Source organism: Podarcis raffonei, chromosome 15 (assembly GCF_027172205.1).
Source record: "Podarcis raffonei isolate rPodRaf1 chromosome 15, rPodRaf1.pri, whole genome shotgun sequence".
NCBI classification, from domain to species: Eukaryota; Metazoa; Chordata; class Lepidosauria; order Squamata; family Lacertidae; genus Podarcis; species Podarcis raffonei.
Window position 1 is genome coordinate 25,264,425 of NC_070616.1, and position 284,058 is coordinate 25,548,482.

At 44.0% G+C, this 284,058-nt stretch overlaps 13 protein-coding genes and 1 long non-coding RNA gene across 30 annotated transcripts in view; 9 read left to right on the top strand and 5 right to left on the bottom strand.

Moving 5' to 3' along the window:
- The window catches only part of FDXACB1 (ferredoxin-fold anticodon binding domain containing 1), a 5,866-nt gene extending 4,505 nt beyond the window's left edge, over window positions 1–1,361 (bottom strand). For all 3 annotated transcript variants that reach the window (XM_053367407.1, XM_053367406.1, XM_053367405.1), the window contains exons 1-2: window positions 1,273–1,361; window positions 418–612 (exon numbers count right to left, since the gene is read on the bottom strand). In XM_053367407.1, the coding sequence (XP_053223382.1) occupies window positions 418–601 (184 nt within the window). In that variant the 5' untranslated portion in view covers window positions 602–612; window positions 1,273–1,361. The remainder of the gene's footprint in view (window positions 1–417; window positions 613–1,272) is intronic.
- A 736-nt stretch (window positions 1,362–2,097) lies between these two features.
- CFAP68 (cilia and flagella associated protein 68) lies at window positions 2,098–11,192 on the top strand. 4 transcript variants are annotated; one of them, XM_053367412.1, is made up of 5 exons: window positions 4,193–4,437; window positions 4,873–4,924; window positions 7,348–7,575; window positions 9,533–9,599; window positions 10,446–11,192. In XM_053367412.1, the coding sequence occupies exons 1-5, from the start codon at window positions 4,382–4,384 to the stop codon at window positions 10,622–10,624; spliced, it is 582 nt and encodes a 193-aa protein (XP_053223387.1). In that variant the 5' UTR covers window positions 4,193–4,381; the 3' UTR covers window positions 10,625–11,192. The 4 variants fall into 4 exon arrangements, with proteins under 4 accessions (XP_053223389.1, XP_053223390.1, XP_053223387.1 ...); XM_053367414.1 differs by lacking the exons at window positions 4,193–4,437; window positions 4,873–4,924 and adding an exon at window positions 2,098–2,191; XM_053367415.1 differs by lacking the exons at window positions 4,193–4,437; window positions 4,873–4,924 and adding an exon at window positions 2,769–2,910.
- On the bottom strand, window positions 11,120–15,051 carry CRYAB (crystallin alpha B). Of its 2 annotated transcripts, none has more exons than XM_053367422.1 (3): window positions 14,632–15,051; window positions 11,930–12,055; window positions 11,120–11,470 (listed from the first exon to the last, which is right to left on the bottom strand). In XM_053367422.1, the coding sequence occupies exons 1-3, from the start codon at window positions 14,827–14,829 to the stop codon at window positions 11,267–11,269; spliced, it is 528 nt and encodes a 175-aa protein (XP_053223397.1). In that variant the 5' UTR covers window positions 14,830–15,051; the 3' UTR covers window positions 11,120–11,266. The 2 variants fall into 2 exon arrangements, with proteins under 2 accessions (XP_053223397.1, XP_053223398.1); XM_053367423.1 differs by having other exon boundaries at window positions 11,930–12,052; window positions 14,632–15,045.
- A 4,767-nt stretch (window positions 15,052–19,818) lies between these two features.
- Window positions 19,819–23,684, top strand: HSPB2 (heat shock protein family B (small) member 2). Its single transcript, XM_053367333.1, has 2 exons — window positions 19,819–20,363; window positions 22,797–23,684. Exons 1-2 carry the CDS (start codon window positions 20,270–20,272, stop codon window positions 23,192–23,194), a joined length of 492 nt encoding a protein of 163 aa, XP_053223308.1. The 5' UTR covers window positions 19,819–20,269; the 3' UTR covers window positions 23,195–23,684.
- A 7,079-nt stretch (window positions 23,685–30,763) lies between these two features.
- Window positions 30,764–49,497, top strand: C15H11orf52 (chromosome 15 C11orf52 homolog). The gene is made up of 4 exons (XM_053367268.1): window positions 30,764–31,040; window positions 44,350–44,390; window positions 46,786–46,835; window positions 48,408–49,497. Exons 1-4 carry the CDS (start codon window positions 31,012–31,014, stop codon window positions 48,657–48,659), a joined length of 372 nt encoding a protein of 123 aa, XP_053223243.1. The 5' UTR covers window positions 30,764–31,011; the 3' UTR covers window positions 48,660–49,497.
- Window positions 49,498–57,985: 8,488 nt separating this feature from the next.
- DIXDC1 (DIX domain containing 1) lies at window positions 57,986–134,107 on the top strand. Of its 8 annotated transcripts, none has more exons than XM_053367242.1 (21): window positions 57,986–58,100; window positions 59,536–59,714; window positions 95,122–95,251; window positions 97,508–97,633; window positions 101,186–101,444; window positions 102,651–102,758; window positions 115,168–115,280; window positions 117,728–117,879; window positions 120,352–120,441; window positions 120,535–120,588; window positions 122,184–122,234; window positions 124,798–124,902; window positions 125,830–125,883; window positions 126,206–126,298; window positions 126,400–126,471; window positions 127,145–127,231; window positions 127,376–127,537; window positions 129,582–129,648; window positions 131,677–131,785; window positions 131,955–132,063; window positions 133,973–134,107. In XM_053367242.1, exons 2-21 carry the CDS (start codon window positions 59,658–59,660, stop codon window positions 134,051–134,053), a joined length of 2,079 nt encoding a protein of 692 aa, XP_053223217.1. In that variant the 5' UTR covers window positions 57,986–58,100; window positions 59,536–59,657; the 3' UTR covers window positions 134,054–134,107. The 8 variants fall into 8 exon arrangements, with proteins under 8 accessions (XP_053223217.1, XP_053223218.1, XP_053223219.1 ...); XM_053367243.1 differs by having other exon boundaries at window positions 57,997–58,096; XM_053367244.1 differs by having other exon boundaries at window positions 58,000–58,100; window positions 59,595–59,714.
- Window positions 134,108–139,018: 4,911 nt separating this feature from the next.
- DLAT (dihydrolipoamide S-acetyltransferase) lies at window positions 139,019–152,108 on the top strand. Its single transcript, XM_053367248.1, has 14 exons — window positions 139,019–139,429; window positions 141,660–141,761; window positions 142,034–142,158; window positions 142,861–143,032; window positions 143,881–144,007; window positions 144,514–144,701; window positions 145,310–145,460; window positions 145,560–145,627; window positions 146,594–146,698; window positions 147,283–147,390; window positions 148,342–148,457; window positions 148,732–148,894; window positions 149,097–149,233; window positions 150,252–152,108. The coding sequence occupies exons 1-14, from the start codon at window positions 139,163–139,165 to the stop codon at window positions 150,379–150,381; spliced, it is 1,959 nt and encodes a 652-aa protein (XP_053223223.1). The 5' UTR covers window positions 139,019–139,162; the 3' UTR covers window positions 150,382–152,108.
- An 865-nt stretch (window positions 152,109–152,973) lies between these two features.
- Window positions 152,974–157,080, bottom strand: PIH1D2 (PIH1 domain containing 2). 3 transcript variants are annotated; one of them, XM_053367252.1, is made up of 6 exons: window positions 156,993–157,080; window positions 155,411–155,617; window positions 154,912–155,035; window positions 154,336–154,581; window positions 153,597–153,856; window positions 152,974–153,466 (listed from the first exon to the last, which is right to left on the bottom strand). In XM_053367252.1, the coding sequence occupies exons 2-6, from the start codon at window positions 155,591–155,593 to the stop codon at window positions 153,323–153,325; spliced, it is 957 nt and encodes a 318-aa protein (XP_053223227.1). In that variant the 5' UTR covers window positions 155,594–155,617; window positions 156,993–157,080; the 3' UTR covers window positions 152,974–153,322. The 3 variants fall into 3 exon arrangements, with proteins under 3 accessions (XP_053223227.1, XP_053223228.1, XP_053223226.1); XM_053367253.1 differs by lacking the exon at window positions 156,993–157,080 and adding an exon at window positions 156,847–156,983; XM_053367251.1 differs by lacking the exon at window positions 156,993–157,080 and adding an exon at window positions 156,462–156,820.
- An 18-nt stretch (window positions 157,081–157,098) lies between these two features.
- NKAPD1 (NKAP domain containing 1) lies at window positions 157,099–164,331 on the top strand. The gene is made up of 6 exons (XM_053367254.1): window positions 157,099–157,323; window positions 159,165–159,241; window positions 159,800–159,900; window positions 161,859–162,017; window positions 162,454–162,507; window positions 163,382–164,331. Exons 2-6 carry the CDS (start codon window positions 159,173–159,175, stop codon window positions 163,896–163,898), a joined length of 900 nt encoding a protein of 299 aa, XP_053223229.1. The 5' UTR covers window positions 157,099–157,323; window positions 159,165–159,172; the 3' UTR covers window positions 163,899–164,331.
- Window positions 164,332–165,816: 1,485 nt separating this feature from the next.
- TIMM8B (translocase of inner mitochondrial membrane 8 homolog B) lies at window positions 165,817–169,382 on the bottom strand. Its single transcript, XM_053367255.1, has 2 exons — window positions 169,252–169,382; window positions 165,817–167,055 (listed from the first exon to the last, which is right to left on the bottom strand). The coding sequence occupies exons 1-2, from the start codon at window positions 169,336–169,338 to the stop codon at window positions 166,888–166,890; spliced, it is 255 nt and encodes an 84-aa protein (XP_053223230.1). The 5' UTR covers window positions 169,339–169,382; the 3' UTR covers window positions 165,817–166,887.
- Window positions 169,383–169,465: 83 nt separating this feature from the next.
- On the top strand, window positions 169,466–242,765 carry LOC128402847 (carotenoid-cleaving dioxygenase, mitochondrial-like). Of its 2 annotated transcripts, XM_053367249.1 has the most exons (13): window positions 169,466–169,650; window positions 171,565–171,666; window positions 227,382–227,586; window positions 228,863–229,074; window positions 231,926–232,041; window positions 233,347–233,449; window positions 236,716–236,847; window positions 238,092–238,252; window positions 239,584–239,751; window positions 240,595–240,732; window positions 241,093–241,275; window positions 241,375–241,485; window positions 242,173–242,765. In XM_053367249.1, exons 1-13 carry the CDS (start codon window positions 169,590–169,592, stop codon window positions 242,287–242,289), a joined length of 1,809 nt encoding a protein of 602 aa, XP_053223224.1. In that variant the 5' UTR covers window positions 169,466–169,589; the 3' UTR covers window positions 242,290–242,765. The 2 variants fall into 2 exon arrangements, with proteins under 2 accessions (XP_053223224.1, XP_053223225.1); XM_053367250.1 differs by lacking the exons at window positions 169,466–169,650; window positions 171,565–171,666 and adding an exon at window positions 218,311–218,513.
- On the top strand, window positions 177,870–178,659 carry LOC128402853 (uncharacterized). Its single transcript, XR_008327787.1, has 2 exons — window positions 177,870–178,339; window positions 178,560–178,659. It is a non-coding gene; the product is annotated as an uncharacterized LOC128402853 (long non-coding RNA).
- LOC128402852 (interleukin-18-like) lies at window positions 182,397–190,691 on the bottom strand. Its single transcript, XM_053367256.1, has 5 exons — window positions 190,621–190,691; window positions 187,979–187,987; window positions 186,718–186,870; window positions 184,714–184,856; window positions 182,397–183,049 (listed from the first exon to the last, which is right to left on the bottom strand). The coding sequence occupies exons 1-5, from the start codon at window positions 190,682–190,684 to the stop codon at window positions 182,810–182,812; spliced, it is 609 nt and encodes a 202-aa protein (XP_053223231.1). The 5' UTR covers window positions 190,685–190,691; the 3' UTR covers window positions 182,397–182,809.
- A 36,154-nt stretch (window positions 242,766–278,919) lies between the features above and the next one.
- BCO2 (beta-carotene oxygenase 2) overlaps window positions 278,920–284,058 on the top strand; it is a 24,445-nt gene continuing 19,306 nt past the window's right edge. Inside the window, exon 1 of the mRNA XM_053366978.1 lies at window positions 278,920–279,126. Coding sequence (XP_053222953.1) covers window positions 279,042–279,126 — 85 coding nt within the window. The 5' untranslated portion in view covers window positions 278,920–279,041. The remainder of the gene's footprint in view (window positions 279,127–284,058) is intronic.

Here is a 284,058-nt window from a genome sequence, read left to right on the forward strand (position 1 = left end):
GGAACAAATTCCACAAGCACAATCCAATTTTTCCTCTCCCTCCTACAGTTACTAATAATGTTTTTATTTTCAATTTTCTTCACCTTGCTCTAATCAAATATTGTGAAAATGCAACCGTGGCTTCTGCACACCATTCATTTCCCTGGTCCCTTAATTCTGCTTCTTCCATCTCACCTACTGCAGGGCAAGTCCAACTTGCTATAAAGAGGAGGACAGGTGGACCTCCAGTTACTTATTTAGAAGGTTTACATGTCTAGGAAGGATCCTAGCAACCCCATTTATCCAGTGGCATCCCAGCAAACCCTATTATCAGAGTCCCAAGAAGCCAATTTGCTCTGGTGAAAATAGTTCAACAACAGCCATCAGAAATTATGCAACAAACAAGTTTTCTTTTTCGATTGTTCTTCTTCCTTTTACCTCTGTCCCTCAGATATTGTATGTTGGACTTGGCAACAGCTTGTCTAGTTGCAGTAGCTTCACTCTCATAGCAGGTAGCAACAATGTGAGCATCACAGCTCCTTGCTTCACACAAACTGGCAGAGAAGGAAAAGTTTCCTTCTCCAACTAGGAGGAGACAGGGCTGATGATGCAGAAGCCTCATGGTGGCAAAACCTTAAGTGGAGTGAAATGTAATAAAAATAATAATTATTATTTATATCCCGTCCATCTGGCTGTGTTGCCCCAGCCACTCTGGGTGGCTTCCAACACATAGAAAAACATAATAAAATGTCAGGCATTAGAAACAAAAAATATAGGAATCAGGCTGGTTTCAAAAACATCTAGAGTTGTCTCCAGTCAGAAAAAGCAGCATTTGCTAATAATATCCACCAGGCCAGCCTAGCTGCCATGACAGCAATGTAGAAAATCCTTTGTGCAGGTCAAAAATTCAAGTTGATAAGCAAGTATTCTAATCTTACTTTAACATACACAAATACATGCTGAAAAAAGGTGTATGGTGACAGGAAGCTGGAGACAAAGCCAAGATGTGAATCAAACTAGCAGCAAGCAGTTTATATTGTTTCATTAATCATGTTAATTCAATGCCGTCGTTTACCACACCTTCATTCCTTATACTCCCAACACTGCAAATATTCTATACAATTATTTTTTAATACCAAATAATGAAGAGTACAGTAAAGATTGAGCATTTAAAAATTAGTAAATTTAGAAAAGCGAGTCCTCCTGGCTCTCTAAAGGTTGGATATACAGGTGAGTAGATCCCCCCTCCTTGAAGCAATGGTGAGTCGGTATGAGACTGTAGTCACTCAGTACCTCACACTGAGATTAGGGGAGAGAGAGATCCAGGGTCAGTACCCTGAAGCCATGAGGTGACCTTTCTTCAGCTAGTCCACTCCACTCTGCTGCCCTTCAGACGCTGCTGGGACTACAAAGCCCCTTCATTCCTGACCTGTCCTTGAAAGCTTGTTGTGAGAGAACAAGCCGGAGGAGGTTGAGCTGGGAGAGAATTGCATATACACCGCCTTGGAGCTCCTTCACGGACGGGCAGGATATACTGTATGCAGTGCTTTTTTTCCTAAAAAAAATGTTTAGGGTTATCACCACTTTATAGTTCAAATCGGGGGAAATAAAAACAGTAAACGGACAAAAGTACAAAGATTCACAAAATATTTAGGTGTATGCGTGCCCCTGCGAACCCCCAGGAAAAAAGCACTGACTGTACATAGCTGTCAAAATTCCCTTTTTTTGCGGGAAATCCCCTTATTCCAGCTCCGTTTCCCGCTGCTTCCCCGGATTGTTAGATATCCAGTAGACTGTCCCTTGGACAGGTGAGGCTGCTGATCCCTTATTTTCGAGGCTGCTGATCCCTTATTTTCGAGGCTGCTGATCCCTTATTTTGAAATCTGAAAGTTGACAGCTATGTGACTGTATGTAAACAAAGAAATAGGGGATTCCTAGGGGGCGTGGCATAGGACCCTCCCTCCCGCAGAGGGCATAAAAGAGGCAAATGACTGTTGCCCCCCCCCCACGCCTTTTCCTTTCTTCATCGGGTCTTTTAACCCACTTAGGTCTCCCCGCAAACACACCTTTTCACCCTCCCGAAGCCTGCGTCGCGGTATGTTTACGTCACTTCCGCCAGCGTGCGCCCTTCGCTTCCGGCGCGCGCCGTTTGGGCGGTTGCCTTGGAAACGGCTTCCTGCTTTTCCTTCCCCTTACTCCGCCTTCTTATCAGGTGGGCATAGGGAAAGGGTCGGGTTCTTCTGAGACCGAGGGGAGGATGGAGCGGGGAGGGGGGGCGGAAGGCGAGGGGCCACATGGCGAAGGGAGCTGAGGAGAGAAGGAGTCTGTAGGAGATGGCTGCTGAAATGGAGCCACCATATTCAGATGCAGCCTACCATCCTTTCCTGTTCTTAACCTTCCTTCCTCCGGTTTTTTTTTTTTTTTTTTGACAATTTACAAAATAATTTTTATTAATTTTCAGTTACATTCCAATAACAGCCACATTATAACAATACCAATTTATAATGTAATTACTAATACAAGTCGTTCAGATACCGAATTATATAATTTAGGTGGCCCCCCACATGCTAGAATGGATGCTTTGATGATTTTCTTTATTTCTGCGTTCCAAAATCTTATTAATTTCAATTACATTCCGATCATGATAATCCTTTATACAACAATTGCAATATTAAAAATAACATTCAATGATTTATGCCATCATCATCATTTTTTGGACAATATTATTGAGGCCATCACAGCTGACACGAAAGCCTCGGAAGCTGCAAAATTAAATAACAAAATGAGGGAACTTTTTAATATATCCAAAACACATGTCCATATCACACATGGGGACATAGGTCTCCACAGCAACTATGTTAGGAAGATTAGTCTGAGAGTGACTGGCCAAAGTTCTTCCACTAGACAGACCCTTCCATCTGATCCAGCAAGGTGATTCTTTGGTTGAGTTCAATGATGCTCGTAGGGGTGTGCAGCACTGTTCAATGCACATTTATTAGAAGTGTGTCCTAATATCCTCCATGGTGCTTACAAGTGTGCATAGGCTTGTACAAAAAAAGTTAAATGATCCCTGGACGGTTAAGTCTAGTCAAAGGCGACTATGGGGTTGTGGTGTTCATCTTGCTTCAGGCCAAGGGAGCCGGCGTTTGTGCATAGACAGCTTTCTGGGTCATGTGGCCAGCATAACTAAACTGCTTCTGGCACAACGGAACACCATGACGGAAACCAGAGCTCATGGAAACGCCGTTTACCTTCCCATCTCAGCGGTACCTATTTATCTACTTGTACTGACGTGCTTTTGAACTGCTAGGTTGGCAGGAGCTGGGACAGAGCAACGGGAGCTCACCCCATTGTGGGGTTTCGAACCGTTGACCTTCTGATCGGCAAGCCCAAGAGGCTCAGTGGTTTAGACCACAGCGCTACCCGCTGTAGGCTGTTTTCAAATCAGGTAACTTGCTCATCCCTAAAAGCTTCTTCAAAAGAGCAATAAGGGAGTTAAACCTGCCTTTAAGCATGCACAGATTGCCTTCCATTTTGTTTCTGAGCCATCAGAACCAGCGTTATCAGAAGGGAGGGGAGAGCTTTCAGGTACACACCCTGAGTGTATGGCAGGATTGTGTTCCAGTATGCCATATGCACACCTTTGTGCTAATAATGTTTCTGGGAAATTAAATATATCAGGCAATATTTAATTTTAAGATATTAAGATACAAGGCTTGTAGCATTGGGGTGGTATTCAACTAAGTTTTATTCAGAGCAGTTCCATTGAAATTAGGGGATGTAACTTAGACATGTATGTTAATTTCAGTGGGGCCACTGAATACTACCCTTAATTAAAAAGATGGTTCTAGGGAACTCGAGCGGTGAGTTGTACAAATCATTTTTTAAATAATTCTAGGTCTCAAATCTCATCAATATGCAATTGACGTGGCTGCTTCAAACATTTGGTAGTATTTCTGCCTGCATATTATTATGCAGTGCAACCTTTTGAATGTGTTTACGCAGATCTAAATGCTGCTTATTTCAATGGGCCTTACTCACTAGTGAGGCTGTATAGGAATACAGCTGTATCTTAGTGCTTGACCTCCTTGATGACAAGGTCCGGTCATACTGATTTTTGGATAAAAGTCTCTCACCTCATGGATGCTCAGAAACCAGTGACATCAGGACTAGCTGATGATCAGGAAGTTGCATCACAAACAAAAGCAATCAGTTTTTCTGGTTGCCTGCTCCAGTTCCTCCTGCCACCTTCCTTTGTAAGGGCTGCCAAAAAAAACTTCAGCACTTTTTAACATCAGCTACAGCCTTGAACTTCACTCTACTGAGGCTGCCCATTTTGGCTGAGATCCTGAGGCAAAATTACAATTAAAACCAAGACAAATAAGCAAGAAAATGTGGGGAAATGTGGATCAGCTCAGTTCTTCAGTTTTATCAGCTACAACCTCTTCTGATTCAGAGGTATTCCCCTACTGAACTCCAGTTCCAAATTTCAGCACAATCCATCCTTCTAACCTATCCAAATGATAAAACCATCCCCATATGTTTTGGTTAAAATAAGATCTTTCAGCAGTTAATATCACTGTCCAGTGTCAGGGAATCAGACTGATTTTGGTGTGGGAAAAGAACTGGAGAAGCATAGGGCTGAAAAACAAATTTTAAAAGAATGTAAAGTTATGTTCTAAAATGTAGAAATAGTTAAATCCCAAGTGTGATGCGGAAGTAAGTCCCACTAAAGGTGGGTTTTCAGGAGTACACAAGTTTATAATTAGATTGCAAGAGGTGTAGTAAAGGAGCATGTACCATATTAGTGACATAAAATAAATATTAAAAAGTAGTATTAAAGGAGAAACATAATTTTAGGAACAGTGATTAATACTGTCTTGTTTTTCTGAGACATACCTACACAACAGACAAGGAGTATGTGCCTGTGCAGGTTTATTCAAAAGTAAGTTGTACTGATTTCAACTGAACTTTGTCTAGTAAGTCAGTGTGTATGGGTTTGCAGTGTTAAAAGGTCATCTTGAACATGTTTGCTCTGATGTAAACCACTATATTGGGGCATACAGTTTGTGTGATTAGGATTATAGCCTTAACCTTCTTTAATAGTTAATTCCTGGACTTCCGGGTTGGCGCCATTGTTTAATGGCGGATTCCCTCCGAGCTCCGGAGGGAATCAGCTCCGTAGCGTCTGGGTCTGTCCGCTGCGGCGAAGCGGAGACCCTTAAAATCACAGGCGCGGATGCCTGTGAACACAGAGACTCGGCGGGCACCATTTGCGCCCCCCCAATCCGCGACGGAGCCTTTTTAAAGGCTTCGGAACGGAGGCAGGGTGAGGCGTGGTGCTGAGAGTACTCCCTCGCCTACGGAGTGAAGCCGCAAGCCATTGACAGAGAGCGCCAACTTCTTCCAAGACCGATTGGACTCCAAAACATAAACCCGTGAGTAATACGGAGATTGGAACTTTAAAAATTTCTAATTCTGGATTTGGAACGAGCGGGAAGGGGCTAAAAAGGAAGTCCACCCCCCCCTCTTTGTAAACAATTTAAAGCAAAGGACTGGGCAGCTAAGGTCGAGAGAATCTGTTTCTTGTTTTTCAATGAAAGATCCTGACTTCACGGTTTTGACACTATAAGAAGATTTACTGGAGGATAAAAAGAATTTTGGGAGCTGAAATTTCACCCCCCCCCCCCGAGACCCGGGAACGTCCTATGAGAAAGCCTGTTGCATTGAAGATTTTGACAGCTGTCAAGTGAGCTGTTAGTCAGCTAGTTGTCAGCTGGAAAAAGAGAACATTGTTTCTACCGTTTTTGCTGGTTTACTTGGTATAACTTGTTGAAAATAAGGAGGGCTGATACAAAATAACTGGACTTTTGGTTTTGAGTTGAAAGGAACATTAAGGATCTAAAATCCCCCTAGAGGGGTAATAGGGACATTACATCACAAAAATGGTTGGAGTATGTAAATTCCAAGCAGAATTGGACAGAGCACTCGTTCTCTTGGGAAACTTGCAAGATGAATACAATGCTTTGTCTACAAAGGTATCACTACTATACTGGACAGTAAACAACAGTTTAGAGCCTGATAAGGACTTGAAACAGGAAGCTTGTTCAACTGAACAAATAAATGAAACTGAAAGTGTAGATATGATGGAGCAATATGCTGTTTTTGAAGAAAATGAAGGAGGAGCAGGAGATTTGCAGGAGTTAAAGGAGAGTTACAATATGAGGCCTGACATGGTGATAAAAAAGGACAATAAAAACTGGATGTGGAAAGCCTGGTCTGAATGGGAGTTTGGAAAATGGAGAGATCCCCTTTGGAGGAGATCTGAAGACCTGAGGATTACAAATTTGTTGAAGGTGAAAGCTGGAGCTTTGGGGACATTTGGATTTGAAAGAAATTTGAAACAAGAGTTGGAGCACCCCATAGGCTTTGCTTTTAAGTATGGAGGACTGGCTGGAAGCAACATGGACTCTGTTGGGCCGGAGCCCCTCCGAGACTTGGGGCTTAACATCAAGGACTATCAAAGAGACCGGCAGAAAGGAACTGAGAGAGATACAAGGGCCTCGGACGTGAGATCTCCAGGCTAAATTAATAACATAAAGACTGATGGATATTGGTTGGGGACTGGAACCGGGAAAAGGGTGGGTGGAGGTTGGGAATCCAAAGGGTACATAAGGATAATTTGCTTTTTATATTTTGTTAATGGTAAGGAAATTGGGTAAATCGTGGAAGGGAAATTTTGGTCGACTTTAGGAAAAAGGTTTAAGAATAATTAATGGGGTATAAGTATTGATGTGTGATATTAATAGGGTAAAATTGGTTTTTTTTTTCTCTTTTTAAATTAATTGAAAATAAGGCTGTTAAAAATAAATTGAGGAAATGGAAAAAAGAAGTAAAGCAAAACAATAGTATGTTAGAACAAATGTTTAAGTTAAGGTAAAGAAATAAGTTAAGGACTTGCTGAACTGACAATTTAAATTGGAATACAAGAAGGGGAGGTGTGAGGAGGTCTGAGAAATAAGGTTAAGAATAATAAGTATCAGAAACTTTATGTGTTTTTTCTATTTTTTGTTTAGTTTTGAATACTATGTACTTTTGTGTTTTTGTTTTTTTTTGGTTCGTTTATTTCTTGTTTTTGTCTGTTGTGTGTTTCTTGAAAATGCTAATAAATATTCTAAAAAAAAAAAAATAGTTACTTCCTTAGGGGGTATTAGGAGTTTTCTGAGAAGGCAGCTCAGGACATCTTCAAATACGGTTCCCAGAATTTGCTGAGAGAAGACATGGCACTTGATAGGTTTGTAGTGTAGTTGTGCCTTCCCTAATACAAGTTGTTTCCTGTCCTCATTTGACTTTTCTGTCTCTTCCTAGGCCATGTCCCTGTCTTGCTTCTTTAACCCCCATCATGGCTGTTTATTACGTGCCAATGGTCATGGAGAAGTGTGGACAGATTGGAACAGCTCTGCCAAGTTCTTCCAGTATGGCTGGAGGTGCACCACCAACGAAGACTCCTACACCAACAAAACCCTCTTGGGGAACTGGAACGAAGAGCGCTATGACATTCGGAAAATACTGCAGCCCAAGCCTCTCCCTTCCCAGGTCAGAGTACCATATTCACATTGCCCTGTTTGTTAGCTTGTTAACGTAAAGTGAAATATTCAACCCTCTGGCACAGGGGCGACTAACCTGCGGCCCTCTGGATGTTCTTGGACTTCCATTCCCATCAACACCAGCATCCAGTTAGGGATTAGGGGAGATGTCCATGGGGTCATGAAGAGTCGGACACGACTAAATGACTAAACAACAACAACAACAACAATTCAGCAGCATCTGGCGGCCAAAGGTCTTCCACCCATGCTCTAGTACAGGGGAAAGCAAGGTTTATCTTGCCTGGGCCGGATTGCACGCCCGCGTGAGCACACGCCTCCGTGATTTTTGGCGTCTGCGTCTGCACAGACGCGATTTTCGGCACCACGGAAGCGAGTCGCTGTGCTGTGCCAGTTTAGTGCAGCACGCGAGCAGGCAACTCAGTTCAGGGGCGGCTCGTGGGCCAGTCAAATGACCTCCACGGGCCACTTCCGGCCCATGCGCCTTAGGTTGCTGACCCCTGCTCTAGTACTCTGTGTTTAATTTATCTTATAACCTGTTGAATGATTCCAGCCCAGCCATAGAAGAGCAAGTGTGAAGATAAGATACTTGAACTGCTTTACTTCCCTGTTTGGCCACGGAGGTTACTGGCCTCTGGAGTCCATCATTCTCTTTCAGGCTAATCTATGTCACAGTGTTGTGATGAGGATTTAAAAGGCGGGGGCACCATGTAGGCCCCTTGGGGGAAAGGTGGGATATAAATGTTCTGTTGTATTTTATATTTGAAGGGGAGCTTGGCTGACCTAAATCAGGCATCACCTAGGAGTTCATGTCTGTTGCTCCAAGGAAGAAGCAGAAATGTAATAGTAGGCGGCATTCCTGTTTATGATGTTGTCCTTCCTTGCTTTCCGTCTGTGCAGTTCCAGTTTATTTTCTTTGGCTGCAATCCTATGTACACTTCCCTGGGAAAGAGTCCCACTGAACACTTTTTATGAGTAAACTTGCATAGGATTGCAGTATTAGCCATTTCATCCCACCAAACCCTCCACCACCACGCAATACCTAATTATACCCAGCCCTTCTGCCTCGCTAAGCCAAGCCAAGCCAAGCTGGTGTTGCTTTGGTGATAAGACTCATCCTCTTAAAAGTTCTACATAATTTTTTGTCTAGAAAAAAAAAGGCAAGTAAAGGGGGGGCATGATAGAGATGTACAAAATTATGCAGAATACAAGTATATGAAGTTGCATGTGGTGTGAATTAAAGGGTAAAGAGGCATTTATTTCCCATGATACTGGAACCCAGTTTGGTCATCCAATTAATCTGAATGTTACAAAACTCGTGGGAGACAGAAGGAAATTCTTCTTCACAGTTAAGCTATGGAATTCACTCCCACAATATGTTGGGATTGCCACCAACTTAGGCCTTATCTACACTTAGCTTTTGCCTGGTCTTTCCAGGCATAGATCCATGTTCAAGAGATTTTTATGTTTTTTAACTTGCGAAAACCCGCTCTTAAAAGCTGAAGCACAATAAATGGCAAATCGGGTTTCCTGCAGATTGCTGCGAAGCAAAAAATAATAATAATAGGTGCTTGAACACGGAGGTTTAAAGCGTGGACCATGCCTGAAAAGTGTGGAGAAGAGGTAACTGTGGATAAGCCCTCAGAGGAATTTAAAAGAGGATTAGACAAATTCGTGGAGGTTAAGGCTGCTAGTCATACTAGATATATTCTACCTCCAGGATCAGAGGCAATATGCCTCTGCCTGAGTACCAGAACGTGAGCAAGAGAGTGCTGTTACCTTCATGCCCTGTTTGTGGACTTCCCAGAAATATCTGGTTAGCCACTATGGGAATTGGGATTCTGGACTTGATGGGCATTTGGTCTGATTCAGCAGCCAGTCTCTTCTTAATGTTCTTATGGTTTCTCAGTTACCGTAAACATGCACTCAATCTGGGTTTTCCTTTTCAGTTTGCTCACTATTTTGAGTCCACCTACACATCGGACTACTCCAAGGATATGCCCCACAGTACAAGAAGTAGGTACATAAAACTGAAATGCAGGCACTTAATTTAAAAGCTGCAAGAGAACTTTGGGAAGATTGAGTTCTTCCCCCAGTTCTGAATCCTCTATTCTCAAATATTCCCAACAGAGCAGTCCAAATAAGAGGAATACTGAAGTGATAATGTATAATGTGTCTTGAGGGACCAAGTGCAGCTTAGAACAACAATAAGTAAATGAATGTCATGAGTCAAGTGTCAGTGGACTCTGGAGGTGACAGCAAGGGACCTGTAGGAACACAAAGAAATCCATTGCAATATGTCCTGAAGTACTAGCAGTCTGGATGCACAATTGAATGGTGCCACCCCCATCTCCCCTGAAGTTGTCAGCTATCCGTGGGAACTGTTTCTACTTAGAAAGTGGCAGGCACCATCATCATTATTATTCATATGATTTCTTACCCATTCTTTCACCATAATGTCCCCAGGGCAAGTAACAGCAACATAAAAAGGTAGAGTTAGTTCATGATTTAGAAAGCAACAAAGACTTGCACCCTGATAGTGCAAGAATGCAAATTTGGGATATATACATGATTGCATATGCTGAAATTTGCTGGTATGCAAATTGGAAACTGCACCCATAGAAATGGGTGGATTCAGGTGCAGAATCTTCCGTACTGCACTTGTGATAAAGCAGCATGTCCCGTATGACTTTCCTAATGTGCCATCTCAGGTATTCAGCTCCCTTTTAGATTGGCAGAAGCTAAGACTGCCTTTGGCTGCTGTCGAGTTTGTTCAGTGCAATGTGTTCATTCTGCTTTACTGGCTTGCAACTGCCCTGCCTTCTTTTGAGCTCCTCAGCCTTGTCCTCTCTCTGCTCTTAGGAGTTATGCGAGATGTTCACTGGTTCCCTGGACACCAGCCAGAGCTGGAGCCTCCTCCAATCAAGCCAACTGCCCGGTCATGCTACATGATAGATTATGAGCCTCCACAGAAGAAGGGAGCCTGCTGCTTGGTTGACACAAAGCCCAAAGAACAGCAAGGGACTCCGCTAAAGCAGTAGGACTAGAGTAGGGCTCTCTTCCGCTTCAGGACAGCCTGGGTTGCTTGAGAGGCCCTGCCTGTGTGACCCAGTTGCTCCCTCTCTTCCCCACCCACTTAAAAGCTAGGCTGCCATGCAGCAACTCACAAACCATGTCTGTGAATAAAAGAGTCTGCGTCAGAGTGAGAAGGAGATTCTTCTTACTTCTCGTGGCTTGGTGTGTATGTGTGTGTACAGTTTTTACTGTACTTTCCCTCTGACGTTTTGTGAAACACCGCCGAATTTTTGTTTGTGGCTGTTACATTTGTTTTTCTGTGTAGCCAAAGCTAGAAGAGCCAGTAAAATTATTTCCCCCCAACACTGTTTGTGGTTGCTCAGCCGGAGCAGAAGGGAACTCTGCATGTGCTCAGAACTATTCTCCCTCTCTTTTTTTTTTACCACAAGTTCGCATGCTATAGGGCTGAGCCCTGTCTGAAATTGACCCTGCCCCGAAGATTGAGAAAAGAAGCCGCCAGATGCTTACTCATCGGTTTATTTGTTAGTAAACAAGCTCATTTGCTTAGCACAAATAAATAAGAACAGCCAGCCAGTGACACCACCTGCTGTTTGCATCCAATGGAAAGGCTTTCTTGGGTATAAAAGAGTAGGTCTCAAAGGGCATGTTTACTTCCTTTGCGCTGCTGGTACGGCAGATTTCTCCTCCCTGGCAATGGGGATGGTGCGCTCTGGGACTTCCATGGCTTTTCTTGGTCCATTCACTGTCAGAACACCATCCGAAGAGAGGGAGGAGGTGATGGAGAGGGGATCCACATCAGCTGGGATCCTGTACTTCCTGTTGAACTCCCTGGCAATGAAGCCGTGTTCATCCTTTTCAAAAGAGAAGGGGGCGAGGGGAAGAAGAACATAACCATATATGCCTGGTTGCAAATGGTTTACTATAAGGGGAGCTCATAGTTTATTGTTAAGACGCACTCTTCCCATTCAGAAAATTCAGTCCCCTGGGGTACCCCAGTTTAGGGGCATCAGGGCCTGGAAAGACCACTGCCAGAGACCTGGGAAAGCTGCTGCCAATCAGAGTGGCCAGTACTAAATGAGCTGGGCCAATGGTCCTTTGCTGTGGTCCAGCTTTGGCTTTCTCAGATTTAAAATCAAACGAATAAATGAATGAAGGACCATTTCTATTTCCTCTGCCCAAGGCAGTAACATGGCACTGTCAACGTCTCCTTCCTTGGTGGGCAACCTTGTTTAGAATGGGTCAGTTTCTCCTTCCTTCCACCCTGCCTCCCATCGCCCTGCCAGCTGCGCTCATGCCAAGACCAGACCAACCTGGCGCTCCTCATGTTTTCCGTGAACTTCAATCACGTCTCCCAAAACCTTGACTTTTAGCTCCTCAGGTGAGAAATGCTTCACATCGAGGTTTACAGAGAACTTGTCCTTATCCAGTCGCATCTGCTAACAAAAATGTCTAGTTAGGGCAGTTACAATATTTAATGTTTACTAATGGTTAGGTCCTGTATGTGAAGCAGATAATTAGACACAAGGCCTTGCCTGTAGCCTTATGATCAGTGTGGTAGATCATTTGCTATTCCACATCCCCAAAGTGCAAGACTGTTCTGTATGCTACTTTTGTGGTAGCATGTGGGTTAAGGTCAGGCAACATTTCTTCATGTTGAGGACTGCAGTCCTCCAGAGGAAATCTCTTGGAACCAGTACTGGCAGTGAGCCACACCCCCTTTCTTCCCTCTTTCTGTCTCAAACACACCCACCACATAGAAACAGGAAGAGAGTTGGCTGTTGAGTGAAATCTATAAGCCTTCCTCACATGGCAATTGTGCTTAGGAAAAGAAAGTTCCCATTGATGTAAATGAGGTTTTTTTTGTTCAAAGTCTAATTTCAGGGGGTAGGTGGGGCTGCTGCCCATCTCCACAGCTGACTGGGAGTGGGGTGGTGAGATAGAGATCATGCATGTTGATAATGATGATGATGATGATACTACTACTACTAATTTATTTATACCCTGCCCATCTGCTTGGGTTTCCTCAGCCACTCTGGGTGGCTCCCAATAGAATATTAAAAACACGATAAATACATACATAAATATGAGGGTTTGTTCCCCCTTGTAACATTGACTGGCAGTAGACTCAGGACAGACAAAAGAAAGGACTTCCCCACACATTGCATAATTAACTTATGAAATTCACCCCCATGGGATGGGATGATGGCCAGTATATTTGCTTGCTTTACAAAGGGATTAGACAAGACTGTGGGGGAGAAAAGTTCATGTCAACCAGTGTTCAAATCCTCACTGGACCGATCACTGCATCTCAGCCTAACCTACTGCGCAGGGTCGTTTTGAGGACCGGAGGGAGGCAGCTTTGAGCTTTTCGGAGCAAAGGTGGGATATAAATATAATAAAAATACTAGTCATGGGGGCTATATAGAACCTCTTCAGTGTATCACTGAATGCCAGTTGCTTAGGTAGCATCAGTGAGGGATGCTTATTGCCTTCAGGCCCTGCTTGTGGGCCTTGCAGAGGCATCTGATTGGCTGCTGTGAGAAACAGGTTGCCGGGTTTAGATGGTCCTATCCAACCAGGTTCTTGTGTTCTTAATACAGAGAAAACTATGGCTTTGATGTGATGGATTCTCAAAGCCATAATGCTAGAAATGAGCTGTGCTGGCATGGAAACTCTACCATACAAAGGCAGAAGAGATCCACCAGTGTAGCTACCAGAACTGTTCCCCACGGTGTCTCCTTTTCCCTTGCAACTCGCTACCACTGGAAAGTCGTCCCCCCCCCACCTGGCAGCCAATTCTCTTCCTGTTTTCAGATCCAGGTTCTTTGAAAACAGATCTGTTCGACTTACCACAATTTACCCTTCTTAGCTTTTATTCTCCCTCACCTACTTCCCCATTGTGTCTTGTCCTTTAGGTTGTAAGAGCCTGTGTTGCTGGTTTTTAATTTTTGTACAGCATCTAGCAATTTTAGGGTGTAATAGTAATGTGAAAATGCATATTGCATGGTACAGTTGCGTCCTAATGAAAAAAATATAATGAAAGAAATTCCATGCGTGGAATGATTAACAACTGCAGTAAGGCAATATCAATGCTAACTGTCAGCCATAAAATACAGGGTGGCTAATCCAATAGGGCCTAAACCTCAAAGTCACACAGAGTTGGGAAGGACCTTGGAGGTCATCTGGTGCAGGATCAAGCTGTAGCTACAGGATGTCTTGACAGGTAGACATCCAGCTTCTGCTTAAGTGGAGGATGCCCACCACCTCCCGAGGCTGTTTGTTCCATTTTTGATCACTTCTTACCCCTTAGGAAGCTTCTTCTAACATTCCCCATTACAATTCCTAGTCCTTCACAGACATCTTGCCCTTGTTGACTACCATATTCACAGTGTGAGTGCATTCTACGCAGCAGCCTCCCAGGCTACAGAACTTTGCTCCCTTTTTTGACTCTGTATTGCACAAATCCATCAGGAACTGCTCCTGTGTGCGTCCCATGGAAATGGATACTCTTACACAGCTTTGATTATGACCTACGCAGAAGAACTCCCTTTTGTCTTTCCGCCTCCCCCCTGCAAGCAATCCTTAAGCCTGAGGTTTCTGTTTCCAGAGTTTATCATTCAAATGAAGTCTACTTTTAGATCTAAATCTGGCTGTTTTCTGTGGGCTTTCCTGTGTGAATAATCTTCACAGATGACTCATTCCAGTTTCAAAGGTATTCTTAGCATCACAGGAGGAAACAACAGGTTTTCGTGGCGTGGTACGTTAAGGGGCAGATATCGATTTTCTTCGCCTTCATTCTTGGCGAGTCTTTATGTTCCCTTTGTCAAGGATTTTCACGTCACCAGTTTTAATGCTAATGTCTCTTGATTTGTATTTTAAGCTCATAGTAAGTATGCAGTTAAATAAATTAACTGATGAAGGGCACGAACTGCAAAGGGGACAGGTGTCCCTCTACCTGGTTCAAGGACTGCATGGGAGCTGGGGGAAGTTTAGCAAGAGAAAATATTTTTACCTCTGAGAGTCGGCTCTCAAGCCAGCTGGGGTTCCTTAGGATGGAGGGTCTCAAAAAGAAAGAGCTGAAAGCTGAGGAACTGGGGAGCAGTTCAGATTCCACAAGGTGCTCCCCAAAAGTCTGGTTGAAGATGCGGCTGGGCAACAGGCTTGATAGCAGGGGTCTGCGGAAGAAGGGGTGGTGAACGGTGATATCCATCTGAGTTGGTCCCGGAGGAGACAGTGGGCAGCAGTGCACTCCAGCAAGCCAAGAGCCAGGGCTTTATATGCTCCCTGGTGCCAGGCTGTGCCCAGGCTGAATTCTCTGGAACGGTGATGTCAGGCATTTCATTATCCCTGTTCTCCCATCTGCACCATTCAGCGCTGGCTGGCAGATTAGCTGGAGATTTGTACACCCCACTCAGCACCCACATTGCCAAGGAAAAAGAACACAGCTAAATTCTAGCAGGTCAGCATGAAATCTCCTCTCGCCCCCTCCCTTCTTATTATATATTTTTTATAGTAAAAAAAAGCCCAGCCAGGCTGATCTGGTATTCTCCCCTACTTCAGATGCCAGCGCCACTCACACAGTTACTATCTTTGTCTCACACACAGAGAAACAAGGCACTGTTGTATCTCTGTCGCTTGGAATCTTCCGATTTCCATTGCAGCCTGGCTGCGTCCTTCCTCTCCACTCTGGCTGTGTTGAAACAGAAAGGTTACTCAATGAGACATCTTGGTCCCCGTGATGTAAAACTGATGCTCAAAGAGTTGCCCAAGAAAGTTGATTTGTGGCAGAATCTGCACAGGCAAAAAGGAAGTCCCATTCCACTCTGTGCGACCAGTGCTTAGAAAACTCACTGCCACAAGATGTGGTGGTGTCAGCAACTCCTTTGGGTGGCTTCTGTTGTTTTTAAGGGTGAGATAGATCCGTGGAAGAGATGCCCACTGCTAATAGCCAGGATATCTGAACACAAAGCATCCACGTGCCTCTGGTTACAAGATGGTGGAGGCAAACAGGATATACCTACTGCCTTAATGCCCTGCTTGTCATCTTCCAGAGGTCTTCAGGCGGCTGCTGTTAGAAACATCATACTAGTGCAGAGGGACCTGGCAAGGTTTTTTCCTCTTTCATAGAACCATAGTGCTGGAAGGTGCTTTAGAGGTCATCTAGAATGTAAGAATAGCCTGCTGGATCAGGCCAAAGGTTCACCTAGTCCAGCATCCTGTTCTCACAGTGGCCAACCAATCTAGCTTAACCCAGTGCTCAGTGTAGCATCAGCAATGGCAAGATCCATGACAGATGAATTAAATCTTTCACTGAGAGAGATCCCAGAGTTGAACCATTGGGGAGTTTCTTTAATACTCAACCGAAATCTGCTCTACATTTACTTTCCAGTGATCTGTTTTAGTCCTGTCCTTTGGAGTAACACAGAAAAAGTCTTTCTTTCTTTCTTATCATTTGACCTTATTGATCTGGAAGCCTTTGCTTGCTTGAATTCCATTTCTGTTCACGTGCTCAAGAGGTTATATTGAAAGAAAGTACCTTGTTATCTGTTTGGCCTCCTTGTCATGTTTGGATCTGAACTTCTGAGCGTTTGTTTACTTCCTCATATCTTTCCCTTCAAGCCAAACACTTCCCACCCCCTTTCCCTCCGATTCAGCTGCTAAGAATAAGAGCTGACTAATCTAGCCTTACTGGGTTAAATTTAAAACTGGGAGTGTTAAGTCTGATTGCTCAGGCTCCTGAAAGGAGATGCAAGGCTGCAGCCAGCCATTACACCACCTCCAGCTGAGCATGACATGAATGCTGCCTGACCTGTTTCCACTCTCTCTGTTCCTCTTTCTTCGCCCCCATCCCTCCAAGGGTGTAACCCATGCTGTGCGTTGGTGGTACCCATAGCTGGGAGTTGCCTTTTGTCAGATCTGTAGTTGTGATTGCACCTGAGCTGGGGCCTCTTGGGGAACTTGCAGGCAACAAGAAGCACCCCTCCAATAGAGCTGGCCAAGCTGAGCTATGATTGCTAAATTTACGGAAGGATTGGACATGTGTTGCCATATGCTGGCAATCTTTCCCATGCCCTCCTTGAGAGCTTCTCAGAGGCATCTGGCTGGCAGCTATTGGGAACTGTCTTTGCCACAATGGCTTATGTTTCGTTAGCCCCAAAATGGAAAACGAACAAGGTCCCAGCCAAACAAGATGGCAACTTAAACTGATGGAAGATGCGCAGCTTGTGGATTTAACTTATAGAATAAGAGAAGAACATTCGTTTAAGGAAGATTGGAAAATGTTTATTGAATATGGGGAGGGGGAAATTGTGTACACTTGAAAACACTGGCAGCATAAAGATAAATTTAACAGTGTAAATAAGTTTTGATGGAAGTAATAATGGAATGTTGAATGGTTTAGTTTATATAAAATATGCAGGGATTTTTGCTCTGTAAAATGAAGCATGGAAAGAGAAGAAGGGAAGTCATTGATATTTTAAGGTTGTTTAAATAAATATTCTAAATTGTGAAACAGAAAATGTAATAAAAATTATATATATATACACTAGGGATGGATGAATCAGTCAATTTCTGCATCTCTGTATTTCCCAAACTTCAGTCCAGTTCACTAAATTTCCACATTAGTTTGCAGGGTTTTTTGAAGTCCTTGCAAAAATTCACCAGCATTTTAGTCTGCATTTCCCTTAAACCATTTTGGCAAGCAATTTCACCTAATACAATGCACTTGTGTGTCATATTTGCACTAATATTTGCATTTCTAGGAGTAATTTTCCATTGGAGAGCCGCACAAAATTTGCAGGATAGCGAATTTCAAAGGAGAGAAAAATTGATGAGAGAGGCTGGTATGCTTTTATACTTTCCATTTAAAAGGGCACGGGTTCTCCCTTGAGCCATCCTGTGACAGCCAGGACCAGATGCTACTGAAGTAGGATGGAGCTGTAAGGTGGGGGGTTGCCGGGTGGGGGCAACATTTTGCCTGGCTGTAGCCAGCTATGGTCTCTGAGATGGCTTCCTTCTCCAGTTTCGCCTCATGTAAATAACAAGGGAGACAAGAAGTCTGTGCACCTGTTGCCCCAAAGGGTCTTCAATAAGTCTCTGGTTTCACATCACATCACAAATGAATAAGGGATGATGATTGCGATGGTGATGCTTCTTGCACTCTGTGAATCATTTCTACTGAGGAAAGATTGCAGTCCTCTGCCTGCTTTCCTGAGGGTAAGAACTGAAGGGCTGGGCCTAATGGAGGGCATTCGGTTGTGGGAAAAGTCCTTAACACCTTTGTGTCTTGTCTTTCCTCTTTGGCAGGACATTTTACAAGGGACGGCACAGTTTGTTATTCACAGTACCCCAGGGAGGTAGATTAGCATTTGAGAGACTGGCCCAACGTCACACAGTATGTTTGACAAAGCTAAGAGGGGGGGGGGGATCTGCACGCATTGGGAATCTTTGTGGATGCTGGACCCATTCAGACAGGTTGAGGCAGATTGAAGCAGCTGCCTCAGGGGGCAAATTCTGGTGTGGGGGCAGAAAAGGGCAGCTTCTCCAGATGTTCCTCTCGAGGCCTCTGGCTGTACGCTTCTGTTGAGGGACACATCTTGTCCTGCCCCTTCTAAGCCTCACAACTAGCCTGCTTCCTTCATGTACAGACAGTTAGTTCAGAACTCTATCCCATCACCAGTAACGAAGTAAGATTCATCTTTCAGTCCAGTTGGTTTATCTACAGTGCAGTGCAGGGTTTAGGGTTAGTGGTTAGGGTGCTGGACTGGGGTTCAAATCCCCACTCAGCCATAAAGCTCACTGGATGGGCGACCTTGGGCTAGTCATCATCTCTCGGCCTGAACTACCCCACAGGGTTGTTGCGAGGATAAAATGGGAAGGTGGGGGGAACCTTGGACGGCCCCTTGTGCTCCTTGCAGTGCCAGATTTATGTATAAGCTAAACATGCTATAGCTTAGGGCCCCACTCTCTTGGGGGCCCCAAAAAAATTAAAGGAAGAAAACACTGGGTGTACATTTCCAAAATATAAGATGAAAAACAAATAAAATAAAACCTACATACAGCAACAGTGTTTTGTGTTGTGTAGGCTCCTATGATGTAAGTAATGGGCCCCGCCTGCTAGCCTGCTCCCTGAAATATCACTGGCTTGTTCATTTCTATATATAGAGGGCCTACATTCTGCATGGCAACATGGGCAAATGGCTTTAGATACCTATTAGGTCCATAAATTACCATATAGCATATATTCAACACAAAAAACAGTGATAATTTGTTGTTGACAAAGGACAGCTGGACATGTAAAGGGCCCCATTACCTTCAGTAGCTTAGGGCCTCATCAAACCTGAATCTGGCCCTGGTTCCTTGGAGGAAAGGTGAAGTGTGAATGCATTGACTATATAAATAAATAGGTGGCAAGGTGGGGAGAGCACCTGTTTTGTTTTGTGTTGTGTTGTTTTTGCATCAGGTAGCAACTGGTCCTGGTAGAGAGAGGAACCTTTCTTTCACTACCAGGCAAGCACAGTCAGAAGTCCACAGGGAAGGAAATAGGGGGTAACTTTAGATGTCTTTTTTCCCTACCACTTTATCCAGTGCACAGTGTCTCCCTCTCTGCCTCTTTCTGGATGCAGATGACCATTTGCCAAACCATGTGGGTTTTGTTTTTTTACTACTGTGGCAGAACAGCCCCTTTGCACATTTGCGTAGCATACGAATCACTTCTTTTGAGCCAAACGAAATGATACAGTGTGAGCTCAGAACAAAACAACATACCTATAGTGGTTCCAGGCTCCAACTGATTCCTCGTTGCCAACCTTTTCCCTATTCAGCTCCAGGCCAGCCTTCCTCAAGCTGGTGCCCTCGAGATGTTTGGGAGCATAGGACCCAACCGTTAGCCATGCTTTTCTTTTCTGCCTTGTTCCCTGTAACTTGGCTTCTCGCAATGAGGGAACCGCCAGAAGGCCCTTGGCACTAGACCTCAGTATCCGGGCAGAACGATGGGGGTGGAGACACTCCTTCAGGTATACTGGGCCAAGGCCGTTTAGGGCTTTAAAGGTCAACACTAACACTTTGAATTGTGCTTGGAAACGTACTGGTCTGTAAAAGATACTCAGGTACTCCCTCCATAGTACGTAGTTGTGGAGCAGCCACGCAGAATGCCTCTGGTCTAGTCATCCTGGGAGTTGACTAGGGCTGATGAGACTTTAGTCCAAAACTGCTGGAGGGCACTAGGTTGGGGAAGGCTGGTGGATGGACTCCATAAGGGAGTCATGGAGAACACAGTGGGACTGGAGGAGAGGACACTGCCTGTGGCTACAGCCAGCTCTTCATTTCATACATGTGGCTTCCCATCCAGTTGTCCCACAACACAGCCGGCTTGGGAGAATCACAAATTTCTGACATTTCTAACAGCTGCAACTGCGTTGTCAGAGGGCTGCACAGCGAAAAGATGCCTCTCGGGTGGAATGCAGCAAGGAGCTCTTTGGTCATCATTGGGGGCTTGGCGTTCCAGGGCCTATCTATTTTGGTCCATATTTTATCACTTGCTCCCCCACCCCATGGAATTTGCCCCAGGAAAACGTCGCAATCGGACTGCAGCCTTCACAAGGAGACACAGAAACAGGTAGTCAAAGAGGTCCATTCCCCCAGCAAAGACCATGGCAGAGCGCACTGTCCCTCACGCCTATCCCATGAGTGCGGAGTACGAGTTTGCCAACCCCAGCAAGATTTACGACCAGAACTTTGGAGAAGGTAAGAAAAATGACTGGCCGGTAGTGTTTCCCTTTGATTTTCACACAGTAGATTGCAGACAATTCAAGGCTGGTGATTCTAAGTCAGCGTTTGAGGGAATCCTATGGAATAGTGATTATGAAACAAAGAATAACACACACACATTTTGCAATTGTAGAAATGTTCTCGTGAGCTTGCATGGAAAGAGTGTTTGAAGCCTCTTTTTTAACCACACTTTTGCTTCCCTGAACACATGAAGAAAGGCACAGTGGGGCACCAGTGTGTGGCAGTGACTACCTTCTTCATGGGTCTGATGAGACTGAAGGTGCATCCAATTGTGTGTGTATTGTAGGATTGCTGTTCTTCATGCATGTGAGATTTCTTGCAGCATCCACACAGCATCGTTGCATGAAAATGCCACCCCATATTTCCTGCTGTTTAATCCAAATTTCCTCTTTCTTAGGAAAAACCTGTTTGTGATATCCCAGTGACCCATTTATAATATTAAAAACCCCATCTGGAAACAACCTCTCTATTGGAAACCTTTTAGTTTTTGGGGTTTTTTTAGATTATTCCTACAATCAGAACTGTGTCTCAGTGTGTTACCCCAAGTGCTGATAATCTGATTCTGTGCTTGTTTACCCAGAAATAAGCTTTTCTGGGTTCAGTGGGGCAGTGGATTGCTGTCTGAGATTATAGAAATGCAAATCAATTCTCTAAAAAGTGAGTTCATTCAATTCTTAATGTATAATGCAGTCAGATTGCAACTAAAGGCATTGCTATGCATTCACTGTGCTAAATAGAATTATAGAGGCATCGCTATAGACACACACTCTCTCTGTATCGCCTGGGATGATGAAAATATATATCGATATCCCCTGGGATGGGGAAACATATCTTGAAGCACATCTCCGAATCCTTAATATTTTTTAATCCATTAATATTGTGGTCATTAAAATCAGTATGTGTGCCCAACAGTCAGCAACAGAATCGACCAACATAAAGGGATGCATGGGTTTGTTATACAGTGGTACCTCGGGTTAAGTACTTAATTCGTTCCGGAGGTCCGTACTTAACCTGAAACTGTTCTTAACCTGAAGCACCACTTTAGCTAATGGGGCCTCCTGCTGCTGCCGCGCTGCCGGAGCACGATTTCGGTTCTCATCCTGAAGCAAAGTTCTTAACCTGAAGCACTATTTCTGGGTTAGCGGAGTCTGTAACCTGAAGCGTATGTAACCCGAGGTACCACTGTACTGTAAGGCAAGGTTTTTGGGGCGTTTTTAAAAGAAAAAACAAGCCAATACAGTATGTTACAACCAAGCTATCTGTAACCACACACAATGCAAAAGAGAGAGACAGCATCCCAGGTGTAAGGGAGGTACAACCCATGAAGATGAGACCATATGGGTCAATTGGCTTTACTTCTGTTTTGCAAGAAGTTAAAAAGACTTCCAGCTGGCGAGGGAGCCCTCTCAAAGCTGCTGGCAGCCGGGAATGAGATCCTTCTCTTTCTCCACACGGATCCAGGACACTTTATGGAATGTGTCTGGCACAGAGCAGCATGGAGGGGAACGATGCCAGCCAGAGATTATTTTTATTTTTTTGCAAACTCCGTTAAAACTGGTGAAAAGCTGAGCTGGTGGGTTGTGCACAAAGCCCGGCTGGAGTTGCAGTGGCTGTTAGAGGAGAAAGAATGCAGAAGGCAGCAGTAAACCATTCAGCGCTGAACAGAGTGAAAAGCTGCAAGCCCCCAGAGAGAAGCCGGTGGGATGACTGTGTTGCATAAAAGGGCTTTTGTTGTCTGTTCCAGTCTGCAGTCGGCTGCCATGTGCTTCTCTTGCTTCTGGGCCTGGCAAAATGGCTGGGCAGGACCAGGCCTAGGGCAATGGTAGGTGATACCTTTGGGTGGGGAAGAGAAGGCAAAGCAGGAGAGGAAGGCTCCAGTGTAAGGAGAGTGAGAATGCATAGAATCTGGGAAATAAATGAACCCTCCAAAAGCAATACATCAGGAACTCCAAAATGCTGAGTTTGCCAAGTTTCCTTAGCATGGCAGCTTATTGAACATATGGCTGGTTTATATGAGGCAAGCCTGCTCTTTTGCCACTCTTTGACCTGGATACTATGGACCTTTCTCAAAAAAGACCTTATTCTCCATCTCATGATGGCGGCACAGCTCACCATTGCAAGCTATCAGGGGACTCTGGAGAGCAACCTTTATCATAAAGTTTGGTTGACGAAACTTTAGGGCCTGATTCTGATGGATAGGTTGGCACTACAGCTATGTGTATGCAGGGGCAGTCAATGGACTGACCCTTTTACTTCTACATAAGTAAACAATGCACTAAGAACAGATACCTTGCTTTGGCACTAAACCTAAATCCCCTTTAATTATTCTTATTATTTTAATTGTACTCAAGTGTGGCATAATCTATAATTGTCCATTCTCCCTTTTAGGTGTTTCCCCAGGGGAAATCCTGTCCCCCACATTGTACCATGGCTACTACATTAGACCTCGGATTAATAAGCAGCTGGACCGAGGGATCTCAGAGGTCAACCTCAACGACCACAAATTCCAAGTGTTCCTCGACGTTTGTCAGTTCACGCCAGATGAGATTGCTGTCCGCACAGTGGACAATCTCCTGGAGGTGACAGCTCAGCACCCACAGAAGGCAGATCGGCATGGTTTCATATCCCGGGAGTTCACCAGGACCTATATCCTCCCTCTTGATGTTGACCCTCTGTTGGTCAAAGCCACCGTGACCCATGATGGCATCCTGAGTATAGAAGCTCCGCGGACAGGAAAGGAGGTGAAGGCCAAAATCAATGAGGTGAAAATAACACACCAAGAATAGCCAGCAGCGGAAGGAAAGGGCTGTGAGGAGAAGCCACAGCCCTAAAACATCCCTCACCAATGTCCTCTCCCACATTGAACACGCCCCCTTCAACATGCACACATTTCACTGGATGTCAGGATTGGACAGCTGATTTGGGGAAGGGGGCTTTGTTGGGTCCTGTCTCTTTTTCTCATCCTTTAGATGTGGCAGCCATTTTGTGTTATGCCACGCACCCGTGGCAGCCATTTTTTTATGCCACGCACCCACGGCAGCCATTTTTTTATGCCATGCCCCCAAGGCAGCCATTTTGTGGCTGGTGTCCATGGCACTTGCTCAAAATATTCCAAACATGCCCACTGGCAGAAAAAAATTGGCAAAAGCCCCTGTCCTATTGTATGCCTACTGACTTGGATCAACATTTTTACTCTCTGTGTGTGTTTGAACTGTTAAGCCTCATGCTCTGAATGTATAAATTGGTTTTTAAAAAAATAAATAATCCTGAGAATTATATGCTTGTGGACCTCTGTACCTCACTAATACTCTTTCAAGACTCTGAGAGGCAAGGAGATAGGATGTTCATTTGACCAATCAGAAGGGAGCAGAGCGCCTGGCGGGCATTCTGGTCAATCTGATTGGGCTGAGCTGCTCCCATTGGTTCTGCCAGCAGCAGCAGCCATCAATTGCTCAAGTTGTCATGGCAACAAGGGTACTGCCACTCATCGCAATGGGTTAGTTTTGCCTATTTGGTCCATGGAGCTCAAGTTAGTGGGATTCTGAAAAAAGAAGCTGGCGACAGTGCAGCAGTGCCAATGTTGATACAGCCCCCTTCATGTGTGTGAGCTCCCACTATGCCCCAAATTATGAGGCTTATGTCGGCAGACTGGGCATGCACAGAAGCCACCTCAGCCTCTTCCTGCTATGGTGAGATGTATCGTGTTCCTGTTTCAATGGAAGCACCGTAATTATTCCTGAGTTTTAGGAATAGAAGCAAGGGCCCGTCCATACCTCGACTTGATGTGGATTGTGAACCCCTTGCGCATCCTTTAATTCTCATGCAGCATTCTCTTCTAACTCCTGCTGTCCCAGACTTTCTCCTCCCTAAATCCAGAGATTCCCTATGCAATCAATATAGCTATTTTGGATTTTCAAATCACAGGGATTTAGGGAAGAGAAAGTGTGGGACAGCAGTAGTTGGAGGAAAACACTGCACAAACGAGGGGGAATTAAAAGAAGCACAAGGGGTTCACAGTCCACATTAAGACAAGGTATGGACTACCTCTAAGTTACCATATGCAAATTGGCACCCTCTTTTTTTGGAGATTCGTATCCCCTTTTCTGATGGTGCATTAACTGGCTGCTCCAGCTGGGTGTGTTGGCTACTGAACTCATATGTTTGCTTTTTTTGTGCCGTGAGAATAAGGCATTAATAAAACCACAACTGAAAGGAGGCACATGTGTGCTTTATCCAGTGAAGCATGCCATTCTGAAAGCTCATAAAAATAAACAAAGGGGGGGGGGAGAACCGAAGTTTGTAATGCTTACTATTCCTCATGACTAAAACATTTCTCCTGCGCAAACAAGCTTACCAGCTCTATTGACTTTTACTTCCACAACACACCTTGGAGGCAGCTGATTGTTAACTGAGGGCCGTAAGCAGGTGTTTTGCAATGCAGGTGACCTCAGGGTACACATTGGGAGTAGGCCCATCGTGTTGATGTGAAACAGCAGGAACATGAATATAAGAAGCTTGATAAGTTAACAGGGTTTAGACTGCAGTCCTGTACCCGCTTATCAGGGAGTATGTCTCACTGAACTGAGCGATACTTCCGAGTAATTATGTAGAATGTTATAATGACTGCTTACAGAGCACCAGCATTTTATGGCATGACGTCAGCAGTGTAGTGGCAAATTCAGAAGTGCAGAGTCCCTTCTTAGTAGTCACAGCCATGGCCACTCTCAGTCACACCCTCCTAAAATTATGCAGCATTCTAAGATTATGCAATCTTATAATGACGCAATAATGATAAATCGGGTCCTCCCTTAAAGAGGGCATGTATTGCGGTGAGACCTGGAAACTGACACCCTGTGTTGTGGGTGGGTACAAATGGTCAGCCACAACACCCGATTGGTAGGTCCCTCGTAGCTGGGTGCAATCTGGCCAATGGGACGCAGTCCAAATGGTTTGAGGGACCGATTTATACCCATGCACGTGACCCAGAGCTTCCTCTTTCGGCGTGTGCATTCGGAGCACCCGCCCACCTCTCCCTACTTTTAGAGCTTTGCGCTTGACCTTGCTATGCCGTCATGTGTCGTCTGTCATTGGGACAGGGGCACGGCAGGGATTTTCCCCACTTGGCTGATGGGCTGTTGCCATTTGGGTTTCACCTGCCGCGTAGCAAATCGTCACAACTTGTAAGGTTGCAGAAAGGCTCTGGTTCAGGTGGTAGGGATGGGAGAACGCTCTCACCATCCCTATGTGAAGGGTATTCCGTTAAAGGAATCCAGGGACTCAATGGTTTGGTCAGCCCCTGAGAGGGGGACACTTGGGTGGCGGAGAAAGCCTGTTCCCGGCTTTCCAGGTGTTCACCCTTGGCTGACCTATGTTGGTGCCCTGGGTCAATGCTACCTGCAACGGTGCAGGGAGCTAGTCAAACCAGAGCCTATGCAACCAGTCACTTTCTGTAATCAATAAAGTTGTGGCCTAAATTCTGCCAAAAACCAAAACTAAAATTTGAGACAAGTGTGAATTTATTTAGGGGGGAGGTTTCTGGGTCTGAACACACAAACAGGGATGCATTGCAATGGCCAGTGGCAATCTTCTTTCGGAGTATCTTAATTTGTGTTTTCCTTGAAGTTCTTTTGCATGTAACAGAACTTGCACACCAGTCTCTTCAAATGGAGGTACCTTGTGTGTTCAGTGTGTCTAAATGCTTAGGTTTGGAGCATTCTAAACAACTCCCCTTGGTGTTTTCCTCATGCGCCTTTTTCAGAGTGACCCTAGCAGCCAGTCCTCAGTGGCTGACTCTTCTCCTTTCACTCTGACTGACTCCAATCAGCACTAAAGGTGAGAAGGCTTCTTAGTGGTTAAAAAACCCTTTCTTTTCATGCTGAGTGTGGGGCTCTAGGATGCTGGAGACAGAGACCTACTGCATATACAAAAAGGTGTGGTTTTTTGGCGCCTTGTGATCCCAAATCATCACATGTTTTGTGTGATGTAAAAAAAAACCACACAGATCCCTGCCCAAGAAAACTTAGTTTTCTATATTTCAGCAGAAGGGACGACTGCAAAAGATGGAGAGAGGAGAAGGTATCAGGGAAGCAAATGAATCTTCATGCAAATTTGGCTACAATATCTCAAGATAGTGAACATACATACTTCCTAAAATATATAGTTGAGGGGTTATCATTTAAATTGTAATGACCCTGAAAAAATGCCAAGTGCTTGTCTGCCATCCCCAGGGTTCCTTGGCAAGAAGAGGAAAAACTATTCAGGATAAAGTTTCCTTCTTCTTGAGCATCCCATTAGGCAGAGGGAGGCAGCTGGCTTGAGCAGCTGATTGTGGGTGCTGCCAAAGGACAACAAATCGTTACTTATTTTATTCTTGTAGGGGTTTTTTAATGCCCAGTGAAAGAGAGAGGGCTTTGAGGATCCCAAATTAACTTGGGTGCTATGCACCTTCCCAGAGGTGTGGAAGATAAACCTTTTTTTTTTTTTTTGGTACCTTCTCAGCAAAGACGGGAGAGAAATTCAATCCAATTCACATTTAACAACCCTACCAAATGCGCACTTTCCGAAATAATATGTGAACCGAAACACAGGCATCTAAGATCTAGAGGTCTTAGTAGAGCAAAATATTAATATGAGTCAACAGTGTGATGCAGCGGCAAAAAAAGCAAATGTTATTCCATGCTGCATTAACAGAAATTTGGTGTCTAAATCCAGGGAAGCCATAGCACCACTCTATTCTGCCTTGGTCAGACCACACCTGGGGTACTGTCTCCAGTTCTGGGCACCACAATTTAAGAAGGTTGTTGACAAGCTGGAACGTGTGCAGAGGAGACCAAGCAATATGATCAAGGGTCTGGAAAGCCTTATGGTGCACCGTAAATTATTCAATTTGTATACTGCTTTTCATCTAAACATCACAGGATGGTTCACAACATAAAAAGTTATGTTCAGCTTGGAAAAGAGGAGACTGAGAGGAGATATAATAGCCATCTTCACATATCTCAAGGGCTGTCACCTGAAAGATGGAGCAAGATTGTTTTCTGCTGCTCTGGAGGGTAGGACCCGAACCAATGGATTCATGTTACAAGAAAGGAGATTCTGACTAAACATCAGGGAGAACTTTCTGACGGTAAGAGCCATTCAACAGTGGAACGGACTCCCTCAGAAGGTGGTGGACTCTCCTTCATTGGAAGTTTTTACACAGAGGTTGGATGGCCATCTGTCATGGATACTTAGTTGAGATTCTTGTAGTGGGTTGGACTAGATGACCCTTGGGGTCCTTCCAAGTCTACAATTCTGCGATTCTATGATGTTTAGAAAGTCATGCTTCTCCAGATTTTGCAATGCAGTTCCCTGGCCAAGTAAGGTGTACAAAAATGCATATACTAGGGTAATTTTTGCATTAAAATGCATATATTAAACAACATGCAAGAATGCATGATATTAGGCAAATTTGCTTTGGAAGAATATCTATGGTAAATTAGGCTAAGAAACAGGAACTGGCCTCTGATCATCCAGTGAGTTTGGCAGCAGCCAAGCTCTTGTACTGGAGTCCTACTTGTGGCTTTCTCATACGCATCCAGTTAATCATGGAGAGAAACGGATGCCAAATGTGCCCTTGGTCTGATCCAGCAGGCCTCTTCTTACATTTGCAAAACTCAATAATTCTAACTTTTCATCCTCTTTTTCTCTGCCCCGTGCTGGTCTGGTGGACTTCAGGATGCCACTCTGCAGAGCTGGGCAGTATTCCCTTCTTCCAGCCAGTGCTCAGTTCCTTTGTTTCAGAAACAGATTATTGATCATGTCAGTAGCGGTGGAGGAGAAATTTGACTTTGTTTACATTTCAATGAGAAACTTCCTAATTCCACACCTCTTGAGCCAATGTGGGAACCAAAACACAACCATCCTTCAATATCTGCAGTTCTCTGTATTTTGCAACACAGCTATCCAACCAAACAGTGCATAAAAATGCATATAATGGGGGAGGGGGAGGGATGCACCTTAAAAATGTATACATTAGTCACAAAATAGCATGCAAAATGAGTATATTGCTAAACAAGACACTACAAAAATATGTTTAGTGGGAGAAAATTGCACTAAAATGCTGATGAATTTTCATGAGGATTTTTAAAAACAAATTGCAGCAGAAATGTGGAGAGCAGAGTTTAAGATTGGAATAATAACATTCTGGTTTGTCCGCCCCTACATTTCAGGCCCCAGTGAAGTGGGTCTTGGTTTTGGCCCATCTACTGCAGGGAATTACAGGCCCAGATTTTTGCCAGCAAAGCATAATCCACCCCCACCCCACTGCCCCGCATTGCATTGTTAAGCCTGGGCGCTGAGACCCAGACTCCCTTTTGTGCCCGCAGACACGTTATGAAAAGGGAATGTGGACTGGCAGCCAAAGATTGGCTGGCAGGGGTGGTGTTTTTGATGCTTCTCTGTTTCCCCAGAGGAGCTAAAAAAAAACCCTGAGCAAACTGAGCACATGTCCAGAGAGGGGCTTAAAGGAGCAGGCGTGCAAACCCAGAGTTTGTGTTATTTTTGGGTCTCAGCACAGGGCTAAGAAAACTCAATAGACAGTCTGGAAATCAAAACAGATTCAGGGACTGTGCTCGTATTAGCAAAAGCCTAGTGCTTCTGGGGAGGGGTTTGTTCAGGGCTACTGTACTTGTTTGCACTATGAATATAGTCGTGGAAGCCACTAAAACGATCAGACCCTCTGGATGCTTCTAGATGAGCTGCTTACTGAAGATTCATTCTGATTGGCTCACAGAGAGATTAGACAATGTTGTTTATTTAATGAGCATTCATTCTAATTTGTTTGTGAGGGGTTAGATGATGATGCGCCAAAGCAAGTGTTACTGCCTCTCCTGGTATGCCCCGCAGAGGACCTTAAGGTCCACAAATGACAACATTTTGGAGGTCCCAGGTCGCAAGGTGGTTAGATTGGTCTCCACTAGGGCCAGGGCCTTTTCAGTACTGGCCCCGACTTGGTGGAATGCTCTGTCACAAGAGACTAGGGCCCTGCGGGACTTGACATCTTTCCGCAGGGCCTGCAAGACAGAGCTGTTCTGCCTCACCTTTGGTTTGGACTTAGTCTGACCCTTATGTTTCCCTCCCCTTATGGTCTTGATTTATCGGCTACTTTTAAAACAAGGCTGCATTTCAAATTGCATTTTAACCTGTATTTTAAATTGCCCCCCCCCATTATGTTTTTACTGTGATTTTACTGGTGTTAGCTGCCCTGGGCAGGGTATAAATAAAAATTATTATGATTATTATTATTCACACTTTCCACAATCAGCATCTGGTTGGTGACTGTGAAAACAGGATATTGAAGGAGGCAGGCCTTTGGACTGATCCTGTAGGGCTCTTATGATTCCCATCACCTGTCACCTGATCTTTTCAAATGGAGGTTGACCTTTGGCCCTTCTACATGCCAAGCATGAGCTCTCTCACTCCGCTATGGTCCACTTCTTGGCCACAGGCTTTCCACCTAACCCCAATTCTGCTGGGGATCTCAATGAGCAGAATATCTCCTCTTCCTTTATCCCTTGCAGTCTCCTACAGATGCAAGGTGACTGGTGATAGAGAAGAGCAGAGAGAGCTACATATACCCTGTTTTTGTTTCAAAACTTCCTGAGTCTAGTTTTTGGAATTCCCTTGCCAAAAAGCTGCAGATAGCATGTTCAGGGATGGCAAAGGCCACCTATAGAACTACTGTCTCTTTTGCAGTTGCGGAGGGCTCAGGAGGCCTCTCAGGAACATAAAAGTAAAGAATACACACTAGCCCCCCTCCTATAAATTAACCATACACTCACCATCATATCATGGTTTGGTGGGAAAGAAGGGAGGATGTTGGCAGGGGTGGATTTAGGGGAGCATGACTGGTTCACCCACACTGGGCACCGTACAACAGAATGCGAGAAATGGGGGCTCTGAATTTTGGTGTTGCACCAATTTTGCTGCTGAAATTTTAAAGCCTAAAGTCTGCCACTGATGGCGGGCCAGTAAGTCGGGCTCATGATCTTCGGGTGGGTATTTTTTGGAGCAAAATGTTGCATGAGAATAAGACAAGCCTGCAACCATGGGCAAGCTGGCTCCTCACCCCACTGGAAGTTTGGAAATATTTTTCAAAATTAAAATCTGCGCATCCGCCCATATGGATGTGATTCCTTCTGCGTGCGCCTGCCAGATTCCTCACCCATTTCAGCTCTTGTGGCGGAGAGCTGAATGTCCTGGGCACGATGCTCCGAGCGGATGTGAGGAGCCCAAAAGCCATTGTGCATCTAACTCCTATAACTCAAGCTGCCACACACTCCAAAGCCAGCAAGGCAGAGAGTCAAGGGGGAGAAGCAGACCAGCTGGGAGAGGAGCAGCGACAGCAGCAGACGCTGCCTTCGGGAGATCTTCTGTCCAGTAGATGGCACACACAGCTTTGCCTTCCTTGATGGAGGGAGAAACCTGACACGTCCATGATCCAGACACTCCCTTGGATTGGATCTGCCAGGGGCTGAACAGGGAACCAGGAAATGCGGGCGCCCTGTGCTCCAGTGAGGTTCTCCTCTCCCCAAAGGCACGATTTCTCCCTCCAGAGAGCGAAATGGGCAACCGGTGCTGCTGCTGCGTCTGGTGAGTTAGCTGGGGCCGACTTGCGGCTTGGGAGCTGGGCAAAGAGGGAGGGAGCGCTTCTTGGGGGCAGCCCAGGGCTACGAAGAAGACCAGCTTTGCCAGCTGTGTCGTGTTAAAGAGAGGGAGAGGTGGTGTTTCCCTGCCGGGTCTGGAGAGCTTGGCTGGTTCTTCTAGCTGGTGCCACCACCAGCCTCTTCAGCCCCGTGGCTGGGAGCAGAGCCACCCGGGCAGCACCTGGTATCGACTAGGGGAAGGATGGAAGCGTTCCAGGTTTCACATTCACAGGAGGAGCCTGCCCGTCTCATGATCTGCCTTAAATGCTTTTGCAGGCAAGATACAGAGAGATCCTCCTGGAGCGGCTTCCACTTCTCCAAAGGAGGCAGAGCTTAACTGGAGACAGGTGTCAATGGGGCTCAGCCCTACGCAGAAGCTAATTCATTGTCAAAACCCTGAGACTTATTTGCTGAGCATGTACAGGGTGTGCTGCCTGTCCCAATGAGAGCTGCCACTAGCCCATACATACCAGGTTGGCTGGGGGGTGGGCGGGCACCTGTGCTTCTCCAGATGTTGGTGGACTACAACTCCCATCATCCCCAGCCATTGGCCCTGCTAGCTGATGCGGCTGATGGGCGGCTGCAGGTTCCCCATCCCTGTACTAGATAATAGGAGGTCAATGTGTATAAGTTTGATGGGCAGGCTGGAGTGCTAGCACCGCCCCTTTTAGAGATTAACCACTCAGAGGAGGGCTAGCAGGCTGCCAACTTTTCCCTCCTGTTGCCGCTCCTGTTCCCTTAGCAGCAGTTTTGTCTTGCCTTTAACAGGCAGTTGTGTTTATTATCTCCATGCTGAGAAGAAACTTTACTCTCTGGTTTCTATATATCAGGCAACAGTTAAAAACGTATGAGCTGACCAAGGGTGGGGGTCAGTTGGCAATCCTTGTTGGATCGACGGCCACTTGAGAATCCAGTGCGTTAATCTGCACTGGGGACTCCTTGGAGAAAGTATGGAACAACAACCAGAAAACCGCCAACAGTTAATTATTGAAAAGAAATCCATTCTTTTCCATATATTGCAGATGAGGTGCTGAGGCTAGGAAAGAGTGCTGTGTCTATTGCCACTGACTTTGGGCGACTTTCGAACTAGGAACATCCCGGTTGTCACTCAGCCATTCTCTTTTAGGGGGTTCCAACCACTATTTATGGGGTGGCGCTGTGGGTTAAACCACAGAGCCTAGGACTTGCCGATCAGAAGGTCGGCAGTTCGAATCCTCACCACGGGGTGAGCTCCCGTTGCTCCGTCCCTGCTCCTGCCCACCTAGCAGTTCGAAAGCATGTCAAAGTGCAAGTAGATAAATAGGTACCACTCTGGCGGGAAGGTAAACAGTGTTTCCGTGCGCTGCTCTGGTTCACCAGAAGCAGCTTAGTCATGCTGGCCACATGACCTGGAAGCTGTACGCCAGCTCCCTCAGCCAATAAAGCAAGATGAGCGCCACAACCCCAGAGTCGGTCACGACTGGACCTAATGGTCAGGGGTCCCTTTACCTTTACCTTTTAACCACTATTTGGGCATTTGAGAACCTAAGCTCAGGGTGGCAAAAATTCCTTCAACCTACATTTGGAGTCCCAAATGAGAGTAGTTTGGTGTGATCTAGCAACATATGAAGCTGCCTATTGGTCCATCTAATTCAGTATTGTCTACACTGACTGGCAGCAGCTCTCCAGTGCTTCAAGCAGGGGGTCTCTCCCAGCCCTACTTGGACATGCCGCTGGGGATTGAAACTAGGACCTTTGACATGCAAAGCAGATGCTGTTCTACTGAGCTATAGTCCTTCCATTCTGGGGAGGAATCTCCCTAGGATTCCCCATTTATTTTGCCTCCTATATACCGTGCTTACTTGAGTCTAATGCACCATCAAATCTAATGCGCACCTCAATTTTCAGAACCTTGAAACAAAAAAAGTATTTGCTGGCAAATGTAAATGTGCCATTGAATCTAATGCGCATCTCAATTTTCGCAACTTAATTTGGGCAAAAAAAAAAGGTGAGCATTTGATACGGGTAAATGCAGTAATAGAAGCAGCAGCAGAAAGAAGCAGATTCCTTTTATGGCAGGTGGAAGGATCTCCTACGTTGGGAGTGTGGGTGGGGAGAGCCCAGTCTGCGGTGTGGCCGCTGTCTGAAAGACTGCTTTGAGCAAGAGGAGAGAAGGCTCACTGTGAAACAGAAGTCCTGATTTTTGGTTTTGCTGTGATGCTAATAGTTTGTGGTCGAACAGAGAAATAGCATCATCTAGTGGAGAGAGAACTACAGGGTTATTTCCTGGTGAAAAGTTGTCTAGATTTGTTGGTGGATTTTCAACTTGGTCCTTAATTTCTAAAAAATCACACACACAAACACTCAATGTTCTCACCTCGGATATCTGGTCTGACACATGCAACTCCCAGTGTTATTTTCACGACAAGCACACATACAAGCAAACAGGGAGCCTTTCAGAATTTTATTACCACCAAACCACTGGTCTGCGGGCACCTATCAAATGTGAAGAAGAAGAAGAAGAAGAAGAAGAAGAAGAAGAAGAAGAAGAAGAAGAAGAAGAGGAGTTTGGATTTGATATCCCGCTTTATCACTACCCGAAGGAGTCTCAAAGTGACTAACATTCTCCTTTCCCTTCCTCCCCCACAACAAACACTCTGTGAGGTGAGTGGGGCTGAGAGACTTCAAAGAAGTGTGACTGGCCCAAGGTCACCCAGCAGCTACATGTCGAGGAGCAGAGACGCGAACCTGGTTCCCCAGATTACGAGTCTATGGCTCTTAACCACTACACCACACTGGCTCCCTGAGCCTCTGCTGTGAGGAGTCCAACTTCTCACAGACGCTTGTAGAGCCATCCCCGCCACAAATTTAAAGGAGGTGGCTTCTCCCCAAGAATCCTGGGAACCATGATTTGTTCAGCATGCTGGGGAATCATTGCTTCGTGGGTGTAGGTGTTAAGCTACAGTTCCCAGGACTATTTGGCAGAAGCCATATGTGCTTTAAATGTATGGCGTAGCTGTGACCTCTGTGCAGGGCTTTTCAAAGCCAGTTTGGGGCAACAGGGGAAAATTAAAGGGGGAAAAACCCAGATCAGATTCAGCCCTCCCATCCGTGAATGTGAATATGAAATCAACACCACAAAGAGAAAGGGCTTCTCTTGACTGCAAGTGGGAAATGAAATGGTGATGGGTGGGTCAGCAAAAGCACATGGTGGATAACTGCAGAGCAGATAATAATAATAATAATAATAATAATAATAATAATAATAATAATTGTACTCCACCCATCTGGCTGGTTTGCCCCAGCCACTCTGGGCAGCTTCCAACATATATAAAAATGTAATGAAACATTACACCTTAGAAAGCTTCCCTATACAGGGCTGCTAGCAATCTGGGAATCCCCCTTGGGCAAGGCTGGGGAACCTCTGTGTGTTAAGTTGTGGAAACATATCAGATGACACAGCGATTCTTCGAACAGCTCTTGTTTATTCACAGGCCAGAACAGAACTGAACTGAAGGGTTCAGCCAGCCTGTTTATATAGAGCTCCACTAGAACGCAACAGTAACCATTTTCTGTAACTATCCAATCACTGAACGTCACTTTTGATCCCTTATTTGCATATGTGGACCTGAGTGAAAACTATCTACAGTATCCCCCTGCTGGCCCAGGGTGAGAACTTCAGTACATAACACTGTGAATGGTGCTTTGTTTCCCATCAGCCCCAGCCAATATAGCCAATGGTCAGGGATGTTGAGACTTGGGAGTCCAACAGCATTTGGCAAGCCACAGGTTCCCCAGCCCTGTTCCTAAGGTTAAGGACAACGTTTTCTGTTCAGGTGGTTCTGAATAGAACCTAAGATGAGCTTAGCCTGCTGGGTCAGACCAAAGGCTCATCATAGCTCAGCATCTTGTTCTCACAGTGGCCAAGCAGATGCTCAAAATGGAAGCCTACAAGCTGGACCTAAATCCTCGCTTGTGATTCCCAGCAGCTGGGATTCAGATATTTTCGCCTGATCTGCTAGGCTTGAGAAGACATTTCAGACTCCTGCTGAGCATCTCCATCAAAAATTTGATTGTGTACTTTATGAATGGCAACACAGCTGGATAAATGGGCTTTTGTCATGAGTATCTGGTTTGTTTAAGCTTTGTTTTAAACATATCTACTGGGTACTTAAAGAGTTAGGTAAAGGTAAAGGGACCCCTGACCATTAGGTCCAGTCGTGGCCGACTCTGGGGTTGTGGCACTCATCTCGCTTTATTAGCTGAGGGAGCTGGCGTACAGCTTCCGGGTCATGTGACCAGCATGAATAAGCCGTTTCTGGCGAACCAGAGCAGCGCACGGAAACGCCGTTTACCTTCCCGCCGGAGCGGTACCTATTTATCTACTTGCACTTTGATGTGCTTTCAAACTGCTAGGTGGGCAGGAGCAGGGACCGAGCAACAGGTGCTCACCCCGTCGCGGGGATTCAAACCGCCGACCTTCTGATCGGCAAGTCCTAGGCTCTGTGGTTTAACCCACAGCACCACCCGCATCCCTACCCAAATAGTGGTTGGAACCCCCTAAAAGAGAATGGCTGAGTGACAACCGGGATGTTCCTAGTTCGAAAGTCGCCCAAAGTCAGTGGCAATAGGCACAGCACTCTTTCCTAGCCTCACCACCTCATCTGCAATATACGGAAAAGAATGTATTTCTTTTCAATAATTAAATTATTTTCTGGTTGTTGTTCCATACTTTCTCCAAGGAGTCCCCAGTGCAGATTAACGCACCGGATTCTCAAGTGGCCATCGATCCAACAAGGATTGCCAACTGACCGCCACCCTTGGTCAGCTCTTACATTTTTAACTGTTGCCTGATATATAGAAACCAGAGAGTAAAGTTTCTTCTCAGCATGGAGATAATAAACACAACTGCCTATTAAAGGCAAGACAAAACTGCTGCTAAGGGAACAGGAGCGGCAACAGGTGGGAAAAGTTGGCAGCCTGCTAGCCTTCCTCTGAGTGGTTAATTTCTAAAAGGGGAGGTGCCAGCACTCCAGCCTGCCCATCAAACTTATACACATTGACCTCCTATTATCTAGTACAGGGATGGGGAACCTGCAGCCGTCCATCAGCCGAACAACTGGAGCTCACCCTGTCACGGGGATTTGAACCGCCAGCCTTCTGATCAGCAAGTCCTAGGCTCCGTGGTTTAACCCACAACACTACCCGCATCCCTTAAAGAGTTAACTTAAAGAGTTAGGAGAACCTTAATAAACTACAGTTCCCAGAATTCTATGGAGGAAGCTGTGACACTTAAAGTGGTATAAGAGTGCTTTCAACATATGGTGCGGATGCCATTCTAAAAACAAGTAATGTGCTTGTCGGTTGCTAGAAAGCAGGAACAAATGTCTCTCTTAGAGAGCAGTTTAAGCAGAATAATGCCTCCAAGTTTTCCCCTCTATCGTTATAAGTAATGAGGTCTAGAAACTTTCTTTTTAAAAATTGCTCCTAGATTGCAAGGTACCCCCCCCCAATGATTTTAAAGACTCCAGCCCACATTGGCTCCTGTGGCTCTTTCTGCCTGAAATCTTTCAACAGAAAGGTGCTTTGGTGGGAATCTTGGAACTCGGTGTTCCCTGGAGCTCTTGCCACACTTTCATTTCTCCCTTGAAAGTGATTTCAGGTCTGAGAAGGGATTTTTTTTGGGGGGGGTGTCTTTTGGCCCCACCACTTTCCCCAGGAAAATCTGATATTCAACTGCTGAATCAGAGCAAATGTCAGTTGGGTTTTCTGTGGATTTACGTTTGTTCTGATTCAGCAAAAAACAGTCAACTTTACCGGGGAAAGCAGCAGAAGCACACAAACACACAACTTCTTGGACCCATGTTTTGAAAGTGTGGGTGGGCCCTTAGTCTCACCCCCCAGTGCCAGATTTATGTATAGGCTAAGTAGGCTGAAGCCTAGGGCCTCTAAATCTAGGGGGCCTCGCCAGCCCTCACGCTCCCCAGCGGGCAGTCTCCCCTCTCCCAAAATTGCAAACCCAAGACTTCATGCGAGGGCAGGGCAACTAAGGCCCAGCAACTATTAGACTCAGGGCTAGCCAGTGGGGCCCAGTTTGAAGCAGTGGAGCGCAACTTGATTTTTTTTTCCTTGTAGGGCCCCAGTTCACAGCCAAAGTCTGCAAAATCTTATAGATATAAATGAAATCCATCTAGATTACCCTGGTGCAGGGATCCCCTTAGGAGCAGCCCGCGGGGCCCAATTTGGCCCAATTGCTCCAATTGCCTTAAAGTCAGCCCTGATGAGACTGTGCAGGGGTTGGATTGACAAGCCCTGCACCTTCTAGGTCCCTGGTGTCACCATTCAGAGTACAGACTCAAGGACTTGTTAAGGAAATAAAGGGGGGACACTTATTGGAAATCAGTTTTGTTACCCCCCCAAACCCTGAGACAATGAGCCCAGCCACCTTTTATTCACAGTCGCATAAGCACTACACTACAGCATGGCCATAAACATGTACATTCAACTGCTGAACTATACACCCAATATATAGCAATGGAGATTTATGTTACTGCTTTATGAATGAACACTGTGTTTTATGAATGGACTCTGTATTTTGTGAATTGCCTAAGAGCCACCAATAGGGAGCTCTAGAATCTGACAGCTAACCAATTGGGTACTACCAAACAGCGACCCTATTGCTGAAAGCAGGTAACCAGCAGGGAATGCTTCAGCTCAGCCTTTGCACTGTTGACTGAACACCCCCTGCTGTGCAGATAATGGAGAAAGCTCATAAATTGTATCCCTTCTGGCATCATGGCCAACTCTATTACGCTGGTGTAAACCCTGCTGCACCAGAAGCCCAGAATAGCAGCAAATAAATTCCGCTCATACGTCAGCAACTGATAAGACTTGTCAACCAGTTCTTCTAAAGTCTTCCTAAATTATAAAGCTCCAAAATACAGGCCAAAAGAGAGCAGGTCTGGGAAGAGTGAGGCATACAATGGGCACCACCAGTGAAAAGGCCCTGCTCAGCATAACTCCTGCCCTGTCATTTGATTACCTTCCTTCTTGACATGGAATGTTCTCTATTGGAGTCTCCAGGTCCAGTACAAAGACCATAAGAGGGGACAGCAAGGACCTTGAAGTTTCCAACAGCTGCTAATCAAGCAAGCAAGCAAGCACACAGGTCACCTTTGTCACTGTCAGGATGCCCATGTCCTGGCCAGGCCTGCATCCAGTCTTGTTTTTGTACAATCTTGTTTCTCCTCAGTAACCAAAATTATATTATCAACATATACAAGCAGAAAAGTTGTTTTCCTTCATTTGCAAGGAATCGTACAAAACAAAGTGGCACTAATAAAGAAAAGTTTCAGGGTGGCAACAGAAAACAAACTAAAAATGTTTTTGAAGTTCATCAAAACTATCCAGCAATATCAAGTTATAGGAAAACTGGTGCTATTAACAGTAATCCTTCTAGTTGATTAATTGGTTCAGCAACTTCCATGCACATGACATGTGATGCTAATTATTTTCCCCAAGAGTTAAATGATAACTAATCAGAGGCAGCTACAGGAGAGCTATGAGATTCAGGTGAGAGTCAGGTGCCTTGTCAATCCCAGCAGGTATATAAGAGGACAGGCCAGTCTGCCCAGGCCTGTGGCCTGCCCAGCATTCTCCTAAAGAGGAGAAGCCTAGCATGGAAGACTGGTGTATAGTGTGCATATCTGAAAGGGTGACAAAGGGTAAACCACCCAAAAGGTATGCTGAAGAGTTTGCTAAAACAGCCATAGCAGATACAGATGTTGTTAGTAACTCAGAGAAGGTTTGGGAACCTTCAAGCTTCCAAGAGGTCCAAAGTTTAACCTCAGAGGATGCTGAGCCATGAAGGCTGAACTTGATTCCTTGGAGAGGAACAAGACATGGGAACTAGTTCCAGGCCTGTCCAGGCCACAAAAGGTTTACAAAGTTCAGTTATTGCAAAAGTTTTTCAGTGTTAATGTTATGCATTTTTTAAAATCACCATGGTATTTAACAATAATATCTTACGTCCTTTAGAGGAGAAATTGTAAAATTTTAAATACCTGTCATCATCCTTGTCTTCACTCAAATTTGTTTATAACACTCTTCCATTTTCTTCTAGTTGTGAGGGTGGGGGGTGGGGAGGGGCCTCATAAGTGGAGTAGCCTAGGGCTCTCCTCATCTAAATCCGGCCCTGCTTCAAAAGCCCCATTTGACTGAGTTGCTGCCGCTTTGAAGTGCTTCTGGTGGAGTCAAGTGGGACTCCAAGGCTTTGTGTCTTGCCTGCACAAAGGGGTCTTCTTCACTGCTCTCTTTTGTCCCACCTGAGCAGGGTGTTTTACTCAGTGGGTGGAAATATTTTGCAAACAGCTTGCTAGCTGTGCTCACTCCCCACCTCCCCACCCCTGATCAAAGCCCCCATTTTGCTGGTTTTCTGAATTGCACAAAGAGTGGCAGAGCTACCCTGAAGGAGAAAAGGATCCTTGTGTGTGTGTTTATAAGTAAGTGTAAATTAATCAGAGCTACTAACATGAGTTTTGACCAAACTGTGGGAGGCAGTGGAAGACAGGAGTGCCTGGCGTGCTCTCGTCCATGGGGTCACAAACTAAACAACAAACAACAACAAATTAATCAGAATGTGAGTTTCCCACATCTTTAACTGAGCCGTACAAGGCAAGATGGCTGAAACATAATTTCTGCTTAACAGTGCCACTCTCTTCCACAGATAATGCAGTAGGAGTAATAATTATACTTACCATTTATGTAGCATTTTAGAGTGCTCAGAGTACTTCAGCATCTATTGCCATTAGGGCTGCAGTTTGCATTTGATCAGTTAGATTAATTGATTCAAAAACTTCTAATGGACTGAAGTGGTATCATAATTAATTGAGCTGGTGATTTGAAATAACAGTGAGCTAAATCCAAGCTAGAAGTTGGTTGCACTTAGTTTGTATTGAAACAACGGGACTTTATGCCATTATTAACCTGTCTCATTGATTTCCATAGGACTTAAATTTATCTATTTGTCAAAATCCCATGAAGAAGGAAAATTGCATTCCAGGACATGTAAAGTTATGAGATACAAGCAACCAGTGGAGATTACAGTCCCACTTAATAAGCAGTTAGATGGAGGAAAGAGGGGCTGAATCTAACCCCCCACCCCCAGCTGAGTTGCAGAATATTAATATTTTTTGACAAGGCCCTGGAGTAGCAAGAGTGCAGCATGGAAATGTAGCGCAAGAGATGGATAAATGCTGTTGATTGTACAAAAGGAACTTTGCACCATGTTTGCATAGTGGAATCAGCTGGAGGTTGTAATCGCTTATCTGTCTATTTTGTTTATGAATTGCATTTCCCATGAGGCTCATGGTGATTTGCAAACATACAATAAAAATACCTTAAGCATTTTTTTTTTAAGTAGAGAAAGCACAATGTAATACAGGTTTAGAAACAACACAGAATAAACACCTGAGGCCACAGACCAATTCACCCAACTGGAAAAACGTATTGAAATAAACACGTCTTCCGTTTATTTCTGAAAAGGACTGTCAGCAGGCGCCTGTCGTATCTTAAGAGATGCTGTTCCACAAAACAGGGGCAGTCCCAACCTGAGTTGCTGTGAAGTGGGCCCAGGGCGGGTTTTTTTCCCAACCAGAACTGGCTGGAACTCCGTTCTGGCACCTGTTAGGTGGACACCATTGCCATTATAAGAGAAAAAGGAAGGTGTTCATGATGAGTTTCAGCCCCTCTTTTTCTAGAAAAATAGTACTGAGTGGTCCTCTGATATTTTTGGGGGGATAATCTCTTCTGCAGAATGCAATGACCTATCACTACTGGGTAGGTACGGGTTAAGACAGCTTCTCAAATAACCTGACCCCAAACTGTACACGGCCTTACATGTTAGGACAGTCATACTTCGGGTTACAGACGCTTCAGGTTGTGCGTTTTCAGATTGTGCACAGCGCCGAACCCAGAAGTACCGGAATGGGTTACTTCTGGGTTTTGGTGCTCGCGCATGCGCAGAAACACCAAATCGCGTCCCGCTCGTGTGCAGGCACAGTGCTGCGGGTTGCGAACGTGCCTCCCACATGGATCACATTCACAACCCAAGCGTCCACTGTACCTAAACCTTGAGCTTAGCCCCCATAGCAGGTTGGTAGTCAATAGACAAGGTGGTATTTGCTGGTGGAAGTTTGTTCCAACAAGCAGCCTAGCTGCTTGGTTTTAAAGCAGCGGCATCCCCTGGACCAGCCTCAAGGGTAGTCCCACATAGAGCACATTGTGGTTAATCGGACCTGCAGGTTACCAATACATGGACAACTGTGATCAAGTAGTTCTGGGTAGCTGTGGGGAAAAGTGGTTTGTGAGGGTTAGGGCTTAAGCCTCAAAGGGCAAGATTTTTCAGGAACATTTTGTATTTGGTTAAGAGAGAGAGGGAGAAGCCTCATTGCTGTAGACTTCTCTCCCATCCTTGTCCATTCTAATTCTGTCTGATCCAGCAGAAGCTTGGAGATGCCTTTGGACGGATGAGCCGGGGATTAGCCCGCAGACAGACTCAGAATAGCCATCGCCTGCGGGGCAGCTTGTTAAAACACCCCTCCGCTCTGCCAACCGATACAAGAGAAAAGCAGCTCTGAAAAATGATACAGGGGCCTTGTATTTCTTAGGAAACAGGCTTAGGATGCCAATGATTATATTTAAAGCAGAGCTATTTTAATTGCACTGCCCAGGCCTTGGCAGAACAGAGAAATGAGCAAGTTGGTGCTGAAGTGGAAAGATGGCCAGTAGAGTTGTGGGTCTTTCATGATGGTCCACCTGCTCTTTGTATTACAAGAAGATAGCATAAGTCATGGGTAGGCAAACTAAGGCCCGGGGGCCGGATCCGGCCCAATAACCCTCTAAATCCAGCCCGCGGACGGTCCGGGAATCAGCGTCTTTGTAGAATGTGCCCTTTTATTTAAAATGCATCTCTGGGTTATTTGTGGGGCATAGGAATTTGTTCCTTTTTTTCTTTTCCAAAATATAGTCTTGTCCCCCCACAAGGTCTGAGGGACAGTGGACTGGCCCCTTGCTGAAAAAGTTTGCTGACCCCTGGCATAAGTCTCTGGACTTGCAGCAGGGAAGAAAAACACTTTGGAAAATGAGGCAGAATGGATTTTATCTGCAGTGCAGTCCTTTCGGGTGAATGAATGGGGTACTGCCCCACCAACCTCAGTCCATCCTCAGCCAGCCCTTGCCTGCCTATTTGTCTAGCAGGGAGTCACTGCCAGTCAGTTTCTTCCCCCTGAGTTCCAGTGCTGTCCTTGTAGATGTCAGCAGGGAAGAGGATGGGGGCAAAAGTAGAATTAGTTGGCTCTGTCTGTCATTGGTTCTGGCTCTGCCTATATTGGCCTCTCTGCCTTTCGCCCTACCATTCCCAATGGATACTACCAGTCCCTGTGGTGTACTGAAGTTCTCACCCTGGGCCAGCAGGGGGATACTGTAGATAGTTATGCAAATGAAGGATCGAAAGTGACGTTCAGTGATTGGCTAGTTACAGAAAATGGTTACTGTTGCATTCTAGTGGAGCTCTATATAAGCAGGCTGACTGAGCTCCTCAGTTCAGTTCTGTTCCAGCTACAAATAAAGAGCTGCTTTGGAAGAATCGCTGTGTCGTCTGATATGTTCACCCACAACTTAACAGTCCCAATGGATACTACCAGTCCCAATGGATACCACCACCCAATGGATACCACTCTCAGAGTGGAATCCTATGCATATTTATTCAGAAGCAAATCCCATTGAGTTTGGTGCAGCTTACTCTCAGGTTAGGGTTGCCATATTATATATGTTGCTGCTTAAGATCCAAGAAATTTCCCCTGGACGTCAATTCCTCCTTTGAAATCCTGGTAATGTGCAGGAAAATCTGGACATATGGCAGCCCTACTCATGTAAATGAGCTGGTATGCTTCAGACATGACGCTACGCCCTGATTTGTTTGGCTAAAGTATGGCTTGCTTGGACATTTGAACTCAGCCACGCAGAGTAACCATGGTTTGTTTGGGGTTTTTTGGCAACAAACCATTATGTGAAACAAACTTTTACAAGGAACCATGCCTTATGGGATCACGACTTATTTTAACTGTGCTTGTGGACTACAACTCCCATCAGACAGCAAAATCATCCTGGCTAAGGCTTATGGGAGATGCATTCCAAAACATGTGGCTGATGTAAGCACTAACTCCGCCCTGGGGGAAAAACCTCTGCCAGAAAACAAGAAACAAAATGCTCCAGTTCAACATTAGTTTTAGGCTCCATAAAAGCACAGAAAGGGCAAACAAGTACTGGATCACATGGAAGCAAAAATACAGCTGCGAAACAACTTTCTTATTCATGGGAAAGAGAGCAGGCGTCCTCACTGGTAGCAAAGGACAATGTCCAGCTTTGGGAAGAGGACGGGTGGGGTGGCCTGTACTGAACAGGGTCCATTCTCTTCTCTTTCCATAAGCCAGCCAGTGTGTGCCTGCTGACTGTACAATGCCTTCGGTCTGCGTGCTGCCCCATGGCTTCTGGCTGGAGGAGGGGAGGCATGTTACGAGAGCCGGGTGTTTGTTTCTGAAGAAGGTCACAGAGCTGCCAGCTGTGGCTCCCTGCCCAGGAGCTCTCGGCATTTCCAACCCTTTCCATGGAAAAATGAGTTTTTAGCCGGGTATCTTAGCAACAGGCTCCCCACAGCCGCACCTCCTTTCTCTCTGTCCCCCAACCCACCCTGGTATTTTTCCATTCTTTAGCTATTCATATAACAAGGTGGTATCTCTCCCCTCTGCTGGTGGCAATGCTGAAATTTAGAGCACCAGTCATGTTACAGCCAATGAGAGGCAGGATGGTATAATGGTTGGAGCATCAGACTGAAACCTGGGAGATGAGGGCTCAAATACCCAGTCAGGTCTCATCCAGACTTCCTTTCATGCCGATTTTCTAGGCACAGGTCTGGGTTTAAAAGCTCTTGTTTCTGAGCAGTTTTCTTTTCGTCCCAGCACTTTTCACAAACCTGACGAAGACTGAGCATGCTCAGTGGGCATGGAATGCTGACTGACAGATGAGGGTGAGAACCAGAAAATTGAAGGTGGGGCAGAGAAATGAATGGGACTGGCTGGAAACCTGAACAGGAATATTCCACTCTGCAGCATTTTGTGGCAGGCTGTGGATCAATACACCTTTATCAAGTACTGATCAGGGCGCCATTAGAGGATTAAAGACCCTCTGAATTTCATGCAACTCTGTCTCTTTTATTTCAGGAACTGCCCTTCGCCGTTTAAGCGGAAAAAAGAAAAGCCAGGTAAATGATCCTCTGCAAATATTTTTTATAAGACCTGGAATGACCTGGAACGTGGCTTCTTTACCAAATTTTTGAAGCTCCATCCCGGGTGTTTCACCCTCTCGTCTCCTGCCTACAACCCTGCAATACTCAGCTAAACAGGTTTACTTGGAAGCAAGTCCTATTGGTTTCAAGGGATTCTGTTAGCGATCAATGGGATAACTGCTTGGAAACATCGAAAAATATATGCAGGGCCACATGTTCCCGGGCTACACTGCTCTACACTGTTATGTGCTGCATTAATGTACCATAGGCTGTCTCCATTTGATCCAAGAACCACGTAGAGCATGGAGAATGCCTTTGTGTGTGTGTGTGTGTGTGTGTGTGTGTGTGTTAAGGATATGCTACTAAAACAGAATGACCCGAAAATAGATTAATGGCAGTCCAGAGTACAGTGCAGCAGCTGCAATGTTAAGAAGCTAAAACGTTTAGTGATCATTTTAATTGTTTTGTCTTTTTTGTAAACCCCTTCGAGGTTTTTTCCCCTCACAATCGAGCGGTCTGTAGGTGTTATGAAATATAGTTTCTGCTGAAGACACACTGACCATAAATATATACAGTCATACCTCGGGATAAATATGCTTCAGGATAAGTATTTTCGGGATGCGCTCTGCAGTGACCCGGAAGTAACGGAGCGCTTTACTTCCGGGTTTTGCTGCTTGCGCATGCGCAGATGGTCAAAATGATGTCACACACATGCACAGAAGCGGTGAAACGCGGCATGCGCAGACGCGCTGTCGTGTCTTACGTTCTATTCAGGATGCGAACAGGGCTCCGGAACGGATCCCGTTCGCATCCCAAGGTACCACTGTATACCCTATTCCTGTGACTAATTTGTTCTAAACTGTTTTTAATACCATACCCTCCAACATTTCTTTGATGAAAATAGGGACGTCCTATTCCATAGTAATAATAATTTTATTACTTACACCTTGCCCATCTGACTGGGTTCCCCAGTCACTCTGGGCAGCTTCCAACATATATGAAAACATAATAAAACATTAAACTTTTTTTTTATTAAAAAAACCTTCCCTATACTGGTGTCCTCTAAAGGTTGTATAGTTATTTATCAGCTTGGCTTGGCGGGTTGCATAGCTCTATACCCTCCAACATTTCTCCGATGAAAATAGAGACGTCCTAAGGAAAAGTGGGAAGTTCTGGGATCAAATCAGAAACCTGGATGGCTTCTGTAAATCCTGGACTGTCCCTGGAAAATAGTGACACTTGGAGGGTGTGTAATATTGAATTTAAAATTGCAGTAAACCATTTTGAGACCTTATGGTGAAGGGTGGGTAAGAAACATCATCAACAACAGAAAACAGGAACAGGATTGGGTAATACTGTAAGGGCAGTTGGAGACAGGGTGTTTTCAGAACTAGAATGTTATGTGTGCACCAGGCGTATATCAACACAGAGACAAAGAAACATCCAAATTCAGACTTTGGGCTTAGAGCTGAAAACATCCTTCCTAAAAGCGAGCAGGAGCCAAGAACAATAAACAGAATTGCTACCTGGCTGCCCAGTGCGGCCCTGGCCTAGCAAAACACATGGCTTGACAAACAGCAAAGTTAGCAGAGAGGAATAAACAAAATGTTCCTAGGTTTCTTGGAGGACTTGAAAGGAAAACTCCACTGTTACATTCCTTCTGCTAGATGTTGCTATGGCCACTAACCACTGTGGTCGGCTGTACCCCAGTGCTTCGTGGGAAGCTTTCTGCCAAAGGAATGGATCTGGGCTTTCTCATGGGAGAAGGTCATGTGTTCACTCTGGGTTAAAAATTAGCAAAGGTCGCAGTGAAGGAGGCTCACACTCAGCGCAGGATCTCTTTGGTGTTCAAATAACTGAATGATAGCTGAAGTCCAATTGACTTTCACACACAAGAGACTCGGGTGCTCTGACTTGAGCGCCCACAGTCTGAGACTGACAATACAAACAACACGATTTTGCACCCCTGCTCTTAATTTTCATGTGTTTTACCGGCAGAATCTTACTGTTCTGCTGAGCTTGTTTTGGTTGCAGTAATTATAGTGGGGCTGGGGTCCCATTCCTCCCTCAAAAACAATTAAGGATTTGTATTTGTGAGATGATGCTGTTTCAGAACGCATGTTGAGGAAGAATGTCCTAGTGCCTGGGTAGATGGAATAATTCTATTTCCAGAAGCCTACTGGAAACCTCACAGTGCCTACATATTTTTGGAGGTGTTTGTAAACTCATGAGGTCTAGCAACTTGCTGTTTTAAAAAATGAACTTTTACATTAATAGGATTCTGCTGGAGTCATCGTGTTCTAATTTAGCCTCTCCTATCATTTAGTACGAGCTATGCTGCTTCTCTAAATATCAGCTGTTTCTTCCGCAGGTACAAGAATCATTAAGTCAAGCACCCAGCAGCACCCAGAGAGCAAGAAGGTAAAACTGCCTCTGAAAAGACTTTTTTTGCTACCAATTGCAAAAGACTTTGCTACCAATTGCAAAAGCTCCTAAAGTATGTTACTGATTCAGTGCCGTGTTACTTTGAGTTGAAGTAGTGCCTATTGGATCAGCCTTATAACTCCGTTCTTGGCCCTAATTCATACACACAAGAGGCCACACAGGTGTATGAGTTGCAGTGCTGTGAGTGCAGCTTCATGAGCCTAGTCAATTTGTGAGTGTGCTCAATTCAGGCCATTTTTAACCATACACACACAATGCATCTACTTTGGTGCATTCATCCTTCCTTGGAGGTTTTACACAGGGGGTGGATGGCCACATCTCATGGATGCTTTATCTGAGATTCCTGCATTGCAGGAGTTTGGACAAGAAGACCCTTGGGGTCCCTTCCAACTTCTATGATCCTGTTGTATGTTTAACTGCAGTTCTGAAGTCATCAATAATTGTGAATGCATTACCATGGGTTGATGTATATTCTGGAGTAATTAATCTGGAATAATAAAAGTGTTTGCTCTGGTGTTAGTAAGACTCTGCATGGTGCTAGTAAGACAGACTTTTCTGATCAATGGAGCACAAGCAGCTTTCTTCTAGCCCAATGACAGAACAGATGTTTTGCATGCAGAAGGTCCCAGGTTCGATACCCAGTGTCTCTAAGGAAAGCTGAGACTATCCCTGTCTGACATCCAGGGAAGCTGCTGTCAGTCAGTGTTGACTGTACTGAGCTAGATGGACCAATGTTCTGACTCAGTATAAGGTAGCCCCTATGTTCAGTGGGGCTCGAGCAGAAGAATTTTCCAATGGATTGTGCCCCATGTAATTATTTATTATATTATATATTGTTTAAAGCCCAAAATGGTTTCTGAGCTGTTCTCTCTTGTATAAAAGCCCATTGCACATAACATTAAAATATGAGCATGCATAATTAAACTACACAATAAAACCCCTTTAAAACATTAAAACAGGAATAGGAAGCTACCATAAACTGAGTCAGGCCATTGGTCTGCCTAGCCCAGTACAGTCGTACCTTGGATCTCAAATGCCTTGGCTCCCAAACTAATTGGCTCCCAAACAATCGAAACCCGGAACTGAGTGTTCTGTTTTCAAACTATTTTTGGAAACCGAACGTCCAACTGGGCTTCCGTGGATTCCAAATGGCTGCAGGAGCTTCCTGCAGCCAATCAGAAGCCGCGCTTGGTTTCCGAATGTTTTGGAAGTCAAATGGACTTCTGGAAGGGATTTCATTCAACTTCCAAGGTACGACTGTATTGCATTTACTGACTGGGAGTGTTCACTAGGGTTCCAGACTGTGAGCCTCTTCCAGTCCTACCTGTAGATGCTGTAGGTTGACCCTAAGACCTTCTGATGTAAAGCAGGTGCCACATCACTGACCTGTGGTCCTTCCCTTATAAACTAACATAAAAAATATGGAGTGAATATAATGCAACAGGGGTGCCATATGGGTTTCCTCCCTGATGCACCAACATTGATTGGGCTGAGCTTGCTTCAGAGAGATTTGCCTTCCTCAATCTCTTCCCCTTTCTCTCTCTGAAGGGAATGGATGTTGGGCCCGTTTATGACGATGTGTCTGAGTTCCCAGTCTATGCCACCGTGAGCAAGCCGAAGAGCATGAAGCGCGACGACAGCAGCGTGCATTACGCAGACATACAGGTCTTCAGCAAAATACGGGAGCGCTCAGCTGAAGAGGTGAAGACCTTCCAATCCCAGAACACTACAGAATATGCCACCCTCAACTTCCCCCGGGCTACACTGAAGTATGACAGTAAGAATGGCACTCTGGTGTAAGAGCTGAACCTTTCTTGCTATCCAACAACAGAAGCATCTCTCAGACCAAGATGTTGTGGATTTTGTGTCTCCACTTCCTTGGCTGGTGAACACCTATCAGATGTCACCTTTCGGCTGCATCTGATAAGGGGTCACTGTTGTAACGGGAGCAAAAACATTTCCCCAAGCGTGCCAAGAAAATTACTATTTGGGGCAAGATGACCAGAGACGTTTCTGAAGCTAGTGGAATCTCTCCTCTTTTGTTTCTTTTATAATATAAAGATATCACTGGGAGACCAAGCTACACGGTGAGAATGACACAGCTGGAATATTGGTTTGCTTCCAAATGACCCGTTTGCTGAGCGTTCATCCCGATTTGTTTGCAGGGAGTTTAGGTGACTTTTGTGATTTATTGCATATTCATCCTGATTTGTTTGTGTGGAGGTTAGATGATGTTGCGCCAAGCAATTGTTATCCCACACTTTCAGTACATTTCTCCATCACTTTCCTTATTGCAAAAAGTCCAGTTTTTTGGGGGGGAGGGAGTAGGTTTGTGAAAGAACTGCAAATCAACTTTAATGTGATTGAATCCCCACTTAAAATAGCAACAGTCTGGAAGTGCCTTTGGAGCTAAAGAATATAGATATTTGTGATGTCCCCCCCCCCCGCCACTTCAGATCAATAGTAACTGGATTCCATTACCATATTATGAACGTTCACTGTGAAATTACAACCGGGGAGTATCGTTTAGGATGCACAGTGAGAGTGATTTTTCAAAGAAAGCAGGTACTAACATAATCAACAATATCTAGAGGAGTAGCCTTGTTAATATATTGCAGCGAAAAGGAAAAGAAAAGAAAGAGAGTCTTATGGCACCTTAAAGGAAAAAAAAACATTTTTTCGTGGCATAAGCATCTTTGGACTTCAGTTCATCGGACACAGATAATCAGAAATGTTACTGCGCGATACTACAGGACAAATGTACCAAGAACATCTTCCATTTGAGTCGTCTTCAACTCAGCCACATAATCACATTCATTTCAATAAGATTAATCCTACAACAAGTAATTTGCGTGTAGGAAATTCAGGACATACCTCTTCCTAAATGGAATACAAGCTCGTTTTGTTCGTGTGGGCAACGCCATCAGAAAGCTCAGCCCCCATTTCCACCTATGGCAAAACAGTTCTACATTTTCTCGGATGTAAGCACCTATTCATAGAGTACACAGATTGTGACAGTGAAGTTCAGTGACAGCATGTGGGGCTGATTTACCTGACCGTTTTTGAGGCAGAAAAGTTGTCACAATGTGACTTTTGCACCCAGTTTCTATGCAACACAGTTGTCTTGTGAAAGGATCATTATGTGATGAATGATAACTTCACACATCCTAATATTAGCTTATGAGTTTTCTCATCCAGACTAGGCAGTGTAAAATCTCCCAAGGCTTCTGGGGTTTTTTTTGTGCAGGCACTTGTAAAGTGGGCTTGACCTTTCAAGGGAAGAGGTGGAACTGGGAGCCTTGGCAGAAAGCACAGGTGTGACCTTTGGGTGTTTGCCTTTCTCCTAGCATATTTGATAACATGTACAAATTCAAAAGGTCTAAAACAAATTCGTGATGATCGTAGAATAGCTGCTTTTTGGCACAGGGAAAAGCAGTGGCACAAAGCTCATCTCTTGCATCTGCTGGTCCAACTCCTCCTCTTCCTTTCTGTTGTTTTCGCACACTGCCCAACCCCATTTTACCACACAAACAGTGATATGAAGATGGAATATCACACTCCGGTTGCCCCTGGGATGTTTTCTGCTTCGGGCCCAGAGGGAGTGGGGAAATGAATAGGCAAGTGGTGATGACAGGGATTGAAGAGGAGTTGGACCCAGTCAGCGAAGGGGGCTCAGTGTCAGGGACTGGAAAGCAGATTCCTCTACAGGAGAGCAAGTCAAGGACTCTGAACCAAAAGGGGGAAGGGTACGTCCCAGAGGTGCCGCTACCTGATGAGCCTGAGGGGTTCAGAGTTCCTTTGGCCAAAGGAGGTGGCATTGCTGTCTTCTGATTCAGAAGACCCCACTGAGGCCCCAGTGAGAGACCAGAGGCTCCCCTGCTACATACCACAGTAGGAGACTCTTAAATGTAAGGCACTCCTATGCCACCTTAACATCCATGGCTTCTGCCAATGAAAGCTTATGGGTACTGAGACTTGTTAGGAGACCTGCCCCAGACCTGCATACATGGGTGTCAGAAGTGGTATAAGACTGTATTGAATGCATGGTGCAGGTTTGCCATCACTTTTTCACTTCCTAGAGTGCAGTTGACATTCTCCTCAATTTGTCCTGCCTCCGGTTGGCTAGTATCTGGCCTCCACCTAGCCCTGCACCCAAGGCTGACCTCTGCCTTGCCTTGCCTTGCCACGGAGCAGGATTGCCCAAGGGCCCCATAACCCCTGGAGCTTTGTCTGGCACAGGGCCATGGCTTGGTCATCAACAAGCTGGTCTTTCAAATGGGGAGTCCTCTGCACAACAGCCCGCCCTCATATGGCTAGCCTTGCATCCCTAGAGAGGCAATTGCCTTTATGATGGGTGAAACATGGCTGTCCCATAGAAAACAACTTTGGGGTGTCAGTTAGCAAGCAGCGTAAAGGAGGTTATTTACACTCTGGCCTGGTTGGTGCATGTGACTGCAAACCTGTTGCTAAGGAGGAGATTGGAGCCACTTGGCTATTTATGTCAATGCAGGATGACAAGCACCTAAACTAATGCTCAGCTTAGCACATCAACCGAACCTGGAATTTTGGTTAAGGTCTTTCCTCCTTATCCAAAATCTGAGGCCAAGGTTTTCCCTACAGTTTGTTGCATGGTTTGTATTAGTGTTATGTGTGAATGAGGCTGGTCTCATTCTGCTCTTGGCTGCAGACTACTTTATGTTATCACAAACAAACTGGTTCTTCTGTCTATCTAGTTGACGGAACAAAAATGGAACATGTGAAAGTTGTCTTCCAACCATGTCATTTGATGCAATTGGATAAGCAAGGCCTCAGGCTTTTTTTAATATATATTCTGCATGTGAAGTAAGAGCAATAAACACTGTCCTCAAATGTGCTTCACTGTACAAAGCCAGTATTTTATCTCTGGTTGCCCAGGGGAACTCTAAGAAGCCTGCAGATGGGTCTAGTATTACACACCTGGTTTTAGAGGTGCAATGTATTTAACCAATAATCAAATGCTCTGCAGGGAAAGGGAAATAATAACAGCAATTTTGCCTGTTTAGCAGGCGCTAAATAGATGAAATGTGAACATTTAAAGTGTTTCAAGATGATTTACCTGGAAAATTTATTTTTATTATTTGCACTGGATTTATAGATCATGCAGACACACCTTCTTGGCTTCTGGTTCCTGTTTATTTCCAACAATTGGAATGAGATCAGACCAGAAATGGGTGTACGTAGTTACTCAAGTGGTTTTCCCTGACGTATTGAACAAGAATCCTGACAATCTCGTTTCACTTTTAATAGACAGGTTCTCAAGGTAGCAGGAATATTTAAAACACCTGGAATTCAAGAGGTGAAAACAGCACTTCCTGAAATCTTGTTTGATCATTTGACAAGGTTTACTCAGGATTTTGAATTTTGAATATCAGGATGCACAATAACAAGTCTCCAGTCACCTTTAGTTAAGGATTCAGCTGGCGCTAAGATACAGCATTGTTTGCTTAGTGAAAGTTTAATGCCACAGAAGACAGAGCTGGAGAAACTGAAGTTTGAAAACAGTTTCCCAGGCTTCCAATAAACAACCAAAACTGATACCCATTTAATTGATTTTCACAAGTGTTGTAACTTCTTGGTAATGAACCACACCTTCAGCTGGGGCTAACCTATGATGCCATCAAATATTAAAAAAACAGAGTATTCTTGTTGCTAGACTCTTTGGACATGCACTTAAATTTGCTTTGAATATTTCAGTTTCTTATCTTCAAACCATTTTCTATAGTGCTTTCCTTATGTTTAAACAAATGACATCCGGAGGAAGTGCAAGGTATCGCTCACTTGTGGCTTAGTGCCATCTAAATTATGTTAATTACATGTCAATGTAGACATGCAGATCAGCTGTTGCTTGTAGCTCAGGAAATGTGACCTCAGTGCTACACAGGGTTATGCATCCATGCATCAAACTGTCCTCCAGTGGGTTAATTTCAGCTTGACAGCTGTATAAATGCTTAAGTTTCATGCTGCACTTCAGACAATTTTGCTCTGGATCCTGGTAGGATACAGTTAATTAATAAAATCATATATTTATTACAGTGGGAACAGCTGGAGAAGGCAGAAGTCAATATGTTTTGCTATTAAAAAAATATTTGGTCTTGCTCATGATGTTTACCTTCATGCATGCATTGAGTAATGAATAAACGTTGAGCTTTATCCAAGTCGTTAAATGGTCATAAGTTGAATTAGGTCAGTTCTGAACTAGCTTATACTGGCAAAAGGCAGCATTGAGCAGCTTGTCACTCTGTTAAATATTATATGAAGGAAACCTATTCCTGTTTATTTTCAGCACAAGCAAAGCTGAAAAGCAGAAAAAGAATCTGTATATATCCTGAATTATTCTCATTTTATTGTAATGATTTGTATAATGAACAGTATAACTAAATGTGTTTTACTAAAAGGAAGCTTTCTGCAAACACCTCTGTGGATACTGTCTTTGAATGGGATTTTTCCTCCACCAGCATTTGATTATTGTTCATAAAAATATTGGAAATAGTTAATGGAGAACTTCCTGGCTCCTGGGTTTAGGGGCTGCACATTTTATTATTGCAAATAAATATTTTTTATAGTTAACACTGGAGATTGTTCTGGTTTCTGATTGCTCTTTACCACCTTAACAATGTATATGAGTTTATTTGATCAAGGCATATTGATCAGAACTGTTATTTTCCATCCTGGGCTTATCTTGAGTCACGTCTCATTAGAGTTGAGTCCCAGAATCTGTTTTGAATGCAGATGTTCATTTGCAAAAGATGTCAAGCAATAATAAGAATAAGAGGTCCTCTGAGTGTATATGAAGCGTATTAATCTTACAACAAAGTCATCTGAATTTATTCCTAAGCATCTGGGCACTGACTTGTCAGAATACTGTACAGCTGTGTATGCATTGCCAGTTTAAAACGCAGCTAGTTCATTCTTTTTCTCAATTCGGGTTGACAAAGTCTTTCACATGAAATGACAGTATAGATGCTGGATAGATATGGACTGTGGCTAATGCTGTGTGTACACTGTATCCCAAAACAGTGGTTGGAGTACACTGAATGCATAATACACAAGGGTGCTATAAAGCCTATTGTTCAATATACAGGGTGAGTCCTTTAAAAGACTTGCCCTGTAGTTTAAGACTAGTCTTCATGTGTGTCACCAAAAAATAGAGATCAGACTTGCATAATTTACTCTATTTCAAAAAACCAGGACAAGCCCGGGTGGGTTTTTTTGTCTTTTTTAAAAAATTTTTTATTGGTTTTACATGAATTGATACATTATAGTTGTTGAACTTTTTTTCAGGAAGACATCAATTCCGCCTTTAAATACATGGCAATATCCAGGAAAATCCTATTTATTACATAGGTAAAGGTACCCCTGCCCGTCAGGGCCAGTCGTGACCGACTCTAGGGTTGCGCGCTCATCTTGCTCAATAGGCTGGGAGCCGGCGCTGTCCAAAGACACTTCCAGGTCACGTGGCCAGCGTGACGAAGCTGCATCTGGCGAGCCAGCACCAGCGCCGCACACAGAAACGCTGTTTACCTTCCCGCTATAAAGCGGTCCCTATTTATCTACTTGCACTTAGGGGTGCTTTCAAACTGCTAGGTTGGCAGGAGATGGGACCGAACGACGGGAGCTCACCCTGTCGCGGGGATTCGAACCGCCAACCTTACGATCAGCAAGTCCTAGGCACGGAGGTTTTACCCACAGCGCCACCGGCGTCCTTATTTATTACATACACACATTTTAATTAAATTATAATTTAAATACAAATACAGTCCATCTCACCATAGTAGGGAAGACTGTGGCCAGGTGACCTGTGTGCCTGCTTAGTCTGCTGTCCAGAAGCTAACCACTGATGAACAACTTCATGTTGGTCTCCTAAAACCAGACTTGGACCAGAAAGACCCCTTCTAATACTGTCCTCTGTAAAAGATGCACCTCTTCACCCTGGCCTCTGTCACCTGGAATGGACACACACAGCCCTATCATTTATCGTGGAGAGTAAAAAAAGGCATCAGAGTTCAAAGACACATTGCACCCAGGAAAAAAAAAAAACAACCCCAGGGATAGTTCCCCTGCCCCCAATTTCCTCCTCTCCCTATTTTTCTTCACATTTACTTTCCTCCTCCTCCTCCAATTACTTCTTTGTTTAGTGTCTGGAGATAAGAACTGTGGTTGGCTATGTAAGACACTAATGAAAAAACATAATTTTAATTGGGAGGAAGATTTGCAGAGGATTTGAAATGGCAAGGGGCTGCGTAAAAGTGAGGCGGTGGAAAGTTAGAGAATTATATGGGGGATGGAAAATTATGCACCTACAGTATATGTTTGAAGTGCATTAATCTGCTTAAACCTCTCCATTTCTCATATCTGAGATGATTTTCTTGTGGCTATTTCTCTGTGGAACTCTTTACCTTGAAATATTCTAGGGGCTTCCTCTTGATACTTCTCTGAAGCTTTATTCCCTCTTGAATTTCCCTCTTGTGCTATTTGCTTTTGTTTGTTTCCTATTGCTGGGTTAATAATTATATCATTTTTCCTTCTTTCAGTCTTTCTCAGCATGCTCAAAGTTTCTCTTCTGCACTTTATGTGTTAAGAGCGTGAGTTTACACACAGAGCAATTCCTTTGCATGTCTACTCAGGTTAAAAAAAGGTAAAGGGGACCCCTGACCATTAGGTCGTCATGACCGACTCTGGGGTTGCGGCGCTCATCTCGCTTTATTGGCCGAGGGAGCCGGCGTACAGCTTCCGGGTCATGTGGCCAGCATGACTAAGCCGCTTCTGGCAAACCAGAGCAGCGCACGGAAACGCCGTTTACCTTCCCGCCGGAGTGGTACCTATTTATCTACTTGCACTTGATGTGTTTTCGAACTGCTAGATTGGCAGGAGCAGAGACTGAGCAACGGGAGCTCAGCCCATCACGGGGATTCGAACGGCCGACCTTCTGATTGTCAAGTCCTAGGCTCTGTGGTTTAACCCACAGCGCCACCCACGTCCCACTCAGAAGGTTAAGCAGGGCTAATTTTCAGGTAACTCAGAATATGGATTGCAGCCATTTTTCTTTTATTTCTGGAAGCTGCAATCTATGTACATACACTTATCTGAAAGCAACCTTACGCATGCTTTACTAAGACGTAAACAACTCTAAGGTCAGTGGGGCCAGGCAGCTAACTGTATATAGTATACGTTATAGCTTCAATCCTATAATATGTATGTACTTACTTATCAGTAATCACCACTGGTTTAAACAGGGCTTACTCCTAGATAATATTGTACATGGATTGTACCCAGATTCTTTTTGATTTCTTCAAAGCTGCAATCCTCTATACACTGAAATAAGATTGTGAGTAGACAAGCATAAGATCACACTTAGAACATAATACAGTAAATTGTCTTAGTCAGACCACTGCTCTACCTTGTCCAGTACTGTCAACACTGACTGGCAGCACCTCTTCAGGAGTTCAGGCAAAAGTTTTTCCTAGCCCATCCTGGGAATGTTGGGAATGGAATCTGAGACCTTCTGCATGCAAATAATAGAGAAAAATAGGGGTGGTTGGCTTTTGCTGCCCAACTCCCCAAGGGATTGAGTCCCCTAAGTCCATGGTCAGTCAGAGATGGAGGCAGGATGCAGTGAAAGCGAGGCAGGTCTTTATTTTTCTGTTGCAACAGAGCTCACCCCGCCCCAGCAAAGGAGGCAAGAGAGACCGAGAATGAGAAGAATCATCTCTTTTAAGGGTTTGCATTTTGGTGTTGTAGGAAGAGCCAAATAGAATTTATTCTGAATCACCAAATTGGAGAAGGAAAACCCCTCTACAAATAGTCAGAAATTAGATCAAACGAAAGGTGGGGTTACTGTGGCTCAGGCAGGACAAGGGGTGATATTCCCGAGGATTTAGCAAGTTTCACATAGTTCCAGACACAGTTTACACAAAACATTAATGCATTTTATAAGACCCATTAGGATGCCCATCAGACATCCCTCAGTGCAAAGCATCTGGGCAAACAATGACAATTCATACAAAGGAGGTTAATAGATATAGGAGAGGAATTCCTTCAGGAGCTTGCCCAGATTGCAATCTGCCTACCTGTTCTCAGGCAAGGGGGATGAAAGAGGCAGAAGAAATAATTAAGAATCTTTAGAAGAGCCAAGATGGCTTTTGGATTGCTCTCCTATACTATTTTAGACACCTGGCTTATATTTGTATGTGTGTTTACCTTGTGCAATTATCAACATTGATTCTATATTTAAGACCTATACCACAAAGCATGTGCTCTACCTGCCAAGCTACAACGCTTAGAATTTGTACTATTTGCAGCCAAGGTTACAGTGATGTGTCCAAGGGTCCAACTCAGAGCAGATGCATTGGAATGAATGGGTGTCATTTAAATGAGCAGGGCTGGATTTAGGTTTGATGAGGCCCTAAGCTACTGATGGTAATGGGGCCATTTATATGACCAGCTATCCTTTGTCAACAACAAATTGTCGCTGTTTTTTGTGTTTAATATACCGGTATGCTATATGGTAATTTATGGACCTTTCTAAAGCCTATCTAAAGCACATAACAAAATATGCATTGTATCAAAGTAATTGCTGAAATGAAATACAATTAAGAAGAAGTATATTAATAGTGAAATACAAACCAGTGTTATTTTAGGGAGCAGGCTAGCAGGCAGGGCCCATTACTTACATTATAGGAGCCTACACAACACAAAAGACTGTTGCTGTATGTAGGTTTTATTTTTTTAATCTTATATTTTGGAAATGTACACCCAGTTATTTTTCCTTTAATTTTTTTTGGGGCCCCCAAGAGAGCGGGGCCCTAAGCTATAGCATGTTTAGCTTATGGGTAAAGCCGGCACTGTAAATGAGCATTGGATAAAACCCAAAATGAATATCAATGGAAGAAACAACTTTTTCCCCTGGAGAGAAAGAAAGCTTTTGGAAATAGGTCAGAGCCTGATCAGACGCACAAATTTATTTCCCTCCCAGAGTGAAGGGGGAGAGGAGGAGGGGCGGGAAACGGGGGACTAGGCCGCGGCTGTCTCCCGTCTCCATGGCGACGAGAACGCGCCGGCGCTGCTACCTGGGAGCGAAGGGCGGCCTGCAGCGCGCGCCCAGCACCTTTCCCGGGAAGAAACATGGGCGGGAAGGAGGTCGCATGGGGCGCAATGGAGAGGAGATGGATCCCAAGGGCGGCCGCTGCTGGTTCCTTAAAGTGGGTAAGGTAGCCGTGACGGGTCTAAGCCCCCCTCTCAGGCATCGCCCCAAGTATATAGGCGCCTCCTTGCAAAGCAACTTTCTTTCTCGACTCTGGTGGGAAAGGAGAAAGGGGGGAAATATATATATCCAGAAACTCCAGAAGCGCGTGGCTTCTGCTAACATTAACCCGTGTTGGTTTTGGTAACCAAAACCGAGTTGGGGGTGGTGTAGGGGATTGTTTCCCTCGCACAATATCACTTGTTTTAGGTATGCCTATTCAGAAATAAGTTTTCATTTAGTGAGACTTGCTCCCAGTCCCAAGAACTGCAGCCTGAATTTTGTGTGTGTGTGTGTGTATATATATATATATATATATATTAAAATCTATATGCATTTCTGTGCCACCTTTTAAGGTAGAAACAGCTCAAAAGGAACTAGTAATTTTTAAAAATAGAACGGAAAAAATTGCGTGGGTATTGTTGGGAATTTGAAAGCAACAAATCTGTATGTGTTTGTGCATGCCGGCGTGTACCATTTGGGTTGCCTTTTTTTGTGTGTGGATAGAACCGCTGCCTTTTAACAACTGAAATTGTAACACATTCCATAGGGCACTCTCAGACCATAGTGGTTTTGGAGTGGGATTCAGTTACATGCCAGAAATTAAAGTTGATTTGGAGCACTTGTGTAATAAATCAGCTTTTTCAAAAACAACTTTATTTGTTAAGGAAATGAGAAAATGTACTGGAAAGTTTTTGACTTGATGTCATCTAACCTTCCCACAAACAAATAAGAATTAATGTTCAAAAAACCAAGTGACATCATCTAACTTCCCCACAAACTGCGCAAACAAGGCAGAATGAATGCTCAATAACAGGCTGTACAGCTATTACTCCTGAGTAAACACTCTTAGGATTAGGCTCTTCTTCTGATTAACTATTGGAGGTTGTGCAATGTGCATGGGAGTTAGAGAAATGAGCCTGAAATAACTAACGCCTCTGGTTTAGTCCTCTCAGTCAGTGATGTGTACTGAGAATTCTTATTTCACATACGTGCAGTGGGGGGGGGGGAGAAATGACAGAAAAGCCATATCTCTATTATTTCTAAATGATTCAGCATGCTAAAAGGAGAAAAAGCACAATGTCAGTAAAACTGTGCTATGAAATAACAAATTTTCAAGAGTATGAGCCCGATTAAAGTGGCGGAGGAATCCTGTTGTGGAGGTAGACAGTGATCACTTTGCATTCCCATCTACTCTTCATTATTAATTGTTCTCATTAATCATTGGTGCCAGATGTACCAAATCTGGGACTTGAAGTGGGCTTGAAATGTAGGGTGGAGGTATGCTGCGGAAGAATGGAGCACTTCATATTTATAGGCACGCTCTGTTATTTTAACGGCATATCCAATTTCATTTCATTAGTTGTTATCCCCTTTTCTTCCTGTTACTTGCTGCAGGTTGTAAGAGAAGACCTCTCCTTTAAAGACTGAAAATGAACTGTCGTTTGCTGTTGCAGTACCATCGCTCCTTTCCAAAAGCTGTGTTTCTGCCTTCCTGACTCAGTTTCCTAAGGACGAACATGGGAACCCTTTTGGAAGTAGGGTCTCGTAATCCATCGCAGCCAACGGAAACTTCAGTAAGTGTTCTGGCAATTATTTCTGAGGAGAACTGAGGAGAAAATGAAATGTTTGAAGAGTACAAATGAGAACTCCTTCCCCCAAATGACAGAGATTATTCTTGCCTTGTTTGGTCATTCACCGCTGACATATTTGTAATGAGATAGTGTAGTAGAGGTAAGTAGAACATGGCCTTAACATTGAACTAATTTCCACAGAAGTCACTTATAGTTTACATAGGATAACCTGTAATTTTCATTTTCAGAATATATAGTAATGAAAGCAAAGATGTGGCTCAGTTGTACAGCTCGTGTGTTCTGCAAAGTGTCCTGGGTTCAATCTCCAGTATCTCTTCATAGGACCCTGTCTGAATCCCAGAAGAGATACTGCCAGTCATTTATTTCCCCAGCTCCAGATGTTTTGGAACTACAGTTCCCATCATCCCTGACCACTGGCCATGCTGCCTGGGGCTGATGAGAATTGTAATCCACTTCATCTGGAGGGTACCAGTTCGCAGTTGACAAGTAGTCTGATTGGTGTTAGGCAGTTTCTGTGTTCCTATTCATGCAAAACATTGTGCAGTATTTTAAAAAATGCAATTATATTTGAAAGTATTTATTGGACTATACATTTGTCATGGGATCATCCTTTCAGATATACATGAAGTTTTATGCTGCACATTAAATAAGAAAATTTATTTTGATGTTCCTAATGTTCAAGTAGGCCTAATAGAATAGGTTATTAAACTGTGTTAAAAATGTATATCCTGTGTTAAGTTTCTTAAGGCAGTTTACAACAATAATCCTTTATAAAACCCACCAAAAACTAGCGTTCCAAAAACCTAATAAGTGACAAATCAGTAAAAGCAGAGCAGCAGAGGCTTAGCAGCAGCACAATGGCATAAGCTTACGGATAGGTGTAGCACAGAACTGCTCTTAACTGCCTCTAATCTCTTTCAAGGATTTCTAAATCCATATTTTTCCAAGAACACCTGCTTTCCTTGCATCTTTTTGTGGTATTTGACTATGGCATTAGAAACTTAAATGGGGCAAACTGCTGATTGCAGCCTTTCCTGACTCTCTGACTGGCTGCATTCACACGTCATGCTAAATGTGCTAAATGCTTTAATTTGACATGCATGAGCAGAAACAAGCTGCAGTCAGCCTTGGGCTTGTGTAACCCTGCATCCTCTCTTGTCCTTCCACATGGCCAAGGGGTAATAGCTTGTAAGTGCTTGCTTAGTTAACTGCAGTTTGCCATGTGGCCCAGACCTGAAATTGAGGTTAAAGTTATGGTTAGTTTCAACAAGCCCGCTTTAGAACCACAGGTTGACGTTGGCTTGTTTTGAAATTAACCATAGAAGTGTTAGTTACAAGCAAAATAAAAAACTCCTCCTCCTGACCATGTGATGCTTATTCCGGCTTGTCTACATCATGACTTAGCATGACATGCAAATGCAGCCTCTGTAATAAACTGGCCACAAAATACAGTTATCTCTGAAACTGAATGCTAACGCAGGACCGGTTTAGATGTAATGGAATACCAGAGTCTCCTGCTACGTGCACAAGCCTTGGGCTCATGCATGCCTCCCTCCCTGCTTGTATGGCCATAAGGAGGAGATTGGAAGCTTTTTAATTTTGGTTTTAAACAAGCCATAGTTTCTTTTTACTTCTGAACTTGGTTAGTTTAAAGTATGATTTGTTCAAATGAGTCAGGATAAAATTGTGGCTTTGAATTCTAGCCTGTTTGGATATCACAGTTTAAAGAAACCACATCAAAACCTCCTCCCATTTTTTAAAAATGCACTTTGTAACTTTGAAACAGAAGCAAAACCTTCCAATTTTCTTGTAGCCTCACAAGATGGAATGGAGTGGGGAGCATTTGAGCTTGCTTGAGGCTCATGAAGGCTTGTGTACATAGAGGAAACCTTCGTGTCCCATGGTGTCCAAACCTGGCACACAGTGAATGCTATCATAGAAAGACCATTGGTCCTTCTAGCTCAGTGTTGTATGCATTGACAGGTAGCAGTTCTTGAGAGTTTCAGTAAGAAGTCTCTCCCAGCCTTACCTGGGATTGAACCCAGGTCCTTCTGCATGTAAGGCAGATGTTCTGCCACTGAGCTATGAGCCCTTCGCCAGGAGAGTTACGCCCGCTGTTGCCATCAGAAGATGTTGATAATGGCAGATGAATTTTAGACCCTCCCTTTATACTACTGCTTGGTACATAGGATTCTCATGGAGGATTGGTCTGCTAACAGCTGTGAAAATTAAACAAGATTTCCCAAGTTAGTACTTTTCAGTTCCAGATGCTGGGGGCAAATGAAACAGCAATGCCTTGCTGAAGAGCACCCAGAAATATCTAGTTGGCCAATGTTGGAAATAAATGCCAGATTAGATGGGTCTGGTCTGATCCAGGAGCACAATTCTGAAGCTCTTACGATGGCATGTTATATTACGGACACTAGATAGGCCATAGAGGATTAAGCGGTTCATATACTTTGTCCTGTTTCAGTTTGCTGAACACACAGTAGTAGCCTTCATCCATTGTTGGATAAAGAATGTTAGCAGCAGACTCTGCCACAGCCTGAAATGTTAGCGTTTCAGCCTAGTATACTGGATAGGTAGAAATTTGTATTATCAGCTCCAGGCAACTTGCATCTTAGCTCTGTTACTATCAGTGTGAGTTTCCCCACCGACTTCTATAAGAGGTAGATTGCTGCCTTAGACCAGTGGCTCCCAAACTTTTCCAGACCTGGCCCTTTGGTTCCATAAACCCATCCCCAGCGCCCTCTACCATTCTCTATAAAAAGCATTACAGTGGTACCTCAGATTAAGTACTTAATTCATTCCAGAGGTCCATTCTTAACCTGAAGCACCACTTTAGCTAATGGGGCCTCTTGCTGCTGCTGTGCTGCTGGAGCCCGATTTCTGTTCTTATCCTGAAGCAAAGTTCTTAACCTGAAGCACTATTTCTGGGTTAGCAGAGTGTATAACCTGAAGTGTATGTAACCTGAAGCGTATGTAACCCGAGGTACCACTGTATTCAGAATAGTGGTTTGCACAACCCACCAAAGAAGATAACAACTGCAATAACATTCAAAGCAGTAACAATTAGTTTATTCAAGATCCAGTCAAAACTGTTTAGTTTAATTAATTCAACAAAAGATGAACTTGATCTGGTGATGTCAGGGTTTCAAAGGCTGATAAGTCATTTACACCTCCAGCACTCCCCTGCTTCCGTGCCTCTTAATATTCCCCCCCAACCCACTGCCCCCCAGGGGATGGTTCCACCCACTTTGGGAACCACTGCCTTGGACCCAGAAACACAGTTCTGTACAATACTTGAGAATTAACTTACAATAGAGTTTCCTTATGGGAGAGCAAACATAATTTTTTTGTGAGATTACTTCCAGGTTAACTTATATTTCTAATAAACTAACAAAGATGTGGGCGCTATGTAAGGTTTTTTTTTACTTACAACTTACTTAATACCCCTCCCACCCCCAGATTGGTTTACATTGTTGAAAGGAAACACAAGTTCCATGTCAGATTGGAAGTCCAGGGTATGGTTGCCAATATCCAAGGGTAGATGTACTTTTTTAAGGAGGGGTGAACATGGAGTAATAATAACAACTGTATCAAATAAAGCTTTTGCCTAAGCAGGGAGATGCACATGTTTTGTTGAAATTGCCCACCAGGGGTCACTGTTCTCAACCAATTGTAAATTTTGTTTTGAAGGTCACGGGTGGCCAGTCTGTACAAAACAGCTCCCACTGAACACTTGGTTGTCTGTCTTCATTTGTATTCACCTGTGGCTGTTTTAAGATAATGACAATTTTTGCAGGAATACTTTTAGCTGAACATTTGGAGTCTTGTGTAATAGTGTCTCATAGCTTATAGCTAATGCCAGGGAATGGGGCTTAGAGTCTCGATGTGGGTGGGTGTTGTACAAGATGCCTAAAGATGTAGATGTGGACCTTATGTTGGAATTTAAAAGCCTGCAGTCTGCAATCCAATCAGGGATGGGGAGAACAGCTGCGACTTGCTTTACTTTTTAAATAATGAGCAGCTTTGTATTGCAGTTCCCTGACTTACAGCTAATATTATATCTGGGTGCATTTGGGAAATATTTAGACTGCCCTTTATTTTTTCATCGCTCTCTTGAACTGTATGATTCCTCCAGCATTAAGAAGGTGGCTCAGGAGATTTCCCGTTTGGGGTTTTTGTATGTGTGCAGGAAATTGATAAAAGGGTTTACTTATCTCTTGTACAAAGTCTGGGAGAGATTATTTTCACTCTTAAAATATGTGGCGGTGTTTATTATTTCTAAGGTGCCTATATTTGATCTTTTAATTTGGATTTGCAGTCCTTTGTTAACAGGGTGCTTGATTAACAGTACTGCATTATAAACTATTCCAAACACAGGGATGGAACATGGAATCGCAGAATTGTAGAGTTGCAAGGGAACCTGAGGGTCATCTCATTCAACTCCCTGCAATGCAGGGATCTCAACTAACAGACAGCCATCCAACCTGTGCTTAAAAACCTCTGAAGTCAGAGAGTCCCCCACCTTCCAATTTTTCTGCTGTGGAAGCTGGGTATACACCACACCAAAATCCACTGGATGATTAAATATTTCTGCCCCTGCTACAAAAGTGCAAGAAGTAGTCAGAGAACCTTTTCTTCCTATCGCATGGCACCGTTCTTGAGTACCAGTTAAGGCAATGGAGGACTGGCACTCAGGCCACTGTAGCCTTCCAACAATTAAATCAGTTTCTCCCATTCTTGGAACACCTAATACAGTACCAGCTCACATTAGCTCCAACCATCATGACCAGTGGTCAGGAATGATGGCAGTTGTTGTCCCGCAACTTATGGAGGATGCAGGTTAGCCACTCCTGACCTAATGTTACAGCAGCACAGGGCCCATTGGTCTATAGCAGGGGTCAGCAAACCTTTTCAGTAGGGGGCCAGTCCACTGTCCCTCAGACCTTGTGGGGGGCTGGACTATATTTTTTTGGGGGGAAATGAACGAATTCCTATGCACCACACAAATAACCCAGAGATGCATTTTAAATAAAAGCACACATTCTACTCATGTAAAAATACGCTGATTCCCAGACCGTCCGCAGGCCAGATTTAGAAGGTGATCCGGCCCCCAGGCCTTAGTTTGCCTACCCATGGTCTATGCAGTAGTTCTCACCCTGTGGGTCCCCAGATGTTGTTGGACTACAACTCCCATCATCCCTGAGCTCTGGCCCTGCTAGCTAGGGATGATGGGTGTTGTAGTTCAACAACATCTGGGGACCCACAGGTTGAGAAAAGCTGGTCTATAGCATCCTTATGCTTCACAGCCTCCTTGAGTTTTTTTGCCTGGCTATGATGTGTCCTTGCACTCATTTAATGTGTCTTTCTTATCTAGACTGATGATAAAGGTAAAGGGACCCCTGACCATTAGGTCCAGTCACGATCGGCTCTGGGGTTGCGGCGCTCATCTCGCTTTACTGGCTGAGGGAGCCGGCGTACAGCTTCTGGGTCATGTGGCCAGCATGACTAAGCCGCTTCTGGCAAACCAGAGCAGCGCACAGAAATGCCGTTTACCTTCCCGCCAGAGCGGTACCTATTTATCTACTTGCACTTTGACATGCTTTCGAACTGCTAGGTTGGCAGGAGCTGGGACAGAGCAACGGGAGCTCACCCCGTTGCGGGGATTCGAACCGCTGACCTTCTGATCAGCAAGCCCTAGGCTCAGTGGTTTAACCCACAGCGCCACCCGTGTCCCTGATGATACTGATGATAGAGGTGTGCATATGTGTGTGTGTGTGTAAAAACAACATTCAATGCTCCACCCACTTTTTCCTTTGGCCCTGCCAATCACTGTCATGCGGTCCCCCGAAGGTTGTTCAGAAGGGAATGTGGCGCTCCGGTGAGAAAGGTTGTCCACACCTGTGTTAGAAGATGAATGCTTTGAAGGCTATTGCCTTAGGTTTCTGTTTTGTCCCCCATCCTCCTCCTGCCTCCTTTGTGAAGTGCCATGCGCTTAGTATTGTGCTGCAGTTGACTCCAATTCCTGTTTTATAATTTTTTTCCAGGCAACAGTGCCATATGGGGCCCCGTGTTTGAACTGGGGATTAGTACTTCAGATGATGTTATTACCCCTCCCCACCCCACTTCTGTCAACAGCAAATCTGTGACCCAGACAGGCCAGAGTAGTCTCTCTCCTGTGAGCTCATTTATTATGACTTCTGGAGCCCGAATGAAAGGCTACATTGTCTGCTGTAACTTAGCAGGCAGAATAAGCTATCCAGAGCAGCTGGCAGCATCCGCTGCTTTGGTCAGGCGAAATATTTTCTTGCCTTTTGGTCTGTAGGATGGGGCACATCCACATCCCAAAATTTTAGGGATTTGGTGTGTTGTTTCAAATGCATTTGCTCCCTGCGGTACATCGAGGGAGGGCGTGTTGGTCCATGTGGCTAATTTGGACCTCTACTGGTTCACGAAGGGCTGTACGTGTATGAATGGTGTTTTGTTTGCAGGCAAGGATAGGTCAGTGATATTATGCACATGATTTGCACATGGAAAGTCCCAGGCTTTATCTCTGGCCTCTCCTGTTTTAATAGGACTTTTGGTTGAAGGGCTTGGAAAGACCATTGCTTGATACCTTGGAGATCCACTGTCAAGTCAGAGTAGAGAACAAGGTGTTGGAATGAGCCAGGCTTGCTATAATTTGAGGTGGCTTTGGATGTTTAGTCTGTACAGTTGCTCCAAGTAGAGGGTGGAAGGGGCAAGCCTGCTGCTTTTTCCGGGGACATTTCTGAGTGCCTGATTGTGTCAAATCAGTAGGCACAGGAAGCTCCCACCGGGTCATAGCTGTAAACTTACAGATTTGAAAATAAGGGACCAACAGCCTCGAAAATAAGGGATCGGCAGCCAAAATAAGGGATTTTGCTATTGTAAAGAGTTACATACATTGGTCGGATTGACAGATGCTGTCAATCCGGTATGAGGTGGTTGCAGCGCGGCGGAGGCCGCTGAAGCACCGCCCTTCTGCATCCCTCCCCATCCCATCCTCTTCCTCCTCCCTCAGGCCACCTCCTCAGCTGCCACCACTGCTGCTGCCTCCGGGCTCGCGGGTGGCGTGGGCGAGAGTCTCTCTCCCTCCCCCCTCCTCTTGGGCGGGAAAGGGCCAATGGAACTCCTCGCGCCAGGACGACGGCGCCAGTGCGCTCTCTCTCGCGTGGCGGAGGACCCCGAGCCGCTGCTTCCCTCCCGAGCTGGGCAAGCATGAAACCCTGGAAATTTAAGGGACATCATCAATAAGGGACAGCAGCGGGGCAAGGCGCTGGGATAAGGGAGTTTGCCACCAAATAAGGGACGGTTGACAGCTATGCACTGGGTCATGACCTTTGCATTATGTCACATGATTGAGTTTGGTCCACATGGATAGGCTTGGAGCAGGAAGCCCTTTGTAGCCATGCTCTCACCATGAGAGAGGGTCTTTGGACCAACCACTGTTCTCAGCCACATGTCCCCATTTTATTAATAATTAAACATCTGGCTTCTGCCTCTGAGGTTTCCACATTTATCAATAAAACCAAGCTCCCCGTGAGCCAAACCTCATTAATGCTCGGTGGAAGCTAGGTTTGGTATAACAGCTGATGCAGATCCTGTGGGAATATCTGAACAGCTGCCATGATCAACAGCTCCGAAGCGCAAGTCTTTTAGGAGGAGATCTTTGGAACTTGCAGGTGCCTTTCAGAATGTCGTTTTCCCCCATCAGATGCCCTGAAATCAAGCCCAGTCCTTTGTGAATTGTTGTGGTGGAAGGGCACAGTAGAAGGAAGTTCTTCTGCACCAGGACCACTGAAATAATAGGGGCTTCCCATTCATTTCAATGGTGCTTGTGTATGAGAACATCCAGGTGAATGGCAAGGAAACTTGCCTTCTGTGCAGCAGAGGCTGGTCTACTAGGGCAGCTTTTGTCTGTCCTTAGCCAGACCCTACTTGCCTGCTTTCTTACATAGAAACCAGCCCAGGAGATGGCAGTGCCTGTCAGTTTCCTCCCCTTAGTCCCGGTGTTGCCCTTGTAGAACTTGGCAGGAGGAGGATGGGGGACAAAACTAGAATTAGTTGGCTCTGTCGCCACCTGCTGTTGGGGTTCTCCACTTCCCACCCTGCCAGTCTCAATGGTGGCAAAGGTAAAGGTAAAGACCATTAGGTCCAGTCGTGGCCGACTCTGGAGTTGCGGCGCTCATCTCGCTTTATTGGCCGAGGGAGCCGGCGTACAGCTTCCGGGGTCATGTGGCCAGCATGACTAAGCCACTTCTGGCGAACCAGAGCAGCGCACGGAAACGCCATTTGCCTTCCCGCCAGAGCGCCTATTTATCTACTTGCACTTTGATGTGCTTTCGAACTGCTAGGTTGGCAGGAGCTGGAACCGAACAATGTTGCGGGGATTCGAACCGCGGTGGTACCAGCCACCAAAGCTTCTGTGTGTGATCACATTTATGAAAAAGGAGCAATCACTTGATAATTAGTTTTCGCCATCAAGTGGCAAGTTGCGCAGGGCTTGCTCCATGTCTAAAACAGCAGTTTGGCTCACCTTTTCTGAACCTGGAAAAAGAGCTGTGAGTGAAGCCCAAAAAGCTCATCCACCCCCAGATGCTATTGCCTGATAAGAGCTATTGCCTGATCTGCTGCTTCTCCTGTTTCATGATTTAAACAGGGCATTGAAGGGATTAAGTCCTGTGTGCACCTCCCCCTCCACGTTGCTATCAATATTATTCAGAAGGATTATCTCTCTCTTTGTAGTGTAGAGGGTTGGTTTACTTCTCCCCACTCTCTCCTTCCCCCATGCTTCTGATGTAGGACACAGGCAGCCTTCCCAGCATCCTCTCAACCCTGATAATGTCAGTTTGTGGATTGTATCACTTATGGGAAAATAGAACATGTTAAAATGGGAAACCAGATTTGTTAAGAACATGAGACCTCTTAGAAGACACCCGTCACCCCTTAACATAGATTATTCATTACTTATGCATTTGTTTTATTTAAAAACGTGTATAAACTACTTAACGTTTCAAAAATCTGTAAGTCGTGTACAATCTAAAAACAAACAATATCAGTAAAACAATGCTAATAAAACCCCAATGTAAAAACATATGAAAACAAGTAAAACACGAATTCAGGGGAGCCAGCAACAGGGTCTGATCTCATGCGTCAAGGAAAGCCTGGATAGAAAGATAAATCTTTGCATAATGTCTGAACGTTTCACATGTGGTCGAGGGAATGGCATTCTATAATACAGGGACAACAACAGACCATGTATGTTTTCAGTATACCCTGTGATATTCTGTAGGCTGCGGCGCCACGTGTAGAATTTATCCATATGGTCTAAGTGATCTTACAGTTCTCTACAGGCACAGGTGGTCTTTCAGGAACCTGATCCCAAGTTGTTCAGGGCTTTATATGTCAACATCAAGGTGTTGAGCGTGGCCTTCTGCACTCATTAGTGCAGCCTTCCATATACAGGGGTTTTGAACTACAGGTCCCATCAGTCTAGCCCATGGGTAGGCAAACTAAGGCCTGGGGGCCGGATCTGGCCCAATCGCCTTCTAAATCCGGCCCACGGACAGTCTGGGAATCAGCATGTTTTTATATGAGTAGAATGTGTCCTTTTACTTAAAATGCATCTCTGAATTATTTGTGGGGCATAGGAATTCGTCGTCCCCCCCAAAAAAAAAATAGTCCGGCCCCCCCACAAGGTCTGAGGGACAGTGGACCGGCCCCCTGCTGAAAAAGTTTGCTGACCCGTGGGACTCTAGCCCATCACTAGGAAAGCACTAGATTGGGGAGGGCAGCATTCATATACCACCCCACATCATGTTAAGTTATTGGATGCTACAGCAGAGGAACTTTGACATGCTATCATGTTCACAATATTGCGTTTGGGGGCCATTTAAAGATATGCAACAGTAAACAAGCATTATGCAGTCTGTTTTTTGGAGAGGATTGGCATAGCAGCATCCATGTTGCGAACATTCTTTTCTGTATCCTGTAGGGTATTGAACTCATACACTGAACTCATGCTTAGTACATGATGAAAAGTTGTCTGTAAATCTTTATCCAGTGTGCAACAATTATTTTACATATTTCTGAGGCAACGGTTGTTCTTATATTGAGGCTTAAATGTTTACCTTAAATGCTTTAAGAATAACAGTCTTAAAATTGTATCGCTTCTTATCAAAGCTACATATTGTTCCTTATTTCAAGGTCTCATAGAATATCATGCTACTCTTCGTGGGCTATAATGCAGAATCTTGACCTGTTTGAGTTATTGTAATCTGTCTTGGTGACAGATCTGCATATTGTTCCTTTCCTTTGTATACACTGCATAGTTTAGAATCCAGAAGTGGAGAGCTCTGGTTTTCATTCTTTATTATTAAATAAAAAGTTTCCAATCCTTACGGTGGCAAAATAATTGCTTTAACTTGCCAGCTGCTTCTGCTAAAAGATGCAGAAGTGGTGTAAGGCTGAAACATGGAGTTTCCCTACTGCAGCTTGCTTTTGCTCCTTTCTTTTTTATTATTTTATTTTGACAAAGTAATAATCATAAATAAATAAGAATAAAAATGTGCACCCCTCCACTGAGACCATTCCATTGTAACTATCCAACCTCCCAAAATTTCAACACCTCTTGCGATGGTTTGACCCCTTTCCATTTTAACAGTACAAATTCTACAAACACCTTCCATATCTCCTCAAAATCATTTCTCCTGCATATACCCCGTCTTACCTTAATGGCATATGTTAATTTATCATTCATAGCTATATCCCACACCTCTTTATACCATTCTTCCATTTTATGTTCTGATTGCCCCTTCCACTTCCTAGCTCTCATAATTCGTGCAGCTATCAATAAATTTGTGGGCAAGTCCTTCATAGCCTGCGAACCTTCTCTCTCTCCTTTCTCATATCCTCATGTCCTCGTGTTGTTGTCTGTCCCTTTTATTTTTATGTGCTCTTCCCTTACCCAATTCTCATGTCTTATTTTTCTTCCAAAAAGTGCTAACCCAAATTTATAAGAAAAACTTGATTGTGGTCTTGAACTCGAAGTGGTGATCATGAGGACTTGAACTTGAAGAACAAGGGAAGCAGGATGCTACACCAGGTCTCCACACTGCCAGTGATTCTGAATAGTCATTGGATCCAGATGTCCCTGCTCCGCTACTTGAGGTCCCCACACCAGTTGCCTGGATTCCTGGCCAGCTTTCGGGTGTACCCACCCCATCTCCCAGGGTTACAGGAACAGAGGAGACAGCAATCCAGGCAGGAACTTCCCAGGCAGGAACTTCAGAGTCTCCAACAAAGTGCCCACCTAGCTACCTATGAGGCTACTCAGGAGGAGAGGAAATGTATGGAAACTCCCACCTAAAGAGGGGCTGGCTGAAAGCCAGGAAGAGCCTCCAGCTCCTATATAAGATCCCAGTCCGAGCTGCTTCATTCCTGAAACAACAGCTTTCATTCCCAGCTCCAACCTTCCTCACCTGGAGAAATGAACAGAGAAATGGTGCAAGTTAAGCCAGTGTGTTGAAAGTGGCTTATAATTTGGGCTCTTCTGTGTGTGCCTATCATAGGACATTTTCATGTTTTAGGAAGTAATAATATGTTATTTGTACACCAACTTTAATTACATTTACCTGTAACTTCTAACATGGGCTGTAATCCTGTGTACAGTTATTTAGGAGTGAGTCCTATTGAAGTCAGTGAAACTTAACTTACAAGTAATACTGCATAGGATCGGACTGAAAGGCAGCAATATGCTCCGTTTTAAGTGTGTCATTTCAGGAATTAACAAATAATTTAAATAGTACTGGGATGGGATTGTCTCAGGGCTGTTCTTGCATAACTCTGCATATGGTTTTGTTAAGCAGTGCTGAGAATTCCCATTGTTTTGTTCACTTAAAAGGAAGGGGGTGAAGTATTTTGCTGAGCAGTGTGGTTTGTTCCAGAAAAGTATTTAACTTCACTGATAGCTTAAAGGTACCAGTGTTCCCACTTTAGCTGGATGAATATCTCATAATAGCTCTAATCCTGGCCATCACTTTGCCTTGCCTCTTTCATTCCTAGAGCCTCAGTTAACTGGAAAACAAACAAATGCCAAAACAAAAACTTGATTTTGCACAAATCTTGCTTATTTCTTTTTTTAAAAAAGAGTAAGGAGATGAGAAGGGTGGGAGAACAGGGCTGTTACTGACTCGAGGCACTTAGCATACTCACAGACATATAGCCAACCCTCACTCCTTTTGAAGTCCAAATTACATTTTTTCAGTGTGTAACAAATATAGAGTTCTATTTTTAAAAATCCAAGAGAAGGAAGTGTGCACCATGGGACAAAGATGAAGCAATCCTGTACACGTTTACTTGGAATTAAGTCCATATTCTGTTAGTTTTACTCTCAGGTACATGTGCCTAGGAATGCAGCCTAAATTATTCCAGCAACTTGAAAGGAAATGCTGCCAGGATGTGGACACACTTAATTTGTTTATTGCTCCCCCTGGGCTGTAAGGATCGATTTGCATAGCCAAGCCATAGAGCATGTTTTCAAACCACATTTTAGCAATGAGCTGCCTTGTGCGGTTATATACACAATGTACCCTAACACTGAAGAGATGACAAATAAATTGGGCATAGCCTGTTACAGCCGCACTGGCGCTGACTTTCAGCTTTCCTGCGCAAAGTTTTAAAGTTGGAAGTTCCATTTTAGATTTTCTTCTCTTTCGACTAAGTTCCCTTCTTAATCGAGCCAGATTTGCTCCCCCCAGTCCTTCGGAGCAGAGCTCTGTATCAGATGGAGGGGCCAGCCTCTGGAAATAGGTTTCAGATGTTTTCCCTGACCAGTTCCTCAGCCTGCATCTGTTAAGCTGAGGCGTTTCTATAGGAACAGAGTGGTGTGACATCTCTCCTGCTGCTCCCCCAGTGGCTCCCTCCGAGCATGCCCAGTGCAAGTCTTGACTTTGGCTCAAGTATCCTGTTTGCACTAACGGGCTGCACATATGGGACTATGAACGAGGTCCCCCATGAGCTGCAAGTCTTTGTCTTTAGGAGGAGGAGGGGGAGAAGGAGGAGGGGGTCGTGCCCCAGGCTGGAGGATTTGTTCTGCATGCTCCGAGAACTCGGCCCTTTGGGTGGGCTTCTGAAGAATGCTTGCCTGCTTGGCGCGCGGAAATTTATTGGATATCCTGCACGAGGGCTTCACGGAGGTAAATAAAACTTATCTGTCTTCCGTATCTTGTCTTCTGCAAAGCTAAAGTGCCCCAAATGCAACTGAAACGGGAAAGAGCTTCACCTCCAAATGTGAGGACTTGAAGCACCCAGCAAGCCTCGCTGGCGCTTTGCGGAGCATCGTTAAGTTTGGGAGAGTTTGTGTAAGCGATTCCTAGCTAGCTGTTTATGCACCAAGTTGCAGCTGCAACCTTTGCTGACTGACTCAGCAGCAAAGTGCGGAAACATTAGGATGAAAGACCTGCCTTGTAGAATTGGCAGGTTTTTGCTGGCTGTGTGTGTGCTTGAAATGCTGTAAAGTCTGTTTTTATGGGCATGCAGATTCCTGGGGTAGGGACTTAACATGCTCCCCCCGCCCCCTTTCCCCGTCCATCTTGATTCTAAACAGTTGGGGACATAGAAATCGGCACATACGGGGGGCGGGGTGTAATTTGAGCAATTCTTCTGAAGTTGAAGGAAAGCATGTTAAATAAACTTACGTTGTGGGATGAAATACCTGGCTGATACCATTGAGGGGGGAGGGCAGCATCTCCTAGTCCTGCTTGCAAGCAGTTGGTGCAAAGCCAGTTCTGTTTGATCTGTTTGCCTTTATCAAGGAATGCCATCAGTGGCGGTGCAGCTAAGTCAAGGGTTTCCTGGCTCAGTAAGCTGAGAAGACAGGAGACCAACGTGAGACTTATGCTCAGTGATCAGGATTATGGTGGTTTTCCTCCTCACCTGACGGAACTTACATTGTGTTCCAGACTTAACCTCGTGTCTTGATTCGGCTGCTTGTAACGCTTCTTTTGGCGGTTGCAGGCCTCAGCTCCTCTGAGATGTTTCATTCCCTCTTTCCTATTTACAAACTCCTATCTCACAGTGCATCCAGATAAATGAGACTGCTCAGGGGGAACTTCAGACTTTTAAATATAGAAAATGAGCACTTCTCTCTCTCTCTCTCTCTCTAGTTTTCTTTCACTGCTGTCCCCCCCTTTCGTTTGAATATCCTGCTGTCATTTATGAGTTTTAGGTTTATTCAACGTATACATCGCTTCCTACTAAAAAAAAGGTCCCCAAGTGCTCTGTAACGAAAGTAAAAAAATGCAGTTAACGTTCTGTTTTCTATTGGCAGGCTACAAATGGTGTTGAACTACAGCTCCCATCATCCCATTGGCCATGCTTGCTGGGGCTGATGGGTGTTATAGTTTAGCAACATCAGGAAGGCCACAGGTTCCCCACACCTGGCTTAGTCTGTCCTCCTCTCTATTCTCTGATGGGAGTGGGGTGGCAGGTAGAAGCAGAGGAATCCGGAAGGATATTTCTGTGGCCAGGATCTGTTATTTTTTCTCATTTTTAAAGCAAGCAGTGGGATCCACTCTGAGGTAAACACGCATAGGATTAGGCCATGGGAGAACAGCTGTTTACACCCTGGTCTGAGCATTTCCCCAGGAATAAAATATCATAGTTTGAGGGTCAGGAAAGCAGAGATTCCCCCACAGACTCGTGGATTTTTTGCTGGTGTATTGTGCAATGTGTTACTGACACAATAATAGTGCATTAGTTGCTGGACCGCCCACACATCATTCTGCTTCATTAATTTCTCTGCAATGCTTCCCTAGTGTTACCACGTTACTTCCATCTGGAAGGGCATTCTTGCACAATAGGACAACTAAAGTAGGCACCCAAAAATCTCTGGAACCTTTTTTTGGGCCAAGGCTTGTGTGTTAAATTTCATTTTATAATCCCTTCTTGGAACATTTGTAATATGTAAAGTTAGAGGATTTTAGCAGTAAACTACAAGATGTGCACCACTAAAAAACAAAGCAGTATAAAACTTTAGAGGGTATTAACAGTGTTGAAAGCAGGATTGCTTATCCCCACCTCAATACCACCATGAGCACAAATCATTCCAAAAGCACATTGAAAAAGACTCTTGGATCCTCTGCAACAAATCTGTCTTGAACTTCCCAGCAAGGTCAGTTTGGGATTTAACCTCCTGGTGTGCCGGCTGGGTGCCATTTTGGCTTTCAGATCCCTTGACTCCCAACTGACTTTGGGAAACTGCCAAATAGGGTAACAAGATCATACTATTCTCAGTTCTTACACCTGAAATGAACCATGCAGGAATCTCAATTAGGCTGGGTTTCAGAGCTTTGAGAAGCAGATCTTTCCTCCCTTTTTCATTGTGATAAGTTCAAATGAGGGGTGAGATGGGGAATAGGCGTCAGAGGGCATGCAATGTCATAGCATCTGTGCTGTCTCCCTATAGATTTCTGCGCATATTTCATTGTACTGATCTCGACCTACACAGTCCTAAATGTCATGAGCTTCACAAGACTACTTCCATTCCTATATGCCATCCCGGTGTCTTAAATCAACCAAGAGTATACCATTGAACAATAAGAACACATACAAGGTATTATTGTTGGCTGTTCACCTGCTGTGGCATTTCTTGCTTTTGTTAGCTATAGCTAGATCATTGCATCATATACGTAGTAGGGAATGCAGGGCCTGGGGCAAATTGTTAAAAATGTTTTAAGAAAGTAGAAATGTGAACAGTGCTAATAAACGCAATGTAGCCTTATGAGGCTTTGCCCTCGGGTGGGAAAAAATATTGTGCCTGGGAAAGGGAGATGGTAGTCAACAGACACTCAAGGAATAGTTTAGGAGAAAAAGCTTCATTTCTACCATCCATGAACTGGTAGAAGGAGCTAGTGTGATAGTTCACAAAAACATGCACGGGTTCACAGTCATTTGCACAGAGCATATATTCCCCTTCCAGTTCCCTCCCCTTTCTCCTCCCTCAGGAGTCCTCCCTTGAGTTCCCCTGAGCATGAACAGAAAGCTCCTGTCTTGGGACTCTTCCCAGGAAAGGGGAATGAGAACAGTTCAGCATGTCCAAGATGTTGCAACTGAATGAGATAAGATTCGTTTCTCAGGCCTGCTCTGACAGAGTCTATTCATTAGCTTTTTGAAGCCTTCTGGTACTGATAAAAGTAATGGTTTGCTATGCATCTTGTGAGAAAACACAAGCTGTGGATTTTTAGAAGACAAAAGGACTTTTGCACAGTTTTGAGGCCTGGTTGGGGGGGTGTGACTTTGGGCCTAGGTGGGGTTACCTGTCCTCACCTCCTTATTGGACTAAGTAGAAATGAGATAAGCTTGGACTTGTGGACAAGATTATGGAGTTGCTTGCACATATAAGTTTTTCCTAATGAGGCAAACAGCCATTTTCATCTAGGAAAACTGATGAGAAAGGCTTAACCACTCCCTCCAGTGCCACAATTCCTCCTGTGGCTGCTGTTTGCTAAAATTTATAGTGACTGCAAATCCGATCATGGATTTCCATTATCTTGTCTAGCTTGGCTTTTAGGCTTGAGAATTTCTCAGCTGCCCCTCATAAATATCCACAGCACTTTAGCCAAAGATCAGGAAATTGCAACTGTGGTTCAGCCTCCTTTTCTTGCAAAAGGCAGGGCCACCTTTATTTGGGCAGCTTCAAGCTAAAAGGGACTTACTATGATAGGTTCCTACCATCATCCTTCAATTGCATCTTCAGCTTCTGAGGCATAAGAAGTAAGACTGTTTTGCTCTAGGTCTCACGCTTGCAGCTAGAAAGGGAAGCAAGGATGTTTGATTTGTAATCTTGTGCTTTGATCCACTAACCACAGCCCTTCCGCTCTACTGTCTTAAGGAGGTTTATTCATGAACTCACCAGACTTCGGAGCAGTTGCAGTCTCAGCTATGTGTGACCGCCACCCCACCCCCAGCTGGCCAGGTGATGTTGTCTGACGCTTGTTGGACTAGAGGACTTTTCAGGACATGATTACGGCAGGAGTGAGAAAGTGGTTCAGCACTAGTAGCTGCTTAAAAAAATGCTGCAGCTAATGGCATATTTTACTTGCATGCAGCTAATACATTTTGAATGCAGTTTTTGCAAATGTGACAAGTGTCTCACAGAAATTAATGGACCTGTTGCATGAAGCCTGGAACAGCATGGTAATTGTGCCCTCACCGGCCCTGATATGAAGCATGGGAGTCACAAACCTTGCATAACTTTGCTGGTTGGGCCTAGATACAGTGCAGAAAAATAGAATGGGTTCGGCTTAAAAAACAAAAGAGAAATATGTCCATTCCTTTATATATTCACTCAACCCCAAAAACTAACTGCTTAGAAAAAGAATAACAAATTGCAAAGAAAACACATTCTGGTCTCTGCCAGTGGGCCAGGGGACCAAGGTATCGCATTTTTCGCTCTATAAGATGCACCAGACCATAAGACGCACCTAGTTTTTGGAGGAGGAAAACAAGAAAAAAAATATTCTGAATCTCAGAAGCCAGAACAACAAGAGGGATCGCTGCACAACGATCCCTCTTGCTGTTCTGGCTTCTGGGATAGCTGTGCAGCCTGCATTCGCTCCATAAGACGCACACACATTTCCCCTTACTTTTTAGGAGGGAAAAAGTGAGTCTTATAGAGCAAAAAATATGGTACATAGGAAGGAGGGTGCTCCTCTACCCCCTAGGAAGATGATTGTGGCGGGGACTTACCTTCTAACATCTGTACAGAGCTTAGAACATTTTAGACACTTTGTAAGTGTTAATATTCATGAAGATGAATTTAAAAGTTCTTAAATGCAAATATAGAGGGGGGGGTGCGCGCGCACACACACGAACATTTGGCTCTCAAAGAATCTCCCTACTGCTTTTACAGTAATACACTCCTTGTTTCAAGATCACAGCACTGTTTCTGTGGTTGGCATTTTGGGATCTGGATTTGTCAGGTGGTTTTGTTTCTGCTGGTCTCTCCTGCCTCCTTTTTGCTGGCCGTGAGCACTCACCCAGCCCCATTAACTCAGGGAATGAGTGTGACCCAGAAAGAGGGCCTTTACTGCCTTCATGGGTACATGGCCAGTTCTGCACCAATCAAACCCTGTTTTAGCAGGGGTTCCATTGCGCATTAACATTGCCACTTTTAATTTGAGGGGAAAGCATATAATCAGCAGAGCAGTTGGTAGTACAGAAAAGCAATGAAACAATAAATAGCAATCTTTCTCTCCATCAACTCTGTATAAGAAGATGGAGAAGAGAGAAGAAAGGCCCCTCTAGCTGGGAAGCCCCATGAAATCTTCTCCAGGGATGCCTCCTCCTCTGATCTCTACCACTGCTGCTGAGCAGGGTGTGGAAACGTGCTGTTCCTACTTCCTTTCTCATGCCCATGTTTTGTGGGCATAGTGGTTGGCAGGATTGGGCCCATTGTTGCTTATGACGAATCTGGAAGCTGCTCGCTCTTCCTCTTTCTCTCTCTCTGGACAAAATTTCCGCTCTGTAATTCCTTTCAGAAGATGTAAAGAAGCTGAGGGAACATTCTTTCACCTTTGGTGGACATGCCCAAGGGTTAAGGCTTACTGGGAAACGAAATATAATGAACTGAAGAAGGTATTTAAATTTACCTTTCCCAAGAAACCAGAGGCCTTCCTTTTGGGCATAGTTGGCCAACGGGTGCCAAAGAAAGATAGAACATTTTTTATGTATGCAACAACAGCAGCAAGAATACTTCTTGCCAAGTATTGGAAGACACAAGATTTACCCACCGTGGAGGAATGGCAGATGCAAGTGATTGACTACATGGAGATGGCTGAAATGACTGGCAGAATCCGTGACCAGGGAGAAGAACTGATGGAACAGGACTGGAAAAAGTTTAAGGACTATTTACAAAAACACTGCAAAATGTTTGAGTGTTAATATGATGTGGGAAGTGAAGGTAATAGGGTTTGTGGGATTTGGTTAAAGCTGAATGAAAAGAAGAATGTTAATAAGGAGAAGGGGTTATGAACAGAATAATATTATGTCACAGTATATAAGATGAGGAATGGGTTAAAAAAATGAAAAATTGGGACATTATAATTAGAAGAATATAAATTTAAGCATGGTTTAAATAAGGGTTTGAATTTGCTGAATTTGATTGGAATAAAGAAGAACACAAAAAAGGGGGATGTGAGGAGGTCAAGACAGAGGGGTATGGAATTTTGTAAATGTAAGAAAGTGGATTTTTCTTTTTTCTCTTTTTCTGTTTTTTCTTTTTTTGTTACATATTTTTGTTTTTCTGTTGTTTCTGTTTTTTATGTGAGCTTTATTCATGGTAATGTTCTTTCTGAAATGATGAATTTTTTTGATTTGTAAAACCTCAATAAACATTTTAAAAAAAAAACACAGAAGATGAATGAGGAGGCAGAGGTGGCTGTTTGAGATTGCTGTCTCAGTAGCATCATGGACCCAGTCGACTGCCGTGGGGGTGAGCAAGAGAGCAGAGATAAGAACAGCCACTGCTTTCTCTTCTTTGCATGCTTCCCCCTGGAAGAGGCAGAGGCCAAAAGGGAGTGTGCTGCTGGGGTCAATAGCTCCAGGAGGATTCCTAGCACTGTGTCTGTCTGTCTGTCTGTCTGTCTGTGTGTGTGGTCTTCCCTTCTGTACATGGCAGGGCAAGGGAGAAGAAATTGCTGCTGACTTCTCTTCACTAGGAACAGCTGCTGATCAGATGCTTTTCCTTTAAAATAAGTGTGCCAGTGTTAAACATACCCTTTTCAAAATGGGATGCTTCATATGCCGTTTGACCCCTGGTCGCTAACATAATCCTTGAATCAGGGTTCAGGGGAGCATCCTTAGGCTAAATGAACCTTCAGTTCCTGGATAAGATACGGTGTGTCTCATTTAAATCAGAGTGGCTGCAGTTTAAAAGCTGGAAGGCCCCTTGAGGCGATTGCACAGCCCCTAGCCCTTCATTCATTAGCGGATTATGTTCTGCAGTTAGCCTGATTTCCCGCTATTTCTAAAGGATGCTCTCCACACTTTTCGGCACTTTAATAATTCAGCCTTCCAGCAGGATGGAGGCAAGATAATGCAGGGCTGGTATAAGTGACAGGTTGCACGGTGAAGAAACTTAGCAGGAACTTGAGTGTGGTTCAGCATTTGTGGTTGTATTCAGAAATTACAACCCCAGAAACAAATCAAAGGCACTTTGAAGACACTTAATTGGGTGAACTGTGTTTCTTAGTATAATCTTCCCCAACTTGGTGTGCTCCAGATGTTTTGTACTGCAATTCCTTTCAGCCTCAGTTGACACAGGCTAGGGCTGATGGGAGTTGTAGTCCAAAACACCAGGAGGGCACCAGGTTAGGGAAGGCTGCTATGAGACTTGATTTTGATATCTGGGCTCAACAGAGGCTTTCCATAATGTCAGTTGTCTCCAGATTCAATATTTTGCAGGAGGGATTCAAGCACATTCTGGAAATTTAGCTTTGTGCAATTAAAGTGGATTAAGGCAGTCTGCTGTCCTAGCACACCAGATCCACTTGGGGAAAAGAAAGACTTTTTTGCAGCTTTGGAAAGTGATGGGAAAATGCATTGAAAAGAAGAATGAATGCATTGTAGGATAAATGAATGATTAACAGGAAGAAAATAGTGACCATCTGTAAATACCCACTGATGATGCTACAGTTCCCTCACTCTGAAAGTGAGTTGTCAAGAGTGGGAAGACGACTGCATTATTAAGCTGCTGGTTCCATTTATCATGAGCATGACTTGGCCCTAAACGAAAAAAGAGGGGGGAATAATTTTCTTTTCTGAAACACCGGATGATGTTGCACAGAGATATGTTTGAATGATGGCCCTTGATTTGTTGATATGGCAGAACCAGCTGAGATTTCTGATAAAGAAGCACTTGCTCCAAGGAGGCAGGCATTGGAAATATTCTTTCTCCTTGAAAAGGTGAAGATAATCATCATCATAATGATCTCCTACCTTTGAATAAAAGTGCTGGGGAAAATCACTGAGGCTTGTTGGGTTGAGAGGGGATGGTAGGATGTCATTTTGGAGGACAGGAAGGCAACGGTGGTTGTTGCAGATTGATGGGGTTAGAAACTGTTTGTAGACCTGCCAGTGCGGAGAGACAGACAATATTTCCAGTGATCATTTGGGGCTCATGATCTGTATTCAGGAAAACATGACTCTAAGAACCAGTTGATGCATCCTTTGTTCCTTGGAATTTGCCTGGCCTTCTGAAGTGAATGAGGTGGACAACTTGCTGGGCTTCATACAAAACCACAGCTCATATTGTTTTTTACGGATTCAAAGTGGTTAAACCCTGATTTTGTCAGTCATACCTCCTTAGATTTGTCCCTGATTGCCTCTCCTTGGAAACAGCCTTAAAATCAGGAGGAAAATGTTGCCGCTATTTTTAAACTTACAGAACCTGTTGCTAGGCACTGCTGAGCTCAAGGTGGTCAGGCGCAAGCACTGCAGGAAAAATGGGGAGAAAGTCTGAGATGGATTAGCTTCTCGGACCTCTGGGTCTCAATGCAGCCTTTCTGACTGTCTTGGTCTTGTCAGAAATATAGGCAGGAACTGAAATTCAGACTTAGCACCTTGTCCAAGTCTCCAGGCTGCCCATTGTAGTGGTGACCAGCTTTGGGGAACAGATTCCTTTAATAAGTAGTCTGTGCTTTGTATTCTACCCATTTTAACTATATCCAACTGACCACATCTACTGGTGTCCAAGGGAGTTGACCTTTAGGGAATGAACCCTTCATTTACTAGCACATCAGAAGAAAAAAATAGACCCCCCCCACTGGTGATGCTTAGGTTATTCTAGATGGGTGCTTGGAATTAATCACATAGACCAGTCTCTCTTCTCCATACTCCAATCATGCTTTTGTAGAAATCTTCCCTACCCCACTTCATTGCTTTGAAAAACAACAAGAATGTAAACTGACCAAGCTCTGGCCAGGAGATTACTGAGATCATCTAATTAAGATAATGTCTAGGAGCTTAGAAATTATGCAAGGCCTTAGCCACATTATGTCCTGATGCAATTAATGCCTTGAGCTTCGTTCCTTGCCTCACTGTTTTGCCTGCAGATCCCTGAGTGCTATGTGAACACTGAAACAATAACAACATGCACCCTCCATAGGAAGGAACTATGGAGGAACAGAGGCAGTGGCTCATAGATCCTTATTCTGCTAGAAAGAGAAAAGAAAAATTATGACCATAATGTAAAATGTGCGCATTTAGTTAATTCATTCTTCAGTCATCATGCTTAAATAGAATTGAACTTTCTAGTTATAGAATTCACAGGGGTTGTTGACATAAAATTTGTCTTTCCTTGTTGGCATTTTCCTTTTGATCTGTGCTATATCTGGCGAGGAATAAATGTTGATGGATGTTGGGAAATGTGGCTTTCTCCTTAAGTTTCACCTGCGTTTGTTGTGTAATATGTCCTGATGCTTAAGACCAGAAAAAAGCAATTCTTGCTTTAGAAGTGAAGTGTCCTCAAGGAATGTGTTCAGGTGCCAGTATAGCCCAGAAATCCAGTTTATTCAAGAGGAATTGATAAATGAAAAAGAGCAATGCAAAATCAAAATGAAAATAAAACACTAAACCAGAATATTGGTCTAACTAGTCCTACACAGCTGCAGAGCGAGCCGATTGGGTGCCTGGGGTGGCGCGTGTGCCTTGCGCCCAGGGGGCGGGGTGAGCCAGGGCAGGACGCTCCGCAGGGCCTCCGAGGAGTCTGCCTGCCTCCTCCCACTTAGCCGCCCGACAGCTGAGGGGCAGGCGGCGGGCAGACAGTTTGGGGCAACGCGGAGGCTGCGGGCACCCAAGCCACCGCGTCCCTCCCAGGAGAGATGTGCGACTCAGGCGCGCTGCAGGCCCTGCGGTGAGTGCTGCCAGCCATTTTGTCACCCCCCTTAGTGGTGACACCCGGGGTGGATTGCCTCCACCGCACCCACTTCCTCCACCCCTGGTCCTACATTTGGTGAAACTAACATTGGTCAAGTACTCTCATTGGCCAACTCTGGTCTTGATAATTTCTTTTGTTGGTGTCAGGATGCGGGATCAAGAGGGGACAAAGGAATACAGGGGGCATAATGATATTTATGGTCTCTTGTGTTCAGATAGCTTTTAGTGACGAGTTCCTTGGCACAATGAATTGCAGAACAGCCATGTACTTAACATCTTTGGAAAGCTGGAAAATGAGGCAGTGAGAATGTCAAATATTGTCTAATTTGTCCTAATTTTCCTACCATACAAGAGCTTGTCCTCAGCTTGTGGATTGGAGGGGAGAGGTGACCTCTCTGTTGGAGGTGATGGATAACTTGTGTATCTTAAAGGGACAGGCAAGGACAAGATGGAATCATGCCTTATCATGCCCTTACCAGTTCTGCACACAGTTGCCCTCCCAGCCATAAAGCAAATGTGCTACTTTTGACTGAGCAACGTGACCAAGGACAAACAAACCCTAATTCACAACTGCCCTGGATGATCCAGCCTTTTGTTTTTCTGCTTCTTTCATCAATATGGTGGTCTAGACCATCCATAAATGCCAGATTTGCATCTCATCATCATTCTTGCCACAGGAATCACAATACCTGCAATATTTGGCTTTACATAAGTTTCTGGAAAGTGTTTTCTTAAATTAATTCATAAGAGAAAACGTGCATGCAAAAGCGGTAAGGGGGTCGGTCCAAAAATTCCTTAGAATCAAGTTGACTAGGAGAAGCCATGATTTTTATGTATTCTCATAAAAAAATTTTTTTTTTTTTGAATTCTGCAGAGCTGCTAGGGGAAGCACTTGCCATTAGAAATATGAAATAAAACAGGCTTTATCCTTGCTGGCGAGACTTCTCTTTCCCCACCTATCTTAAGTTTGTGTCGTTATCAGTCCACTAGTGCTGCATCAGGATGAGTGCTGTGTATCAGTGCACTGGAGAATTGCTTCGGATAAATGATATTCGTACTTCTCCTCTTTAACTGTCAGGGCCTATTTAAAGTCATTCCTCCATCCCCCTACACTGGTGAATTCTCACTATTGTCTCTGTACACCTATTAAGCAGGAAAAAATAAAACGGCAGCAAATCACAGCATGTGGTTCAGAACCTGCCTCTCTCTCTGTGTTAGATCATGTGAAAAACTAGTCCAGGCACACTCTAAGTCTGACCTGCTGTTTCAACTTGAGGGTTTAAAATAGCAACAGTACAAGTGTAGTTGCATTGTATAGGTGCCATAAATGGTTGCAGACCTTTTGCTGGCTGCAAGAATGGCCCACTGTGATTCAGCAGCTGAAGGTGCAGCAGGAGATCACCAGTTCCTTTCTTTTAGAAACTTCTATGTTGACCTTAAAAGTATGTGAAGGACACGTACATCCAACAGGTTTAATATGAGGAAGGAATACTGCCTGAGAGATTGTACCTGAACAGAGCAGCTACTTTCCCATCTGTGGAGCTAAGGTAAAGCAGGCCCTCTTTTGGAACGCAAAGCCGTGTTAATATAAATAGGATTATGCCTAACCCCATGGCAATCCCACCAATCGGTGCCTTGTATAGTAACTCCTGCACTGAGAATGATACAGGGAGAAATTTGGACTTTGCTTTTGGGGTTAGCGCTTCTTTGCTTCAGTTTGGCCATTGGCCAAACCTCAGAGTGATCCTAGGGCTATTAACAGTAGCAGATAATGAAGTAAATCTTTGAGGACTCAGAAGATGCCAGGTGAGGGAAAGTGGGGATTTTTTTAAAAAAAGCACCTTTTGCCCTCACCTCTCCTGAATATAACTGTGAGCATTATACGATCAGAAAGTGACAAAAGGGGGGAACCTTCAGGGAACTGTTAAATACTGTGCTGTTTGGAAATGTCTGGGCTGGAGCAGGGCTGCTTAACCATGTCACAAAAAGCAATGTAATGAGACCACAGGGAGTTTTGTGCTCCATCGGAAGGACACAGGTGGATGTGGTGAGCAGCTGGTGGGGAAAGTATTTAAACAAGCCACAGGAAGATGCTGTCTGTGCTATGATCATGCAATGATATTTTTCTCAGTGACAGTCCAGTGCCACCCTTCTGCTTTTTCCATTGCTATTGTTATTGTTTAATATTTGTCTCATGCCAGGTTGTGTGATGTGCAGGACAGAGCAGTGATGTCGTCCCCGACCATAGGAGTTTATAATGTGCAGTACATCAGTTAGATAGGATGATGGAGAGGTATGGGTCTGACAAGTAAATAGTGGAGGCAAGACTGATGAAAGTGGAGGTTTGTTCTGGGGTCTGGATACTTGTTTCTTAGAGAATAACCTTTGCAGTGGTCGATAAGGTCTTGTAGTCTGACGACAGGTGAAGGTGAAAGCAGAGTCTGCAAAAAAGGCAGAAGTGTTTGAACCCAGGATATCAGATTGTAGGATACAAAGTTTAATGTGTGACATAGTAAGGAAAGAGGCTTGAGGTTGAGCAGTTTGGGGCAAAGACAAGTGTGTGTGTGTGTGTGTGTGTGTGTGTGTGTGTGTGTTGCTAAATTATTTCTGTCTTTCTATACAGCCCTTCATCAAAAATGAGTACACAGCAATTTACAACGAAATGAGGCCATGTAACACATAATGCATGATAAGCAGAAAACACAAAAAATACTCATAAAATACATAAATAACAGATTGGCAGAACCATGATCTAAAAATAACTTAACCCATTGGCCTTTAAAAGTCTTGACAGAAAAAGGTGAGCTTTTACCTGGCACCTAAATGGATTCCAAGTTTGAGCAAGACACATTTTTGTGGAGAGGGCATTTGGCAGACATGGAGCCACCACTGAAAAGGCTTTCCCACAGATTCCTGCATGCACTATGTGCCTCATTTAATGCAGAGACCACCAGGAGAGCTTCACCTGTTCCCTCTGTGTAATTTTCATGATGATCGTTCCACACCACACTGCAATTACATAGATTTATGGGTTGGCGCTGCAGATTCTGTGTATTTTGGGGAACTTTTAGGTTGTAATGTGTATGTGTTTTGGATGCCTCAACTTGGCATTGGCCTGCAGGAAATAGCTGGTGCAGCTAAGCACTGTAAATAAGAAAAAGAACCCTAGAAGCTCTTCAGCAGGTAAAAGCATAATATAGGAAGCAATTCCTTGGTTCACTGAAGTAGTTGGCAGTCTACAGCCTTAGAATATTGGCCTAAGGTGATTGCTGGGTCTTGATAACCAGCTGTGGAAGTAAGGGGAATTCATATTCCCTAAATAAAAAGAATGGCGGGTAAAGTTTTAGTCTTTAAAGATGGAAGCTAGTAATTAGTCCCGTGAAGTAATTTTCCCTAGAGAAAGAACAGGAGCTGAGCTGAGTTTGGCTTCATTGCCTGCAGTTATATCTAGACATCATTATAATGTTTCTGATTGTGGTTAATAACTGCAAATGGGTTTTATAGGTGTTCTCTCCCCCACCCTATTCTCAGTTTGCTCTGCATCCGTCCTTACAACTGGCCTGCTTTGTTTGCCGTCTAGCCTGATGAAGAATTCTGACGAAACCAAAACCGTGCATAATTTTCATGATATTTTGTTTGGACATTTATTTATAATTTTTATTTATGCTATTTGTTTTGCTGCTCCATAACAAAAAGTTTTCATATGTTGCCTTTCACCTGAGACCTGGGGCACAAAGTCTGCCTCTTGAATGGCTTACTGTACAGGCAATTGATGGATTCTACGGGGTGGGGTGGGGGCTGGAACCCAAACTAAAATCAGTGGAAAACTTAAGGATCCAAGTTATGGATTGGTTGCAATATCACCAGATATACGACATATTTAAATTACACAGAAAGAATGGATTTCTGGACCAAAGCTCAAAATTTGAAAAAGAACTCTTATGAAATAAGGATTTTTAAAAAAATAATATTTATTAAAGTTTCAAAAAATTACAAAAAGAAGGAAAAAGAAAAAACAAAAAATACAAAATACAGAAAAAGTAAAAACAGTTTAAAAAAATCCATCTTTCCATAGCTTATCTTTCATTTACTTATTTCCTTGACCTCCTCACACCTCCCTTTTTTGTATTCTAGTTTCAGCAAGTCCTTTCCATTCTTGTATTTATCTTATTAATTTATCTTAATATATTGTAACTTTACATTCTGACCTGTTAACAATCCATTCTTCCTTAACCCTATATAACGTTACTGCAAAAACCACATTACTTCATTCCAACATCCTTTTAACATTCCTTGATTTTACAATGTTTCTGTAGATAGTCTTTAAATTTCTTCCAATCTTCTGCTACCGACTCTTCTCCCTGGTCTCGGATTCTGCCAATCATTTCCGCCAGTTCCATATAGTCCATCACTTTCATCTGCCATTCTTCCCGGGTGAGTAGCTCTTGTGTCTTCCAATACTTCGCTATAAGTATTCTTGCTGCTGTTGTTGCATACATAAAAAAAGTTCTATCCTTCTTTGGCACCAATTGGCCAACCATGCCCAGGAAGAAGGCCTCTGGTTTCTTCAGGAAGGTATATTTAAATACCTTTTTCATTTCATTATAAATCATCTCCCAGAAAGCCTTAATCTTTGGGCACGTCCACCAAAGGTGAAAGAATGTGCCTTCAGTCTCTTTACATTTCCAACATTTATTATCGGGCAAATGATAGATTTTTGCAAGCTTGACTGGTGTCATGTACCACCTGTATATCATTTTCATAATATTCTCTCTTAAGGCATTACATGCCGTGAACTTCATACCTGTGGTCCATAACTGTTCCCTGTCAGCCAACATAATGTTATGTCCAACATCTTGAGCCCATTTAATCATAGCAGATTTCACCGTTTCATCCTGAGTATTCCATTTCAACAGCAAGTTATACATTCTTGACAGAATCTTAGTTTTGGGGTCTAACAGTTCTGTTTCCAATTTTGATTTTTCCACCTGGAAACCAATTTTCTTGTCCAAATTGTATGCCTCCATTATTTGATAATAATGAAGCCAATCTCGCACTTTGTTTTTTAGTTTATCAAAGCTCTGCAATTTTAATTTATCTCCCTCTTGTTCCAAAATTTCCCAATATTTCGGCCATTTAGCCTCCATATTGAGTTTTTTCTGAGCCTTCGCTTCCATCGGTGACAACCACCTTGGGGTTTTATTTTCCAGTAGGTCCTTATATCTTATCCAAACATTAAACAGTGCTTTCCTGACAATATGGTTTTTAAACGCTTTATGTGCTTTGACCTTATCAAACCACAAATATGCATGCCACCCAAATACGTTATTAAAACCTTCTAGATCCAAAATGTCTGTGTTTTCAAGAAGCAGCCATTCTTTCAGCCAGCAAAATGCAGCTGATTCATAATAAATTTTGAGGTCTGGCAGGGCAAATCCACCTCTTTCTTTTGCATCAGTTAGTATTTTAAATTTTATTCTGGGCTTCTTGCCCTGCTAGACAAATCTGGAAATATCTTTCTGCCACTTCTTGAAACAGTCCATTTTATCCAAAATTTGCAATGATTGAAACAAAAACAACATTCTTGGCAATACACTCATCTTTATAGCAGCAATACGGCCTAGCAAAGAAAGCTTCAGGTTTGACCATATTTCTAAATCTTTTTTCACTTCTGTCCAGCATTTTTCATAATTATCTTTAAATAAATTCACATTCTTAGCAGTCATATTAACCCCCAGGTATTTTACTTTCTTCACCAATGTTAAACCTGTCTCCTTCTGAAACCTCTCTTTCTCAATCGCTGTTAGATTTTTCTCTAAAACCTTAGTTCCAGTTACAGAAAGGTAGCCGTGTTGGTCTGCCATAGTCAAAACAAAAAATGCTACTGGAAAAAAAAGGTGCTACTGGAAGGAAATTTTTGTTTTGTTTTGTCTAAAACCTTAGTTTTTAACTTATTCAACTTAAATCCTGCAACCTGACCAAATTCTTGAATCAATTCCAGTACTCTTTTAGTACTAGATTCAGGCTCCTGTAATGTCAATACTAAGTCATCTGCAAATGCTTTCAATTTGTACTGTTTGGCTCCGACTTGTATACCTTTAACCAATTGGTCCCTTCTAATCATATTTAGGAGAACCTCCAGAACCGAAATAAAAAGCAATGAGGAAATTGGGCAACCTTGTCGTGTCCCTTTCTCTATCATAAACTCCTCCGTCACCACATTATTGACAATTAATTTGGCCTTTTGTTCTGAATATATTGCACCTATACCATTTCCGAAACCTTGACCAACCCCCATCCCCTGCAGGTTCTTCTTCATAAAACTCCAATAAATGTTGTCAAAGGCTTTCTCCGCGTCTACAAATATCAAAACTGCTTTAGTGTTAATATTAACTTGTAGTTTTTCTAAGATATTAATTATATTTCTCGTATTGTCAGACAGATGTCTGCCCGGGAGAAAGCCTGCTTGGTCTTTATGTATCTCTTCCACTAGTACTTTCCTTAATCTTTTAGCCAAAATATCTGCAAAAATTTTGTAATCCACGTTAAGCAGAGATATGGGGCGGTAATTCTTAAGTTGTGTCTTCTCAGACTCAGTTTTCGGTATAAGTGTAATGTAAGCTTCCTTCCACGACTCTGGTGCTTTTTTCCCTTCCAAAATTCCACTACAAACTTCCTTTAATGGTTGTATTATCCAATCTTTCAAGGATCTATAATATCTTGAAGTTAAGCCGTCCGGTCCTGGAGATTTACCCAGTTGCATATTCTGGATGGCACCTTCTACCTCCTGTTCTGTTTTTTTGTAATTCAGCATTAACTTATTTTCTTGAGAGATTTTTTGTAGTCCATTTATTTTCAAAAATTGATCTATATCAATTTCTTTCTGTGGCCCTTGCGTATATAATTGTTTAAAATACCTCTGGAAACATTTTCTAATCTCCACTGGATTCTGTATATTCTTTCCTTCCACTTCCAAATTTGTAATAGTGTTAAGTTTTTGTCTTTTTTTCATTTGCCAAGCTAGCAATTTCCCACATTTATTAGCCGATTCAAATGTCTTTTGTCTCATCTGTTTGATTTTCCACTCTATTTCCTGATTCATCATTTTCATATATTGTACTTGATGTAACTTTATTTCTTCTGTCTAAAATGTATATATTTTTTATTAAAATGGGAAACAAAAGGCAAGCTTGTTCAAGCTCTGCGCAATAGATATAGGACACATTATAGATCTTAAACTATTGGAGAAACTTTGGAAATTGGGAAATAAATGTCCCATCTTCAGATGCTTTTTAAAAAAATTTAAATTAGGGAGTCCCTGAGTAAACATATACAAAATACCAGCTTTCTATCTGTGGTAGATGTACCTTAACAACAAAGTTTGCCTCTTGAGCAGCTTGATGAAATCAAGCCAAGCCACACACACAATAGAATGGATTGGTTCTGGAATTCCCTCTTGTGCTTGGACCAAGCTTGGATTGGGAGCAATATGATTCCCTGAGATATGCAGAAGGACTTCTAGACTTCTAAATGCAAGGTGCTTCTAAATGGACTTCTAAATGCAAGGTGCATTTATTAACATGGTTGTTGTTGTTTTTTAACAAAGGTTCAACTATTCTTATTTTTTTTACCCTCGATTCGGACTCTGTATATAACACTTTCTGCTGTATTAACATAACGGTTCATTGAAGATGTGCAGGGCAGTTATGATGTAAGGAAGTGATCAAACCAAATGCTTTTCATTTTGACAGTTCAGAATTTTCATGGTTGTCCAGTGCCTCATGGTTTTCTCATTTCTGTGCATTTAATGCCACTCTGCCACTATTTAGCCATTAAATTTTAATGCCTTTTCATTTCTGTTGCCTGTTCATCTCAGCTGCCAGGAATGACAGGCTGCTGGGGATTTTTCATTTTGTAGGAAAATGAAATCTCTGTGGAATCTTGCAGGAAAGTCATAAGTGCGGAGAGAGTTCTAGACACATAATACGCCTGAAACTGCTGCAGGAAAGTCTGATGCTCTGAAGGGGAAAGATTATCGAAATTGTTAATTAAATGAGAGTCTGCAGCAACTGCAACACCATTTGCTTCTCTTTTGGAGAGCAGCATCACTGTTTGATAGTAGCAGGAACTCATCTCCCTTTGAAAGGGACTCTCAAGGCAGACAGTCGCAAAGGTTTTGAAGTGATTGGCTAAAAAATGAAATGTTAAAATTTCTGGGCCTAATCAAAGATAATGCAAGTCAGAGCTATTATGGGAGGGAGCTCCTCCTCCAGGCAACCTATTTATTTGAGCATCTATCCTGATTTGCTTGCCCAAAGCTTATGTGGTCGTTAGACATTGTCCAGTCTTTATTGAGCATTCACTCTGATCTGTTTGCAGGGAGGATATATGTCAATGAGCATTCATCATGTTTCGCTTGAAGTGTGTTCACACATCTTCCTGTTGATCATTTGTTCATCCCACACTTTTTAATGCATCCCCTCTTTATTTTTCTAACTGCAAAAAAATCATTTTTTAGCAGATTTGTTGTACTAGGGGGGCAGAGCCCTTCAATTGTGCAAACCTAGCAATGACAAACCTAGACAGCATCTTAAAAAGTAGAGACATCACATTGCCAACAAAGGTCCGTATAGTAAAAGCTATGGTTTTCCCAGTAGTGATGTATGGAAGTGAAAGCTGGACCATAAAGAAGGCTGATCGCCGAAGAATTGATGCTTTTGAATTATGGTGATGGAGGAGACTCTTGACAGTCCCATGGACTGCAAGAAGATCAAACCTATCCATTCTTAAGGAAATCAGCCCTGAGTGCTCACTGGAAAAACAGATCCTGAAGCTGAGGCTCCAATACTTTGGCCACCTCATGAGAAGAGAAGACTCCCTGGAAAAGACCCTGATGTTGGGAAAGCTTGAGGGCACAAGGAGAAGGGGACGGGATGAGATGGTTGGACAGTGTTCTCAAAGCTACAAACATGAGTTTGACCAAACTGTGGGAGGCAGTGGAAGACAGGAGTGCCTGGCGTGCTCTGGTCCATGGGGTCACGAAGAGTCGGACACGACTAAACGACTAAACAACAACAACAACAAGACTTATGATAGCTGCCTGAATGATAGTCTGGAGGCACCCTATGATGCTGAGATCTTAGTGTTAATATGTCTGATAGGTCTACTATTGGTGCAGTGCTTTTAAGTGGAGCTAATCTGTAACTTATACCCACTTTGCAAACAGATGCAGAAGAAGCTGGGTGAAGTGGAGAGCAAGAGATGGGAGGTTGGGAAGTTTGCAGTTTAAAATGTTTGTGTAGACACTTTTGGAAATAAATTGTTAATATTAAAAACTGAATTTCTTTCCCCACGCAAAGGGTACAACACAGATTAACACCCAAAAGTCCTGTTGAAATCCATGGGCCAAAAACATTAAGTGTTTTTCTTAAATGTATAACTGATTTCAGTAGATTGTGTAGCATGGTCCTACACAAATGTTTCCCCCCCCCCAGAAGTAGGTCATATTGAATTTCAGTGGAACTTTCTCTCTAGTAAAGTATGCTTGCAATTGCAATAGAATTAAATTCTCTTGGATTTCATTTTTAAAAAAAATACATTTATTTTAAAGGTTTAACCACCTATTCAGCTGTTAGAGTTTCATCGCAACATGCACCATAACACACTGTTCATTTTAAAAAACTCAATTTCCATGCATAATGATAATGCAACAGCTGGCTAAAACGTATTTCTAAAACAAAATTCTAGAAAGCAACCCCCGCACTTGTAATTAATCAAACTTTGGAGTGATAGGTAACTCATTGACAAAAGTCCGGTAGGAAAGGAATGGTTTAACCAATTTCTTGAAGGCTTCTACAGACTGAAGCTGATGCACTTTCCTGCAGAACAGAGGGTGTTCTGCAGGGGAGGTGCCACCACAGACAAGGCCTTGTTCCAAACACAGATGAGTTAAACCTCCACTAGGAGTTCAAAGCTGAGTTTCCCCGTATGGTGGCTCATAAAGGGGGGAAAATCCCATAGAATGCCTTGGGGCCAGGCTGCTTAGAGAGCTTTAACTGTTAAACCAACCCCCTTGAACAGAGCCAAGAAGCTGACTGGCAACTCTGAAGCTCCTTCAATATGTCTCCTCTGACCGACGCCACAGACTGATGCATGTAATCAAAGGTACCCTCATCCCATCGCAGCACAGTTTTTCACTGTCCTGTCCTTCACGGTTTTACTCTGCTCGCTTCTGGATTTTCTGCACTGTGTTGCATTGTGGCGGCCCACTCCACCCTCCCAGTGTCCCTCTGTTTTTCTGCTGAGCAGGGGCATCCAGCAGACATCAGTGGCTGAACACCTTTCTGAGCAAGGCAGACCAAAACCATGTCGTGTTACGGCTGGAGTTGGATTTTTCTTGTCAGGATGATTACAAGTGGTGCTGTGATCAGACTTTGTGGCGGATGGGCTGCGTAGAAGCATGTACTGTGACTGACGTTGCTGAGATGGCTTGAAACCTGCCACATCGGCAGAATAACAGGGAGCTTAACAGAAAGGAAGGCAATATACCGTAAAAGGAATAAACTGGATTATGTCGCCTCAATGGCACAGGCTCTTGTCTGCCCCTAGGGAGTTCCCAACACAATAGGATTGCTGCTTGCCGCTGTACTGTAGGATGGAAACTATGTATTTTCATGTTAATTAAACTGGTAAACACAGGTGTGTGTGTGTGTGTGTGTCCCGATATTTGTTACCTGTCAGTTAAGTAGAAAACCTCCAAATTGGTTAACAAAAAATCCTAAAGAATACACAAAAGCAAGTCAGACTTTTAAAATGCCCTACATTTAGGTAGCAACCAAAGTGATTAGATGAGAAGAAGCCTGGGGGTGCAGGGAGGAGAAGGGCAATTGGGGCAATCCAAAAGTGCTCTGGGAGAGATCCACCTTGGTCTGGCATCCAAGAGCAAGCAAGGAAGGAGCGAGTCCAGAATCCTTAGGGAGAGAGTTCCACAGAAGACCCTATCTCATGTTCTCACTTGCTGCACAGCATGCTGCAGGGCATGTAAAGCAAAGTTTCTGAGGAAATCTCAACACACAGGTGGATTCAAAGGAGAGTAGGAAGTCCTTAAATACACATTTCAGAACAAGACGCATTCTAGGACCAGTTGTACCTTGGTTCTCGAACGTCTTGTGACTTGCATGTTTTGGATCCAGAATGCCGGTTTGCGAACGTTTTTTGAAAGCTGCACATCCGACGCAGCTTCTGATTGGCTGTAGGAAGCTGCAGGAAGCTCCTGCAGCCAATCGGAAGCCGTGCCTTGGTTTCCAAACGTTTTTGGAAGTCGAATGGACTTCCGGAACAGATTCTGTTCGAGAACCAAGGTACGACTGTACAGGCTTCCCAACCTTTCTTTCGTTGATATCCTATTTCACATTCTTTAGTTTGCTACATCTCCATTGAATATCTATTCTTTTCTCCTTCCATTCATGATCCTTTATTTTGTCTGCTGCTGATCACAGATTTATCCCTGCTTGTAGATTTATCTTAATACCACTCCGTTTTAAATACACTTCAGATTGTTCCCACTTGCTTGTTACTATCTTTCCATCTATATTTCTTACTTTGGCTGTCGTACTTCCTAGTTCGACATAATCTATTAGTTTAAGCAGCCATTGGTCCTTTGTTGGGATGGCCTTCCCTTTCCACATTTTTGCGTACGCTATTCTTGCGGCTGCTGTTGCGTATAGAAATAAGTTTTTAACTTTGTTTGGTATTTCCTGACCTATTGCTAACAGAAACGCTTCTGGGTTTTTGGGGAAAGTGCACTTAAGCATCTTTTTTAATTCATCATATATCATTTCCCAGATTTTATTTTGTTAATTTGCATTGCCACCACATGTGAATTAAAGATCTCTCTGTATCTGAACATTTCCAACATAAATTTGATCCTCTTTTATACTCTCCAAAATGTATAAAAGAGGTGGCATCAATATTGATTCCATTATGGTGTCTGTTTATAGGGTTGTTGTTTTTTTGTAGAGCGTGACCTGAGGCAACAATGGAACTGTGTGTACACCATGAGAAACAGTGTTCTGTGGTTTTACCTGCAATTCAGATAAAAGTCTCCGTCCGTGGTATTTGAAAGTGAAGTCTTAGCTCCATCTGGCATCCAGTGTGCACAAGAGTTACAGTGTGTGTGTGTTGAACCTCCTCTGTGCATAAGTTTTTTCAGGTGACTTCAGCAGAAGGGGTAGCTCCTTGGTCTCCTCTTCATTTCTTGTGAACTGCTGAACACCTGAGTGTAAAGTCAGTGGGTGAGCCCTTGCATGTGCAGTTCATTGTGTATGTCAGGATGGACATGGTGTTTTGGATAGGATGCAGTTGTGCAAAGGTTCTCAAGCAACTGTTAAGATGGTAATGGTGTGGTGTTCTGATTCCTCTTTTCCAGCAACAGCTGCAAGCATATGTGGCCTGGGTGAATTCACAGCTGAAGAAGAAGCCTGCAGTTAAGCCAGTGCAGGACCTGAGACATGATCTCCGAGATGGCGTTGTCCTGGCTTCTCTCATTGAGATCGTAGGTCAGTAACATGGCGGGCAGAAGACACTCATTGTAACCATGTCAGGGTTCTTTTCAACTGCAGCCTCCTCCATAACTTGAATGAAGCTACTCTAGAGTGATGCACAATGGCTGAAATGTGCTGTGAAGGAAGACTGTGTTCATGCCTTCTGTCTCCAAAATAAAATAACATAAAATAATAAATCAATGATAGCACTTCACCAGAACTTTGTCTAATATTGCTCCAGTTTGTCTGCTTGCACTTCCATTGCACTGTCCCTTGAGAGGAGCTCCCCAGTACCTGTTATGCCTGGACTACTAAGGATAAATCTTTAAACTGCTGGTGGGAATGGCGGAACAGGAGGGGTGGGTAGGTAGGGCTTCTTTAGTTTCACGTAGGCTCAAGATGTTTGCAACCAGGTCTCCACGATCCCCTTTCAGAAGAGAACAACCTGTGAATCCCAGAAGCAAACGTTCCTTACTTCCATATGTGTCCCAATAGATGCCAGAATGCTTTTCATGACTGACAACCTGAGCCAAGAACCGTTTTAGGGAAGCGATGAAAGGATTTCCTTTACTCCTAGAACTATTATTCTTATTATTTAGAAATAGTAGTGCCTGCATTTAGGAAGAGCCATTCATACTGCTAGGACTGTAGAAACTTAAATAAAATTTGGTCCCTTTTCTTGTCATTTACAAAGCAGAGTAGGAGTTGCATCTATTGATGAGACAGAATGGGATTTCATTGGTAGGGGGTGGTAAATGGGTCCACACAAAATGGCGCAGCAATGAGCTATATGCATCTGCTTATGGTGGAGTAGAAAAACAGCAGGAATTTTTTTAAAGGCTGCCTTTCTAACCTGCTGTAAACATTGTTTGGAACTTTTTTGGCTGTCCCAAATCATGGTACAAACAAAGCTTTCAATACAAATCCTTAGTCAGCGTCCAGGCGGCTGAGAGAAGTCAATGATGGAAAGGGAGAGGTTTTGCACAAGTCAGCCACAAAGCAGACTCGCCCCAGTCCCTGCTGGAAATAAGTTTCCCAAACAGCTCTATGGCTTTGATAAATTTAGGTAAAGCACCAGCCACAAGCAATGGTTGTATACACCAGCAGAAGCATTTTAAGATGTTTTTAGGAGAATAAAGGCAGCATTAGTAGCAACAAAAAGGTTTAAGTTTGCTGCAGTCTTATTACTTACCCTGGCACTCAGTGCGGCTTGCTTCTAAGTAAACATGGGTAGGAGTTACTGATTGATTCCATTTGTATATCACCTTTCTGCCAAGATGGCTTGAAATGTAGTATACTTTTTTAAAAGATGAGAAATGGGGCTCTCAGGATGGCAGGAATTCCCTGCCTTGCATTTCTTTTAATCTGCCTCTCATCGGGGTGTTCATGTCTTAAGTAGCTCCTCAGAAGGTAGGGGAAGCTCTTAGGCTATTGATGGTCCCATCAGCTCCCAGTTCTAGGTCTCTCTTCTATCTATCTTTGGGTCACACAGGATTGTGTGTTCTAAGCAGTACAGTGGTACCTCTGGTTACGAACTTAATTCGTTCTGGAGGTCCGTTCTTAACCTGAAACCATTCTTAACCTGAGGTACCACTTTAGCTAATGGGGACTCCTGCTGCCGCTGCCCCGCCAGCGCACAATTTCTGTTCTCATCCTGAGGTAAAGTTCTTAACCTGAGGTACTACTACTTCGTTAGTGGAGTCTGTAACCCGAAGTGTTTGTAACCCAAGGTACCACTGTACTGGAGCGGAACGAAAATCATATCTCTTTTTGCCCTGAAGGCCATGTTTGACCAATGCCTTATTCATGATCAGTATCCTTGCCAGACAATGAGAGTATGTCTAAACTGTGATTTTATTTTTTCACAGGGCCTCCTTGGGTACTAATTTCTTTGCTGAGATACCACTATTTATTTATAAGGCAGAAATAGTAGGGTTTGCCATAACGATTGTTGGGATAATGCCACTCTTTTCAAAGGCCACATGGTGGAGCCTGCCAGCAGGAGGACATGGCTGAATCCAGCTGATACAGCAGATAATGAAAGATCCCTCTTTGCCAGCTGCATTTAAGGGCACGAGCTCTGTCTATTTATTCTAGTGTTCCAGTGCCCTAAGAGGATGGTGAAATCACAGCTTGTACTCCCCTCTGCCTCCGAGGAGAAGCAGCTGCTGAGGCTAACAACTATTCCCCTCCACCTGTAACAGCTCCAGTAGGCAGTTACTGTCACACAAGCTCATTCTTCTTGATAATTAGGTTGTGTCTCTTCCACAGCTGGAGAGAAACTGAATGGAGTGCAGGTCAACCCCGCCAGCCCTCAAGAAATGAGGGAGAATGTGGAGAAAGTCTTGCAATTCGTGGCATCCAAAAAGATTCGTATGCACCAGACATCAGCTAAAGGTGAGGGCTCTTTAGTTTGATGTATACAAATCAATGAAATAGCATTGCACTGTTGGCTGTTTGCAGTATGCATTAAAAAGAAAGGACTCAAAAATAACTTAAACAAGGTTTAATAAGAAAAACAAAAACTCCTTTTACTCTAAGTACATTAACAACCAAACCAGACCCAACCACCAACCCATCCCCCAGGGTAATGGGAGAGCTAGGTGCTGCTCCTTATATACTACACCCAAATGCTGACACACCTTAATCAAATACAACTCAGCAGCACCTGCTATGCTTCACAGCTGTAAAGCTGGGTCTCGTTATCTTACTCTGGCCCTTGCTCTGGCCCCTTAAAGACATACACATCGGGTGCAACAATGATGAACCTTTACATTTAAATAAACCATTCAACATGCACGTCAGTAGAAACAAGCATTCACCTTCCTCTTTGCTTTTTGCAAGCCGTGTTTGCCAGCATTTCCATTGCTGAGTACAACAAAACATTCAGTGGAAAAGAAATATAAAAGGCAAAGCCAGATGCTGTTCCATCTTCCTCTGGCATCAACATGAGTCACAAACATCACATGAATCGAGAGAAATGTTCTCCCAGTCTTGTGAGCTTTAGAGTTCTCTCGTTGGAAATACTGCTTATCTTGAGGCACTGGGTGTGGGTGACAAGGGGCACAGTGGCGTCTTGTTTCCAGGGAGGAGAAGAGCGCAGCCCTGCAGGCTGCAGATGTCAGCTGGGAACCCTCTGTACATAAGGGGGAAAACAGTGGACTCTCTGTGACAATGGCAGCATTCTTGAGAAGCCGTGAGATGTTACCCAAGAGTTTGTACCAGCTTTTATGTAAGCTGCATCAGGCCTCAGATTTTTATGGCACCCTGGGAAATCATCTGTTTGTTTTTAACCAAGATTGGGTTTCCTACAATTTTAGGTGGAATCCTGGGAAACGATAAATAGGATTTTCATGGTAAAAACTCCATATGCTTAACCTAGCTCAGCTACTTTTTCAGGAAATTGGGCCATCATACTGCAATGAAGACCAGACAGTAGCAGGATAGAGGTAGGGTTGGGGCTTGGGATATTTCCACCCCTGAATTAGTATAGAATAAGTTATTCAGCAGCCTGGATAGAAGTGATACTGTTGTATTCTGACAATTTTGCCATGAGCACAATCACAACCACTGGCAGGAACGGGTTTGTGAAGAGTGCTGGCTGCACTTAGGAGGAAGACTGCACAGCTGGAGGTATGGCATCTGAAGTGCAGACTGATTTGTTAATATTTAAACCATTCCCAGGAGGTTCACCTGTTAACATTAATGCTGGTTCTTGAAAAGCAGCAGCTTTGCTAATCCGCACAGACAGTGTCAGTTAGACTTTTTCAGGGATTCTGCAGTTTGTTTCCCTTGGGTTTATCTAAACATTCAATGAACACTTACCCCCAGCCACATTCTTCTAGAGGATTGTAGTGTGTGTGTGTGTGTGTGTGTGTGTGGATGATGACAGTGGTTTATAAATCAATAAAACTAAATAAATCCCCAAATGGTGTGAGCATGGGACCAGAAGTTTTCTCACAAGAGTTTCAGTTACGTGGTGCCTGTGACACTTATATAATAATAATAATAATAAATAATAAATTTTTATTTATACCCCGCCCTTCCCGGTTCAGAAAACCGGGCTCAGGGCGGCTAACAACAAATTTAAAACAATTGTAGAAGCAGCATAAAAGACAGTATAAAAACATGCCTTAGCAATGTGCATTTCCCCCACATTCAGATATTTGTGCTTTAAAAGTACGATGCTTTGTAACTTAGAAAATAATTTCCTAGATTTGTATGTGGTATGTACTGTTTTCTGAAGACAATAAAGCGTTAATAAGAAAGAAAAGAAAAGAAAAACCAGTGCAACAAAAGCAAGCCCTAGCTTGAAGGAAGAAATCTAGATTGCCTGCAACAAGTTAGTTGCAACTGCCCATGGCAGTGTGCATAACACGTGGGTTAGATTTTGCTGCTGCTTTTTGAGTTAGAAGTAGACTCCCCTCCCTTCCCAGTTTTATATGTGAACAGGGCAGACACCTGCTTAAAATAAAATGTGATAGCTCTGAATGTATAGTTTGGCCTTAATTGGGCTTGCTTACTGGAAAGTGTCCCCATAATTATGATGAGATAGTTTCCCATCCAGCAAACCTGGAAGTGTGCCATGCAGTTAAAGGCCTGATCTGTAGGTGGCAGTAATTGATTTTCTTTTGAGTCACTTATTCAGCTACATTATCAAAAGTTCTAATGGGTGTAGCTACCAAAAGTGGCAGCTGCAAGCTGGATTCCCTTAAACCTTCTGTGCTTCAGCTGGGTCTTCCAGACATTATTATGCATTTTTATTAATTCATTATTTTATCAAATTTAAATACCGCCCTTCATCTGAGGTTCATAGGGCAGTTTACAGTATAAAAACACATACTTAGCATAATAACAAATGAACACCCCCCCCCCAGTTTAAAAGGCCATAGATTGTTTAATTAGCCAGAGGCCTGGGAGAAGAGGAATGTTTTTGCCTGGCGCCTAATGATATGCAATGAAGGTGTCAGGCAAGCCTTACTGGGGAGAGTATTCCAAAAATGGGGAGCCATTGCAGAAAAAGCTTGTTCTCATGTTGCTGCACTCTGGACTACTTGTGTTCAAAACTCCCATTATTCTAGGTGCATTTTGCAACAGGGAATTAGTTTCTGAGCTCTGGGCGCAGTACTGCGCCTAAGATTTCAGATTAAAACTGCAGAGTGGAAGAAAAGGAGGACCTTTTTCTCTCTCCCCATTTCCAGCTACTCTCTGAAGACTGCAGAAGAGACCCTCTTAAGAATATTAGGGGGGTGGGCACGGGAAGGACTAGACAATGTGAAAAATGAACATAATGTTTCAGCTGCGGTTCATTCATTGTCAGCTTTGTGTTCTTGTTATTTAAAAAAGCATACCTGGACATAATAATAGTAATTAATAATAATTTATTATTTATACCTCGCCCATCTGCCTGAGTTTGCCCAGACACTCTGGGCGGCTCCCAATCGAGTGTTAAAAACAATACAGCATTAAATATCAAAAACTTCCCTAAATAATAATAATTCCGTGCACCCACAACCGAGGTTTAAGGTGTCATTTAGCTCCTAGCTTTCACAACTCAGTTTCTAACACTGCACAGAGCCTGGGTTGGTTCATAGGGGGAGAGGTGGTCCTTGAGGCATTGCTATATGCCTCCATTCCACATTATTGCTCTTGGGAGCAAGAAATGCATATCATAACAGCATCAGGGCCCTGTATAAGTTGAACTACACCTGCCAGTGGATAAGGAAGGAAGGCCATGGACTTGAAGACTCATGGTGCAGCCACCTTTCTGAAGCTAAGCAGGCTAGATATGATTGGAGCCTGGGAATCCCATATACACTGCCTTGACTTTCATGGTGCAAGAAAGTTGGGATATAAATATACTAACATGGTTGCAACAATTGAGCAGACTGAGTCATGCTGGGTTTCAGGCAAATAACCTCATTGTTTGGGTTTGGTTGTATTTTATAGACATTGTTGATGGGAACCTGAAATGCATCATGAGGTTAATCCTTGCCTTAGCTGCTCATTTTAAACCTGGCTCAAGTAAAGCTGCCAATCAGACTCCATCGAGCATGATGGGAAAGAACTCGGCAGGAACAGGACTGTCATCAGCCAATCACAGGCCTCAATCAGCTGCTGCTGTTGCCCAGGGTGCAGTGGCTGCCCTGGCAGATGTTCGCCAGGATGTTTTGCGTTTGGGGCGTGATGTTCTCCGGCACAGACAGAGGTAACTCATTTCACTTGTTCAGTTTCATTTTGATAATGTGAGCTATTAGATATGCCTCATTGACATATCTAAAGGTAAAGGTAAAGGTACCCCTGCCCGTACGGGCCAGTCTTGCCAGACTCTAGGTTTGTGCGCTCATCTCACTCTATAGGCCGGGAGCCAGCGCTGTCCGAAGACACTTCCGGGTCACGTGGCCAGCGTGACAAGCTGCATCTGGCGAGCCAGCGCAGCACACGGAAACGCCATTTACCTTCCCGCTATAAAGTGGTACCTATTTATCTACTTGCACTTAGGGGTGCTTTCGAACTGCTAGGTGGGCAGGAGCTGGGACCGAGCAACGGGAGCGCACCCCGCCGCGGGGATTCAAACTGCCGACCTTTCGATCGGCAAGTCCTAGGCGCTGAGGCTTTAACCCACAGCACCACCCGTGTCCTATTGACATATCTAGAATTGATCAAAAAGGGGTTTTCCCTAGAGTGGATTGACTCATCATCTTGTTTTTGTTTGGGTGGGAAAGGCTTTTTTTTTTTTTTTGCCTTTTTCTGTAGCATGTGACTTGGCTCTCTTTCTTGAGATACCTGGGGGTATATGCTTTGCTGACACCATTCTGCAACTGCCATTTTCTAGTAGCATGCTGGTATGGATTGTGCAGGTACACTTGTGGCGACAAAATGTTACATCAGGAGCCAATGAAAGGAGCGATTGGGATTGTAGGCTGATGAGAAGAGATTAACAAAAGAAAGACTTGTATTTCCACAGGCCGGTGGGATTGCAGACCTGGCCCCTTCCATTCATACCATTAACCAATCTACTTCTCTCTTTGGATCCACAGTTGCCACTTTGCCATTTTTCTGCAATATTTGTTTAGTTTGCTTTGTCTTGTGTAGCTGATGGTACAACAGTTTTTTTTTTTAAATGCACATCTTTAAACCAATTATATGCAAGGAGTGATGATGTGCCTTTTAAAAATCTGGATGATAATAATAATAATAATAATAATTTATTGATATCCCCCCTCCCCAGCCAAAGCCGGGCTCAGAGCGGCTAACAACAGTAAAATGATACAACATTATAAAATCATTTCATTAAGGAGGCAGTGCCAACCGAATCCTATGAATATGCCTCATTAGCCTAAATTGAAGCCAAGGGGGTTGTTGTTGTTTTACACTGTTTGTCCTCGCTCATGGTGCGGTCTTTAATCTTCAGAGACAGCAGCCTGGATGAAGAGATTGAGCATCCGTACTGGAGTGTCCGAGCACTGGTACAGCAATATGAGGGGCAGCAAAGTGTGCCTTCCGAGTCCCACTCCTCCAGGTACTAAATTTGCTCCTTGCAGCTCCTACCTCCATGCTTTTCCAAATCTACCCTTTGTAGAAGCTGGTCCTGTATTGGTTTTTAAAAAACAAGTAAGGCTATTTTCCATGTACATGATGAGCTGCATGGAATCTTTAGTCTGATGCAGAATTTAGCTTCTTTAGAATCTCAAGTTTTGTTTCATCTAGACTTCACGAATATGTATATATTGGAGAGCAGACACTGCTTGTTGAAGGCCCTAAAGCAAAAGCATTCCCAACACAAACCGTTTGAGTAGTTATGTTGTGATGCTTTCATGCACAGTCTAGCTCTTTGCCTTCTCCCATAGCTTTTAGACCTGTGCCGCACAGATTCCCCAAGTATATTGCTCCTTGCCCTTTACCTCCTCAATTTGTGCTAGAAATATTTCATACTACACACACACACACACACACACACACACACACACAGCAGCAGCAGCACACTGTTTAAATTGCACTAACTTTTATACTGTTTCTCTGGATTTAGAATCGGGAGATTCTGTTCTTATGTTCATTAGAATTTAGCAATTCTCCCAGAATTTTAGCATAAGACTACCAAATGCCGTCCCCACCTCCCAAATGTGTTTCCTTAATTGCCCCCAAAATTTCTCCCAAGTGCTTTGTCTGTGATGGCCGTTGCTCTTCAGTCACTGTTGATACCCTCACAATTGTACAATCAGAAAGCGAACCCTCTGAACTCAGAGCGTTGTGTGTTAATCAGTTTGCCTGCATCTGCCAATTTGCGTCCTATTTTCTGCTCGCTGGGCTTTTTTCTGCTTGCCTCCGGATTTCTATTACATGCATTTTCTCTTTGGGTGCAAAATTTTGCAGGGCACAGTAAAATGTCGGTGCTTACAAGCGGCTTTCTTCTCTCTGTGGGAGACACAAGAAAAGGAAGGAACCTTTGATGGCATGGTGGAGAAAGCCTGATACCCTGTATCAGGGACCTTTTGTGGGCCAGCTGGGCAGAGTGAAGCTGATTTAAGTCGTGGAGTCAGTTGCAAAGAGACAGACAGAGAGAGAGAGAGACAGCAAGAAATCTCACTTTCTTTGACTGAAAGGAACTGTGGTTTACAGCTGTTTTTTTCTACCATGATGCCTCATCTATTGTTTGGCATCACCCCAGGCTTTTCATTCTCTTGTTTCTCCATCCTCAAACCCCATGGACCCCTCTGGATTTTCACATTTGGTGCAGTTCAGCACGTAGTTAGTTTGTGGAAAACCTCTTCCTCCCACAACTCCCCTGTGGTGGAAAAGTAAGAGCTCTCCACAGTCCACATAGCGGGTGCTCTCCCTTGGAACTGAAACTCAGGGCAAAGTACTTGCACCGCACTATAAAAATCCATGCTATCATGGCTGTTGGAGAACCTCACAAGCTAATTGAGGTCTGAGCCTTGGCAGTAGTTGAGACGGAGGCCCCTGGGAAAAGGACCTTGCAGGAAGTGGAGCTTGACTGTAATTATGGCTTATTTTTACTCAGACCCAACCAAGAAGTCTAAAACGAGTGCCATGTGTGCCTCTGCAGCTTAGGCAGCAGAATCCATTCCTTGTTTCTCTGCCAGGCCTATAGGGCTACAGCTGTGAACACAATAATGCAAATCGGGGGGTCATCTGCACATCAGGGCAGCATGATGTGACCCACACAGTGTATTTTGTTGCTTCTGCTATTACACATAGATGTGGTTGCACCTTTGCATTCCTCACCCGAAAAGCAGTATCCTCAAAAGGGTGTCCCATGCCATGGTATTTCTACTGCAAAGGTAGAATTTGTATCCAATCTGTTCTTCTTTTGCTGGAGCTTCTATTGCAGACAGACTCTGTGTAGACCCCGCACCAGATTAAATAATTAATTGATGAATTATTTATCATAGTCTTGGAACATTAAAACTGGATACACAAATAAATCATACAGCTAGTTACAGCATTACAATTGCTAAAAACAGGTATGCATTTTTCAACAAGAAACCAACAAAATTTTCTCCTGATCTGCTTTTTTTTTTTTTTTGCAACCCTCTCATTAATATGGGAAGAAACGTGCAAGACATCTGTGCACCACAGAAACTTATAGGTCATAATGGCCACCAGAGAATAGAAAGAGAAGACATACACTAGCCTGTTAATGATTTCACAGAAAGGTAACAAGCACACTTTTTTTTTTTACTACCTAAGGAGCTAGGTCACATGCACACCATACATTTAAAACACATGGCTTCCTCCAGATGATCCTGAGAACTGTAGCTTACCCCTCGCAGAGCTACGGTTCTCAGGGTTCTTTGCGGGGGCAGGGAGCCATGTATTTTAAATGTGTTTCCGTGCTAGCCGTGGAGGAGAAGACACCCTCTTTTCTACAGCAAGTAACGGAAATGCAGCATCTTACTCTGGTAAGGGGCTTGTAAAAAAAAAAAATTAAAAATGCCTTCTACCATGCGGGCTGGCAGAGGAGGGATGCAGCTTCCCTTTCTCTGCAGCTAGTACAGAGACCAAGTGGACAGGTGGAAGAGAGGTGGAGAGATCTGTTCCTCCTCCGCCACTTACTCCCTCTTGCATGGAATTCTTCATTACCTCCCGCAGCTGCCAAGCAAGTTGTTAAATACAAGAGTGAAAGCACATAGTTCTCCTGGGCTTTCTGCCACTCACGTTCTGTTTGGGAAAGGGAGACAAGGGAGATGGAATAACAGGCATTCATCATTTTTGCATGTCAGTTCATTTACATTCATTCAGATTTAAAACGCCCACTGATTTGGATTGCGGTGGTGTGCTTAAAATAATAATAATAATCTAAGGAGGTGTGCTGTTACGCGCAGTGAAAATAGTATGGCTCGTTTCAACCCCATCTCTGTGTACCTCCCATGCATACAGATATTTCAAAAAGTCTGGTGGAGTCAGGGATTCTCAACTTTTGTTAGAACTCTTGTTAATTCAAGAAATGCATGACTTGCGCCTCCCCTATTTTAATTTTTTTTTAAAAAGGAGCCTATGTTGATTGGTAGACAGAGGTCCTTCTTGTGACAATCCCTGGACCCAAGCATATTAGAGGGAAAGAATAAGACGTCTTATATAGGATGCTCCAAGGCAGCTGACTGTAACTCAAAACAGAGAAGGAGCTAACATATCACCTAACCAGGCCCACAGGTGTACAGCTGCTCTTCCTATAGAACAGCTCTTTCTATTCCCCTAACCTAAGGCAGTATCATTCTACCACCAGCCCATGCACATCAGCTTGTGAGAAGGTAAGGAATGGAGGCAGAATGCCTCTTAGCCCAGGAAGATATAGGCAGGAAAAACTGCTTGCCTTTCCCTAGCAACTGTGCCAGTCCCTGGGTTTCTGATATATGGGGCAAAGAGAGACAGTGCCACCAAAAATACCCTTTGAAAGAGAAGTAAATGGAATCCCTGGTCATGTGATCTCATTAAAAACTGCATGGCACATTTCACAAGAGTTAGAGTGATTGGCCCACAGAGCCTGGCCCGATTCCAGGGTGGGTAATTACAATTTGCCTCCTGCAGTTCCCTCTGCTGTTCTAATTGGCAACATTTCCCCCCTCTCTTTCCCTGACCTAAAGTCTGCCATAACTCTGGTAATCAGGAGCTGAGGATTCTGGAAGCAAGCTATATGCTGACTCCATTATTTGGGAATGTTACTTGGAATTCCACTCCCACTCCCCAGCTCCCAAGCTCTTTTGGCATATGTTCATGCTTCACACAGACTATGGCGGTTTCTTGTGGGGCCTGACCCATGGCAGAAATTGCCTCGCCCCTTATATCCTGTTGTATTCTAGAGCATGGGTAGGCAAACTAAGGCCCGGGGGCCGGATCCGGCCCAATCGCCTTCTCAATCCGGCCTGCAGACTGTCTGGGAATCAGTGTGTTTTTACATGAGTAGAATGTGCCCTTTTATTTAAAATGCATCTCTGCATAGGAATTCATTCATTCCCCCCTGCCCAAATATAGTCCGGCCCCCCACAAGGTCTGAGGGACAGTGGACCGGCCCTCTGCTGAAAAAGTTTGCTGACCCCTGTTCTAGATCATCTCCTTTATTGTGTCATCTGTGCATTGATTGAATAATGAGGACAGGAGGAGAGGTGTTCCACAAGAACTGTCTTGTTTGTGCTACTAGCGTCCTCTAGTCCAATCTTTTTCAGCCAGCCAGATTCCCCTGAATGGCTCACATGCAAGGCTTGAAGCTGATGGCCTTCCCTGCTTGCTAGTTTGTTCCCAGCTTCAGGTATTCAGAGGTATACTGTTGCTGTACATCACGTTGTTGGACTTCAGATCCTATCATGCCCCACCATTCACAGTGCTAGTTGAGGCTGATGGGAGTCCAACAACATCAGGAGGACCACAGGTTAGTCACCTGCTGCTGTACATGGAGGTTTCGTTTAATAATCATAGTTAATAGTGGCAGTCTAAGCACTACATTATTGTGGCTGCCCCAGAGTTCAGGAACTTCCTTCCTATTGACTTTCACCAAAGTCCATGTCTGAGTGTTGGTTGGGAGCCTAGTAGTAGTAGTAGATTCACCAGAAGATTCCAGGGCAGGTTACGACAATTTAAATTTCACTATTAAAAACAGTTTTAAAAAATTGCAGTCACATGAATAGGGCAGGTCCTGAAAACACACATCTTGGGTATCAAAGGCCAGGTAATAGGGGCACATTGTGGCTGTAGATGAATAGAAACTGGGTGCTTTTTACCCTGTCCATTTCTCACCTTAAATTGGATCTATAGGCAAACTCAGTATGTAACTGGGAACCCAAATTCAGACAGGGTTTTCTGTTGAGACATGGTGTTAAAGTTGTGTGAACTTCCCAAAGACTGTTTTTAAGCCTTGTTGACTCCCCCCTGCAGGTGCTGTATCCCCAGCATAGCTGCAAGAGAAAAGAAGACCCCCAAAGATTTGACAGGTTTGATCCAGTGTGCAAATTTCCCAGAGTTCTCCTAATCCTGTAGGGCTGAGAAGCAGGCAGAAGGACAGACAACCTGCTAGGAAATTGATCGGAGATTATGTCAAGCTAGAACTAAAATGCTTTTTAATTAAACCCAGGACTGTGCTGTGATGTGTAATTAGATTTCAATCATAATGTCTTGAGAATGGGGGATATTCTCCATCCGTTAAATGTGGATTTGTGTGTCGGCTTTGTAACTGTGTACAGACAAAGGGCAGAAGCTGCATTGTGAAACTCAGCAGCGGGACCCAAGAGGGAGGTTGAAAAGGAGGGAGATGTTTCAGAGTTGTGTCCATTATTGCAGGGGAAAACAGTAGTTTCTGTGTGCTGTAGGGTTTTGTGGGGGGAGAAGCGGATAGGGAAATGCTGTTTATATCCCCACACCAGTGTCCCAGATTGAGACATCAAATCCAGGCTACCCAGCAGAGTGGTTCTCCATCTCTCCCACACCTTGTGTGCGTCTCCATCCCAGCTGTGCCAGATGCACAACTTGTTCCATGTGAAAGGAGGTGGGCTGTTGAGCCTGTCATGGATAAAGGCATCTGGTGCTGGTTTACCAAATCCAGAGCTGTCACAGACATGGAAAATGCCTGTTTAAACTGCAGCGTAACTGCCAAGCTGGTAAGGGGAGATAATGGCTGCAGGCTGGGCACAGCCACTCAGAGGGAGAATTCAAGTTAAGTCAGCATCAAGGCAATTTATGATGCTTCCAAAGATGATGTAGGTGATTGGTGCTGGCTTTAAATCTAGGTCATAGACTCAGTAGCTGCAGATTAGTTACACCTTAACATGTTTCTTTAACCACTCTGTTGTATTCACTGTGAAGGTGGCAAAAGGGTGGATATTTCTCTCCTGGCCTTTCAGATGTGTCATAGGTGAAGTTGGGCTTCTAATCTATGTTAGTGGGTCGTAGTTTTTCAGGATTATCATGGGACATAAAGGACACACCGCCTCTGACGGGAGGGACCTTGCATAAAGTCCTCAGCATCTCTAGTTAAAAAGGAGCTCTGGGTAGCTGATCTGGGAAAGGTCTGTTCCTGAAACTTTGGAGAGCTAATAGGAGGGCACAGAAGAGCCCTGCTGGGTTAGAGCAAGGGCCCACCTGGTCCAGCATCCTGTTTCCCATAGTGGCCAATCAGATGCCTCTGGGAAGCCCTCAAACTGGATACGAGAATGCCAGCTCTCTTGTTCTCAAGAGCCCCAGCAACTAGTATTCAGAAGCATGATACTGTGGGTAGAATATAGGCATAGTGAATCTTGGTTTATACAATTATAATGAAATAAAGAGCATGAGAACATAAGGAGAGCCTGCTGAATCTGGCCAGTTTCCCATTTAGTTCAGCATCCTATGGTCAACCAGATGTCTATGGAAGCCTGCAGACAGGACCTGAGCACAACAGTGCTCTCTCTTCCTGTGGCTTCCAGCAACTGGTATTCAGAAGCATTCTGCCTTCTGCTGTGGAGGTAGAACATGTCCGTCATGATTAGCAGCCATCGAGAGCCTTATTCTCCATCAACCCTCTTTTAAAGCCATCCAAGCTGGCAGCCATCACTGCCTCTTCTAGTAGTGAATATTCCAACATTCAGCTTTCATAGGATGACCCCAGCTTACAGTATTATGAGCACGGGAGAAAAACTTCTCTCTGCATGCTTTTTCCACACCATGCAGAACTTTATAGAACTCGATCATGTCCCCTCCCTGCCGTTTTTTCTAATCTAAAAACCCCCAAACATTTTGACCCTTCCTCATAATGGAGTTGTTTTTGCCCCAGGATCATATGGGTTGCATTTTTTTCTGAACCCTTTCTGGCTCTGCTGTATGCTTTTTGGGAGTAGTGACCACAGCTGTCCACAATATTCAGAGTGTGCTTGCGCCATAGATTTGTATAACGCTGCTATGATATTTGCAGTTTTATTTCCAGTCCTTTTCCTAATGTTCCTTAGCATTGAATTGCCTTTTTCACAGCTGCCACACACTGGGTCAGCATCTTCTTAGAGCTATCCACTATGACCCCAAGATTTTTTCCTCGTCAGTCACCACGCACCACCGATTCAAGTCCCTTTACTTTATATGGAAGTTAGTATTTTTTGTCACTTTACACTGGCTTGCATTTGCCATTTAGATGCCCATTTGCTCAATTTAGAGATACCTTTTTGGAGCCCCTGGCATTCATTTTCCCCCCTTCAGAACCAGTGTAGGTGGACCAGTGGTCTGACTTGGTGTACAGTTTTTGCCTTGAGTGGGGGTGTAACATTTTCATGATTGCCAAGCAGCTCACTGTGTCTGTTTGGAGAATGGCAAATTCTTCTGCTTTAAAGTTTGCCCTCAGAGCAGAAGAATGCACTCTTTCACCTGCCTTCTTCCTGTGCAGCCCTCTGTTGAAGTAAATGCAGCCCTCCTGCAAAAATGCACATGTAAAATAATTCGTGCTTATGCACAAGCACTAGGAGAGGGTTTTGATGTACCGCTAACTCCCGCATCTGCTCTGAGGTGTGATCCTTGTGCACAGGGCACTGGATTTTTCTCCAGCATCCCTGCTTTGAGGGCTCAGGATGGTTGACAATTTTACTGAGGCAGACTTCATTGGGGTTTCTGCATGACCATTAGATTGATAGGTATATCAATTAGAGCATTGTGGCTGTAACCATCTGTATACCATCCTCACCAAAAGTTTGAATACAAGTGGCTCTTACTACGGTATTTTGGGTGCATAGGGTTACCTTGATGTAGCTGGCCTCTTTTGGATAGGGTATGAAGTGCATTTTCATTGCCATCCTTCTGTTCTGTGAGATCTTTGTATATAGCAATGGTAGCTGTTGCCAATAGTAACTGAGGAACAGAGTGTGACTGCCAGACCCAAGTTGTTTTCTTTCTCCCTGGCTCTGTGTTTTGCTTTTCCCAGCTGTGGAACATGAACAGGGCATCTTGGTTTCGTCACTGGCCCCTCTGATGGTCGTGAAATACTTAGTGGTGACTCCGTGGCAGGGTGTGTGTGTCTGTCTACAATTCCTTTGCTGTTTTGATATCACCCTGCTGTATTTATACTTGGTGCATGTTGCAGTTTTTAATAAAAAGAGAGGCTCGTCAATAAAACTGCCTTGTGCATCCTGGTTGCCAAAAGGAAATTTCAAGGCTCTTCCCCCGCCCCCCCCCAAAGAAATAGCTCAACATCAGGGAGGCAGTTTGTCAGATCTGCCCGGAAAAGACATGCCACCATTTTATTAGTGTCTGAAATCTATTGGTTTGTGTTTTTTTTAATGTGTAGATGGACAATTTTTGCTTCCTATGCCCATCCTCCTGACTGTGACATAGCCAGAGATAATTTCCTTTGGATCCTCATCAACACACACACACACACACACACACAGGCAGACAGACACACTCTTAGTGCCACAGTTTCTGGGGAGGGAAAGCAGAGTACTCTTATGGGAAGGCAGCAGACATGCTTCAGACAGGAATTGCCCAAATCATGCTGTTTTTTTCCCAGGCCATGAAGCACGTCTTCCTTCCCTCCCTCTTCCACTCCCAGCCCCTCCCCTCCCCTCGACCATCCCTCTTCTCCACCCTGTGCTTAGACATCTTAGAGAATAGGTTTCTGCCTCGCACAGCCCTGGTGACAGCAGGAGAGAGACGGAGCTGCAGAGAGCGAAGGAAGAAGCAACGCACTCATAGACACTCGCCTGCGCACACAGACATAACAGGCACAGAGGACTGGGGGACAGCTACCTACTGTGCTACAGGAGATAGCTTCCGAGGCTGGAGAAGTGGTTTCTGTGGCTTGGCTTGGGGTCTCTCTGGCGGCTGTTGGAGAGCTGGACTGATTAGAATGGGATGAAAAGCAGGACTTGCCATTCAGACCGAGATCCTTGCTGTTGAAAAGATTTTGGGCATACGTCAGACCAAAATGCAACAGTGCAAAACAAACAGCAACCCAACAGGCGACCGAGCCAAGCCGAAAACCGCGGCTGCCGAGCGTCCAGCCTCCTCCTCCCTGAGCCATGCTCGTAGGCTGCAGATTTATCACCGACCTGTTCCTGCCAAAGAACCGGAGCTGCTCTTTTAATTTCCCCCCTTCTTCCTGCTGTGAATTTCTTGGCTCGTGCGAGGGAGTCCGCCTGGCAAACATTTCTCTGCTAGTTTGACAGGAGCCGACATCCTTGGCGCAGAAATTCTGAGCACGTGAAGGAACGAGGCATGCCCGTGGCTGGGACTTGTGGAAGACCGAGGCTCCCTAGGAGATTGGCTCTGTGAGGCCAGAGGTCAAGGGGGGATCATGGGAGGGAAGCAGGTCAAATGGTGAGCCAGTGGCAGTGGCTGTTGTCATTTAAAAGAGGGGGCAGGTTGGTTGTGGAAACGGTCAGGGGATGTGGGCTTGGTTGCTAAGACTGTTCAGTGGTCCCTTGTTAGACGCTTATGTCTAACCTTTTTTTAGGTAAGGGACCAGGCAGTGCTGGAAGGAATGATGCATATAAATAATTTTCCTGCACCATAAATCCTGCAGAAATAGATTCAATGCCCCAGACCTAATTTCTATGTGTTGCTAATGTTGAATGTTGAATTGGGATTTTTAAAAGAAAATCTGAAAACTGACAGCTTAAAATGCACAATTCTCCAGGGAATTGATAGCAAGACTGAGTTTCCTTAACCCCCACCCCACCCCAACACTTAACTTGTAGGATGCATGATGGAGATGATCTGTGACTCATGTTTTGGGTTTCAGGGGCACTCTTTGACTTGGTAACTTTATTTATTTTGGAGGTGGCCTGATGGCAGTCACTGGTAGATCATGGGCCAAAGAACTGTAAAATGGAGCTGTTATCTTGCATGTGAAACTGCCATTAAACTGAGCTACATCTGTAAGGTGGTTATTAAAATCCTTCTGTAGTTGCATTTTAAAGCATGGTTGAGCATTTTCTTGTGTGTGCTACCCCCAAAGGTGCTTTAGGGGAGGGTGTGATGGATGATATCCTTCCGAATGGAGTGGGCATTTCTGTGGATCAGAATGCCCAGCTCCCCTCATCCCAGTGAGCAGTGTCTGCTTAGTACCACCATCTCCCATATGCATTTCCCCTTCATCTTGCTTTGCCTCCACTGGCCTGTCCTGCTGGGTTGCAACCTTCTTAACTGGCCCTGCTTCCATGCCTTTGTGTTATACAGACATTTAACTGGTGAAGCTAATACAGTACTGGCATGGTGATAAAGTGATGAGGAAAATGGCTTCATTTCTGCAGGTCTTAACGAAGGCAAAATAGCGATGTCTGCAAAAAGAAGAGGAGAAGTTGGCAGTCCTACTGCCTGTGTGACTTCTGTCACTAGAGTGTCATTGCCATGTTGATCCCACAGAATGAGAGCTATAGAGAACTTTCAGATATCTTAAAGAATCGGAAAACAGTCCATCTCCCTCCAGCATTCTGTTTCCAACAGTAGTCCTCAAATGCTGAGGGTCCCTGTCTAGTTTCTTTTCTTCTGTGGTATACTGCTCCTATGCATGGAGGTCCCTAAAGGTGCTTCCATGGTCAGGGAGAATCCATGCGTGTGTCAGTTGTGCTCTTCCAGCTGATCCCTAAGGACTGGATTGACAGCTGTGCTGAGTGAAGCCCCTTAGTCCACATTGGTACAGTGTAGCCCAAGTCACTGATTCCTTGGGGGTTGATATACAAAATACACAACTTTTACGTTTTGTGTTCCCGCCTGCCTGCAGCTCTGGGGTTGGGTTAGTAGTATGGCAACCTGTGTCTTAAGATCTTGAATGCAGCCAAGCTGCAGTAGATTTAGTGGAGGGACTTTGATTTTTGAACTACATTACTCAGGAGCTTGGAGAAGCCTTGCCCTTGCCCCGTGAGTTAAAAACGAACATGCTAAGAACACGTCAGGGTTTATGAGATGCTTTGATATTATTATTCTGCAGTGTGTGCCTCCTAGGTGTGCCTTTCTAGGTGTGGGATCCAACTCAAAAGTACTGAGAATATCTGGAAAGCAGGCTGGCTGGGGAGGCGTCTTCTATTTTTGTTTTTAATCCATTCTGTTTTCTTCACTCTTTCCCCCACTTTTTCTTTTGTATGCTCTACCTTTTGTTTCCTGTCTCTGGGAAAATGATACATTAACTCTGGCTCACACTTGCAAGGAGAAATTCTTTAGGGACATGTTAAATGGGTCAGTGAGTTTCAGATGCCTTTCTCTGTTGTCTGGGCGATGGATGTGAGAAGAATTTGGGGTGGGGGCACAGGGAAGAAAGTTTGAGTGGTTGGAGCAGAATAAGCAGCTGGGAGGACTGGGGTTAAAAAAGAAAGAAAAAAGCTGAGTTCAGGCATTTAAAGCCAGATCATAAGTTGGTATCTTTATCCACATGGGAGTTCACAATTTGCTAAAAATAATCTATTTGACTTTAGGCTTTCGTTGCACAAGGCCCTTAGAAGCAAGGACCAAATGAGAGACTGGATCCTCTGGGTAGCCTTTGTTTGCAGGTTCCAACTCCTAAGGGCAGAAGTTGCCCCAAGAAGTGTTTGTAAGCCAGGGATGGGGAGCCCGTTGTCCTCTGGGTGTTATTGGACTCGCAACTCCCAGCAGCCAGCAGGGCCAGTGGTCAGGGCTGATGGGAATTGTACTTCATTAACATATGGAGGACCGCAATGGCCCCCACCCTTGTAAGCAGAATTCCTGATGTGTAAGTGTAGAATAAACTCATTGACTTCTGGGGGTATGTGGTAGCCCTTCTGAACTCTTCTCATGTATGCTAGAAAAAGAAACTCTCTCAGTATCACTTTGTTTAGCCGTCAGCATCCAGATCAGGGTGAGGAATGGGCTTGGCAGCAGAAGCGTGGCCTCCTAATCGAGCAAGAGTGAGATAACAATGTCAGATAGCAGATTCAGGTGCCATTTAGGGGGGCAAAACGGGAGAGAGATACGAGATCAAACTCATGGAGTGTATTCCCTTGGGGAGTTCTTCTGTACTCTTGCACACATCCAGTTCATTTCCGTGCGGCTTGCGCAGGATAACTTACCAATGGATTATGCCCCATTTTTAATTACTGAAAGTCTGTCCAATGAGTTGTTGTTTTTTTACCAGCCCCAGTTTACAGGTACAATGTCCCCCTCTGATTAACTTGTCAACCAGGAGTGGCTTGTGAGGTGGGTGGAGGTAGTGACATCCTCCAGGCAGCAGTCCTGCACTTATTAGGACATAGATGGGGTGGGGCAACGAATACATGGGTGGGTTGGGCTGCTGCTTCTTCAGAGCTCTATCAACCTTACTTCTCGCCCTATTTCTGTCTGATGTATTTGCTGTAATCCACTCCCTCTCTTACACTCCATCGCTGCTCTCAAGATGTGGGCAGTATTTGCTGTAATCAAACTTTGCATGCTAACTTTATTTCACATAGAAAGTTGATGGAATAATAAGAATTTGTAATGAAAAGAATGCTTGCCTTCCCCTCCCCTTGCAGCCTCGCATCGCCCAGCCCTGTGAACAGTGCAAGGAGCGAGTCCAGTATAACACACTCAGAGGAGAAGGCTGGATTTGACATTGTTCGTGAAGAGGAAGCAGATACCAGAACAGGTAGGGGAACAAACAACTGACCAGGTAAATTGAGAGGTACATGTCCACCACTTGGGCTGCCACAGCCTTCCTCTGAGATTTTACTTTGGTTCTGCATCATGGTTAGGGCTGCAGTGGTTAATTTATTATTTGGCTAGATTAAGCGATTTTAACACTTTTAATGTACTGGAAAGGTAACTCTGATTAATTAAAACTGCAGATAGCAAGCTCAATAGGGGCAGAAGGAGAGCTCACTGTCTCAGGCCAAGGACTCGTCTAGTCCAGCACTCTGTTCTCACAGTGGCCAACATAACATAATGTCTGTTATGCGGAACCCACAAGCAGAACCTAAGCGCAACAGCACTCTCCCAACCTGTGGATCCCAGCTATTGGTATTCAGAGGCATACTGCCTCCGAGAGTGACACACTTAGAGGTAAACTGGCCTTAGCCAGGTGAGCCACTGGTTCTTATACAGCAGTCCAGCATTTCTGAGGGCAGCTTTCCACATGGCGTTTTGTTAAGTGTAAACCCAGGATGTTTTAAAGCCAGGGGCCCATGACTCGCTGTGGAACACCCTGGGGTTTGCCTCTGAAATATGAAGATGGTCCTTGCTCTTTTTCGGCAAAAATTGGTTTGGGCTGTTTCCACACCCTCGTGGTCTTTCATGCTGGTTTTAATCAGTTGGCTGATTTTTAACCTGCTCTTCCTCCAACGAGCTGAGGGCAGCACAAAAGATTCTGTTCTCCTTTCTCTGTCTGCACAACTACCCTGCGAAGTAGGTCTAGGCTGAGAGAGACTGACTAGCACACATTCACTTGGTGAAATTCACAGCCAATGGGGATGTTGGGCTAGGTCTTCCTGGTTCTAGTTGGTCACTCTAACCACCACATGATAACGGCAGTTTGTAATTAGGTTTGTAATTTGAGTGATCCATGTTGTTTAGATCATGCATTTTGATTTCTAAAATGTATGTCACCTGCTTTCTGTACAAAAACAACGTTCCAAAGGAATGCATTCCGGGTTTCAAAGCATCCTTGACATCCCCTTAGAAACAGCCTAAGTCTCAGCTGGCACAGATAAAAACAGTGCAGTTTCCCTCCCTGATTATGGGATCCCCAGAACAAGGATGGGAATGAAAAACTGCAGCAAAGGGCTCCATAGTCCATGCAGATGATAGGATTTGAGGCAAAGTCCTGTTTGAGCTTAATTTTCAAACCTGTGATGTGACTGGGACACATTTGTAGTGGTCTTGGGGGGACTCGCTTAAAGCTATGAAAGTATGTGGGGGGGGGAGTCCCAGAGAAGTCCTTTTTATCATTCACAGTACAGGGAAGGATGCTTTGTCCTTAACTCAAGGAAAGCAGTGGGTGGGTGGGATCCTCAAAACAAAAGCCTGAAATCCCCCATCTGACTAAGTCTGAATTCATAATCGCAGAAGCTGGAACAGAGCCTGGGAAAATGGGGGTTGGTACTTCCCCTCAGTCATTTGGAGTGACTCTTTAAAAAGTATTGGGTAGTACTTGCTTTTTAAATAAGAATAACAATGAATACAACATGTAGCATTTTTATAATGTTTTTGTGAGTGTTCAAAGCATTTCACAACTTTATCTCTGCCACCCTTTACAATAGCTCTGTAAGTGAGCATTTTTCAGTTGGGGGTGGATGGGTTGAGGCTAAGAAATAGTATTTTGCCATCTAAGGAGTTCATAGCTGTATTGAGATTTGAACCAGGCAACTTCTGAGATGCAGTCCTGTGCATGCTCATTTGGAAGTAAAGTTCCCTGAGTTCAGTAGCCCTAATTTCCAAGTCACTATGCATAGGATCCTAGCAGGGCAAAGCAATAGAAAAGTCCACTGTGCTGAAGGAAGGTTGGATAAAACTAAGGTGTCTCTCTCTGCCCAACCCTGTCCAGATCTGTCGGCCTCTGCTTGTGGGGGAGCTGCCTATCTCTAAATAATGTGGAAGGAAGGGATTAGGTCCCTTGCCCAAGGTGTTTATAGTCTGCATTAGATGGGCAGAAAAAAAGACAGACTGGGGAAAAGATGGCAGGTAGGATGCTGTACAAATGCGGGAACCAACGTGGCATTACATATTTTGAGACAGGAGTGACTTGAAAGCTGTCCTCCTGAAAAACAGTAGCATTGCTGTTGGGCCTTGTGCAAATTGGCGCACTGCCTGGCAGTGGGGGCAGAGAGACTGTTAGTGTGAATGTGGCCTGTGTGCCTGCCTTACAGCAACTAGAGCAAGACATTAGTTCAGATTAGCACAGTGTGTCCTCTTGCGAGGATTCTGCCAAGATGAATTTTCACCTAAGGACATAGCCTCCTGTTGTTAATGGCAGGAAGTCGTGGAAGTGTACAAATTACCCGGAGGCATGTGCTATACTGTTGTCCGCCTTCTGAAGTGCAGAGGAAACTGACTTTGGCTACCCAGAGGTGTTCAACCAGCACATTGTTTTGCTTGCAGAAGAGACGTGCTCTCCTTTTCCCGTAGAGTTGCAGCAGGCCAGGTGTCCTGCGACAAGCTTGGAGACTGCATGGGAGGAGCAGCTCCTGGAGCAGCAAGATCACTTGGAAAAGGAGATGGAAGAAGCAAAGAAGATGATTTCAGGACTGCAGGTATCTGCTTTGCTTCCTCTGTCTGCATTTAGCCCATTTGCTTCTAGCGGCCACTTGTAAGTTGATGTTGTATGTAATTTGAGGCACGGCTGTGGGAGTCAGATGCTGTTGGTTCAGCTCCTTGCCCCATATTTGCCCACTCAACCACTTGGATCTGCGGAAGTGGCACTGTTACATGTGCCATGTAATACTTGTCCCCTCCTCTTGTAATAAGGCAATGGTGTAGCACCCACACTTTGGAGCTCCCTACCTATTGACATAAGGCAGACACTTTTTTTGGCAACTGCTTAAAACATTTTTGTTTAGGTAAGCCTATCCTGACATATAGAAACCGAGATGTTTTTAGCTTTCAGATGAGTTAAATTGTTCTTTAAATATTTGCTTTTAACTGGTATTTTTTTAATGATAATTTAATGTCTTATTTCTTTTGTAAACCGCTTTGAGGTTTTCTTACAATCAAGTGGTATACAAATGTTAAATAAATAGTTTCCAAAAAGGGAGCTGCAGCCATTCCTGAGGTTGGTAGTTCTAGAAATTCTGAGATAGCCCAGGGAAGACAAGAGAGACATGCTGCTCTTTAAACTTTCAATGCTAACTAATGAAATGTGTTGGAACGAATGCTTCAGTGCTGAGGAAGCGCACTCAGGAAGCACATCATCACCAAGGGCATGGCAAAGTAAAAAATTCACAAAGTGGCACTGGCATAGGGCTGGGGAGGGATTTATATCATTCTCTGTACCACTTGATGACCATAATAGTTGCACAACTACATTCTGCACAGCAATAGCAAATCATGATTGGATGTGTTATCTGGGGGACAAACTGTGATCTACCAGATGCAAAGTGCTGGGAAAATACGTCCCCACACCAGAAGTGTGGTCTAAGATGAACAGGTCTGGGCTATGTGTAACAAATGCATACCAAGTACGCTATTCTGCTTTTTTTTTTTTTTAAAGGGAAGAATACACAGTAAAAACCATAGAGAAAAGGGGACAATACCTTCATCAGATCAACAGCTGATAAAAATGCTAGAATACAGGTTTCCATCTAAGGCTTCTAAAGGACTGAGTTTATTTGCCTTGTGAGAAGCCTTAGCTTCAATGATGAGAGATAGTGTTTCTTCCTGACCGGTTTGTTCCTCCACCTCTGACCCCTCCCTGGTTACGTGACCCACCCTCCTCCTCCTCGCTGCTCTGCTTGGAGGTCAAGTGCAAAAGGCTCTGTACTTTCTCAAGCACCAGCATTTTCTGCTCTGGGAACTGTGCTGGTTTTGAATTGTAAATGTTTATGTATGAGTGCACAAAGGCAGCATTGTGTTGGCAGCATCAAACAGGGCAGGCAGGAGGGTGCATTTGCAGCCGGCAGTGAACGGGAGACACAAAAGGCTCAAAAAGCAAGCAGGGCTGCTTGGTGCCCTGCTGAAAATCGATTGCCCACTGTACCCTCTGAGATCACGCACTCCCTTCTCTGGTTTTTCATGCTCCGGGAGCCAACGGGAGGCAGCTGGTACTCGGGGCGGCAGCTGCCTGGCATCGTGTCTCCCAGGAGAAGTGAGGAGGCAGCTGATCCCACTGTCCAGGAAATTGGATCTGAATAGTCAATTTTCCCCTTTAAAGCCTCTAGTTCACGAGGGTTTTGATTGAAGGCCCAGGGCTTAGCATGTTTCTTTGGCAAGCAGGACAGTAGCAGCTCCCTGGTTGGTCCTGACTGGATATCTTGCTGGGCAAACTTTGGGAGCTCTTGGCATAGGGAATGCAAATGTGTATGAGGTTGGCATTCTGCCAGGGTTTCCTCTCCCTTGGTTATCTATCACACACATTCTGCCAACTTCAGAGTTTAGCCTTGCCGAATCTCAGTTGGACTGTCCCTGCCATTGGACAGCAGTGTTGCTTTCCAGTGCTCTCTCTGGGATCTAAGTAAAACAAAAATTCAGCCTGCAAAGTAAAGACTACTTGCCTTGCCTCTTCCATATCTTAACTCCTGTCAGCTTCTGTCTCCTATAGTTGTTTTCATGCTCAGGTCTGCAGAATGGGAATAATTACAGTCTTAATTCACAGGGCTAGAATTGCATCTGTCTCTCTTTCTCCCTCCGTCTATTTCCAAAGTTCAGAGATGAGTGTTGAGCCTTAGGTAGCCAAAACAGCACTTATTCATACTCAAGTTCAAGTTAAAATAGATATCTCTTGGGAAACTAAGCTTGCTGTTTATACTGTTACGACTTTGAGGATTTGACTCCAAAAGGGCCTTAGCGGTCTGCCAAAAGCAGCACTCTTATTTCTTTCCCTTGTGTCCAAATACCGCTTTTAATGTCATCTGAGGACAGAATCCAGTTTTTGTGCTGTTGGGCACCAGTTGCTGAAACAGACAAGGTTGCACATCCCAGAAGGGGCCTTTCCAGACGGGATTGAATTTCTCTCTGGCGCGTTTCCATGGAGGTCTCTGATTGGGCCTTTCCCTTTGCTGCATTGCCAGGCCTTGCTGCTCAATGGGTCGTTACCTGAGGATGAGCAAGAAAGACTGTTTGTCCTTTGCGAACAAGATGCCTGCCCTGAAGAGCAGCTGGTGAGTCAGAAAGGCTTTTTCTCCGGAGACTCTTCTTTGTATGTAGTATCTCTGTGCAGGCACTGGTAAATAATTGCAATACTTTGCCTTCAGATCATAGTCCGAAGCCGTCTCGATCAGAGCATGGAGGAGAATCAAGAGCTGAAGGTAAGAAGAGGCAGACAGGATGTAAGGGAGAGGTTCCTGGGGCACCAGCTACTGAGTCTTGTAGCTAACTTATAAAGCCCTAAACAATTTGACACCAGGTTGCCTGACAGACCGCCTGCTCCTCTATAAACCTGTAAGATTACTTAGATGGTTTGGGGAATTTTTACTTGTAGTAACAGACCCAACAGAACATCACAGGGTGGTTAACCTGGAAACGGGCATTTTGCCCTAGTTCTCCTGGCCTTTGGAGTGCCCTTGCCTCTGCCATATAGGAAGCATCACCCACCAATTGCTTTAGACAAGGGGAGGCCCAAGAGGTTTGAATTTACTTATTTACTTTTGCATTTTGCAAGCCGCTTAGTGGACCTGATGGTCAAGTACAGGATATATACCTAACTGTTGAGGATGTCTGTAAGATGGGAAGCTTTCGTCTGATTGCGTTTTAAAACTTCTCACTTGGTCAATTGTGTTTACACTGGAGGAGTTGAATGCTACATGCAGGGAAACGGTGGCTTTTGGGGGGGGTGTCTAACATGCAAACCCAAACCATTACAAATTTTCAGTGCGGGGCTATCCCAAGTGTGGGATCAAGGGCTATAAAGTATAACAAGGAACAAGGGACATGTCCTGGGGAAACACAGATATCAGGATGTCCTTGCATTCACTGAGGGAAGTAAACCATGCAAACTGCACAGACCATGCTCATCCTGAACCACTTCGGTTCTGGTCATTGGCAACCGCATCCCTTGGCAACAACCAGGCCTGGACTGTGGGAACCAGCTGCAGTGAAAGAGCATGGCTAGCACTAGAAATTATATCCCATGAGGGCTCTTTACAAATTTCTTAACATAAAGCTTAAGTTTCCCATGTGTTTGCAGGTTTTCCCATGGAGACCTGTGAGGGCTATACTTCTGCACTGGGCTTTACTGCAGTCATGGCTTTCTGTAGTTAATTCTCCCCTTTTATCGTGTGATTCTGGTTGCCCAAATTTCTGCACCCTCTCCTCTTCTCCCCTGTTACAACATTCTTTCTTCAGCAACTAAGAGAAGCCTAACTCTGCAAGGTGTTCTTGAAGCCTACTTAACGCTGAAAAGTTACGCTATATTTGGAGAACTAATGGGGGCATTAGTTAAGATTTCTAGCCATGTCTAAGTGTATTCACACTTTCATTGGCAAGATGAAAGCAGCTCAGGAAAAGGCACTTCTGTCATGTCTGTCTCATCTGGGGCCCATGCAGAAGTTGGCAGCGAGCCCAGGACTCGCACTGGAAGCTATATTCTCAGCACTGGGCCGAAAGAGAGATTTTGAGGGATTGTCGGTTTTTCCCATTTCCCGTTTAATGTCGAGTCCTTAAGGGAGCAGGCGGTACCCAGGGGGGCGTTCATGCAGGCATTGATTTCTTCTTGGTTCCTTCAGGCTCATTAAAACAGGTCCTGTACAAAATTCCATTTGATTTTCAAGCATGAAAGAGGGCTTCTTTAAAACATTTTCAGGTGGGGGGAGGATGAGCAGTGAAGGGAGGTGGGAGAGGCGGCGTTGATTTTGAGACAGTGACATCAGGATGTCATTGCAACCTCACTTTGTTCAACCTGCAGAAAGAGTTGCAGAGGCACAAGCAAGAAGCAAGAAGCCTGCAAGGGGTAAAGGTGAGACAATAAAGTTTAAAATATTGGCTATGGCCTATTGTTGCAGTTTGGCGTGATTGGGGAAGAAGCGCAGAAATGGCTCACCCAACCTTAATGTTGGGTCATGCTTGCTTTTCAAAGAATCTTCTTTTGCACATCTGAGAATCTAAACCATGGGTAGGCAAACTAAGGCCCGGGGGCCGAATCCAGCCCAATTGCCTTCTAAATCCAGCCCATGGATGGTCTGGGAATCAGCGTGTGTTTACATGAGTAGAATGTGTGCTTTTATTTAAAATGCATCTCTGGGTTATTTGTGGGGCATAGGAATTTGTTCATTTTTTTTCTTCAAAATATAGTCTGGCCCCCCACAAGGTCTGAGGGACAGTGGACCGGCCCCTTGCTAAAAAAATTTGCTGACCCCTGATCTAAACTGCTAGCAGTGTCTGGAACGGACTCGCAACTTTCATTCTCTCCGTGAGCAGTGCAGAGTTTTAAAAGCAACCAACTGGAGGTGTTGAACCTTGAATTCTGCTTGTGAGTTTTTCACCCCAACAAGATGATTTCTGAACATTTTGTAATACACATTTAATCCCCACCTGCCTATCCAAATGTACACAGATGTTTGTAGCTGAAGATCTCTCACGCTGGGATATATGGCAGGGTAAGGCGGGGAGATACTCCAACCAGGAAGATAAGTGTTACCTGCCTAAATGCCTCTCTCCATCAGGACTCCCCCAAAGAATGTGTCTTTTTGGTAGCACTCTATACCCCCTGCCCCCACTGCCTAGCACGCTTGCCATTTCCCAGTTGGTGGATTGTCCAGAGGGAAATTAAAATGTGAAGAATAGCTGGAGAAAATGTGAAGGCGATTTGAGGAGCATTTGCATTTGTGCTGAATGTGCAAAAACTGATTTATGTGTCTGATTGCAAGTACTCTTGACATTAATGTGGGTTTCTGCAAGCGGTTTGTAGGGTTAGAGGCAGCTTCTTCTCTGTTATTCTGTTTCCAAAGGACAAACTGAATAGGCAAGGCTGGGGAAATCCCAGGGGCCTGGTCACAGCGACCTCTAAAAATTTTTAATTGTGATTCCCTACCCCCCCCCCCAAATGCTGGCAAAAACAGGATGTAGAACAATATGTGACAGTATGTGAAACTGATACCTAAAAATTAGATTATTGACTGTAAGAAGCTAAAATATTTAACCAGATCTGAAGACAGGTCATTCTGGGTGAATTGAAAGAACCATCAGTGATTCCCTAATAAATGCTGCCTTTGCCATTTGAAAAGTGCTGAGGATCAGGTGGAAATAGGCAGTTTGAAAGGGTCTACCAAGCAATGGCCTCTGCAGTCAACACTCATTGGTCAAAAACAGTCACATCCCCACTGCATGGCAGTTTAAAAAGTCAGTGCTTGCTCTGAGGAAACGGTTGCGCGAATCTTTCTCCTGAAGGTGAAGGTTGTTGCTTCATGGATCAGTGTACTCATTCCTAGGTGTGCAACACACATATGAAGGATCTGCAACAAATCTATGTGCCGTGCTTGGCTGCCTTCAGCTTGTTTATATCCCGGCCATGTGATAATCAGCTCCAGAGCAAGAGGTGTCTGCCTCCTCACCTGATGTTGCTGGAGGAAGAAAGCTGTGAGAAACATGAAGGGAGAGTTGTGGAAATGTACCCTGGCTTGGGCAGATACAGCAGGATTGCAGGGCAATGTGGTTCTCAAAGCTTACCTAGTTCAAATTCCATGGTATTCCCTGGGCCATTAGGCTTTAAATTGCATGCATGCTTCACATTCATTTTACTGCAGATGAATTACCTGTGTCTTGCTATGGTTTAAGTATTTTGAGATCTTTATTAGCAGCCCTCAAAACAAGTGTCTCAAACAATATCTATGCCTGAATTAAAGGCAATTTTGGTAAAGCAGTTCAGATCCTACCAGGCTACAGTACATGTTGCGTCGATAATATCGGGACGGTCACAGCTTCTCTATCTCTGCTACAGAGATTAGGATTGAGAAACTTCATATAGTGATGCTCTGAACGTTACGTTCTCAACTTTTCAGCCCTGGTAGATGTTTACATCTTTGAGTGGGCACTAGGGTACTCTTAGGTGAGTGTTGTATAGTTCTGCTCACTTGAAGACACAATGGTAGCTTCTCCTTCATGGATTGTGTAGGTGGTCGCTGAGTGGTGGCTGTAGGAATTGACTCTGGGCCACACAAAAGAATCTCCAAAGGCACATCTTTTTGCCCATATTTTTTTCACTTTAGCCACCTGAGCAGCCCTGGGGACAGATGTACCTTTTGAGATCGTGACTACTGGCTGGAGTGTAGCTCAGTGGTGAGATCCTGGAGTTTGGTCTAAACAGTTCACCTGGGTTGGCCTGCGTAGTTCTCTTCCTGTAGCCACTGTGCTCTTGTCTTCTGCGCCTCCCTTCCTTTTCCCTTCATATTTTAGTCTGTAGGTTCTTCACAGTGCAGTTTCAAGCACATTTCCTCAGAAGTAAGTCTTGAGTGCAATTATATTTGCTTCCTAGCAAATGTTCCAGGATGGCAGCCTGAAGTGAGTGCGTTTTATTTTCCCAGGATGCCTTGCAGCAGCGGTTGGCCCAACAGGATGCTCTGATTCTTCAGATTAAGCAAGAGCTGCTTAGAGCAAACATGGACAAGGAGGAACTGCATAGCCAAAATGTGAGTGGCCGTTTTGTGTTGCAGCGTCGTGTGTGAGGTTTCCTCTCTGGAGACTGAAGCTCATGGGACTTGTGGGAGGGGTTGTAGCGGGAGAGCATGCACTTTGCCTGAAGATGGTTCCAGATTGAATCCTTATCCTCTCCAGGAGTGTGTGTGTGTGTGTGTGTGTGTGTGTGTGTGTGTGTAAACCATGTGATGTGAATGGCCTTCCTCTGCCTCAAAACCTAGAGAGCCACAACAAGTCAAGAGTAAACAATACTGGGATAAGTGCACAGGTAATTGTGTGCAGGCATAAGACAACTTCCTGTGTTCCTGTAGGGGAGTTCCATACCATACATTTAAAGCATGTTGCCTCCCCCTAAGAATCCTGGGAACTGGAGTTTCTCAGGGTGCTAGGAATTGAAGCTCTGTGAGGAATGAACTACAATTCCCAGGATTCTTAGGGGGAAGCCGTGACTGTTAAAAATGCTGTAAATTAATATGGTGAGAAGGCAGGCCCATGGGGAGTTGGGGAACCAGCCGTAACAAGACTGCTTAGGGGGAAATTCCGTTGCTACAGCTCAGTGGCCTAATTAATGCCTTCTGTAGCCCATTTTCTTCCTGAGGGATCGATGTATGTAGTTATTTGCATTTTCCAAAATCACTTCGTCTAGTGAGAAGGGAGAATGGCTTCCCTAGTGTACTTGGCAGTAAAGGATGGTGCAGACCTGTAAATCCTTTACTTCACAACCAGGGCTGCTTTAGCTTCAGAGCTGAGCTAGAGCCATCTTGTAAATTCAAAATGGAGGAAGCGTCAGTGCCCAAGGAAGGGCCAGGGAGCAACAGGGGCCTGTGTGTGTGTCATGGCACATTTTGTGGAGTGTTGCACTGGGTCTCCAGAGCCAGGGGGTACAGACTGAGCTCACTACTCAGTTGTTTCTTATGCAGGCTGATCTACAAAGGAAAGTGGAAGAGCGGAATCGACTTCTCGCTGAATACAAAGTAAGGAAATCTTCCTTCCCATCTGGGATTGGGAGGGGACATATTGCCCAGTCACCCTTGCAGTGTAACTGGGAAATCCACCTCACGTGCCCTTATAATTCTGCCTCTCTCCCATTCCCTTACCTGTAGCTGGGTTGTGCTACTGAGTCTCTCCATTATCCAGGCAGCCCAGTGTGCTGGGTACCCAGCTGATCCTTCCTCTCCGAAGAAAGCCGTGTAGCAACAGCTGCGTGGCCTGTGCTGACCTTTGCCCCCAACTTTGCTCCCATCCAGTGCAAGCCTCCTTCCCCTGCTGATGACCCCAATTCCCACTGTGTTGCAGAAGGAGCTGAGCCAGAAGGATCGGCACTTGCACCAGCACCAGGCCAAGATGGAGGAGATGCTGCGGCAGCTCTCCGAGGCCAGCTATCACCAGGTACCAGCACCACCCCCCTGCCCTGCTGCCGCCACCAGTCCCCGTTCATGTCCCAGGCCTCTTGGTTGTGTTGCTTGCTGATCCATTTCTTCTGTATGCAGGCGGAGCTGGAGCGAGAGCTGGAGCACAAAGAAGCTCTGTTGGCTCAGTGTATGAAGAAGGATGCAGAAGAGGTGTGTGAAACAGCAGCAGAACTTCATTGTTTGCCTTTTGCAAGTGTGGCTTTTTGCTGCTCCGGCATAATAATAATAATAATAATAATAATAATAATAATAATAATAATAATAATAATAACAACAACAACAACCTCTGATTACACTGCAGTTAGACTGGAAGCAGCTGCAGCAGCATCATTGGATGGAAACAGATGTAATAGAAAAGAGAAAAAGAGTTGAGGATTGAGCTTAGCTACCACCTAGCTCTGAAACTGAAATGACTGATGTGCATATCAGCAAATTGAACACTAGCTCTGTTGTGAGACCACCCCTAAAAATGAAAGTGGATTCTCTGGCTTAAAAAAAAATTCACATGTACTCATTTGAAGCATTATTAATTATTTTTTAAAAAATCATCTAAAGTGCAAAACTGCTCTGGGAATTTGGGAGGTGGTGACAGCATGGACACCAGCCAATCAACACAATGTACAGCTGGTTCCTGCTACAAACTTGCAGAAGCGCTTCATGAAAGTGCTTCCAAAAATGGACTTCGCTCCTCTATAAATCTTCTGCCTTCACTTTGGAAGACCCCCAGAATATGGTGGCAAATGAGGCTGGGTCTGTAATCCATTCTTAGCTCTGTCTCCTTGCCTGTGGCCACAAAAGTTTTTCTTTCTTTCACGCCCACCAGGTGATAGTCTACAGCAATCACAGCTCTCAGAGCAACGGCTTCCTGCAGACGTCAGGAAAAGGAGCTGCTTCTACAGCACACAGAGGGGTAAGTTACTTCTTTCTCCTTCTCTCGGGGCTCGATGGAGGCTTTGCAAGCCGCCTGCTGGGAGGGCTCAGGGGTTTTGCAGGGCAGAGCCTCTCAGAGGAGCCAGGCTTGCTTCCTCCTGATCTCCCCTGATCTCCTGGACAGACCAACGACCTGCAGCTGGTGCGCAAGGCCCTGCGCAGCTTGCGGAACAGCTTCAGCGGCCACGACCCCCAGCACCATACCATCGACAGCCTGGAGCAGGGCATCTCCAGCCTGATGGAGAGGCTGCACCGCATGGAGATGCAGAAGAGGCAAGAGAGGAGGGTAAGAGGCGCTCCTGGGTCATGCTGGGGCGATGTTGCCTCTTTCTGCACCATTTGTGGCTTGTGGGTTTACCTGCACATGGGGCCTGGAGGAGTCACTGCTCTGTAAGCGCCTTTGCCCTGCATGGGCACACCATGTGCCCCTGACACTTTACAGTGAAAAGGGGGTAATAAAGTACATTATCATCATCATCATCATCATCTCTGCTATGACCCCCTCCTTCTGCCACACATGCTTCAGCAGGTGTAGGCTAAGTTCAGGGCATGTGCACTTGCTGGGGTCCTAGAAAAAGCACTGTGTGAGAGTTCCTATAGGGGAGTTCCATGCCATACATTTAAAGCATGTGGCCTCCCCCTAAGAATCCTGGGAACTGGAGTTTCTCAGGGTGCTAGGAATTGAAGCTCTGTGAGGAATGAACTACAGTTCCCAGGATTCTTAGGGGGAAACCGTGACTGTTAAAAATGCTGTAAATTAATATGGTGAGAGGGCAGGCTTGTGGGGAGTTGGGGAACCAGCCGTAACAAGACTGCTTAGGGGGAAATTCTGTTGCTACAGCTCAGTGGCCTAATTAATGCCTTCTGTAGCCCATTCTCTTCCTGAGGGATATATGTATGTAGATATTTGCATTTTCCAAAATCACTTCATCTAGTGAGAAGGGAGAATGGCTTCCCTAGTGTATTTTGCAGTAAAGGATGGCACAGACCTGTAAATCCTTTACTTCACAGCCAGGGCTGCTTTAGCTTCAGAGCTGAGCTAGAGCCATCCTGTAAATTCAAAATGGAGGAAGCGTCAGTGCCCAAGGAAGGGCAACAGGGAGAGTTATGGGTTGAGACTTGCATTGTGACAAAGGGAGAGTTTGCAGCCACCTGATTCACCCTGGAGGGATTCTTGAAGTAGGGGACGTAGTGATGCATGTTGTCCTAAAGCACTAGCTCCACCAAAAACGAATGCTTTTCCAGGCACTGCCTGGGATGTGTCTGGGATTTAGGAGTCCTGGCTTTGATCTAGGTTTTGTGGTGTGTTAATTTCAGGCTTCATGGCTTAGTTGCAGCTGGGCTATATTACGCCAGGCAAATATGTCCAAGGAGATGGGAGTGTTGGTTCCTGCTCCTGACTCTCACACGCTTGCTGCGCCCTCCTTCCTTTAACAGGCCTCTTGCCGCTTTCCCCTTCGAGGTTCCTCCTCTAGGAAGCCTTGAGGGTGACTTCGTCACAAGCTGTGAAACGGCTAAAGGGCAGCCAGATGCTGCCATTGCTGTAGGGCTTTTCAGTCGCTCACATCACTGGATGCTGTCCTTGGTGGGGGTCATTTTTGAGCAGGCTCTTGTTGACATTACAGCGGCACATGCTCCCTTTGTCCCAATTGGTGCGCACACTTGCGCATGGTCCTTTAATCAGTTTAACCCATCTGTTGTTTTCCTCTCTGCTGACCTTTAAGATGGAGCCCCTCGCGTTTGTAGCTGCTACTCGGCAGGCAAACCTGGCTTGCCTCTCAAGCCCTCAAGCCTCCTGAGCCTCTGTGATGTTTGCTCAGCTCAGCGATGCAAGGACCGGTAAATGGTTGCCCTGCATTGGAATAGTAAAAGTAGGCCCTTCTGTCAGAGCTTTAAAGTAGATTCTTCAAGACTCTCCAGGAGCAACAATGTGGTGTAGTGGTTAAGAGCAGTAGACTCGTAATCTGGTGAACCGGGTTCGCGTCTCCACTCCTCCACATGCAGCTGCTGGGTGACCTTGGGCTAGTCACACTTCTCTGAAGTCTCTCAGCTTCACTCACCTCACAGAGTGTTTGTTGTGGGGGAGGAAGGGAAAGGAGATTGTTAGCCGCTTTGAGACTCCTTAAAGGGAGTGAAAGGCGGGATATCAAATCCAAACTCCTCTTCTTCTTCTTCAACAAGAGGGGACAATTTGCAAGTCATTTCTGTCCTTGGATTCCCAACTCCAGAACCTATTTGTGATGCCAGGGCTCAGTCCTGAAATCTTAACAGTAATAATAATAATGTGCCTATGAGCATGTACAGAGTGTCTTTCTGGTTTCCCCCTCTAGATCCAAGGAAAATCACCTGCCGGCCACGCCACGAACGAGTACCGAGAGTCCTGGCCCTCCAACTCCAGTGAGTGCAGTTCCAAGACCGCTCTCTCATTCCAGACGGAAATGTCCTGCTTCAGGTCTAGACTGTCAGTATTTTGTGGGAGGGATTCAGTTACATTCTGGAAAAGCAGATTTGCACCGTTCAAGTGCATTCAAGCGCTCTTGTCACCCTAGCACTCCACTTCCAAAAAAGAATGGACCTTTTGTGGTTAGGAAAGTGACGGGGAAATATCTCTGGAAAGTGTAGGATGGACAAATGGTTAACCGGAAGGCGTGTAAACACCTTGCAAGCAAATTCTGATAAGTGTTCATTAACATAACAGCATAAGCTGCTTGTTGGCGGCTCCCAGACTGTGGAACTCCCTCCCTAAAAAAGCTAGACTGGCTCCCTCCTTGTTGTTCTTCCACTGGCAGGTGAAGAGCCTCTTGTTCCAACAGGCTTTTGGGAACTGGCTGCTTTATTGAAAGGGCTGGTGCTGTGCTGTTTTTATTGTAATTATTTGTATGCTTTGAACAGGTTTTATATGTGTATATAGTTATAATTTTATTCATGTTTAATTGTTTTTTTAATTATTGCTCTTTCTATGTTTTTAGCAATTCTTGTTTTTATCTGTAAGCTGTGTTGAGTCCCATTAGGGTAAAAAGGCAGGGTATAAATAAGCAAATAATAATAATAATAATAATAATAATAATAATAATAATAATAATAATAAATTAATAATACTGCCCCGTAGACAAATCAGAACAAATGCTCATTTGTCTAACCTCAATGTGAATTTTGTGCAAGCAAATTGGGACAAATGCAGAATAAATCTGGAGGGGCTGCCAGATACTCTGGAACAGAGGGCTTTTGGAAATCTGGGCAGGTCTTGCTCCTCCTCACTCTCACCCCTGACCTGCTCACCCTCCTACTTGCCCCTTTGCCTTGGACTGTTCCTTTCACCAGCTTCACTTGGAACTAAGAGCTTGCCAAGGTGCAGTTGTTGGCACAAAGCAGACTGCTTCGGTCTCTGGACACTACTGCAGCATAAATAATGAACAACTCCAATTAATATTTACTCTTAACATCAAGCAGAAAAGACCACCTTATTCTCTGAGGCCTTGCAGTGTCTTACCGCAAACAGGTTCTGCCATCTAGTGGTCACAGTTGGCAGTGGTGCCTTGCTCCCCAGTCATTGCAGCTGGATTTTTTAAAAATGGGCATCTCATATCCATCTCTTATCTCATTCTGGGTGGACCATTTTCTTCCCCGCCATCATTGCATCACATCTATAAAACAGAAGAGTTTTTGCATTATGAGAATTCTCAGGCTGTTAACAAGCCAAGCCTTTAGACCGGAGCATTTTCCAGGAAGTTCAGGCATAGCTGGCATCTGTACCTGCCTGATCCATGCTCACCCCTACCTACACTGGAGATCGTGTGCTGTGTGCAGTGGCAGACAAGAATAAAGCTGCCTCATGTTCCTGGACAAATTGGCTTGTTGAATCCCAAACCCTCCTCTCACACCCAGTTTGTTGGAAACAGCATAGATGTAGCATGAGGGATGTATACCTGCATGACTTTTCCAAAAGTTAGGGAGAGACGTATGTGCTGTGTAACCCTTGATAGGCCGGCGTGCCCTCAGCTTCTCCCCGTGCCAATTCTCTGCTTATCCACATAGTGGTGTTGGTTTCGGGGCCAGTGGAGGCATAGCAGGAATTGTGCTTTGAGACTGCAAAACAACAACAGGATTCTTGATTTTATCATTGGCTGGATTATTGCCAGTGACTCCAGAGGCTGCAAGCAGGATGGTGCTGTTTTGGGAGAGGTGTTGTGTGGCCTGGGGTCTAATCCACTGGTGTTGTCCCTAAATGCTATTAGTGACAAACTCTGTAGAGGTGTGAAGTGTGTGTGTGTGTGTGTGTGTGTGTGTGTGTACACAAACAGAGAGATTTCTGTCAGGGTAGGGTCTCTAGCCCTTGATGTTAGGTGAGCTCTCACATTTTCCTTCTCTAGCTTCTCTTTTAGAGTTGGAGGGCTATAATTTAACAGAGTCCGTCTGTCTTTGCAGAACTGCCTCATTCTCACAGCACCCCTGCAATGAGCAGCAGTGCCTGCACCAAAGTGCTCTACTTCACGGATCGCTCCCTCACACCTTTCATGGTGAACATACCAAAGAGGTGAGGCTGTCATGGGGGGACTTAAGTCAGAATTTGTGCCTTTGTGGGGATGTTCTTTCTCCCAGCATGCACTGCAACAGCCGCTGCACGCATGGGGCCCTGTGTCATTCATGCCACAAGCTGGCAGTGAGACTGGCTCTACCTCTCTCCTACTCTTGTGTCTGTGCAGGTTAGGTGAGGTGACTCTAAGGGACTTCAAAGCAGCTATTGATCGGGAAGGAACACATCGCTACCACTTCAAAGCCCTAGATCCAGAATTTGGCACAGTAAAAGAGGAGGTATGTAACAGTCTCTCATTAGGACTTACGCCCACAGTTATTGTGTGACATGCCCACTTGTAGAGAGTGGCAAAATGGCAGTTGGTTGTGTGTGGGGATGGGAATGGGGGAGAAGTTCGATTTTGTTTGCATCCCAATGAGAGACTTTTTAATTAACACTTCTTGAACTAATACACAAACTGAAACACAGCTATCCTTTGAAATCTGCACTTCTTTGAATTTTGCGATGGAGGCTTTCCAACCAAACAGTGTGTGCAAAAAATGCATGCATTAGGGGAAAGCCAGTACAAATTAGTGAAAATTACAAAAATGCATTACGTTAGTTGTAATTGCTTGCAAAATATATTGGGGGAAAGTCCATACAAAAATGTGTTTTATTAGGAGAAACCTGCCCTAAACCATTGACCAATTTGCATGAGGATTAAAAAATAATTTCAAATTGCTGCAGAAATGAGAACTGAATTTAAGGTTAGAAAAATGGGAAATTGAGAGAAACTGAATTTGACATATTCCTCCATCCCTAATCGTGTGGTCACTCTTTTTCATCTGTGTGTGCTCATGCTTGGCCTGTGTCCTGTGGCGTGGAAGCCCCGGGGTAGAAAGGCCAGGGTTGGCCCAGGTGTGGGGTGTCATGTGGGTAAATCATTCAACCTTAAAGTACAACCGAAGAATGTTGCATAAAAGCAACCTGACTATTCAGCAACCGCCCTCTAAGAGCTACAGGCAGAAAGTGAAGTCTCCATACAAATCAGCTGATGAATGTCACCCAACCAATAAGAGTGCCAAAGATCTGGGAACTTGTCCTGTTTGATTTGGCTGGTAAGGACAGGTCTCTGCAGCGCTTGGCTTGGGTGATGTAACTGTAATAGCTAAAGGAGGTTAGGTCGTCATGTAGGGCAAGGACCTGCAATTTCTCTGAGCTTACAAGGCCCTGATCATCCTGCAGCTTGCAGAATAAGCCTTCTGGTGCAAAACTTGTGAGATGCCCCAGAATGTGCAAAATAATCCACTTGCACCTTAAAAAGGAGTGACTTTCCAGCTCTCAGATTTTACAGGTGAATCTGAGTGCGGTGAACAGAGAATTGGGCTTGTGCCTGGAGGAGCTGGGCTCAGGCCCACCTACCCCCTTGGGCTTCATTGTGTGAGGGCCATGGGCATGTCATCGTGTCTCAGGATCAGCCTGTGAAAAGGAAAAATGTTAATAGTGTTGGGGCTCACTGGGATAACCATTTGACTGTCAACATGAGGGTGGCCTTTTGATCCCTCATAGTAATCCAGATACAGAGTTGAAAAGAGCAGCTTGCCCTACAGCAGTGATAGGGTACCCTTTCCATCCTGAGGGCCACATTCCTTCCTGGAAAGCCTTCCGAGGGCCACATGCCAGTGTTGGGCATGGGCAGAGCAACAAATGCAAATCTTATCTTTGTACAGCAGGCTAGTTTGCACATGCACATACGTTCTTTCTCTCTCCTCTACCATGCAAGCAAGAGGCATTATAAGAGTTCAGGCATGTGCTGCACTAGCCCCCAGACACTCAAGGATGGTGCAAAGCAGAGATACTGAGGGGTGGGGACTGAGGAGAGTTCTGAGGGTCAGATACAGATGCTTGAGGGGCTGCATTTGGTTCCTGAGTCTGAGGTTCCCCATCCTTACCCTAAAGTCACCTGGTAGGTTTATGGCTGAGATAACATTTGCACTGAGGACTCCTGACGTGCAGCTGGCTCTCTTAGCCACTGCGCCATGCCAGCAGCTGGCTGCTCAAAACACATCCTGAGACGTGCTTAGCGAGAAGAAACTTCAAGCCACTCAAACTTGCAAGAACCGCTAGCCTTGGTGACTCTTGGCACAGGAACATCTGCATGTACCCTCATTTTGTTAACGAGTTTCTCTCGCTTTGCTTTTCTCACAGGTTTTCCATGACGATGACATCATCCCTGGGTGGGAGGGAAAGATTGTGGCATGGGTGGAAGAGGACCATGGGGAGAACTAATCAGAGACCACTCGAACTCTCTTTCCCGGGCGACCCCACCACTGGTCTGCTGCACTTCCCAGATACCGACCAAAAAGTGTGTGAACTGAGATGCATCTGTCTCGAAACTGCCAAAAGGAAGGAACGGACTTCTCTGCAAAAAGACGGGTATAACGTTTTGCCACAAGCGAAGAGGATGTATGGCACTTGAGTTCCATGGCCAAATGTTGCGTTGTTTGAAAGTCCCATGGTGTGGGGAGTGGCCCTCCTCTCTTTTTCAGTCATTGTCAGCCTTAATGGTGTGTTTGTCCCCGCTTCCCCTTCCCCCTGCTGTCAGAGAATCCACAGCATTTTCATTGGGAGACGTACAGTATTACAAGGAACCTTGCACTTAATGGCGGAAACTTAGAAACTGTCCTCTGGAGGCAGGCAGTGCTGTCGCAGCTACATTCCAATATATTGAAAGCTCTCGCCAGCCAATCATTCCAAATGACTCTGTGCCAGACAGACAGCATCGGGAGCCAACAAGACTTTCTTGAGAGAAAGAAGTGGGTTGGATTGTGGATCATGAGTTGGCAGCATGGGAGTGGGGTTGGGGTGTCTGCTTCTGCTCTTCTTGTTTCGCTCTCCTATCCTGGAACTCTTGAGGGACATGAAACAATAGTTGGATTGCTTTGGGGGCGGGTATGCGTGAGGAGGGTTCTTTGCCCTTTCCTTCAACTGCCTTGTCACCCTCTTGCTTTCGTTTTGGCAGAGGAGGCCACAGAAAGGTCCACGTCTTTCTTTCTCCAGGGATCAAGTGGCAGAAGAGAGTCCAGTCCATGCATTTGTTCTCTTAAACTCCAGTCCAAACAGTGGGAGAATGTAATGTGGGTCCCTCGGAAAGGGGGCTTCTGTCCTCTTCCACAAGTCAAGAATTTGTGACTCTGCTTTTCTCCCATCACCATCTGAGTTCTTTTCCAATCAGCCTGTGCTGAGACTCATGTGGAATTGGGATCCCGCTTTGCTATTTCAATGCTATTTATTTTAAGTGGTTGGACAGTGGAATGCACGTTGAACTGTTTCATGTGAGTCTCATTGCAAGTTTTCTAGTGAGAGTGTGTGACTGTGTGAAACCACCTTCGGGAAAGCCGAAAGGGAGCAAGGCATCAGGCACATAACCTCTCTGGTCCCCTGGTTTAAAACTGTTGCATACAATCGCCCCTCCTTGCGGTGGCTGTCTTTTTCCTCTACTGCCCACGGTGGTTCCTTTCCCTTTGATTAAGGGGGGGTCAACTGGCTTGTTTGCCTCAAGCAGAATCTGCAGTTTTGCCCAGTGCCGCTCAGACCACTCTTCAAGTGTGGCGTGCAAAACGGGTGGTTTGTGCTTGCGGAGAACGAGTTAACCAGTTCTTTGAGCCACAGCAGGCACCATGAGCAGGGCAGCTGCATGAACTGGCTCTCAAGCATAACACACACACTTTTCATAGCATAATAAAGCTTGGACAGAAATTGTAGCCGTTAAGGTCAGTGGAGTTTAAATAAGTAGGTTTAAGTAAGAGTCTTTGGAGCACACCTACACATCATTTTGGGACGCATCCACTTGCTGCTTACACCTGTTCTCCACATGCCAAATTTGGTCTCCTGGTAGTCCAGCCGGCAATCAGTACTGCTTCATGTAACATGATACTTTTTAGCTTTTCTTGGGTATGGACTTTCTATGTTTCCAGCAATGCTCTAAAACGCAGAACTGGGGAGGGCAGGGGGTGCACCCATGGTATCACTGAACTGAAAAGCAGATGGTGAGTGGCAAAATCAGGAATATCACTCCAGCTACCAGAGATTGCTGCCTCTACCAGCCCAACTCCGTGTATCTGCGCCTCGTCTTCCATCCAGCACAGTCCTGTGCGTTGAAGGTGGTTGCAGGCCTGCATGTCTCTGGTGTGTGCACCAGCACTCTGAATGAACGTTTCTGTATGTCAGCCTGTTTCGTGTCCTTTTTCATGTGAGGCTGGACATTTGAAGGAAAAATTGGCTTTTATCATTTTATAGATTTTAAACATGTCCTTTTTGTAAACTTGTTCCTGTTTTTTGGAATTATTTTGTATCCATTTGCATTGCTGTTGTTCAAGGATGGTGTATATTTTTATACCGGTGCAAGTATTATTCCCCTCTGTATATTTCTGCACACATGCTGAGCTGTATTTTACCCATTTTTCTAGAGGACGCTAGCAGGTTTTGTACAGCATCCTGTTAATGCCACCACCCCAAGTGGCTCCCATTACTAGGTTTACTTTACTATGAAGGTATTACAGATTCCTAATGGTTTTATATTTTGCCAGCTCTTTTCTTGTACTGATTGTGTTTTCTGTGTTGTTGGTCTTCCCAATGCCCTCAGTGTACAGAAAGTGCAGTAGTGCCTTTCTAAACTCTGCCCTCATTAGAATCCGTGTCTGCTGTTAGCAATTCAGAGTGCAATCCTTGTTGTCCTTCAGAACAGCAACTACCAAGCTGGCTTTTGGAGGTGAGAGCTAATTACTAAATGGGAAGAAACAGGGTTCCTCTCCCCTGATAAAGAAAAACTTCCTTCTCATGGAATTACTGTTTTTTCTGTTGCATGAATTTTAGTAGATTGCGAAAAGGCAGCATGGAATTATATTTACTAAACAAAGAGACAGAGAAGAATTGTCCAGTGGTTTGTTTTTTCGCAGGAAGAGTTATGCTTTTAAGCTCAAGCTTGTACTCACTTCTCATTAACTTAACTTCAGTTTAATTGAACCAGTTCTTCCTTTTCAGACAGGCTTCTTGGCAGAAATGTGGCTGTGGTGGTGAGAGGGAGCAAAGAATACCCTGGTTCAGGGGGTCACCTCAGGAAAGACTTAAGGACTCTGGCTGGCTGCAATCCTACATACTACCATGAACCCCAGTGGGATTTAGTTATCCAAAGTAGGTGCAGGGTTTCAGCCTCAGTCTTGTAGCATTAAGGTTGAAGTTGTCGCTTGCATTTTCCTAAGTCTATCGCCACTCTTTCATATCAGTATTCTCTTTCTACAAAACACCTAGTTTCACTTTGCTTCTGCAGTTACACCAAAGGTGTATCTACATGGCTGAGGCTGATGTAAAACTGCCTTAGGTGCCGTTACACTCTAACCACCAGCGAACCACAGGAAAGTATATAGGCATCTCTTCACTATCTGAACTACAGTTCCCTTGAGTCTTTGGGGTTAAGCAGCAACATATTGCTTAAATCGTATGAAAGTTTGTCATGTAGATATGCTCCACATTTACCATCCCCTCATAAGGATGAGGAACATTGGGGAGGTACAAAATAGGCCTGAAATAAAATTAATCATTCATGGAATAATGGGGGCAATTGTATTTCCCAACTGGGTGCCTCTCAGTATTTTGGACTACAGCTTCTGTGGCTAATGGGAGTTGTAGTCAAAAACATCAAGTTAGGGAAGGCTGTATTTGAGACTGAAAAGTAGGGAGAAGTCCTTGGTTTTTCTCCTCAACATAATCTATGCCTGATTTTTACACAAACTTGAGAGATGTTCTGCTTCCTTTTGAAATCCCTCTTTTGAGTTCATACCCTTGCAGCATGTCCCATGCAAGCTATGTATAAAATGCTCTATATATTTTGTATAGAAATTCTGAAGTCTGCAGTCATTACTATTACAAGGCGGGTTGCTCTCACAACCTCCTCCCTGCACATTGCTGGCCAAGAGAGACCTGAAGCTTGTTTGTGTGCTGCAACAGTTAAACATACTTTGGATTTGGCTTTAAAGAAAAAAATAACCTCCAATAAAGAGAGTTCGCAAACCCAGGTCTGATTTACATTTTTTGTGTGCAGCGGGGGGGGGAGGGGATGGTGAGAAGCTTGCTAGGTGCACTGAGCATCACATAAGACATGCTTCCTGTATGTCAACAGGTGTGTACTGTACTTGTGGAAGTTCTGAGGCTGCCATAGGAGGTGCTGCTGCCTGGGTCTGGTGTGAGAAGGAAGTCAGCCAACTAAGTAAACAGAGGCCATTTCTTCCATCCTGATTTGTTTGGCAAAGGGAGGAACTGCAATTTAAATCCCAAGCATCTGTGCCAGGCTAAGCAACCTGCTTCATTCTACAGCAATAAATAGTGAAAGGAAAACCTGCCTGCTACATAGTGCTTAGTAGTGGGTGTGAGTTACAGCTGCTTTCTCAGATGTGTCAGCGAATCCAAGGAACTGGCAGCATTGTATTAGTAGTATTTGATGTGTGTTGAAGCAGCTGTCTTTGGAAGAAGAAAATGCCCCAAGGCTTGTACCTCTCATCACACACACATATATGCAGCCAGCATCAGGTATGATCTTAAACCACCTGCTAAAGCCTCCACCCTCCAGTCACCAGCTTCTTTAATCCTTTTGGCAGCTAAAACCCAGCACACCCACTAATCAGTAACTTTTTAAATCAGGTATTTTTTTAAACCTGCAATTATTCTATAGTAAAACAAAATAAAAAAATTCCTTCTAGTAGCACCTTAGAGACCAACTAAGTTAGTTATTGGTATGAGCTTTCGTGTGCATGCACGCTTCATTCTATAGTAAATTCAGCCAGATCTATTGAGAGATTAAGCACCTTTCCGTTTCAAAAGGGGAAACAGTTGTAGTCTGCCAGCACACTTTGTTCAGAGGCTGTCATTTGCCAGGACTGTCTCTTGCCAAGTAAAGGAGCACAGTTCACAGAAAGACAGAAGAGCTTTCAGCGCCATCGTGCTTGTGTGTAGGTAAAAGGTTACGGGGATTCCTCGGGGCAGCAAACCACGGTGAGAATTTCATCCACTCGTTCGTTCGTTCATTCATTCGCCAGTGGCTCAGGCTGGCTGCGCGCGCAGCCTCTCGCGACGCCGAAAGGTAACCTCAGGCCACGGCTGGGAGGCAGCCCCGCCCATACTTGACGCGCTTGACGGTTCCTTTCCTCACCCGCTCGCCTCCCGGTTCCTTTTGCGACAGTGTCGTGCGCCCTCCTCCCGTGCCTTACGGCGCTGCCCGCTCCAGGGAGTCTGAGGGAGGTCACTCGCTCCTCTCTCGGCCGCCGCTGCCTGACGGACTCAGGCGAGGCCGGGGCCTCCTCCTTTTTTTCCTCTTGAGGGAGGAAGAAGGGGAGGCGAGGCGGGATGTGGCGCGTGCTGGCGAGGCGCGTGGCCCAGCAATGCGCGGCCCCGCGGAGGGTTCGGCTCCTGTCGGCGCCGGGGGCGAGCTTGGAGGGGGCCCCTTGGCGGGGCCGCGCCTCCTGGGGGGCCGTCGCCGGTGGTAGCGGCGGCGGCCTCGCCTCATGGGGGCCCCGCCGGGGGGGAGAGGCGCCGCTGTTCCTCCAGGAAGGGAAGGCCCGGCTCCAGCCCGGCCCCGCCCGGCACTGGTGCAGCTACCCGGCCCACCAGAAGGTGAGTGTGGCCCGCATTTGTGCAAGGGGTCTCCCCTTCGGTGGCCCCGGACCGGGAGGATCGGGCGGGAGGGGGGCGGATCCTCCACTCATAGGGACTGGGAGATCCTCTCACGGTTGGTATGGGGTCGGTGGGTTCCTTCTCCCGGTTGGGAAGGCTGCGGGCTCGGCGGCGGCAGAAGACCTGCTTCGCAGGCAGAAACGAAGGTCATGCGAAGGTAAGAAGCGCCTGGCTGCTGGATGAGGCCGGACAGCCCCCCCTTTCTCAGCCCAGCATCTGGGTCTCAGTCCGGTGCCCTAACGGGAAGCCTGTGCAAGCGGGGCTTGAGCTCAGCAGCCCTCGGTTCTTCTTCCGTAGTCCGGGATGGTGGGAGTCGCACAGAAGCATTTGGGGGGCCCCAGCGTTGAAGAAACCTGGTGTACACAAGTCTAGAGCTAGGTGGACCCCAATGGTCTGGGTACGGCGGTAGGGCAGTTTCTTTTGCTGCTATTTGAATCATGCCTTCATTTAGAGCCACGGGGGACTGGAATTTTTAGGGGAAGGAGCAGAGTTCAGCTGGTAGGACGCGGATGGGCTTTGCATGCAAAAGGTCCCAGTTGCCAAATCTTCTAGCATCTTTTGGTAGGGTGAGAAATACACCTGCCCTGACAGGTTGAAGAGTCATTGCCCGTCACAGTACTGAGCACGATAGATTCATATCTTCCAGTGCTTTTATTATCCATAATGATGAAGGCTGGAATCTGCGTTTAATTTTTTTTATTTATGAAAGGTCATCTCTCAGTGACAAAGCACATGCTTTTCTATGCAAAAGGTCCTTGTCTGCATCACCAGGAAGGACCTTTTATTTGAAACCCTTTGGAGCTGTTGCCAGTTGTTGCAGCCGATCCTGAGGTGGATGGACTGAGGCTGTTGCTTGGGATAAGGCAGCTTTCTATGTTTTCAGATTCTTTCTTCCCCTTCCCCGGGACTTCCTAATGCTATACTGGAAGGAAGGAAGGGTTGAGTCTAGTTCAGTGTTCCCAGTTTGGATATGGATGGCTTCTCCTCATTATAGGTGTTTAGGGTTCCCCCACCCCCAGTCTTCTCTGTATTTATTGGTGGTATTTGGATCAGTTATTCTATCCTGCTCATGGGTCTTCCTCCCATTCACACACACACACACACACACACACACACACACACAGTGCTTTTCTGCTGTTAGCAACCCCATAAGTGTTGTGTGTGTGTGTAGTGGTTCTTCAGATATGTGGTCGTCTGGCCTCTGCTTCTCACCTTAGATATAAAAAGTAAGACTTGATTAGAGTAACCCCTTTCTTAAAGATGGACTCAGTTTATTGAAGTGGCCTTTCCCAATGATGGGCATACTGAGGACCCATAATTGATGGCTGATGTTCATTCATTGAGCCTGAACATCTGCTACAGGGCAGCCTATGTACATAGATCTCTTACTTATTCTGGGACCCTGTATGATGGGAGTTCCAAAGTGCATGGAAATCTCTGTATGTAAGTTTCCCCAGTGCAGATAGATACCTATCTATGTGTGCTCTTGTGCTCATGTTCTGCTTTGGGGCTTTCCATAGGCACCTGGTTCGACACTCAAAAAACTTAGTGTTGGAGTAGATAGGCTTTTGATCGCATTCAGCAAGGCTCTTGCATTCTGCTTTTCAGCCTCTTTGTCTAGCATGAAAATGCAGGCTAGGGTTTTGTTTTTGTTTTTTGGCAGGCTAATCACTTGTGTGGGTTTATTTATAAGGTCAATATAGGGGCTTACAATCCAGAACTTGGGGATCTTTCTTTACTATGAGGTACCCTGGGACTTCTGTCCGTTTCCTGTATGAATTACATCTCCACCCAAGACCTATTAATAATGGCATTCTGTAGTCCTATGAGAAATGAAGACAACTGGCCTGCATGGAAATTTAGACAGATGAAGTGGGTTTTTTAATATTGATTTGTGCTGTTTTTAACGTTTCATTGACTGTTTTTGTATTTTGATTGATTGTTCTCTACCCACGGGTGTCTTTTTTGTATATAAATGTATTTTATTGATTGGCCCTAGGGTCTTATAATGATGAATAGGATATTGCTCCTATGCCTGGAGCCCTATTTTCTTCTGCACAAATTAAGGCTCCTTGTGAAGGGGACATGCTGGTGGGTGCTTGTCAATACCTGTTGACGCTGAAATTCCAGGGTGGAAAATTGATCCCCTTAACAACCTGTTTCTTTGTAGGTGCCTTTGCCAGCTCTCTCTCCTACGATGCAGATGGGGACTATTGCACGATGGGAGAAGAAAGAAGGGGACAAGATCAATGAGGGGGATCTGATAGCAGAGGTACCTTGAAATGTCATTTTTATTAAGTAGTGTCTGAGCAAGCTGTTGGAATTGAGTTCCTAGGAACATCTTGGAGGGATGTCAGTCTCCTTCATCGCCTAATACTTTCTCCTGACTACCTGTGCTTAAGAGGGAGGAGGATGTCGATTTCACTGGCATCTTTTTCTTTTCTTTTCTTCTGATGGTCTACGTTGCTAATATGAGGTTGATGAGGTGTAGGTCAAGAAAATAGGATGTTTCTTTACTGTAACAACTTTGCTATGTTTGTGAAGGTAGAGACAGACAAAGCTACTGTGGGATTTGAGAGCCTGGAAGAATGTTACTTGGCCAAGATCCTGGTGCCAGAAGGAACGCGGGATGTTCCCATTGGAGCCATAATCTGCATCACTGTGGACAAGTGAGTAGAGCTAGGACCATCTTTGTATAATTCCCGTTTTGCTAATGTCTGTTTTAGTGTCCTTCACTTCTCCCCCACCCCACAATCTCTGCCCTACCTTTGCCAAACTACTCCTTCTAGGACAGCTTCCCAAAGTATCTCTTTGTCACACCATCCTCCTCTCCATTCAGATTAAAACTCTCTTCAAACCCTCTTCGGCAGCAAAATCTTTTCTAGGCCCCCCTTGTGTTGTATTGGCTAGCTCTCTTCTTGGCTTTGGCCTCCTTAGTGATAAAATCTCTTAATATGAGAGGGGTTCAAATCTAATTGGAAGGCCCTTGTCCAAATTCCTAAGATGTATGGAGCCTGCTTGCCATTCAGTGGTCTGAAAGACACTCCAAATGTGAGCAGAGGCACCCTTATGTTCTATGTTCTGTTATATTGGGGCAGGTTCTGGGGCTGAGTCCTGGCTTAAATTAAGCTCTCCTTCTCCCTTTCAAGCCCAGACCTCTGCTCTTTCTCCTGTCCACTTTGCTTGGTCTAGAAACCTTCTGGGCAGGGCCACATCTCTTCTGTATTCTGTACTGCTGCATGCTTCAGTGTGTTGTTGGGACATGCAGGTGTTATCCAGCAGAGCTGTGAGGCCTTCTGGGTGGCTGAGTTATATTTTTAGGTATATCGTATCTTTGCACTCGCTCAAGGCTCCTTCCTGCCTTCTCCTAGGCCTGAGCTTATTGATGCCTTTAAGAGTTACACTTTGGATTCTTCAGCAACTGCTCCACCAGCCTCAGTGCCTCCTCCTCCTCCTCCAGCAGCAGCAGCAGCAGCTCCCCCCACGCCAGCAGCTCAGCCCTCTGCTCAAGCTTCAGGCAGCTCCTATCCTCCTCACATGCAGGTACAGTACAGGCCCTATTTACTATTTCTCTTACTGTATCTCTCTCTCTGTGTGTGTCCTTTATCATTTATTCTTCTTTTGTCTTCAAACGTTATCCCTGTTCCCATGCTGCAAAAACAATGCAAGCAGGAGAAGCAGAACTGCCTTTAAAGGACTGTGGAAATGGAGGATGAAAAGTTTCTGTCCTTGGCAGATTGGCACATGTGTGTGTGGGGGGCAACTATTTACTTATTTATTTTTATTTATCACAATTATATCCTACCTTTCCTCTGTGGAGCTCAAACTGGCATACTCCTTCCACAGCCCCACTCATTTCATCCTCGCACCAACCCTGGGGGGTAGGTTAGGCTGAGACACTGTGACTTGCCCAAGGTCACCCAAAGAGTTTCATGGCTGAGTAGGGATTTGAACCCTGGTCTCCTAGGTCCTAGTGCAACACTAACTACTACACCACATTGACTCAATTAGTGGTATTAGCTGGTTGACTTTGCTCCCTGCCAAGAGAAATCACACACACACACACACACACACACACACACACACACACACACACACACGTTGTGCTAACTAACATGCCCACTGCTAGAGAGTGAGGAAGTTTCTTTGGGTGCCAGAGAATGCCCCTCTACCTTATCCTCTACAATGCTGCAGGAGGAGGAGGAATGACCACTCAGTTCACTGTCCATGGAGCAGTTATGTCCTGTTTCCCTCCTTTCAATCAAGCATTGTGTCACGAAGACTGAGGACTGTAACCACACTGTTTGGCCTTGCCTTTTGGATTGAGGATGGTTGCTGTTTGGTTTTAAGAGATCTGTTCATACAAGCTTTTGTACTCTCTACTTCCCTAGATTCTTCTCCCTGCCCTCTCACCCACAATGACAATGGGCACAGTTCAGAGATGGGAAAAGAAGGTTGGTGAAAAGCTAAGTGAAGGAGACTTGTTGGCAGAAATTGAGACAGACAAAGCTACGATAGGTGAGAAGCTTTTAAATCCTAAACAAATAAAGCTTTGGAGCAAGGTTGGGGAAGTTGTGGCTCTTCCAAAGTGGCTGGATCCCAGCTCCCATCAGTCTCAGGCAGCCAGCGTGGCGAGGGGTAGTGGGTGTTCTGGTTCATTAACATTTGGAGGGCTGCAGGTTCCCCTCCCCTAGTTTGGAAGATTCTTTACTATTTGCATTTCATAAAGAATATGTAACGCAGAGAAACATTGGCTGATACTGAGCAATCTAAAACATTACCCTATCTCACTACAGCATCAGGTGCTCCAGGCTTGTTATCTTATTACATGCAGATCTCTCCTCAATTAGAAGAACTCTGTGGATTACATCTTCCAGATTTCCTAATTCAAATATTTTATTTTGTAAATAATACACAATTAACTTATTTGCTGGAATCTATCTCTCCATAGTGGGATTGTGAAGTTTCCTTCAGTATTGGTCTCCGTAGTGATTGTTTCCCTAAACAATTTCTCTCCGCTTAAGGCTTTGAAGTACAGGAAGAAGGTTACTTGGCAAAAATCTTGGTGTCCGAAGGCACGAGAGATGTGCCCTTAGGAACTCCCCTCTGCATCATTGTGGAGAAAGAGTCTGACATTCCAGCATTTGCAGACTACAAGGATGCTGGAGTAGCAGATATCAAGCCTCCGGTGCTGCCGCCACCCCCAAGTCCTGTAAGTACAACCTGCATCTGTGATACCTCTCATGGGGAAATGTATCTGTTGGGTAGCCCCATGTAGTCAGCTGGATCCAAGAATTTTGGACTTTTGCTTCTCCTGTGCAGGAAGATCTTGTCGCTCTAGAAATTATCTCCACATAGGAGAGATGCAGGATTGCTTCTACAACCTGATCAACTGTGTGCTGCCTGTTTTCATATATTTGCAAGGAAAGGGGCTACAAGACAGCTTAGAAAGATACCTTTCCTATCTGCCTGCTAAATTTTGTTCTTCAGAGGCTTGGGGAGCTTTTCCTGAGTCACTGAGGCTGTTTTGCCCACTTCCCAATGTATGTGATTTTCCCCTATTCAGTACACTTCTCTCTCTCTCTCAGGCCTCTTCTAAGTAAGATGTCCAGCTCCCATTAGGACCCTGCGTTCTTGGGTCATGCATGTATTAGCGCAATTCCACTGTGGTACTGTGTACTGGACTTGAGCGGCTGGCACTCTGCCCCATGGCAAACACCCTTCCATCTAGTCAAGCACAGGTTGGAACATTGGGAAATTCACATGAGCCTCCATGTGTTGGCATCTAACTAAACATTTGGCCTTCTCTTTTCTGTTAAGGCAGCGGCAGCCACACCTACTCCTTCTTTTCCATCCCAGCCAGCGGCCCCTCCTTCAGCTAAGGTTCCTGGACAAAAAGGGAGGGTAATAGTCAGCCCTCTGGCAAAGAAACTGGCAGCAGAGAAAGGAATTGATCTTTCACAGGTGAAAGGTGAGTGGCCATCCCCAGGATACTTTTGTCACTCCACATCCCCAGTTCATTTGGTTAGCTCTTCCATGAAACACTTTCCCTTTTGTGTGTCCACTCCAGGCACGGGACCAGATGGACGGATAACAAAGAAAGACATTGAGTCGTTTGTGCCATCAAAGGTTGCCCCGGTGAGTAGCGCACAGAAATGCAGCTTCTTGATGTTTCTGCCTTGGTTGCATCAAATTTATACATGTGAAACTCAGAAAATTAGAGTATCGTGGAAAAGTTCATTTATTTCTTGATTTGCTCTATTTGCAATTCTTGTTTTGCTGATTTCATTTAATATTCTAATTTTCTGAGATTGTTAATTTGGGGTTTTCATCAGCTGTACGCCATAATCATCACAATTATAACAAATAAAGGCTTCACATATCTCGCTTTGCATGTCATGAGTCTATCTCATATATTAGTTTCACCTTTTAAGTTGAATTACTGAAATAAATGAACTTTTCCACGATATTCTAATTTTCTGAGTTTCAGAGGTCTGTCCCTCAGTATGCCAACTGGTCAAATGGTTCTATGCCCAGGTGCTTTTTGTTTTCAAAGTCCAGAACTGCTTGCACCTCCTGTGCCAATTTGGCATTCTCTTAGAGATGCTTCTTGAGAAATATGATGTAGTATTTCATCTGACTTTCTAAATGTAGCTACATGGAATTATGTACGGATAAATTCTTCAAATATTTCTGATCGCTATTGTAGGTTGTGCATTGTTGGTACAGTATGCATGGATACACCTGCGTACAACTTCCTCACCACTGCCCCAGCGCCTTTAAGACTCTATTTTTTTACTTTTCCCACCAACCACACCGAGCCCCTTCTGATGGAAATTTTGCTTTCATAAACAGAAATGGACTGTAAATTAGGTTGATGGCACAAGCATAGGAATTAGAAGCTGTGTTCTGTAGGCTGGAGAAAATAAGGTAGTGGGAAGGAAGCATGGGTCTCGAAGCTGTTCTCTTTTATATGTGTGATGTCAACACTTTAAAGCTCCTCTAAGTTGGAATAGCTTAAAGAGCAGTGAGCCGTCTCTGCCCTCAGCCCAACAATATTCTTCACAAAAAACATTGTAGCTAAAAAGGTTTCTCTGCACACAGCCCCGGGCAGCAGAAGCACCTCCTCTGGCAGCACCTGCACCAGCAGCTGCGGCAGCTCTTCCCACAGGCGTCTTCACGGATATTCCAATCAGCAATATTCGCAAGGTAAGGCATCACCATTGTCGCCTTAGGGTGTGTGTTAACAGTCAATGCCTCTTGTTGAGCATCATTAAAGTGTGAAGGCTTGGCTTGTTGACCTCTTAAGTGCTTCCTGTGAACAGGTGCTCGCAGATGTTTTAGCACAGAGTTTTAGCACACGTAGCCTCCAAATGCTAGTCTTGGAGTTCCCATCATGTCAAGGGTGGTATCGTACAGATGTGTGCCATGCTTTAGAGTAGCAAAAGGGTAGAAAAAATGTGATTCCTACCTTGAGAAGTTCACATTTTAGATGCGGGGGGGGGGGCAAGGTAATAAGGAGCTAATGGGAGCAGAAGCATGTGTGTGCTTTTTTCTGGCTGTGGGCGATGACAAAGGAATTAGGCTAAAGGCTGCACGTGAAAGGTGTGTTTTGAGGGGGGGTTTTGAGGAACAGAGAGGCCACTCTTGACTGACATTTGGGGAGGGTAAGCTTCTGTGTGGCGCATTTAAACAGTTCCACCCAACTGAACGCCACCAAGCTTAGATATGACACCAACTCTTGGCAGAATAGGTTGTGTCTTAATTTCTTGTCCTGCTGTCTGTACTTGCAGGTGATTGCCCAGCGTTTGATGCAGTCTAAGCAAACGATACCTCACTACTATCTCTCAGTCGATGTAGACATGGGAGAAATACTGGTGCTAAGAAAAGAGCTCAACCAGGTAACTTGCTGTGGTGGGGGAAGATTTGTGATGGCATTGTAGGTAGTCCCTAAAACAATATTGTGGCTTCCTATGTTGTAGGGGACTGCAGCTCTGTAATGATGTAATGTTTCCTTGAGTTTTCCGTATGTAGAAGTTTTAACATAATACAAAACAGCCTACCATCCATGGATATTCCAGCAGTGTACGCATTTACATGCATTTCTGGTTTCCCACATTGCATTTCCAGTCAAGATCACAGAATATGTAACAAAAGATTGTAATCTATAAGGGAAAGACGACTGTATCAGAGCTAGTTCAGTGTGTTGTTTTATTCTCTACATTATTAGAAGTGAAATGAGAGAAAGTTGCACAATGCTCGGGGAAATAAGCCTTCTTATTCAATTGGAATAAAGATCTTTCATTCTTAGGAGAAGTATGATGTGTGTTGTTGGTAAACTGGAGGAAGAGGGGAAACCACTCAAGTTGTATGCTCTGGGTTTCTCAGCCTGGTTGACCTGTCAGCATTAGACAGACAGCCTGCTCTTGCTTGCATTGCCTTCTGTATACAGTGGTACCTTGGGTTACATACGCTTCAGGTTACAGACCCGCTAACCCTGAAATAGTGCTTCAGGTTAAGAACTTTGCTTCAGTATGAGAACAGAAATTTTGTTCCGGCGGCGCGAGAGCAGCGGGAGGACCCATTAGCTAAAGTGGAGCTTCAGGTTAAGAACAGTTTCAGGTTAAGAACGGACCTCCGGAACGAATTAAGTTCTTAACCCGAGGTACCACTGTACTTAGGTTCACTGACTCCTTGTGTAACAGCTGGCCTTGAATAGCTGCTTTCCACAGTCATTGTAATTATGTGGAATACCTGGTTGCATGAATTCATCCTTTTTCAGCCTTCTAAGGTGACCCTGGCAGATGAACAGTTTTGCAAATATGTCCATTCTGTCTCTCTTGTCTTTGCAGGAGATGCCGCAGAACACTAAGCTTTCTGTCAATGACTTCATAATTAAGGCTTCAGCTCTGGCTTGCATGAAAGTGCCTGAAGCAAATTCCTCTTGGTTGGACACAGTCATTAGACAGTAAGTGTACAGTCTTTAAGTTAGCAAGTAAATTTCATAACTGTTGGCCCCATCGTAACTGCATGCTGGAACTGAGATGCAGCAGTAGAGAGGCAGCAGCTTGATGTCTTTTTGTGCAATTAAATTGAAGGGGGTCAGGGTGGGGGAGGTTGGCTTATGGTATAAGGCGGCCAATAATGGATTGTGAAAGTGCCTTCCAATTTCTCTTCAAATCTGAATTTCTTTTGAGTTGCTAGGTTCATACAGATGGACCCCCACCCCTTTTGTCTTCCAGGAATCATGTAGTCGATGTAAGCGTTGCAGTCAGTACTCCAGCAGGGCTTATAACCCCAATAGTATTTAACGCACACATAAAGGGATTGGCTTCCATTAACAAAGATGTTGTAACGTTAGCAACCAAAGCTCGCGAAGGGAAGTTACAGCCGCATGAATTCCAGGTAAGCTACATGGAGCAGGCGTGATTTCCAAAGGTGTGACTGTGCTCTGGATTTGCTTTCTGAGAGATGAGAAAAATGTTTTGTAGTGGTGATGGTTGTTTAGCAAACAGTTTCTCAGAGCTACCCTTTTACGTTCCACAGCTGACAGCATACCAAACACAGTAGTTTGTCAAAGAATGCTAATGTATTTATTTCCTTTCAGGGAGGAACTTTTACAGTCTCAAATTTAGGAATGTATGGGATTAAGAATTTCTCTGCGATTATCAATCCACCACAGGCTTGTATTTTAGCAGTTGGTGCCTCTGAGAAAAGGCTGGTCCCAGCAGATAATGAAAAGGGGTAAGTGTTTTTTTTTTAAGTACCTCTTTAAATAGGGTAGCACCCAAGGGAATTTGTGTGGCCTGGTTTACATGCATTGTTAAATCATTGTTTCAAATGAACTATGGTTTAACATGCACTTTGCTTCTCCCGTGCTCCTGGTCGTTCATGGAGTAGAGGAAACCAACTTCTTGTGACATACGAATCCAGGCTCATGTTTTATTTCTCTCCTATCAAATCACAAGTGGCAGCCAAGTTTTCTTCTTAGCTTCACTGCTTGTGGTTTGGAGGAGATAAAGCACAAGCCTGGATCCACATCTCTTTTTTCCCCCCATATAATTTTTATTAAGTTTTCATATTTAATTACATCTCATTACACAAATCTATAACAAAGTGTTGCTCAAACAGAGCATCGACTTCCTCCCCTCCCCCTTTCTGACTTCCAAACACTTTTTATTAAATTCTCGCATTTCTATAACCACTTTTTTACCTTAGAACTTCTTCTTTTCTATGATAATTACCTCCTTATATGTATGGATTCATATCTCACAACAAGCTAGACCAGGCATAGGCAAACTCGGCCCTCCAGATGTTTTGGGACTACAACTCCCATGATCCCTAGCTAATAGGACCAGTGGTCAGGGATGATGGGAATTGTAGTCCCAAAACATCTGGAGGGCCAAGTTTACCTATGCCTGAGCTAGACCTAGCTTGTTTCTCCTAGGGCATGGTACACTCAGGTGCAAAGTGCATGTTAAACCATAGTTTATTTCAAATCATGGTTTAACTTTGTGTGCAAACCAAAAGTCCAAAATTTGTATAGAAGAAAAAACTAAAAATGGCTGGTCATGCTGGTTATGCACAAGATGTGTGCCCCCAAAGGCAGCCCCATTGTTACTGCTTTGTTCCTTGCTGACTTAATCCTCAATTACTGCATTTTGCTTTTATTCCTTTTTTAAAAAAACTTTTTTCCCCATTCCTATTGATTGGTTCATGGAGGAGGCTGAGCATTTGAAATGTGCTTTTTCCCCCACCCCAGATTTGACGTAACCAGCGTGATGTCTGTCACGCTTAGCTGTGACCACCGCGTTGTGGATGGAGCAGTTGGAGCCCAGTGGCTGGCCGAGTTCAAGAAGTTCCTTGAGAAGCCGGCCACCATGCTGCTATAATATTCCTTGAGGCCATCAGGACTTTCTTAGGTCACATCACTTCATTCTAAAGAAGCTATTTATATATCTAGTGTTTAGACTTTTAAACAAATGTTCCCTTCTTTATTTTTTAAAAAAATCTTATCTAAATATATATATATGGTTGCTGGTAATTTTTATTACCAGTTGTACATATTAAAATGGTTTGCATAGGCTTTCTGGAGCCTGGTTCGGTTATACTGTATTTTATACAGGGAAATGAATTTGCAAACTTTCCCCCCTCCTAAATAGCCCAAAGTGATTGAAATCATGTGGAGGAGCTCATGCTTCTGATCAAGGGAACACAGGCCCACCCAGCAACCTGATGACTCATTCTGTGTTCCCAAAAACAGAGGAACCAAGACTGTAAAAGCAAAGAAAAACAAAAACATAAGTTGAACTATCTGGTGGCTGAAATCCCCTTACCAGCAAAGACAGGAAGCTTGTGCATTCTCTCCTCCTGTCCTTTTAGATTAGCAGGCTGTCCTGAAGGATGGAAGAGAACAGGGTTCCCTAATGGTCCACATGCCAGCTTTTTTTTCTAGAGTTCAGCAGTTACTCAGATTTTATAGCCACATGAATTCTTTGAGAGCACTTTAACTCAAGAACTCCAATCAGACTCCCCACATTGTATGGCAACATTTCTTTTTTGAAATAATGCTGACCATATATGTTCTTTCTAGTGCATTTTATGAACTTTCCATCTTTTTTGGCATTAAATCTTTCATTTTAAGAGACTGCTTCCCCCCCTCTAGTTTAGTGAATGCTGCTTCACTTGAAGCAGGAGTCATTGTTCAGGGAAATGATGAAATTCATTAGGGGCTGATAAACATCAGCCAATGCGGTCTGAACATCTGGATGCTGACTTTAGGGTTCCCTCCCCCCTTCCACATTGTTGACCCTAGGAGGCTCTGAGAGGTGTTGGGACTAGGTGCAATCCAAATGGGACTTGTCCTGTCATTGAAATGAATGTGAGGTCACTGTCTTCCTTCATATAAAAAAAGATTGTGCAGAAAAGATAACCTGAGTGGCTTGTGACCACTGGCCATAATTCAGAGTAAATGAGTTTTGCTTAAGTTCCATTGAAATCAATGGTACAGGTTAGTCGTGACTATTGAAGTCCTATTCATTTCAAAATAGGTGCGACTATATTTCTCTGAATAGGGGTCAGTTCTGTAACAACTTTGTCTTTTGCCAATCCCAGCCTTGGGGAAGTGGCAGTATTTCTTTGGTCATGTAAATAGTGTAAAAATTTAAATGGCTTGGAATGGTTTTCTTTTGAAATTGTGCCCATTTGCATTTAAGATTGTGTCCACAAAGGGAAGGATTCTCTAGTGGAAAACACTCCCACGTTTGCTTTCCAAAGAAAATGTTAATTTACAAAGGAGGATCATGTAATAGCCAAGTGAGTGACCTGGAGAGCCAAGTATACCATTAATAAATATACGCAAAATTATTCTGTACGATATGCATTGCATTAAGTATTGTAAAGTTGTGCTACCAAATCCACTAAAAGAATATTCAAGGTGGTTATACTGTGGAGATTAAATATTTTTCTGAGACCCATCTAATATTTTGTTAATTTAGTTGCTGTTTTGCATAAAATCTTTTACTGTTTTGGTAAGAAGCAAGTTGCACTTAAAACGTCCTAACTCAGTTCCCGTCTGGCCAGTTAGGCCAGTTGTGTTCCATTAAATGTTTAAAATTTATTAGATGGCTTTTCCTTGTCCCTGGTGCTTCATTGTTTGCTGAGGGTATTATGGTATGTGTGGAACTGACCCTACTGGTAAGGAGGATTGCTGAGCTTGCCTCACTATTTGAATCAGTGAAACATGAATCTTAACTTGTGCCACTCAGGGGCTGGGAGTCACAAGAGATTTGTCACTTGAAGTATGGATAGCTTGTGCCTACTAACTCCGTAGCTGCTCTAAATGTTCTTCAGTTATTTTTAGAATCTAACTTAACTAAAGCCTTGAAACTTTTGTGGTTGTTTCATTGGAATAATCCAAAACTTGACGTTTTTATTTTACTGTTTTTATTTTATTTTACTATTTTATAAGTAGGGAATGGCTAGCTTCTATTTCTCTTCTTCTTTGATGCTATGGGATGAGGTTGACAAGCTCAGTCTGTAGAGCATAAGACTTTTAATTCCAGGGTTGTGGGTTTGAGTCCCATGTTGGGTGAAAGATTCCGGCATTGCAGGGAATTGGAATAAATGACCCTTGTGGCCCCTTCCAATTCTACAATTCCACAATTCTAGTATATTTGCTGCTGCTGTAGCTGAGAAACAGTATGGACAGCCTTTGAGCCAGGAATTTCTGCTTCAGTTACAAAGAGTAATCTAACCTTTTAGATTCAAGAAAGCCACAACTGGTAAGCTAAGTCCTGTTTGTCCTGTGTTCAAAATGTATCTCCCATCAACCACATGGTCTTTAAATAGTGCCATGGGAAAACTTGTAGTGTATTTAAGTTTACACCCTTGAGCTGAGTTCTTGTGAATAGGTGTTGGGACACAGTTCAAACCCAGAATGTGTTATCTTTTATTGTTTGTTAATTGAGGGATCAATGAAAATGTAAACTTTACAAGTGCTTTTATAAGATTTTCATGTAGTTGTTGAGCTGTAACAGTTTGCACAATACAGTAGAAACTCCATGACTGATAAGAGAAACATTTAAAGTAAGCATTGGAACATTCTCCATTAGAGTTGAATTTCAGTTCTGTACTTAGAAACATATCTTATCTCCAGTTAGCATTACTCAGCTCTGCATCTGTCCAAAGGGCAGCTGGGATGCCTGCTCTAATGATCCAATGTGTGAAATGCAGGCAAGCAGCCAGTAGACTTTAATATTAACCTATGCAAAGTGTTTGGAAGTGCTGAGTGGGCAGTACCCAAGCCCACATGCTGTGTCAAATCTGCTAACATCACTTCTTTTCAGACACCGGCATTGTGATAAGTAAGACTTTCTTCTGGCTGTGAAATGCTGCTGTTGTTGCTTCTTCATTCACAGACTGTGGAAGATCCAAGTGTAATTTATACTTTGCAGGGCATTCAATCAATACATCATCCTAAAATCGAAAAAGAAGTTTCTTTGTAAATGAAGTACATACATGTGATTGCTACAGGTGAGCCATGCCAGATGGACATAGGGCTGTCCGAAGGGCAGCCAGAGTTGAGTGTCATTCATGACAAACTTACCTCAGAAACGCTTAGGTCACACTCAGAGACACAGTGTACCTCTGGCAATTCAACTTTCAGTTCAACCTTCAGAGGCTTCTCATTCATATCCTTTATGATGGTGACTTCATAGGCTGGGGTGCACAATTCCTCTGGCTGCTCTGTAGTGGAAATCTCTTCAATGAGGCATGTTTTAGAGGGCACCGTGTTCTCCATTAGCAAAGTAAGGTCACTGCTATCTTCCTTTGTTATGATGTTTCTCAGTTGGTCAAGTGTCACTTCTTTCCAAGGTGATTTTTAGACATGGGAATTAAAAAAATACTTTAATGGATCACATAGCTATAGAAGTATCAGTTATATGTTCTACAGTGAGGGGGGGAAAGTATTTGATCCCCTGCTAAATTTGCCCGTTTGCCCTCTGACGAAGAAATGACCAGTACATAATTTTAATGGTAGGTTTATTGTAGCTGTGAGAGACAGAATAACAACAGGAAAACTCCCAGAAACCCAGAAGACAAATGTGCTTTATACTGAGTGAAATAAGTATTTGATCTCTCCTTTTTACAATTGATAAAATATTTCAGGTCCTACTGTTCATCTTAAATTCATAAAACAATATACTGAGGCATGCTGAAACCAAGCACGCTTCTGCAAGTGCCTCTTAATGTGGGTTATAACTTGCCTCCTAAAGAGTGGTGTGAGAAGTTTCATCATACCCCATCATGTTTCACTCCTGGTAATGACTTGGGAGGGTACTTACCTTTCTGCAAGGTCTTCTGGGACAAAGCCACTGGTGCTTGCTCTCTCCTTAAGCTCTGTCTCATCCTTGCCAGGCTTCCCTTCAGTTTAAATTTTGTTATAGTATAGGAGTTTGACAGAATGATGTTATATTGCTCCTCAATATACTTAAGTGATAGACGTATCAATTGGTCCTTCATTTTTGGGTCATCCTTTCCCTTCTCGATAACAGATTGGTTGTATGCAATATCAAGGACAGTATAAAACTCTAGAAGAAAAAAAGTCTAATTATTGTTTTATCATATACATTATATTGTAGAAGACAATGGGGGCATATACATGGTTATAAAATTGTGGGTTTTTTTTAAAAAAAAACAGTTGTCAAATTGTGAGATTACACTTAATTTTGCTCTTTTGACTGTTACTTTCCTACTCTTTCAACTAAGGCTTATTGGTTTATAATGTACATTCCTGTCATCTTCACCCCACCCATTTGGAGAGAGAAAATGGGCTGGGATATAAGGGGCTAAAATAGACCTATAGAAATGAGCACTGTTCTACACAGCAAGCTAAACCTTCTGCAAGGAGCAAAGCTGACCTGATTTCTCAGATATCTCCTCCATTTTGCCAGCCCTCAATGGCACTGGGTCAGATGGCGATTGGGGTGCTGGAACCTGATTCCACCTGCAGAGGTTAACGAACAATGATTTTTCAGTAGGCTCCTGGAAAAAGAATCCAAAACCAGTTGATTAATAAAGGAGGATGGTTTATTACTACATCATGCAGGCATGAACTAGAATAGGAACATGGTCAAACTCTGGTTTGCATTCTCTGGTATTTCTGGTCCTGGATACGGTCCAGCATTTTTGGATTAACTGAAAAGATAATTGCACCTGTTACCTTCCATCCATCTTGTTTTCTATTATAAATAAATAAGAAATAAATAGGGAGAAGCAATAGAACAAATATAGAATGCAAATCAAGTGCACACATGCCTATTGTATCTGCCTGGCTAGTTGAGTAAAGGTTTGGTGAAAATGGAGGCACATTTTGATGTCTGAGCTTCCTTCTTGCTGTGCAGGTGTCTTGCAACATACCAAGATGCAGGTCTTCAGGCACATATATGGTTCTGCAGGAGCATAATGTTGCTTTGCGTCTTTGAGTTGCTGCTGCATGAACTGGTGGTAACTTTCAGGATTGCTCTCAGCCATGTCATCAAGCATCATCCAGAGTTGGTTCGCTTTTGCCAGCATATCCTCAGAGTTACAAAGAGCCTCCATGATTGTCTCTTCAACAGTGGGCAGCTGCAGCAAAACAAGAAGAGAGTCAGAGAAGACTGTGGGAAGAGAACTGTGAAGTTCAGCAAGTGCTTCCAGGGCCTTACTGTGCTCTTTTGTCTTGCGGTAAAATCTATACGGGGAGAAATTCATTGTGGCTGTCCTTGGAGAGTTCCTAAAACTCCCTCTTTCAACACTAGCCTCCATTCCTTCTCTAAAAAACTGGGAAAATCAATGAGCTAGTCCTACAGGACTTGCCTTGCTGGCTTGTGTGGTGGCAGGATCTCTTACTCCAACACAGGGCTCTCCAGAGATTTGGGGCTACAGGAAGGCTGGGGCAGATGGGATTTGTAATCCAAGGCATCGGGAAAACACTAACTTGGGGAAAGCTACTTTAAAACAGTTGCTTGGCAGGCATGAATGCAACAGGTGCAGCTTTTCCAAACCAATGTGATTAACAAAGCTGTACCGGTTTAAAGACGATGTGACAAAGTAGCTAAAAAGGGAAGTTCCAAGTTTAGATATTCTATGCTACGCGCTTCCTAAGACTGCAATCCTATCCAAACATGCCTTGGAATCAAACCCCATCAAACACAGTAGAACAACATCTGAGTAAACATTTATGGGATTGTTCTGTAAATGGCTTTAAGCAAACCTGTTCTCTCTCTGCACCCCCTGTCATAAGGGGTAATTATACTGGCCTACTTCGTAGGGCTGTTTGTTTTATTTTGCAGGGCAAGTTCCAAAATGTAAAGCAATAAAAACTCAGTAGTAAAATCTGCAAAGCTAAAAACTGCACCCAAAACCATTTCATTAAATATAAGAGTGACTGAGATAGCGCCCATGAGGCCTCGATCCAGTATACACCTACCACATTCAATCTGACTTGCTTCTGAATAGACATGCCCAGGATTGAAACTTCGAAAAGCAGTATAAAAAGGCTAAGACTTCCACTTATCCTGAGGAATAAATATTACAGAACACAACGGAACGTTTTCCTGAGCAGACATGCAAATAATTGCTCTCATAAGGCTGCAATCCTATATCCAACGACCTGAGAATTCAATTTAAATCGGGCACTGACTTCACAGTAGAACCTACACATGATTGGGCTATAAATATTGTTGGGTGCCTGTTTCAGGTGCCAAACACGCACTTGTTTCCCCGCTACCCAGGAGAAAAACGAGCGAGCGGCCCTGATTCGTGGCTGTGACTACTCAAGAGTAAATCCCGCTGACTTAATAAACGGGGCTTACTTGCAAGCCGAAGAATCTTACACGTGTAAAAAAAGGGATGCCAGAGAAATATCAACAACTACAAGAGAGCTAATAATGTACAAATCATTTTTGGTGCTGCGTTTTTTTGCGCGGAGACTCCCTTGCGGAGGCCACGAGCAACCTACCCAGCCGGTGCGCGCGCGCCCGCGAAGACCCAAGCCGTCTCCCTAGCAACCGCCGGAAGGAGAAAGTGGCCTCCGCCGGAAGCGGAAGCGAGGCGTTCTCCCTTTTCCCCCCGGCTCTTCTCGCCCCACGCCTTCCGGGTTCCGAGGCCTGACGAATCATCAGCTCGGGAGTCTGCCGCTTGCGTGGTCGAGGTCCCCGGAAGGAAGCGGGGGGAAAAAAGGAATAAATAAGCGGTTTCCTTAGGAGGGAAAACTCGGGACACTGGTGGTGAAGGAACGTGTGAATGGGTGCTCGGCTGTGACTCGTGGACTGGCAAGGCTTGCTAACTAGGTGAGGGGATGCTCGCTCTATTCTATTCCTTGTCCAGGTCTCTCGGGGCGGGGGGGGGGAACATTCGTGGCTCCCTCCATCCCTCCGCTCATCCTATTTTGCCCTCACAACAACCCCGTGAGGTAGGCCAGGTTCGGACACGATGCCTGGCCCAGTATGAGCTTCGTGCTGCTTGAGCGGGAATTTGAACCCAGGCCTGTTGAATGACGCCTGGGCTGGGCGGCGCGCGTGCCCGCCTTGCAAGCGCCCATTAGCTAAGCTGGGAAAGCAGCGTCGACTTGGAAGAAAATCGCAGCACCTGCGCCCTGCACCCTGCACGACCTCAGGCTCAGATCCTTCTTTGGGCTAGTTAGTTGATCTGTAAGAATCACTAATCTGAAATAATGATGACCCATTTCTTTTGTAGTTGCAAATCATGGGTGAAAAATCTCTGCAGCTGTTAAGAAACTTGGGTGCTGTTTTTGGCATGGGTTGGGGAACTGGCGGGGCCTCCAAAACTTTTTAATATTCATAAGACCGTAAGGGGATCCTGTTCTCATAGTGACCAACCCAATGGGCCTTAGGAAGCCCGAAAGCAGTATATAGCCATAAAAGCGCTTGTCTCACTTGTGAATCCTAGCAGCTGCTATTCATATACACTATATATTCATCATGACTGGTAGGCATTATTTGTATTTTGATGCTTCATAAATTTGTCCGATTCCTCTTTATCCAAGTTGATGGCCATTGTGTCTCTTGAGGCAGTAAATTTCCTGCTTTAATTATGTGCTGTGTATAAAATTATTTATTCTGTCCTGAATTATCTACTATTCAGCTGGGGCAGCGGTCAAGGATAATGGGAGGTGTTATGCATTTCTGATTTATGGGTCTGACTCTAGAATTGGGTAAATGATTTGCATCAAGTTGTCTGGAATACCCAGGAGCATTTCAGAGGACAGAAGTGCTCCCAAAGCATGTGAGGAGAGTGCTCAACCCCAGTGGTCCTTTGCTAAAAAAAAATGCCATGCAATGGATTCAAAGAACCAGCTTCATAAGCCTTGCTCTTATTTGCATTTTGTTATCAAATGCACAATTTATTCTAAATATATAGCCACCTTTCTCTCCACCACCTACCTCCAAATTGCTAGCTGTTGCATTTGACACAAGTAGGTTCCTGGAAGCTTGAGAAATTACATTGGTATAAGCAGTTCCTAGGGAAGAGAAATATGTCTTTATTTGGAATCTGCTGGATTGATTGCTACTGTCGACAGTTGTCTTTTGTACAGGTACTGTAACGAGTTGGGATTACAGGCAAGACCTCTCCCTTACAGCAGGTGCTTCTAATCTCAGACATCTGGCTGGTTGATAGGGGGTCAAATACTTATTTCACTCATTATAATGCACATCAATCTCTGACTTTTGTCTTCTTGGGGTTTTCCTCCTGTTATTCTGTCTCTCACAGCTACAATAAACCTACTATTAAAATTACGGACTGGGCATTTCTTCGTCAGAGGACAAACGGGCAAATTTAGCAGGGGATCAAATACTTCCCCCCCCCACTGTAAATGCATGGATTTTATGTGGGTGAAATGCAGCCTCTTGTACAAAATTGACAGTCATATTCATTACTTTGCTCATCTTTGCCTCTGACCTGGTTCATGACTGGGATGAGGCCCCCAGAAGGTTCTGCATAAGGGTGGAAAACCTCCCTGCAATCACTCTTAACTGCATCAGCAGTTGCCATGTCTGTGATGAGGTTCTGTTATAAACAGCCATTGAGGAGGTTTTCAGAGTTCTGAGAAGGTATATTATATACTTGTCATTCATTGCTTATACTGTGTTTTGTTTATTGTCTGCTTTAGGTTAAAGGATGTCCCGTGTCCCCTTGGGGAAAGTCCTCCTGCGAAATGTCATCCGTCATACTGATGCACATAACAAGGTATTGAGAAGTGTGTTTTGTAGCCCAAAACATCTCCTGGGATGTAGGATATAGCCTAGCTCCATCTTTGAGGGTGGAGGGAGTGCTGGTGTCAGATTCCCCCTCCATTTCACTGCAGCAGCTTCTGTGGCCCTGGTCCAACTGATGTCAGAGCTCCAACTCTCAGTAGGATCCATGGCCTTCAGAAAGGATATGTAGGCTTCACAGTCCCTAAAGTGCCACTAAAAACAGCAATTAAACTATGCTAGCCCTAGAAACTGCGCTAGTCCTGTGAACCACCGTGAGACCTGTGGGTAGAGGGCAGTATACAAATTTAAATAACAACAGACACAGCTCAGTCTCATTTTTACCTCTGGGTGTTTCTGGGGGGAGAGGGGGCAGAAAAAGCTGTCAATGGGGGTCAAGACTTCTCCTCTGACCTGACAATAAGAGCCTAGTGAGGTGTTGGGGGAGTGCATTGCTGGTAGTTCCTCCTCCTACCAATGGGGTCATTCCTGTAGAAATGCAGCAATTTGGTGAGTACTTCCTTAAATTGATATATTTCTTTATGTGCCTCAGATTCAAGAAGAGTCGGAAATGTGGAAAATTCGGGAAATGGAAAAGCAGAACAAAGACATTCAGTGGGGCAAGGAAAAGAGACTGCTTCCTGATTGTTCCAGGTGGGACTTAAATGTGTCAACAAGTGACGTTTCTGCTTTGCAGTGTTGCCAGTGCTGCATCTGTTGCAGCAATCCTCCAGCACCACCAACTACTTTGTGGCTCCTTACCCTGATCAGAAGTCTGTGCTTGTTTCAGTCAAGGTTTGGGAGTCAGAAGAAGCTTATCTGCACCCTCCCCTTCCTGTCCCCCACCAACTGATGATATGGCAGGAAGGGAAAGGTCTGGCAGCCTGACCCCAGCAGATGCATAGAGAAGGGAGGGACGGGGCTTCTCTTAAAACCAGAGCTTATAAAGCAGGAATGGGGTATTTCTGGCCCTTTTCAGATTGCTGTTGGATTACCATTTCTGTTATCCCTGTCCATTGGCCTGGCTGCCTGGGACTGGTGGGAGATGGACTCTAACAACACCTGGAGACCCACAGGTTCCCCATCTGTGATTGAAGGAGTTAGTGCCAAGGAAGGACAGCAGAGAAGTTCTATCTTAGCATAAATTGGCCACTTTTAGAATCATAGTATTGTAGAGTTGGAAGGGACTCTGAGGATCATCTAATTCAACCCCCTGGAATGAAGAGCAGCTGTCTCATACGGGGATTGAACCTGCAACCTTGGCGTTATCAGCACCACACTCTAACCAACTGAGCTATCTTGCCAAGGAATATCCTTTATGAACTTCATATCAGGGAGAAAGTGTACAATCTTTCTGTCAAGAATTCTACTCATATCGATCCAGAGCAGATTCTAACGTATAGTTAGCAGAGTAAAAACTTAAAATATGTTGCAGGATTCCCCCCCAAAATAGACCAGAAGCAATTACCGTATTTTTCGCTCTATAAGACACACTTTTCCCCTCCTAAAAAGTAAGGGGAAATGTGTGTGCGTCTTATGGAGTGAATGCAGGCTGCGTTGCTTTCGCTGAAGCCAGGAGAGCAAGAGGGATCAGTGCGCACCAATCCCTCTTGCTTTCCTGGCTTCGCTTCGCTGGAGAGGCGCTGCACAGCTTTCCCTCTGCGCAGCGCCCCTTCAGCGAAGCAGGAGGAGAAATGGGAGAGTTGCTGAGCAGAGAGGGAGAGAATATTTTTTTTCTTGTTCTCCTCCTCTGAAACTAGGTGCGTCTTATGGTCGGGTGCGTCTTATAGAGCGAAAAATACGGTGATATTTCATCCAGCAGAGCTTTACTGCTACTGAAAGCAAATGATCATAATGTTCAAAAATCCAATACATTCAGGATTGGCACTGTCCATAAGAAATTGAGTTGCAACAGACTTAACTTAAACTTACAATAACATAATAAGACGAAAACCTTAACACTAAGCATACAATATACAGAACACCACACCAGAAGGAAAGAGAGATAGAAAGTGAAGCCCAGGCTCCTTATTATTATAGTCAGCATGACCTTTACATAAAGAGATAATAGAACCAGTTTAAGCCAGCTTCTCAGCTCTGAAGGAATAATTCAAACATTATGAACCTTCTGTTTGTTTCTAGGCGGAATAGAAATTTATTTGCCAGCTAGAACTTCTATTAGAATAGGAAAGATCTCTACACGTCAGGTCAATACTTTCTGTACCAAGAAATGCAAACTGACACTTTTTTTACTACTTAGCACTAGTGGGACATTTCTCTCAATGCACCCTGACAAACACAAACCCAGCTAAGTGTTTATAGGGCAACCAGGCTAAGAAACTGAGGGGCGTACCGTAGAATACATGACTTGCATGCAGGTTGTCTCTGGTTCAATCCCTGACATCACCAGGTAGTGCTGGAAAAAAGTCCCCTGCCTGAAACCCTGGAGAACTGCTCCCAGTCAAAGTAGACAATACTGAATTAGATGGACCAATGGGGTGAACTTGGTATCAGGCAGCTTCCCATATTGTTTGGGGAGCTCGTTCTGAACTTCTGAAGGACCTTCTTTTTAGCCTCTTTTCATGGCTTGCCTTTTTACCTTTCGTCTGCAGCAGCCGGATGCGTAGCGATGGGTTTGATGAAGAGACCCAGCAGGCCAATTGGAAGGCGAGGAACTTGGCTCCTGTGTCAGCAGAGATGGAAGACGACCTCCGGCATGCCCGCTACTGGAACAAGAAGCTCTACAAATGTGAAGCAAACATGCCAGACAGGTCTGAATGTTTACCGATGTCGTTGATAAGAAGTCCATTCGTGCATGTGGTGCTTTCCCAAGAAAAAAATGAGTTCAGTTGACAGACCTCTGCCCCCAAGGTATTTTGCTTTCTAGATTTTGTTTGGCAGGGGTGAGGCAAGGTTAAGAGAGAGGACATATTTTAGACCTCCCGCCAATTGGGGGAATCCTAAAGGTGGAGGAATATCTTACAGTGACAATTTCTCTTCTCTTTTGAATCTGCAAAGCACATTGTAGATTGAGGCACTGCAGCACTAAAGGGTACAATTCCCTCCATCCCATGGCCTGCAGCCGGAAGTGGTGCAGTCCAACAAAGGTTGCATCATGTGATTTTTGCTGCCTGTGTCGCTTTGCTCTGTGGTTGCATAGCTTGTATGTTTGTGAACCTCTTAAGACAGCGTGGTGTTCTTTTGCAGGTGGGGCCACAGTGGCTACAAAGAGCTGTATCCAGAAGAATTCGATACAGACAGGTAAAGCCAATAAGGTTGCTTGTAGAAAGGGTGGTGGTGGGGAAGTACGTTTGACCTTTTTAGACCTTCACACTAATCTCTGGCTCAAAGTTGCCTGTACAAACCTCAAATGCACATTCTCCTCCTCCCCTCCCTCTGGCACAGGTGTGAGGATTTCAGAAACCTCTGCTTCTAAACTAAGCTGAACTCCCATTACATCCTAACTTCAGAAAACTCTGGTTAAACTCTGGTTTGTTCACACAAGCCAGGATGAAACTGTAGTATGTGTTTGGGGCTGGTTCTCCCAAGTTTGGATATAACAAGGAACTCTGGTTAGTTTAAACCGTTGATGGTGGGGAACCTATGTTGTTTGACTCCAATTTCCATAATCCCTGACAAATCAGCTCTGCAGGCTAGGGCTGATTGGAGCTGGAGTCTTCTTCTCACGTTAAAAGCAGATGCTGATTGACTTACGGCTATTCTAGAGAAGGAGACATGGTGTGCGCATGAGCCTTGTGGACATGTTTTAATTTTTCTATAACTTTTCATTTTAAATAAAATGCAAAAACTAAACTGTGTCCAAACTGAGATGGTTCCTTATTTCCATTACAAAACAAGTAAGGTGTGTATTTTCAGTGTTATACCTCTTATTCCAGGTGAAATTTAGTTCCTGCAGAAATCTGTCTTAAATGCATGGACTTCTGTATCCCAGACTGTGTTCTATGCATGGGTAATCATACCCCCCAGTTAGCACACAGCCCTTTTGGAGGGTTGACCAAGGATGAAAACGCATCCTTAGAGCGGGGGGGGGGGAAAAGCCACCTCCACTTTAGAACATTGTTGATTATTCTTCAATATCATGCCTTAAACTTTTGTACTCTTGGCTGTGTTGCAGTGACCGAGAGCGAGATGAACAAAACTCTGTGAACGGAAAAAGGAAGTCTCAGCCCGGCACACAGTCTTCCCTTGAGTTGCCCAAAAGGAAAAAAGCCAAAAAGTCGCACAAGAAGAAGCGGAAAAAGAAATCTCATAAGAAGCGGAAGAAGAAGAAACAGGAGCAGCCAAGTGCCACGGCAGATTCTTCCCAGGAGTCTGACTCGTCGGAGAGAGGTGCTGGCAAGAGAAAGCAGAAGCGTCACAAAAAGGCCAAGAAGAGCTCTGCAAAGGCAGCCCCCTCTTCTTCCTCAGGGCAAGACAGTGACTCCAGCAAGGCGAGCAGCTGCCCCTCCAGCAGTTCTGAGGACAGTGAGCCAGATAAAAAGCAGGAGAAGCAGCCAAAGAAAAAGAGACGGAAACGCCACGTGTCTCTCTCAGAACGGTGTGCTGAAAGGGTGCAGGAGAAGCGCAGTAAGAGGAAGAACTGGAAAGTGGCTGCTGATGAGAATTCAGAGGACAGTTCTGATGAGGACTAGGGGAAAGGGACCAACACAGTCAGTGCTTTTCGTGGGGCAGGGCAGGGGCACTGACATTCTGGGAGATTGGTCTCCTAAGTGCTGCCCCATTGGAACAAAAGTAGTCTGGGCAACAGCTCTATGATCCAGATGCCGCAAACCTCAGTTACCTGCAGGGGGATTCTTTCAGTTTCATGTAGGTCAGAAACTGGTCAGGAAATGAGAAGCTCCCAGCCCAAGGCTCGTTTGTCCAGCCCACATTCAAACTTGAGTTTGTGACAATACGGAAACTTAACTCACAAAAGAGCTACTATTGGAGTCTGCATAGAACGGAACTGACCTTGGGTCCCCTTTGCCTTTTTTGAAAAACTAAAATCTATTTTTGATGGCCAATACCTAACATTTAATTGCAATAAACAATGAAGGAGATCAGACGCTCCTCAGATTGCCAGCCTGTGTTTCGCATGTACCCATCTTATTTGCAAGGTTGATCGGGTGGTGGCATACAAGATGTGTCATCAGGTCCAAAGGGCCAAGTGGAGAACAGCACAGGGCATGTGGCCGCCCTAGGTTCAAATAGGATCTACTGGGGTTCAGAGACAACTATCCAAACACAAGCCACAGTGAGATTTAAAGTAAGCCGCCTCTGCTAGCTGTTTTTTGGTCAAATGGAGGTTATAAGCACCCCACCCCCTGCAAGAGTATGCTTAATGCCATATCCTATTCCTTCTGGTAAGCTGGTTGTCAGCTTTGCTGGTGTGTGTCCAAGCTGCCTGCCCTTTGGTTTTGCCAGCTCTTGCTGGAAAAAAATATATCTCGCTACCACTCAGGGAATGACAGGGCAGATGGGGCGAGAGTTCCTGTTCTTACTTAACAAGAGAAGTGGTTTCTCAGCATAATGGAAAGAGGCTGCTGGGATCTTGGTTCACCCAGCTTCTCTCCTGGTGTTATTGCTAGAGCACTTTAAGTTGCAGCTCCAAAAGGAACTGTTGGGCAACTTGGGGGGGGGGGCATGCCCCACCCCCAGATGTTTTAACTCAGAGTGACTGCTGGCTGGGGTTGATGGGAGACCAGCAGCATCTGAAGGGTCAGAGATGTCCCATCCATGGTGTAACTGGTTTGTGGTTTGACTTTCATGTAACTCCCTCCTCCAGATCCACATGTCTTCTATGATTGATAGGAGGCAGCAGAAGGGTTTCAGTAGTTTGCTGGAAGGCTGGCTTAGCTCATTCTGCAGCTTGGGGGCTGCAAAGATGCACACTGAAGAAAGAACTTGGCAGTAGTTATCTCTGCCCTGCATCTTATGGTGTCAAGAGGTAGAGTCTACACCATAAACCAAACATTGATTCCCTCTTACCCAGACCCTGTAAGAAGGACGGGGGTTATACATTAGTGGCTTCTTTGCATCCTCACCAATTTCCCACTGAAATTCCCACCATGACTATTAAAGTACCTATAAAACTACTAAGTTTGTAGATAATTCATCATTCCCTCCTTTTTCTTAAAGTGGGCCATTGTAAACTCAAGGCACACAGGATTAACAGGCTGGTTAGAGTAAAGGGTTTTGGGCCTTTCCCCTCTTTCCTTATCCTTAATGGTCACATGTTATCTTACTTCTCACAGTAACATCCTGCTTGAGCTGTTTTATCAGCCTCTTGACCTTCTCCCCTCCACCTGGCCTCCCTGCACAAATACAATTACCTGCCATCACCCCGTATCTGGGTAATATTGAACAGAATGCCACATTGTTCTGTCCTACAATGTGGTACCAGTGCACAAAGCATATTTTTGAAAGTAGTTCTAATGTGTTGCTATAAAAAGCAAAGCAACTCAAGTTATTTTGACAAAAACAATTACTTTTTAATATGTGCAAGGTATCAGCATGAATAAATTCAGATGGTCCGCAATAACAAACAATGTTGGTTTCACCCAATGACAGTCAAAATTAAGAGTCTTTATAATAGCATTTAAGATTTTATACACCATTGTAAACATGCACTGATTATTTTGGAGGTGGGGGAGATGAGACACTCTTAGATTGGAAAGGCATTGTGAAAGGGGTGGGCTTCAAAAATAAATCTGAAGAACAGCAACAGCACACTCACTATAAATGGAATTCCAGCTTTTGGAGGGAGGATGGCAGAGTGAAGGATCTATACCTGTTCCTGGCCTTTAAGTGCAAGCCAGGAAATCCTACGTTACATTTGTAGAACTTGCAATCAGCACTCTGGCACAGATCTAGAAAGCTCTGTTTGAAAACAGCTCTTTCCTCAAATGGCAGAAAATGTGTTTTGCAAGGATAAAATATGCTGACCAGGTTCACAGGTGTTCATTAGAAGATAGCAATTCATTAAGAAATATGCTTCGATACAAATTGGCATGTTCGTAGAATAGAACCGAAGCAGTATAAACTCCAAAATAAAGAATGGGATGGCTGAATTGATTTTGACTGCAATCATTATCAGCAGCAGTAACTACTGTACAAATTAGTTTTGAATCGGAAAGCAACTTTTCTGTTCTCATCAAATGGAGGAGGAAAGAGTACACAAGAGAGCCTATGTGAGCTATAAGATCGCTCAAAGAGGCTAATAAATGGGGACAAAAGAAGACAGCTCCTCCGGCAATGAGTTTACAATTTCTCTCCCCTCCCCATTTTTCCCTAAGATTTCCTGAAAACACTTCTACCTTTGAGAGAGAATTTTAAGAGCATGCTATTTAGCGTGAGGGTACATGTTATCCCTATTATCCTGCATTAGGAAGAAAGCAGAGAAGTTAACTTTTTGCTACAGAGTCAATTTGTTTAGACAAGTCTTGATTTATTAGCTTGAAAGGAGCAAAGATTTTGTTCTACGTGACCCAGTCTAATGCCACTTAGGCATGAACAGTCATGCACAAATGGCTCTTCAAGCATTGCTGCACTGAGGTAGAACAACTGACAGAGTAGGGGTCCAGTGAAAGACCTGGATCTTGTTAAGTCCGTTGACCAAAGGGGACCTCCTCCATGCGGCAGTCAATGGCCTCCTTTCTGTATTATCTGTGCAAAGCGATTGGTGATGGACAGTGTTGTGTCTATGAAGCGGTTGACGCAGTTAGCGAGGCAAGTTTCTGTTCTGGAGTCCAGCTTGGAACCTGGCTTGTCAACACATTTTTCCCAGCAGACCTCCATGAAGTTGTGAACCTGGAGTAGGGAGTGGCAGAGAGAGATGAGAATGGATACAAGTATTAACAGCACGTCCCATTAGGACAAGCCTCTTTCAATTCTACTCACAACCTTCAACATGGCAAGTTTCCATTGCCCTCTGCGAAGGGTAACAAGAGGCCCCATTTCCCTCTCCAGCTTGGTGTACATGTAGCAGATATCCCTGCAGTCATGCTGCGCTTTTGATGGCACAACATAGCTACAGGGGAGACTCACACCCTCAAGAAAGTGAATCTGGCTGATGTGTGGCATAGGCCCTTGTCTTGCCCATCTAAAAAACCCCCCAAAACCCACCCCTCCAAAAGTATGGGTTTCGTGGGTAAAGTAAGTGAGGCTTTAACACATATTCAAAAAAACCAGCACATCTGAAACACTCCCAAATTTGAGAAATACATTCCAGGATCTGTGTACAAAAACCACATTTCCCACAGACATCCATACAGCATGTACACATGTAGCTAGTAACATTGAGGACAACAACACTCATACCCCAAAGCTACAGAAATCACAACAACCAAGGATCAATGAGTCCCATTCCTCCCCCCCCCCCAATAATAATAATAATAATTATAATAACACAGTGGTACTTGAACGGCTTGGCTCCCAAACGCCACAAACCCGGAAGTTGAGTGTTCCAGTTTGGAAACATTTTTCGGAAGCTGAACTTCTGACGCAGCTTCTGCGGTTTCTGACTGAGTGCAGGACGCTCCTGCAGCCGATTGGGAGCTGCACTTTGGTTTTCGAACCATTTCGGGAGTCTAATGGATTAAGCTTGATAACCAAGGTACCACTGTAATAATAATGGACGTGCACACTCTTCAAAGCTCTGTTTATCATTTCTCGAGTATGTGTCAGTGGTACACCTTATGCTGTATGGAAAATGTCCCGTGTTCAATCCTTGGCTATTTTCCAGTGGAAAATAAGAGGTAAGGCCCTGGAGAGCTGCTGCCAATCTGAGTGGACAATACAGGGCTAGATAAACAAATAGTTTAACTTGGTATAATATAGCTTCCTACATTCTTGTGGGGAACTTTTGGTGTGATAAACTGAGATCTCTGGTAGAGAAGCCTGGAACTGGCCATTTAGAAGCATCTGGGCATTTAAAGAAATCACTCCTCCATTTCTCACGGCAGAGCTGGAGCGAAGCTATAGGAGATCAATCCCCACCGCAAACACAAATCTGGGAGGAATTGTCTTTGACCTTGCCACAGTGGTGCAGCATGAGGCTATGTGCCGACAGCCCAATCCTATGCCTATCTACTCGGAAGCTAATCCCATTAAATTTAATGTTGCTTCCCAATCTTGCATGCCTCAAAAGGATTTGTGAGAAGGGGTTGCAAATCTAGCAGACCCGCCCATGAGAAAGTGCCATGTCCAGCTTCTTGGGGTGACTGTCAGGGCAAAATAGACAAAGGTCCTAAATGAATTATGGGAAGGAGGTTTAAGGTACAAGAAGGGGCAGAAGGTCTGGGTGGAGAAAGGGTATGAGGCAGGTGCAGCCATTTCAGAAAGCCCAGCCACCTGAAAAGCCGCCTAGGCAGAACAATACTGTAAAGTAAACTATAGCTCAGGTTTCTTAACAGGAGGGTGGATCCAGTTTGGATTCTCTTAATGGAAGCAGGTATAGTAAATAAATGACGTTTGGAGAAGACTTATATCTTTCACTTGCCTGGATAGAAAGGGGTGTGTGCAGAAACCTCTGGCTTTTGTACCGCTGCAAGGCAAATGTTACCGTGCAAAGTTATGAGTCACACCTATGGTGTCACACTGGCCTGAAGATCCCGGAAGCTTTCCCAAGGGGAACATGCCCCTGGGGCTCAAAAAGGTCGCTAGTCCCTGGTTTCCCCTCAAAAAAGGAAGGGGAGAATAGCTCAGAAAGGGCCTTACAAAGGAGCGGGGTGGGGTAAAGGGGCGTGCTACTAGGGATCTGTCAGACCCGCAGGAATGAGGGGAGAGGGAATTACAATTAGGTCTGAGTCGTGGACACGCATGTGGGTTCAGACGAGACAAAAAAAGTTCGTAATACAGTTGCTCTGGGAGGGGTGTTCCATGGAGAAGAGGCCAGGTTCAAGCCCCCGCCCCACTCAGCCAGCCACTCCTATTTGAACCTAGCCGATCTCGCACGGTTTTTGTACCTCCATGCACACACACGCACACGCATCTCGCGACATGTACCTGAGCGGCGAGGCGGGCGCGCTGCTCCTCGACTGCCACCAGGCGCTGCAGCTCCGACACGTCGGCCTCCCTCTCCGGGTCCTCCATGGCGGAGCCGCGGCCTCCCCGAACCGAGGTGATACGAAAGGCCCCCTCGTAAGAAGGACGAAGGCAAAGGCGAGGACCACTCTCCCCACACCCGCGCGCTCAAGGGGTCGACCGGAAGCGGCGCCTCGTCGACCGGAAGCGCAACGTCATGCTTCCGGTTCCGGGGCAGCGAGTGCCCTTGGGCCATATCCCTCCCTCCCTCAGAGCGGGAGGGCACGAATAGGCAGAAGGGGGACGGCGAGCGGTGCAAGATGGCGGCGGGGCTGCTTCTGCTGCGGGCGGGGCTGGGCAGACCCCACGGCGGGGGAGTCGGTGAGTGAGCGGAGGGGGACGGGGGGGGGCGGACCTGACTTGCCTTCTGCCTCGCAGGGACTCGCCCTTGCTCTCCTCCCTGTCTAAACTGACATTTGAGAACGGAGGAAGCTGCCTTGTACGGAGTCCAGACCTTTGGTCGACGTAACTCGGTACTGTCTGCACTGACTGGCAGCGGTGGCTTTCCAGGGTATCAGACCAGGGAGTCTTTTCCCTGCCTTGCCAGGGGGCACCATGGAAGGGGTGAACTTGGGACCTTCTGCTCGCAAGGCGGGTGCTTTGCCCTGCCCCATAAGGCAAAGGGACATAGGATACTGCCTCGTCCTGAGTCAGACCTGTAGCCTAGCGCACTGTTGTCTGCACTGACTGGCAGCAAGGGCTCTCCAGGGTTTCAGGCAAAGGAGTCTTTTCTCAGTCCTGCTCCGAGAAGCTGTAGAGGATTTCACCTGGGAGCTTTTGCATTGCAGGGCACCAGTGGTTCTGCTACTGAGCACCCCATCCCCCCCCAAAGCTATTTTGGGGAGCAAAATAATGTATATTGGTGTTGGTGGTTCCTTGTTTGTTTCTCCTCTACTGCTGTCCCTGTGGCTGGGAAGTTTTTCCTTTCAGGTCTTCTTTCCTAGCTTCAACTTTTGTCCGCTTCTTGCTGTGTTGCATGGAGCTGTAGCGTTATCCTTCTGAAGGATCCTTCTTGCTCTTTTGAAGCAAGAGGCAAGCTTTGGGGCTCCCTAGATGAGATATCTGGTTTACTTTCTCCCTTCTTAGGAAAGGCTTCTTTATCATTGTGGTCCTTAGGTATTTGCTAATGTCAAACTAATTTGCTTTGGTAGCTGCACTTTCCTTTGCTTTCTCTTCACTCTATACCTGCTAACCTTCCAGCTGTTGCTCACAAGCAACTTACTCTGCACACCTTTCTGCTTCAAGAATTTCGTTGGGGTGGTGAAAGGAGCATGTCTTAATAATTAGAATAGAGACTGAGATATTTCTCCTATGTTAGTAAAACACGTTTTTACTAAAATGTGTTTTATGTGAAAGACAGACACAATTTTGTGCAGATCAGAACAATGCAGCTTTTCTTTCAGATGTGGAAGAGCAACATTTAATTACCAATTGTAAATCTACACACACACACACACACCTAATAACACATGCAAGTCATCAACTTGCAATACATGAGTGCCCCAAGGCATAGAAAATATTAACCAGGCTAGGTATCACCGCTGCCATCACAAACCCTTGGTCACATACACTTTGGGATGCTGTGCAGCAGCCTCTCAGATTATTCACTGCCCTGTAACATGTGACCTAAAAGCTAGCATGTGAGTGGAGAAGAGGGTAGTTTACCTTTCTTTGCAAAGAAATAAGAGCATTGAAAGGGGACATGCATTGACCTAACTGTTCTCTCTTTTGCTCACACTGCTACCTACCCAGACCTCTTTGTTTGTGCAATATATGGAAATGTAGGTTTGCACAATATGATTTTGGAATGCATCCAAAATTCCAGTGAAGCATATCTGGAGGACATCTTGTCCATCTGTTATCCAGCATCCCATCTATACTAACTTATGGGCTGCTTCACACATGCATGTTCATAACTTGATCCTGGGAGGCCGGGGACCCCATTTTGTTGCCATGTGAGGCGGTATCTGGAGGATACTTATATACTGATACCACACTGGCTTCTTTTATCACCTGTCTGTAGATTCTCATAGTGGGTTTTCTTGTCATTCAGTGGCTGGGAGAGCTGTATCTCTTTTCAGTTTCCTTTGTTCCTAAAAGCTTCCCTTCCAAAGTCTTTTTTTTTAATATCAGCATGTCATTAGTACTTATTATTGCATGCATAAGCACTTTACTCAAGCCTGAGGATTAAAGTCCTCTTCCACCTTGGGTGAGATTTGCCTGTTCTACCCACAGTTCTCCTGAACAAGATTGTCTTCACCAGACCAGCTGTTTGTGTTGCAACTGACAAGCGCCATCCTCTGACATGTAAAATCCACACATCCCCCAGGAGTTTAGGTAGGTCTTTCTTGGATTCCTTTACCGTGCTTTTGTTTCATGTGGCCATGCAAAATAGTTCGTGTGTTTTCTCTCTCTGTAGTTATGGCAGTCATCCTCAACTTGGCAAGCTAAAGCTGGAGACATGTTAGGAAGAATTTGCTTTCTGTAGTTCAGCAAGTGGTAAATGAAATCATTTTAATGACAAATTACTGTCATTGCTTTCACTAACAAATTATTGTTTTTTAATTTATTTCACTCTTCCCGGAAGGCTTGGGGAAGATCCTAGGATTATAAAAATAAGTTTTAGATTAATAATTATGAAAAACCCAATTCCTTTAAGTTACGGAGCTAAAACTTCTAGACTTGATGGTTGCAGAGGAGTACCTGGGAGTGTGCTGGGAGTGTCTGAAAAGCCAGAAAGCTGGAAAGAGAGGGTCAACTTGGTGGAATTTCAGTTCTCAGCATTCCCCTGTCTCCTGCCTGAACCATGCAGGTTCCATCCTACAGCTTCAAACATGCACCCCAGACAATGCCTGTTGTTTTCCTGTCTCCTACTTTCCCAATTTATTTTTTCTCAAATGTGTATGTTGCAAAGCTGTGTGTTTACATCCCAGCACAAAAGATGTGCACTCATTTTATGCAGTTTGCTTTATTTGCATCCTTTTATTCTGAACTTGAATGATGTGGTGAACAATCTTGGGACATTGAATTGCATCCCTGAATGTAGTGGAGTCTCAGGCTTTTCATATAATGGACAGCCGTGATCATCTGCAAAAGGGGAATCTGTTCTCTTGGGTTGAGAAAGAAACACTGTTTTGCTCTCCTGCTTGCCATGCAATCTCCTTCTGTTCCATAACGGTCCATAGATAATTATGTACTTTGCTGCCTCTGGCCTGTTTTAAATAGGACAACTAATTGGATGTTTGGTTTCCAAGTCTGATGGAATTCATGGGAACTACACAACAGCCTTGCAGTAGATGACCCTACAATTAAGAATGCATTTGGGTGCAGTTTTTTTATTTTATTTTTATTTTTATTTTTTTAATATTTTATTTAGGATTTTCTTGTTTTACAGAAGTGTAATGCCTCGTATTTCCCCCCCCCCATGTAACATTTTTACAAATCCGTTTCATTTGTTGAGGCGTTAGGGGGAGAAGAAAAAAAAGGAAAAAGAAAGGGGGTGGAGGGAGGGAAGATGGATGGGGGTGGGGTCAGGTGGTGGTGTTTCTATTATGCTTAATGTATGTAGAGTTTGGTGTCAGCGTTGTTTGTGTTGTTCACTTGTGTTCCTTTGGTGGTGAGAGAGTTTGGGGTTGGCCTAGGGTGTGATTGTTTGTTTGTGATTGGCTGTGGTGATCTTTGTTTTCGTGTGTGAGTGGGGTGGGTGGGTGTTTTGGATCAGGTTAGCCATATTGATTTGTATGCTGTTGGTGGATTATTGTCATTGTCTTGTTGGGCTGTGTATGTGATAAAGGGGAGCCATACCGGGGTGAAGGTGTCTTCTGTTTGTCCCCGTGTCAGTTTCAGTTTATTAGTTAATTTTTCCAGTAGGGCTGTTTCCCATACTATTTGGTACCATTGGTCCATGCTTACTCCTGACAGGTCTCTCCAGTGTCTGGTTATGGTGTTTCTGGCTGCTGAAAGTAGGTGGGTTATGAGTTCTTTGTGGTGTAAATGGGCGTTGTTGTCTTGGAAGATGTTTAGTAGGGCCAATTCTGGGGTGATATCTAATACTTGTTTAGTTATTTTACATATTTATTGTATGGCTGTTGCCCAGAATAGTTGGATTTTGGGACACTCCCACCACATGTGGAGGTATGTGCCTGTGGAGGGGGTGCAGTTTTTTTAGAGGCTGGCTGAGGCCCATGTGGTGTAGAGCGTGTGGTAAATAGACCTAAGCTGTTTCACTCAAAGGTGTTCTCTTCTAGAGGTTTTTTAGCACTGACTAGCGCTCCTGTCCCAAATGCATTGCATGTAAGTGAGTGTGGCGTTTGCCTCCTAGGTGGGTCTTCAGGAAAGGGTTAAATGAGTGTGAAGGGATTGGCCAGTGGGAACCCAAGGGGAGGAGTTAGAGTTAGAGCTGGAGTAGTTTGGAAGTCAGTTGGGAGTTGGAGAAGGAAGAGGGAGGGTAAGTCTGTGGGTTGGTCGAGTTGTGTTGTGAGAGAGTGAGAGGAACTGTTAGGTGGAGTCATATAGATAGTTGGGATAATCAGTTTGAAGTTGTTAGGAATGTATAGGTCAGTAAAGACACTAAGATTAAGAAACTGCCAAGAAAAATTAACTGAAACCATAAACTTGTTCATGCCTATAAAATAAACTTGATTATTTGTTAACTGTCTGGACTCTGTGTGTACCCAAGAGAAACGGGTTGGTGGCAGCGGGAAAGCAATCACAGTGGTGGCACAGGGATCAATAGACCATCAAACGTCCGGGGACCCTTTGTGATCATCACAGTAAGCCATTTTGGAGTGTGTTGTTGTGTAACTACCTTCCTGTAATATATCTTGAAATAGGTGCCTTAAAAGTAATCCAGCAAGGATGGATGAAAGCAGAACAGTTCACTTACAACTCTCGTTGCAAACTTAGCACCTTAGTGCAACCTGCAGATGTTTGTTAATACTCTCAGAGTCAAAGCTTGTGCTTTAAAGATGTAGGTGGTGATGGAAAAATACACTTGTGCCGTATCTTCGACCATCTGCCTTTGTAATTAAACACTCTTGCTTTTGACATGTGCCAATTCAACTTTTCACAGTGGATGATCCTTTCCACAGCTAGTCTTGAATGAAGCTGGTGTTTTCCCTGGTGTGTAATAGTTCTTTTCTAGTCCATATATAGTAGTTGTGGCACTAGTTGTGTTGTCTGTTGCATCTGCTAAGTTCCTGCAGTTTGTATGCAGAATTTTAAATAGAATCTGGTGTTCTTGTTCACAACTTGGATTTTTGGAAATTTCGTCTCTTACCGTACCAGGTTTTTTAAAAGCAAGTTTCTAGTCCTCGTGGCTGTGGAGATATGCTTGGGTGCACCCAGGTTGTGCGTGCAAAAGCTTCAATATTCAGGGGGTCAGGCTTATGCACTCCCCTCTCCCAAGGCTACCTGCCCCTCCTTTCTCAGCTCCAGTCATATTCTTCTTCCAAGACACACTCAACCATCCCTCTGTCACCTGTAGATTTACTTCTGCCACCAACTTGCTACATCTCCACAAAAAAGAAGGTATGCAAATATCCACTGTTCAGTTCAGAATAATGCATGCAAACGATTGATAAGCAAATCTGCATAAATGATGTTTGGGCTCCTGATTTGGTTGTGGGAGGCTGGGAGAAGGGTTTTTTTGTGCCATCAAATTGTTGTTTATATTCTTCTACCTTGTGAGCCACTTGGGGCACAATTGTGTGTAAAAGTGGCATACAAATAATCAGATGAATATATTTAAATGTACTGTTTTATGTATCTTGAAGGGCCAGAAGATAAGACAAAAAAGTCTTTACCCTTCCACCCAAATCAGTGTAACATTGGTAGCAAACTGCCTCCATGTGTGATTGATGCTGGGAATCAATGAAAAAAAATCCATATTTTTTGTAAGAGTCCTGTTGGAGGCAAGGTTATTTGTGCTTTTTTCTGGGGTTATGTGGCCTGGTTACCTCCTTTTCCTTGCCACCTGTTTTACCTCAGATCTGGGACAACAGTTCTGCCAACATTAATCAGTTACCATTTCCTCTTTGGAGGCTCAACCGATATGATCGTTGGCATGAAGAAGTCAACTGTTGCCAAATTTCAGGGGGAGACCTATAAACCCAACTAGTTTGCATTGATTTGTTGACAAATGTTGAATCATTAAAGGTGCCCTTTATTCATTCCCAGCTCTCGAGCAGCCGTTCCTGGAGATTATTAAAAGTGCTTCTTCTCTCCCTGTAGCTGGTTCCAAGGCTGCCTCTCTGCACTGGACAGGTGAGCGAGCAGTCAGTGTCCTCCTGCTGGGGCTCCTGCCTGCAGCTTACCTGTATCCTGGACCAGCCATGGACTACTCGCTGGCTGCCACTCTCACACTCCACGGTCACTGGTGAGTAAGGAGGGAAGCAACCCAACCGGGATTAATTCCTGCTGCCTCTCTTGCTCAGTTCAGAACCCTGGATTGCAGTGGGGTCCAGAGGCTGGTTTCTCTGTGCTGCTTTGACTCTGTAGCCCTGGAACTTGCTTCATCCCATCATTCCTTCTGAGATCTGGATTTCTTTCAAGCATGGTAGCAAGTTCATGAGAGGCTCAGGTGGTCTCATTGGCATGGAGTGCCACCTTCAACCAGCTTCAGCTGGTGGCCCAGTCACACCCCTATCGGGTCAGGGATAACCTAACTTCTGTCGTTTATGTTCTAGGTTACCTCTAGGTTAGATTACTGCAAGACGTTCTACACAGGGCTGTCTCTGAAGGCAGTTCAGAAATTCTGCTGGTGCAGAATTCAGCAACCAGGCAGCTCACTGGGCAAGATGGTTGGAGCGTATAACACCAAACCTGGCCTGACTGCACTGGCTGCCAGTTAGTTTCCCAGCCCAATTCACAGTTCTAGTTTTGACCTATAAAGCCTTAAACAGCTCAGGACTGCAATACCTCAAGTACTGCCTCTCCTCATATGAACTGATCAGGACTCTGAGATTATCCTCTGAGGCCCTTCTTCATGTGCCTCCTTCATGAGAGGTTCTGAGGGTGGCAACATGAGAAGGGGCCTTTTCTGTAGTGACTCCCCATTTGTGGAATGCTCTCACCCGGGAGCCTTCGTCCCATCTCTTTTGACTCCAGGCAAAAAGTTTCTTGATAGGCCTTTGGCTAATAATATTCTATGGCCCTTTTAAATAGGTTTGTAGGAGAGGGATTACAATATTGCTTTGTTGTGTATTTTGCACCCTCTTTTTGTAGTATTATCTTGCGAACCGCCCTGTGATCTTCAGATGAAGGGTGGTCTACAAATTTAATAAATAAACAATAAATAAATAGAGTGTGAAAGGGTTGGGGGAGATTCTTGGCTTGCCACATTGCTCATCTAAAGATGAGTTTGTAAACAACAGCAGGGGTTGCTGTAACCAAGGGAGTTGCCACTTCCATAGAGATGCACAGGGACCTCTGTGATTTATTTCTGGCATGGGGAGTTTGCCTCTCTGCAGAACTTGTTGGGCTCCCATCAGTCCCAGTCAGCATGGCCATTGGTCAGGGATAATGGGAGTTGTAGTCCCAAGAGCATCCGGAGGCACCAGGTCCCCCAGCCTTGCAACATTTGAACCTACTTTTCGGTAAAATTGTTATAAATTTGTTGCATTGGGATTGGTCCTGCCTCTGAATGCCAGATGCTGGACAAGCAAGCAAGAAGTGTTCAAGCCCACGTTGGACGAAAGATTCCTGCATTTGCAGGGGGTTGGACTAGATGACCCTTGTGGTCCCTTCCAGTTCTATGATCTTTCTCCATGCTCTGCTTGTAGGCTTCCCAGGAGCACCTGGCTGACCACTGCTGGAGGCAGAAGCTTTTAGTCAATTCTTACAGCTTCTCACTTTTGCTCTCTGCCTTTTCCACATGCTGTCCTAGAAATTTACTCTCCCTTCCTGGGCTTTTACAAGCCTTTAGAAGCATTTTACAATTACAGTTTACAAGCATTCCCAGGAATATGCCATATAGAGGTTTATCCATGTCTGTTGTTTGACTTAACGCTAGAGGGCAGTGTGGAGCTTCAGAGATCCAGTTTGGTCCTGAAAATATGTAACTTGCCAGTGAAACAATGTAAGAATAACAGTTCGTAGAAATGGCCATCCCCAGCCAGCAGTACAGCAGAAGCAGCTATTCTCTCCCAAAGGTCCCCCCGCCCACAACCCCCCCAAAAAATTATTTGCCATCAGAGGGAGAGAAGAGCAGAGACTACATACACTTTCCTGGGGAGGGCATTTCACAGGTGGGGAGCCAGCAGTGGAAAAGCCTTGCTTTAGTAGTAAACCACCTTAATTTCAGAAGGCCAAAGAACCTGGAAGTGGTCCTTTGATTTCTGCATCCAGGCAGATTCCTATTGAGACAGGAGGTCTTTCAGGTACCACATTATGTCTTTGTAGGTCAATACTGCACCCAGAATCCAACTAGTTAATCGGCAAACTGACTGTGGTTTTTTTTAAATGTTTATTAGAAATTTGCAACAACAAAAAAAGCTCTTAAGAGTTTACAAGATTATAAACCCTATAAATTTGATTAAATTGATTATAGAACATTTATGCAATATAAAGAGGAGAAACAGGAAAGGGAGGGACCCATAAAAGACTAAACAAAAAGCCATTCATACAGTAGCTCAGCAAATTTAAGGAATGTTCATTACAGAGCAAAAATTTTACTCAGAGAAGAAAACATACCATAGACACTTGTTTTGGAAGTAGGATACATCAGAGGAAGACCTTGAGAGTGAGGGTAGCTGTTCCTCTCCTGGAAGATAAGGCACCTGAATTCTGGAACGGGTTGCTGGTAATGGAGCCTGTTACTGTGGGGGAGGAGCTTCTTTTGCTTTCTTGTTAAAAAGTCTGTTGGTGTTTTTCTCAATCTCAGCACTCTCTGCACTTTGACTGTGCTCCCCTTTGTTTTCAGATTGTACATGCGTAGATGAGTCGAAAAACACAGTTTTTCATGGCGCTCTAGTGGCTGTGCTGGCTCATTTACCAGAAGTAATGTACAGTGGTACCTCGGGTTAAGTACTTAATTCGTTCTGGAGGTCCATTCTTAACCTGAAACTGTTCTTAACCTGAAGCACCACTTTAGCTAATGGGGCCTCCTGCTGCCGCCGGAGCACGATTTCTGTTCTCATCCTGAAGCAAAGTTCTTAACCCGAGGTACTATTTCTGGGTTAGCGGAGTCTGTAACCTGAAGCCTATGTAACCCGAGGTACCACTGTATTTAGCATTAACTCTGGAAGTGTAAACTCGATTTTGACCAAACTAAGCCTCCCAGAGCAAAATATACATTAGGAGGCTTTGTATTGTGTCCTAGGCATCTTATTTTTTTTTTAAACTCATCTGTGCATGTAGTATCTGAAAACAAAGGGATGCGTTGGTTGCCAGATGTGAAGTATATTGGCATTATTTTCAGCTCCTCTACCCCACTACCTAGTCCAGCATTCTGTTTCCATAGCGGCTAACCAGATGCCGCTGAAAAGCCTATAAGCGCAACAGCACACTCATAACCCCCAACAGCTGGCATTCATAGACATATTTATTATACCGGAGGCATCCAAGATCAGTGATACCAACCTTAACCTTCTGTTGAATTGGTAATTCCTGAAATAATAGTGCAGTCTTGGAATGCCTGGCTTATGAATTCTTGGCAGCTGATTAAAGGTTCCAGGGCTGTGTTCTGCTGTGCTTTTCGCTGACAGTGCTGTTTGTTGTGCCCATAGGCAACATGTCTGCAAGAGCTGCTGTAATACTCCTTGGCACTCCTCCATAGGCTTGTTGCGTAGTGGTTGGTTTAATGCGATGTTCATAAAATACCTTTCTGCTTCGGTAATACAATCAGTCATTCAGCACAACCTATGCTCCTTCTGACTTGCTTTAATAATGCTATCTGGATAATTTGTGAAAGCAGTTGTGGTCCTCAGTTCCATCAAGGTTAGATTTTGAGCTTTTCTCTTTCCCACTGATACATCTCACACCTGATCTCAGCAATGATAGCTGTCCAATTAAGAAGGCAAATAATTTTATTTTTGCAGAAATGGAAAGGGGTTGATCTTTGATGAAGGCAGCCAGCACCCCTCTAAGGGGTGTGTCAAGTGACCAAAAGGGATGTTGCTTTGGGGATCAGCCAATTCCTATGGAGAATACCCTAGAAAACATTTGAAACTATGTTGGGTTGAATTGTCTTCATTTTTAGCTTTTTCTTCTTCTTCCTTGTAGGGGCCTTGGGCAAATAGTAACTGACTACGTCCATGGAGAGACATCTATTAAACTGGCCAACACCGGCCTCTACATGCTCTCAGCGCTCACCTTTGCTGGCCTCTGCTACTTCAATTACCACGATGTGGGCATCTGCAGGGCCGTGGCCATGCTGTGGAGCCTCTGAGGCACAATACGTCACCTACCGGCAACATTCAACGATTGTTCACCTCTGCCTCTGCTTCATTGTATTATTGCCGAGTCATTGAATGAGGGAGAAATAGCAACAGGGGGTCCCACGCTGCATATAGCAGAATGACTTGGGGAAAGAGGCATCCAAATAGCCATTCATCAAATTGTGGGGATCTCTCGCTGAGAAAAGAGCTAGGCTTGAGACAGGCTAGAGAGCTCACAAAGTTTTGGTGTTAATGCAAAGGGCAAACTAGTAGTGATTGTAGTGGCAGCCTTTTTTTGTATGGCCGACCCTTTCCCCTGTCAAATGGCAGCTTGGTTTCAACAGGTGCAGCAGAACTGGTCTTGAATTCCAGTCACTTGGGTTTTTTTTGGTCCTGATATTGCAATTAGTGGATTGTGTACACGGCATCTTGCATAGTGCTCAGGCTGGGCCCTAAGCAGTTGCTGTGCAAAAGGGAATTTTTCTTTCTTTTTTTTGTTTAATTGATGTACAATAAAGAATTTACAGAACCCTCAGCTGTTTGATTCTGAAGTCTCTTTCTTTGAAAATCCTTTCAGTTGTCTCTGATGTTGCTCAGCTTTTTAAAAAAACCCACAATCCCTTTAAAAGATAACAGCACACTGTGTCCTCTCCTACTACTACCGAGGCAGTTAACACTTTAAATAAAACAGTTAAAATTTTATTTGGATGATAAATCAACGAATGCTTTAGTTGATTGATTGGGGTTGCGTGCTAAGAAAGCCTTTTGTTTTTTGTTCTTCTGAGTTGATAGAATGAGAATTTAAAAAGAAGATACCAAAGGTGGTAGCTTACGTTGTAAATTGCCTCTCACTCCCTTTTATCCCCAAAATTCACCTATATTGAGGTTTGGAATTGGGCATTCATTGCAATCAACAGTTAAGATTAAAACAATAATAAAAATATAGTAGAATTTCAAGAGAACTTGTTCTCAAACTGTTAAGGTCAAAAGCAACACTTTTTATTGAGCCCAACAACAAGTAGGGATCCAGTCAAACGGGCACAGTGCTGTTTGCAGTGATATATTAAGAAACATGTTTTAATGAGTCAGACAATTGCGCCACCAAGCACAGTATTGGCTGCTTTTGACCGGCTGCGACTTCTGCAGCTCTGAAGCAGAGAGCGATGTCTGTCTTCCCCTTGTTGCCGAAGAAATGTTAAGGAGATAGCCCTGTAACTTTTGCTGAGCATGTGCTGCAGCACTGAGCTATGACCTCCCACTTGGGAAAATTGCCCAAATACAGGTAAAGGACAGTTAAGTCCAGTCAAAGGTGACGGGTTGCGGCACTCATCTCACTTTCAGGCCGAGGGAGCCGGCTTTTGTCCACAGGCAGCTTTCCAGGTCATGGCCAGCATGACTAAACTGCTTCTGATGCAATGGGACACTGTGACAAGTGCCAGAGTGCACGGAAATGCCGCCGCAGTGGTACCTGGCGTGCTTTCAAACTGCTAGGTTGGCAGGAGCTGGGACAGAGCAACGGGAGCTCACTCTGTTGCAGGGATTCAAACCGCTGACCTTTTGATTGGCAAGCCCAAGAGCAGGCATAGGCAAACTCAGCCCTCCAGATATTTTGGGACTACAACTCCCATCATCCCTAGCTAACAGGACCAGTGGTGAGGGATGATGAGAGTTGTAGTCTCAAAACATCTGGAGGGCTGAGTTTGCCTAAGCTTGCCCAAGAGGCTCAGTGGTTTTGACCACAGCACCACTCACATCCCTAATTGCCCAAATATTCCTTAATTAGCTGACTAAGCTCTTCTTTAGCAACATTTGAAGTATATGGAAAACAAGACCTTGGCTCAAGTTGCCTGCTTGCTTCATGTTTTCAGACACCTTCAAATGTTACAGAAAAGGCACCGTCAACACCGGAGACTCCATCCTTCGCTGCGTCACTTGTTGCGGTCTTTAGTTTAAACCTAATTATTCAGTTCTTGGAGAAGCATGGCGTTTTTGTCTCAAGACCAATGATGAGTGCAAAAGGCCTTGGTGGGAGGACAACTCACAGAACTGCCTCCCACCGATGATTCACTTGAGTCCAGCAGCTCTGATGCTCATAGCTGAGGGCTGTCTGAAGCAGGGATTTTCCCAGAACAGTGAATGACCTTAAACTCCCATGTGTGAACCAAGGAGTTTGAGACTGAGGTTCCTGCTTGTTCCTACCTTCCCCATTTCTGCCCCCACAATGCATTTCCATGGTCACAAGGTCTAGAAACTTGCTTTAAAAACAAACCTCAGATTTACATGTGTCTGTACCAGAAAACACTACAAAACTGCAGAAACCAACAGCTATTAACGGTTTAGCGGATTAGCGGCAATTAGCAGATAAGCGGCTTAGCGGCTTTCAGAAAAAGCAAAAAAATCGCAAGAACCCGAAAAAAAAATCGTCTTGCGAGGCAACCCCATAGAAAAATTCGTCTTGCGAAGCGGCAAAAAAATCGGAAAACCCTTTCGTCTTGCGTGTTTTTCGTCTAGCGGGGTACCAGTCTCCAGTAAAAGGATTTTAGGTTCCTAGCTGGCAAAGGCCCATATTTGATACCTCAGCTGGTTCTGGACTAGGTGGATCTCATCTGCTAAAAGATGGCTTATTGTACATCTATACTGGTTACTCATGGGCAGGAACACAAATGCATGAGAAAAAGGCAAGACGCAAAATGGTATGAAGATGCAGGAAACTTTACTAAGAGTTATAAAATGCCCAATGTATTTTATTACGCAACTTTCTCAGGAGCACTGAATAGTAGGCCTTAGTCCAAAATACTCTGTACAAAAATATTCATCAACTCAAATTACATATAGCATTCACAGTCATGAAACAGCCACTTAGAAAAGTGACACAGAGAGCTTTATAACAAAATATTTCTTTATACTGCAAATCCTGCGATCCTATAAACCTTGTGTGTTTTCCTTCGGGGCTCTGCAGTGTGTTATATAGATATTCCAAGATTTATTTATTAGGGATGTGATGTTTTTCATTACAATATTCTATATTACTTGTTTTACTTGTTTGTATTGTTGGTTTGTATTCCATTTCTAGTATTTTTTTGCTTATGTTTTTCTTGCGATGGTTATATTTTTCTTCTGGGAAGTGGGGAAGTATGTAGCTTTATGGACTCGTCTATTCCATCGATTCTCTTTATCACCAGTTGTGTGACTCTGTCCCTCTCATTTCTCTCAAAGGCAAGGAAGTAGCCTTGCTCCAGTGAGGACTCAAATTTGTAGAATTGTCTGTCAGCTTTCAAAAATGGGGTTTTGAAGAATAGCATATCACTTTTTTCTCCTGGAATGAATTCTGGGACGTCTCTTGGCTGGAAAGAAGAAAGATTAGAAATGTATTAGCTTAAAGAAAGTTCAGAATCTTGCAAACAGTGTCTGAAACAAGGCCTTGATCACATCACCAAACACAGAGGCAAAAGCAGCCCAGAGAGATCCCATGCTAAACAGCCAGTTTAGGAAGGCTTCTCAGTGTTTGAATTAAATATGCCTCTCTGTAATTTAAGACCCTTGTTGGAGAGTAGACTCAAGCAATCGGATCCTGCTACTGCAAGTAGTTCTGGGAACTGGTTAATACTTTGATATGTAACTCACATGGAAAATGCAACACTGTAGATGCTCATCAGACAGTTTCACATGACCATGACTTGGCCCTGGTCGCTCCATGCTCTAGCTGTGATTGTGCACAGTGAGATGTAATGCAACAAACCATGGTTTGTTGTGATATCTGAATTTGTGCTATCAGACAAACCATGGTTTGTGAATGTCCATGAAACCAGGATCTGACACCTGGGTTGAGAAGCTGGTGTGCATACGACTGTTGGGAAAAACTGGTTTGGTGTTACACGTGAACCTGCTTTTTCTGTGTAACTTGAGCATATGCACAGAGACAAATGGGACTACTTGATATTTTTTAATCTACTTAAAATGTTTTACTGGGCTTTTCCAAAGTTGGTCCCATTTCACTTACACTGGTGCTCAAACATTGGTCCATTCTGCCCCATTTTGTACTTCTTATTTTTTAAAATAATAACTAATTTTGAACCTTCTTTTTTAAAAAAAACTTTGTTGATAAAATCATGGCTAATAAAGAAAAAAAAGTTAAATTTGGACATGATTTGCCTCCAGGAAACACACATTGCGAAGAAACGCAGAAGGATTTTCATTAATAAAAGATTGGGGAAGGATTTTGTACCGCATACCAAAAAAAGAAGAGAGAGTTGAAAAAGCAAGAAACCTGAGAAGAAATAAAAAGAAAAGAAAAAGAATAATAAATTCCCCTCGAAAAGAGTTTGTGAAACAGAATATTAAGATATTGCAAACACAGTTCTCATTGATAATAAATCAAGAAATAGAGTGGGAAATTAAATATTTAAAACAGAAACAATTCAAACAGGCTAACAAACCAGTGAAACTATTAGCATGGCAAATAAAGAAAAGACAAGGAAAATCCTGTATAAATAAAATTAATATAGGAGGCAGAGTTGTGGAAAAACCCTAAAGAAATAAGAGATTAATTTATGAGTTTTTATACAGAACTATATCGAGCTAATAAATTTAAGGAACCGCAGACAGAAGAGGAAGGCAGTCGAGTTTTGAAATGTTAAAATGATTGTAAAACTATTGAAATATATATAACTGAAAATCATAAATTAAATAATAATAATAAATTACATTATTTCATGTGTTTTCTCAAAATACATAAATTTCAATTCTTTTCATGCACTTTCCTGTGAAATATACGTCTTATACACATTCTAATCATAGCATACATATTTTTGGAACGTATATGTTCCAGTGCACAAGGAAGTTTGGCACTGTCAAACTGGGTCAGTCTGCTGCGGAAAGATCACTCAGCCAATTCCTCATCCATCCCTTCTTGACCTGCGCAAGTCCCTCCTAGAGAGTCAACAAGGCTGCAACGTTAAAGGTACAGAACTTTAAAAGTGAGTCTTTATGGCAATTGGCAGTGGCTTACCCTAAACACCACCCTCATGTTGCTACCGTCTTTCACGATTTGCATGATGTAAGTTTCACCGTTCCACTTTATGCTGAAGGCCACTGGAAGTCCTCTCAGGTTGGTGTCTTGGTAAATGTGAATATTCAACGAGATTCCAGGTTCTGCGCACAAAGGACAATCAGGCACCTTTTGAAAAAGTCTCTAGGAGTGGCTAACAAAGCTCAGAGCTGAGTGCCTACAATTGCACCACTTTCCTTGAGGTTTATCGCCTACTGTCAACATTATTCATCACCTCTTCCCTTTGATTAAGTGGGCACAACTTCAGTAAGATGTGATGTATTCAGCATGCTGGATTTCTGCACAAAAAACCTAAAAAGTGTGTAACCTTGTGTTGGTGACTCAAAAGTATTTGACCAGCAGTAGAGGAGACTTTTGAGAGTCCCATGGACTGCAAGAAGATCAAACCTATCCATTCTGAAGGAAATCAGCCCTGAGTGCTCACTGGAAGGACAGATCCTGAAGCTGAGGTTCCAATACTTTGGCCACCTCATGAGAAGAAAAGACTCCCTGGAAAAGACCCTGATGTTGGGAAAGATGGAGGGCACAAGGAGAAGGGGACGTCAGAGGACGAGATGGTTGGACAGTGTTCTCGAAGCTACCAGCATGAGTTTGACCAAACTGCGGGAGGCAGTGGAAGACAGGAGTGCCTGGCGTGCTCTGGTCCATGGGGTCCGACTAAACGACTACGACTAAACGACTAAACAACAACAAGAACATGTGGCCATTTGTGTGATTAACTGATGGTCTCTGCCTTGTTTTTAGTGAAGGCTGGAGCAAATATTCAACACTTCTACAAGAGCAAGCAGCGGTCGCTTGCTTAAGACAAGCTGAATCAGGTGGCAATGGGGGCTGACCAGATATCTGCATAAAACTGATGGCTTTTAAAGAACATGATATATGATCTTTTCCCCCCAGTTTGAACTTAAGTGTACTGCTGGGTCAGACTCCATCTACTCCAGCATGTTTTTCTCATGTTGGCTAACCAGATGTTCTAATGGGAAGCTCAGAAGCAGGTCATGAGCACAATACGGTGGTACCTTGGTTCTCAAACTTAACCCGTTCTGGAAGTCCGTTCCAAAACCAAAGCATTCCAAAAACCAAGGCGCGCTTTCCATAAAAAGTAATGCAAAATGATTAATTTGTTCCAGACTTTCAAAAACAACCCCTAAAACAGCAATTTAACATGAATTTTACTGTTTAACGAGGCCATTGATCCATTAAATGAAAGCAATAACCCATGTACTGCAGTCACACACACAATCAATCAATCAATCAATCAGTAGCTGAACTGGGTTCCACACAGACACAGACACAAAACAAAAAAGAGCTGCAAAAACAAAAATGCAAAATAAGTAGCAAAACCAGACAGACCTCAGCGTAACACTCAAAACAGAAGTGTGGCACTCAGATCGTCAGCGTAACAATCAAAACAGAGGCATAACACTCAAACCAGAGCACGTTTGGCTTCTGAAAAAAGTTCGCAAACTGGAGCACTCCCAGGTTTGCTGTGTTTGGGTTCCAAGTTGTTTGAGTACCAAGGCGTTTGAGAACCAAGGTATCACTGTAGTACCCTTTTACTTGTGATTCCCCCCCAAAAGTTGTTTTTCTGTATTTCATCAAAGAGGGATGTGGTGGCAGAGCTATGAACATTTACAGGTATAGCTCAGTGCACCTTGTAAATCAACTAGTGGTTTTTAATTATCAGTGTGCTCCAAATGCATTTCCTGTTTAATATAGGTTGTCTTGAAAAACTGCAATGGATTCACAACTCCCCTTGCACAACTTGTTCCATTATTAAACTTCTCTTATCTTTACAAAGCTATTTCCTAATGAGCAATCTAACTGTACACACCTGCAGTTGTTGTTTTTAAATGTTTTATTTTGTTCCTGAATACATGAAGCAAGAGGAAAAAATAAGGTGGGATAGGTGAAACCGGTTCAGAGTTGGAAATATTGCTGTACCGTTTATCATTTCTTCGTCTGTCATGGATTCAAATGCTGCCATAGCATCAGCATCATCCTCTGGTCTCACGATGAGCACGTGATTTTCTTGGTTTCGGAAGATCTGTGCTGCCTTGCATTTTTCAGATTTTTTAAAGCTGTCTGCTTCTAAACCTTTCAAGAGACATGATAAATGTGGATTCAGAAGGAGGGCTGTAGATTTTTCTCTTCCAGAAAGTAATTGCTTGGGGAAGTTTGTAATGTTTGAGGTTTTATTGTGTTTTTAATATTCTGTTGGGAGCCGCCCAGAGTGGCTGGGGTATAAATACATTAATAATAATAATAATAATAATAATAATAATAATAATAATAATAATTGCACCCCACATGAGTGCTTTGAAGTGGGGCCATTTTCTAACCCTTGAATGTTGAATTAACTTTTCTTCAGGCAGGTTCACCCTTGAATCAGTATTTTTAGCAGGCCTAGATCTCGTCCCCTCCCCAACCATATTTTATTACACCATGTGTAAGCACTGTTCTTCCTCTCTTCTTCTCTTCTGAGATAATTTCTGAGTATTAAGCCGCGGTTTCCCATTACACCTGAACTGGGAAACTCGGAGCACTGCTCCTAGCCAGAAAGGATATGAAACCACTCACTAACCCTGGTTTCATATCTTGTTTTATAAATGGAAATTAAACCACAGTTTCCGTATTCGGAAGTAAGGGGAAACACTGCCAATAAGACTTGATTGATGTGCTGAAGCTGAGTGAGGATTGACAATGAAAGATGTGGTCACAACACTTGTTCTCAGTTTAATAAACCATAATTCTGGACTAGGATTATAATTTTTGAACTACATCAGTTCCACCTCTTGATTATTATTATTTTTTTGTTCTTTTGTCTTGGGTAACACAGCACTGTATACAACTGCTGTTATATTGGTGCATAAATCTGATTGGCTGTGCTGTTACATGTGATTTAATTTACTGAAAGTTTGGTGGCTTTGCATCATGTCTTGCACGAAACCACGGCCATTCTTGCTATGTGATGTTCAGCTGGGTGTGTGGAACCACTTGATCTTATTAATTCATTGCTGAAGTTAGAAAACAAAGTTGACAGTGGGGAAATGGCCCAATACTGATTTTCCACAGCATTTGATTAAATGGGGGGAGAAACCACCTATCCCATAAAGTCGAATTCTCCATACAAAAGTGTAACACCACAACACATTGGCACAACTCTTGTTTGTAGAGTAATTTATAACAGAGAATTTACAACTACCTTCGTCTTCTGTTCCAGCCAAACCACGAGCAGAGTAGGGAGAGAATGGGAAAACGTTGTTAGAGTGCATCCAGACAGTTTATTATTTGCTAGCTGGGTGTATTCTATACCCCCATCCCGCTGAATACAAAGGAATTAATATTTATCCCCCCCCCAAAAAAACCCTCCCTCCTATTACCAATTGGATTAGAACAGGGGTTGTCAACCCTTTGGGGCCTATAGGTAGAGCTGGCCCAGGACATTTTGACTCCTGAGGTAAACCACAAAATGACACACACACACCCAGCCAAAAAGGGAAGAAGGAGTGAATGGAGATCTACATCAGGAACGGAGGGGATAAAGATCTACATTGTGGCCCCAGAAGTGCCTTCTATTTGCCAAGAGGTTACTGTGGAGGAGCTGCCAAGAAGGCAACGGATCTGGCCTCCAAGGAGCATGCCACAGCTGTTGCTGCTACCGTGGCACTGGCAGCAGGCGATGCATTTCTTGGAAGCCAGATCTGCTGCCCCAAGGATCCTGCCATCTGAGGCGGGCGCCTCACCTTGCCTCGTGAGGGCTGCCCCTGCCTGTGGGCATACAGTGGTACCTCGGGTTAAGAACTTAATTCGTTCTGGAGGTCCATTCTTAACCTGAAACTGTTCTTTTTAAATATTTTATTATTAAAATAATTCAACATTAATACATACATATTATGAATATACAAACAAACATACATTTCATACAATCCTTAAAAATATTCATACATACCCACACTCAATCCCACAGATACTTCCTTTTCCCACCCCTCACCCCACCCTTGTGTTAGACTTCCAATCTACTCAATTGCAATTTCTTTCCACTTCTCTTACTTTCTTTCACACACTTTTAAACCAACTTTTCTACTTCTTTTTCTGTTACACATTGTTATCCATCTTATTTAGTATTTCAGTATTTATAACGGAACTTGTTTATTCTAATAGGAGTTCTGATTTTTCAATATGATTTTGCAAGTATCCTTTAAACACCTTCCAGGCCTTGTCTATATTCAACCTGAAACTGTTCTTAACCTGAGGTACCACTTCAGCTAATGGGGCCTCCCGCTGCCGCCGCGCCTCCGGAGCACGGTTTCTGTTCTCATCCTGAAGCAAAGTTCTTAACCTGAGGTACTGTTTCTGGGTTAGCGGAGTCTGTAACCTGAAGCATCTGTAACCCGAGGTACCACTGTATTTGCAAACTGGAGAAACAGCAGGCACTGCACACAACATCTAAACACATACCACAGCCTGTAGCATTGGCTACAAGAGAACACTTCTTTCAAGCCCAATTTCAACAGAGGGAGGGGGAGCTTGGAAACAAGGAAACAGAATTTCCTAATTCCATAGCAGAAGGTTTCTCTCCACCCACTCTTTGCTGCATCAAACCACTTGGTCCATCTAGCCCACTGATGTGTAGGTTGACAGACAGTTTGATCTCCTAGTTTGCAGCCAGGCTACAAGGAATCTTTTTAATTAGAGGTGCCAAGTGTTGAATTTAGGACTTAACCATGGCAAAGGGGAACTCTGCCACTGAACCGCAGACTGTTTCCTAAGTGCTGATAAGTGTTGCTACCAACAGAAATATATTGAGTACCCACAGGCAGTGGAGAACAGCCCCTGAATCGCTCACCTACAAGGGCAGCCAATTGTCTACTTTGCCCTCTGCTTATATTATTATGTAAACATTGCCCTAGTTTTTTTAAAGAGTCACAACCCACATCATACATTTTCCTTCAGATATTACCTTATTGCCTTACGTGCTTTCTCTGGAGATACTGGGCCTGATCCAAATGAGAATTAATCGTGTTTAGGCCTAGTGGTGCAATTTGCTAATCTTGCACTCTGGCCATAATGGTCTGTTACCAACACTCCTCTTCAGATGGCAACATGTATGACTTCATTTCACTTTAAAATGTGGGGTGCCATCCTTGCTCCATATGGGAAAGGCCCATAGCTCAGTGGCAGAACTAACATCCCTGGTTCAATCCTGACATCTCCAGGTGGGGTTGGGAAACCCTTATCGGAAACCCTGGAAAACCGCTACCAGTCAATGTTGAAAATAAAATTGGGCTTGCTGCCCTGATGCTAAACACAGTTAAGCACCATTTTGTTGTAGAAAACGATGGTTTTAAAAAAATAAAATGAGCATTGAAATTATGCATGTGCTCAGCCACACTAACTATGAAGTGTGTGTGTGTGTGTGTGTGTGTGTGTGTGATCCTGTGACCACCAGCATACCATGCTGACTCCAGAGTTGACACCAGGTCTGTTTGCCACTGCCTCCATCTGCCACTCTGAATACAGTGGTACCTCGGGTTAAATACTTAATTCGTTCCAGAGGTCCGTTCTTAACCTGAAACTGTTCTTAACCTGAAGCACCACTTTAGCTACTGGGGCCTCCTGCTGCTGCTGTGCTGCCAGAACACAATTTCTGTTCTCATCCTGAAGCAAAGTTCTTAACCTGAAGCACTATTTCTGGGTTAGCAGAGTCTGTAACCCGAAGCGTATTTAACATGAAGCATATGTAACCCGAGGTACCACTGTAGTCATTTGGGGGTAGGACCCTGATTATGGCCATAGCAACACCTCTGGAAAAAATAAAACCAAAATAATCCAGGCGAGAGTTACCTTCAAAAAAGAGGGTCCCATCATCTTCAATACGCAGTGGACACATCTGAATTATATCAGCCATCTTTGCTCTTTAGGAGTGGGGTAGGAGGAAGAAAAGGGTTAATAATATGTATTAGTTCTCTATAGAGTGTTCCAAGGTACATGATGCCTTTCTGCTCCCATGCTCAGGTGCTCCACAATGTAGTGTGGCAGAACTGTTAGGGAGACACACACAGAATTCAGGCAGCTGGAATTAGTACCATGGCTGCTGACCAATGAAAGGGTTTTTTGGCAGCTGTAGTCCATAACACATGGAGGTCACAGAGTTGGTGAAGACCTGCACAAAGGGAGTTGTGAGGGATGTAGTGGCTGCCTATTTCTCGTGAAAACTATGAATGAAGGTTTCCTACTTCTCTGCCGCAGAACACTGACCTTTCTTGTTTGCAATGACACCACTAGATTATTAATAATAATTTACATAGTCCAGAAATGTAATGCATACACAAATAATGTAAAAAAAGGTAAAGGTAAAGGACCTCTGGACGGTTAAGTCCAGTCAAAGGCAACTATGGGGTTGCGGTGCTCATCTCGCTTCAGGCCGAAGGAGCTGGTGTTTGTCCACAGACAGCTTTCCAGGTCATGGCCAGCATGACTAAACCGCTTCTGACGCAACAGGACACTGTGACAAGTGGCAGAGTGCACGGAAACGCCGCTGTTGCAGTACCTATTTATCTACTTGCACTTTGACATGCTTTCGAACTGCTAGGTTGGGAGGAGCTGGGACAGAGCAACGGGAGCTCACCTCGTCACAGGGATTCAAACAGTTGACCTTCCTATCAGCAAGCCCAAGAGGCTTAGTGGTTTAGACCACAGCGCCACCTGCGTCCCTACAAATAATGTATCTTGATGCCGTAGATGTCCTCTTTGTAACCTATTCAAGCTGAATTGTCTGATGTTCAAAAAATATGGTAAACTTTCTCCATCCCTTTATCTCCTTGCTAGGAAAATCTTCCCAAAGTAAGCTAGTGCAGAAGTTTACGATACGATACAATACAATACAATATCTTTATTGTCATTGTCCCATACAGAACAATGAAATTGAAAAATCTACATAAGACATTCAAAACCCAACAAGCCTGCTATCCCAGCTATCCCAACCTGGTTAGCCCCCTAAAAACTCTGATATCCCATTTTTAAATACAATATACTCCCATACAGACTCCTTACAATGCGTTTAAAACCAAAATCGTATTTGGGTAGAAACTGTTTCTCAGGTGGCTAGTCCTAGTCTTTATAATCCTGTACCTTCTTCCAGAAGGCAGAAGCTGAAAGAAATAATTTCCGGGGTGCGCACTATCCTGCGCTATCTCTGCAGCTTTCTTATGGCACCAGGAAGCATAGATTTGATAAAAGGTGGGAAGAGGGCACCCACCTTGGTTCCTTGTGGCAATACTCTATGGTTCCTTGAGGCAATACTCCAGTTGTTACCCCATCCTCAATACTTGACAACTGTGCCCACTACAGCTGCAAGGCTGGTTTACTTCAGGTAGGGATATCTTTAGGGATGTCAAGGAAGCAGATCCCAATCCAAGAGGCTGTGCCTTAGCAGCATCCTCTGTGAGGGATTATGGGGTGCCTCTCTTGTGTTTGGGGGAGACAGAGGTTGGTGGCCCTGCCTAGCTGCACCCAGCTCAGCACCCACTTCTTGCAGAGTAGATGGATTGACTTAGCAGTCCCATGTCTCCCTTTCTTAGCAGCTCCTGACAGATTTCCAAGCTGCAGCCTCGGAACTGGCTTCCTTTGCAACACAGACCTTCATTGGCCCTAAAGTACCAGCCCCAGGCAGGAGGCCAAGCTAGGAAGGGCGCCCTGTTGCCCCTCTTGCACGCAGCCAGGCAGCCACCCGCGCCATTGCAGCGCCAGGCTGCCCATCCTCACCTACCTGCCTCCTGCGCAGCCCAAGATCTGATGGCAACCGAGTCGGCTGAACCTTCACAAGCGACTGGGGAAGTAGTGGCTGAGGTCTGAGTATATGTGGATGATGCAGGAGAAAAGCCAAGCTGGGCGGTGCGTGGAGAGGAAGGGAGGAACAGACAGGAAAGCAGTGCACCAGACAAGGCAGTTTTACCACCAACCATATGACGTTTTTTATTGGGTTGCACAGTGCTGTAATTGAGGAAGGGCTACTGTGGCTCAGTAGCTGCCATGCACGTAAGAAGGTCCCAGGTTCTTGGCATTTCCAGGTGGAGCTGGGAAAGGAAAATGAGCAGCAAGATTGCATCCCCCCCCCAAACAGAACCATTACTGTTGAAAATAAGAAAACTGGAGGGTGGTTGGAGGGGAGTTAAGCAGAAACTGGGTATGTGTGGAAGGACTGCCAAGTCAGTTCATCTATGCTACTCTCAAACCACATTCCTGACCTCGACTTAGAATTATTTGACTCAACATTTATGGCATTTGTGTATGGTTGGTGTGTCTCCTAAAACAAAGGTGAACCTGATAGCCTTATAGCCTGCAAACCACATTCCTGGCCTCGACTTAGAATTATTTGATTCAAAGTTTATGGCTTTTGTGTATGGTTGGTGTGTATGGTTGTGTATGGTTGGTGTGTCTCCAAAAACAAAGGTGAACCTGATAGCCTTATAGCCTGCAGTAGAGAGTCCTGATCTAGATGCACCAGTGGTCTGACTACCTGTTTAAGGTAGCTTTTTTAGGTTCCTTCCTATCTTTTTGGACTTCCTTGAAAAAAGAGAAAAAAATGCTTCAAATAACTTAATAAATATAACTACAAAGACATGATTTGGAGTTGAACAAGTATGTCCCCTTCAATCTTTTCTCTTTATCCCAAAACTCAAGAATCAAGAACGCTCATATCTCATTTCTCTTTGTAATATATAGAATCATGAGTAGCTTATTTCTCAGCAGTGGCGATGGAGCAGGTGCCTCTCACACCAGGAAAGCCTGTGCACTCTGTCCATGCTCAGTGACGCTTTTTATTTGCTCCTGAGTTGTGCTCTGGCATTGAATGTAGGTTCTGGCTGTGTCCGCCTGGGATTGAGCCTTCGCTCCAAGTCCTTCACTTCAGGAGTCGGCATTTTGGGCTGTATGGATCTTTGAAACCTTTTCTAATTCTTTAATAATGCATCACTTATTTATTCATTCACAGGTCTCTGCAAACTGTTTGCATCTTTTTAGCTCATTTTCCAGAAATGGAGCCTCAATCACCTCAAGGATGTCCCACAACAGCTGAGGTGTCAGTAAACAGCAGAGCAATAGTCCTTTAGTTCCCATTTTAATTCTTCAAACACTAACAACATTCCCTTAACTGTACATGAAGAGTTCCTAGTCACAATAAACTTTTCAGGATGATTAAAAACCTCCATAGTTCTTTAGCTTAACAACCTTGAGTATTAACAGGCAATCTAATTTAATTTTAATCAGTTTAAATAACTCACTTCACAAATGCTCAGCCGGAATAAGATGCCGAACTAGAAGGGCTGTTTTATTTAACAACAAAAATATTATCAAATTTATGCATAGATTATTATTATTTAAATGGAGACATTTACTGATAGTTGGTTCTCTGAGCATCAATAAGGAGTTTGATGTGAACAATTATACATTCCAATAATAATAATAAATAATAATAATAAAATATTTATATCCCGTCCTCCCCAGCCGAAGCAGGGCTAACAACAATAAAAGTAACACAGCATTCTAAAATCAATTCATTTTAAAATCAATTCAAAATCAAATTAAATTAATGGCAACCATTGGGCTAGAGTTCTGTGAGGATTACCAAAGGAGGGAGTCAGACTGTTCCTTGGCCAAAGGCCTGGTGGAACAGCTCTGTCTTGCAGACCCTGCGGAAAGATGTCAAGTCCCACAGCGCCCTAGTCTCTTGTGACAGAGCGTTCCACCAGATCGGGGCCATGGCCGAAAAAGCCCTGGCTCTGGTTGAGACCAGCCTAACCTCCCTGTGGCCCAGGATCCAAAATATGTTTTTGTTTGAAGACCGTAAGGTCCTCCGTGGGGCATACCAGGAGAGACGGTCCCATAGGTATGAGGGTCCTAGGCTGTATAGGGCTTTAAAGGTTAAAACCAGCACCTTAAACCTGATCCTGTACTCCACCAGGAGCCAGTGCAGCTGGTATAGCACCGGGTGAATGTGATCCCACGGTGAGGACCCCATTCTGCACCCGCTGTAGTTTCTGGGTCAGTCTCAAGGGCAGCCCCACGTAGAGTGAGTTACAATAATCAAGTCTAGAGGTGACCATTGTGTGGATCACAGTGGCTAGGTCAGGGCGAGAGAGGTAAGGAGCCAACTGCTTAGCTTGGCGGAGATGAAAAAATCCCGCCTTTGTTATAGCTGCAATCTGCGTCTCCATGGCAAACAAACTATGCAATTTCATGAGAAAAAATAAGTAAGACTGGGAATGTACTGCTCCCACAAGGCCACAGGTGAATAACATGCCCATTTGTTTGCCTTTGGGAAAAACTGGAGTTTGTATTTATGTCTCTTAACATAAATGCCCAGACTTTTCTACTTCTATATCTGTCTTTGGAATTCAAATCATGCTTCATAAAAGAACAAGGAACTGTAACTATTTCCCTTAAAAATATATATATTTAAATTTTTGAGTATTTTCTTGGAGTTCCATTGAGTCAGGCTATTCATGTAAATAAATGATTAAAGTAAGAGGTGTCAATTTGCTCAGCTGCTTGTTTTGATAGCTTAATCTATTTTAGCATACCCCATTCACTTTTCATAAGTGATGAAAATAATAGTTAATAGCACGGTCCTAACCATGTCGACTCAAAAGTAAGTCCCATTAAATGCACTGTGGTTTATTCCCAGGTAACATGGGTAGCATTGCAGCCTAGGTGCTAAGGAGTTAGGTATTTGATCAAAGGATATGCCAAATTTGTGTTCATGATGGCAATTGGATATGCTAAATAGGTTAGAGTAGAATGTTAGTTGGGACGCAGGTGGCGCTGTGGATTAAACCAACTGCAACCAATGAACCAATTCTGGAAGCCGTACCGGTGTATAAGCTAAAACCATATCCGCCTCACTTAGAAGTGCCAGCTGCTGCTTGAGGAGGGGCCGCTTTTGCAGCTTGTGACCCCCCCTTTCCCCCACGAAAGGGCCGGTGGCCGCCAAAGCAAGTGGAGCCCGGGTGGTTGCCACCACATTTTTCGCAGACATGAGGAAACCTACATGGTTGTCGCTGGCAAGAGCCTTTACTGTAATCCCAGCAATACAAGCGCTTTTTAAAACCTCCTGTTTTTGGCTTTTGAGGTTCAGGGGTATTCTTTTCAAACTGAGGGGCCACATAAGTGGTCCATACAGCCAAATCCCTCCGATCCCATCAGGCCGAGGGAATTTTTGCTGCCCTTCTTCTGAAATTCTCATCATAATCAAAGGCAGCATTCTGATCAGCCATTTCGAACGCCTTACGTACGATAGACTGGTAGACAATTAAATGAACCGCTCTCTTGGGATAACATGCTGAAACGATCCCGGCAAAAACCTGGAAACAATCCAACCAGCGCTCAAAGGTTCTATCCACTTTAGAATCAGTAGCCCGTTTCTTAGAGGATAGAACTGACTTCTCTTGGGCCTGTGAACTGTCTACTGGAGGGCTCAGTTTGAACATGTCGACACAGCGACCGTTCAATATCCTAGTTCTCAACTTCTTTGAAAGGTGACACCCTGGGATCACATCCCTAGCCGAATTAGTCAACTTCTTAATATCAGGTAACAACACCCCATTTAAGTATTCCTGAGTGGCCCCATATTTTGCTCAATGGGAGTTGGCCCTCCGCTCCCAAATCCATTTGGGGAAACCAGAGGCCGATTCTCCCAGACCCCAATAAAATTCTGAGGAGGCCTCTGACTCAGACTCTGAAGTCTGCGAAGATGTACCTGACGATGAAGAGGAGGTGTCCCTCCGCCCTCTCTTCGCACGCTTTCTGGAAGACTTCTTGCGGCGGCGTGTGCCGCCCGAAGAGGACTTGGCTGGCACAGGTAGGCTGTCCTCCTCAGAAGACTCTGATGCTGGACCCTGAAGTGCAGCGCCTGGGACAGACTGAGAAGAGGTGGCAGGTGACTGATCAGAACCCACAGAGGTACGAGGTAAGGGTTGCAAAGCTGACCCTGGCCTAGAAGACCCCCTACGCCTAGACGGGGCCTTTCCCTGTCGCCCCCTCCCGGTTGTGCGCCGAGAAGGGGTTCTGCCCTCCCGCATGTGAGAATCAGAAAACAAAACACCAGACATGGGCAGATCATTTTCATCACTAGATGCGGAATCAGAAGGTGAAGAAATTGCAGCCGCAGTGGACACCGCTGGTTGCTGGCTAGGCCCGGCGCTACAGCGTTGGATCAGGCCATCTACTTCAGAAGCAAAGCGAGCCAAAGCAGCTGGATCGCCCGCCAGGCTCGAAACCAAAGATTGGAGACGCCCTGAGGCTTGACCAGTCGAGGGGGATCGAAGCGACTGAGAAGGTCCCCGAATGGTCCTTTTAGGCGGAACGGTCAAGGCAGGCTGCGCTGGGACTCTCTTAGAAGACATGATGGCTACCAAGAAAGAGAAATATCAACACGAGAAAAGAAGTTAATGCACCCCAGATACCTGGCGATCACAAAATGAACCAAAATAAAACAGTAAGCTACTTAATTAAGGAGCATCCAATTAACCAGAAGGTGCCTTTTCCTCTATTGGCCACTAGCTGGCAGCAAATTTGCTTCCCTGTACTAAATAAAACAACAGGCTGCAATGCACAGAATGTCCACAAAGCGGCAGGAATTAACAGTCTAAAGTATTTCAGGGAGGCAGCAATGCTCAGAACGGCCACCAGATGGCAGCAATTATGAGCCTAAATAAAGCAATAATAAAACAGGCTGCAGTGGCTCAGAACGGCCACTAGATGGCCTGCGTGAGCAATTGAAGCCCGGAAAATGGCGTTCCCGCCAAAACGGAGCAGGGAAAGGCGGCTGAACACAACGGGCCTGCACCCAGGCCCAAGTTAGGCCGCGCCTGCCTCCCTGCAACCCCGCTTTGCGGGGAGGGCCGCCGAGGGCAAAAGAAGGCCGAATCCGGCCTCGGAAATCGGTGGGGTGGGGCGGGAGGGACTCGGGAAAGCTCAAGAAGGCCCAGTAGGGCCGGCGGCACCCCCCGCTTCGGCGCGGCACCAGGCACTGCACGAAAAAAGGCCCTTCGTCCAGCCAGGATCAGGCCTAGGCAGCTGCGCCCCTGCGCGGGCCGGGCGAACGCCCCTGCGGCTGGGCGCACTTCGGAGAGGCCTAGTGCCTCCGAACGTTAAGGTAAGCTACAGTGGGGGGTGGAGGGGTGGGGGGGATAGGGGGAAATTAAAAGACTAAGGGAGGTGGGAATGCAAGGGTAAAAAAAAATTTTTTTTAAGGAGAGAGGGAAAGTTAAAATAAAATTAATAATTATTATGTAACACCCTGCTTGTGGTTAACGCTTAGCTGGAATGAAATATTCAACGCAGCAATAGAGAAATTAAAATAATAATTTATTTGTCAGAGACACAGTGGTATAAGGTTACCAAAGCTCTTCCTTTCCAGCCCTGATGGCCAGGACTTATATTCCCTCAGCCCAGCCCCCTTGCTCCTCCTTTGGCTGCCTCTGTCCAATCAGCCTGGTTGAAATTCCTATTGGCTGTTTGCTAGAACCAATCATAAAAGATACACCCATTTCCTATTACCTTTTATGGGAGACAGAGAGCTATATTTTCTTCTATTTATAAATGGCAAATAAGTAGTCATATATCTTACATTTACCTCGACCAGGCACCTTAATTACCAGATAACCTTTGGCCCCTCTTGCCCTATTCCCTGCAAAACAGATGGCTAATGGTTCTAATTTTATCTTAAACAGAGATCTTGGGTTCATCTCCTCACACACCATCTATGAAAGATCTCCTTCTTTGGAGGTCTTTAAGCAGAGGCTCGACAACCATATGTCAGGAGTGCTCTGATGGTGTTTCCTGCTCGGCAGGGGTTTGGACTCGATGGCCTTTGTGGTCTCTTCCAACTTTATGATTCTATGAAATAAGAATCTAACATAAGAATCTAACATTTCTTACTTTCTAAATCCTTTGCATAATTACATTTAAGCCAATATATTTCATAACATATATAGTTTTTTTAGAAGAAAGGGAACTTAGTAAAAGCTAAGCTAAATTCTAAGTTCTCTAAAGCTTCAAAGCAGTTTCAGAGAGCTGCTTTGCCTAGTCCAGCTGCTGTTTCTATTTGCCCTTTTAACCTTATGAAAATGTGGCTCAAGTCTCTAATGGGAGGCACAATAATTCTTACTATTTACCAACTTAATTGCAGCTTGATTGTATTCTGTAATATGTAGGGTCAGTGACCTCAGCCTTTTTATGACCGCAATAAACCAGAGGGGCCCTCTGTCTAAGAGCTTGCCAGCTGCCTGCTGGTTTCCTGCCTCGAAAGAAACATTTGTGAATTTAAGCTAATTTTTAAGATACAACCTTGATCAAAAAATATAAGCCTTGATCAAGAATACAGACTTTGATCAGATGCCTCAATTACACAGAGAGGAAATTTAATCAAAAGACAAAATTAAGAATTAAATAGAGCTAACTCAATTAAAGCAGGCCAAAGACACAAGGATAATGGGTAATTAGTAGAAAAATACAACCGTCTCCCTTCACTGTGATCAATCCGATGCACGTGCGAAAAGAGGAAGCCCTAGCCTCGTGCCAGGAGTTTTACTATTTCTGGCTGTCAATCAATAAATGGCAACATTAACTTAATCCCAACAACAAGGGAAGCCCCAATCGCATCAGTGGCCAACGATCAATTAGCCTGCCCCCCAACTTTGGAGTGTCCTGGCGGCCCCCACCGCAACATGTGCTCTCCATGAAGGAGAACACGCTTTACTGGAATAAAAGGTTCAGCGTCCTAAGAAGGAACTGAAAGAAGGAGAGGAAGTAGCTGGGGTTTTTGGGTGTTTGCAGTGCCCACAGTTTGTCCAGGAAGTATCAGTATGTTGTGGGCAGCATGGTGTGGGAAAACTGCATTTGCAGAGTGGAAGGGTGATTCATAAGATTTGGGATGTGGGAACCCTGCACTCACTCCCTTGACTTACTGGTAGGTATATTTAAAACCTGTAATCAAATCACTGGTCTGTCTCTCAGCCAGTGAAAAAACTTGTCTCTAAGATTCCTGTGTTTCCAGGAAACTCCCTATTGAAATCAATTTAGTATTAGGAAATTTGGTGTCCTCATTCAGTTCAGTATAATAACAGTTGATGCCAGATATTCTGCTCATTTGCTGGAAACCTTAATTTTCCTTCAGTATTTGCATTTACTATTATAATTATATTGGCCCTGCCTCTTGGCTGGACACTTTTTCCACAGTTTTGTAAAATGGCAAATTATCCAGCTGAGAGACTGTTTAAAATCTATTTGAAAGCATCTTTAATGGCAGGGAGGCTGTTTTACCGCTGTATTAAGTTTTCAAATTAGTTTAAAATACTGCTTTCCTATTCAGGTTTTAATAAGCATCATTTACCATTGGTTGGAAGTGTCCGAATCATATGACGTGTCTAATTTTTCTTCAGGGCCTTCTAGCAGAGAATTCTGCTGCAGTGTGAGGTTGCAGGGTTTTATTATTATTTGTTAAATTTATATACAGTTTCTGGCATTCACTCTCTCATTTTCTTTCTAGATGCAAATCTTTTTACATAACTTTATTAACTCATTCTTATGTCCTCGGAAGCCCAATCTTAAATGCCGCTTACACACCTGGTAGTAACTTGCTATGTTGGTACAGTTAACAAATAGCATGACGGTAATGATTTGTCACAGTTATGGTACAAAATATGCTATCCGTACATATGTTACTGCAAGGAATTCTTTGCAACATCGGTCTGTAAACATTCTGTTACTCAAGTTTGCATTGGAATACAACCTGAAATAATACCAGTAGAACCAACTTCAAAGAAATTAAAGCAATTTCAAATGTAATTATTACAAATTACACTTAGGCAGAAATTAATTCAAAGAAATATCAGATGTAATGAGATTCTAAATATAAATTTGCAAGTATAAAGAGATTAATGGAGAATAGTGTTCCAGCTGGACACTATCAGGCAATATGTATTTGGAGAAAAATATAACTATGATGTTGGCTTGAGTGGAAAAACCATACAAACTCCAGATGACCCTTGCTGGGGCTATGAAGTTGGTCTGGGCCGGTCAATACTTGAATGAGGAACCGCCTGGAAGCTCCACGTATATTGTTTTAAAACAAATACTGTACAATGAATTGACAGCAACCCTGAAATGACACAGACTGTCCTCCTTATGACAATCAAAAGGCAGAAACAACCATTTTGGGCCCAAATACTTCCTTTTATCTTACTTTTCAGAACCACCACTCTACTGTCTCTGGAATGTATCTACGGAGATTTACCTCCCAAAGGGCACCCGTTATCAAATCCATAACCACATATTTTGTTTTACATCTATCTAGCCTTACAGTGGTACCTCGGGTTAAGTACTTAATTCGTTCCGGAGGTCCGTACTTAACCTGAAACTGTTCTTAACCTGAAGCACCACTTTAGCTAATGGGGCCTCCTGCTGCCGCCGCATGGCCGGAGCACATTTTCTGTTCTCATCCTCAAGCAAAGTTCTTAACCTGAAGCACTATTTCTGGGTTAGCGGAGTCTGTAACCTGAAGCGTATGTAACCTGAAGTGTATGTAACCCGAAATACCACTGTATTTACTTATAACCTGCGAGATTACGCCTTTAACCACATGCTTTAACCATAGTTTGGGGAAATTGTTTGGCACATCTTTGAACACTTCTCTGCAGAATCTGATGTTTTCTTATCCCTCATATGCCTCCCATTTTATAGATCTTCTCCATTTTGAAAGCAAATCAAAGAAGCAGCCCCTAGAAAACTGAACTGGGTTTAGGGTTGTTGCATCTCTCTATCATCTATCTATCTATATCTATCATCTATCTATCATCTATCTATCTATCTATCTATCTATCTATCTATCTATCATCTATCTATCTATCTATCTATCTATCATCTATCTATCATCTATCTATCTATCATCTATCTATCTATCTATCATCTATCTATCTATCATCTATCATCTATCATCTATCTATCTATCTATCTATCTATCATCTATCTATCTATCATCTATCTATCTATCATCTATCTATCTATCTATCTATCTATCTATCATCTATCTATCATCTATCTATCTATATCTATCATCTATCTATCTATTTAATCTATCATCTATATCATCTGTCTGTCTGTCTGTCTGCCTGCCTATCTATCATCTATCTATCTATCTATCTATCTATCTATCTATCATCTATCTATCTATCTATCTATCTATCATCTATCTATCTATCTATCATCTATCTATCTATCTATCTATCTATCTATCTATCTATCATCTATCTATCTATCATCTATCTATCTATCTATCTATCTATCTATCTATCTATCATCTATCTATCTATATCTATCATCTATCTATCTATTTAATCTATCATCTATATCATCTGTCTGTCTGTCTGTCTGCCTGCCTATCTATCATCTATCTATCTATCTATCTATCTATCTATCTATCTATCAGCTATCTATCTATCTCTATCTGGGATTTATTTTTGTCCTGCTTTTCAGGCAAAATAGCCTCCCAGAGCAGCTTACACATATCACTGATAAGCTAGTCCCTGCTCGCAGGCTTACAACTTAAAAGACATGACACAAAAGGAAGGGTTATTGGGAGGGAGGAAGAAAAAAGCATTAGCTATATTGCCCACCCAACCCTTTCTGCTACTTGGATGTGAAGGGACAGCAGCTGTGGGACACTCTTTAGATTTATGAAATAGTGAAGGAGAACCCCACCCCTGTAACTGTCATTTTCTGCAAAGGGACTGGGAGACAATATTAAGAGTGGGAGAGAAAAACAGATAAGAGGCCCTAACTGTGAGATAACCAGCCTCATATAACCAACATGCTTAAGTCTAATTAAGGCGTGAATGGCTTAGCTATGTCCACTTCCCTTACCTTGGGAAGAAATGAGTAATCAAGCCTATTGTTCAACCCCCAACCAACCTGAGCACAACATGTAAAGAGGCTAAGTTGGTTGCTCCAGTTTAGCTGCATGGCTCTCAGAAGCCACTCTTGAGTTCATTCACCAGTAATTTTGGAACTCTCACCACTGTAACTAAGCCAAGTTTTACTGCCCGTGTAACTCCTTCTGAATGCTGTATGGAAAAGCACATGAATCTGACCGACAGAGTTTGTAAGTAAACCATTTGTAACCAAATATTTGGTCTTTCTCCATGCTAGGGGAAGAGGGAAGTTTTGGAACTCATGAGGGCATATTTGAAAGATCTAATAGCCTATTAGACGCGGGACACGGGTGGCGCTGTGGGTTAAACCACAGAGCCTAGGACTTGCCGATCGGAAGGTTGGCGGTTTGAATCCCCATGACGGTGTGAGCTCCCGTTGCTCAGTCCCAGCTCCTGTCAACCTAGCAGTTCGAAAGCACGTCAAAGTGCAAGTAGATAAATACCGTATTTTTCGCTCGATAACACGCACCTGACCATAACACGCACATAGTTTTTAGAGGAGGAAAACAAGAAAAAAAAATTCTGAATGAAACAGTGGATGTATCATTTTTGTGCTTCATGCTGCGGCCACAGACATGTGATTTGACGGTGAGTTTGGGGTAGCCCAATGCAAAGATCCTGAGGATCCATGTGGATCCATGCTTTGTAACCACGTTTTTGCACCATTGCAGCCCCAGGCAACAGTGGGTGCATGATTTTTTTGGTGCAGGCTGTAGCCATGGACATGCTGTGTGATCTGATGGTGAATTTGGGGTGACCCAATGCAAAGATCCTGAGGATCCATGTGGATCCGTGCTTTGTAACCACGTTTTTGCACCATTGCAGCCCCAGGCAACAGTGGGTGCGTGATTTTTTTGGTGCAGGCTGTAGCCATGGACATGCTATGTGATCTGATGGTGAATTTGGGGTGACCCAATGCAAAGATCCTGAGGATCCATGTGGATCCATGCTTTGTAACCACGTTTTTGCACCATTGCAGCCCCAGGCAACAGTGGGTGCATGATTTTTTTGGTGCAGGCTGTAGCCATGGACATGCTATGTGATCTGATGGTGAATTTGGGGTGACCCAATGCAAAGATCCTGAGGATCCATGTGGATCCGTGCTTTGTAACCACGTTTTTGCACCATTGCAGCCCCAGGCAACAGTGGGTGCGTGATTTTTTTGGTGCAGGCTGTAGCCATGGACATGCTATGTGATCTGATGGTGAATTTGGGGTGACCCAATGCAAAGATCCTGAGGATCCATGTGGATCCATGCTTTGTAACCACGTTTTTGCACCATTGCAGCCCCAGGCAACAGTGGGTGCGTGATTTTTTTGGTGCAGGCTGTAGCCATGGACATGCTATGTGATCTGATGGTGAATTTGGGGTGACCCAATGCAAAGATCCTGAGGATCCATGTGGATCCGTGCTTTGTAACCATGTTTTTGCACCATTGCAGCCCTGTTTTTGCATCAGATCATTGCTATGTGATCTGATGGTGAATTTGGGGTGACTCAATGCAAAGATCCTGAGGATCCATGTGGATCCGTGATTGGAACCACGTTTTAAGTAGGGAGGGAAGGAAAAACATAGAAGCGACAAGGAGAGGGGTGTGCAGAGAAGCAGCTGGCTAAGAATGCAGGAGAGGGGTTTTACCGGAGGGAGGAAAGGAAGGCAAAAGTCCCCCCCCCCACAAGCCAGCCAGCTCTCTCTCTCTCCCCCCCCCCCCAACCTGCATGTTGCCTTCGAGTCCCAGACGCACGGAGAGGAGCTTTCCACTCTGCTTGCCTGGAGGGGAGGGGTTTTCTCTGCTCTTTGTTCCGTTTGAGCAAACACAGTAAGGAAACAGAAGCGGGTGGGCAGTAAGACCCTGAGGCAGAATGCAGGAAAGCAGCAACTTCCTCCTTTCCTCCCTTCTCTGGACTATTTGATATTTGCCTGATTTTTGCCTTCACTCGCGCTTGTCAGCTCCAGGGACCACACATTCGCTCGATAACACGCACAGACATTTCCCCTTACTTTTTAGGAGAAAAAATCTGCGTGTAATAGAGGGAAAAATACGCTCCGGCGGGAAGGTAAACGGCGTTTCCATGCGCTGCTCTGGTTCGCCAGAAGCGGCTTAGTCATGCTGGCCACATGACCCGGAAGCTGTACGCCGGTTCCCTCGGCCAGTAAAGCGAGATGAGCGCCACAACCCCAGAGTCGGTCACTACTGGACCTAATGGTCAGGGGTCCCTTTACCTTTTAATAGCCTATATTTCTACACTTTACTTTGCTGCATATTTTGTGATTTTAAATCTCTGCTGGGGTTCTCTCACCAAAGAGTCCGTCTGTGCTGCTTTCCATTCACATGAATCCCAAAGTGCCTTACAAGCAATAAATAACAATAACAAAACAAAACACCACAAGTACAGCATAAATCATATAATTAAGAAAACGCCAATAAAACAATTACAATCAATAAAGCAGTATTAGCAAAGCAGCAGCAGCAGCTAAGAAATAGGCTAAACATCACAATTACAGCTTAAGGATACAAATGTTTAAAATGAATAATTAGTTTTCACTTGCAAAGACTGTATATTTGGGTTGCTAATGAGACAATGTTTTCAGCCATTAGAAGTCTAAGCTTTTGGAATAGTTTTCCTGGCATATTGATAGGAAGGAGAAAAACGAGAGCTGGAAACAATTGGAAGAATATTTTTGGACCAGTGACTAGGATTTCTTTCAAACTCTTAAGAGCTGGGCAGCTATACGGTAATGGTTTTGTCAGCAACAATTCTGCTAAAATGTGTCTTGTGCACAACAATTCTCTGTTTAACAAATATATTTTAATTGTGTAACGATAGAATGATGTCATACATGCCGGCAGAAGAAAAATTAGGCAACATTTTAAACTAAGAAATATTGCTGTAGCATTAGCTTATTCTTCTGCCTTCTGCCATTTCCTCTTCTGACTCATTTGTTTCTGGAATGATTTTTTTTATTTGTTTAATCAGCTGAATGTTTGGTAAATGCCACAAAAGCACACCCTCCATCTCCATTTGGGTTATTCTGCAATAATTGACAAATACAGTAAATCCCTTACTTGCAATAGTTAGCAATGCAGGTAAGGTTTCCCCACCCAATAAGCATATAGAAACATGCTGAATCGCCATTTTTTGTTGCAGTGCTGCTGCTGATGCAGCCTAGAATTGAATTAGCTTTGTCCATGACTTTGTGTATGACTAAGATAGCAGACAAGACAACGCTTTGTGTGTACAAGGCAATTAAATGTGTAGGATAAAGGGAGACCTGGGCTGGCTCTCAATTTTTTCCATACTTCATAAACAGATACAGTGGTACCTCGGGTTACATATGCTTCAGGTTACATACGCTTCAGGTTACAGACTCCACTAACCCAGAAATAGTGCTTCAGGTTAAGAACTTTGCTTCAGAACAGAAACCGTGCTTCGGTGGCGCAGCAGCAGCAGGAGGCCCCATTAGCTAAAGTGGTGCTTCAGGTTAAGAACAGTTTCAGGTTAAGAACAGATCTCCGGAACAAATTAAGTACTTAACCCGAGGTACCACTGTATATAATTCAAAAGGGACTCAAACCAGTTTAGAAAGAGAGTGACTGTAAGAAAAGGAAAAGAAGAAAAGAAGAAATATGAAGGTAATGTCTTTCTAGGAATTTTGTGTGTAGAATATTCAAATTATGGTTTGTACTCCTGAAATAATGTTGTGTATTTGATAAATTTCTTTTCTTTTCAATTTCTTTTCTTTTTGTTCTTTAGATCTCTAAAATTTTCTTTTATGCATTTTTTTCTTTTTAGTATATGTGGTTTAGGATCAACTTATTCTTTTATTCTTTCAATTTAAAAAATGCAACAAAGATGAATACAGTGGTACCTCGGGTTACATACGCTTCAGGTTACATATGCTTCAGGTTACAGACTCCGCTAACCCAAAAATATTACCTCGGGTTAAGAACTTTGCTTCAGGATGAGAACAGAAATCATGTGGCGGTGGCGTAGTGGCAGTGGGAGGCCCCATTAGCTAAAGTGGTGCTTCAGGTTAAGAACAGTTTCAGGTTAACAACAGACCTCTAGAACGAATTAAGTTCTTAACCCAAGGTACCACTGTAATAATAATAATAATAATAATAATAATAATAATAATAATAATTTAAAAATTTAATTCAAAAGCGGCACCCAAAAGCTTGCCCCAAATAAGACCCCTTTAAAGGCAGTTTGCCCCATTATTCTGCTCTGACTTTGCCTTCCACCAGACTGAGGGGGAAAGGAAACACAACGTCTTCCCGCCAAAACGACCAAAGCAGGGCCCTCACCTCGCCCAGCCCATGTCTTAGGGCGGGAAGCAAGGGAGCAGCAATGGCTCCTTCCATTTCTTCCGTCATCACCAGCACCCTGAGGGAGGTGCTGTGTGCTGTGAGAGGGGAAAGGCGGCGCATTCATATATGGGGTGTGGGAACTGTGGAACCAAAACACACACATACATATGGAGATGCTGAAAGTTAAGGGGCATCCATTGCGGGGATGTTTAGATTTACAGTACTTTTTTTTTAAAAAAAATATTTTTTATTGCTCAATTTCCACATAACAAATTATCAAACCATATCATCACCTACATAATTCCCCCCCCCCCAGGACTTCCCTCAGCTTCTCTCCCTGATTTCGCTGCACATATTTTCTCTGCATATTATAAAATTGTATATATCCTTGCATATCTGTCCATCATGTTATCAACAATAAATTTGTGTGTGTTTATTCAAAACCTGCCAAGGAGTCCAGTTCATTTTGTTGTGTTTTTAAATAATTTGTGTAAAGTTCCCATTCCTCCTTGAAGTCACAGTTGTCCTTGTCTCGCAATTTATATGTCAATTTGGCCAGTTCTGCATAGTTCATCAATTTCTCTTGCCACTGTTCTTTTGTCGGGGTTTCCTCATTCTTGCATCCTTGTGCTATCAAGACTCATGCTGGATGTTTAGATTTACTAATCCCCCACACCTACACCTCTTTCCATGTGGGTGAGGGATTAATTTGTCCAAGCAATATTTGGTGGTGGTGCTTTAAAAGAGGGTCCTTTATTATGTGGGGAGTTGGAGCTCAATTTCTGTTGCTGCTGCTGCTCTGTTATAAATCTGTTAAGCGCTGAGGAACGAGGAACAGCTTAATGAAAAGAAATGGTTTCCTTTAAAATAAAAGGCATCTAGTCCTTGTATTCCTTCCTCACCCCTTTGTCAGGGTTTGCTGTGTGTGGTAATGGTGCTGGTAAAGCTGGCAAACAACAACAACAACAACCCCTCAGTGTCTTGCTCTAAATGTGAGACAGGCTACAATTCCATACTCATTTAACTGGGAGTAAGTCCCATTGCTCTGGGACGCGGGTGGCGCTGTGGGTAAAAGCCTCAGCGCCTAGGGCTTGCCGATCGAAAGGTCGGCGGTTCGAATCCCCGCGGCGGGGTGCGCTCCCGTTGTTCGGTCCCAGCGCCTGCCAACCTAGCAGTTCGAAAGCACTCCCGGGTGCAAGTAGATAAATAGGGACCGCTTACTAGCGGGAAGGTAAACGGTGTTTCCGTGTGCTGCGCTGGCTTGCCAGATGCAGCTTTGTCACGCTGGCCACGTGACCCGGAAGTGTCTCCGGACAGCGCTGGCCCCCGGCCTCTTGAGTGAGATGGGCGCACAACCCTAGAGTCTGTCAAGACTGGCCCGTACGGGCAGGGGTACCTTTACCTTTACCTTTAAGTCCCATTGCACTTAGTGTGGCATAGTACTGAAGTGATATATGTAGACAATTGTTCCGTATGCCTGCAATGCTAAGCACATTTAATAGGGAGAGAGCCTTACCGAGCTTAATAAGATTTATAGCTTATCTTATTATTTCTTTCACAATATCCCTATACTGTTTTATGGTCGTAAACTCTTCCAGCAGTTTGTGATGAGATCAACATAATGTAAATGATGCGTTTGCTTACGATTGCCTGGGGTGTGTGAGAAACAAAACTTCTAAAAACAAACTTGCCAATGCTAGAGTATAGCCAGCATTTTGCAATTACTGTTGTTGGTTACACATGAAAATATGGACAATGCTTGGCTTCTGGTTCCACTCTGCCTTAATGGAGGCATCCCCTGGGGGATGTCGTTGGTGGAGGAAAAACAAGGATGATTGGAGGGTAATTATTCTGGCTCTCACTCCAGCATGGAAGGCGGGAGGCGCTGAGTGCAAAAGCACTTCTGCCAAAAACCCTCCAATGTTGCCATTAAAAAGCAGAGGTTCTCCTGCTAATTGGAGTTTTATTTTAACTAAAGTACAGGTGTGTGCTAGAAGAGATGAGATCACCAACTGCGGAACAAACCAACTGCAAGGAGTTTAAGGTTTGAACTTGAAAGAAGGACTTCATTCACTGCAAAAGACGGGGTGGGGGGAGCCTACAGTTTCCTTATTTACTGTAAAGTTTTCTTCTTTACATTTATGATTTGGCAACCCTCCTCTGAACGTTAGTTCAAATTATATTTGTACAGGCGAGGATGGAAGAAATTGGATTATAAATATGGAATATAACATTAAACGGAACTGTGTGTGTAAAAACATGAAAAGGGGGGGGGAAGCTTTATTTTGCAAAAGGTTTACGATGGAAACTTAAAGCTGACTCTTCCCTATCTTTTCTTATTTACAAAGTGAACTGAATAACACTAAGAGGACTTGGAATTTAATTTAATTGGAAGTAAAATTGCGCATATATCCTCATTTGGAAGGAAGGATGAAAGGAGTCTGTGAACTGCCAAGGAATTGACTGCTCTTCTTCCCAGGCTGAGAGGAAAAATTATAACAACAGTTTATTTATTGGGACAGAGTGAGTTTTGCAGCTGTTGTTAAAGTTGCAAAACAATGAAGCATGGGACAGAGTGAGGTAGAAATTTCTGGAAAAACAATGGGATGTCAGCTCCGTCCAAGGCATGATGGATAACAGCAACAACCGGGAAAAGATAGACATAACATTTTACAAGGAGAGGAAGAAACACTACGGACAGAATAATTCCCACATACAGGAAGAACAAGGATATAGTTTGAGTTCCTCACTTGTAGTTTTATAAATCATTTAATGTGTCAGCATGAATAGAACTTTATTTTAAGTACAGTGGTACCTCAGGTTAAGTACTTAATCTGTTCTGCAGGTCCGTTCTTAACCTGAAGCACCACTTTAGCTAATGGGGCCTCCCGCTGCCACCGCGCCCCTCCATGCAATTTCTATTGTAGAACAAAACACCCTCTTATCTGTTGTAATACTTGCATATACTTGTATTTATCATTCAAGAAATATCCCAACACTTTTCAAAGCAGTGTAACTTTAGCAGTATTAATGAAATAGAATATAGGATTTTGTTTTTAATATGATTATGTGGGATTGGAGTCTATTACAAGGCCCATGCCCATAACCTTTTCTTTCTAAAACAAGTTTGGGTGTGGATTGGGCTCTCTTTCTGATAGTAATAACTTGATGTATCAGAAAGACGGAATGCAGAGAATTCGGAATGCTTGAACTAAAACAGACTTTGCAATGAAGAACAGGGATAAACAAATTAGGAACATTTTGTGGTTTGGCAGAAAGTGGCTATCTCTGACTGATACTTTATTTTTGTGGGCATACTGTAATCTGTTGAAAGCGAGTGCAGTGTGCCCATTCAACATGCCAGCGGACTGTGGCCCCAGAACACTCTCTTCTTGCAGAGAGCCCGCAGAGATAAGGTTTCAATCAAAGGCTAGCTTGCTACAAACACAAGGGCATTTATCTGTTAAGTCATCTGCCTCTGATTCACTCTCATGAGTTTGCTGATCACACTGGACCAGCTGCAGGTGAAGGACAAGCCCACCTACCCACCCACCGAAATTAACCCTGTCTTGTCCCTTTCCTCTTCATGCATAAACTGCATGCATAATGCTTACACTAACAAAATCTAGACCATGCTAAGTCTTCTTAAATCTCATTATTGTGTTATACAGAAGAGAGCCAAACACATGCTTAATTGTCACATAAAAACTTTAGTATTTAACAGTGCTTAACTTTGGTTGGATTGTGCACTCAGTGTATTTTGGTAAAACCATATTTCAGACTAAACACCTGTTTTAACTACCGTATTTTTTGCTCTATAAGACTCACTTTTTCCCTCCTAAAAAGTAAGGGGAAATGTGTGTGCCTCTTATGGAGCGAATGCAGGCTGCGCAGCTATCCCAGAAGCCAGAACTTAGAATCATAGAGTTGGAAGAGACCACAAGGGCCATCGAGTCCAACCCCCTGCCGAGCAGGAAACACCATCAGAGCACTCCTGACATATGGTTGTCAAGCCTCTGCTTAAAGACCTCCAAAGAAGGAGACTCCACCACATTCCTTGGCAGCAAATTCCACTGTCGAACAGCTCTTACTGTCAGGAAGTTCTTCCAGTATACCCGAAGGAGCGTCTCCACCCCCATCATTCTGCCCGGACGCTGAGGTCCAGCGCTGAGGGCCTTCTGGCGGTTCCCTCATTGCGAGAAGCAAAGCTACAGGGAACCAGGCAGAGGGCCTTCTCGGTAGTGGCGCCCGCCCTGTGGAATGCCCTTCCAGCAGATGTCAAAGCGATAAACAACTACCTGACATTCAGAAGACATCTTAAGGCAGCCCTGTTCAGGGAAGTTTTTAACGTGTGATATTTTACTGTATTTTTGGTTTTTATGGAAGCCGCCCAGAGTGGCTGGGGAGGCCCAGCCAGATGGGCGGGGTATAAATAATAAATTATTATTATTATTATTATGGAATCTTCTTTCTTGTAGTTTGGATCCATTGCTCCGTGTCCGCTTCACTGGAGCAGCAGAAAACAACCTTTCTCCCTCCTCTATGTGACATCCTTTTATATATTTGAACATGGCTATCATATCACCCTTAACCTCCTCTTCTCCAGGCTAAACATGCCCAGCTCCCTTAGCCGTTCCTCATAAGGCATCGTTTCCAGGCTTTTGACCATTTTGGTTGCCCTCCTCTGGACACGTTCCAGTTTGTCAGTGTCCTTCTTGAACTGTGGTGCCCAGAACTGGACACAGTACTCCAGGTGAGGTCTGACCAGAGCAGAATACAGTGGCACTATTACTTCCCTTGATCTAGATGCTATACTCCTGTTGATACAGCCCAGAATTGCATTGGCTTTTTTAGCTGCCGCGTCACACTGTTGGCTCATGTCAAGTTTGTGGTCCACCAAGACTCCTAGATCCTTTTCACATGTACTGCTCTCAAGCCAGGTGTCACCCATCTTGTATTTGTGCCTCTCATTTTTTTTGCCCAAGTGCAATACTTTACATTTCTCCCTGTTAAAATTCATCTTGTTTGTTTTGGCCCAGTTCTCTAATCTGTCAAGGTCGTTTTGAAGTGTGATCCTGTCCTCTGGGGTGTTAGCCACCCCTCCCAGTTTGGTGTCATCTGCAAATTTGATCAGGATGCCCTTGAGTCCATCATCCAAGTCGTTGATAAAGATGTTGAATAAGACCGGGCCCAAGACAGAACCCTGTGGCACCCCACTAGTCACTCTTCTCCAGGATGAAGAGGAACCATTGATGAGCACCCTTTGGGTTCGGTCAGTCAGCCAGTTACAAATCCACTGAGTGGTAGCATAGTCAAGATCGCATTTTACCAGCTTCTTTACAAGAATATCATGGAGCACCTTGTCAAATGCCTTGCTGAAATCAAGGTAGGCTACATCCACTGCGTTCCCTTCATCTACCAGGCTTGTAATTCTGTCAAAAAACGAGATCAGGTTAGTCTGACATGACTTATTTTTCAGAAATCCATGCTGACTATTGGTGATCACAGCATTCCTTTCTAGGTACTCACAGACTGTTTGCTTAATGATCTGCTCCAGAATCTTCCCTGGTATTGATGTCAGACTGACTGGGCGGTAATTATTTGGGTCCTCTCTTTCCCCCTTTTTGAAAATAGGGACAACATTTGCCCTCCTCTAGTGTGCCGGGACTTCGCCTGTTCTCCAGGAATTCTCAAAGATGACTGCCAGTGGTTCTGAAATCACATCTGCCAGTTTTTTTAATACTCTTGGATGCAGTTCATCTGGCCCTGGAGACTTGAATACATCTAGACTAGCCAAGTATTCTTGTACTATCTCCTTAGTTATTCTGGGCTGTGTTTCCTCTGCTGAATCATTTGCTCCAAATTCTTCAGGTCGGGCATTGTTTTCTTTATCGGAGAAGACTGAGGCAAAGAAGGCATTGAGGAGTTCAGCCCTTTCTGTGTCCCCTGTTTGCATTTCACCATCTTCTCCTCTGAGTGACCCCACTGTTTCTTTGTTCTTCCTTTTGCTACGAACATACCCATAAAAGCCTTTTTTGTTGCTTTTAACCTCTCTAGCAAGCGTGAGTTCATTCTGTGCTTTAGCTTTTCTGATTTTGTGTCTACACGTGCTGGCTATTTGTTTGAATTCCTCTTTGGTGGTTTCCCCCCTTTTCCATTTTTTGTACACATCCTTTTTTAATCTTAACTCAGTTAAAAGTTCTTTAGATAGCCACCCTGGCTTCTTTAGGCACCTTCCATGTTTCCGTCTCATTGGTATTGCCTGAAGTTGTGCTTTTACTATCTCCCTCTTAACAAACTCCCAGCCATCATGAACTCCCTTTCCTTTTAGTATTACTGTCCATGGGATCTCACCCAGCACTTCCCTAAGTTTTATGAAGTCGGCTTTCTTAAAGTCAAGAAATTGAGTCCTAGTATGCTTGGCTGCTCCTTTCCGCTGTATAGTAAACTTCAGAAGAGCATGATCACTCGCGCCTAATGATCCTTCCACTTCTACCCCACTAACCAGGTGATCAACATTGGTTAGGACCAGATCTAAAATGGCTGTTCCTCTTGTTGCTTCTCCCACTTTCTGGACAATGAAGTTGTCTGCAAGGCCAGTGAGGAATCTGTTTGACCTTATGCTCTTGGCTGAGTTTAACATCCAACAAATATCCGGGTAATTGAAGTCCCCCATTACTACTATCTCCCTTCCTTTTGCATGCTTGGCCATCTGTTCCAGGAAGGCATCATCTATGTCCTCCGTTTGGCTTGGGGATCTATAGTAAACTCCCACAATGAGGTCACTGTTATTCTTCTCTCCCTTAATTTTGACCCAAATGCTCTCACTTTGGCTTTGAGGTTCTAAATTTTGGATCTCTTCACAGGTATACACATCCCTGACATATAACGCCACTCCTCCTCCTTTCTTGTCTGGTCTGTTTCTCTGAAATAGATTGTATCCCTCCATTATTACATTCCAATCGTGGGACTTATCCCACCAGGTTTCAGTGATGCCTATTATGTCATATTTAGTTTGCTGTACCAAGAGCTCAAGCTCATCTTGTTTATTTCCCATGCTTTGCGCATTAGTGTACAGACATTGAAGTCCATTAATCATTCCCCCGTGTCTCTTATTTAAGGATTTTTTCCTCCCACCACTAGGTCTGCGTGCTGTTTGCTCCATTCGGTCTATGACATTTGGATGATCATCTTCATCAATTGATAGACTCCTACCTTCAGGAGCACTGTCTCCCTCCCCCACATTAGTCAGTTTAAAGCCCTCCTGATGAGGTTTCTGAGATTTTTTGCAAAAACATTCCTCCCAACCGTTGTGAGGTGCAGCCCATCGCTTGCCAGAAGTCCATCTTCAAGAAACTGCAGTCCGTGATCTAAGAATCCAAACCGTTCCTGTTTACACCATTTGCGAAGCCAGTTGTTCACTTCCACTATTTTTCCCTCTCTCCCTGGGCCACGTCGTTCAACTGGGAGGACAGATGAGATGACAATTTGTGCATTTAATTGCTTCAAGTTCCTGCCCAGAGCCTCGTAATCTCTTTTGATCTTCTGGAGGCTATTGCTTGCAGTGTCATTGGTTCCCACATGAACCAAGAGGAAGGGGTATTTGTCAGTGGGTTTTATGATTCCTTGCAGTCGTTCAGTTACATCTTGGATCTTAGCCCCGGGGAGACAGCACACTTCCCGAGACATCTTGTCAGGCCCACAGATCACTGCTTCTGTTCCCCTCAGTAGGGAATCCCCTATCACCACTACACGCCTCCTCTTAGGTCTGGTCGGGGTTCTTCTGTGAGCTTTCATTGCGCAGCAATCCCTCTTGCTGTTCTGGTTTCTGAAATTCAGAATATTTTTTTTCTTGTTTTCCTCCTCCAAAAACTAGGTGCGTCTTGTGGTCTGGTGCGTCTTATAGAGCGAAAAATACGGTAAATAGATTTTACAGATTCATCTTTCTTGCTGCATATTTTATTATTTTGGAATGTTGGGGGACTCAGTCAATTAAAATAAAAGAGAAAGGAAGATAGGACATTCCAAAAATTATTTTATTTTGCTTGTGCAAATTTGCCACACCTATCTGTCCCTAAATAAAATCATGCCTTCAGAAATCAAGGACATTATTTTACTCATTGTGTAATGATAAGTTATTAAGCAACTGATACAAGATTCTATCCGTCAACAATTGTTGGTATATCCTAGACCTAGACTAAATGTAATACCTGTTTTTCATTGTACTGAGAATTGTACTTCCACTTTTCTTTCCATAATCTGCTTTCCTGTTGGATTAGAGACTCTGGGTGAGGTTTAAACTAAAAATTAATTGGGTTTAAAGCTACCATGTCTGATCAACAGAGCTTAGCTGGGAATTACTTCTCCCTCTAATCTTTTCCATCCTTTTGTTCAACATGCAACATTCCTAATATTTTAGACTATTAACAGGGTCAACTTGACTCAAAGACCTCAGAACCCAGTGTCTTGAAATGACCTCTGATGACGTCTATAGATTCTACTGGCTAGGAGTAGCTGTGACTACTCTGACCATTACTAAAAATTATATGGATCATATCCATAATTGATAAAATACAGAATACTAGAGAACACAAGGCTCTTTCATACTTTTGCCAGTTATTTAATGTTTTGTTCTCCTGACACATGTGACCTATAAAATTGTAAATATGCTTATTAAGATAGACTGTTTACCAATATTCCTTCATGTTGGCTTATGACAAAACTAGAGAATCTTTCACCCTTAAGCTGGATGTGGCTGTGGTAGGTTTCCAAATGGCTGCCAGCCTCCCCTCACCAGCTGTATTCCTCTTCAGACCTGCCCTTCACAATGAGCTGCTGATGGAGGAAGAAATTGCTCTTTTCTAATTAGATTTTCCTGCTGGATCTACTCTGATGTGAGTTCTTCAGTACTATTCATCTCTTTACACAGCCTTCACATAAATGCAGAGGTGTGTGGCACTGAAAACTTTAGCACATGCAGAAGGATCACGGAGGGAGGCATGCGGGTATAGGTGATAATAATATTCTTCACAATCCAGACCGGCTCCAGTTTTCTTTGAGTCTGCTTTCTGTTGGTTGGAAAGGGACAGCAACCAAGTGTTATGAGTATTTTTAAAATAGGAGGCAGGTGCATTAGAAAGAAAAATTCCCCAAGAGGCTCCTGAAGGACAGCACTAAAATCTGGGATGACTTTCCTCTCTCACAGGGTCATGTGACAGAAAAGGTCCTTGCTGGGGGAGGAGCCATCTCGCGATCCCCAGTTTGGCCCTGAAGCTCTCAACGTGCCAGCATGTGTTTTCTTATTTTTAATTTCTTTCTGGATTCTCTCTCTCTCTCTCTCTCCTCCCAATTCAGCCTTCTGGCAAGAACAATACAAAATCAATTAATCAATTAAAAAACAAAATAAACAAGACAAAGTGATACTAATCATTCCACACTGGGCAAGAAGACCATGGTTCCTAGAGCGCCTACTCATCATTGAACTTCCCATCATAGCGACTCCCAGCTAGGAGGGATCTGCTCAGACAGGAACCAATCCTTCACCCAGACCTAGGAATGTTCTGATTAACTGGCTAGAGACTGAGCGCATCTGGCTCTCGGACCTGGCAACATCTGGGAAGGTTCTAGAGTATTGGAGAGTATTATTGGGCTGGTGCAGTAAGAAAGGGAGGCATCCTATGGCCAAAGACATATTCAGCATATCTGAGTTCCTGCAAGAGGGCTTAGATAAAGGTCTAAGCACTAGCATGTTCAAGAGACAGGCAGCTGCCCTAGGCAGCATCTTGGGTTGCAAAAGAGGATTTTCCTTTGTCTTCACACCCCTTGCTGAAGGGCGTAAATTAGAATAATTCCCCCAAGTGGTGTGTTGATTCCCCAGCTGGAACCCAGGTTTTGGACAGCCCTAATGAGCGCTCCCCTCGAACCTATGGCAACAATAGACTTCCATCTGAAGGCAGTTTTTTCTGGTGGCTGTCACATTAGCTCAACAGGTGCCAGAGATAGGCAGAGATAGTCTTCTGACTCATATCTTTGTACCTTCCATCAAGTCAAGGTGAATCTTTCATTCATCCCCAAGGTGAATTCCCTTTTCTGCAGGTCTCAGGAAATAGCATTACCCTCCTTCTGCCATAACCCCAAGCCTGACACCCTTTGGGCATGCATAGAGCACTGAGGTTCTATTTAGACAGAACAAAGGCCTTCACAAAGTCTGTAGCAGTTCTTCAAAGCAGGTTCTCCAGCAGGTTTAACAGCACACCTTTAAAGGGGACTTTCCCCTGGTGGATGCTTGTTGGGCAACCATCTGGGCCTCCTTGCACACATTTGCCATACACTACGAGCTAGACAAATGGGCTTCAGCCGACACAGCCTTTGGCAGGAAGGTACTACAAAAGGTGGTATAGCCATGATGCTTCTCTAAGCCCACCCAATAGGAATAGCTCTGGTACATCCCAGATGGAAGAAGGGCTGTCCTTCAGGAGCCTCTGGGAAACAGAAGAAAATTATTACAGTGAATTTCTATTCCCCGAGACTCCAGGGACAGCAGCTACCACAATGAGAGAGTCATGCATGGCTGTATGGGGATGGGACTTCACTGGATGAAGTAAAGTCACAAGATAGTACCTAATAAGTTTTGTTCCTGAGGTTTTTTTTGCCTAGCAGTACACCTGGAAGATAAACTGATACGATACACCAATTGGAGCAGGAAATGAACTTCACCACCTGCAACGTGCTGCCTAAAGGGGAGCGGTTATTTCCTGCTCAACCATCCTAACTGGAAAATGTGGGATTATTTCTTCCCAGCAAGGACCTGTTTTGTTATGTGACCCTAGCTACCAGTGAGAGGGAAGAGTCATCCCAGATGTAAGGGAGTCTCTGGGAACAGAAATTCACAGTAAGAATTTCCTTTCATTCACTTACTTACTAAGCTGGGTCAAATCACTTTGCCCTCTTGTTTTGAAACAATTAACTGGTAGAACATTTCAATAGATTCTGTGAGCATGTTTGTAAATGGTCCTAAACATGTTAGACAGCAAAGCTCGTGTATGTGAAAAGCCAGTCTTAACTGGGAAAGTGCATACTATTCCATCAATTTCTTTTCAAAGCTGCAGAGATGGAACGCTGCAGAATGACGGTGCAATAATCTGGTATCGCTGTTTCTGTCTGTTCTGTTCAGCTTCATCCCTAAATGCCCTTGTTCAGTCAGAAAAGGCTGAGACAGAGCCAGGCTTTTATTCTGAAATGATGTGTTCAGCCAGCCTAGTTGTACACTCCCATCATTAACAGATGCACTGTACCATCTTTCGCATAGACGGTTTATGCAGGTTCCTCAGTATATGCTTCAGAATCACGAAAGATGCTTTCCCACATGTTCTCTTTCATCAGCCTCCTGTCTAGGAATGTGGCTGATTTTCTTTGGTCTTTGCTCCAGTACATCCCAGGTAAGATTTCCATTTCCTCCCAGTTTTCTGCTAGAGGCTGTTTTTCAGCATCTGAGATTGGACGGACTGTATTCAGAGGCCTGTTTGGGATTGCGCCTGTAACCCACAAGATTAGAGTCTAGTTATTATTCAGAAGCGCACGTACTGATTATTTCTGATTGTGCAGTTTGGGGGCTGGGAGGTCATCGGCGGCCAACAACAATCTCTGCAATTAGGTTGCAGTCTGAAATTTGAATGGCTTTTTATTTTATTTTTAAGAAGGAAGATGCTTGTTTAAAACATGTAACACCAAAGCTTTCACCTAGTCTCCACAATGCAGAAATCAGAGAATATCAAAACAGTCAGCCTAGGGGGTGATGAACTAAAATAATGTGTAATGTGTTTCTCATTGGAATCAGGGGGTCGGAACTCTCAAAGCCTAGTTAAGTTGCATTGCTATCCTTAAGCCATGGTGTTGCCTGCTGTCAAATTTTCATAAGCATGGAGCAGGAAAGCAATAATGGACTTATCCTTGTATAGCAAATTCAGTTCATTTGCTGTGCAAGCTTTGATATTGTTAGGTAGAACCTGCTAGTTTCATTGTTGCAAGCTTTGTAACGATAAATGCCTTGAGCGATAGTGTAATATGCTATTTTGACAGCAATGTAATATGTTTTAAGAGCAAGAGTTGTGCAATATTACATAGATGGGAGACATTTAATCACAGCAGTAATCTAAAAAGCAGTTCTTATCAGAGTTATTATTCTTTATTTTTTACCCTTTTGCTGGAAATGCAAACCTATTTGCTTCAACTTTTTGGATCACCAAAGCAAAATAGAAACAAATTGTGGGAAAGCAGTAACTTTCATAGCTGACAAATCTCAGATACATTAGAGAATAGAGTTTAACCAGTAAAACCACAGGCTCAAGATTGTAACTGAAACAAATCACTGAGTGGTGTTACTAAACGATATGAAATATTGCAAAAGTTATAGAAAATAAAACAAGTTACAAAAGATAACATATTTGAAACAAAAGTAACTTACAGCTTTATACAATTTGCACGTACTCATTAATGGTATGAAGTCATAAATAACATAATCTTCTTCCCCTTCCCTCCAGTCAGTCTAGTTCTGAAACAGTTCTAAGTTCCCTAGCTTACTAAAATAAATGAATAAAAGTCAATGTTTTCAACCCAAGGCAGTAGGCTAGGCCTTGTAGTCTTCAGTGGGGCCAAATACACAAAACAAGTTCAGTAGCAGGCAGTAAGCAAGAAGAATAAATAAATCTTATACAACTCTTTGCATCTCCACCCCCCAAAATAAAGAACTAACAAAACGCACGCACACAATACTACCTTTTATATCAGTCAGCAATGGAACCAGGAGACTGGACTTCTTTTTGCCAGTTTTACATTAATTTCATTACTCTTATTGGTGGACCCACATAAGATGTAGCTATGAATTACCATTATTTGTCAGGAAGAGAGGAAGAAAGTAACTAACTGGAACTCTTGGGTTATCACACTACAGCAGTGCCCTGCCAAAATGTATAATGCTTTCATTTATGTTGTGGCTTCATCGCTGTTTTGCTGCTACATTTATCATTATGCCAGAGTCTTAAACGGCAGCACGTACAGCATCAAAACTTGCACAAAGGACTTTGCAACCTGGAAAAAAAGACAAGACACGTACTTTTGTAAACCAAGAAAATATTTTATAAAATCTATTTTTTTAAAAAATACAAACTGCCTATGCAAAAATGACACAGACATGAAACAGCATCTTTCATCTTGATCCATCATGGCTGTTTTCCTGTGTGAATTGAACGTGTCATAATTGCTGGGTATTTTCAGACATTGCCTGAACTTTTCTCCTCTGAAATGCCTTTCGCACGAACAGTAGTCATAAAAACATTCTCAATTTTTATATCATTCTCACCTAGTGAATAATCTAAAATTAATATCTAGTTTTCTTAATATAAGGACTACTACACTTATTTTGCTACTGCTTTCCCTTCTAAAGGTGTGTTCCAGAATTCTGATGAATGCCAGAGACAAAACTAAATAATTTTTGGCTTTTACATTTTCAAAGATGGTTGTTTGCTTCTTTGCCATACCATGCATTTGGTGCAGCCTGAGATCGTTTGAATTGGACACAAAACCAATGAGTTTGCAAAGTGCTTCCTGAATCTCAAAGTTGCAGGCAATTGCCTGTCTAAGGCGAACCAGAAAATGGAGCCAACTCCGTACACTGGCATGAGAGTGAGAGAGAATTCTTTAGTTGCGAGATTCATGTACCGTATTTTTCGCCCCATAGGACGCACTTTTCCCCCTCCAAAAATGAAGGGGAAATGTGTGTGCGTCCTATGGGGCGAATGCAGGCTTTCGCTGAAGCCTGGAGAGCGAGAGGCATAGGTGCGCACCCACCCCTCTTGCTCTCCAGGCTTCAGGAAGCTATCTGCAAGCCTTGCAAGCCCGGCGGGAGTTCCTGCGGGCTCACAAGGCTTGCGGGCAGCAGCCTGCAGCCCCGGTGAGTGTCCGCAAGCCTTGCGTGCCCGGCAGGAGGTCCCGCCGGGCGCGCGAGGCTTGGGGCGGCAGCCTGTCACCCGAAGCACGCGGAGCCCTCCGGAGGGTGCCCCGTGCTTCGGGCAGGTGTGTGCAAGGCTTGGGGCGGCAGCCGCGGCGGGGGGGGAAAAATAAATTTTTTTATTCATCCCCCCCCAAAAAACGAGGTGCGTCCTATGGGCCGGTGTGCCCTATAGGACGAAAAATACGGTACTTTGTTTTTAGTGGCACTGAACTGTAATTTACCTTAGAAATACTTGGCATTTCTAGCATTATCGTCTTCTGATTTGCCTCTTAACACACAGTTCTCAAGGAATGGAGCAGGTAAAGTATGAAAAGTTTGGGTGTTGTTGTTTTTTTAAATACACAACTAGAGACCCAAGGTTGGGAAATCCTGATTTAGAGAATTGCAGGCTTACAGTGAGAGCTTGTACATGTCTATTCAGGAGCAAATCCCATTGGCTTCAATAAGGCTTACTCCCAGGCAAATGAGTAGAGGACTGCTGCCTTCCTTTCTTCCTTAGCCAATGGATAGGAACAGAATGTTCTTTGCAATTGGCTTTTGCTGGCAGAGAAGGTGCAGGTGAAGCCAAGCCATGTCAGTAATTGATGGTGATGGAGTAGATGATCAGAAGCAATGTTTCAAAAGGGAGAAAAGTCAACAGCTTGACTTAAGCAGGGAGGATTTTGTCGGTCACTGACCTGGCAACCTGCCAAGTACATCACTGTGACCTGGCAACCGGTCAAGGGTGTGGTCATTCTTGGGTGAGGGAGGAGCCAGGGCGATAGTTGTGGTGTGGCTGTTTTCGTTGTGGCTCAACGCAGCACCTCAGGAGAGACTGTACTGCCCGCCTGGCTCCAGATGCCAACCATAAAAAGCATCCCCATTTAAAACAGAAGCAAATAACTCAATTTGTCTCAGCCGTGGTGAGACAGTCAGTTCCTGAAACCAGAGTTGCTGACTGAGTCTGGCTGTTGGACTCTGCCTGTACTGAGCATGTGGTGAACCCCAGGGAGTTATTTGTTTCTTGAAGCACTGTGAGGAAGGACCATGTCACCCTTGCTGATAGTTCATGTGTTTCAATCCAAGAGCGAGGGTCGGCGCATGTGCCTTGTCTGGGGGCACATTTGGAAAATGTTTTGCTAGTGGAAAATCTCCAGTAATGTTTGCTGAGTGTAGCATGCTTGACAAAAGATATTTACAATGTAATCTTTACTGGCAGAATTTGCCGGAGAATGCGGCATGCACACTTTAGAAGTTTAGCCAAAATGCCACAGCTGTGCACTGATTTAAAGTTAAAAGCCTCCCAAGTAAATACTTGGGAGTGTGAAACCTGCAAACTTTCTAAGTGAGCAAAAAGAGTAACAGAGCGTCATAAAGACCATTTGCTCAAGTGCAAACTGACCTAACTTATTAGTTTTCAATTACAATCCAATAGTAGCCTCAATATAACAATACCAATTTGTAATACAGTTACTAATACCAATTGTTCAAATACCGAATTATATAATTCAGATAAGGTGCCTCCCCTTGTGTGCTAGAACTGAAGGTTTGATTATTTTCTTTATTTCTGCACTCCAAAACCTTATTGATTTCCATTACATTCCGGACATAATAATAATCCCTTATACAACAACTGCAATATTAATAACTTCTATTCATGTTGACACATTAAATGATTTATAAAACTACAAGTGAGGCGCTCAAACTATGAAAATAAATTAAAAACAAACAAAAAACCTATATCCTTGTTCTTCCTATGTGTGCCAATTATTCTGTCCATGGTGTTTCTTCCTGTCCTTGTAAAATGTTATGTATATCTTTTCCCGGTTGTTGCTATTATCCATCATGCCCTGGACGGAGCTGAAATCCCATTGTTTTTCCAGAAATTTCTACCTCACTCTGTCCCATGCTTCATTGTTTTGCAACTTTAACAACAGCTGCAAAACTCACTCTGTCCCAATAAATAAACTGTTGTTATAATTTTTCCTCTCAGCCTGGGAAGAAGAGCAGTCAGTTCCTTGGCAGTTCACAGACTCCTTTCATCCTTCCTTCCAAATGAGGATATATGCACAATTATACTTCCAATTAAATTAATTCCACGTCCTCTTAGTGTTATTCAGTTCACTTTGTAAATAAGAAAAGATAGGGAAGAGTCAGCTTTAAGTTTCCATCGTAAACCTTTTGCAAAATAAAGCCTCCCTCCCTTTTTCCTTTTTTACACAAACAGTTCCGTTTAATGTTATATTCCATATCTATAATCCAATTTCTTCCCTCCTCGCTTGTACAAATATAATTTGAACTAACATTCAAAGGAGGGTTGCCGAATCATAAATGTAGAGAACAAAACGTTATATAAAGAAACCATAGGCTCCCCCCCCCACACCATCTTTTGAAGTCTTCTCTCAAGTTCAAACCTTAACAACCTTGCAGCTGGTTCTGTTCTGCAGTTTGTGATCTCATCTCTTCTAGCACGCACATGTACTTTAGTCTGAATGAAACTCTAATTCACAGGAGAACCTCTGCTTCTTAATGGAGGCATTGGGTTTTCGGCAGAAGTGCTTTTGTACTCAGCGCCTCCCTGCCTCCTGCATTCCATGCTGGAGTGAGAGCCAGGATAACTATCCTCAGTCATCCTTGTTTATCCTCCACTGACGATCTCCTGCTGTCATGAGAGCTGCCTCCATTAAGGCAGACTGGAACTGGAAGCCATGCACCTCAAACTTTTGAGGAAGTCCTGCAGCTGCCTTCACAACAGCAGGATCTTGGGTTTGCTGCAATGGAACAACAAATGCAATCCCTGACTGATCACAAGGTTTTCTCACTTGTTGATGTGCCAGAACAGGAGAAATCTGTGGGGTTCCGTTGGGTCTATAAAAGTAAAACCATAGCATCTGGTAAAGTGAAGTTTAAAGAAAAGTTTGTTGTGAAAGGATTCATGCAGAGAAGGGGTTTAAATTATGATGAGACTTTCGTTCTGACAGCCAGGAGTGAAAGTATGAGAATTCTTTTAACCCTTACAGCAATACGTGATCTTGAAGTTAGTCACTTTGACATTGCGATAGCATATTTAAACGCAGGGTTAAAAGAGGTGGTTTATATGCAGCAAGCTCCAGGATTTGAGCAGAATCCTAAAGGCGTATACAGACTTTACATGGTGATCTATGGACTTTGCCAATCAGCCAGAAATTGGAAAATGTGCTTGCATGAAGCGCTAAGTGTTCTAGGATTCCAAAAGAGCTGGGCTGATTCCTGTCTATATTGTAAGGGGACAGGAGATGATTGTATGTTTTTTCTAGTGTTGATGATCTAACGTGTGTTGGGAAAACAAACAACTAAATTCAGGAGTTTGCCCAGCAGTAGAGGCAAAAGTTCCAGCTCAGAGATTTAGGAGCTATAAAGAGTTACCTGGGAGTTGAAGTACATAGAATAAGTGATGGGAGTTTTTCTACTAAGCCAGAAAAAGAAATTTACACAACTGTTAGAACGTTTTGGTATGCAGAATTGTAAAGGCGTTCAAACTCCTATGGTGACAGACTTTTAAAAAGCAGTGTAATGTGGTGTTTGAAAACCAGGAGGTATACCGCTCTGCCATTGGCAGTTTGTTGTACATTTCACAGTGGTCCAGACCAGATGTTAACAATGCTGTGGGTGTTCTTAGCAGGTTAGTTTCAAAGCTAACCACAGCAGCTTGGCAAGCAGTTAAAAGAGTGTTTCGCTATTTAAAAGCAACAAAGGACTACTGTTTAAAACTGTCATCCTCTTTGGAAATGATGTACAGACAAGAAGGTCCACTGCTGGGATAGTAGTACAATTTGGACGGTCTCTAGTGGGTTGGAAATCCTGGAAACGGGTTGGTATCTGTGTCTACACCTGAAGCAGAATAGGCTGCTCTGTCTGAATTGAACAATCAGCTTCCCTATTTTGTGCAGATTCTTGCGGACATGAATGTAGAATCCAAGCTACCTGTGACAGTTTATGAGGCCCATCAGGCCTGCATATCCATGGCAGAGCCTGAACAATTCAAGTCTAGGACAAAACACATGGACATAAAATATAGACATGTCAGGGACAATGTGGAACATGGATTGATGAAACTTGTATATTGTGAGTCGAGCCAGAACATTGCTGATATAATGGCATAATAACATGCTATGATACATATTTTTTCCTAAAGAGAATTAAGAAGGGGTGTTGAGGTTCCTTTAATTGCTGTTAAGGAAAAGCTGGTGCATGGGCTTCCCTTAACTTGCACCTTCAGGTCATGTGATTATGTTTGACGGTCACTGACCTGGCAACCAGCCAAGGGTGTGGACATTCTTGGGTATATTAAGAGTACAAAGAGCAAAGGGTACATTGCTTCTTTGCTTCGCTGCAAGGAAGCTCTGCCAGATTGACACTGAACTCTGCGCTGTATGTATGCTGTGAATTGGACTTGCTTTGCATTTGAAGCCTGCACCTTCTACTAGGGATCTACCAGACGCCTGTATATAGTGAAACTGCCTTTAAAAACAAAACAAAAACAACTTTCATATGTTGCGAGTTTGAATAAGTCTTCAGTCCAATCATAGAAGGGAGCCGCATTTTTATTTTTCCAATTCATCAGTATCAGTCTTTTTGCTGTGTGGTAAGGGCACGGAGAGTCCACTCACATTGTCCTTTTGTAAGGTTCCATGAGTATATAATGCAAGAGGATATTTTGCTCTGTAAATGTAAGTTTGTTCCGTATAGTTCTGTTGATAGCTTCATTTACCTTCTTCCAAAACTCTTTCAATATAGGATAATGAAAAAACATATGTTTTAGAGAAGCGTTATCCCTATTGTATCTCCAACAGTTAGATACCTTAGATAGCCCTTTTTAAAAAACAAACGTAATGGGGTCCAGTATACTCTAAATTTTTGTTGATGTTGTAATAGCCTCAATTTAAGGTCCAGAGACACCCTTGTTGTAGCAGTTAAAACAGTTTCCCACTGTTTGGTAGAAACTGAGATCTCTCATTCTTTATTCCAATGTTCCCTCAGTACCTTGGTTTGCTAATAACAAAGATGTATATCTTTGGGAAACTGCCTTAATGCTTTGGACCTGTCAGTAAAGGACTGAACCGGTTTAGGTGTTGGAGTCCGAATGAATTTCTTCCAGCACAAAACTGCACTGCCATGAACCTACACGCTTGGGGAGCTGCACATGTTTGGCACATGTCATGCGCCAACAGTGTGTGAGAGTGTTTGCCAAAACTCGCCTGTGGTACAAAGGTGAAATATACATATCTCCATCCATCTCGGGCATGTGACCTTCATAAAGTTGCCCAGAAGGGAATGTTGTTCCCTTTCTTGAAAGGGATATATTGGCAACTCCATGTTCTGCCTCAGTACATAATTATTACACATAGCATCAGATTTTCTTCTTTGAATGCATTTTACCAGAGCTTAACCACCAAAGGGATAATTGCTTTAACCCTGCAGGTGGATTTCCCCTTTCAAGCTTCTTGATCCTTAAAGATATAAGAAGGGGTTTTAGAATGCTGATCCCTGCTGAAGGCTCAATTAGACCGCATGTGAAAATATGATTATTCTTAAGTATTACACTTAAGACAAGCATGTCAATCGGTACATGGTTGTTGATAGCTGCTATAAAGCATATCCCTTATTTAATTGGCCTAGGCTGGTGTGTAGCTGTGTGTTCTGTGAGTTTTATTTCACCCCCGGTAGGTCCTCCCTCTGCTTTTTTTAGGCAGGTTTTTATTGGGCAAATTTGTTGGTTTTGCTTAATGTAAGAAAATCTCTAAGTGGTTTACACAAACTACTGTCGTAAACACAAGCAAAAAATAAATAAATGCCTATTATCGACATGCAATAAAAAATCAAATAGAATATTAATCAAAACCTTGGAACAGAAATATGGGGGAGCTGTGGTCAGAAAATTGAGAGCCTGGGAAACCTGACATCCCAGTAATGTCTCTGAGGGTATGAGTTTATTTTCCCCATAGAAGTTCATTGCTGGGGGAAGGAAATAGTGCTAGAATTGGGCACATCCTTTGGTGAAGAAGAAGCCTGCCCCCATGTCTTTGACACTGGTGGTAGTCTCCACTGAGACAGAACTCTCTGTGTGCCACTCCTGCCAGGACTCATTATTTAGTTTTTCTGGGAAAATGCATTGCTTTGCCCAAGTATTACAGTATATCACATGCTCTTGTGACTCCATAGGTTGCAGCCTACACAATTTCACTTATGCGCACGGGAGCCTGGAATGCAACCTCCAGGTAAGTTGATGGGCGCCCGTATTCCTTTTTGGTCTGCTAGTTTCTTGCTTTTGTCTCCTCAGTGGTACCAAGTCTCCTATTGACCCAGAAACAGCAGCAGGTCTCCTTCAGCAACCGGAAGGGCTTGGAATGCATCTCGCCATTTTTCTGCAGCGTAGAAGAGACATCTCAAGCTATTCCTACGAAGATCGAGGGGCACGTCCCGACCTGGCTGAAGGGCAAGCTGCTGAGGGTTGGCCCAGGGAAGTTTGAGTTTGGAAAAGACAAGTAAGGCCTGCTTGGTTTGCTGTGGCTGTGCCCTGCAAGGGATTCTAAACCTCAGAGATAAAAAAAAACCTGCATCTCTTTATGGATCAGGCCGTAGAAGCCACCCAGAAAAGTTACAAGCCACACAGGGATATGCTCTTTCATATGTAGGTTGTTCTGTCAATTGTGTCTCCAGAAAGAAAATACAGTGGTACCTCGGGTTACATACACTTCAGGTTACATACGCTTCAGGTTACAGACACCGCTAACCCATAAATATTACCTCGGGTTAAGAACTTTGCTTCAGGATGAGAACAGAAATTGTGCTCTGGCGGCGTGGCAGCAGCGGGAGGCCTCATTAGCTTAAGTGGTGCTTCAGGTTAAGAACAGTTTCAGGTTAAGTACGGACCTCCGAACGAATTAAGTACTTAACCCGAGGTACCACTGTACAAGAACCATGTTGTTCACAGCTGGCAAGGTTTGTTCTTAGGGATTCGAGAATTCTGTCCACCCCCATCTGCTTAGCGGTGGCAGGATTAACAGGCAAATCAGTATCCTGGAGATGGATTCTTTATTAATAAACATTTCTTGTTTCCCTCATCTAAAGGGAAGTTTTTAAGAAAAACGTTTCAGTCCTTTGAGATTTGCATTCATCGGTTTTGAACTTCCTCCCCACTCTGTGTGAAGTTTAGATAAATTCAATCAAACAAGTGTTTTCCCAAGTTTGGGAGATGTGTTTTCCCCTCCCTTTATTACCTGGCTGAGAAGGAAAAGATGAAATAACACACCTGTGTGCCCTCATCAATCCCCTTCCCCCCTGCCCCCAGAAATCAGCTTGTACATGATCTTGTTGCTGTTACTTTGGTATATATGTGCATTTTACATGGGCAGAACTGCATGTGCACATTTTATCATCAGTGAGGATCTAAGTAGGTAGTAGGAGTAGGAGTAATAATAATAATAATAAAATTATTACTTATACCCCACCCATCTGGCCAGGCCTCCCTAGCCAAGCTGGGTGGCTTCCAACAGAATATTAAAAACACAATAAAACATCAAACACTAAAAACTTCCTTAAACAGGGCTGCCTTCAGATGTCTTCTAAAAGTCAGATAGTTGTTTATTTCCTTGACATCTGGTGGGAGGGCATTCCACAGGGTGGGCGCCAATACCAAGAAGGCCGTCTGCCTTGGATTCCTAAAGTTGGCAGGAGCTGATAAGAGGAAATAGGTGAAATCAGCACCCTGTACTCCTATTCCTGCCCCCCACTGATTAGATTTCTCTTCTCCAATGGAAGGTATAACCACTGGTTTGATGGCATGTCTCTGATGCACCAGTTTGACATTGAGGATGGAGTTGTGAAGTACAGCAGCAAGTTCCTAAGGAGCGATTCCTACATGGCTAACAGCCGGAACAATCGGATCATGGTATCTGAGTTTGGAACCCTAGCTATGCCTGACCCTTGCAAGTCCATTTTTGAGCGCTTCATGTCAAGGTTTGAAGTGCCAAGTAAGTGTCATAAAAGTTTATTAAGCCTTGCAATGCAACACAGACTAACCTTACAGAATAAGCAAGCAAAGAATATATTTTCCAAACTGCTTTGATACATCTTTTACCTTTTTTTATCCCACCACATAAAAAGCTTTCTGTTGCTCCACCCTCCCACCTGGAGATTAAGATAAGCACCTTTCTTCATCTCATTTGCATGTGATTGGTTTCTGTTTCCTTCTCAAGCTCCCACAGTTCTTGTTCCAACTTTCACAGGCTTGCTCAGCCTTTCTCGAACATCGCTAAAATCCTTTCTTTAGCACTAAGAATGCCAAGAGGAGACACCTCTTACAATAAGGTTACCAGATGTTTTTCAATGAATCCCGGGACACTTTTCAACTTCAATGGATTTTGTATGGGGACATCTGGTAACCTTATCTTAGAATCTTTGGTGCCTTTTTTTACCCCCTGCCCCCCCCCCGTAGGGCCTCTATAGCTGCCTGACAATTCAAGTAAAAGGGATGTCTCAGGTTCCTCTGAATCATAGAATCATAGAATCATAGAGTTGGAAGAGACCACAAGGGCCATCAAGTCCAACCCCCTGCCAAGCAGGAAACACCATCAGAGCACTCCTGACATATGGTTGTCAAGCCTCTGCTTAAAGACCTCCAAAGAAGGAGACTCCACCACACTCCTTGGCAGCAAATTCTACTGTCGAACAGCTCTTACTGTCAGGAAGTTCTTCCTAATGTTTAGGTGGAATCTTCTTTCCTGCAGTTTGGATCCATTGCTCCGTGTCCACTTCTCTGGAGCAGCAGAAGACAACCTTTCTCCCTCCTCTATGTGACATCCTTTTATATATTTGAACATGGCTATCAGTTCTACTGAGACTCCGCAGTGTATTTCATTCAGTTGCAATGAGCTCAGCTTTCACAGTGTTGACAGTAATCCAAGAGAATGAGCCAAGAGGAAGGGACCATTTCATTGGCTCATATCAAAAACAGTCAAAGTGATTCTCTTTTTCAGGCCACTTGCCACAGTAAGGCAGGTTGCCACCACTTGTGTGTGTTTCCCCGCCCTGTCCCCACTTTCATTTGTGACTCCTGGAGGCACAAACAATTTTGACAAGGAAAACAGAGGTTTTCTTTTTATATATATATAAAAATTTTATTTTTTCCTTTTCTATTTTATATAAACAAATGAATTAAAAACATAAACATATAGTCCCTTCTGACTTCCCTCCCCACGCTCATTGCGGATCTTAATGTAATGATTTCCCCCTCTGCATCTCTATCATAACTCTATTTTTATAAATCCTTTGCCAATCCGTAGTTTAAATCTTTACTACAAGTTTCCTGTTAGTCCTACCAATGTATGTGGTTGTTTACAATAGCTTTTCAAATAAATTATAAACTTTCCCCATTCTTTATTAAAGACCCCCTCTTCCTGGTTTCTAATTCTTCCTGTAAGTTTTTTCCCCATCTCAGAATAGTTCATCAATTTTGTTTGCCACTCTTCTTTGGTTGGAGGTGTACCATCTTTCCATTTCTGAGCTAAGAGAGTCTGTGCAGCTGTGCTCACGTAAATAAACAGTTTCGTCTGGTCCTTCAGGATCTCTGGTCCTATAATACCTAAAAGAAAAGCTTCTGGTTTCTTAGGAAACGTATTTTCAACACACACACCCAGTTCATTATATATAATTTCCCAGAAGTCTTTTGTCATCTTACATACCACCACATATGATTAAAAAGTACCCTCATTTTCTTTTCATTTCCAGCACATTTGTACATCAACCTTTTTGAGTCCACGGCTCCCTTGACCAACTACGTTCTTTCTGCTGCACCCCTGTGGGGCTCAGGAGCCCAGTTATGTCTCCCCTTGCCTGCAGAGCTGACAGCCTCAAACATCCTCCCTTGTGGAGTGTTCCCTCAGCCTCCTCACCTCTGCTCTCTCCTTGGGAGTCCTCCCTGCAGCTGCTCCCAGAGGCACCATTCACCTGCAGAGCTTATAGCCAGGGCTGATGCAATAAACAGCCATGCAAGCCTTTGGGAGGCAGCGACGCAAGAGGGCATCACAGGAGGGAGAGAAGGAAAGAGGGACAGAGGCCAGTGTTGCCCACGCCACCTCTGACCATGATTCAAGGCACCCCAGGGTGCCACGGCACACTGGATGAAAACCACTGGTTTAAAAGCCACCACCACAATCACCAAACCTTTTGTTGGCATCACATCCAAGCATCCAAAACAAATCAATACAGAATTACCACTTCCCTAGTGGCCCAAAACATTTGCTAGAAGAAAGGAGGCAGAGTAGTCTATCGTCACATCTCTAGGTCTCCAGGGAGATCAGGTGTCTGCAATGTATTTCAACGACAAAAACCCCCAAATAGAGATATTTAGCCACTAACTTGGTGAGCTCCTGATCATTCCCCAGTAATAGAAAATGTATGACATCCAACTCTGATTTCTTTTGGGGGATGCAGAGTTGATCTAGAAATTGCTGACACAGATCAGCATATAGTTTACAATTAAGAACCATATGTGTAAGCGTTTCCACCAGGTGGTCTTCACCTGGGCAAGTTCTTTCTCCTTCCACCCTGCCTGAGAACCTTCCCCAAAGGAGGTTTGATGGATTTGAATTAAACCTGTCCAGCGAAAAAGCCCTTCATTCTTGAGGGTTAAGCAGAAATTCAAAGTAATTGTGGTTAGTTTCATGTGCCCAAGAAAGTTGAAAATAAAGAGAAGAACATGTTTTCTCTGCTGCTACTGTTAGTTTCTGGCACTCAATATTGGTTTAAAAGCATCCATGCAACTCCAGTGATCCCAAGTGTTTTGTATCACACCCACAAACCAACCTGGGGTTTTCATTCCAGAAATGACAGACAACTGCAATGTGAACTACGTGGTCTACAAAGGCGACTATTACGTCAGCACAGAAACCAACTTAATGCGTAAGGTCGATCCGGAAACCCTCGAAACAAAGGAGAAGGTAAAGGAACCTGAATCAGATCAGACTGTTTGTCTATCAAGCCCAGGATGGTTCAGTCTGACTGAGAGTGGTTCTCTGGGGTCTCCCAGGAATCCAGGACGGCTACCTGATGCTCTTAGAAGGTGAAGGAATAGAGGAATAGAGTTAAGGTCACAGGAGGAGGAAGCTGGATCACAGCCCTTGCAGGGTGAGATTAAAGGTTCATAGGTGTTAGTTAAAGGTAAAGGGACCCCTGACCATTAGGTCCAGTCGTGACTGACTCTGGGGTTGCGGCGCTCATCTCGCTTTATTGGCCGAGGGAGCCGGCGTACAGCTTCTGGGTCATGTGGCCAGCATGACTAAGCCGCTTCTGGCAAACCAGAGCAGCGCACGGAAACGCCGTTTACCTTCCCGCCGGAGCGGTACCTATTTATCTACTTCCACTTTGAGGTGCTTTCGAACTGCTAGGTTGGCAGGAGCAGGGACCGAGCCATGGGAGCTCACCCTATCGTGGGGATTTGAACCGCTGACCTTCTGATCGGCAAGCCCTCGGCTCTGTGGTTTAACCCACAGCACCACCTGCGTCCCAGGTGTTAGTTAAGCCTCTGTAAATAAGCCGTATTGAAGGGCAGACCACCTTGGATGAGACTTGCTGTTTTGAGACTCAGACCTGGTCTGGTCTGCAGATGTGGCAGAGATGGGAATAACATGAGACCTGGAGTGGTAGAATGGCCTCTGCTGCTTCAGTTTGCAGGTGAGAGATCCCATTTTTGAATGTTTTCCTCCAAACTCAATGAAAGTAGAAAGCTAACCCCGCAGGTAGAAACCTTCTAGTTTAGCCATTTCCCCTCAGGTCATTTGTACTGCAGCTCTCATCGCATGGGGGTCCAAAACATCTGGAGAGTACCAGGTTAGCAAAGGCAGTTTCTAGCACAATCCCCACCCCACACTGTTCAAGTTTTCTATTGGCATGGCTATTTTGAAGAAGAAAAAGGACCATCCAGAAATGAAACCCCCCTTGAAATGGTAGAGTCCATTCTCTAACCCAGCAGATTACCAACTCTTTCCCACCCCAATCTTCTGCATGTGTGTATGAGACTGTAGCATGCGCACTCTGACACATGCATCTTGAAAGAAGTCGAAAGGGTCTGTTTACTGAAATCTGATTAGCAGAGGTAGCCAGTGAGTGCCGTTCACAACTAGTTGCAAAGGCAGAGATCCATGTTGTCTAGCTTATACCAGGGCTGGAGAAATATTTATAAATGAATCGCTTCCACCTAGACCCTGAAAGGGAAAATATATATATATATATATTTGCATTTGCAGGTGGATTGGACAAAGTACATTGCAGTGAATGGAGCAACTGCCCACCCACACTATGACCCAGACGGGACAGCGTATAACATGGGCAACTCGTATGGAAAACATGGTGAGATTGTATGGCTCAGAAGAGGCTGATTTTTCTGACTTCTAGGAGAATCGTGACATTGTGTATGAGATTGTGATGTTTCTATGCTAGGGATGGACTGGATGCGGAGCTCCATTCACTACTGGACCAGGTTCAAAGTGTTGGTACTACTATATAAAGCCCTATACAGCTCAGGACCAGATTCCCCGAGAGGCTGCCTTATTTCTTATATATACCCAGTAGGTCACTGTGGTCTGTGGGAGAGCTTCTCCTGCAACTTCCGAAGATACCAGAAGCTTGGTCCACATGTTAGAGACAGAGCAATAGAATCCCTGGATTGCATGCACTGCCTCTGGTATATTTTCTTTACAGATTTATAAACCACTTTATAACCTGAGGCCATCAAAGCAGTGTACAACAAAACAAACTCTAAAAAAAGAATAAAGCACATTTTACAGATATCCCATAATTAATATCCCCTAAAATGACTGTTCCACGCTTCAGGAAAAGCCTTCTTCCACATTAATTATTGTTTTTTTCTGCAACAGTAGCTACTCTTTTTGGGGGGGCGGGGTGTACATGTTTATAAAAACATAACATGTAAAGACCACCCTGCCCTCATGGTAACATCATTAATTTATTTTTCTGACGCACATAATCACAGCAATATTGTCCTTTGTGCATCAAAATATTTGCTCATCTTCAGAAAGACGTTAGCTCCCCTGATGAAAAATATATCACACTTGTGACTCTTGGATAAGGGCTGCTAAGAGACAGGCAATAGCAGCATTCAAGGCAAACACTGGCAGATCCTCTCTCCTTATAATCTTACTTTGATGAAAGATTCCTCACTCCACTTTCTCACAGCTCTGATTAAAACACACAAAATAGCTTGACAACTAGCTGACAGGAATTTATCTGTTGATTTTTCCAGTCCTGTAACTGATTCTGCACTGTATATGGCTTTGTGCATTGAAATGAAATGGTGCAAAGCATATTTCTATTGGCTTCAGTGGCGATTGCAGCCTACTTATTGCTGTGCTCGGTGCAGCGATGGTGAAGTCAGATGTGTACGAAGTGTAGAGAGAATGCACTAAACTGAAATATTTGGAGTATTTATTGTAACTGGCAATATCAAGCTTGCAATGAAGAGAAGTGCTGCAGGAGGAGAGCCCTGAAAGAAATTTTCAGCACCCTGCATTGTTGAAGTTTAGGCAGCCAACTTGCTCCAATTACTCCCAGCAATTTAGTGAATTTGCTGAACTTTCAATGTTGTTGCTCGGTTCACTTGCTTCTGTTCGCTTCTGTGTCAGGACATGTGAATAGCAGGGAAAGGTGCCAGGCTCCTGTCATTATATAATAAAACATTTGGGGCAGACTTGGAAAACAATGTAGAAGTCTGCAGAACTAGTTTTGCATTCTTTCCTGCAACTCATATTTCACTTTGTTCAGAATGTACCTAAGGCAGCACCAGTTTGGGGGGATCAGATGTCTGCTGCATTATTGTTCAAGCATTAATTTTGCCAAGACAGACACTTCATAAACAAAGGTTTTTAGATGCAGAGATTACAGCAGATGCAGTTTGCTCTTTTTATGTCTGCCTGGTCATTCTGTTGGACTGCACTGTCAACTGACTAATCGATTTCTGTTTGGAACTGTCAGAGAGCAATACCTTTTCCAGTGCATCTGGTAGCAGACAAAGGCAAGGGGCTTTTGATTTGCTGAAGATGGGTGGTGGTGGTGGTCAGGGAAGATGATCATTATATTTTCTCTTCTCTTCTGCTTTTATTCAAAATAATTTATTTATCCAAAGCATTTCTACTCTGTTCTTCAGCCAGAACTGCTCCCAGGGTAGTTTACAAATCCATAAAAACAACAACAGTCCTTGCTGGCTCCTCAGGATTGCAATGTAAAAATACATGGTTGGCATCCGTCTGTGTTGGGAGACAATGGAGGAGTGTGCCTTTGGGAATGAGGTCAAGCTGTTGGACGGTTGCAGCGCCTGCTGTGGCTGTAGAGACCGATATAGGAGAGACATGTTTTGTTGCAGCTGGGGCAGATGAAGACGTCCGGTTGTGTTGCTGCAGATGCACCATGGCATTTCTTCTCTCTGCTTCTCTCTTCTCCCAGAGGTCATTTCTCCTCTGGTCATTGCTATGGATACATGACTTGACTGCCTGCCTCCAGGCACTGCGGTCGTCTGCAAGGGATTCCCACATGTGGCCGGGTTGATGTTGCCAGCCTTCATGCCACGTTTGCAGACATCTTTGTCATGCAGAAGGGAAAAGGGATGGGGAGAGAAGTGGTTGCAGTCTCTAATGCAGCCTTCCTCAACCTGGTGCCTTCAAGGTGTTTTGGACTACAACTCCAGCACGTCTGTTGTAGTCAACATCTGAAGGGCCCCCAGTTCAGGAAAGCTGCTGTAATGTCATGGAAAGCATGGGAGTTTGGCAAGCGCTTTCTGGTTAGATCACTGGTGTTCCTAACACTGCCTGTGGCCCTTGGACATGAATAAGAGGCTTCTGTCACATGAATAAGACTGGCCCAGAACCTTTATGTGCTTATCGTTTCACAACCATGCGTTGGAGGTTGTGTTTTCCACCCTCTTATATTAAATCCAAATCAGTGGCATGGAGTGTGCATGGCCTTATTCTCAACTGGAAACATGGAGGCTTATGAATCGCAATGCCTTGAGTCATGCATTTCTTCCAAAACCCCACATCAACAATTATGGAGCCAATGTCTAGTTCCATCTGTAGCTGGACTGCTGGCCGGGTCATGTTCTGAGCACAATTCAAAGTGTTGGTGCTGACCGTTAAAGTCCTAAATGGCCTCAGCCCTGTATCCTTCAAGGAGTGTTTCCATCCCCATCGTCCAGCCCGGACACTGAGGTCCAGCACTGAGGACCTTCTGGTGGTTCCCTCCCTGTGAGAAGTGAGGTTACAGGGAACCAGGCAGAGGGACTTCTCGGTAGTGGTGCCCACCCTGTGGAACGCCCTCCCATCAGATGTCAAGGAAATAAACAACTATCTGACTTTTAGAAGACATCTGAAGGCAGCCTTGTGTAATGAAGTTTTTAATGGTTGATGTTTTATTGTGCTTTTAATATTCTGTTGGAAGCCACCCAGCTTGGCTAGGGAGGCCTGGCCAGATGGGCGGGGTATAAGTAATAAATCATAATCATAATAACTACTACTACTGGGAGCCACCCAGAGTGGCTGGGGCAACCCAGTCAGATGGGCAGCTAATAATAATAAAAAATAGTAAATGCATTTTCTCTCTTCCAGGCTCCAACTATAACATCATCTGTGTCCCCCCACAGACGTCGGGCTCCGATGACTCTAGCCTGCAGGGTGCGAAAGTGCTGTGTTCTATTGAGCCAGAGGATAAGATGAAACCTTCCTATTACCACAGCTTTGGTGAGAGTTGCCAGCCCTCTTTTTAAGTGGAGCAGATGTACCCATAGTCGATGTTGCAAGGATGGAACATCTCTGAGTCAAAGCCAGACGAAATGAAAGCCTAGTCAGTGGGTTGGAATAGAAATTCATCAAATCACTTTAACACAGCCAATAGACTGAAAAGAACAGAAGGGCACCGGAATCTCAGAGCACAACAGATTCAAAAGTGTAACATAAAGATTACCAGTTAGAGCTACAGTTATCTTGGACTGGTCCCTGGAGATAGTCCTTCCAGTTTCAGATGTTGAGGAATCCTATTGTTCTCACTGATATTAATAGAAATTTAGCCACCATCAGTGATACCCTTGGGTTTTTATCTTCCATGGGATATTTAACTTATCATTTTACTGACCTTCCTGGAGATTTGGTTACTAAAGGGCCAATCGTATGCTGCCAGACTCCAGCACTGAAATTATAAAATAGGACATGCTCTACAGATTCTACCTCCTGTCATGTCCCATATGGAGGAGGAGGAAGGGTGAGAGCCGAACACAGACAGCTTGGAGGACAACAAGCTTTGTCTAAGCACTGCAAAAGGTGCTCCCAGGTAAATGTGCTAACAGCCCTGTTTCCATTAAAAAAACACAAAGCTCTTAAGCCAAAGGTTTAAGGTTGGCAACCATGCTCTTATCTCAGAAGAGCACTGTCCTGTTTCCAAAAGTGCAGCTGCATTAGGAACACGTCTTGGGATCTGTATGAATTTAATTTGGACAATATTTAACTAGACCGCACTCCTCTAGTCCAAAAAGCAGCTCCATAAAGAAATGGGGAGGTTATCCTATTATTACAAACTTTTAATAGCTGCAGGAATATACTGATCACTTTTGGTATTCTTTTTTTTTTTTTAAGCAGACTAAGCACAAATCACAAGCGGTGAGATGTGTAGTGAGATGTGCTATAGAAATAGTGCAATCAATACTCTGATTAAATATATTTTATTCAAAGCTTTACACATTGAAGCCTTCCCCAACCTGGTGCTTTTGGACTACAACGCCACACGCTGGCTGTGGCTAATGGGATCTGTAGTCCAAGATCGTTTAGAGCATACCAGGTTGCACTGGATGCAATTTGAAACTCCTTCGGCAAGGAAAGGTCAAGATAGCAGGAGGAAAGTTAGGCGTGGCCATGACGGAAAGCAAAGCAGCAGGGGCTTAGCAGTGTTGTTGGAAGCGTTTGTCCTGAGCCTTGTTGTCTCCTGTTTGTAGGAATGAGTGAAAACTATGTGATCTTTATTGAGCAGCCACTCAAAATGAACCTCTGGAAGTTCATCACAGCCAAGGTTCTTGGGAAATCCTTTTTGGAAGCGATCAGCTGGGAGCCTGAGCACAGTACCCGCTTCCATGTAGTGAACAAGCTCACTGGGCAGGTACGTCTTCTGGGTTCACTGCCTCATGACCTGTTTTTCTTTTCTGGGCAGTGCCTAGCTTTTGCTACAATAGGTTTACCTACTGAAAAACTGCCCAGCAGCCAAGTCTGCTGACTTCTTGAGTTTTGAAGGAATGAGCTCATGTCACTTACTCATAATGCAGCTGCAAGTATATAAGGGGTGAGGAACATTCTGCAGCTTGGGGAACCATCTGCCCTCATGGGCAAATGCACAAGGGATACTGTATGTATCACAGTATCCAAGGCCACATTTCAGCCTGGCAGAAGCACTCAAGGAAGATGCAGTGATGGGCCAGGGAGTGCATGGCCTGGGGGCTGATAGAGTAATGTGGAGGGCCACATACAGCCCATAGGCTGGAAGTTCACTACCTCTGAAGAATTTCACTTCTTCATAATGTACCCCTGAATACTAGCTTCTGGGAATAAACAACTGGGAAAGATCTCCTTGCATTCAAGCCCTGCTTATGAGATTTGAGAGGCCTCTGGCTATCAACTGGGGGGAAGTAGAAAGCTGCACTAGATGGAACTAAAGATTCACCTTCCTGGATGATATATTCTCAAACTCCTGCAAGGCTTGTGCAATCTGCCTCTGTTGTAACAACATGAATTCAGTTGATAGCCATGTCACTTTCTCAAAACCAGATTCTTGCCGGAGCGCCAAAACCTGCACACCTGGTACAAATTTTGCATGTTGGACAAACTCTGCAATCATCTACCATGGGCTGGGGAGCTTGAAATATCAGATTCCTCATACGTAGCTATCTGGCTGTTGAAGTTTTCAGGTATACAGTGGTACCTCGGGTTACATACGCTTCAGGTTACATACGCTTCAGGTTACAGACTCCACTAACCCAGAAATAGTGCTTCAGGTTAAGAACTTTGCTTCAGGATGAGGACAGAAATCGTGCTCCGGCGGCACAGCAGCAGAAGGAGGCCCCATTAACTAAAGTGGTGCTTCAGGCTAAGAACAGTTTCAGGTTAAGAACGGACCTCCGGAACGAATTAAGTATGTAACCCGAGGTACCACTGTATAAGGCACCATCTCATGACATTGCTAACTATTGCCCCCCAACCCTGCCCCCTCACTCTTTGTGAAGTGTGACACTTTAGCCACCTCCTGTAGCAGCAGAGGGCTATGAAGTAGAAGCTGGCTAGCAGACTTCCTACTTTTGCCCCTGTATTAAAAACCTTTCCAGCAACGCTGAAATATATAACTTAAGATTTTCGGAGGGGATGCTTTGTGGAATGTTCTCTAGGTGTCACTGAGGGCCTGAGATGCCATCACTGGCATGTCTTGTGTTCCTTGCACAGGTGTTGCCCGGGCAGTACTGCAGTGAGCCTCTCTTGTTTTTCCATCAAATCAATGCCTTTGAAGATCAAGGATGCATCGTCCTTGACCTATGCTGTCAAGATGATGGAGGGGCTCTTGACGTTTACCGGCTGCAAAACCTCCATAAGGCAGGCGAGGCTCTGGATCAGGTAAAGCCAATGTTTGGAGGCAGTTGGGGAGGCCAGTAAGCTGAAGCTGAATCCTGTCAAGATGGAGGCACTGTTGGTGGGTGGTTCTCATATTCAGGAATTGTGTAAGCAGCCTGTTGTAGGCAGATGGCATCAGTGGCAAGGAATGCCTAGGTACAGCTCCTGTTGCATTCAGCTATGTCTTTTCCTGGAGCAAGATTCCCTTTCCCTCTCATTACATGCTGTGAAGGTGGAGTTTAGTGCATAATTAACTATGGGGAGTACAGCTGTGCTGTTGTTGTGGGTGTGGGGTTGCAGTCGTGAGCGCAGCATTTCAGTCCAGTGGGTCATCTTCAGTGCTAGTCCTACATAAAATTAATGAACTTATAGTCATGTCCATTAACTTCAATGGGTCTACTCTGATTTGGACTGGCATTGGATATAATGCCATTCTGTGCCCAAAGCATGTGTAGCTTGTAGCTGCGCTTGACAGCTAGTCATGTAGGCAGTTGAAATCTCCAGCTTCCAGAAGAAAGAAGCTTTGAATCACCAATGGTGCACTTTAACATTTCACCATCTTTAAATCCATTTTGTACAGATTATTTGGTTGGAGAACAGCAGCATAAAATTCAGAGAAGTGCAAATATCGAAGGGTAGCTATATTTTGGTTTGCATTTTATTTTAGAAAGTGCAGGTTTGCATTAAAATCAGAACTGAACCAAATTTATCCCAAGAAGGAGCCCAAGCTGGGAGGCCAAGGAATTCTATTTCTCTACTGGTTGGTTCTTGCTCCCTATCTCCATACCAGGCCTGCAAAAGGGGACCAGTTCTTCCTTTTGCAATGACATCCTGTCTCCTTGGCAGGCCTACAATTCAGTGGCAAGGCCGTATCCACGACGCTTTGTTCTGCCCATCACTGTGGATCCCAGTGCAGCTGTGGGACAGAATCTTAGCCCCTTGTCCTACACATCGGCGACAGCCACAAAAGAGTCCAACGGGAAGGTACGTAGTCTCTGTACAAATGGATGCTATAGGGGCTACCGTTTATGCCTGACATTTCCATATTGTGCTGAACTCGCTCTCCACGTGGTTGTATTGCCCACCAACATCCCTTTTGCTCCTATGTGCTGTAGCCGCCAAGCTGCTCCTTGCCAAAAGAAAATGTAAACACTGGGCTCCAATTTAGCAAGCATGTGAATATAGGAACTGACATTTCCAAAGGATCATGGGAAAGACCACTGCCTGGTGCCCTGAAGAGCTACTGCCAGCCAGAGAAGGCAATACTAGGCTAGATGGAGAAACAGGCTTACCTAGTATAAGGCAATGGCCAATATACCTATAACGTGCCGATTCCTTTTCCAGATCTGGTGCACATATGAAAGTCTACATAATGAGAACCTCAAGGAAGCAGGGGGTCTTGAATTCCCCCAGATTAACTATTCTTATTACAACACGAAGAAATATCGTTACTTCTATGGTTGTGGCTTTGGGCATATGGTTGGTGACTCACTGATTAAGACTGACATAAAGACCAAGGAGATGAAGGTAAAAGGATGAAACACAGTTAATTTCAGGGTGGGCGAGAGCCGGCTCTTAAAACCCACAATAAGGAGCCTGTTTTGTCCCCTTGTTTTTGCCTGCAAGATTTGGCGACAGGATGGAATGTATCCTTCTGAGCCAGTGTTTGTGCCAGAACCTAACTCTCCTGCAGAAGATCGTGGGATTATTCTGTCTGTTGTGCTCACAGCCAAGCAGGTAATTTGGTCTTCATTGCCTATATAAATGGGCCACTGTCTGAACGCTAATTTTAGGGCCAGGAATATATAATATATAATATATAATATATAATATATAATATATAATATATAATATATAATATATAATATATAATATATAATATATAATATAATATATATCAACAACAACAATGATCTCTAGTGAACACTGGTGTGTACAGAAGGATCCTGTGTTCTGCTTCGAAACGCAAGAACTTTGTGGGTGCTTACACACAACAGTTCAGTGTGTGGATTTGGTGCTGTTCCTGCATGCAACCTTTGCATAGCTTCCATGTGACATCCTCCTCATCAAAATGCCAATCCCATATAGTTTTCTCTCATTTAATCTGAATTTACCATTTCTGTGGAATATCTGATAAGTGAAATAACCCGGGCAAGGTCTGGTTCAAATTTGGGGCAGGTGAGGATATCAAATGGAATTTTGATGAGGATGGCATTGGGAAGGTGCTGTGCAAAACTTGCACGCATGGACAGTGGTGGGTCCACAGTAAACTGCCATGTGGAAGCACCCTGTACAGCTTCTCTGTTCCTCTGTGTTTCACATTTCTAATTTAATTGAAAAGAGCATCGTGAGAGGGTGCATTGGTGGGAGATAATCCTGCATTTCAGTATTGTTGTTCGACTTTGACCATCATTCTTGTTTCAGAATCGAGGCACCTTCCTGCTCATTCTGGATGCTGAGAATTTTACTGAACTGGGCCGGGCAGAAGTCCCTGTCCAGTTCCCCTATGGTTTTCATGGCATCTTTGTTCCAGGTCAATAGAGATTAGCCAGTGGTCACATAGCAGGATGCGGAGGAGAAAGAGTCTGCTCTACAATGCTCTGCGCTTAAAACCTTTGACAAGATACTTAATCTTAACCTGTCTAGGGGTGCCAACAGGCTGTCACTATTTGAGGGAGGGATTGAAGTGCATCTGTGAACTTTAGGTTTGCAGAATTAAGGCGGATTAAACACAGGAATCTGTTTTATACCAAGTCAAACCATTGCTATGTAGCTCAGTATTATCTGCACTGACCCAACAGTGGCTCTCTGGGGCTTCAGCCCCACCAAGAGATGCTGGTGATTGAACCTGGCTTGAACTTCTGCATGCAAAGCAGGTGTCCTACCATTGATCTACAGCCCTTTCCTTGGTACAGAAAAAACCACTAAAAAACTGACCTTTTAAAGTTTGGAAAGCTACAGGGAAATGCATTGGAAAATTGTGGGATTAACAATTTATTAACGGGAAGATCCCACCAGCAAATTGCTGTGTAACCTTGCTACAGATTTGAAAGAATACTCTGCAAAGACCACTCCTTAAACTTCTTAAGTAAGCTTTGCGCAAGCAAATCAGCTCAATAAACAGGCCTTCTAGAGGAGTTCTCGGGACTATTCTGATCCACAGAGATGTTCAAAAGGAAATAGGTTAATGAGTGTGAGAGCTGTTGCCAATGAAAGAAAAACATTGACCATAAATCCGAGTTTTTTTAAAGGAGGCACTCAAGCAATATCAACTTCAAATCTAACCTTTTGGACAATTCTAATTGTTTAGCCTTTATTTTTGTATTATCTATATTGAGATTTACTTATCTAAATGCAATTAAAGCGCTTTGGACATATTCTGTATATTTTCAAATCTTTTCAATGATAACAGCAATGTTTTAATGTGCTTTGTACTCTTTTGGAGAAGTTGGCTGCTGAAAACGAAGGGGTGGAGAGAGAAACAGACAGAGGAGAGAAACAGAGAAAGGGATGCCCTGATTCTGTTAGGGATTCGTGTTTTGTTTTTTGGTAACACAACGTTGCACCTGCAGGAGCTGATGGAAATGAGGTCTTCTTCCCAGGGGCAGTATGCTAAGAACCAGACGACCGCCTCCGTGTCTGGAGGTGTTGCTTTCATTCATTAGGTCAACCTTCACCATATTGGTACCCTAAAAATGTTTTGGAGTACAACAACCATCAGCCCCACCCCACCCAGAATTGAGCTGTAGTCCAAAACATCTGGGAAGAGCACCAGGAACCTAGGAAACTGCCTTATAGTGAGTCGCACCATTTGTCTGTCTATTTATTGATTTATTTAATAAAATTTATATACCGCTTGGCGTAGATAAACCTCAAAGCGGACAACAAAAAGATAAAACAATAAAATTGTCACTAAAGACTTGCAACCATAATTTAAAACATAAAAATGTAAAGGTAAAAGAGCCCTGACAGAAGTTTAAAACGGCAAAAAACTAGACTTAAAACAAATTAAAATCAAGAAGGCTCAAAAACAGAGTCTGCAGTGTGGGAGCCAGGGTGGGAGCCAGAAAGCCCTGGCAAGGTTTGTAGTGCCACCTGGTGTCTTGCTGACCCAGTGACCAGCATGTCTGTGCCTTACATGTATTAGAATTGTATTGACCTTAAAAGGAGTTGTGTTTCCTCTGGGCAGTGTTGACCCTATATGGTGTGGGTGGGTTTAAGCTGGCCAGATGAGGTAACATGAGACACTGGCAAGCAGCCATGCGGCTGGAGAGAACAAAGGGTAATAAAAACGGACTGGAGAGGAGAAGATGTCTGAAAGAGCTGCTCCATCAGTCCAAGGAAATAAGCTAGCTCTCTGCGTCTTTATTTTATGCTGAAAAGCGCCATTTGTAACGGCTGGCCCGACAAGTGGTGCCCCGTGTGAGGCTGAATAAAAGATACGACTGAGGTTTTTAAAAGAGAGCTAAAGAAGCAAGATTGAAGCAAACAGTCTGGGCAAGACTGTGAGAAGATTTTTGATCCAAGCAGTGGATATTCATCGACTTACCTCGCCTGGAAAAGGCTGCAAGCGCTATTCATCTACGGATCCAAGGTTAGTCGATCCCTTAAATATTGATTTTAGAAAAATGGGCAGCTCTTTGACTACTCCCCAACAGAAATTTTTAAAAGACTTAAAATTTCTCCTCTCCTGCAACAAATTGGAAGTCCCTGAGGGAGATTTGATACAGCTCATTCTGGCAATCGATGAACATTGCCCCTGGTTTCCTGCAGAAGGAACTTTGGAATTAAAACATTGGGACAATATTGGAACACATTTTCATGGGCTTCCCAGCATTGATGTTCGAAATTTAAATGCATGGTGCAAGGTTCGATATGCTATGGGTTCTTTATCACCAAAAAATATCTCCATAGCTGCATTGCCAACACAGGCTTCAGCTTCTTTAATTCAGCCTGCTGTCCTGCCATGTGTTCCAGCCCTTGCTTTGCCTGCAGCCCCAGATCCCAAACCTCCAGACTGCAGTTCCTCACCAGAAGACCCAAATCTGCAAAAATACCGTGGTCTGGCTGGAAATGATCCTGCTCTTTCAGCAGCAGCAAAAGCAGCTACCCCTTTGCAACGTGCAGTATTTGCCTGTTCCTTAACTCAGGATACTAAGGCATTCCCTGGTGTTCCAGCAGGAATTCAAGCCCAGCTTTTGGCTCCAGATGAATTCAAGCCTTTGGCACGTACAGTTTTACCCCCATCAGCTGGTGTATTGTTTGCTCACGAATGGGAAATTGCCTGTGGTGTTTATGCTCCTGCTTTACTGCAACAAATCAGAGGAAAAAATCCTAATCCTACCCTCGCAGATGTGATGGATGCTATGATGGAGCATGGCCCCATTGCTCAGGCTTCAGTACAAGCCACACTGCTGCAGATCTTATTGAGGGATACAGCTCTTGCTGCTAAACAAGCAATGAGAAAAATCCCAGAACCTAGAGAATCATATCCTTCCTTTATGGACAGGCTGATTACAGCAGTGAGTAGCCAAATTGAAAATCCTGAAGCCAAACAAATAATTATCAAACAATTGGCCTTTGAAAATGCCACTGAGGATTGTAAGGTTGCGTCGCGCCCGATAATACACCTTCCTGCCACTACGATGCTACGCATTTGTCAGTCTGTTGGTACAGCCACCCACAAGGCTCAATTGCTGGCAGCAGCGCAAGATAAAAACCAGCCTGTAGCCATGAATACAACATTTCCAGCATGGCAAACCAAGATCACTGATACCTCAGTGTGGGTAGAACAGTGGCCTCCACCAAAAGAAAAAACCGCAGCAATGGCACCATCTCGTTTCTGAACAGCTTATTTCTGAACAATTAACTTTTGGCTACATTGAAACATCTCTATCCCACTGGATCCAGCAGACAGGAACAGTTTGCTTTTACATTGCCAGTATATAACAAATTGCAATCCACCCAGTGATATCAGTGGATTGTTCTGCCACAACAGCATGCGGAACTCCCCTACACTTTGCCAAAATTTTGTGAATGAAGCATTGAAACCTTTCCACATGCGCCACCTAGAGGTGCTGAACACAAGCTGCATCTGGCAATATTTGCTACACCATTGTTGCCAACAGGAAATTTATATGCTCAGACGGACAAGAAGAAGACTATCTGCATTATAGAATGGTTACATTTACCTCATACCCCTTTGAAGAACATTTATTCCGCAAATGAATCCACATCAGACAATTGTTATCAAAGGACGTTCACGTGCTATAACTTTGAGCAGTTTTGATGTTGCATCAATTTATATGCCATTTTCACAGACTGAACAGCAGCATTTATTGATCACAAATGCTGCCATGCAAATTGTTTTGGCTGATTTTATAGGTCATCATTTTTAATCCTCCAAAGGATGACCGTTTGACATTTCTGACACAAGTCACTTATGTTTTGACAAACCCCTTGTCTCTCACACTTCTCCCCTCTGCATTAATCCTCTTCACAGATGGAACAAGAAGTATGGGGGTGGTGATGTGGGAAGAGGGAGGAAAATGGAAAAGGTTATTTACCTCTTCACAGTCTTCTGCCCAGCGAGCAGAGCTAGAGGCTGTGATTCTTGCCTTTCAATCCTTTCCTACTCATTCTTTCAATCTTATTGTGGATACTCAGTATGTATATCGCTTTTTGCTATTTTACCAATATCTTATATAACTCCTTCCTTGGATTCTGACTTGTTTTCCTTGTTTCTTGCCCTGTAGGCCTTACTTCAGCACAGAGAGTTCCTTATTATGTTGCACATCTTCGCTCCCACACATCACACCCAGGGTATTTAGCAGAGGGAAATTCAAGAGCAGATTCAGCTCTGAAGAACATTTCTGCCTTCTCTCTTTTCTGATCCTATACTATGTTATAACAACCTTCATCTCCCTGCAAAAGCATTGGCTAAGCAGTTTTCTATTCCTTTGGCCCAGCAAAACCAGACAGACCTCAGCGTAACACTCAAAACAGAAGTGTGGCACTCAGATCGTCAGCGTAACAATCAAAACAGAGGCATAACACTCAAACCAGAGCACGTTTGGCTTCTGAAAAAAGTTCGCAAACTGGAGCACTCCCAGGTTTGCTGTGTTTGGGTTCCAAGTTGTTTGAGTACCAAGGCGTTTGAGAACCAAGGTATCACTGTAGTACCCTTTTACTTGTGATTCCCCCCCAAAAGTTGTTTTTCTGTATTTCATCAAAGAGGGATGTGGTGGCAGAGCTATGAACATTTACAGGTATAGCTCAGTGCACCTTGTAAATCAACTAGTGGTTTTTAATTATCAGTGTGCTCCAAATGCATTTCCTGTTTAATATAGGTTGTCTTGAAAAACTGCAATGGATTCACAACTCCCCTTGCACAACTTGTTCCATTATTAAACTTCTCTTATCTTTACAAAGCTATTTCCTAATGAGCAATCTAACTGTACACACCTGCAGTTGTTGTTTTTAAATGTTTTATTTTGTTCCTGAATACATGAAGCAAGAGGAAAAAATAAGGTGGGATAGGTGAAACCGGTTCAGAGTTGGAAATATTGCTGTACCGTTTATCATTTCTTCGTCTGTCATGGATTCAAATGCTGCCATAGCATCAGCATCATCCTCTGGTCTCACGATGAGCACGTGATTTTCTTGGTTTCGGAAGATCTGTGCTGCCTTGCATTTTTCAGATTTTTTAAAGCTGTCTGCTTCTAAACCTTTCAAGAGACATGATAAATGTGGATTCAGAAGGAGGGCTGTAGATTTTTCTCTTCCAGAAAGTAATTGCTTGGGGAAGTTTGTAATGTTTGAGGTTTTATTGTGTTTTTAATATTCTGTTGGGAGCCGCCCAGAGTGGCTGGGGTATAAATACATTAATAATAATAATAATAATAATAATAATAATAATAATAATAATTGCACCCCACATGAGTGCTTTGAAGTGGGGCCATTTTCTAACCCTTGAATGTTGAATTAACTTTTCTTCAGGCAGGTTCACCCTTGAATCAGTATTTTTAGCAGGCCTAGATCTCGTCCCCTCCCCAACCATATTTTATTACACCATGTGTAAGCACTGTTCTTCCTCTCTTCTTCTCTTCTGAGATAATTTCTGAGTATTAAGCCGCGGTTTCCCATTACACCTGAACTGGGAAACTCGGAGCACTGCTCCTAGCCAGAAAGGATATGAAACCACTCACTAACCCTGGTTTCATATCTTGTTTTATAAATGGAAATTAAACCACAGTTTCCGTATTCGGAAGTAAGGGGAAACACTGCCAATAAGACTTGATTGATGTGCTGAAGCTGAGTGAGGATTGACAATGAAAGATGTGGTCACAACACTTGTTCTCAGTTTAATAAACCATAATTCTGGACTAGGATTATAATTTTTGAACTACATCAGTTCCACCTCTTGATTATTATTATTTTTTTGTTCTTTTGTCTTGGGTAACACAGCACTGTATACAACTGCTGTTATATTGGTGCATAAATCTGATTGGCTGTGCTGTTACATGTGATTTAATTTACTGAAAGTTTGGTGGCTTTGCATCATGTCTTGCACGAAACCACGGCCATTCTTGCTATGTGATGTTCAGCTGGGTGTGTGGAACCACTTGATCTTATTAATTCATTGCTGAAGTTAGAAAACAAAGTTGACAGTGGGGAAATGGCCCAATACTGATTTTCCACAGCATTTGATTAAATGGGGGGAGAAACCACCTATCCCATAAAGTCGAATTCTCCATACAAAAGTGTAACACCACAACACATTGGCACAACTCTTGTTTGTAGAGTAATTTATAACAGAGAATTTACAACTACCTTCGTCTTCTGTTCCAGCCAAACCACGAGCAGAGTAGGGAGAGAATGGGAAAACGTTGTTAGAGTGCATCCAGACAGTTTATTATTTGCTAGCTGGGTGTATTCTATACCCCCATCCCGCTGAATACAAAGGAATTAATATTTATCCCCCCCCCAAAAAAACCCTCCCTCCTATTACCAATTGGATTAGAACAGGGGTTGTCAACCCTTTGGGGCCTATAGGTAGAGCTGGCCCAGGACATTTTGACTCCTGAGGTAAACCACAAAATGACACACACACACCCAGCCAAAAAGGGAAGAAGGAGTGAATGGAGATCTACATCAGGAACGGAGGGGATAAAGATCTACATTGTGGCCCCAGAAGTGCCTTCTATTTGCCAAGAGGTTACTGTGGAGGAGCTGCCAAGAAGGCAACGGATCTGGCCTCCAAGGAGCATGCCACAGCTGTTGCTGCTACCGTGGCACTGGCAGCAGGCGATGCATTTCTTGGAAGCCAGATCTGCTGCCCCAAGGATCCTGCCATCTGAGGCGGGCGCCTCACCTTGCCTCGTGAGGGCTGCCCCTGCCTGTGGGCATACAGTGGTACCTCGGGTTAAGAACTTAATTCGTTCTGGAGGTCCATTCTTAACCTGAAACTGTTCTTTTTAAATATTTTATTATTAAAATAATTCAACATTAATACATACATATTATGAATATACAAACAAACATACATTTCATACAATCCTTAAAAATATTCATACATACCCACACTCAATCCCACAGATACTTCCTTTTCCCACCCCTCACCCCACCCTTGTGTTAGACTTCCAATCTACTCAATTGCAATTTCTTTCCACTTCTCTTACTTTCTTTCACACACTTTTAAACCAACTTTTCTACTTCTTTTTCTGTTACACATTGTTATCCATCTTATTTAGTATTTCAGTATTTATAACGGAACTTGTTTATTCTAATAGGAGTTCTGATTTTTCAATATGATTTTGCAAGTATCCGTTAAACACCTTCCAGGCCTTGTCTATATTCAACCTGAAACTGTTCTTAACCTGAGGTACCACTTCAGCTAATGGGGCCTCCCGCTGCCGCCGCGCCTCCGGAGCACGGTTTCTGTTCTCATCCTGAAGCAAAGTTCTTAACCTGAGGTACTGTTTCTGGGTTAGCGGAGTCTGTAACCTGAAGCATCTGTAACCCGAGGTACCACTGTATTTGCAAACTGGAGAAACAGCAGGCACTGCACACAACATCTAAACACATACCACAGCCTGTAGCATTGGCTACAAGAGAACACTTCTTTCAAGCCCAATTTCAACAGAGGGAGGGGGAGCTTGGAAACAAGGAAACAGAATTTCCTAATTCCATAGCAGAAGGTTTCTCTCCACCCACTCTTTGCTGCATCAAACCACTTGGTCCATCTAGCCCACTGATGTGTAGGTTGACAGACAGTTTGATCTCCTAGTTTGCAGCCAGGCTACAAGGAATCTTTTTAATTAGAGGTGCCAAGTGTTGAATTTAGGACTTAACCATGGCAAAGGGGAACTCTGCCACTGAACCGCAGACTGTTTCCTAAGTGCTGATAAGTGTTGCTACCAACAGAAATATATTGAGTACCCACAGGCAGTGGAGAACAGCCCCTGAATCGCTCACCTACAAGGGCAGCCAATTGTCTACTTTGCCCTCTGCTTATATTATTATGTAAACATTGCCCTAGTTTTTTTAAAGAGTCACAACCCACATCATACATTTTCCTTCAGATATTACCTTATTGCCTTACGTGCTTTCTCTGGAGATACTGGGCCTGATCCAAATGAGAATTAATCGTGTTTAGGCCTAGTGGTGCAATTTGCTAATCTTGCACTCTGGCCATAATGGTCTGTTACCAACACTCCTCTTCAGATGGCAACATGTATGACTTCATTTCACTTTAAAATGTGGGGTGCCATCCTTGCTCCATATGGGAAAGGCCCATAGCTCAGTGGCAGAACTAACATCCCTGGTTCAATCCTGACATCTCCAGGTGGGGTTGGGAAACCCTTATCGGAAACCCTGGAAAACCGCTACCAGTCAATGTTGAAAATAAAATTGGGCTTGCTGCCCTGATGCTAAACACAGTTAAGCACCATTTTGTTGTAGAAAACGATGGTTTTAAAAAAATAAAATGAGCATTGAAATTATGCATGTGCTCAGCCACACTAACTATGAAGTGTGTGTGTGTGTGTGTGTGTGTGTGTGTGTGTGTGTGTGTGTGATCCTGTGACCACCAGCATACCATGCTGACTCCAGAGTTGACACCAGGTCTGTTTGCCACTGCCTCCATCTGCCACTCTGAATACAGTGGTACCTCGGGTTAAATACTTAATTCGTTCCAGAGGTCCGTTCTTAACCTGAAACTGTTCTTAACCTGAAGCACCACTTTAGCTACTGGGGCCTCCTGCTGCTGCTGTGCTGCCAGAACACAATTTCTGTTCTCATCCTGAAGCAAAGTTCTTAACCTGAAGCACTATTTCTGGGTTAGCAGAGTCTGTAACCCGAAGCGTATTTAACATGAAGCATATGTAACCCGAGGTACCACTGTAGTCATTTGGGGGTAGGACCCTGATTATGGCCATAGCAACACCTCTGGAAAAAATAAAACCAAAATAATCCAGGCGAGAGTTACCTTCAAAAAAGAGGGTCCCATCATCTTCAATACGCAGTGGACACATCTGAATTATATCAGCCATCTTTGCTCTTTAGGAGTGGGGTAGGAGGAAGAAAAGGGTTAATAATATGTATTAGTTCTCTATAGAGTGTTCCAAGGTACATGATGCCTTTCTGCTCCCATGCTCAGGTGCTCCACAATGTAGTGTGGCAGAACTGTTAGGGAGACACACACAGAATTCAGGCAGCTGGAATTAGTACCATGGCTGCTGACCAATGAAAGGGTTTTTTGGCAGCTGTAGTCCATAACACATGGAGGTCACAGAGTTGGTGAAGACCTGCACAAAGGGAGTTGTGAGGGATGTAGTGGCTGCCTATTTCTCGTGAAAACTATGAATGAAGGTTTCCTACTTCTCTGCCGCAGAACACTGACCTTTCTTGTTTGCAATGACACCACTAGATTATTAATAATAATTTACATAGTCCAGAAATGTAATGCATACACAAATAATGTAAAAAAAGGTAAAGGTAAAGGACCTCTGGACGGTTAAGTCCAGTCAAAGGCAACTATGGGGTTGCGGTGCTCATCTCGCTTCAGGCCGAAGGAGCTGGTGTTTGTCCACAGACAGCTTTCCAGGTCATGCCAGCATGACTAAACCGCTTCTGACGCAACAGGACACTGTGACAAGTGGCAGAGTGCACGGAAACGCCGCTGTTGCAGTACCTATTTATCTACTTGCACTTTGACATGCTTTCGAACTGCTAGGTTGGGAGGAGCTGGGACAGAGCAACGGGAGCTCACCTCGTCACAGGGATTCAAACAGTTGACCTTCCTATCAGCAAGCCCAAGAGGCTTAGTGGTTTAGACCACAGCGCCACCTGCGTCCCTACAAATAATGTATCTTGATGCCGTAGATGTCCTCTTTGTAACCTATTCAAGCTGAATTGTCTGATGTTCAAAAAATATGGTAAACTTTCTCCATCCCTTTATCTCCTTGCTAGGAAAATCTTCCCAAAGTAAGCTAGTGCAGAAGTTTACGATACGATACAATACAATACAATATCTTTATTGTCATTGTCCCATACAGAACAATGAAATTGAAAAATCTACATAAGACATTCAAAACCCAACAAGCCTGCTATCCCAGCTATCCCAACCTGGTTAGCCCCCTAAAAACTCTGATATCCCATTTTTAAATACAATATACTCCCATACAGACTCCTTACAATGCGTTTAAAACCAAAATCGTATTTGGGTAGAAACTGTTTCTCAGGTGGCTAGTCCTAGTCTTTATAATCCTGTACCTTCTTCCAGAAGGCAGAAGCTGAAAGAAATAATTTCCGGGGTGCGCACTATCCTGCGCTATCTCTGCAGCTTTCTTATGGCACCAGGAAGCATAGATTTGATAAAAGGTGGGAAGAGGGCACCCACCTTGGTTCCTTGTGGCAATACTCTATGGTTCCTTGAGGCAATACTCCAGTTGTTACCCCATCCTCAATACTTGACAACTGTGCCCACTACAGCTGCAAGGCTGGTTTACTTCAGGTAGGGATATCTTTAGGGATGTCAAGGAAGCAGATCCCAATCCAAGAGGCTGTGCCTTAGCAGCATCCTCTGTGAGGGATTATGGGGTGCCTCTCTTGTGTTTGGGGGAGACAGAGGTTGGTGGCCCTGCCTAGCTGCACCCAGCTCAGCACCCACTTCTTGCAGAGTAGATGGATTGACTTAGCAGTCCCATGTCTCCCTTTCTTAGCAGCTCCTGACAGATTTCCAAGCTGCAGCCTCGGAACTGGCTTCCTTTGCAACACAGACCTTCATTGGCCCTAAAGTACCAGCCCCAGGCAGGAGGCCAAGCTAGGAAGGGCGCCCTGTTGCCCCTCTTGCACGCAGCCAGGCAGCCACCCGCGCCATTGCAGCGCCAGGCTGCCCATCCTCACCTACCTGCCTCCTGCGCAGCCCAAGATCTGATGGCAACCGAGTCGGCTGAACCTTCACAAGCGACTGGGGAAGTAGTGGCTGAGGTCTGAGTATATGTGGATGATGCAGGAGAAAAGCCAAGCTGGGCGGTGCGTGGAGAGGAAGGGAGGAACAGACAGGAAAGCAGTGCACCAGACAAGGCAGTTTTACCACCAACCATATGACGTTTTTTATTGGGTTGCACAGTGCTGTAATTGAGGAAGGGCTACTGTGGCTCAGTAGCTGCCATGCACGTAAGAAGGTCCCAGGTTCTTGGCATTTCCAGGTGGAGCTGGGAAAGGAAAATGAGCAGCAAGATTGCATCCCCCCCCAAACAGAACCATTACTGTTGAAAATAAGAAAACTGGAGGGTGGTTGGAGGGGAGTTAAGCAGAAACTGGGTATGTGTGGAAGGACTGCCAAGTCAGTTCATCTATGCTACTCTCAAACCACATTCCTGACCTCGACTTAGAATTATTTGACTCAACATTTATGGCATTTGTGTATGGTTGGTGTGTCTCCTAAAACAAAGGTGAACCTGATAGCCTTATAGCCTGCAAACCACATTCCTGGCCTCGACTTAGAATTATTTGATTCAAAGTTTATGGCTTTTGTGTATGGTTGGTGTGTATGGTTGTGTATGGTTGGTGTGTCTCCAAAAACAAAGGTGAACCTGATAGCCTTATAGCCTGCAGTAGAGAGTCCTGATCTAGATGCACCAGTGGTCTGACTACCTGTTTAAGGTAGCTTTTTTAGGTTCCTTCCTATCTTTTTGGACTTCCTTGAAAAAAGAGAAAAAAATGCTTCAAATAACTTAATAAATATAACTACAAAGACATGATTTGGAGTTGAACAAGTATGTCCCCTTCAATCTTTTCTCTTTATCCCAAAACTCAAGAATCAAGAACGCTCATATCTCATTTCTCTTTGTAATATATAGAATCATGAGTAGCTTATTTCTCAGCAGTGGCGATGGAGCAGGTGCCTCTCACACCAGGAAAGCCTGTGCACTCTGTCCATGCTCAGTGACGCTTTTTATTTGCTCCTGAGTTGTGCTCTGGCATTGAATGTAGGTTCTGGCTGTGTCCGCCTGGGATTGAGCCTTCGCTCCAAGTCCTTCACTTCAGGAGTCGGCATTTTGGGCTGTATGGATCTTTGAAACCTTTTCTAATTCTTTAATAATGCATCACTTATTTATTCATTCACAGGTCTCTGCAAACTGTTTGCATCTTTTTAGCTCATTTTCCAGAAATGGAGCCTCAATCACCTCAAGGATGTCCCACAACAGCTGAGGTGTCAGTAAACAGCAGAGCAATAGTCCTTTAGTTCCCATTTTAATTCTTCAAACACTAACAACATTCCCTTAACTGTACATGAAGAGTTCCTAGTCACAATAAACTTTTCAGGATGATTAAAAACCTCCATAGTTCTTTAGCTTAACAACCTTGAGTATTAACAGGCAATCTAATTTAATTTTAATCAGTTTAAATAACTCACTTCACAAATGCTCAGCCGGAATAAGATGCCGAACTAGAAGGGCTGTTTTATTTAACAACAAAAATATTATCAAATTTATGCATAGATTATTATTATTTAAATGGAGACATTTACTGATAGTTGGTTCTCTGAGCATCAATAAGGAGTTTGATGTGAACAATTATACATTCCAATAATAATAATAAATAATAATAATAAAATATTTATATCCCGTCCTCCCCAGCCGAAGCAGGGCTAACAACAATAAAAGTAACACAGCATTCTAAAATCAATTCATTTTAAAATCAATTCAAAATCAAATTAAATTAATGGCAACCATTGGGCTAGAGTTCTGTGAGGATTACCAAAGGAGGGAGTCAGACTGTTCCTTGGCCAAAGGCCTGGTGGAACAGCTCTGTCTTGCAGACCCTGCGGAAAGATGTCAAGTCCCACAGCGCCCTAGTCTCTTGTGACAGAGCGTTCCACCAGATCGGGGCCATGGCCGAAAAAGCCCTGGCTCTGGTTGAGACCAGCCTAACCTCCCTGTGGCCCAGGATCCAAAATATGTTTTTGTTTGAAGACCGTAAGGTCCTCCGTGGGGCATACCAGGAGAGACGGTCCCATAGGTATGAGGGTCCTAGGCTGTATAGGGCTTTAAAGGTTAAAACCAGCACCTTAAACCTGATCCTGTACTCCACCAGGAGCCAGTGCAGCTGGTATAGCACCGGGTGAATGTGATCCCACGGTGAGGACCCCATTCTGCACCCGCTGTAGTTTCTGGGTCAGTCTCAAGGGCAGCCCCACGTAGAGTGAGTTACAATAATCAAGTCTAGAGGTGACCATTGTGTGGATCACAGTGGCTAGGTCAGGGCGAGAGAGGTAAGGAGCCAACTGCTTAGCTTGGCGGAGATGAAAAAATCCCGCCTTTGTTATAGCTGCAATCTGCGTCTCCATGGCAAACAAACTATGCAATTTCATGAGAAAAAATAAGTAAGACTGGGAATGTACTGCTCCCACAAGGCCACAGGTGAATAACATGCCCATTTGTTTGCCTTTGGGAAAAACTGGAGTTTGTATTTATGTCTCTTAACATAAATGCCCAGACTTTTCTACTTCTATATCTGTCTTTGGAATTCAAATCATGCTTCATAAAAGAACAAGGAACTGTAACTATTTCCCTTAAAAATATATATATTTAAATTTTTGAGTATTTTCTTGGAGTTCCATTGAGTCAGGCTATTCATGTAAATAAATGATTAAAGTAAGAGGTGTCAATTTGCTCAGCTGCTTGTTTTGATAGCTTAATCTATTTTAGCATACCCCATTCACTTTTCATAAGTGATGAAAATAATAGTTAATAGCACGGTCCTAACCATGTCGACTCAAAAGTAAGTCCCATTAAATGCACTGTGGTTTATTCCCAGGTAACATGGGTAGCATTGCAGCCTAGGTGCTAAGGAGTTAGGTATTTGATCAAAGGATATGCCAAATTTGTGTTCATGATGGCAATTGGATATGCTAAATAGGTTAGAGTAGAATGTTAGTTGGGACGCAGGTGGCGCTGTGGATTAAACCAACTGCAACCAATGAACCAATTCTGGAAGCCGTACCGGTGTATAAGCTAAAACCATATCCGCCTCACTTAGAAGTGCCAGCTGCTGCTTGAGGAGGGGCCGCTTTTGCAGCTTGTGACCCCCCCTTTCCCCCACGAAAGGGCCGGTGGCCGCCAAAGCAAGTGGAGCCCGGGTGGTTGCCACCACATTTTTCGCAGACATGAGGAAACCTACATGGTTGTCGCTGGCAAGAGCCTTTACTGTAATCCCAGCAATACAAGCGCTTTTTAAAACCTCCTGTTTTTGGCTTTTGAGGTTCAGGGGTATTCTTTTCAAACTGAGGGGCCACATAAGTGGTCCATACAGCCAAATCCCTCTGATCCCATCAGGCCGAGGGAATTTTTGCTGCCCTTCTTCTGAAATTCTCATCATAATCAAAGGCAGCATTCTGATCAGCCATTTCGAACGCCTTACGTACGATAGACTGGTAGACAATTAAATGAACCGCTCTCTTGGGATAACATGCTGAAACGATCCCGGCAAAAACCTGGAAACAATCCAACCAGCGCTCAAAGGTTCTATCCACTTTAGAATCAGTAGCCCGTTTCTTAGAGGATAGAACTGACTTCTCTTGGGCCTGTGAACTGTCTACTGGAGGGCTCAGTTTGAACATGTCGACACAGCGACCGTTCAATATCCTAGTTCTCAACTTCTTTGAAAGGTGACACCCTGGGATCACACCCCTAGCCGAATTAGTCAACTTCTTAATATCAGGTAACAACACCCCATTTAAGTATTCCTGAGTGGCCCCATATTTTGCTCAATGGGAGTTGGCCCTCCGCTCCCAAATCCATTTGGGGAAACCAGAGGCCGATTCTCCCAGACCCCAATAAAATTCTGAGGAGGCCTCTGACTCAGACTCTGAAGTCTGCGAAGATGTACCTGACGATGAAGAGGAGGTGTCCCTCCGCCCTCTCTTCGCACGCTTTCTGGAAGACTTCTTGCGGCGGCGTGTGCCGCCCGAAGAGGACTTGGCTGGCACAGGTAGGCTGTCCTCCTCAGAAGACTCTGATGCTGGACCCTGAAGTGCAGCGCCTGGGACAGACTGAGAAGAGGTGGCAGGTGACTGATCAGAACCCACAGAGGTACGAGGTAAGGGTTGCAAAGCTGACCCTGGCCTAGAAGACCCCCTACGCCTAGACGGGGCCTTTCCCTGTCGCCCCCTCCCGGTTGTGCGCCGAGAAGGGGTTCTGCCCTCCCGCATGTGAGAATCAGAAAACAAAACACCAGACATGGGCAGATCATTTTCATCACTAGATGCGGAATCAGAAGGTGAAGAAATTGCAGCCGCAGTGGACACCGCTGGTTGCTGGCTAGGCCCGGCGCTACAGCGTTGGATCAGGCCATCTACTTCAGAAGCAAAGCGAGCCAAAGCAGCTGGATCGCCCGCCAGGCTCGAAACCAAAGATTGGAGACGCCCTGAGGCTTGACCAGTCGAGGGGGATCGAAGCGACTGAGAAGGTCCCCGAATGGTCCTTTTAGGCGGAACGGTCAAGGCAGGCTGCGCTGGGACTCTCTTAGAAGACATGATGGCTACCAAGAAAGAGAAATATCAACACGAGAAAAGAAGTTAATGCACCCCAGATACCTGGCGATCACAAAATGAACCAAAATAAAACAGTAAGCTACTTAATTAAGGAGCATCCAATTAACCAGAAGGTGCCTTTTCCTCTATTGGCCACTAGCTGGCAGCAAATTTGCTTCCCTGTACTAAATAAAACAACAGGCTGCAATGCACAGAATGTCCACAAAGCGGCAGGAATTAACAGTCTAAAGTATTTCAGGGAGGCAGCAATGCTCAGAACGGCCACCAGATGGCAGCAATTATGAGCCTAAATAAAGCAATAATAAAACAGGCTGCAGTGGCTCAGAACGGCCACTAGATGGCCTGCGTGAGCAATTGAAGCCCGGAAAATGGCGTTCCCGCCAAAACGGAGCAGGGAAAGGCGGCTGAACACAACGGGCCTGCACCCAGGCCCAAGTTAGGCCGCGCCTGCCTCCCTGCAACCCCGCTTTGCGGGGAGGGCCGCCGAGGGCAAAAGAAGGCCGAATCCGGCCTCGGAAATCGGTGGGGTGGGGCGGGAGGGACTCGGGAAAGCTCAAGAAGGCCCAGTAGGGCCGGCGGCACCCCCCGCTTCGGCGCGGCACCAGGCACTGCACGAAAAAAGGCCCTTCGTCCAGCCAGGATCAGGCCTAGGCAGCTGCGCCCCTGCGCGGGCCGGGCGAACGCCCCTGCGGCTGGGCGCACTTCGGAGAGGCCTAGTGCCTCCGAACGTTAAGGTAAGCTACAGTGGGGGGTGGAGGGGTGGGGGGGATAGGGGGAAATTAAAAGACTAAGGGAGGTGGGAATGCAAGGGTAAAAAAAAATTTTTTTTAAGGAGAGAGGGAAAGTTAAAATAAAATTAATAATTATTATGTAACACCCTGCTTGTGGTTAACGCTTAGCTGGAATGAAATATTCAACGCAGCAATAGAGAAATTAAAATAATAATTTATTTGTCAGAGACACAGTGGTATAAGGTTACCAAAGCTCTTCCTTTCCAGCCCTGATGGCCAGGACTTATATTCCCTCAGCCCAGCCCCCTTGCTCCTCCTTTGGCTGCCTCTGTCCAATCAGCCTGGTTGAAATTCCTATTGGCTGTTTGCTAGAACCAATCATAAAAGATACACCCATTTCCTATTACCTTTTATGGGAGACAGAGAGCTATATTTTCTTCTATTTATAAATGGCAAATAAGTAGTCATATATCTTACATTTACCTCGACCAGGCACCTTAATTACCAGATAACCTTTGGCCCCTCTTGCCCTATTCCCTGCAAAACAGATGGCTAATGGTTCTAATTTTATCTTAAACAGAGATCTTGGGTTCATCTCCTCACACACCATCTATGAAAGATCTCCTTCTTTGGAGGTCTTTAAGCAGAGGCTCGACAACCATATGTCAGGAGTGCTCTGATGGTGTTTCCTGCTCGGCAGGGGTTTGGACTCGATGGCCTTTGTGGTCTCTTCCAACTTTATGATTCTATGAAATAAGAATCTAACATAAGAATCTAACATTTCTTACTTTCTAAATCCTTTGCATAATTACATTTAAGCCAATATATTTCATAACATATATAGTTTTTTTAGAAGAAAGGGAACTTAGTAAAAGCTAAGCTAAATTCTAAGTTCTCTAAAGCTTCAAAGCAGTTTCAGAGAGCTGCTTTGCCTAGTCCAGCTGCTGTTTCTATTTGCCCTTTTAACCTTATGAAAATGTGGCTCAAGTCTCTAATGGGAGGCACAATAATTCTTACTATTTACCAACTTAATTGCAGCTTGATTGTATTCTGTAATATGTAGGGTCAGTGACCTCAGCCTTTTTATGACCGCAATAAACCAGAGGGGCCCTCTGTCTAAGAGCTTGCCAGCTGCCTGCTGGTTTCCTGCCTCGAAAGAAACATTTGTGAATTTAAGCTAATTTTTAAGATACAACCTTGATCAAAAAATATAAGCCTTGATCAAGAATACAGACTTTGATCAGATGCCTCAATTACACAGAGAGGAAATTTAATCAAAAGACAAAATTAAGAATTAAATAGAGCTAACTCAATTAAAGCAGGCCAAAGACACAAGGATAATGGGTAATTAGTAGAAAAATACAACCGTCTCCCTTCACTGTGATCAATCCGATGCACGTGCGAAAAGAGGAAGCCCTAGCCTCGTGCCAGGAGTTTTACTATTTCTGGCTGTCAATCAATAAATGGCAACATTAACTTAATCCCAACAACAAGGGAAGCCCCAATCGCATCAGTGGCCAACGATCAATTAGCCTGCCCCCCAACTTTGGAGTGTCCTGGCGGCCCCCACCGCAACATGTGCTCTCCATGAAGGAGAACACGCTTTACTGGAATAAAAGGTTCAGCGTCCTAAGAAGGAACTGAAAGAAGGAGAGGAAGTAGCTGGGGTTTTTGGGTGTTTGCAGTGCCCACAGTTTGTCCAGGAAGTATCAGTATGTTGTGGGCAGCATGGTGTGGGAAAACTGCATTTGCAGAGTGGAAGGGTGATTCATAAGATTTGGGATGTGGGAACCCTGCACTCACTCCCTTGACTTACTGGTAGGTATATTTAAAACCTGTAATCAAATCACTGGTCTGTCTCTCAGCCAGTGAAAAAACTTGTCTCTAAGATTCCTGTGTTTCCAGGAAACTCCCTATTGAAATCAATTTAGTATTAGGAAATTTGGTGTCCTCATTCAGTTCAGTATAATAACAGTTGATGCCAGATATTCTGCTCATTTGCTGGAAACCTTAATTTTCCTTCAGTATTTGCATTTACTATTATAATTATATTGGCCCTGCCTCTTGGCTGGACACTTTTTCCACAGTTTTGTAAAATGGCAAATTATCCAGCTGAGAGACTGTTTAAAATCTATTTGAAAGCATCTTTAATGGCAGGGAGGCTGTTTTACCGCTGTATTAAGTTTTCAAATTAGTTTAAAATACTGCTTTCCTATTCAGGTTTTAATAAGCATCATTTACCATTGGTTGGAAGTGTCCGAATCATATGACGTGTCTAATTTTTCTTCAGGGCCTTCTAGCAGAGAATTCTGCTGCAGTGTGAGGTTGCAGGGTTTTATTATTATTTGTTAAATTTATATACAGTTTCTGGCATTCACTCTCTCATTTTCTTTCTAGATGCAAATCTTTTTACATAACTTTATTAACTCATTCTTATGTCCTCGGAAGCCCAATCTTAAATGCCGCTTACACACCTGGTAGTAACTTGCTATGTTGGTACAGTTAACAAATAGCATGACGGTAATGATTTGTCACAGTTATGGTACAAAATATGCTATCCGTACATATGTTACTGCAAGGAATTCTTTGCAACATCGGTCTGTAAACATTCTGTTACTCAAGTTTGCATTGGAATACAACCTGAAATAATACCAGTAGAACCAACTTCAAAGAAATTAAAGCAATTTCAAATGTAATTATTACAAATTACACTTAGGCAGAAATTAATTCAAAGAAATATCAGATGTAATGAGATTCTAAATATAAATTTGCAAGTATAAAGAGATTAATGGAGAATAGTGTTCCAGCTGGACACTATCAGGCAATATGTATTTGGAGAAAAATATAACTATGATGTTGGCTTGAGTGGAAAAACCATACAAACTCCAGATGACCCTTGCTGGGGCTATGAAGTTGGTCTGGGCTGGTCAATACTTGAATGAGGAACCGCCTGGAAGCTCCACGTATATTGTTTTAAAACAAATACTGTACAATGAATTGACAGCAACCCTGAAATGACACAGACTGTCCTCCTTATGACAATCAAAAGGCAGAAACAACCATTTTGGGCCCAAATACTTCCTTTTATCTTACTTTTCAGAACCACCACTCTACTGTCTCTGGAATGTATCTACGGAGATTTACCTCCCAAAGGGCACCCGTTATCAAATCCATAACCACATATTTTGTTTTACATCTATCTAGCCTTACAGTGGTACCTCGGGTTAAGTACTTAATTCGTTCCGGAGGTCCGTACTTAACCTGAAACTGTTCTTAACCTGAAGCACCACTTTAGCTAATGGGGCCTCCTGCTGCCGCCGCATGGCCGGAGCACATTTTCTGTTCTCATCCTCAAGCAAAGTTCTTAACCTGAAGCACTATTTCTGGGTTAGCGGAGTCTGTAACCTGAAGCGTATGTAACCTGAAGTGTATGTAACCCGAAATACCACTGTATTTACTTATAACCTGCGAGATTACGCCTTTAACCACATGCTTTAACCATAGTTTGGGGAAATTGTTTGGCACATCTTTGAACACTTCTCTGCAGAATCTGATGTTTTCTTATCCCTCATATGCCTCCCATTTTATAGATCTTCTCCATTTTGAAAGCAAATCAAAGAAGCAGCCCCTAGAAAACTGAACTGGGTTTAGGGTTGTTGCATCTCTCTATCATCTATCTATCTATATCTATCATCTATCTATCATCTATCTATCTATCTATCTATCTATCATCTACCTATCTATCTATCTATCTATCATCTATCTATCATCTATCTATCATCTATCATCTATCTATCTATCTATCTATCATCTATCTATCTATCATCTATCTATCTATCATCTATCATCTATCTATCTATCTATCTATCTATCTATCTATCTATCTATCATCTATCTATCTATCATCTATCTATCTATCTATCTATCTATCATCTATCTATCATCTATCTATCTATATCTATCATCTATCTATTTAATCTATCATCTATATCATCTGTCTGTCTGTCTGTCTGCCTGCCTATCTATCATCTATCTATCTATCTATCTATCTATCATCTATCTATCTATCTATCTATCTATCATCTATCTATCTATCTATCTATCTATCTATCTATCTATCTATCATCTATCTATCTATCTATCTATCTATCATCTATCTATCTATCATCTATCTATCTATCTATCTATCTATCTATCATCTATCTATCATCTATCTATCTATATCTATCATCTATCTATCTATTTAATCTATCATCTATATCATCTGTCTGTCTGTCTGTCTGCCTGCCTATCTATCATCTATCTATCTATCTATCTATCTATCTATCTATCTATCAGCTATCTATCTATCTCTATCTGGGATTTATTTTTGTCCTGCTTTTCAGGCAAAATAGCCTCCCAGAGCAGCTTACACATATCACTGATAAGCTAGTCCCTGCTCGCAGGCTTACAACTTAAAAGACATGACACAAAAGGAAGGGTTATTGGGAGGGAGGAAGAAAAAAGCATTAGCTATATTGCCCACCCAACCCTTTCTGCTACTTGGATGTGAAGGGACAGCAGCTGTGGGACACTCTTTAGATTTATGAAATAGTGAAGGAGAACCCCACCCCTGTAACTGTCATTTTCTGCAAAGGGACTGGGAGACAATATTAAGAGTGGGAGAGAAAAACAGATAAGAGGCCCTAACTGTGAGATAACCAGCCTCATATAACCAACATGCTTAAGTCTAATTAAGGCGTGAATGGCTTAGCTATGTCCACTTCCCTTACCTTGGGAAGAAATGAGTAATCAAGCCTATTGTTCAACCCCCAACCAACCTGAGCACAACATGTAAAGAGGCTAAGTTGGTTGCTCCAGTTTAGCTGCATGGCTCTCAGAAGCCACTCTTGAGTTCATTCACCAGTAATTTTGGAACTCTCACCACTGTAACTAAGCCAAGTTTTACTGCCCGTGTAACTCCTTCTGAATGCTGTATGGAAAAGCACATGAATCTGACCGACAGAGTTTGTAAGTAAACCATTTGTAACCAAATATTTGGTCTTTCTCCATGCTAGGGGAAGAGGGAAGTTTTGGAACTCATGAGGGCATATTTGAAAGATCTAATAGCCTATTAGACGCGGGACACGGGTGGCGCTGTGGGTTAAACCACAGAGCCTAGGACTTGCCGATCGGAAGGTTGGCGGTTTGAATCCCCATGACGGTGTGAGCTCCCGTTGCTCAGTCCCAGCTCCTGTCAACCTAGCAGTTCGAAAGCACGTCAAAGTGCAAGTAGATAAATACCGTATTTTTCGCTCGATAACACGCACCTGACCATAACACGCACATAGTTTTTAGAGGAGGAAAACAAGAAAAAAAAATTCTGAATGAAACAGTGGATGTATCATTTTTGTGCTTCATGCTGCGGCCACAGACATGTGATTTGACGGTGAGTTTGGGGTAGCCCAATGCAAAGATCCTGAGGATCCATGTGGATCCATGCTTTGTAACCACGTTTTTGCACCATTGCAGCCCCAGGCAACAGTGGGTGCATGATTTTTTTGGTGCAGGCTGTAGCCATGGACATGCTGTGTGATCTGATGGTGAATTTGGGGTGACCCAATGCAAAGATCCTGAGGATCCATGTGGATCCGTGCTTTGTAACCACGTTTTTGCACCATTGCAGCCCCAGGCAACAGTGGGTGCGTGATTTTTTTGGTGCAGGCTGTAGCCATGGACATGCTATGTGATCTGATGGTGAATTTGGGGTGACCCAATGCAAAGATCCTGAGGATCCATGTGGATCCATGCTTTGTAACCACGTTTTTGCACCATTGCAGCCCCAGGCAACAGTGGGTGCATGATTTTTTTGGTGCAGGCTGTAGCCATGGACATGCTATGTGATCTGATGGTGAATTTGGGGTGACCCAATGCAAAGATCCTGAGGATCCATGTGGATCCGTGCTTTGTAACCACGTTTTTGCACCATTGCAGCCCCAGGCAACAGTGGGTGCGTGATTTTTTTGGTGCAGGCTGTAGCCATGGACATGCTATGTGATCTGATGGTGAATTTGGGGTGACCCAATGCAAAGATCCTGAGGATCCATGTGGATCCATGCTTTGTAACCACGTTTTTGCACCATTGCAGCCCCAGGCAACAGTGGGTGCGTGATTTTTTTGGTGCAGGCTGTAGCCATGGACATGCTATGTGATCTGATGGTGAATTTGGGGTGACCCAATGCAAAGATCCTGAGGATCCATGTGGATCCGTGCTTTGTAACCATGTTTTTGCACCATTGCAGCCCTGTTTTTGCATCAGATCATTGCTATGTGATCTGATGGTGAATTTGGGGTGACTCAATGCAAAGATCCTGAGGATCCATGTGGATCCGTGATTGGAACCACGTTTTAAGTAGGGAGGGAAGGAAAAACATAGAAGCGACAAGGAGAGGGGTGTGCAGAGAAGCAGCTGGCTAAGAATGCAGGAGAGGGGTTTTACCGGAGGGAGGAAAGGAAGGCAAAAGTCCCCCCCCCACAAGCCAGCCAGCTCTCTCTCTCTCCCCCCCCCCCCAACCTGCATGTTGCCTTCGAGTCCCAGACGCACGGAGAGGAGCTTTCCACTCTGCTTGCCTGGAGGGGAGGGGTTTTCTCTGCTCTTTGTTCCGTTTGAGCAAACACAGTAAGGAAACAGAAGCGGGTGGGCAGTAAGACCCTGAGGCAGAATGCAGGAAAGCAGCAACTTCCTCCTTTCCTCCCTTCTCTGGACTATTTGATATTTGCCTGATTTTTGCCTTCACTCGCGCTTGTCAGCTCCAGGGACCACACATTCGCTCGATAACACGCACAGACATTTCCCCTTACTTTTTAGGAGAAAAAATCTGCGTGTAATAGAGGGAAAAATACGCTCCGGCGGGAAGGTAAACGGCGTTTCCATGCGCTGCTCTGGTTCGCCAGAAGCGGCTTAGTCATGCTGGCCACATGACCCGGAAGCTGTACGCCGGTTCCCTCGGCCAGTAAAGCGAGATGAGCGCCACAACCCCAGAGTCGGTCACTACTGGACCTAATGGTCAGGGGTCCCTTTACCTTTTAATAGCCTATATTTCTACACTTTACTTTGCTGCATATTTTGTGATTTTAAATCTCTGCTGGGGTTCTCTCACCAAAGAGTCCGTCTGTGCTGCTTTCCATTCACATGAATCCCAAAGTGCCTTACAAGCAATAAATAACAATAACAAAACAAAACACCACAAGTACAGCATAAATCATATAATTAAGAAAACGCCAATAAAACAATTACAATCAATAAAGCAGTATTAGCAAAGCAGCAGCAGCAGCTAAGAAATAGGCTAAACATCACAATTACAGCTTAAGGATACAAATGTTTAAAATGAATAATTAGTTTTCACTTGCAAAGACTGTATATTTGGGTTGCTAATGAGACAATGTTTTCAGCCATTAGAAGTCTAAGCTTTTGGAATAGTTTTCCTGGCATATTGATAGGAAGGAGAAAAACGAGAGCTGGAAACAATTGGAAGAATATTTTTGGACCAGTGACTAGGATTTCTTTCAAACTCTTAAGAGCTGGGCAGCTATACGGTAATGGTTTTGTCAGCAACAATTCTGCTAAAATGTGTCTTGTGCACAACAATTCTCTGTTTAACAAATATATTTTAATTGTGTAACGATAGAATGATGTCATACATGCCGGCAGAAGAAAAATTAGGCAACATTTTAAACTAAGAAATATTGCTGTAGCATTAGCTTATTCTTCTGCCTTCTGCCATTTCCTCTTCTGACTCATTTGTTTCTGGAATGATTTTTTTTATTTGTTTAATCAGCTGAATGTTTGGTAAATGCCACAAAAGCACACCCTCCATCTCCATTTGGGTTATTCTGCAATAATTGACAAATACAGTAAATCCCTTACTTGCAATAGTTAGCAATGCAGGTAAGGTTTCCCCACCCAATAAGCATATAGAAACATGCTGAATCGCCATTTTTTGTTGCAGTGCTGCTGCTGATGCAGCCTAGAATTGAATTAGCTTTGTCCATGACTTTGTGTATGACTAAGATAGCAGACAAGACAACGCTTTGTGTGTACAAGGCAATTAAATGTGTAGGATAAAGGGAGACCTGGGCTGGCTCTCAATTTTTTCCATACTTCATAAACAGATACAGTGGTACCTCGGGTTACATATGCTTCAGGTTACATACGCTTCAGGTTACAGACTCCACTAACCCAGAAATAGTGCTTCAGGTTAAGAACTTTGCTTCAGAACAGAAACCGTGCTTCGGTGGCGCAGCAGCAGCAGGAGGCCCCATTAGCTAAAGTGGTGCTTCAGGTTAAGAACAGTTTCAGGTTAAGAACAGATCTCCGGAACAAATTAAGTACTTAACCCGAGGTACCACTGTATATAATTCAAAAGGGACTCAAACCAGTTTAGAAAGAGAGTGACTGTAAGAAAAGGAAAAGAAGAAAAGAAGAAATATGAAGGTAATGTCTTTCTAGGAATTTTGTGTGTAGAATATTCAAATTATGGTTTGTACTCCTGAAATAATGTTGTGTATTTGATAAATTTCTTTTCTTTTCAATTTCTTTTCTTTTTGTTCTTTAGATCTCTAAAATTTTCTTTTATGCATTTTTTTCTTTTTAGTATATGTGGTTTAGGATCAACTTATTCTTTTATTCTTTCAATTTAAAAAATGCAACAAAGATGAATACAGTGGTACCTCGGGTTACATACGCTTCAGGTTACATATGCTTCAGGTTACAGACTCCGCTAACCCAAAAATATTACCTCGGGTTAAGAACTTTGCTTCAGGATGAGAACAGAAATCATGTGGCGGTGGCGTAGTGGCAGTGGGAGGCCCCATTAGCTAAAGTGGTGCTTCAGGTTAAGAACAGTTTCAGGTTAACAACAGACCTCTAGAACGAATTAAGTTCTTAACCCAAGGTACCACTGTAATAATAATAATAATAATAATAATAATAATAATAATAATTTAAAAATTTAATTCAAAAGCGGCACCCAAAAGCTTGCCCCAAATAAGACCCCTTTAAAGGCAGTTTGCCCCATTATTCTGCTCTGACTTTGCCTTCCACCAGACTGAGGGGGAAAGGAAACACAACGTCTTCCCGCCAAAACGACCAAAGCAGGGCCCTCACCTCGCCCAGCCCATGTCTTAGGGCGGGAAGCAAGGGAGCAGCAATGGCTCCTTCCATTTCTTCCGTCATCACCAGCACCCTGAGGGAGGTGCTGTGTGCTGTGAGAGGGGAAAGGCGGCGCATTCATATATGGGGTGTGGGAACTGTGGAACCAAAACACACACATACATATGGAGATGCTGAAAGTTAAGGGGCATCCATTGCGGGGATGTTTAGATTTACAGTACTTTTTTTTTAAAAAAAATATTTTTTATTGCTCAATTTCCACATAACAAATTATCAAACCATATCATCACCTACATAATTCCCCCCCCCCCAGGACTTCCCTCAGCTTCTCTCCCTGATTTCGCTGCACATATTTTCTCTGCATATTATAAAATTGTATATATCCTTGCATATCTGTCCATCATGTTATCAACAATAAATTTGTGTGTGTTTATTCAAAACCTGCCAAGGAGTCCAGTTCATTTTGTTGTGTTTTTAAATAATTTGTGTAAAGTTCCCATTCCTCCTTGAAGTCACAGTTGTCCTTGTCTCGCAATTTATATGTCAATTTGGCCAGTTCTGCATAGTTCATCAATTTCTCTTGCCACTGTTCTTTTGTCGGGGTTTCCTCATTCTTGCATCCTTGTGCTATCAAGACTCATGCTGGATGTTTAGATTTACTAATCCCCCACACCTACACCTCTTTCCATGTGGGTGAGGGATTAATTTGTCCAAGCAATATTTGGTGGTGGTGCTTTAAAAGAGGGTCCTTTATTATGTGGGGAGTTGGAGCTCAATTTCTGTTGCTGCTGCTGCTCTGTTATAAATCTGTTAAGCGCTGAGGAACGAGGAACAGCTTAATGAAAAGAAATGGTTTCCTTTAAAATAAAAGGCATCTAGTCCTTGTATTCCTTCCTCACCCCTTTGTCAGGGTTTGCTGTGTGTGGTAATGGTGCTGGTAAAGCTGGCAAACAACAACAACAACAACCCCTCAGTGTCTTGCTCTAAATGTGAGACAGGCTACAATTCCATACTCATTTAACTGGGAGTAAGTCCCATTGCTCTGGGACGCGGGTGGCGCTGTGGGTAAAAGCCTCAGCGCCTAGGGCTTGCCGATCGAAAGGTCGGCGGTTCGAATCCCCGCGGCGGGGTGCGCTCCCGTTGTTCGGTCCCAGCGCCTGCCAACCTAGCAGTTCGAAAGCACTCCCGGGTGCAAGTAGATAAATAGGGACCGCTTACTAGCGGGAAGGTAAACGGTGTTTCCGTGTGCTGCGCTGGCTTGCCAGATGCAGCTTTGTCACGCTGGCCACGTGACCCGGAAGTGTCTCCGGACAGCGCTGGCCCCCGGCCTCTTGAGTGAGATGGGCGCACAACCCTAGAGTCTGTCAAGACTGGCCCGTACGGGCAGGGGTACCTTTACCTTTACCTTTAAGTCCCATTGCACTTAGTGTGGCATAGTACTGAAGTGATATATGTAGACAATTGTTCCGTATGCCTGCAATGCTAAGCACATTTAATAGGGAGAGAGCCTTACCGAGCTTAATAAGATTTATAGCTTATCTTATTATTTCTTTCACAATATCCCTATACTGTTTTATGGTCGTAAACTCTTCCAGCAGTTTGTGATGAGATCAACATAATGTAAATGATGCGTTTGCTTACGATTGCCTGGGGTGTGTGAGAAACAAAACTTCTAAAAACAAACTTGCCAATGCTAGAGTATAGCCAGCATTTTGCAATTACTGTTGTTGGTTACACATGAAAATATGGACAATGCTTGGCTTCTGGTTCCACTCTGCCTTAATGGAGGCATCCCCTGGGGGATGTCGTTGGTGGAGGAAAAACAAGGATGATTGGAGGGTAATTATTCTGGCTCTCACTCCAGCATGGAAGGCGGGAGGCGCTGAGTGCAAAAGCACTTCTGCCAAAAACCCTCCAATGTTGCCATTAAAAAGCAGAGGTTCTCCTGCTAATTGGAGTTTTATTTTAACTAAAGTACAGGTGTGTGCTAGAAGAGATGAGATCACCAACTGCGGAACAAACCAACTGCAAGGAGTTTAAGGTTTGAACTTGAAAGAAGGACTTCATTCACTGCAAAAGACGGGGTGGGGGGAGCCTACAGTTTCCTTATTTACTGTAAAGTTTTCTTCTTTACATTTATGATTTGGCAACCCTCCTCTGAACGTTAGTTCAAATTATATTTGTACAGGCGAGGATGGAAGAAATTGGATTATAAATATGGAATATAACATTAAACGGAACTGTGTGTGTAAAAACATGAAAAGGGGGGGGGAAGCTTTATTTTGCAAAAGGTTTACGATGGAAACTTAAAGCTGACTCTTCCCTATCTTTTCTTATTTACAAAGTGAACTGAATAACACTAAGAGGACTTGGAATTTAATTTAATTGGAAGTAAAATTGCGCATATATCCTCATTTGGAAGGAAGGATGAAAGGAGTCTGTGAACTGCCAAGGAATTGACTGCTCTTCTTCCCAGGCTGAGAGGAAAAATTATAACAACAGTTTATTTATTGGGACAGAGTGAGTTTTGCAGCTGTTGTTAAAGTTGCAAAACAATGAAGCATGGGACAGAGTGAGGTAGAAATTTCTGGAAAAACAATGGGATGTCAGCTCCGTCCAAGGCATGATGGATAACAGCAACAACCGGGAAAAGATAGACATAACATTTTACAAGGAGAGGAAGAAACACTACGGACAGAATAATTCCCACATACAGGAAGAACAAGGATATAGTTTGAGTTCCTCACTTGTAGTTTTATAAATCATTTAATGTGTCAGCATGAATAGAACTTTATTTTAAGTACAGTGGTACCTCAGGTTAAGTACTTAATCTGTTCTGCAGGTCCGTTCTTAACCTGAAGCACCACTTTAGCTAATGGGGCCTCCCGCTGCCACCGCGCCCCTCCATGCAATTTCTATTGTAGAACAAAACACCCTCTTATCTGTTGTAATACTTGCATATACTTGTATTTATCATTCAAGAAATATCCCAACACTTTTCAAAGCAGTGTAACTTTAGCAGTATTAATGAAATAGAATATAGGATTTTGTTTTTAATATGATTATGTGGGATTGGAGTCTATTACAAGGCCCATGCCCATAACCTTTTCTTTCTAAAACAAGTTTGGGTGTGGATTGGGCTCTCTTTCTGATAGTAATAACTTGATGTATCAGAAAGACGGAATGCAGAGAATTCGGAATGCTTGAACTAAAACAGACTTTGCAATGAAGAACAGGGATAAACAAATTAGGAACATTTTGTGGTTTGGCAGAAAGTGGCTATCTCTGACTGATACTTTATTTTTGTGGGCATACTGTAATCTGTTGAAAGCGAGTGCAGTGTGCCCATTCAACATGCCAGCGGACTGTGGCCCCAGAACACTCTCTTCTTGCAGAGAGCCCGCAGAGATAAGGTTTCAATCAAAGGCTAGCTTGCTACAAACACAAGGGCATTTATCTGTTAAGTCATCTGCCTCTGATTCACTCTCATGAGTTTGCTGATCACACTTGACCAGCTGCAGGTGAAGGACAAGCCCACCTACCCACCCACCGAAATTAACCCTGTCTTGTCCCTTTCCTCTTCATGCATAAACTGCATGCATAATGCTTACACTAACAAAATCTAGACCATGCTAAGTCTTCTTAAATCTCATTATTGTGTTAAACAGAAGAGAGCCAAACACATGCTTAATTGTCACATAAAAACTTTAGTATTTAACAGTGCTTAACTTTGGTTGGATTGTGCACTCAGTGTATTTTGGTAAAACCATATTTCAGACTAAACACCTGTTTTAACTACCGTATTTTTTGCTCTATAAGACTCACTTTTTCCCTCCTAAAAAGTAAGGGGAAATGTGTGTGCCTCTTATGGAGCGAATGCAGGCTGCGCAGCTATCCCAGAAGCCAGAACTTAGAATCATAGAGTTGGAAGAGACCACAAGGGCCATCGAGTCCAACCCCCTGCCGAGCAGGAAACACCATCAGAGCACTCCTGACATATGGTTGTCAAGCCTCTGCTTAAAGACCTCCAAAGAAGGAGACTCCACCACATTCCTTGGCAGCAAATTCCACTGTCGAACAGCTCTTACTGTCAGGAAGTTCTTCCAGTATACCCGAAGGAGCGTCTCCACCCCCATCATTCTGCCCGGACGCTGAGGTCCAGCGCTGAGGGCCTTCTGGCGGTTCCCTCATTGCGAGAAGCAAAGCTACAGGGAACCAGGCAGAGGGCCTTCTCGGTAGTGGCGCCCGCCCTGTGGAATGCCCTTCCAGCAGATGTCAAAGCGATAAACAACTACCTGACATTCAGAAGACATCTTAAGGCAGCCCTGTTCAGGGAAGTTTTTAACGTGTGATATTTTACTGTATTTTTGGTTTTTATGGAAGCCGCCCAGAGTGGCTGGGGAGGCCCAGCCAGATGGGCGGGGTATAAATAATAAATTATTATTATTATTATTATGGAATCTTCTTTCTTGTAGTTTGGATCCATTGCTCCGTGTCCGCTTCACTGGAGCAGCAGAAAACAACCTTTCTCCCTCCTCTATGTGACATCCTTTTATATATTTGAACATGGCTATCATATCACCCTTAACCTCCTCTTCTCCAGGCTAAACATGCCCAGCTCCCTTAGCCGTTCCTCATAAGGCATCGTTTCCAGGCTTTTGACCATTTTGGTTGCCCTCCTCTGGACACGTTCCAGTTTGTCAGTGTCCTTCTTGAACTGTGGTGCCCAGAACTGGACACAGTACTCCAGGTGAGGTCTGACCAGAGCAGAATACAGTGGCACTATTACTTCCCTTGATCTAGATGCTATACTCCTGTTGATACAGCCCAGAATTGCATTGGCTTTTTTAGCTGCCGCGTCACACTGTTGGCTCATGTCAAGTTTGTGGTCCACCAAGACTCCTAGATCCTTTTCACATGTACTGCTCTCAAGCCAGGTGTCACCCATCTTGTATTTGTGCCTCTCATTTTTTTTGCCCAAGTGCAATACTTTACATTTCTCCCTGTTAAAATTCATCTTGTTTGTTTTGGCCCAGTTCTCTAATCTGTCAAGGTCGTTTTGAAGTGTGATCCTGTCCTCTGGGGTGTTAGCCACCCCTCCCAGTTTGGTGTCATCTGCAAATTTGATCAGGATGCCCTTGAGTCCATCATCCAAGTCGTTGATAAAGATGTTGAATAAGACCGGGCCCAAGACAGAACCCTGTGGCACCCCACTAGTCACTCTTCTCCAGGATGAAGAGGAACCATTGATGAGCACCCTTTGGGTTCGGTCAGTCAGCCAGTTACAAATCCACTGAGTGGTAGCATAGTCAAGATCGCATTTTACCAGCTTCTTTACAAGAATATCATGGAGCACCTTGTCAAATGCCTTGCTGAAATCAAGGTAGGCTACATCCACTGCGTTCCCTTCATCTACCAGGCTTGTAATTCTGTCAAAAAACGAGATCAGGTTAGTCTGACATGACTTATTTTTCAGAAATCCATGCTGACTATTGGTGATCACAGCATTCCTTTCTAGGTACTCACAGACTGTTTGCTTAATGATCTGCTCCAGAATCTTCCCTGGTATTGATGTCAGACTGACTGGGTGGTAATTATTTGGGTCCTCTCTTTTCCCCTTTTTGAAAATAGGGACAACATTTGCCCTCCTCTAGTGTGCCGGGACTTCGCCTGTTCTCCAGGAATTCTCAAAGATGACTGCCAGTGGTTCTGAAATCACATCTGCCAGTTTTTTTAATACTCTTGGATGCAGTTCATCTGGCCCTGGAGACTTGAATACATCTAGACTAGCCAAGTATTCTTGTACTATCTCCTTAGTTATTCTGGGCTGTGTTTCCTCTGCTGAATCATTTGCTCCAAATTCTTCAGGTCGGGCATTGTTTTCTTTATCGGAGAAGACTGAGGCAAAGAAGGCATTGAGGAGTTCAGCCCTTTCTGTGTCCCCTGTTTGCATTTCACCATCTTCTCCTCTGAGTGACCCCACTGTTTCTTTGTTCTTCCTTTTGCTACGAACATACCCATAAAAGCCTTTTTTGTTGCTTTTAACCTCTCTAGCAAGCGTGAGTTCATTCTGTGCTTTAGCTTTTCTGATTTTGTGTCTACACGTGCTGGCTATTTGTTTGAATTCCTCTTTGGTGGTTTCCCCCCTTTTCCATTTTTTGTACACATCCTTTTTTAATCTTAACTCAGTTAAAAGTTCTTTAGATAGCCACCCTGGCTTCTTTAGGCACCTTCCATGTTTCCGTCTCATTGGTATTGCCTGAAGTTGTGCTTTTACTATCTCCCTCTTAACAAACTCCCAGCCATCATGAACTCCCTTTCCTTTTAGTATTACTGTCCATGGGATCTCACCCAGCACTTCCCTAAGTTTTATGAAGTCGGCTTTCTTAAAGTCAAGAAATTGAGTCCTAGTATGCTTGGCTGCTCCTTTCCGCTGTATAGTAAACTTCAGAAGAGCATGATCACTCGCGCCTAATGATCCTTCCACTTCTACCCCACTAACCAGGTGATCAACATTGGTTAGGACCAGATCTAAAATGGCTGTTCCTCTTGTTGCTTCTCCCACTTTCTGGACAATGAAGTTGTCTGCAAGGCCAGTGAGGAATCTGTTTGACCTTATGCTCTTGGCTGAGTTTAACATCCAACAAATATCCGGGTAATTGAAGTCCCCCATTACTACTATCTCCCTTCCTTTTGCATGCTTGGCCATCTGTTCCAGGAAGGCATCATCTATGTCCTCCGTTTGGCTTGGGGATCTATAGTAAACTCCCACAATGAGGTCACTGTTATTCTTCTCTCCCTTAATTTTGACCCAAATGCTCTCACTTTGGCTTTGAGGTTCTAAATTTTGGATCTCTTCACAGGTATACACATCCCTGACATATAACGCCACTCCTCCTCCTTTCTTGTCTGGTCTGTTTCTCTGAAATAGATTGTATCCCTCCATTATTACATTCCAATCGTGGGACTTATCCCACCAGGTTTCAGTGATGCCTATTATGTCATATTTAGTTTGCTGTACCAAGAGCTCAAGCTCATCTTGTTTATTTCCCATGCTTTGCGCATTAGTGTACAGACATTGAAGTCCATTAATCATTCCCCCGTGTCTCTTATTTAAGGATTTTTTCCTCCCACCACTAGGTCTGCGTGCTGTTTGCTCCATTCGGTCTATGACATTTGGATGATCATCTTCATCAATTGATAGACTCCTACCTTCAGGAGCACTGTCTCCCTCCCCCACATTAGTCAGTTTAAAGCCCTCCTGATGAGGTTTCTGAGATTTTTTGCAAAAACATTCCTCCCAACCGTTGTGAGGTGCAGCCCATCGCTTGCCAGAAGTCCATCTTCAAGAAACTGCAGTCCGTGATCTAAGAATCCAAACCGTTCCTGTTTACACCATTTGCGAAGCCAGTTGTTCACTTCCACTATTTTTCCCTCTCTCCCTGGGCCACGTCGTTCAACTGGGAGGACAGATGAGATGACAATTTGTGCATTTAATTGCTTCAAGTTCCTGCCCAGAGCCTCGTAATCTCTTTTGATCTTCTGGAGGCTATTGCTTGCAGTGTCATTGGTTCCCACATGAACCAAGAGGAAGGGGTATTTGTCAGTGGGTTTTATGATTCCTTGCAGTCGTTCAGTTACATCTTGGATCTTAGCCCCGGGGAGACAGCACACTTCCCGAGACATCTTGTCAGGCCCACAGATCACTGCTTCTGTTCCCCTCAGTAGGGAATCCCCTATCACCACTACACGCCTCCTCTTAGGTCTGGTCGGGGTTCTTCTGTGAGCTTTCATTGCGCAGCAATCCCTCTTGCTGTTCTGGTTTCTGAAATTCAGAATATTTTTTTTCTTGTTTTCCTCCTCCAAAAACTAGGTGCGTCTTGTGGTCTGGTGCGTCTTATAGAGCGAAAAATACGGTAAATAGATTTTACAGATTCATCTTTCTTGCTGCATATTTTATTATTTTGGAATGTTGGGGGACTCAGTCAATTAAAATAAAAGAGAAAGGAAGATAGGACATTCCAAAAATTATTTTATTTTGCTTGTGCAAATTTGCCACACCTATCTGTCCCTAAATAAAATCATGCCTTCAGAAATCAAGGACATTATTTTACTCATTGTGTAATGTTAAGTTATTAAGCAACTGATACAAGATTCTATCCGTCAACAATTGTTGGTATATCCTAGACCTAGACTAAATGTAATACCTGTTTTTCATTGTACTGAGAATTGTACTTCCACTTTTCTTTCCATAATCTGCTTTCCTGTTGGATTAGAGACTCTGGGTGAGGTTTAAACTAAAAATTAATTGGGTTTAAAGCTACCATGTCTGATCAACAGAGCTTAGCTGGGAATTACTTCTCCCTCTAATCTTTTCCATCCTTTTGTTCAACATGCAACATTCCTAATATTTTAGACTATTAACAGGGTCAACTTGACTCAAAGACCTCAGAACCCAGTGTCTTGAAATGACCTCTGATGACGTCTATAGATTCTACTGGCTAGGAGTAGCTGTGACTACTCTGACCATTACTAAAAATTATATGGATCATATCCATAATTGATAAAATACAGAATACTAGAGAACACAAGGCTCTTTCATACTTTTGCCAGTTATTTAATGTTTTGTTCTCCTGACACATGTGACCTATAAAATTGTAAATATGCTTATTAAGATAGACTGTTTACCAATATTCCTTCATGTTGGCTTATGACAAAACTAGAGAATCTTTCACCCTTAAGCTGGATGTGGCTGTGGTAGGTTTCCAAATGGCTGCCAGCCTCCCCTCACCAGCTGTATTCCTCTTCAGACCTGCCCTTCACAATGAGCTGCTGATGGAGGAAGAAATTGCTCTTTTCTAATTAGATTTTCCTGCTGGATCTACTCTGATGTGAGTTCTTCAGTACTATTCATCTCTTTACACAGCCTTCACATAAATGCAGAGGTGTGTGGCACTGAAAACTTTAGCACATGCAGAAGGATCACGGAGGGAGGCATGCGGGTATAGGTGATAATAATATTCTTCACAATCCAGACCGGCTCCAGTTTTCTTTGAGTCTGCTTTCTGTTGGTTGGAAAGGGACAGCAACCAAGTGTTATGAGTATTTTTAAAATAGGAGGCAGGTGCATTAGAAAGAAAAATTCCCCAAGAGGCTCCTGAAGGACAGCACTAAAATCTGGGATGACTTTCCTCTCTCACAGGGTCATGTGACAGAAAAGGTCCTTGCTGGGGGAGGAGCCATCTCGCGATCCCCAGTTTGGCCCTGAAGCTCTCAACGTGCCAGCATGTGTTTTCTTATTTTTAATTTCTTTCTGGATTCTCTCTCTCTCTCTCTCTCCTCCCAATTCAGCCTTCTGGCAAGAACAATACAAAATCAATTAATCAATTAAAAAACAAAATAAACAAGACAAAGTGATACTAATCATTCCACACTGGGCAAGAAGACCATGGTTCCTAGAGCGCCTACTCATCATTGAACTTCCCATCATAGCGACTCCCAGCTAGGAGGGATCTGCTCAGACAGGAACCAATCCTTCACCCAGACCTAGGAATGTTCTGATTAACTGGCTAGAGACTGAGCGCATCTGGCTCTCGGACCTGGCAACATCTGGGAAGGTTCTAGAGTATTGGAGAGTATTATTGGGCTGGTGCAGTAAGAAAGGGAGGCATCCTATGGCCAAAGACATATTCAGCATATCTGAGTTCCTGCAAGAGGGCTTAGATAAAGGTCTAAGCACTAGCATGTTCAAGAGACAGGCAGCTGCCCTAGGCAGCATCTTGGGTTGCAAAAGAGGATTTTCCTTTGTCTTCACACCCCTTGCTGAAGGGCGTAAATTAGAATAATTCCCCCAAGTGGTGTGTTGATTCCCCAGCTGGAACCCAGGTTTTGGACAGCCCTAATGAGCGCTCCCCTCGAACCTATGGCAACAATAGACTTCCATCTGAAGGCAGTTTTTTCTGGTGGCTGTCACATTAGCTCAACAGGTGCCAGAGATAGGCAGAGATAGTCTTCTGACTCATATCTTTGTACCTTCCATCAAGTCAAGGTGAATCTTTCATTCATCCCCAAGGTGAATTCCCTTTTCTGCAGGTCTCAGGAAATAGCATTACCCTCCTTCTGCCATAACCCCAAGCCTGACACCCTTTGGGCATGCATAGAGCACTGAGGTTCTATTTAGACAGAACAAAGGCCTTCACAAAGTCTGTAGCAGTTCTTCAAAGCAGGTTCTCCAGCAGGTTTAACAGCACACCTTTAAAGGGGACTTTCCCCTGGTGGATGCTTGTTGGGCAACCATCTGGGCCTCCTTGCACACATTTGCCATACACTACGAGCTAGACAAATGGGCTTCAGCCGACACAGCCTTTGGCAGGAAGGTACTACAAAAGGTGGTATAGCCATGATGCTTCTCTAAGCCCACCCAATAGGAATAGCTCTGGTACATCCCAGATGGAAGAAGGGCTGTCCTTCAGGAGCCTCTGGGAAACAGAAGAAAATTATTACAGTGAATTTCTATTCCCCGAGACTCCAGGGACAGCAGCTACCACAATGAGAGAGTCATGCATGGCTGTATGGGGATGGGACTTCACTGGATGAAGTAAAGTCACAAGATAGTACCTAATAAGTTTTGTTCCTGAGGTTTTTTTTGCCTAGCAGTACACCTGGAAGATAAACTGATACGATACACCAATTGGAGCAGGAAATGAACTTCACCACCTGCAACGTGCTGCCTAAAGGGGAGCGGTTATTTCCTGCTCAACCATCCTAACTGGAAAATGTGGGATTATTTCTTCCCAGCAAGGACCTGTTTTGTTATGTGACCCTAGCTACCAGTGAGAGGGAAGAGTCATCCCAGATGTAAGGGAGTCTCTGGGAACAGAAATTCACAGTAAGAATTTCCTTTCATTCACTTACTTACTAAGCTGGGTCAAATCACTTTGCCCTCTTGTTTTGAAACAATTAACTGGTAGAACATTTCAATAGATTCTGTGAGCATGTTTGTAAATGGTCCTAAACATGTTAGACAGCAAAGCTCGTGTATGTGAAAAGCCAGTCTTAACTGGGAAAGTGCATACTATTCCATCAATTTCTTTTCAAAGCTGCAGAGATGGAACGCTGCAGAATGACGGTGCAATAATCTGGTATCGCTGTTTCTGTCTGTTCTGTTCAGCTTCATCCCTAAATGCCCTTGTTCAGTCAGAAAAGGCTGAGACAGAGCCAGGCTTTTATTCTGAAATGATGTGTTCAGCCAGCCTAGTTGTACACTCCCATCATTAACAGATGCACTGTACCATCTTTCGCATAGACGGTTTATGCAGGTTCCTCAGTATATGCTTCAGAATCACGAAAGATGCTTTCCCACATGTTCTCTTTCATCAGCCTCCTGTCTAGGAATGTGGCTGATTTTCTTTGGTCTTTGCTCCAGTACATCCCAGGTAAGATTTCCATTTCCTCCCAGTTTTCTGCTAGAGGCTGTTTTTCAGCATCTGAGATTGGACGGACTGTATTCAGAGGCCTGTTTGGGATTGCGCCTGTAACCCACAAGATTAGAGTCTAGTTATTATTCAGAAGCGCACGTACTGATTATTTCTGATTGTGCAGTTTGGGGGCTGGGAGGTCATCGGCGGCCAACAACAATCTCTGCAATTAGGTTGCAGTCTGAAATTTGAATGGCTTTTTATTTTATTTTTAAGAAGGAAGATGCTTGTTTAAAACATGTAACACCAAAGCTTTCACCTAGTCTCCACAATGCAGAAATCAGAGAATATCAAAACAGTCAGCCTAGGGGGTGATGAACTAAAATAATGTGTAATGTGTTTCTCATTGGAATCAGGGGGTCGGAACTCTCAAAGCCTAGTTAAGTTGCATTGCTATCCTTAAGCCATGGTGTTGCCTGCTGTCAAATTTTCATAAGCATGGAGCAGGAAAGCAATAATGGACTTATCCTTGTATAGCAAATTCAGTTCATTTGCTGTGCAAGCTTTGATATTGTTAGGTAGAACCTGCTAGTTTCATTGTTGCAAGCTTTGTAACGATAAATGCCTTGAGCGATAGTGTAATATGCTATTTTGACAGCAATGTAATATGTTTTAAGAGCAAGAGTTGTGCAATATTACATAGATGGGAGACATTTAATCACAGCAGTAATCTAAAAAGCAGTTCTTATCAGAGTTATTATTCTTTATTTTTTACCCTTTTGCTGGAAATGCAAACCTATTTGCTTCAACTTTTTGGATCACCAAAGCAAAATAGAAACAAATTGTGGGAAAGCAGTAACTTTCATAGCTGACAAATCTCAGATACATTAGAGAATAGAGTTTAACCAGTAAAACCACAGGCTCAAGATTGTAACTGAAACAAATCACTGAGTGGTGTTACTAAACGATATGAAATATTGCAAAAGTTATAGAAAATAAAACAAGTTACAAAAGATAACATATTTGAAACAAAAGTAACTTACAGCTTTATACAATTTGCACGTACTCATTAATGGTATGAAGTCATAAATAACATAATCTTCTTCCCCTTCCCTCCAGTCAGTCTAGTTCTGAAACAGTTCTAAGTTCCCTAGCTTACTAAAATAAATGAATAAAAGTCAATGTTTTCAACCCAAGGCAGTAGGCTAGGCCTTGTAGTCTTCAGTGGGGCCAAATACACAAAACAAGTTCAGTAGCAGGCAGTAAGCAAGAAGAATAAATAAATCTTATACAACTCTTTGCATCTCCACCCCCCAAAATAAAGAACTAACAAAACGCACGCACACAATACTACCTTTTATATCAGTCAGCAATGGAACCAGGAGACTGGACTTCTTTTTGCCAGTTTTACATTAATTTCATTACTCTTATTGGTGGACCCACATAAGATGTAGCTATGAATTACCATTATTTGTCAGGAAGAGAGGAAGAAAGTAACTAACTGGAACTCTTGGGTTATCACACTACAGCAGTGCCCTGCCAAAATGTATAATGCTTTCATTTATGTTGTGGCTTCATCGCTGTTTTGCTGCTACATTTATCATTATGCCAGAGTCTTAAACGGCAGCACGTACAGCATCAAAACTTGCACAAAGGACTTTGCAACCTGGAAAAAAAGACAAGACACGTACTTTTGTAAACCAAGAAAATATTTTATAAAATCTATTTTTTTAAAAAATACAAACTGCCTATGCAAAAATGACACAGACATGAAACAGCATCTTTCATCTTGATCCATCATGGCTGTTTTCCTGTGTGAATTGAACGTGTCATAATTGCTGGGTATTTTCAGACATTGCCTGAACTTTTCTCCTCTGAAATGCCTTTCGCACGAACAGTAGTCATAAAAACATTCTCAATTTTTATATCATTCTCACCTAGTGAATAATCTAAAATTAATATCTAGTTTTCTTAATATAAGGACTACTACACTTATTTTGCTACTGCTTTCCCTTCTAAAGGTGTGTTCCAGAATTCTGATGAATGCCAGAGACAAAACTAAATAATTTTTGGCTTTTACATTTTCAAAGATGGTTGTTTGCTTCTTTGCCATACCATGCATTTGGTGCAGCCTGAGATCGTTTGAATTGGACACAAAACCAATGAGTTTGCAAAGTGCTTCCTGAATCTCAAAGTTGCAGGCAATTGCCTGTCTAAGGCGAACCAGAAAATGGAGCCAACTCCGTACACTGGCATGAGAGTGAGAGAGAATTCTTTAGTTGCGAGATTCATGTACCGTATTTTTCGCCCCATAGGACGCACTTTTCCCCCTCCAAAAATGAAGGGGAAATGTGTGTGCGTCCTATGGGGCGAATGCAGGCTTTCGCTGAAGCCTGGAGAGCGAGAGGCATAGGTGCGCACCCACCCCTCTTGCTCTCCAGGCTTCAGGAAGCTATCTGCAAGCCTTGCAAGCCCGGCGGGAGTTCCTGCGGGCTCACAAGGCTTGCGGGCAGCAGCCTGCAGCCCCGGTGAGTGTCCGCAAGCCTTGCGTGCCCGGCAGGAGGTCCCGCCGGGCGCGCGAGGCTTGGGGCGGCAGCCTGTCACCCGAAGCACGCGGAGCCCTCCGGAGGGTGCCCCGTGCTTCGGGCAGGTGTGTGCAAGGCTTGGGGCGGCAGCCGCGGCGGGGGGGGAAAAATAAATTTTTTTATTCATCCCCCCCCAAAAAACGAGGTGCGTCCTATGGGCCGGTGTGCCCTATAGGACGAAAAATACGGTACTTTGTTTTTAGTGGCACTGAACTGTAATTTACCTTAGAAATACTTGGCATTTCTAGCATTATCGTCTTCTGATTTGCCTCTTAACACACAGTTCTCAAGGAATGGAGCAGGTAAAGTATGAAAAGTTTGGGTGTTGTTGTTTTTTTAAATACACAACTAGAGACCCAAGGTTGGGAAATCCTGATTTAGAGAATTGCAGGCTTACAGTGAGAGCTTGTACATGTCTATTCAGGAGCAAATCCCATTGGCTTCAATAAGGCTTACTCCCAGGCAAATGAGTAGAGGACTGCTGCCTTCCTTTCTTCCTTAGCCAATGGATAGGAACAGAATGTTCTTTGCAATTGGCTTTTGCTGGCAGAGAAGGTGCAGGTGAAGCCAAGCCATGTCAGTAATTGATGGTGATGGAGTAGATGATCAGAAGCAATGTTTCAAAAGGGAGAAAAGTCAACAGCTTGACTTAAGCAGGGAGGATTTTGTCGGTCACTGACCTGGCAACCTGCCAAGTACATCACTGTGACCTGGCAACCGGTCAAGGGTGTGGTCATTCTTGGGTGAGGGAGGAGCCAGGGCGATAGTTGTGGTGTGGCTGTTTTCGTTGTGGCTCAACGCAGCACCTCAGGAGAGACTGTACTGCCCGCCTGGCTCCAGATGCCAACCATAAAAAGCATCCCCATTTAAAACAGAAGCAAATAACTCAATTTGTCTCAGCCGTGGTGAGACAGTCAGTTCCTGAAACCAGAGTTGCTGACTGAGTCTGGCTGTTGGACTCTGCCTGTACTGAGCATGTGGTGAACCCCAGGGAGTTATTTGTTTCTTGAAGCACTGTGAGGAAGGACCATGTCACCCTTGCTGATAGTTCATGTGTTTCAATCCAAGAGCGAGGGTCGGCGCATGTGCCTTGTCTGGGGGCACATTTGGAAAATGTTTTGCTAGTGGAAAATCTCCAGTAATGTTTGCTGAGTGTAGCATGCTTGACAAAAGATATTTACAATGTAATCTTTACTGGCAGAATTTGCCGGAGAATGCGGCATGCACACTTTAGAAGTTTAGCCAAAATGCCACAGCTGTGCACTGATTTAAAGTTAAAAGCCTCCCAAGTAAATACTTGGGAGTGTGAAACCTGCAAACTTTCTAAGTGAGCAAAAAGAGTAACAGAGCGTCATAAAGACCATTTGCTCAAGTGCAAACTGACCTAACTTATTAGTTTTCAATTACAATCCAATAGTAGCCTCAATATAACAATACCAATTTGTAATACAGTTACTAATACCAATTGTTCAAATACCGAATTATATAATTCAGATAAGGTGCCTCCCCTTGTGTGCTAGAACTGAAGGTTTGATTATTTTCTTTATTTCTGCACTCCAAAACCTTATTGATTTCCATTACATTCCGGACATAATAATAATCCCTTATACAACAACTGCAATATTAATAACTTCTATTCATGTTGACACATTAAATGATTTATAAAACTACAAGTGAGGCGCTCAAACTATGAAAATAAATTAAAAACAAACAAAAAACCTATATCCTTGTTCTTCCTATGTGTGCCAATTATTCTGTCCATGGTGTTTCTTCCTGTCCTTGTAAAATGTTATGTATATCTTTTCCCGGTTGTTGCTATTATCCATCATGCCCTGGACGGAGCTGAAATCCCATTGTTTTTCCAGAAATTTCTACCTCACTCTGTCCCATGCTTCATTGTTTTGCAACTTTAACAACAGCTGCAAAACTCACTCTGTCCCAATAAATAAACTGTTGTTATAATTTTTCCTCTCAGCCTGGGAAGAAGAGCAGTCAGTTCCTTGGCAGTTCACAGACTCCTTTCATCCTTCCTTCCAAATGAGGATATATGCACAATTATACTTCCAATTAAATTAATTCCACGTCCTCTTAGTGTTATTCAGTTCACTTTGTAAATAAGAAAAGATAGGGAAGAGTCAGCTTTAAGTTTCCATCGTAAACCTTTTGCAAAATAAAGCCTCCCTCCCTTTTTCCTTTTTTACACAAACAGTTCCGTTTAATGTTATATTCCATATCTATAATCCAATTTCTTCCCTCCTCGCTTGTACAAATATAATTTGAACTAACATTCAAAGGAGGGTTGCCGAATCATAAATGTAGAGAACAAAACGTTATATAAAGAAACCATAGGCTCCCCCCCCCACAC

What these genes read in the sequence shown, in the direction of transcription:
- CFAP68 (XM_053367412.1), top strand. Translation starts at nt 4,382, where the DNA reads ATGTGGATCAGCTCAGTTCTTCAGTTTTATCAGCTACAACCTCTTCTG. An exon ending in CAACCTCTTCTGATTCAGAG is followed by an intron (nt 4,438 to 4,872) that starts GTATTCCCCTAC and finishes TGTTTTTCTGAG; the next exon opens with ACATACCTACACAACAGACA. An exon ending in CCAAGCCTCTCCCTTCCCAG is followed by an intron (nt 7,576 to 9,532) that starts GTCAGAGTACCA and finishes TTTCCTTTTCAG; the next exon opens with TTTGCTCACTATTTTGAGTC.
- CRYAB (XM_053367422.1), bottom strand. Translation starts at nt 14,829, where the DNA reads ATGGATATCACCGTTCACCACCCCTTCTTCCGCAGACCCCTGCTATCA. An exon ending in TTGAGAGCCGACTCTCAGAG is followed by an intron (nt 12,056 to 14,631) that starts GTAAAAATATTT and finishes CATTTTTGTTAG; the next exon opens with CAGATGCGACTGGATAAGGA. An exon ending in GAAAACATGAGGAGCGCCAG is followed by an intron (nt 11,471 to 11,929) that starts GTTGGTCTGGTC and finishes TCTTTTGAAAAG; the next exon opens with GATGAACACGGCTTCATTGC.
- HSPB2 (XM_053367333.1), top strand. Translation starts at nt 20,270, where the DNA reads ATGGCAGAGCGCACTGTCCCTCACGCCTATCCCATGAGTGCGGAGTAC. An exon ending in CGACCAGAACTTTGGAGAAG is followed by an intron (nt 20,364 to 22,796) that starts GTAAGAAAAATG and finishes TCTCCCTTTTAG; the next exon opens with GTGTTTCCCCAGGGGAAATC.
- C15H11orf52 (XM_053367268.1), top strand. Translation starts at nt 31,012, where the DNA reads ATGGGCAACCGGTGCTGCTGCTGCGTCTG. An exon ending in GCGGAAAAAAGAAAAGCCAG is followed by an intron (nt 44,391 to 46,785) that starts GTAAATGATCCT and finishes TTTCTTCCGCAG; the next exon opens with GTACAAGAATCATTAAGTCA. An exon ending in AGCACCCAGAGAGCAAGAAG is followed by an intron (nt 46,836 to 48,407) that starts GTAAAACTGCCT and finishes CTCTCTCTGAAG; the next exon opens with GGAATGGATGTTGGGCCCGT.
- DIXDC1 (XM_053367240.1), top strand. Translation starts at nt 79,180, where the DNA reads ATGAGGAGGCAGAGGTGGCTGTTTGAGATTGCTGTCTCAGTAGCATCA. An exon ending in CCTGCCCTGAAGAGCAGCTG is followed by an intron (nt 120,442 to 120,534) that starts GTGAGTCAGAAA and finishes CTTTGCCTTCAG; the next exon opens with ATCATAGTCCGAAGCCGTCT. An exon ending in TTGGCACAGTAAAAGAGGAG is followed by an intron (nt 132,064 to 133,972) that starts GTATGTAACAGT and finishes CTTTTCTCACAG; the next exon opens with GTTTTCCATGACGATGACAT.
- DLAT (XM_053367248.1), top strand. Translation starts at nt 139,163, where the DNA reads ATGTGGCGCGTGCTGGCGAGGCGCGTGGCCCAGCAATGCGCGGCCCCG. An exon ending in TAAGAAAAGAGCTCAACCAG is followed by an intron (nt 147,391 to 148,341) that starts GTAACTTGCTGT and finishes TTGTCTTTGCAG; the next exon opens with GAGATGCCGCAGAACACTAA. An exon ending in TACAGCCGCATGAATTCCAG is followed by an intron (nt 148,895 to 149,096) that starts GTAAGCTACATG and finishes ATTTCCTTTCAG; the next exon opens with GGAGGAACTTTTACAGTCTC.
- PIH1D2 (XM_053367251.1), bottom strand. Translation starts at nt 156,494, where the DNA reads ATGTCTATTCAGAAGCAAGTCAGATTGAATGTG. An exon ending in AGCAAGTCAGATTGAATGTG is followed by an intron (nt 155,618 to 156,461) that starts GTAGGTGTATAC and finishes GTTTTGCTGCAG; the next exon opens with CTGCCCACTGTTGAAGAGAC. An exon ending in GTGACCTAAGCGTTTCTGAG is followed by an intron (nt 153,467 to 153,596) that starts GTAAGTTTGTCA and finishes TTTCGATTTTAG; the next exon opens with GATGATGTATTGATTGAATG.
- NKAPD1 (XM_053367254.1), top strand. Translation starts at nt 159,173, where the DNA reads ATGTCCCGTGTCCCCTTGGGGAAAGTCCTCCTGCGAAATGTCATCCGT. An exon ending in GAAGCAAACATGCCAGACAG is followed by an intron (nt 162,018 to 162,453) that starts GTCTGAATGTTT and finishes GTTCTTTTGCAG; the next exon opens with GTGGGGCCACAGTGGCTACA. An exon ending in GAAGAATTCGATACAGACAG is followed by an intron (nt 162,508 to 163,381) that starts GTAAAGCCAATA and finishes GCTGTGTTGCAG; the next exon opens with TGACCGAGAGCGAGATGAAC.
- TIMM8B (XM_053367255.1), bottom strand. Translation starts at nt 169,338, where the DNA reads ATGGAGGACCCGGAGAGGGAGGCCGACGTGTCGGAGCTGCAGCGCCTG. An exon ending in GCGCCCGCCTCGCCGCTCAG is followed by an intron (nt 167,056 to 169,251) that starts GTACATGTCGCG and finishes TCCCTACTCCAG; the next exon opens with GTTCACAACTTCATGGAGGT.
- LOC128402847 (XM_053367249.1), top strand. Translation starts at nt 169,590, where the DNA reads ATGGCGGCGGGGCTGCTTCTGCTGCGGGCGGGGCTGGGCAGACCCCAC. An exon ending in ACCCCACGGCGGGGGAGTCG is followed by an intron (nt 169,651 to 171,564) that starts GTGAGTGAGCGG and finishes TTCTACCCACAG; the next exon opens with TTCTCCTGAACAAGATTGTC. An exon ending in CAACTCGTATGGAAAACATG is followed by an intron (nt 233,450 to 236,715) that starts GTGAGATTGTAT and finishes TCTCTCTTCCAG; the next exon opens with GCTCCAACTATAACATCATC.
- LOC128402852 (XM_053367256.1), bottom strand. Translation starts at nt 190,684, where the DNA reads ATGGCTGATATAATTCAGATGTGTCCACTGCGTATTGAAGATGATGGG. An exon ending in AGACGAAGAAATGATAAACG is followed by an intron (nt 184,857 to 186,717) that starts GTACAGCAATAT and finishes CTTTGTGCGCAG; the next exon opens with AACCTGGAATCTCGTTGAAT. An exon ending in ACATGAGGGTGGTGTTTAGG is followed by an intron (nt 183,050 to 184,713) that starts GTAAGCCACTGC and finishes TCTTCTTTCCAG; the next exon opens with CCAAGAGACGTCCCAGAATT.